This window comes from Barbatula barbatula (assembly GCF_947034865.1).
Source record: "Barbatula barbatula genome assembly, chromosome: 12".
Classification (NCBI taxonomy): domain Eukaryota; kingdom Metazoa; phylum Chordata; class Actinopteri; order Cypriniformes; family Nemacheilidae; genus Barbatula; species Barbatula barbatula.
Window position 1 is genome coordinate 3,340,256 of NC_136775.1, and position 283,834 is coordinate 3,624,089.

Consider the following 283,834-nt stretch of genomic DNA (forward strand, 5'->3'; position numbering starts at 1 on the left):
TGGTATACTTAAATAACAACCACTTGGAAATGTATAACAAACTTCGTAAATCAGTTGATCGCTACCTGTCTAACTGGGAAATTCTTCGCTAAAGAGCAGCGATGTGGACGAGACGTCATGCTATTGGTCGTAGCTTTCAGTGTTTACTGAAGAGAGTGAGACAATTCTAAAACAATCATTATGACACAATACATTTTAACACGATAAAAAAGGAAAAGTGTCTTTGCTGAGCAAACTGCCAATTACTTCAATCTTAACAATTAGAAATTAAGATATTACTTTTGAAGAAATCATTCAGATTCCCACAGTTTAACCTCCTTCCTTGCACAAAACAACCATTCATGCTCTCCAATACAACCTCAATTATATTATCTAATATAATTTCTGTTTCAGTGGTTTCACCAGTACTGTATAACCCCATTGTGCTTAAAGACAACAGCATGTGATGCTTCTCCAATAGTGCCTCCGAAATTCTAGAAATTGGTGCCCCATAATATTACAAATATAAATTTGAACAAAAAGTCAGTCGCTTTAATATAAATAAACCAGCAATGCACCAATTAATAAAAAGTATAGTGACGTAAAATGCAACGTTGGAATGGATGGAAATTGCTTAAAGCTCATAAATTCAGAAATAAAATCATCTCCCAGTCAATACAGAAAAGAGTATAAGAGTACAGAGACAAGCAAGCAAAAACTGATTTATCCACACGTAGGAATAGTTCAAATCAAAACTCAATTCATACACAGAATTCAACAAGATTTTTCTAGCCATGGAGTTTTTGCATGCAGTGGGATGCGGATTGTAAAATGTCATGAGGTGGCAGTGGCAGATGGGTCTCTATCTCTCTCTCGAACATACTGAAACTGCCTGACTTGATGGGAGTGATAAAATGACAGCAGTCCACCTGCATCACACGGAGATCAGCACCAGTGCTACTCTAGCGCAGAAGGATGCTATGGGAGGATGCAGCAGAAATCCCTCAGCGCTCTTACCTTGAAAGGGAACATATGACATGTTCCCACGGCATTGAACGTGCTCTCCGTGTCTATTTAGCAAAGATATCCCTCGGCAGTCACGCGAGAAAAAATCTCTTCTGCTCACAGACTGCGTCGACGCTGGAGCGATATTCCCGTAATGCGAATGAAAAATCACCCGTGATCGACAAGAGCCATTGGGGTGATCGGTGCCCAGCGCGTGAAATTGCGTTCACATCATATATCGCACGCGCAAAACAAGAGTGATGAAGAAGAGAACGATGAGATGAGAGAGAGAGAGAGGGAGAGAGAGAGAGAGAGAGAGAGAGAGAGAGAGAGAGAGAGAGAGAGAGAGAGAGAGAGAGAGAGAGAGAGAGAGAGAAGGGGGCGGTGAAGTACGTGCGTGGTGTGCGTATTTCCCAATGTACTTCAATCTAAACGCACTGTGTGTATCCGTGTTCAAATTCCCACGTATATCGTGAACTACACACACGTGACAATTCAAGCGCACGACAAACTAAGCGTTTACGATTTGACCGGTCAATGTATGGCTATAGCAAGCATTCCGTACAATTTCTTTAAGTTATCTGTTTACCAGAAAAGTTAGCCTACATTAAAAAATACGCTAAAATAATATTAATAGAAACTTATTTTAATATTAAAGTGCTAGGGGGCATTCCTCAGAAATGTGTTTGCTAAGGCAAGTTGAATTAGCCTATTAGATATATTGAGGGAATGACTTATATAGGCTACCAAAATATCACTAAAGTACTGGCAAACACATAATAAAGTTAAAGCGAGCGCACGGCAACAGACAAACTCCATTTGTACAGAAAACTCCAGCCTAAAACTATCACGACGACAAACATCAAACCCTTGACACTGAATAACTATTGTTATATTAATATTACATGTACATTATTACATGTGAGCACATATAGCCAACATCTATTTAGCTGCTATCGCACACGGCTCTCACTTAAATGATTCACAGAGGATGAAACTAAGACCCGCTGCCAAGGCACCCGGAGCCAAAATGGCGTTTAATGCGAACTTCAGTAGCCTAAACTAAAACGGACTATGGAAATATGTAGGCCACTCTTCTACGGATTTTTTTAAACAAGTTACAATCCTCACATTACCCATAAAGCACCAGGCTAGGCTTTAACTCTTGCAAGAAGCTAAATCTCACATCTTTTCATGTGTGGGTTCACCTGTGAGAGGAAAGTGTGTTCAATGCGCGCGCTCGACCGCCCCGTGGTGGTGAGAACGCCGCACTGCACTTGTTTTATTAGGCCGCTATAGCACGACACAAAACCTGATCCAAGAGAAACCTGCTGACAACGACAAAATTACGACCAAACTCAGTTTTCCGATTTATGAGGGCATGAAATAACGAAAATCCCTTCAAATATTTAAATGAAGCCTTCACGTGATTTTCACCTGTTCTTGTTTGGACCTGCAATGTGATATGAAAAATGAGATTTAATTTAAAATAAGCATCATTAAAACTTTGCAAATCAATATTAATCACCTCAATAGTGTTTGAAAGGAATCTCAGAAGTTATAAAACTGGTCAAGAGAATGGCCGGAGGTGTTAACTAAACAAATGATGAAATATTTCATATGTATAGGCCTAAAATATAAGAGCTTTAATTTAACTACTTTTTTATATTGTGGAAAATGAAAAGTAAAGAACAAAATGTGTTATTTTGTCTGGAAGTGTACGTCTGTTAAACAAACGGTCCAAATACATAAGAAATGTAAATCTAATTCAATGCTTTTTTCAGAATTAAAAAATGAACGGGTGAATTATTTGTGAATAAAACAGGACACGTGCACTTTTATACAACACAATGGTATATTTATTCTCCGTTTACATTTTAAACCTAGATTACATACAGTAAAAACATAATCTGACAGAAACCTCAAAGAATACATCAAATTAAACGTTGACTCGACCATTAAAAAAGACTACAGTCTGCTAATTCTCGTGTCACCCTGACATGAAATCTATGACCTAACAAGCACATACCATGAATAAAAAACACACTATACATTCATTATCATTCACGGATGAAATGAGCTTCACACACGGACCGACTGCCCTACGTTTCTATCCAGGTAGAATGATGTGCATGTGTATTCTGTATTGGAGATGGTCTGGACCTGATCATTTATTATCATAAATACAAATAACTCCAGGTGCCTTTGTTGTCATTGTCATGAAAATGGTGCCGCTATCATCACTTGATTAATACAGAGTAGCCTAAATCTCGTAGTTTAATTCTCTGAGCTCCTAATGCAGATCATAAAGTTTAAGTAGGTCTTAGATTTAAGCACCTTTGCAAGGCGGTTGTGTTTTATCGATAAACATAATCCACAATTTTTCAGGTGCATATTTTGTGGCTTGATCATAATCTGTTTATTTTAAATGTACAGACAACAATTAGGGAAGTAAATTAGATTTTGAACAGATCCTAAATTCTGATTGGACAATCTGCCGTTCACACTATTGTTGCTTGGCAACAATAAATAGCATATAGTTAGACTGTATGAATTGTTTATTCCATTAAATAATAATAAATAACTGTTTATCATATTTCTGTTGCAGAAAAAAAGCATTAATTCATTAAAGGATGTGCATTACCGTGATTTTTCCACAATTCTGGGTGTTTTAGACAGTGTTTGAGTGACATGTGCTGCAAGAATTCAAGTCATTATCATCTCAAATTATTTTTTTATCTCTATTCAATCTTTAATTATGTCAACGTCTTGTTTGTCACCCATCGATTCACCCAAAAATGAAAATTATTTATTCACCCTTATAACTCTTTCTTCTAGTACACAGAAGAAGATATTTTGAGTGGTCCATACAATAGGAGTCAATGGGATCCAATGTTGTTTGGTTACCATCATTCTTCAAAATATCTTCTTTTGTATTCTGCAGAAAAAAAACAAGTCATACAGGTTTGAAATGACACGAGGGTGAATCAAGGATGTAAGAACTATTCCTTTAAGAGATTTTTAAATACGGACTCATTTTCTTTGTTTGAATATTACAATTATTGGTGTCACCACGCTTTTCCTGAAATTGTACATTGTTAGACTGCTTTGCGTACATGAACAACATGATGCCGATGAGTAACTTATGCGTTACAAACCATGATAATAAAATTCAAGGCATTCTAAAGGCGTTTCTAACAGTATTCAAAATATAGGAAACACTGTAAAAGGAAAAAGAGATTTAACAGTATAATCTCAGAGCGAAGCCGGCGTGCAGCTCAACCTGGATATGCTTGACGTCGTCATCCTCCGCTGTTGCTCTCACGCCGACCGCTGAACACCCACCTGCTCAGCGATGCTTTAACACCTCTGCCCGTAACCATGCAAACCCTAATGATAACTCTAGCCCTTTCCTCTATGTACAGCCTCTCTCTGTGTGTCACGCACACTCCTTTGCTCATCTTTCTCAATACACGCTCACGTTTCCCCACTCCACGAGATACTGGACTTTTCCTTCTGCCGTTACACGTCTGGCCAGGATCCTGACGCCATCATTCCCCCCCCAACCCATCGGCGTGGGACCCACAGTGCCGGGGTAGGGTGGCACGTCACGCAGGAAAAGAGAAGGACAGCTTTCAAAACGCTGCCCGGGAGGGTGAGCCGAGGAAAGGGAGTACGGAAGGCAGGGGGATGGAAGTCGACAGGGGTCTTCTGCACTGTATAGAACAAATACACATATATTACTGCATGACAGTTATTGGCAAAATGTTGAATTGGTGGTTCAGCATGTAAAATGACATTTTCTTTTCATAATTTACTCACACTCATGTCATTCCAAACCTGTCTGACTTTCTTTCTTTTACAGAACACAAAAGAAGATATTTTGAAGAATGTTGGTCTCCAAAAAACACTGGTCCCCATTAATCTTCTTTTGTGTTTTTTGTGTGAATTGTTCGTTTAAAAAAACGGATTTAAAGGTGTTTTTATTGTACAGACCTGTAATGATGCAGAGTTCTAGAAAGGTCCTGAGATCCATTGTATGAAGGGTGGTAGAGGGCAAACATTCTCTTGGGAGGTGAACTGTAACACGTTAATATTGTTAGCTTGCAAACACAAAGCTAGAAGATCTTACAGGCATCCGTTCTTTAAAATAAATAAAGTTTAATGCAGATGGCATGTAAGGTTTCTCAACTGACCCCAAGGCCATCTCCTCCTCTGGTTTTCTGTGGTTGTACAGGCTCGGCCCGTCTACACAACCATGGAAACATGGCACCAGGTCGATTGAGTTTGTCGGAACCGCTGGTGGACAAGCCTGAAAAAGACAAGATCAACTGGTAAGATAACGTGGGCAGGACATTCCTAAAAAAATTCACAGACTGGGACAGACTCAAGTTTGGAGCGATACGAGAGGGGGATAAATATAGACTCATTTTTGGGTGAGCTATCACCCTTAAAGTCACCATGAAATCAAACAGGAACATTCTAAGTACACCGTGAAAATTCTTTCATCATTTACTCATCCTCTCACATTTTAAACTTGGATGACTTTCTTTGTTCTGCAGAACACAAAAGAAGATATTTTCAACAAGAACAGCGTTGGGCTCCGTTGACTTGCATTGATTTGAGTCCATACAATAAAAGTTAATGGGGAACAATTGTTTTTTTGGTTACCAACATTCTTAAAAATATCTTCTTTTGTGTTTTTTGCAGAACAAAGAAAGTCATACAGGTTTAAAATGACAAGAAGGTAAGTAAACAGATTTTCATTTTGAGGTGAACTACTCCTTTAAGACAGAACAAAGTACTACAGTTGTCACTGTCTGACAAACGACCCGTGCGAAAATAAGGCACAAGGCTGTAAGATACGAGATGACTTTAATGCGATTTTACAGATGATAAGAACAGGAAGTTCATTCTCACCTCGATGAAGACTGCGAATGCCATAAATGCTGATGTTCATTTATAAATAAACGCCTGCGGTCTTCTAACAATTATTATAATGGAGACGCCTTTCAAAACGGGAAGGTTCCTTGTTCATAAGTGCTGAAAATTGCGCAGAAGAATTACACTTTCGAATTATTTTAGGTGATTGAATGGTCTTAAAAGTGGTGGATCTCGTGCAATACGGCACAACGGGACAAAGACATCAGTGCAGATATAATAACCACACTATAGTGATAAGCGTTTTTGCATAGGGTGAAGAGAGTATTGAAACTGTATGTTATACTTCATATTTCATATTTATGCTATATTCGTTTTTTTTGAGTGCTATACTTGTATTGTTCGTTAACACATGTCCTGTTTGTTTCTATGCTTTCTAAGGAAACTTTAAAGATAAAGTTGATGCAAAAAATTTTATAATTGTGCAATAAAACAGAATTTTCTTTTTGGTAAAAAAGGGAAAGTTGTTTTTAACAGTGCAACAGTGTAACAATATTTGGGGATGTTTTATGCAAAGTTGCATCCTGTTGATGCATCGTGCCAAGAGGGCATTATTTACATAGACATGTTTTTCTGCTGCCTTGACCCTTAAAATCTAAATAATGCCGGACTGTTAATGTACCACCTGGAGTCTAAACTCGAATCAACAGCAAAGTGCAACAAGTCACAGGCGGACAAACTTTCCGCTATTTTCTTAAGATAACTGATAGTTCTTTAAGGGGTGTACGTTTTTGGAGGATCTATTGACAGAAATGCAATATAATATACATAACTATGTGTTCAGAGGTGTATAAATACCTTACAAAATTAAGCGTTATGTTTTTATTACCTTTGAATGAGCAATTTCTATCTTCATACACAGCAGGTTGCATTGCATGGAATTCTTCGTGTATTTTCTACAGTAGCCCTGAACGGACAAACTGCTCTCCATAACGTGTTTCATAAAAAATCTCTTTTTAGCAAAGAAGCGAAAATGTGACAACATCTTAGTGCCGTGTCAGCCACCGTAGTGCTTCAAAAGGTAGGGGGGTGAAGTGAGCTGTTAGTTGCAGATGGCAACCTCACCACTAGAAGCCGCTAGATTTAATACACTTGACCTTTGAAAGGAATGCAAATCACTTTGTTTCTATTCATCCACACATTATGGCTACTTGCAAAGAAATATATACCCAGCAGTGTGGAATTTACTATAGAGGAGAAAAGCTAAATTCAGTGAATGAGAAGAACTCATTGCTGATGGAGGAACGCTTGACCGCTGTCACACATCTTTTGATACCTACTGGTGACAGAAGCCACACTGACCTGTGTCTCTATGACCCGGCGCTTTGATTTACGGCCCTCCGGACCCCCCGCTCTTCGCTGGCAGGGCAACGACGTGGGGCTGAAACGAAGACAATAGACTTTAATGTCATGTGTATACACTATATGGACAAAAGTACTGAGACGCCCCCGTCTTTGTCAATGTCATCTGTTCCACCAATTCCGATCAAATGTAAACATTCCAAAACAAATAATAATGCTTTCCCCAAAACCATATTCATCATTTTGTTGTTTCCATCTTTGCTGCAATCGTTTTCGACTCGTTCCGAAACGACTGTTCATTTTGTTAATGTATTATACAGTACGTATTCATTTTATCACCATAAAAAGCAAGTATCATAAAAGTCTTTGTTTAATTGTAATCTTGTCTTTTGGCACAGGTCTCGTGTTTTTTTCATGTTGCTTGGTCAGGCACATTCTTATTTTAATTGAACAAAACAAATAAAAAAAAAGCACCAACGGACCACACAAAAATCTGTTCCCACAGCATCTTACACCGCATCCGGTCGCGGCTGGTTAGGACAAAACCTCTGATTAACATTGTAAAGATGCCTTTTATCGCGTGTCGCAGCGACACGTCGCGTTTGGTGTTACAGTGTCAAACGATGTTGAATATGAATATATTTTCTTTTATAACACCTTTAGGATGAGTAAATGATGACAGATGCTTTTTCGTGAATAAATTAAAAAGCTGTGGCTCTTTCTCTGACCTTTTCCTGTGAGTGATGCTGATAGGCTGTTCGGCGATGTAAGGGGATTGGTCCGATGACAGAGGGGGAGGAGCCCGCACATGAAGACCAAAGAGACATTTCTTTTTCTTTATTTCCTTCCCAGAGACGAACCTACACGACAGATCAACATCTCAAACGGATTGGTGTTATGCTGCAATATTCCACATTTGTTTGCTCTTTGACAGATTTCATGCGTGTCTTGGTACATGTGACAACTAAAATACACAATTCTGTTAACTGTAAACTGTGACATGAAAATGGAACCGGGCTTAAAACCCTTCATTTAAAAGAGAGAACCATCAAAATACCATTCACAGAAATATCATAGGAGGAATACAGAATGTTATGGTATTGCAAATTGTAATGGTGTTATATATGGCTGCCACATAGAAATCAAGCAGAACGGCAGTTTTCATAACAAACATAATCCGTTTCTCACCTGTCTTTGTGGGAATTTAATGCGTTGAGCAGGTTTTGGCAACGGTCCTGCCTTAGTGTGTCTGATAGCTGAGAGACCAAAATACAGAAGCAGTATGTTAAACTGTATTTGAAAAGTATACGCAGTGACCGCAAACTGTACCATAAAATTAAAAATACAGTAGAGATTCAATGTACTTTTCTACATTGATGCTTTTGCAGAGATACGATTCTCCACTGATAAATAAACGATGTATAAGAATTAAAAGAAAATATGTTTTGTTTAACAATATAAACATTTGAAATTGTGTTTAAAAAACATATGTAATTTCAATTTAAAGTCGTGTCACACACCACCAGGGGGCACTACTTCTATCACTGTTGGCTTGAACCCTATTTAGCTTGTCAATGTACATGCCTTATAGTGCACACTTAATTGGTGAACTTCAAAAAATATAAATAACAAAAATATACATTTTCCAAACACTTTTATTCAACTTTCCCCCCTTTTCTACTCTTCTCCAACCACCTGGCTACATGCTGGCACGTTACACCCAATCTTGTTCACAATCTAGTCCATTTCCAACAGATCAAGACTAATGGTACATTTTCCTCATTAAGTTACCCATTTTGGTTTAAAATACGACAGATTATGGAGGTAAACAGCGTTTCGTGTTGACTTTAAAACAAGCTCTATTGGTGCAATTGACTGGAAGACTTTCATACCGTGCCGAGAAGCAAAGAATCCCAGTTTTCATTTGTAAAAGCCATGATTTCATGATCGAAATCAAAATACTTTCTCTTGCAGCACAGGGAGAGATGATACAGCACCAAATGAGCCAAATCTGCCCTGTGTTACGACAAAATGGGCATCATCAGACATTATATTCACTTCTTCCCGTCAGTTATTTGGTTTGTATTCTGCCATCACGTTCTTACCAGGTCATTGGAAGCCTCTGAATGGTCTCCGGACCGTTTGTGCACACCGAGCACTGGAACTGATAAAAACTGATAGGTGAAGGAGATAGACGGACAAAAAGGTTTAGACAGAATGAACTTAGCAACAGCATGCGCTTAACAACCGTGTCGACCTCACCGGTCTCCATAAAGAAGAGGTTTGCTCAGGCACTGAGTGCATGCTTCATGAAACCACTGCCCACAGCTCTCGCACTGCAACATCTTCAGATTCCACCTGACGAACACAACAGGCTTCTGTTAAGATGCACACGCTCGCAATGCGAAACACAAAAGTGCTCTTGTTAGTTCAAATACGTGGCATGTTGCGATCATAGACATTATTCCATCACCAATCCAAACAATGAAAATCATGTTAACATACAGCCACGAAAAAAAGACCATTTCAAAATTAATTTACTATACATAGGCATGTTTAGGTCAAATAATACTTTTTGTTTCATTCTGTGAGCTACTTACAATATTTCTACCAAATAAAATTTTTTTGTGTTTTTATTTTGCATTTATTTGCATAAAAAGTATTTTTTCAGACCTCAAATACGTACAAAAAATTCAAATAATGTGACCTTATATGGGGGTCAAAATTGCAAAGCTTCAAATGACTTTTAATGTGAAGCGCAATGACACATTTTTGAGAAATATTTTATATATTTCATATTTTGAACTTATTAACCGATCGATACATCCCATATCTATGGCAGCATACAGTACAGTTTTAGCGCACGTTTAAATACGGCCGTAAGTTCTTGATCGACTTTTGCTTTTTGAAGTGTTGCCATGTTGAACCCTGTATAAAAAAAGCACGACGGCATTTTACCATAAAACTAATTGTGTGCGTTCAACTGAAGAACAGAATTCACAGATATGCCGTGACAAGAGGGTGAGTTTATTATGAGAGACTATTCCTTTAAAAATACTTATACTATTCAATACACAAGTATAGTCAGAAAGCAGATGAGAATGGTAAGAGTTGGACTCACTCTCCCGGTCCAGCGCAATAACAGTAACACTGCTGCTGATTGGTCAAATGTTGCGGGTCCCAGTCTAAAGATGACAGCTGATAGGGCAGCCTCACTTTCATGATCTGCATGAGTCGTGCGAAGCGTCCTCTTTTTAATGCACCCCCTCTCTAGGAAGAAAACACAGCCCATCATTACAGTGCATCACAACCGCACACGCTCCTGTCATGCAAGCACGTTTGCAAACTACGTTTTCGTCTGAAGATTGTATTCGGAGAAGAGCGTTTGAAGGAAAGTCATTAACATTTCCTGCTGGGAGGGGAAGGTGGATATGATTTTATCTTCAAATCAGCATGTCAGGCCTGTGAAATGAGCGTGCTGACAGATGGATTAAAGCGCAGGCCCATTTAACGTGACTCGACCGGCACCTGCTGAGTGCTGCAATGCAATAAATAGGCAGTGGAGCGCAGTTAGGCATGGACACCCCTTGCATCTCCGTGGAAAATGAATGCTTTGCGTTTGGTTGCGTGTGATTCGAAATACATCCAAAATGGCAACGTTCTACTTGATTTCAAATGCAGCGTTTCGTCATTTCGCCAAACCTTTGTTGCTACGGCAAACACACACTGGCGACATATCCAGCTGTTGGGTTCGATGTCGGGGTCGATGGGGGGCGTGTGGCATTCCGGATGATAACCTGTAACATATATAAATACGGACAAAACAATACAGTATTTAGTACTGTACATAAATATTTATAAATAATAAACGAAAACATTTAGAAATGTTTATAAATATTCAACATGCAACTATGCAAACATTTGAGCTTTTTTAAGTTCATTTGCTGAATTACCGTGACGACATTTGAGGCAGTTTACAAGAGGTTCTTTGAGAGGCGGAGCATCACAGATACAGCATACTTCCTCTCCTTTTGAAGAGACTGACAAGAAACAACACTTCAGATGTGACAGAGCTTAAAGGGACAGTTCACGCAAAATGAAAATTCTGTCTTCGGTACTCCCCCTCGTTGTTCTGATGGACACAGAGAAAGATATTTGGAAGGATGCTTGTAACCACACAGTTCTCGGCCACCAAAAATGACAATGGTAGTCAAAAGCGCTGCAGAACTGTTTGCTTTCCAACATTCTTCAAAATATATTTTGTGTTCGAAAAAACAAAGAAATGTATAAAGCAATATTTCCCTACTATTTTCTACTACTAATGGGCCTGACTCATATTTTGGGTGAACTGTCTATATCTATTATATCCCCATATTTTACATTAATGCAGTTGGCGGAGGGTTTTATCTAATGCCATTTACATTCAAGCTACATTTTTTCAGTTATATTCAGTATATTCAAACCTAAAGGTGCAATGTGAAACAGCTCTTCAGGTGTTATATATTTTAACCATTCAGGCAGAAAGGTTTGCATGGCAACGTGAAGCACACCGCACTGTGTGTTTTAACATCCAGACGGGCCCAATACAGCAACTTGAACTTGATGACTAATGTAAGTTGGAGGTGAGTCTGACACTCGACTTAACGTGTGAATAATTCTCTTTTGGTGGTAGTGACAGTTTTGTCCACCGACAGTATTTCCTTCACAATTCAGCACATTTCCACACAAACTTCTTAATGCATTCATGGAAAATATTTTGGTATCATGGTTGGTATACCGTCTGATTTGAAAACTGTATAATAATGTAATAATGAAATAAATAATTACCAAAAATGTAAGGTTTTATTATGCAAGCTATATTGTGAACGTTCTGCTTATTTTGCTTCGGGTGCGCGGAATAACTTGAACATTCATTTAATGTGGATTGCAGAGTAACCTGGACATTGGTTTTATTTACTTTCTGAGGACTGACTTACAGGAGTGGATGTCTTTCCTGAGGACCCAGAATTCAGAGTTATCTTCAAATCTGACCAAACAGCTCTGCTTCACGCTGTCTACCTGCAAAACAGGCGCACTTTCATCAGCAGATTAACGTGAGCACAAGTCAGTACAAAACTTTAAAAAAAGAAGAAAACCATTCTGTTCTCCTCCTGGCTCAGTCTCTCTCTCTCTCTCTTTCTCTCTACCAAGCAAACTTGGAGGAAACTTACTCGTTTCACATTTCCAAGGTACAAAAGTCCATCGCTCCATCTGGCTAAAACATCTTCTCCTTCACTAACTCCCCCCATCCTGAAGAAAAAGAGGACAAAAACATGTCAAAAAAACATTCTGTGCAATTAGTGAATCGGTAAAACGTGTCTCCGTCCGTGCAAACAGCAGCCCGAGGGTTAAAATCCGTGCATAGCGACGGTGCACAGTACAGTGTAAAAGATGAAGAGTCAATGCACACTGCAATGCCACACATGATCAAAAACACTGGATGCCTTATGCAACAGACCATAATATATGCAGATGATAGAACAATGCGTGGTTGTGAACTATTACCAACAAGACCGAAGCATTGATTTACGTGCGAAATGCATGCAAAGGTTTTCTCAAATCGATGCACACAAAACTCATACGTTCCGACATGTACGATGGCATGCACATGCACACATCAATTAATAGGCATGACAGATCATATATGGAAAAAGCAAAGAGCGCGGATGCACCTGTGTTGAAGTCTTTCGCTCTGTTTGGGTCACAGGGACTACGGGGAGAGATTTCAGCCGCACATGAAACGTCTGATGCCCGGTGTTTTGCGTCTTAATCACTGTCCCGAATAATCGGCGCGTTTGGAGAGTGGCGGTAGATCAAACGCGCGTCACTCAATCCGTCAGTGCGCAACCGTCTATCCGTCCGTCTATCCCTGCGTCTGTCTTCAGCTTCATGTCCCCGATCTTTTCCCGTTTCTTTATCGAAGTCGATAAACGTGTTTGTCAGGAAAGCAGCATCAGCATCAACCCGAGCAGGACGCCATCATCATCTCTGCCTCGCTCTCCTCCGACTTGTTGTGACGCAGACATAAAACACAGGCAGATGGAGAGGGAGGGAGATCCGGAGAACACCTTCGCATCTGTACGACTGACCGACATCTCACACGGATGCGCGACCGGCTCGAACCCCGGAACGACCGAACGCCCTGCGCGCAACGGGTCGCGCCCAACGCGCTGCGCGCACTCGGCGACTCATTAGGAAAAGTTTGGGACTGTCCTAATTAGTCCGGTAGAGGTGCGCTTTGCTGGACTTTCTGGAGAAAGTTTCAAAATGCCCTTGGGCACCGGGAAAACATGTGCTTATCCCTAATATGTATTGTTTCTCGTTTAGAAGACACAAATAATACAAAAAATTGTGCAAGTTGACACCTGCGTCTTATTATAAGGTTTTTGACATCATTTATATTCAAAACTGTCACATTTAATGCGCACTTGTTTAAGATCATATTTGTTTTTTTATAAATCTTAAAAACTTTTTATGTTTTGAAAAATAAAGCTTTAAAAAGGTCATTTGGCTAGAAAATATATTCCGAAAGTTGACATTGTCTCTAAGAGAACCCATATTTATGTGCATTGCATTTGGTTACACATTAGAGTATTGTATTTTTTTTAAGCTTCTCAGAATAAACTAGGCCTAATATTTGATGTAAAATAATTACGGTCGGATACATTCATTCAACTAAACCGAAAATATTATAAAATCCTACTAAACAAACAAAGCACTGATATATCAAACGCAATACACACAATAGCAGGAATGTTCAAAATGGCCCCTGGCGTGTCTTTGAAAAACAGTTCTCCACAAAGTCCAGCAGAGGACGCACAACGCCCAAACTGGAACTATACACTAGTGGCAAACAAACAAGCTTAATGAGAACTTTATTCAGAAGATTATTGCAAATTCTTTGTAATTCTGTGCGTCTTCGGACGCAAATAAAGATTCTGTGGGCTGTAAACATTTGAGATTTTATAATGACACGCCATTGAATAGAGCAGGCTTATAGATCTTGAAAGAGCAGATCAATTATTCATAGGAGGCAAACCACTATTTTAATTAGTCCAATCCGAAGACTTGGATACGCATATCACAAATGCTTTTATTCACCATAACAACCTTTTAATAAACCCAACAATCTCCCTCAGGCATATCAGGCTAATGCTTATACAGAGGTGAAGAGCTATTACATAACCGATACAGCTTTTGACTTTATGACAGATAGTGTCATAAAAAAACATAGATTTCAAAAGGCTTTAACTTTAAACCCACAGTGGACATCGGGTGATTCTAAACTGACAAAATCTCAGATCGTGGTGAAGATGCTTCCTGTTGGTTTATTTTGATTAGAAGATAATATATAACAGACAGTTGTATTTTGTTTATTTTGAGGATGAAACGGATACAATCATTTGTTTAGACGCAATCTGTCTGTCTCATTATTTTTTGTGTTGGATTGCCTGCAAGGCCCTGCCATAAAAATATAGCAAGGTCAGAGCTGAGTCCACATCTGGCCACTGTTCAAGGATTAGCTCGAAATAATCACCCTGCTAAGAATTGCCCTGCCATTCAAAAACATAAATCATTTACATCAAACTCTTCAACGGCACTAGCCACTTAAAATTCAGGCTGCGAAACAACACAGAGTAATAAAAAACAACCTTGAAGATGCGAGAAGGTACAAACGCACACGTTCTTCCAGCTATTCAAGTGGGCGCTTCCTGACATTTATTGCTAATAAATCAAACCATTTATAATTGGGTTGTAGTTAGATAAAGAAGACATTCACTATATTTGGTCAAACAGTGTTAGAATACAAATTCAATGACTTTAGAAGTATAAATAGTCCTGCAGTGCTAAAAAGAAATGTTGAAATGTAAACATAATTTTAAAGGGATTGTTCAGCTTATGTCAGTCCCAACCTACAGTATGACTTTCTTCGGCAGAACACAAAAGATATTTTGAAGAATGTTGTGCCCCCACTGACTTCCATGTTTCGACACAAAACCACAAAGACATTTCTCTTTACTATGTTGTCATGATCACATAATGTAAAACATTGTTCAAAATACTATAGATAAAGCACAGCATACCGCAACACTGATACATCAACAACAACAGACCAACCCAAAACCTTAAAATAGCTACAGCTTAAAGCATTTTAAGGAAGTGAATAAAGACTTAAGTTACTCTTCCACTCATTTCTTATTTTCAAGACTTTAAAATGGTCACATGTGCTTTAGAAATGTATTCAACTTGACATTAAATAAAAGATCCATAATGAGGCATGATGAATAGTTCATACTCGCAATGCACACACTGTATATCAATCGCCCCGTGCGTCAAGCCAATAGTCAAACGCGCTGAATCTGACAGCAGGAACTGCGCGCAGTGCGCCGCCTGCGCGATGCGCGTCACCAGCGCAGATCGCACAAACGCGCTCAGCTCGCTCGCTGTCTTCATCGGGCCGATAAGCGTTGACGGGCGAAGCCGGAGGGAAGAGATATGACGGAACAGAAACTGTGACTTCCGAGGAATATAACCGCAGGGGCGCATCGACATGATAGTCGTTTCGTAACAGGTACTGTGCGCTTTGCTCCGACGTAGTCGCCAAATGTATCAGCCTGTATTTCTGATTACGAATGTTCGTTTTCACACGAGAGCTATTGCAAACAAGTTATGCGAAGAAGAATAAAAGTGACATAATGCGTGTATTGCGTTGGGTAGCATTGCTGGTATTAATGCGAGATGATATGCTTGAATATGCTTTTGGATACCTTCCAGTTCACCAAACAGAAAATAACACAGTTGAGCTAGTTTCATTACGTACACGGGGTTAGGATCAGATGAAAAGAAGCTTTATTTGACTCTTTGGCATGACCCAATTCAGCCCTGCCAGCGGCTGGTTTTTGCGCACTAACGCTCAATAATAAATGTTTATCCCTGACCAGTGAATAGACATATTCATAAAAGCAACCGTGTGTCCAAAACTATGTCGGCTATAAAGAGTAGAGCTTGTTTATGAACTTTAGCTCATTTAAAAGCTTTAAAAGTTTTGAGTTGTTGTTATTTTGTAACATTAGACAAGAGTTTTGTGTTGAGGTTTCTCCATCCTCTCTTCCTGAAAAAACAGATCTATATCAACAGGCTAATGTAAATAAATACCAGTGAGAGGCAGGAGAGGGAGGGGCCACCATTCAAATGCGAAGTTGTCTTTTGGCAAAGACAATTCATCTACCAGCACGTATGACTCCCTGTTGAGCTGTTAGTTCATGTCCAAATGGCTTCTGTTTTTGGCACAGGAACGCCGTCATGTTCCCCAGTAGTATGAAAACATCTGGTGTGGAGCTGCCAGGAGTGGGTTCGAGGGATGTGCCCCTCATTGGATATCGACCCCTACAGCCAGGACCCAACGGCCCTTCTGATCAGCTCTGGAGTGAGAATGAAAACAGAGAGGCGGATCCAATGCAGGTCAGACACTTGTGACACAATTCTCATAGTGCATATGAATTTACTCATCACGATCATGACACGTATTCTAAAAACTGTACTTGTGAGCCTTATGTTAAACTATTTTGGTAACATTATCATGACCTACTTTTGTTTTCTGCCCTGTATTGCATTGTTGTGTTACAAATTTACAACAAACTAAATGTTTTTGGAGGATCTATTGACTGAACTGCAATTTAACAAACATAACTAATCTATATAGAGGTGTATAAAGAGCTTACATAATGAAGCGTTATGTTTTTAATTTCTTACAATGAGCTATTTCTATCTACATAGAACGCAGGTTCCATTGGATGGAATTCACAATGTTGTTTCTACAGTAGCCCTAAACAGACAAACTGCTCTACAGAGCGTGTTGCGTAAATATGTTATTTCCTTCGGCAAAGAAGCGTAAACATCTTAGCCCTGTGTCAGCGGTAGTGCTTTGTTGGTTGCAATTCAAAACCTCACCCTTAGCTGCTGCTAAATTTCATACACTGGACCTATAAGTACGATATCACAACATTTCCGTCACTTTCGGGGACATTTACATCAGCTCTAGCTTTCAACAAAGTCCTTGTATATGAATACATTTGACAATAAATGCATTTTACCCCAAATATTTGGGGTTGTCATGCTCAATCTTTAGTTCAGGACATTCCCACGCAAACTTGAAACTTTAGTTTCACATACCAGCTCCTTTTTCACATTAGATCTCACTTGTGGATTAAAACTTGAAACAAGAGACTTGGTGTCGCATTGACACTACCACCTGGGGATTTAATCTGAAGAGTGAAGGCCTCGTCCTCATGAGAGAAATATCACCGAGCTGACACTGTAGCAAGAGTTGGATGGTTCTCAGAAGTGCTGCAGGCGTTTTGCAAGAAACAAGCTGCCAGTTTTAGTTTAAAGAGTCTATTACACAACAAAATATAGCAATATCAAGAGGCTAAGATGAAGATTTGAGTTTTGAGAGAAAGCTAAAATGTTGTGCTTTCTGGTTGACCTGGTTCGTGTTTGCTTTAGTTTTAAAAGTTTGTTTTTAGATGTGTCTTGGGCCGGTGAGTTTCTTGTCCCCACCTGGTGCTCTCAGATGTCCTGTGTTTATACCACTGATCTATATAAATGACTGGATTGCTCATGACATCATTACACCAAAGTTAACTCGCCGCCATGTTGGTATGCCCAAACATTCTGTTAAATCAACAGGGAGTTATCACGTATTAATGATAAAACAGTAACTTACCAGTCCCCGTTTTTATATCTAAAGTCTCACAGTACATTCTCACAACGCAAATGTCTTAGCCATGTAAATGGTTAATTATTTAAATCAACACTAGGGAGTTGTTAGATCTTAAAATAATCTCTCTAAAATTATTTTAGTGGTAGGACAACTCTTAACTGGACGGATTTTACGGCGGCTGCTACCTTAGCAGCCCTCTATCGGCTGAAATCACACTTGTAACTTTGGTGTGCGGGTAGGTTCACATAGCCCATTACCTGACGTAACGTTTTACTCGTAGCCTGGGTGAAGTTAGCCAATAGCTAACAATAAGACGAAACGATCTAGTTCAACGCAAGTCTCCAAACCATCAACATGGCAGAGCCAGCGAAAAAAATGAGTTGCAAAACGGATGGAGACCTTGCCTTCCTGCTACTGGATTAGAAAGTCTTTTATGTAAATGTTTTCTTACTGTCCTTAACTTTTGAGCTTATTAGTTATGAGGCTGTGCTCATGTTGTTTATTAGCGCACTAATGTCACTGGTTAACAATTTATAACTGTAAGGTAGACTACAGATAATGTAATGTTGCCAGGCTTATCGACAACGTTTGGGAACCATAAGCAAAGTTCTCTAGTGGTGCTGTAAAGTCAGGAATATTCCGTCATATTAGTTATAGAGTGAGTCATGTTCACTTTCATTACAGTAGCCTACATATCAGATCAGCAGACAAACGAGACACCTCAACATACGACACATGTGCTTATTCTGAAATCTAAATACAGATGAATACAGGCTGTAGACTATATGTTCTTTAAGTCATGAAGCTTTATTTCTAAAGATCTGCACGTGTGCCATTACAACAGTGTGCAATATCATACACATGACACATCGATTTCTATACGTCTCAATTCTGCCCAAAATAAACAAACATTGAAAAAAACATCAGAAGTTACCATTCATTTAAACACATGTGAACTAAAAACATATCCCACGCCTAATAAGCTGTAAAACAGGTTATTTTACATTTAGATTAAGTCATTTAGCAGATGCTTTTATTCAAAGCGACTTACAAAGAGATCAGGGAGCAATAAGCGATATGTCACACAGGAGCAATAATACAATAGGTGCTAATACAAAGTTACTAGTTTCAACTAGTTTTAGATCGTCATTTTGACTGTAAGTCAATGGCGCACTCTGTCAGTTGGGCATACCAAAATGGCGGCGCGAACGCTTCTGGTGGCTTCACCTCCTGTCGTTGGTTTAGAGTTTGCAAGGCGCAATCCAGTCATTTATATAGATCAGGGGTTTATACACATTCTGTTTTTACTTAAAATTCTGTCATCATTTAGGACCTGAACAAACTACATGAATAAACTTCCAACCCTAGTGTTGGAAAAAGAAGATTTCCAAATTGTCAACACCCGTTGCACAATAGGGCATGAAAATAGCCATGGGAAGCTGGTAGCTCTCATTAATTATTACTCCTCATGTTTTTTTAAACCCATGTATGAATCTTTCTTCTGTGGAACATGATAGAAGATATTTTGAGAAATGTTTTGTATCCATACAATGAAAGTCATTGTTTGGTTACCAACATTCTTTAAAATATCTTTTTTTGTGTTCTGACGGAGCAAGAAGGTCATACAGGGATGTTATGACATGAGAGTGAGTAACTAATAAAAAAAATGTTTTGGGTGAACTGTCCCTCCTGTTTCAACATCCTTGAGTGTTGACTAGAAACTGCTACACCAAGGTTGGATTAATTCAACACTTAAATTCCTCGCTCTAAAAACAGAAGGCCGTGTTTACCATAGTAACTTCCCTCCTGTTGAGGTCACGTGACCAGCTCACGTCCCTTTAGTAAATAATACAAGAGTCCACTATGAAACACATTGGCTCTTTTGTTGGGATTTGCTCGTGTGACACAAGCCGGGCCAGAGAAGACTCAACAGGAAACTAGATCTGACCAGCTTTTGATTCTTTAATGACTCCGACAGGATGTGTCGGACAAAACATATTTTTACCATGATCAGACCTTGGTTTTGTTATACGGTGTAAAGTCAAAAAGGGAGAGGGTGAAATGTTATGGGTGGAGAGGAGTGGTGGATAATAGTTTAGCTTAAAACAACCACTGCTGACGCAGTTTGTGTAAAGTGGGCCCAGTGTCCCCGTTTATACCTGCTATTAAGATTAATCTCAGGTTATCTAACAACACGTGTCTAGCTGAGACACACAAACGGATAGTCCAACCAAAAATACAAATTCTGTAAAAAAGTGCCTTTTCACATATTTCTGAACTTGGACGGCTGTTTAAAGCTGTTGACAGTTATTATGTATTAAGTTATTAGGCTGTAAAGCGCTATTTTTTAGGTCTGTATTACAAACTGCAAATAAACTCTCGCTTGTGTTAAAACAATGAAACGCGCACCGTCCTCGTGATCTGGCAGATGAATCCTTTTGGAATAAGGCCCATGCAAAACACTACGATTTTGCAATGGTTTTAATGCAAAAAGCAAATGGTCCACAATGGTATTTTAAGTCAAGTCAGCTTTATTTATATAGCGCTTTTTAAAATTTTCATTGTTACAAAGCAGTTGTACAAGAAAACATTGACTATAAGTAAAACATAAAAGGTTATGGAAGTCAAAACACAGGTCAAATATCAGACACACAATAAATTCCTATATGCAGTGTTAATTAAATAAGACTATCAAATTCTAGCAGCCCCCCCGGCCAGGCAAACAGTGCAAAACAGTATGCAAACTGTGGTGAGGAACCCAAAACTCCATTGGAGGAGAAAAAAAACCTCAGAGGGAGACCAGGCCTAACCAGGGGATTCCAGTTCCCCTCTGGCAAAAACTGCAGCCTCTGCACAAGCTCGACAGTGCGCGCACAACAAGGCAAAATAAAAAAAGTTAGATTTAAAATTATCATTAATAATCTAATAGCGATTTAAACTGACAGAGCGTGTCTGCCTCCCGGACATTGCAGGGAAGACTGTTCCAAAGTTTTGGCGCTAGATAGGAAAAGGATCTGCCGCCTGCACTTGATTTTGAAATTCTAGGTATTACCAACAGACCTGACACCTGAGAGCGTAGTGCACGTGATGGACTATAATACGTTAGAAGTTCTCTCAAGTAGTGAGGAGCTAAACCATGCAAGGCTTTATAGGTAATAAGCAAGATTTTAAAGTTTATGCGATGCTTTATAGGTAACCAGTGCAAGGTTGACAGAACCGGGCTAATATGCTCATACTTTTTTGTACGCGTAAGAACTCGAGCTGCCGCATTTTGGACCAGTTGGAGTTTTTGTAATAGGCCTGCAGGGCAACCACCAAATAGTGCATTACAGTAATCTAGTCTTGATGTCATAAAGGCATGTATAAGCTTCTCTGCATCTGATGGTGACAGCATATGACGTAATTTAGATATATTTTTAAGATGGAAAAACGCAATTTTACAGGTGTTGGCGACCTGGTTCTCAAATGACAGAGTACTATCGAATATAAAGCCAATATTCTTAGCTGAAGATGAGGGTTTTATGGAAGATCCATCAATAGTAAAGCAGTATTCTTGGTTGTTACGTAGGGCGGTTTTCGGTCCGATAAGTAACACTTCAGTTTTGTCCGAGTTCAGTAATAAAAAATTGCTAGTCATCCACTTTTTTATATCGACTATGCATTCCACTATTTGATGGGATTGCTGTGTCAATGAGGCTTCAAGGAAATATAGAGTTGCGTATCATCAGCATAACAGTGAAAGCTTACTCCGTGTCGCCTTATTATATCTCCTAGAGGTAGCATGTATAATGCGAAGAGCATAGGCCCTAAGACTGAGCCCTGTGGTACACCGTACTAGACATGCGATTTGCGTGATACCTCATTGTTTATTGCTACATATTGAAAACGGTCGCATAAATAAGATCTAAGCCATTTCAAAGCTATTTCCTTAATACCGACATCATTTTCGAGTCTATGTAGGAGCATGCTGTGGTGAATGGTGTCGAATGCAGCACTAAGATCTAGCAGCACCAATAAGGAGATACAACCTCGGTCGGACGCCATAAGCAGAACATTTGTAACTCTGATCAGAGCAGTCTCTGTACTGTGATGTGCTCTAAATCCAGACTGGAAATCTTCATTAATCTCATTCCTTTGGAGGAAGGAGCATATTTGAGTTGAGACTACTTTTTCCAGAACTTTAGATAAGAAAGGTAGATTCGAAATAGGTCTGTAGTTAACTAGTTCTCCAGGGTCCAGATGGGTTTTTGTGACAAGGGGCCTTATAACAGCCACCTTATATGCTTTAGGCACATGTCCTAATGTCAGAGATGAGTTAATAATGCTAAGTAGAGGATCTATAATTTCTGGGAGCATCTCTTTCAGTAGATTTGTAGGTATAGGGTCTAACATGAATGAAGTTGATTTAGATGTTCTAATGATTTTAGAGAGTTCATCGTGATCTATAGTAGAAAATAAACATAATTTCTCTTTAGAGGCGCTGTAGTTAGTCGTTTGTTCAGCGGGATTCACTTCTGGTTGCATAGTTATAATTTTTTCTCTAATATCTTGGATTTTATTTGTGAAATAGTTCATAAAATCATCACTGCTAAGCTGGTATACAGAATCAGAAGTAGCTGACGATTTATTTTTGGTTAATTTAGCCACTGTATCAAATAAAAACCTAGGGTTATGCTGGTTTTCTTCTATTAGTGATGAAAGGTAGGCAGATCTAGACATTTTTCGTGCCGCTTTCTTTAGAGCCTGAGTGTGTTCATTATTCCACGGTGTCGGTCTGTCATTTTTAATCTTCTTTAAGCGCAGAGGAGCAACTATGTCTAGCGTTTCCGAGAAGGTGGCATTAATATTTTCAATGGTAACCATTCATGTCTGTGATGGTTTCTTTTGTTTTTATTTTTTTTACTTTATTTATATAAACTATATCTAATATATTTTACACATTATCTTAGCTATCCTCGATGTACAGTTTTTCTTTAAATGGGTTTACACGGGGCCCGACCATGAAAAGGTTCAGAACCATTGCTGTAATAGGTGAGAGCGTAAAAAGAGGGGAGGGAAGGAAAAGCGAGAAGAGGTATTCATGGAGAGAGAACCAAACAATAGATCTCTGTAAATAGCTCCCTTGTGATGTATTTACGACGCATTTCAATGAGATCGCAGTCAACAGGGACATATCATGTGGTTTGCGAGGTAGCTGTATTGTGCATGTATGGGAGACTATTGTCCTCATACATCACAGCCCCAACCTTCATATGTATAAGACACATTCTTATGTGTACCATAATCATATTCACATTCAGAACGAGTCAGTACTAGATTGTAATATTGAATTTAATACAATAAGATGGTTTCGGTAACACATCTTAATTGGGGCATGAAATTCATTTCTGAACATTTCTCCCATATATGAACCGTATGGTTATTCATATTCATTATTTAATAGTCATCTACATCAGGTAGATTACATAATTAAAGATAGAAAATCTGGTGTGAAATCGATGGTAATATGTATAGTACAGTCAGAAAAAATGCCTGCATAATATACACACGGCATGAATATCTCACATTAACTTGATTTATGAATTATTTAAGTCGTGAGCAATAATAATTTGAGCTGGATCTCAGGCCCTAGAAGAAATATCATCACAGCTTTAAGACATTAATGTGTAGCTATTATCTTTGTTTGATACCATTTTTTTGGCTGTTAGCAATAATTTGAATTAAAATGAACTGGTACATATTTCATTATTATTGGAAACATGTTTATTTTTTAGTTAAATACATTACCCAGATCACAACTCAAGTAACCTACAGCTAAATGATTGTGTCGGTCTGTGTTTTTCTGTTTTCTACAGCAATATAAAGCTTAAATTTCAATTCACATCATAACATATTAGACAAATATATAGGGCGAATTCAGGTTGACTTTTTATAGAGACATTTTTTGAAGAAAAAAAATTCTTTACTATGATTAAACCAACTTAATGTTTTCCAGCTACACTCTTTCATCTTTACTAAGAGCTAAGGAGGATAGTAACACACAGGTGAATGTAGCAGATACTGTATTGTCTTAAATAGTAGTTCCCTTCACGTCTCCCCTGAGGCTGACGTTTATGAATACAGAGGCCAAAAGCGTTCAACTAAGACAGTGAGAGAATGGAGGGGGGAGGCAGGAAGGACAATATGGCATGACATTATGTCCTGTTTCCTGTGTTTGTCCACATTTATTCTGCACTTCCTGATATACTAGAACAGACATGGAAACCTTAGAGACACTCACAGACGCTTTAGCATACAGGGCAAAACTCAAAGTGTCCGAAAGTGCTCAAGAGTCTGAGGGAATTTCATAAGACCGAGGGCTGTCGGTGTGTATCATTTGAATTGAAGGTTAATTCCAGATTTGACTCAGAGAGGTTTGCTAACTGTGTTGACATGGAAAGGAGTTTTGCGTCTTGCATTATAACAACAAATGTAAGAACAGGACTTAAGCTATCGCACCTAATAAAACACAATAGTATACTATAGTATTTATACACTATACAATGTTCTAGTATTTAAAAAACATAGTTTGTTGGAATTTACTACAGTTTACATTTACTGTAGTAATAATATAGTATCATTTAGTATTTACTATAGTAGGGTGTAGCTGATTGAAGTATACTATGCGTTATAGTTACTAAACCAGTTTACCATAGAATTCTGAACTGTATTACCTATAGTATTTGCATATACTATAGTATTTATATACTATATTAAAATATAATACTATATTATGATATTTAAAGTTCAAAAACAATATAAAATGTTGGAATTTATAACGGATTAAATTAACATTTAATGTAGTAAATAATACAGCAACAACCCAGAACTTTAGCAATTGTACAGCATATAGCAACATGCTAACAGCTACTCCGACCCCTATTCGTTTGCGTATAAATGCCTTAGCAACCACCAAAAACACCCTAGCAACCGCATAGCAATGACTTGGCAACCACCCCACCATCGTAAAGCTTACAGGCAAAATTCAAAGTGTCCGAAAGTGAAAGAGTCTGAGGGAATTTCAGAAGACCGAGGGCTGTCAGAGTGTATCATTTGAATTGAAGGTTAATTCCAGATTTGACTGAGAGAGGTTTGCTAACAGTATCGACATGGAAAGGAACTTTGCATCTTGCATTGTAACAACAAATATAAAAACAGGACTAAAGCTATCCCACCTAGTAGATTGAAGTATACTATAGCAGTTATACTAGTTTACCGTAGTATTCTGTAATGTTTTGTAGTATTACCCGCAGTAAACACTTCAGTATACTATACTATTTATGTATAAACTATTATTTATACACTATATAATGTTCTGTTGGAGTTTACTACAGAACTTTTTAGCAATTTTACAGCATATAGCAACATGCTAACAACTACTCTGACCACTATTGATATGCACATAAATGCCTTAGCAACCACCAAAAACACCCTAGCAACCGCATAGCAATGATCTGGCAACCACCCCACCATCGTAAAGTTTTGTACAGGCAGGCACATCTCACATTTTCAAAATCAATAAACGCAGAGTGGAGGATTCATCACCACACGGACCCCCAAAGATTAATACGCAATACAGATAAGATTCCTCAGGATGGACCTCAGGGGGTTTGTGTAGACCCAGTTTCAATTCTGCTTAGGGTAATATTATTTGCCTCTGTGGCTCGTAGAGTCAGCTATTTTTACTTTCTGAAACGGAGGAACTCAGCTTTTTGGTCTAATATAAATATAACTACAGTAAGAGAAAGCAAACATCAGCAGCAGGTTAATGCACAGCACACTGTGCATACAGTATCGAGTAACCACAGCCCTAACATCTGTAGGCCTACTGCTTGCCACTATCTGTGTGTCAATATGTGCTTTCGCTCGAGTATCACTTTCAGATAAACAGGTGGTGGTTCTAGTCTTGCAGTATAGCTATTGGGGTTTTAAAGATCTCTTGTACTGTCAGCCATAAAATGACGTTTTTATATACTGTAGAAATATGTTGAGCAGGACTTTTGACTTGAAAGGATGTTGAAACTCAAAGCCAATACAATTGTGTCTATTTATTTACTCATGCTTCATTCAGATCTTCATATGCTGCCAAACCGGTTTATCAGCTTTAGCCAACAAATATGGGTAAAGAAAAACATTGCCCAGATCATATTTCTGAACCTGGATCAAAACAGATATAGGAAATTACGTTTTGCATTAAGTAAACGCAATCTATTTTTAGAACAAATGTGTTTTTTGCATGTAAAATCATTTTAACGCACATTTCTCAATGATGCTTTTCATAAGTCATTTTATTGCAATGCATCTTTTTACTAAGTTACACTAAAAAAGTTATTTAGCTGAATTAGCATAAATAAAGGCAATATTAACAAAACTATCATAATTTAAAGCTTTCCTGTAACTCAGTGGATAGAGCATGGCACTAGCAATGCAAACAAATGGACAGTATAATGTATAGTATAGTATATAGACTATACAAATCAGTATAATGTGTAGTATAGTATATACACCATACAAGTCTACAGTATAATGTACAGTATAGTATATACACTATACAAGTCTACAGTATAATGCACAGTATAGTATATACACTATACAAATGTACAGTATAATGTACAGTATAGTATATACACTATACAAGTCTACAGTATAATGTACAGTATAGTATATACACTATACAAGTCTACAGTATAATGTACAGTATAGTATATACACTACAAATGTACAGTATAATGTACAGTATAGTATATACACCATACAAGTCTACAGTATAATGTACAGTATAGTATATACACTACAAATGTACAGTATAATGTACAGTATAGTATATACACTATACAAATGTATAGTATAATGCAATGTAAGTCACTTTGGATAACAGTGTCTGCCAATTGCGTAAATGTAAATCTGCCATCTGTATATTCTGCCTCTATGTCGCCACCTCTATTTAAAACATAAAATTGCAGCTTACTTTTCGTATGAATGTCTTTACAAACTGACATTTTCCTGAAAACTAAAATTACAAATCATTATTATGAGCTTACAACCGCAAAGCAAAGAAATTATTAAAATATATATATATATATATATTCAAAATTTGAATATTTTATGTAATTAAATGTTTTCCTATGTTTAGATTTTTAGGCTAAATATGACCCATCAATTTAATCCTTTACCTCAAAAGAGACGATTGATTGAGAGAGAGAGAGAGAGAGAGAGAGAGTGAGTGTGTGTGTGTGTGTGTGTGTGTGTGTGTGGGGGGGGGTGTGTGCGTGCGTGCGTGCGTGTGTGCGTATGTAACAGGAGTGCCCTTGTGACGTGTGTGTGAGGGGGGTTGGCCTAGCGACAAGCTCAGGTGTGTTTGAACGGCTCCATAACAGAGAGTAAGATTTAAGCTGGGCCGATACAGACAGAATAAAAATACTGCTGGGTGAATTTACCAGCCTTCTGAATGATCTACGACAGAAAGCTAAAACGAACAGATGAAACGGCCTGAAGGAGATAGCGTTCTTAAGCAAACTCTGAGGATTTCCAGGAAGCTGGCAGATCTCTGCCTGTCTGGACTTGCTGAACTGAAGGTAGCTTTTTATGATCTGCGTGCAGAAGAGAATAGACGATTTTACTTCCTGCAAGGAAACTGCAAATGCTGTTTTGTTTCATTTAGGTTTAAGGATTGTCTTAGAACTTTTATATAATGAAGTGGCTAGTCGATGGTCTTTGAGAGTTTAGCTGATCTGGATCAGGCAGAATAAATCAAGCTTAATCTTTAACACTTGGACGTTGACGTCAGTAACATTATTGTGCATCCAGTGTGGACGTTTATGACATTGCGAGCTGAGAAAACTAGAAGCATTTGGTTAAAGAAAGTAAGTTAAAGCTTTTTGTTGCCAAGTATAAAAAAGTGAAGGTTTAAAGGTTAAAAGAGTCATATGCACTCATGTTTACAGTCGAACAACCATCAAGTATTTACATTTGCAAAATAGGACATTTCTACTGTACTTTTTGTTCGAATAGGGGGAGCCGTCCCCGATGAAGACCACCTGGTACTGGCCGCTGGTAAGATGGTCAAATTCTACCCGATTTCCATCAAAATGATTTGCCTGAAAGCATAATCTAATGACTAACCGCTTTTCTTTCTCTCTGGTTCAGTCTACTATGTCGGAACTGGAGGAAGATGGCATCATATACGCCGTGTTGGTCAAGCAACAGCATGGCACCCCCAGCAGCTCGCAGGTAAATCCCATCTCTTTTAGAAAACACCTGTCGGCTCGCCGCTACCCCGTTTTATTCAGACGTCTTCATACCTCTCTTCCCAGAACAAAGCGTCTAGCTCCCAGCAGGTCAAAGCAGGGACGGAGGAGAAACTCGTCCTCCATCTCCTTCACTCCATCTCTATGGGCGACTCCTCCTTCATCTCTATCTTCCTCTCCACATATCGCTCCTTCACCTCCACCCAGAGAGTGCTGGACATCTTGATTAACAGGTAGAGCAATGAATCATGAAACAGATCAAGCATTCATCACAAACTCAAAAGTTTGGAAGTCCTTGGAAAACATCACAGAATTTAGCAGGAGTGAAATATTTTTGTATCGTGACCATTCAACTGTATAATTGACTTTTGCCCCGGACAAAGTTTTGTCTCTATTTCCAACATAACAGCACTAGTTTCATGTCTCTTGCATCACCCCTTGGATCTTTTTCTTTGGATTTTCAATATATTTTAAATATATTCCTCGCTGTTTAAATAGAAATATTCACTCACTTCATTCATTGAGTAATAACTGTGCTAAACTTGTCTTGCTTAAAACATGTTGAATCTATTGCCAACAGTGTAAGTATAGTTAAAATGATGACTCGGGTTGAAGACCGAATCAAGGGATAGTGCAACCAAACATTTGAATTCTGTCAAAATACTCAACCTCAAGTTCTTGCAAACCTGTATTAATGTCTTTGTTCTGTTAAACACAAAGCAAGATAGTTCAGAAGCAAAAGCCTGTAAGTGGCATTTGTATTTTCTTCTAAAGTAGCGTTTTTATCAGGCTATAGGCTCCAATATATGTTAAGGTTCAGTCATTTAACTTTAATGGCAAAGAGGACATATTTATTAACATATTCATCAAATAATGTTTTATGTAAACATCAGAGATTAATTGTGTTTCATTACTAGAGACACTGTGCAGTGCTGTCCAAAACATTACACATTTGACTATTGAACGGTAAAAAAAATGATGTATTTTATATAAGCCACAGTAACGTGTGTTGTGTAAGAATAGGCTAGTACTGCATAAATGGTACTAATAATGGCACTTCATGACTAACTGAGATTGCAAATTCATTTTTTTATGTTTAATGCCACGTCGAGTGTGTAAAACATAAATGGCCACCCTCTTATCAATTTTGATTAAAAAAAGGCATAAATACACTAGCACATCTTTTTATTACATACATATTTGTTGACCTTTTTAACTTTGGCATGTTTTCTTTTAAATAAATGTTTATATATTATCAGGGATACATTGATTGTGTACGACGAAAAAATCTTACATATCCAAAGTTAACCTCAAAGACAAAAAGCACAAGACGTCTGTCCCAAAAATGTTTGGGTTGTGTGCTGAATATAACTCTCACAGTCTCCTGCCTAATTTGTGTGAAGGCTAGGAATAGCGAATTTGGCGAAATTTAGACCACAGAGATCGATTTCAAGCATTTAAGCAGGCTGCCTCTGCACTTAAACATTTCCGACACTAATACCAAAACAAACGACCCAAATACTACTTTTATCGGATCAAGCACTAGCTGTACTCTTTATTGTACTTCATCTAGCTGTCGACGCCCTATGTACTCAGTCACCCTTTTCCCCCCACTTGCTAGGAGTGTAAACCGATGCTTAGCTTTGGGAAGAATTGAGGAAAAAAGTTACACATGATATATGTACAAATGGTTACATGATATTAGTACAAATATGAATAACCGATAAAATACTAGTCAATGTAATGCTGCATTTTTCATATATTATAATTAATACGGTATTCCCTGATATCCTGTAGTTGCTTTTTGGCCAGATAATCCAAAATTCTGTGTTTTGTCCATTTTGTCCAATACACCTCATATTTTCACGGTTTAATCTAACTCGAGGGGGCATTAAAAGCATATATTGAATCACTTTTGGCCACTACTGACTTTACATAATCTTTGTTTTCTAGGTTGCACGATCCTGCAGGAGACAGCAAAACTAACACTCCTCAACAGTTCGACAAGTATGTCATAAGTAATATTTAAAAACTGTATTATAAGTGTTATATTGTTTGACTCTTCGTTGTGTTCAGGGCTGTGTGTACGGTGTTCAGCACATGGCTGAGCGATTATCCCGAGGATTTCCGTTCTCTGGACGTTCCCTCCTGCCTACTGCGGTTGGCCCCCCTTATTCCAAGAGACCCCTCGGGGACCAAAATCAAAGACAGTCTGCTGAGGATAGGCGAGGAGCTGAGTGAAAAAATGCTGCTGTCTGGATCTCTGTCAGGTCAGGATATTTTCAGATGTTTGTCCTCGACACAAGCAGAATTTAGCTTCTGTGCTATATTTGCATCATATAGTGCATGTCATCATAACATCACACGCTAGGAGGTAAACCTGCAACTGTGACTAAAACATTGTGTCACAAGTGATTATTTCCCTCACGTTTTGCTATTTTGGAGTTACGTCAATAAGGAAAAAACATTTCTTCAGTAATAATTGCGTATCTCTTAGATGAACTCAATTGCAAACTGTGTTGTTGATCTAAATGTGAAGTGTATCTCTCAGAACAGAATTACAAAAATACATTTTCAAGACATTTTTAACACTGCCCTTGGTTGAAGGAATAGTTCACACTCACAGTTGCACTAGACTAGACTAGACTGACTATCACTGCTATCATCAGTTGTTATATTTTCATCTACAGATCCTACCAAAACTGTGACGTCCCCTCCTGACCCGTCCGACTTTGATGCCACCAGCATTCTGGGATTTCCATCCAGTGTGATCGCAGAACAGCTGACCAGGATCGAGACGGTAAGGCTCACACATTCTGTCTTTGCATCTGTAAAACACATCCAGAATGTTTTGTAGACTACACCTATTTTAAACTACAAAAACGTCATCATTTCAGTTGTCAAAAGAAGTCATTTCAGAATTGAGGCACTAGAATTAATAACTGAAAATAAATAAAACCTTAACTACAACTAGAACGGAATTTATTTATGTAAAAAATAAATATAAAAAGTACATAAATACACATGATAAAACTGCAAAACATTAAACTGAAATTAAATATTAAAATAAAAGCTACATTTTAAATACTAATATATTTTAAAACTTTAATGTTATACTGTTTATCTGTAGTTCTGTTTTTGTTAAAAAATTTATATAAATACAGAAATAGACAATGAAAACATGCATTTTATCTGCATATATCCATTTTGTTGAATGATATAAGTTAAATATACTTAACTATAAATAAACTTTAGATTTGATCATAGCAAAATACTTTAAAACATCAATAAACAATCATTCATGTTGCTTAGAGGGAAAAATTTGAATGGATCATTCACATATAAAATAAATATCTGTGCTTTACAGACCACTAAATAATAGATTGTATGACGTTTTGATGCCCACATTGTTAAATATAATATTTGGATTTTTTTAATATAATATTGCTTTATTTTTCTTCAGGATCTGTTTCTGAAGTTGGTGCCATACCACTGCCTGGGTTGTCTGTGGTCTCAGCGAGATAAGAAAGGAAAGGAGGGAGCGTGTTGGTCCGTCAGAGCCACTATCAAGCAGTTCAATCGTTTAACGAACGCCGTCACGGCCTCGTGTTTATGGAACACGGGTCTGAAGAGCCAACAGAGAGCACGACTCCTGGAGAAATGGATCAGTGTCGCAGAGGTCAGTGCGCATAACTCAGACACAGCTGAGCCAAAATAAATGAGTTACGGCAAAATCTGTGGTTTGCCTCCCAAACAGGCCTGTAGGACCAGGAAGAACTTCTCATCGCTGTATGCTATTCTATCAGCCCTGCAGAGTAATCCCATCCACAGACTGAGAAAGACCTGGCAGGAGACAGACAGGTACATTTAGTTCGGAAGTCAATATTATGGGGTATATTTACACTTCGATACAGCTTAAAGGTGATATGTGGCATTTCTGTGGCATTAGCGTCATGGAATGAAATTGTAAAACAATGCAGTAATAATAATTATAAATAAAAGTAAGATAAGATGATTGCAAGAATGTTAAACTTTTTATTCATATTTCGTTTATTTAGTATTTTATTTATAAATTTTACTTCTGCATTGTTCGAACTGCTTTAAAAGTACTAACAAACAGTCAATATGCCAATAATGTGCATGCTAATAATAACAATAACAATAATAAGTTAATAATGAGAATTTCCCCCTATACCAAAGTGTTACCCTAAAATCTTTTTCTTCAATTGAATGCATTTAAATGATGTGAATTACACGAGTACGTCATGACTAAAAGAATCATGACATTTGGTGCCGACAGAGAAGCCGTGAAGAGATACGCGGGGCTGTCTGACATCTTCTCAGAGAAGGACAACTACTCTCAGAGCCGTGAACTGTTGAAAGAGGTCAGTCAAACTACAGCACAATGAAAAAAAGCATCAGACATGCATGTGGATGCATTGATGGGTAAATAGCAGGCCGGTCAATGTTCTCTGCCGCACTGCATCAGTTCATCCGGGCCTGAAGGACTCATCTTGCCCAAAGCTCTACTCCAAACAAGCAAGCCGATATAATGTGTGCTATATAAAATAAAGGTTACAAGAGGATCAACAGAATTTAAAGTCATTATTAGTTCATTCAATTGATCTGTGATTTGTTGAAACAAATTCTGTACGTGTCATTATGTTAGTAGTCATAGGGGCTGTTTGAAAGCTGCTTACATCTAGTGGAAAAACATCTATGTCCGTGTGCAGCTCTTTAATTGACTGTCAATGAGTCGCTACTTCGCAGAAAACACTCAACAGATTATTGATGAAATAATGGGGTGCAAAATGTGTTGATGCAGTTCACTTATTTTAAAATCAACAAACAGCCATTTTTCTCCTGTAATCTATTTTGCATAAAGGATGGGATTTAATATAAATAATAACATCACAAATGGATGAAACAGCCAAAAACTATTTTCAGTTTTTCTGAACTTCTTGACTTGTTTTACACACGTGTGTAGGTTAAATCATAATTTTATATCATTCTGTAAATTTTGACAACATTTCTTCCAAATAAAAGTGTTGTTTTTATTCGCAGAAAAATGAAATGGGACAAACTGGTCAAAAGAACAAAAAGATACAATGTTCGCAGTTCAAAAAAGTTTTGACATCAGATATTTTTTAAGTTGTGAAATGAATAGATGATGGAATACAAATCGAATTGAGATCAAATGCAACAGACCTTGGACTGATATTTCCACAATGCATGCACAACTTAAAGGCAAAACTCAAGTGGTTTATACTGTGTGGCTATCGGAATAAAGACAAATGCTTGGGGGTGAATCCTAAGTTATAAGAGAGATTGGTGATGTCAGTGTTAATACGAACCGTTTCATTCTGCAGGAGGGCACTTCCAAATTTGCAAATCATGACTCTAAAATCAACAACAGGAAATTTACAGGGGTAAGTCAGCTATATAGCTGTATCTCTGTATCTTAACAATAAAAAATGACACATTTTAGTCATAAAATGCATTAATTATACTCTTTAACGTATATAAACCCAAATCTTAAAAGCTGATTTTCTGTTGTAGTCCTGTGCTCAGGGCACCGTGCCATATCTGGGCATCTTCCTCCGAGATCTCACAATGCTGGACACTGCAGTCAAAGACAGACTCGAGGTGAAATATAGTATAGTGTAGTATATATGTTATACTGCTGTGAGTCACAATTTTCAGAAATAGAAATTCAGAATTTGCAACAATCGACCACTACAGTCGCAATTATTGATTTACTTTGTTTCTTACAGAATGGTTATATTAACTTTGACAAAAGGCGACGGGTGAGTTTCAATATTATATTTAGCAATAAACTGCAAATAATATCAGTACAATAAAACAATATTCTGTGGATTCAGGAGTTCGAGGTTATCGCGCAAATCCGCCACCTTCAGTCGTCTTGTAAAAGCAGCATTTTCCGAACGGACGAGACATTTGTTTACTGGTATCACAGCGTACCCCCTCTGCACGAAGAGGAAAGGTCAGTGACGCTTAAGCAGCTTCATACTAAACGTCTCACATACGCACTGTTTGCAATATGAATAATTGCCCCTTGTGTTTTCCAATAGCTACAAGCTGTCCAACCAGATTGAAGCTCCGAATGAACCGAGTGCCGGGCGTGGTGTGAACCCCACAGTGGTCATCACACAGTGTCCAGAGTAAGAATTCACATCGAGTATACAACAGCCCAATGTAGCAACATTCATACCCCACAGCAGACAAAGTGCTTTGGTTTTGTGAATTAAAGTAAATAGTTTTGTTTTTAACCTATTCAGTTTACAGTCTTACTTCCTTTCGGCTATTCTGAGGAGCGAGGTCGGCCATGATCTGCACACACAAGCATTTCTTTCATGAGCTCTTAAGCCCTGTGATACCGGTTGCAATTTTCCATTTAAAGCACAGAGACACACTACATTTGACATTTCTTGAACTGAATTTTTGCTTATCGTCTGCAGTTTACATAAAAGTGTGGACTTCAAAGCCACTGCTCATTTCACAGTGTTGCATTAACACACCAGGTTACTGTCTATTCAGAATGAATAGCTGCTTCACAGACTACATTTCTTGTGTTTACGTCGCAGTGCCCTCTCTACCGTGGTGAACGCAGTCATGGATGACAGCATATCTGACTTCCCCTCGCCTGTCAATCATCTGCTATCAAAGCTTTGTAAAGTAAGGATGAATAAAGAACGTTTTTTAATGATATCACAGTATGCCTGATTCTCACTGTTACTTGCAACTTGGAGATATATTATGTGGGCACACCGACCTTCTTTTATCATTATTTTAGCCTTATTTACTATTTAAAACGTATACATTTTTGTGTGAACTATCTCTTCAAGAATATTGTCACAATTGTTCCTAATTCTGAATTTATTTCAGCATGTGAAATCCCCCTCCGTTTCCTGTCTGGATGTTGAATCATCACCGTCATCCAATGATGGCTCGCCGTCTGTACTGACCACGCCCTCCACAGGCATCAAATCCCATCGTCGGTCCGTCTCCTGCGGCAACAACCCTATCAATAACAAAAAGGAGGCTGGGCCTGACATGAGAATCATCAAAATAAGGATGGATTTACAAGATGGCAACCTGTACAGAAGCATTCTGGTACTCGAAAATCTAAAAAAACTGGCGTAAAAAAACACTGTATTTCACGGCAACAGTATTATATCTCTTGACCTAAGAATTTATGTTAAAATATGGAACAGCGTTCTTTGTTCTAATATATATATATATATATTCTCTGTGTTGCTTTAGGTTACAAGTAATCACAAAACACCCACTGTCATCAGTTCTGCATTAGAGAAACACAACCAAGACTCCCAGGAGGCCTCCAAATATGAGCTGATCCAACTACTTCCCGAGGGGAAAGGTGATGTCGCCATTTCATGTCATACAATCTAGCTAATGGGTCGGAAAACAGGCACGACTCTAGGGGTCTAAAACAATTCAAGCAAGATTGATGTAGAATCTAGTCTAATTCACTCAAATACATTTTACATCACGAAATATAATCCATAAACCAACCTATATGTGAAAAAGTATTAATATTCATTTTAAATTGGACGTAGTCCCCTTTAGCCTCGCAAAATGACTAGTCGGAATACTTCACATGGCGAGTGAGTCATGTTGTCAGGAATGAAACGACCATCTGCTCACCGTATGGGAATCAAAATGATCATAAGGTGGCCGGATGCACGTGGGGCCATAATGCACAGTCTTACGATTTTCATACAGGTCATACATTATAAAACTTTTTACATTGTGTTTTGACATTGAGCTGTCGCATTTCAGTCTATGAAATAGAACATTGTTATTTACTACAGCCATATAAACACATTAGTTTATGTGTAACTAAAATTAAAGTGTGAAATCGTAAGCCATCAAATATAAGAGTAAAAAACTAAATGGGGGCCCTTACCAATAGAGAGTTTAGGACCCTGAATCTAGCTATGGTGCTGCGTACACTCCTTTAAATCCTTTTAAATTACAAAATGAGAAAAATACATTGCATTCAAATTAGAATTGAAATGATAATGACAATCGAACATATTAATACTTGCATTATTATTACTTATAGCATGAGAAATATTTCTTTGTTTTATTTTCACAACAGAGTTAATAGTACCGCCCACAGCAAACGTCTTTTACGCCATGTCCTCGGCCAGCGTGGACTTCCTGTTAAGGCGACGAGGAGGAAATACACCAACCGGGTCTCCATCACTCGGCAACGAAAGCAGCGCGACCTTCCCACGAATCAAAGCCAAGGGCAGAAGACTGGTCCGAACACTCTTTTAACATTAACAGCAGGACAAACAAGTCCTGTCCACATAAGATGTTTCGTGAGTTCTAACATTGGTGTATTTTAAGTGAAAGCTTGGTTGAAATGGAGATGTCATTTGCAACTTTTGCATTTCATCAAATCTGTGAGTTTCAGTCAGTCGAGTACCATTCGCTGCCGTCAATATTTCCCCAGACTACCTCTGAAGAACCGATAAATACAACGTATTTGTTAAGAATGTCGTAAAGAAAAGAGCAGCTGAAAACCCCAAAGAACGAAATAACACTTAAAGAAGGTACTTACGACTGTCTCGACATTGGGCAACCGTGATCAGAGAGGTCAAAGCTACTGAAAGGTGCCCAGATACCTGAAGAAAACAGCAAAAAACACTGCCACCGGATAATATATACAAGTATTCGAATTGAAGGTTCATAAGATAAAATTTAGATGAGATAAATTGCAATCACCTAGAAAAATTGGGGAAAACTGTTGTAAAGCCAAGTGATTTTTATTATATTTTATTTATCTATAATTTGTATTATTAAATGAATAATTTATAATCTGAATTTCTCTTATTTCTGGGATTGCGTTCCCTGAACACAAATAACTTGGTCAGAAGAAGACACCCTAAAAAGCATCTAATGCTTTTTAAGATAGGAGCATTGTGATGACCCTAAATAGTCCTACTGCCTAAGTAGGCTGTGTTTCGAAACAGAGCTTGTAGTATGTTGTAACCCAAAATGTCTCCTTTAAAAAGAAAATGCAACAAATCTGTGCCGTTATTATTTTTATACTATTCAATGCAAAAACGTATGACCAACCTGAAGAACTGCGCAGTTGCACGTGAAAACTGTTACACTTGTACCCCGATGAACCTTGCGAACTTACTCGCGTGCTGTTGACGTCTCTGTGGGAACTGAGGCATGCGAGTGCTGAAAGCAAGAAAGAGGGATGTTCTCCATTGCATTTCAGTCGTGCAGGCCATTTGTTTGTTAAGTGCCTTAATTTCAGGTGCTGATTCGCAAACGCTGGTCTGGTGTGTTGCGCATGTTGCTGCTTCAGTCCTGTTACGTCAGATCTGTATTCTGACGTGTTTGTGCACTACATACCTCCCGTTCTTGAAATAAACTTTAATTTTGATACAACTGACAGCGTTTAGACTCATTTAATGTCATTGAGAATTCAATATTATTTTTCCGGTAAAACCATTTTGTAAGTTTCCTAACAATGGTTGCCTTTTAGTAAACATGTAGTAATCTTCTTTTTATGTGAATTGATTATTATGTATGTTTTTTCATAAGGGTTGAATGTCCTGGAATTTCAGTAATATTAAATAATTGAAGGAAAATATGAACGCTAAAAATATACTAAAAATAACAGGATGATATACTCTTTATATACTTTTATAATAAACAAAAAGCAAATGCAAACTGAATTATTGTTTATTTTCTTGATGTAACGTTACAAAATGTTATACATATATGTGAATGAAAACACTAATCTGTACTAGACACATTTCAACCTATTTCCCACAATGCACCTCTGTTTTTCCCCAGTGAAAGTTCAAGTGTGTCACTTTTACAGCACTACTGGCAGACATTATAAAACATTATTCATATCACAACGAACATCATTATTTTAGCAATTCTGTTTGGTTCCTTTAATGACGCAAATTTGCGTTTTAAATCTTCTTTATAAAAAATTCATTCATTAAATGATGATCTCGATTTGAAATAAGATTTACAGCAGGTTCTCCTCAAGCTGCGACATGATTTAAAAGCTACAATCATAAATTTACAGTCCTATTGCATTATATCTAAATAGTGTACGTCGCATCGTTCCATAATAAAAGCACATTCAGTTATATCACATCTAAATCATACCTGTTGACACCTGCATCAGCAATCATTCTGCTTTTGTTGATGTGTCTCATGAGCTCATTTTCATCAGTGATATCACACAGCTTTATCGCACGTCTGGACTTCACCATCACAAGTCTCGCACTGCAGGGCGGCCGTACGATAGGCCTTCCACACCACGGCATCACGATGACACACCGTCCCCCCGCCCCTCTTCTCTTCCGCCTCGTCACGATTGATGTCTCCCACGCAGACCCAGCTGCCAGACGTTCCCTCGTACCCGCCGTCGGTACTGATGGCCCACTTAGAGTGGTCCTCCGTGGCCTTGAATGTGATGCGCTGGCCCGGGGAAATTAGATCCACGTTCAGGACTTTCCAGTTTGGAGAGCAGTCAGAGGGCAGGATGCCCGTGGAGCGACGCCAGAACTGCACCAGCAGGTTGGACTGCAGCGTGGGTGCCACCCAGGAGTGATACAGGTCTGAATATGAATGGCACAAACAAAAGTGACTTGACACTATGAAAATTCGGTCATATCTGACCTGCCCGGATATTGTTCATTAGCTGTCATTTCACAATAAAAAGAACTTCAGCTCCATTTATCAGTTTATTCAAAGTCTGTCTAGCTTAGAAAAAAGTTGAAAAATCTCATAAAAGTACCATAAAAGTGTCATTTTAATAATACCTAAATCGGAGTGAACCAATCAAAACAAGTATTTAAAATAATTTGCCGACCTTAAAACTAAAGTTCATCATGTTTCTCACGCAAAGCTACTTAGTCGATTCTTTTTAGACAAATGAGTCTTTTGGGTTCTCATATGGCGGGGGTAAATAAAGCCAGAATTTGCATTAGGATAATTATTCCTTTAACAACATATACGGAACAAATTTGTTAAACAAATGATGCAACTTTTTTACTCCTGTAAAATATCCATTTGACTGGCTGGCGTAAAAGAAATGCTTACTTTCTCCATTACATCAGTATTAAAACCAAGCCTTACCATTGGCAAAGGATGCACCCTTTGCAAAGCTAATGAACTCTGTTCCAGCCAATGAGAGGAGGGAGATGCTGCGATTGACTGGGGAGGAGGAAGCGTTTTCCCATCTTCCCAGAGAGTGTTTACAGAGCTGTGCCATAGCAGGTACAGCAGCGGCCAGGGAAGCGGGAACACTGCAGTCATATATGTGAGGCTGGTTGATCGACAACTGCTCACCTGTGAACAATATTACGAATGAGATTTCTTTAATAAGGCGTGAATTTCTCCTAGACAGCTGATGAAATGGACAAAAATAACATTAGACACAGTCTCCAGTAATCTCACAATTGGCTCAATTGGAATTGTGAAGAATTGAGTGTCTTAAAGCGGGAGATAACATGAACTTGCATTCTGATCTCACGGGAATTCGTAACTATTTAACTAGGTGGCTGATTTGTATGAATTTGTATGTTGTGAATCGTACACCAGGTGAAAAACAATACTGAAGCCCCACCCCTAAAACTAACCTCACAGGCGTGAAAGCAAATCGCACTCAAATGTAAATATAAGATTGTGTGAATTAGCCGAAATCCAATTTTGTCGCACAATTGTGTTGGAACTCAATATTTCTCCAAAACATGAAAGATAAATTATATTATTTTCTGTACCTACCATTAACAGATATATTGAAAATTTGCATAGTAAAATAAAACATTTGAGACTGAACATTGTATATTGACGCACGACACAAACAACAATAAAGGGCCTATAGTTCGATTATTTACATCATTTGGCTGAAAATGTGCTAATTTCAATTAATATTCTTAATAAATGTAAATATTTATTAAACATTGGTGTCTTATCATACTGTCAGTTGTGTATTGTATACATTTTAACTGTTTATATTTAAAATGTTTAAAGGGACAGTTCACCCCAAATTAAGGTTTGTTCATCATATCAGTCCAAACCTGTATGACAAAACACAAAAGAAGATGTTTTAAACAATGTTGTTAACCAAACAACATTGGCCTCCTTTGACATTTATTGTATGGAAAAAAGTATTTCGTGTTCTCAAAATATCTTCTTTTGTGTTTCACAAAAGAAAGAGTCATACAGGTTTTGAATGAGATGATGGCGAATAAAGGATGACAGAGATTTTATTTTGGGGTGAATTGTCCCTTTAAGGCACTCTGCTTTTCTTCTGACGCCCCCATCCTCTTGTAGTTCGCAGCTTTGAAAATTACACAACCGTCTGAATTTTGATTAGAAACAAGATTGAATGGAGGTACACAGCAGCACAGCGGTTGGTGTTGTCACTATGGTTACTGTGTCAGTTAGGAGGATCACTTTAACTGTATCTATGGAAACTGCATCCCGCAAATACTCTGTCAAGCATCAAGCAAGGTTTTCATTATCACCGCACTGCATTAGGTAACAAAATATCAAAGCAAGTGTCGTCACATGCAAACATTTTAACACGTTATATAACGTAATACATGTTTCTGATTCAACAAATGTGTTAAATGAACGGGATTCATACCGATCGTCTGAAAGCGCTCAAAAGGATAAGTGACACAGATAAAGTTCTGTCCATTATTCATCCCCGAGCTGGGGTACGAAAACTGCCCCTCTGTTTTGGGAGGGGGGAAATGAGGCGTGCTGTGGACCAACCAGAAGCCCTGTTGTTTATCAAAGACAACAACACCTACAACAGAGAAAGTAATCATTAGATGGAGTCTCCCAAAATGTGTTTTTGAGTTTTGTTTTAATGTTTTTAAACCGTTCGCAGCACCTTTGGTGTGGCCGCAGGTCCTGCTTGCATCTAAATGCTTCCCTGGGGGTTGATCATTGTATGAGATCCACCCAACATCACAACCCTGAAAAAAGTCAGCTTCATTTTAGCTTTTCTTAAGAAACATGACTGTGTCATCTAATAGATCTGAGGTGTCTGTGAGGAGCATGTGATCTCAAGCAGTTCCTCTTTAATTGTGAAATACTTATGTGCACATTAAGTCGTAAACGCACTCGAGTCTCATTTTGCACCATCAACCAATTCCGCTTTTCCCCAAACATCTGACCAAAAGATTTAGGATGTTCAATTCCATTTGTAGATATAAGTTCTGGTTCAAATCACAAAGACACAAGACACAAAGCTATAAAAGCTTGTTTACTCTTGAAATGTTCTCTAGGTGAATGTGTATAAAATCATCTACAATAACACTTCCTTAAAAATCATGCACCTCACCTGATATTATTTACAATAGTTACATGGAAAGCAAAAACAAACTACCCTAGGAACACACCTACACTTTGAATAAAAGCATCTGGCAAATGCATAAATGCATTAGCGATGTGGTGCAGAATCATTGGAGGTGGAAAATGCGCCGCAAAACTGCATTTTAATGCGAGCGCAGTCGGTTACGTTTAAAGTAAGTGTAATCAGATGGGACAAAAATCTGATACGCGTCAAAATATCAGCTATGCGCATAACCGTGTAAAATCAGCTCTTTAATACTTCTCCAAAATGAGCAAAATGTGCAGAGGGCAGAAATCCAAATACTGCGTTCTGTAAAACGACTCACGAAAGTGTCTCTGAGCTAGAAAATGACTGGTAATGAAAATGTATGTTCTGCAAAGAGAAAAGCTTGTTCAAGCGAAACTGCGCTGGAATTTTTCTTTGTTTATGCTCCGTGATAGAAAACTGTACAGTACCTCATAAAGAGGCGCTAATGTTCTACCAACAGCACTTTGAGTGTCATTTATTAATGTCTTCCCATCAGCCCATCCTTCACTCCCTGCATCCATGTACATGTACTTCAGCCCCTCCTCTGCAGGCTCACGATGAAGGTGTGGCAGTTTGTACAGGTAGAACCTGCAGAAAAAGATGAGAATGGTGTTTGATGAATGAGAAACACATGATACTACAGTGGAATATGATAACAAGTACAAACTAGCAAAAATAAATAAATGTTTCTCAGGATCAAAATCTTTTAATGTGATAGTGTAGGCATATATGATTGCAATTCGTTTGTGGATAAAAATGAAACTGTGCCAAAATATTCATTCGTTTCATTAGATAAACAACAAGTGTGTTTCAAATGTATGACTTTAACCGCATAATAATAAGCAGCCAAAAAGAGACCAGCGTAGATAAAAAGCATCTCAGGGTGAGACCCCATATAGAAGCAGGTATAGAAAAATGCTTTACATTCAAACAAATGATCTACTATGAAGATACTAATGAGTTCTGTGAGTTTCTTAAACGTGGAAGAAAAATACCAAGAACGCGTACAGTAACGGACCCTACTTTTATTCAGAAAGCATATCGAACTTAAATATGTGAATCCCGGCCAGGTTGCGTAAACCGCTTAGACTAGTCTTAGAAGCTAGACATCTCGGTTTTTGTTTCAACATAACTTTTTTAAGTCAGATACACAAAAAGGTAAATTGAGCGACCTGAAATATGAAAAGACACAGATAACCCTTAGTTATAGTAAGTGAGTGTAATAGACAAACCAGTCGACAGGTTTCCCCTGGTCATCATAACACTGAATGGGAGACGCACCTCCTCCACATGCGTGCAGAAGCAGCAGCAGAACGTGAACCAACATGATGGAAATGAAAGAACCTGTACAGCAGTTTCAGAAGTCAGTCAATCAAAACACTGGGAAAAAACAACGTTTCTCTGCACTATTGATACACTGTTACAACTGCATGTTAAAAGTCAAGACTGTAACTTTGTATTGTAACGCTTGATTCTAGTCAGTACAAGCACATCAACGTTATGTGGTCTAACAACATAGATGGTCTCCACACACTACGACTGATCTCCGGACAGCTGTTAGATGACACTCGGTATTAAAGCGTTAAAGACACTTTAATGTTAATCTTTAATGTTAAAAGTATTAAAGACAGAAAGCTTAACTTTACCTTAGAAGAGGGCGGTACAGCAGCAGAGCTGGAACTGTGAGTTCATGTCAGTCCATCTGAGAGCGAAACTTTTCAACCCGGATTTGTCGTTTCTGTCACATGTAGCAGCAGACCGATGCGTTTCTGTCACATGTAGCAAGTCGGATGTTTCAGTAACGTGGAAATGAAATAAGTGGATAGAGGGGCAATTTAAGAAGGTCGTGCAACTGCCCTTAATAGGTCATATGCGATGGGTTTGCATTTTTTTTTAATCGGTGTCAACTTATGTTCCTTAAACACTTGTGTGATGATCCAAACAGCCCACGCGTTGTCAGGTGGTACCAGTTACTTTTCTCAACGATAGTCGGGATTTACCAATCATAGTTGTCTACCGTGTGTTGAATAGGGCATGCATTTTACACATCGTTTATTTACAATTGTATACCAGGTACAAACTTAAAATGAACGTGTGTTGCGAATGCGTAAAACGCGATAGAATGGGGGGATTTAGCTTTGTTGTGCGCCGCGGTGCGCCTCCTAGAGGAAGCACTTTGTTACGACAACGGAACCGAAACTAAACACAGGAAGCGATTTGACCAAATGTTTCTGCCTCGTGAGGTTATGGTCTAATTTGCATTCATTGAGAAAACTCTACATTAGTCATATCAAATATATTAAGTCGAAGAGTTTTGTCTCATAAAAATAGTTAGATATTGCTGCCTCCTTTATTTATCAGAGTCTGTATTTTTTACACACACAACTTAATAATTTAAGTCAATAATCCTATATATATAACTTTATATTTATATATTTATATAATAACTTTAGATTTCTAGAAATGTAGGGTTTTTAAAATAATATTTTGTTTCGTGTAGATGTCGGAGCTGCACTTCTCTCGTCATACCAGAAGAGGCCGCTTTAGTCTATTTTATCGTACACATTGTACACATTTTCTGGATGTCTGCATTATTCTACACACCCACTTTAGGTCAGGTCTTGGGGTGCCCTTATAACAAACCAACAACTAAAATGAAGTGTGTTTTATCAGGAAGACATCCGAAATGTGTAATGTGGGAGCTTTAAAGTGATACTATACAGATTTTCCTTTAACAAGATACAAAAACCCCATTTTCAATTAAACAGACCCTTAGTAACAATAATCTTCAAAATGACAACTAAGAGGTTTGTTGCAGCCTGGTCCCTATCCTTAAAAAAACACACTCAAGATGATGGCTGACACCTGAAAAACAGCCTCACTGTCTAAAAAATAAATGGATAATTGATACTATAATGTCCATAGCCATAAATAATTCACGGTTTGAATGACTGAATTTGAATTATTGTCTTCTGCTATAAACCACATAATACTAACTTCCAAAATAAATGCTTATGTAAAGGGCCTGTTTATTAAGGTAACCGTTACATGGTTTTGAAATAAAAGCAAATGATGTAATTCATGGTTTTTAGGAGTAAATCATGAAAATGTAATCTATATATCAAATCACAGTGATGTGACTGCTTGCTCAGATGCCCTTGAGGAGTTTGTAAGGGATGAAAGGTATGTGGGTGTCAGCGACTTGTGGTTATTGCTCTGTGCACCTTGCTGAAGGTGGAGTAGAGTTTCACTGGAGACAGGCCCAGAGTTCAGATGCTCAGAGAGACGGGGCGTAAGACAGGCGTATGTCAGCCACATTCACTTCTATTCCTTACCAACTTCTGCTTTCTTCGGCTCAGCGTCCCATGCTGTGGATCTGTTCATCTCTCTCAGATGGCACAAATCTCTCATCAAATGTGTTTTCCACACCACATGCAGCTTTGAGTGCTACGGAGAAGACAAACCGCGTCAAAAAACAGGTACCTTTATGAGCTCATTCTCGATTATTAAAAACTATGCCATGTCATCATAGTAAAGTTGTTTACAGTGTTTTTGCTTTTACAAAGGGACCAAAGGTTCCAATTTTGAGATGTGGAGATTTGTGACCTTCATTTTCTCTACGGCTGTGGCAGGTAATAATTTTGGACACCAGCATACGTGATAGATAGATAGATAGATAGATAGATAGATAGATAGATAGATAGATAGATAGATAGATAGATAGATAGATAGATAGATAGATAGATAGATAGATAGATAGATAGATAGATAGATAGATAGATAGATAGATAGATAGATAGATAGATAGATAGATAGATAGATAGATAGATAGATAGATAGATAGATAGATAGATAGATAGATAGATAGATAGATAGATAGATAGATAGATAGATAGATAGATAGATAGATAGATAGATAGATAGATAGATAGATAGATAGATGTAAAGTGCATTTGGTACACAGGTTTACTTGTTTTGAATTAGCTTTGCCCTGCAATATCGGACTCTATCATTTTTCTTTGTTCAATAGGAGTAGGGGCCGGTACGTGGATCATCTATTTCTCCAGGAAGGACATCTGCGTTTGGGCAGGGACCACAGTAACACTGCCATGCCGTTACGACTACCCCTCACCCTACAGCTCAACACAGGTGATGTGGTTCCACATCTCGGCGGAGGGCATACGGGAAATCGCTTACCATTCTGACGGAAATAAATTGAGTCCTTCGTACAGGGACAGGACCAAATACATGGGGGGCTTCAAAAGATGCAGTTTACAGATCACAAACGTGAAGCTGAGCGATGCAGGAACGTACCATTTCAGATTCGAGACAGATCACCAGCAGGGCAGATGGACGTCGCCTGACTCTATAAGTCTTTCCGTCACAGGTGAGGTTCACTTCAAATGTCAACATAAAAATTTTATTTTAAAGTTTTTTATGTTACAATATTGGATTTTCAGTGGTTGTCAGCTTGGAACCAATGTGAGTTTGAGGGCGGGATTATATGTTTTTCTGAACCAATGGCTGGCCGCAGAAAAGAGGCAGGGCGTGTTTGGGAAAACTGCGGTGAACTTTTCGCTATATTGATGTTTCAGTACGCAAACTATGGGTTTGATATTATATATTTATATATTATACTATTTAAATTGAGCCATTCGTAAATTGTCTTTCCGCAGATTGTAAACTAGAAATGCAAGAATGCTGCATTTTATTTTTATTAAATTGTAAGACTTAGATTTCTTTAACGATCATTGAAATCGTGTGAGAAATCGAAAATTTTTGTGCAGTTTAACCAGGAAAAAAGCATCTCCCCGTTCACTTTTTTTTGTATTTATAGGGCGGTCATGCCCTTATCAATATGGCGAAATGGATCTCAACCAATAGGGTGATCTTGGGGGCGGGATTACATGTTTTCTGAACCAATGGCAAAAGTTTGGAGGGCGGAAGTGGCGGTTAAGAGTTTGGAGAAGATCCATACAGGGACATCTGCGAAAGAAAATTCACTATTATTATAGCCCGGATTTATGGCTTTGGTTTGAAGAAATGTATTTTACTTAATTCGTTACCGCACCCATATATAATACTTATAAATACCCAAGTTTTATTACTATTGCTTTAAATCGTAAGGATGTGTCGTGTATTGACTGTGTACAAATCTTGTCTTGGTTACAGAGCTTCAGGTTCACGTACATCCACCAAGAATAGGAAACATGTATGCCGCCGGAGAGACAGTGTTCATGAGCTGTGTGGCCAAAGGCTGTGCTGCCCCTGGCAGGAACTTTGCCCTTTATCGGAATGGGATCAACTTAGGGCAGTCGAGCAAGGTATCGGCCATCTACAATTTTGACAGCCAGCATGCAGGTACCTACACCTGCCGTCCGATACCTCCTCAAAATGTTCTGTCACCTGATGTGGTCCTGGCTCTTGGCTGTGAGTAAAAACATTTCTGCTGCTCAAAATTATTTTCTATTTCCAAATATAAATTATATATATATCCTTTAGATGCTCCACGCTATACCACAGTGCAGATCAGCCCCCGGGAGGCGGTCAGAGAGGGCGATTCAGTGATTTTGACCTGCAGCAGTGATGGCGCTCCGCCAGCAGAAAGTTTTTCTTGGTATAAGGAAGGAGAAAACAGCAGGGTGCCGGACAGCTTCAAACCTGAGCTGAGGTTGTGGAGTTTGGACTACAGGGACCATGGAGAATACTTCTGTGTGGCCCGCAACTCGCTTGGAACAGGCCGGTCCAGACCCGTTTTACTGAACGTTACCTGTGAGGCTGATCAGATGCTGCTTTGAAAATATGTGTATATTTTTTATTCTAGACAATATAAACTTGAATAGGTTTCTTGCAGCTTTGCAATCCGTTGTGAAAATGTCACTCTATTTTGGTCAAGAAAGGAACCAGACGTTTGAACTTTCCAATTGTCTTATTTCCTATTTTTTATTCTTGTGAGCTGATGTCGTTGTGAGTTAGACGTTTCTTTTACTGACTGGTTCTTGTGTAATAGCTTGGGTTTTGGCAGGACATTATGTCACATTGTCTGCCAACCTCCAACAGATCAAAGTTCAAATCAATGTGCATTTTTAAAGCAAATCGGGAAACCACGTGATGCTCGGCTACGAAAGAAACATTTGCATAGATTCATGAAACTAGAACAACCTGTTTTCACTTACAGTAACAACACACTTTAAGGATTGCTCTGGGCCATCTAGTTGTTTTAAATATCATTTTTTAGAATGTTCCTCCAAGGAAGCAATGGTTTGGTAAACCAGAATGTTGCGATTTTAAATTGTATTGTCTGCACTCATTGATTTAAATGATTTAACATTTGGGATTTAAAACATTTTGCTTTCAGACTCCCCGAAGAATACAAGAATCCTGACCAGTCCTAAAGGAGACATCATGGAAGGGTTTGCTGTCAATTTGACATGCAGCACCAACGCCAATCCTCCCGCAGAGAGATACGCCTGGTACAGAGTGAACAGTGGTCAGCCCTGGTCCAAAGGCACTGCGCAAAATCTCACTTTCCTCAGCGTGCGTTCCCACCATTCTGGACAGTATTACTGCACTGCATGGAACATGTTTGGCATGGGGACATCTGCCACTATTACCTTTCCAGTGCTGTGTAAGCTCATATTATTGTAACGTTTAATATTATGTCAATTGCTTCGAGATACAGGTATTTAAATTAGGCCTACATTTTAGTTTTTTGGTTTAAATCTGCAGTCTCTTCATTTCTGCATGTCACATTCTGAGCTTTTGTTCTGACTGACCTCTACTCTCAGATGCCCCCAAAAACACCTCTGTGCTGGCTCGTCCCTCCACCGTGATCGACGCGGGCAGCTCGTTGACGCTGACCTGCAGCAGTCAGGCGAACCCGATGGTGGAGAACTACACCTGGTATCGGATCAATGCGGCTGACGCCTGGGAAACTCGATCGGGTCCCAGCTACACCATTCCCGAGGTCAGCCCTAGAGCCAGCGGGCAGTACTACTGCGAGGCCCGCAATCGCATCGGAGCGCATAGCTCCCCTGTTCTCACAGTCAAAGTTCGAGGTTGGTGCGCTTCACACTGTTTGTTTGTTGAGCATCAGATAAACAAATGTTCTATAGACCAAATACAAGGCAAGTGCATGCATATATATGATGTGCATGCGTAGCTCATGATCTGGAACATTCATGTGTGCAATGTTTTGGGATTTAGTGTGATAACAATACATTGAATGGACTGTGTGTCCAGGTCGACTGAAGGTGATCGCATTGGCATCTGCTGTGGGCGTGTCTGTCGCGCTGATCTCATTAACCGTGGTGGTCATGATCAGGTGACTGTTGAATTACACACGATAATGGAGAAAGTGACATTTCTTCTGATCTTACACATCCTTTAATTTTCCTTTTGCAGTAAAAACATGCATCGTGTGGACACTGAAAATCTCACGGAGGATAAACAGGTCATTAACTCAAATTCTTAACACAAATCTCATCAAAAACACTCTTATTGGACATGAATCTAATGTCTTGCTTTCAAAACAGCATTCGCCAGAAGGTGATTTACCAGCATGCGAAACTTTGTTCAGGGAATCAACTTCAGAAACATTTCTTCTCAAGAGTGCAAAAATGTCAGACATTCCGGTAAGTTTTCTTTGTCAGGGCAAGGTTATTAAAGTTCACTAAAATTAAAGCTGTTAAACATTTCAGCTTATTGAAATCGAAAAACATACTAATGTTTAAAAACTTTATTTCTGAGTTTATTTAACTAAGTTCGGGAGGAGCATGGTAATGTAATCCAACCAATCAGTGCAGAGTAGACGCTTTATAAAGCCTCCCCTCACTTCTGTACCATGACAGTTTTGCAGCATCCCTCCTCCACCCCATCGCCTCTCTACTCTCTACATACACCGCAGGTCCCCTTACATGGGATTCGCCATTTTGTTTATACAGTAGCCATAAACGGACAAACTGCTCCACAGAACGCATTTTGAGCGTGTCAGCTGCCATTTTGAGCACGTTTTGCAACCTCACCACAAGATGCTGCTACATTTTATACACTGGACCTTTAAATGAATAAATCAAAACAGAAGTAACAATGAAGTTAAAAAAAATGTAACTTGAATGGCAACATAAAACATAAATAATTATCAAATGGAAAACAAAATTATAATAACCCTGTGTCTGAACGTCATCCACAAATGTTTTATATTTCAAGCACATTATATATTAATACTACTTACCTTAGCTGGTGATGTGACATGTCTCTCAATACACAGAATTGCCTGAATTTGAAACCACTACCATGTCATACATTTCCAGCAGAGCCTGTGTCCTGAAATTTCATGCTACCCGTCAGATTATGCTACCAGGGATGTGCACAGCAATGTTACATCATTTTTAGCATCATCGTACCTTTTTTCATACTGCTATGGGAATCTGATAGTATATTTTCTCTGTTAGATCATTCTACATGTTTATTTAAAACTTGTACAATTTTATAGGGTCTTGCGCTGTAAATTAATCCTACATTTGTCTTTTATGTTGGTAGGATATTAACACTGTAAACTTTATTTTAAGATGGTAGGACTACCTGACAGGGTATTCTGCATTGTTAAATCATACCTGTACCTGTATTTTGTCAATGTGGTAGAAAAAAAGGAAGGAAAATTGACAGAACACATTAATCGAACTAAGCGCTGATTCGGGCCTTGCTGCCACTAGGGGGCCCCCAAGAGCACATAAAATTACATATTTTTTTGTGATGTATGCCTGACACACATCCCTTTTCTCACATAAGGCCTTACCGAAAAAATGTTCTTGGGTGTGTCAAAATATGTGAAATTACTGACTTAACCCAACATTACAATATCAAAAAAGTGAGGTGGCCAATCAAATGAAAGGAGGCCGGAATGACTGATTGCAGGGTCAAGCAGTGACCAATCAAATCAAAGAAAGACGGAGCTACTGTCACGTCTTCAGCTGTAGTTCAGCAAGACACTTTAGTTTGTAAAATTAGCGTTTTATTTGGGATAAGGTTGAGAATAATTGTGACCATATTGTAAATTAATTTAATGGTTATCAAAAGAGATAAAAAAAGATTAAATCATCCTCGAGGGCTCTGTGGCTTTAGAAGGGTGTTTATAGATTGTGGTTAAAATGAAATACAATAAATTTTTTCAAAATTGATTCTAAAATTTAAGTAACGAAATGATACAATTTTAAGCCAGGGGCATTGCAAGTGAGGCGAAAAGGGTGCTGAGTACATAGGGCCCTGGCATCGGACTACAGACTAACATCTCGCACTTCTTGTTTTTATCTGCGTATTGAAGTAAACTTTGGATATGTACAACGTTGAGGCAGTTCTTCTGACATATTAATTTTATCCCTAATAATATATAAACATTCAATTAAAATTATATAACGCTTAAGTTAAAAAGATCAATAAATATATAAGTAATAAGAAGTTGTGCTAGTGTATTTATGCCTTTTTATTTTTAATAATAATCAAACATTGACAATAGTTGATTGTTTTGTGGGCACAGGGGGACCCCCAAACAAAATTCTGCTTTGGGCACAGTAAAGGCTTGGGCCGGCCCTGAATTCCATTTAGTTGATTTGGTCATTGTTTGTAATACACTATTTAGGACTGATGATATGTGAATTGAATGGTGCCTTTGTTTGTTTCAGATGGTTGTATATAAACAGCAGGTAGGCAGTAGACAGCGAGGCAGCTTACTGGGTTTTGTAACAGAGCCATAGTGTTACCAGTGAAGAAACCACAGGATATGACTCATTGATTTTATGTTGTGTCTGTTCAGGAGGAGCCAGAGGAGGTGTATGAAAGCAGCCACCCCTCCATCGTGCCCCTGAAAGAAGCTGCAGCGACTACAGAGGAACCTGGAAAAATCGACTACATTACGGTGCATTATTCACGCATGCCCAGGTTAAACACAGTTACAACAGGATTTATACACGCTGGTTTGTATAAGTCCTATAGTATTGAGTATTGGGATGTTGTGCTTATGTTTATTTACAGTATGGACCAGGTAAAAGTCACAAACATATCTCCAGATGGTGAGAAGAAACTCAAAGATGACCCCAGCGTTGTTTATACTGTTCTCGCCAAGCAGCCAAAACATGGGAGAGAATAATCTGGAATTTGAAACATGGATTCTGATAAAACACTTGAGAGCCAGTGCAGTAATTTCTACATGGATTTTTAAAAAGAAAACCTAAAGCATTCATGGACCATTATCATTATATAGCTTGCACGATTTGAAGCTAGAAAGTACAGAAGAAGTCTTGAGCCAAAATGCATTAGATTTGTTAAATTGTGTCCCCGGTGTTTATTCCAAATCCAATTGTTCAGGGCTGTGTTTCCCGAGACCTTCTTAACACTACGTCGCCCTTAAACTATACCTTAAGCTTATCGTTAATACGTGTTTCCTGAAACCCTCTTAGTTAAGTTCACCTTCTGTAAGTCACACTTTCGTATGGTTGGTCTGGAGCGCTCTTAGCCTTTGATGGTTCGTACCGCTATGCAATAAGCTTTTCTACATCATAGTTTAATTTCACATATAAAATGTAATATAATAATTTAATATAAAACTCTATTTAGTATTACACTTACATTTTTACTTTAAATGAGTTTTAATTTTTCAAATAAAATTCTCTGGTTTATACACTCAGTGTAGGCTATTGAAGTGTTTTCATGAATACAATTGTCATACACTGATGGTTGTTAGTGTTTTTAATTACAGCCTATTATCCCAAAGCAAATCAGCTGGCAAACCATTTGACAGGAAAGGCTTAGGAGTCTATTTAAAGATAATTAATGTTATGGGGAGTTTGGTCAAACTATGGCAGCGAGAGATTTTAAATCAAAGATGGCGCCATCCGAGGAGCCAGTTAATAAGTGTATTTGCACAATTTCATCACATGTTAGTCCTCTGGCTACCAGGTCAGAAGAGAAAATTCTACACAAATTTAGCCTTCCAAGGGAGCAAATTCTGCAGCTCTTGCATCTTGATGGTCCAACTTTGTCGAGACAAACTCGAGGGAGCCCTGAAGATCAGCTGCTGCATGACGGCTCTTGGTTTTTATGCCGTGGGGAGTTTTCTGGAGTTGTTTGGGGATGAAAATGGTCTGAGAAAGACCTCGGTGCGCTGGTGCGTTCACTCAAACACAAACATCCTGCTCCGTCATGCCACCGATTACATACCTTTCGCCAGGCACAACGTGAAGGAGGACATCAAGGCTTTCATGCCCTTGAGGGTGTCCCATGAGTTATTGGCATTCTGGATGGGACACTTATCCCTATACACAGATGAGTGATTGACGCCAATAATGTGAATCAACACAGATCGTGGACAACATGAACACACGATGGCAAACTATGAGAATATAAATGACCCTTTCACAAGAGAAACCAAACAGACGGTTAATGTAGCTGGTTAACACTGGAACCGTCTTGCAAAATTATAAATAAATACACACACACACACACATATTTATTTATTTCTTTATATTATTTCAGTGAGCCCTGATAAATGCAATTTCTTCTTTATAATAAACATTGCTTTCTCAATACTTTACCCACTCTATAACGCAAGGTAGAGCAAACAATCGATTCTCGAGGCAACCTAACGTCGCACTGAAGAAGGTTATCCATAAGTAAACTCAAAAGGTATAGTTCGGGGAACACGCCTAGAAAAGGTATAACTTGAGTAAGGTGTACCTTTAGAGTCTTCGTATGCGCTAAGAGACGACGTTATCGGGAAACGCAGCCCAGATCAGTTTATCATGTTTAGATTGAATATTCTCATGACGAAAAAGTTTTTCCCACTACAGTAAACAAATTCATTAAACAAATGTTTTGATGGTTCCAACTCAAATAAATTTCTTACAATGCTATCATGACATCTCATTTCTTAGGAAGTTTCCAACACCAATCTACATTTAACTACATTTTTTATCCTTTTATTTAAGCTACTAACTAGTTCAGAAAAACAAACCTGCAGAATTGCTGACTCGTCTTGTTTGTCAAACCACAAGCAACTACAAAATACTTAATTATTTTCATCATTTTATTGAAAGAATTTACATGTATATCTGTTTTATATAGGTTGCATTGGAAACCTGTTATTTTATATTTTCTTACCCTTTAACAAAATCTTTGCAAGAATAAAATGCCAATAGGGTAAGGAAAATAGACTGACATGAAGATATATTTCTTATCCAGATTTTAAAAAAGGAAATCCAACTGCAGGCTGTACAACCTCCTATATCTTATTGCGTATGTAAAAATAATGTAAAGCACTTCGAAAACTAACAAGAAATCAGAATATAATTAAACATAATATAAATTGATAAATAATGGTTGTTAGATACATAAAATTATGATAATAAGAGCAACATAAGCATTTTGCAGAACCATTCATGTGTGTGTCGCTCCCAGTTTCTCATCAGTTAACTGGTGTTGTTTATTGTTTATATGGATCTTTACATCCCTCTCCTGAAAGACAAAATAATTCTCCATGAGTTTCCAAGACCATGAATACAAAAACAAGTTTGAGTTTGTTATGGAGGTGTTTGGCTTACCTTGCCTTACATTGAATGAATATCAGAATGACAGTTATTATAAAGATAAAAATAACTCCAAACACGATTCCAATGGTGTATGAAGATGTCTTTCCAGCTGTAAGAAATAAAAAAAACGTAGACCATGTAAGACATGTTTCATATGCACAAGCAGTCTTGCTCCATTGCAACCGCAATGACATTCCTGCTTACCTCAAAGGCATGTCATTCTACAAAAAATCATGTATTGTTTTGACATTCACAGGTATATGTTAAAAAATTTATGATTATATGAACTGTATTGATCACTCGAGTCAGGCATTTTAGGTACTGGTATTTTATAAATAAAACTCCCGTCAAATAGGAACAGTTTTGAGGAACGGTCTCTGTTTCGAGGAAATTATGTCACTTATAAGAATTTATACATGTTTGTTAAAAAAGGAAGCCGAAGTTTTTTACTTGTACTGTGTGACCCAGACAGATATGACACAAAAAATTGACGTTTTCATAATTGTAAAGGTTTAAGCAGTGCTGGACTGCGAAGAAAAATGGGCCCCGGCATTTTTGGCCCAGATCCGCCCTACACTATTTCTGTCGATGGGTGTTGTGGAGTAGTATTGTCGGGTCTGTCGACGGCTGGGTTTTGAGGTGCAGGGTGGCATGGATACATGTCTACTGCATTCGCTTTTATAATACATACCCATAAGTTAGCGGCCCACCCGGAATGCCAGATGGCCAGTCCACCCCGGTTTAGTTAATGTACGGTAAGTCGGGCGTTCATACCGAAGGTCTGGGAGCTTCCGCTACTTTCTTTTGCCAAGCCATATGAGTGACTGAGAATTAAGCATTTAGTTGATCGTGATAAATTCTCATTGTAACCGCTGTAAACACGACAGATGACGACTTCGAATGTGCTGAAGTGTTTCCATAAAAGTGTGCCAAATGCATCAGACGTTTAGCCAACGGTCTTTGGCGTGTCTGAGTTCATATTAAAACAGATCGATTGGTTAATATCAGTTGTATCAATGCTACTACACTCAGGGAAAATGTAAACATTTTGATTATTTTGAAGCCTGTTCTGAATGTGTGTCTTACAGATGACCAGAAGTGTAACTCCTCTCTGTCCCGGGAGTTTGTCCTTCAGGTGATCCGTGATGAATCGAAATACGTACACGCCGCTGTCCTCTGACCTCAGGTCAGATATCTTCAGAGAGCAGTCTTTACTCCCCGTCTGCCCTAAAAACCTCACCCGGTTCTGGTATGAAGGTTCAGGGAATATTCCTGCGCTGTGGTGCACGTATCTTGGAGTGATGCAGTGGCTTTGATTTAAACACCACATCTCTGATAGAACTTTGCGTGGTGTTTTCTGATCCGAGTCCTCGGGGTAGTCATAGGTGCAGGGCAGAACTATAGATGACCCGAGATGAGCATAAACTGGCTCCGCGGGGACATGAACTGTCCAATCAGCAGCAAAAATGCCTAGAATAGCAAATAAAAGAAATCATGGCCCGGTTTAACAGACACGGCTTGGCTTAAGCGATGACTATGCCTTAGTTAAATTAAATTATTTATGTCGCGTTTTTAAAAATGCTTTTATTAGAATGCATCACTGGTGTGCATCTTGAGACAAAACAATGGCACTTATATATTTTAAGATCTTTCTGAGCAAGTTATATTCGGTTAAGACAGGTCACACATACATTTTAGTCTAGGACTAGACGTAAGCCGTTAAACAGGGCCTATAAACCTATTAAAATATCTTATGTATTAGTTAACACAAATATTTAATTACAATATATGTTAATTATGTTATAGCAAATACATACACACACACACATATATATATATATATATATATATTATATATATATATATATTATAAATATACTTACAGCTTTCACTGTATTTTATCAATTTGTGCATTTTAGGAGAAACACATGAGACATGCAATTTAAATAAAAAACTATCATAAATGTCATAATATATGATCTTAGTTTGGTTTTAAGATTTAATCTCACCCAATAGACTGAAAGACATCAGTGTCCAGATGCCTGGTAGCAGGTTCGCAAACATTTTATCTATGTAACAGTAACTTCTGGTTCTTAACAGTCTTTTAGCTTACACAACTAGTTTTTGTTCCTCCTCGTTCTTCTTTGACTTTTTGTCAGTAGTATGCCATTATTTCCTGGATTCCCCCTACATGTTTGTTTCATGACCATTATATAAGGGGCAACTGAGAATTTTAAAGAACACAGACCTATTGCAAAATTTTACAAAGATAATATGTTTCCTACGTAGAATTCAGATGAATATATATATTTTATGTTAAACATAAACAAGATTATGTTAATACCAAGCACTATGATTTAAAACTTTCAGCTCAAAATCAAGACGTTTTAGAAATGTGTTTTTATTTATATTTTAGTTGTCATAGCCACAAACATTTGAAACATATTCTGTAACCTTCTAATCATGCAAAAAGATCATTTTAGATCATCACCTGCTTCACCCCAAATTGAGATGCGCGCACACAAGGATTACCTGTCCAGCACGCGCGCACCTGCGGCCCCTACGCACTCTGCTGACCGGAAGAGGGAGGTTTCATGCCGTGCAAACAGCAGACAAACGGGAGAGAGAGAGTGAGGTGGGCAGCTGTACAGATCACTGGACAATAGTTTTATTTAACGGGAATAATAAAGGTTGCCGATTCTCGATCCGGGGAAAGCGAAATGTCAACGCGGATATTTGAAGGAAACGCCTGATTTTCTCCATCAAGTCTTTGTTTTTTTTAGTTAAGAGTTTATTCAAGAAGCTGCAATAAAGAGGTAAACTTAACATTTAATTTATCACAATTAGGCAAACAAAATAGAAAAATTAAGATTTTTTAATCCTGCATGACGTTTAATGTAAAATGTTATGATATGATGATGATAGTAACCGGTTGAATGTGGTTGTTCAGATGTCGATAGTCAGTAGCTAGTATGTCAAATAATTTAGTTTTATAGGCTACCTACGTATTTTATAATTTAATGTAAAATTAAAACAGTTTGTTATTTCTTGGACTTGCTTACTTTTTGTGAACATTAAAATATTCATTTTCGATTTCATTCATTTAAAACCTAAGTAATGGAAATGAATTTGAATTATATGAATACATGACTAACAACTGTTAACAGCTGTCAAGCATAGAAATAAATGTGACCTGGTAAATTTTTCACTCGCTCTGCCCTTTGGTTTATTTAACTTGTTTAACCCTGGTCCGTGACCGTTGCTGGATTCTTTTTAATGAACATCTGACTCTCCATCTTCAATTTTCAGGTCAGTGAAAAAGAAGGCAGAGCAAATTCAGCACAGTTTCAAAGAGGCATCGTTGGAAAACGGTTTTTCATCTACTCATCTTGGATTAAAATGAAGGAGAAGAAGATTGGTGAGTGCTCAGACAGACTGATATTGCTCTTCTTTTTTGACATCAGACGACTCTTGTTAAAGATTAACCAAGCTGGCTTGTGATATGATGTACTTCATTTGTTTTGGTCAAACTGTGTACGATGACAAGGCCAGAGGGTTTTAAACATGGTATGATGTGGAGTGCCCATAGAGCTGTTTAGGTCATATTTAGGTCATAGATGAGGGAGAAGCATTCAAAGTTAAATAATGTTGAATTAAACATACTATATACTGTATCCAGACTGGAAAGCAATTTGTGTTTTGATGTGAGCTTGATGTCATTTGCAGACCTTATACGTTTATTTATTACGTGAATATTGACTGTTTCATCGCGTTTTCGAACCAATTCTTGCAGTATCAGATTTTAGGGGTCAAGGTTTTAAGTGTTGTGCAGGGTGATAAAGCAATCGAGAAATTGTTCACATTTGTGTTAACTGTAGATCTTCGAACAACAGGTGTGTCAATAATCACTATGCAATTGTAGATGCATTGCCTGCAAATACAAAGCACATGATAGCGAATGCATTCCTGACAGCCGATACATTTCATTAGACACCAAGACCTGCTGGGAATGTTCCCTAGTTGTTACATTGTGAACATGCCAAACGGTTTTGTTTCTGTGTTGTGTGATACCGAGACTGACTTTTTGAATGACTTGAACATCTTTGTCTTGCATGTATCACAGTTTTGTTTCATTTTATGTGTATGTATTGAGAACCAGACGGGTATCGACATCTTAAAGAAATGAAAATCCTGTCATGAATTATTCACCCACCAGACGTGTAGAAATGTCTTTGTTCGGTTAAACACAAAGTAGAGATATTTTGGAATAATGTTAGCAACCAACAGTTCTGAAAAACAATCGACTGGCATTGTAGGAAAGATTTAAGTGGTAGTCAAAAGTGCCCCAGAACTGTTTGTTTTCCTACATTCCTCAAAATATCTTCTTTTGTGTTCAACAGAACCAAAAAAGACAAAAAATGGTTACTATCGCAGTCAATGGTGCTTCAGAACTGTCGGATGCTAACATTATTTCAAAATATCTCTCTTTGTGTGAACAAAGAAATGTTTACATGTCTGGAACAACTAGCGGGTGAGTAATTCATGAGAGAATTTTCATTTTCGGAAGTTACCTTTCAAGCAGAGAGAAATAGAGAGAGGGGGCAGTGTACCATGAAGTAATTTTCACTCTCCATCGCTCTCTCTCTTTCTCTCTCTCATACTCACCCCCACTCAAACAAAAGTACTACTTGTTCTATGGACGAATAGGTCACGGCAGGTGCTGTGGAGCTGCATACTGAGGCGGTGAGGAGGTGAAACCTTCAGGAATGACACATGAGAAGGCAGACAGAGAAAACATTACACAGTTTCAGTTTTTGTTCTGTTCTGTCTAAACACTAAAACTGAACAACAATATTGGTTGGATGAGTCAGGAGGAGGTTTGGTAAGGATGTTGCACTTTGGTGAAATGAAGACAACTGGATCCTACAGTACTTGCTCATTTAGTGCGTCTCGCTTGACAATGTTGATCTTCTTGCATAATAATTTATGGCAGACACACTCTGGGGTGGTATATTGGATATACTTTATTGCATGAAGGATCAAATATAGCAGCGCTGAGTTGTTTCAACCCATGATTGGGTCAAATAAACATTTATGTTTCTAATGGCAATGCATGCTGGGTAACATAATCTTGCAAAATTAATTCATGACTCCAATGCATTGCAGTTGATCTGTTTATCTGAATTAGTTTGATGATTGTCACCGTTGTTGAGGTTTGTATGATGACTGTCAATGTCTAAGTGTGCCAAGACAATTTTTTGTTTATTTTATCACAGTATCTTTGCATTTGTGAACCAGGACCTTTAAATCAGTCATAAAAGATCAACTTCCACATTATTTAGTGTCACTTCTCATCTTTATCAAAGCTTGATAGACATCACAGAAACTTGGCATTACTAATGCAGGAGTGTTCTTATTGAAACACTATTGTAAACGAAAAGCGATTTCATTTAACCAAAATCGGGGATCAAAAACTAAAGCAAACACTGATCACAATAATGGTGGTTGAAATATATATAAATTTTGATTTGAACAAAGCCATATATATAATTTGATTTGATTTTGTCAAAATTTTGATTTGTCGTAATTTTGTCCAAAGTTAAAGTATTTTTTTAAGTTGTTCAAAAGTAATTTCTATGGGTTGTTTTAAACCATTTGGTTTTGTCAATTTCTGACCCAACTAGAGTATGGGTTAAAACAACCCATGTTTTGTAGACTGCACGTGTCTCCAAAGCAACACTTGGCTATCCAACCAATTAATATTACATTAGTCATTACTTCAAAATAAACCCATCTGCTTTTCTCTGGCTGAGATCTTTCAACATCATATGTTGTGTATATGTACACTTCATGATCTGTGCGTACCTTGTGAATGCATCTTTACACTGCTAACCGTTATACAGTATGTGTTGAGCACTGCAATGGAAACACATGTCATGGGTTCGATTTACAAGTACATAAAATGCATTTAACTGCAAGTCATTTTGAATTTAAGCATCTGCCAAATGCGTTAATGTATAATTTTGTCCCAGGCCATCTGAATTCTATAGGTGGTCCTGCCTATAGGCACAAAGTTTGTGCAGTTTCTTGAGCATTTATTGGTGAACAGCGATCGGAGATCATTGCAGAATGTACGGATTCTGCTTCAATTGTGCCATTGCAGGTTTGAGTATTTTAGGTATTCTTTTTGCTCTCCCATGGACAACATAATTTATGTTGACGAGAAATGTAATATCAAATTTGAGAATGAGGAGACCCATAAATGACGATCGTATAATCACATGGTCTGGATATGTTTTTGACACTGGTCACCCGCATGATGACACCTCTGGAGTTTTGTCAAGGTACATGCTGACACTGGTTTGTGTGTAGAGAGAGAGCGAGAGAGAGTGAGAGAGAGAGATGATCATGACACTGACATTGTCGCAGTTTGCTTTAGCAGTAAGAAATTGAGGACTTTGGAGTATTGATCCCGTTCAGCGCTGTGTTCATTTCATCACTTCTGTCATGGTTTTATGTGTTTGCTCTTGGACGTTTATTTAAAGAGGTTCACAATATCTCACATTAATGTTTTAACTTTGCAAACTATAATAGTATTAGATTGGCCTGTCCTGTACTAAAGGTCTTATTGGTGTCTCTTTGACAGGAAGTCCAGGGATGACCATCCTCAGTCCGTGTCGAGTGGTCACTTCTGTGGCTATGATTGTGATCATACTGGGGGGTCTGGGAGCCGCCATCTGGGCCCTTGGTGAGACTTCGGCATCACCTTCAGAAAAGATCTGGCTTGTATTTTGACATGATTGTATATATTGCAGACTTGATAAATATTGTGTTCTCTGTTGTTTGACAGTCACATATCTTAGAACAACAGAAGATACAGGATTGTATGATGGTAAGTGTTGTTGTTTGAATGAATCTATTCTTAAATATAAATACACATTTTATGATGGTTATAGTTTTTGATTAAGTTAGTTTCTGAATATAATATACATTCAAGATTCAAGATCTGCATTTTCTTTTGTACAAGGGACAGTCTTATTTTGTTTACTCCTCACAAGAAAAATGGTCAAAAAGGAACAGTGTACTGATACAATAAAAGTAATGTAAAAATATAGTACAGTATATTCCCGTGCAAATATAAAAAATGCGAATGAATAACATCTGTGCAATGAATATAAAGAATGAACCCGAATGAACCTATATTATTCATAAAAATATCATATATAATATAAATCTTAAGTTAACATGTTAACAATTAATATAAATGCAGAAATATAAATCTGAAATACATAAATTTAGCTTTTAATGTTAATTATAATAGTGCTCATTATGTCCTGCAGTGCAGGTGAGCGCAGCAGATCAGAGGCTGAGAGTGTTTGACTCCACCCAGAGAAGATGGAAACACGTTTGCTCATCCAGCGCCAACCAGCTCATCGCCAACATCAGCTGTGAGGAAATGGGCTTCGTCAGGTAACCTGAGAAAAGGACCAGACCAGAATGATAGCCAACACCACATTTCCATATGTCAGAAAATGCTTTATCAAGGTCTTGATTTGAATTTCCCTTTTTATTCAGAGCAGTAAATTTCTCAGTAACATGTGCGCCCGAAAGCAGCGGAGATCAGGATTTTTTCTGCGTGAAAGAGACCGAGTTAACTTACGGGAAGAAGATAAAAACAGCGCTGTATCCTTGGTAAGGCGCATCTTTTTAAACAATGAATACTCTGTACCAAATACTCGATACTGTGGCAACACCGAACAGCATTGCAAAAACAATGTGCCTCATAGAGAATGCAATAATAAAGCAGATGAAAAAGCAAATAAACATTCAAACCCACGATGCACTGCGATAACATGTAGAATAGATGTACATTCAATATCAAAAAATATATGATAATGAATTCCGGTGTTAAAGGGAGATGGCACACTCTTTGTACGAATACGCTCGCTTGTTTTCTTTCACTCTTTAAAGTGGACTATATAGCATTAGTACGTCATTAATGTAGTATGTGTAATGTAGGGAATAGTGAATGAGGTTATAGGGAGTGACTTCAAAAACACGGCAAAATAAAAGTTTTCAGTTTACGTTCCAGACAGTGTTTATAGAAACGGGGTGTTCAATTTATTGCTGCCGAAATCACACCCCATCTTCCATATTGATGTGAAGTTATGGATTATTACCAGACCAAGATATTATACAATGCTAACTTTCTGTTTCAGTAAATGTGACAAAGGACAGATTCTAGAGGTGATTTGTCAGGGTGAGTTGATGACACTAAAGTTAATTTTCTAAAGTCATTAACCTTTGGATATTTCTTCAGGACAAACGGCTGATTTCTTCTCTCTCTGTAGACTGTGGTCATCGTATGCTGCCCGAGGAAAGGATCGTAGGCGGAGTTGATGCCCGTCAGGGTTCATGGCCGTGGCAGGTTAGCTTACAGTATGATGGGGTACATCAGTGTGGTGGATCCATCATTTCTGACCGCTGGATCGTCAGTGCTGCACACTGCTTTCCCGAGTGAGTCTTACCAACACTCTTGTGTTTTATATGCATTGCATGCTCATTTCATAAAATCAACCACTTCAACCAGCGTAAATCATTTTGATGGACTTTTAATCGGATGACAGAAAACAAGCTTACGGTATCTTTTGGCCCTGTACATGTCAGGAGGTATCGGCACGTGTCACACTGGCGGGTTCTTATGGGGACCATCTATAACACCCCGATCCGTAAGAACGTCGTGATCGCGGAGGTGAAAACAGTCGTGTACCACAGCAGCTACCTGCCCTTCGTTGATGCCAACATCGATGATAACAGTCGAGATATTGCAGTCCTGGCACTGACCAAACCTCTGCAGTTCACAGGTCAGTTTTCTACACAGAGATATAGAAAAAATATATTTTTAATTCTTCATTTAAGAAGAAAGATATTTGTGATGCATCATGTTCTCTTGCCATTCCAAACCTATATTTGACACGCTTCTGGGGAACACAAGAGAAGATTTGTTAAGAAAAAAACGTAGTGGTTTGTTTACATACAATGGAAGTAAATGGGTTGTTTGGGTACTTCTGTTGTGTTCTGCAGAAGAAAGAAAGTCATACGGGTTTAGAATATCACGAGGGTGATAAAAGAAAATCTTTTTATAAGAACTATTAGAATTAAATTGACTATTACATTTTTTGTTTTAAAACTTAAGTCCCTCAAATGGCTTCAGAATCATGTGCTGAAAACGTATTTACGTTTAATGAAGGTGGTCCTTTATTGTTAAATGAATCAATCTATGAACAAATAACCTTTAAGACATAATGTGCTGAACTGGCAGTAGTCTTATTGGAGACTTTGAGTGTTTTTTCATTGAAGCGGAGGTACGGGTGAACTTTTGAAACCTCCCTCTGGTCTCACGCTGCTAGTCTTGAGAACAAAGCTTCCCTTTTTCCATGGCTTCTTGACTGAAAACAAAGGACAATAGACAGGCAGAATTTTCAAGTAATACAAAGCTCTTCCTTACACACTGTTCTCTGTAACTTTTAACTAAAATATTATAGAGAATATGTTCAAAGTGATTTGGAAAATATTGTATTTATGTATCCACTGTGATTATTAGATGTAAGATTTAGCCAAAAAATGTTTCTATCTAGTGTCCGGTCAAGGCACTACATTTAGATTTAAATTAAGTATTTCTTGGCGGTATTGTGTATGCATAAACTTCTGTCTACCTTAAAAAAGTAGGGAATATGTAGGATGAATGGTTAAATTTCATATGTAATTCTTCTGTTCTGAATCGTGCATGTGGCATAGACCAAAGCATGCACAACGTGAAAGTTTGTAATAAAAATGTATAGAAGTTTTGGCTTATTTGTTGATGTCCCATCTGTTAGATTACATCCAACCAGTGTGTCTTCCTACCTACGGCCAGCGGCTGGTGGATGGACAGATGGGCACGGTAACCGGATGGGGTAATGTGGAGTATTATGGTTAGTAACAGCAGCAGGTTAATCTCTTTTTATTATGTGTATAATTTAGCTGAAACGGTGCACCAAACTGTTTATCTATTTTTACCTGAAACTCTAGACCCTCTGTCTGTCTGTCTCGCTCTGTCTTTGACCTTTGTGTCAGTGACCTCGGTTGTGTTCGAACTATATATACATAGCCAGTGTCTGATGATCACAGACCCTGATTTCATTTGATAAAATACACAAATAACCATAGGTATTTGTTAACTAGTGTGTTCCTATTTATTCTTATACTTAAAACCTCTAGTACAGTAACTATGTTCCTTTACTTCCTCTTGTAGGTACTCAAGCTAATGTCCTCCAGGAAGCTCATGTTCCCATCATCAGTGATGCTGTGTGCAACGGGCCGGATTACTATGACAACCAGATCACAACCACCATGTTCTGTGCTGGATATGAGAAGGGAGGAACCGACTCCTGCCAGGTATCCCAACTACTGCACTTTCTATGACCTCATCATCCAAACAGCAGTGGCATACTGGGGCCACTAGATGGTGACGTTCATACCCAAAACATGTTGCTGTGGAGATCATGACAGGATTCTGAAAGTAAAACCCTGCTCATTTTATTCAAAAAGAAAATATTTAGCGGAACTTGAACGTACAAGACAGCCTGAGAATAAGCTAAGAGGTTCCTATCCATTTACATATGTTTCTGGAGAAACCTCACGGTTTGTGTGCTTTAAACTTCACTTAAAATAAGTCAGAAATCATTAAGTAAATCATTAAGGTAACTGGCTGTTGCAGTACAATGGCAACATTGTGCGTAAAGAGCAAAAGATTTTAACAAGTCAGACTTTCCACCCTCACAATATTCTATAATCTGATTCTCCTCTAATTTAGTAAATGAAACATCAATTACTTTAATATATATTTAACTTGATTTATGGTTCTTCTTACCTTTGTTTTGTCCATTTTCAAATTCTCTTTGTTCAGTCTGCTTCAAATCAAGGCTGTGATGTGTTTCATCTCAAAGATGGATGCTTGTACACATTTTTATCTGTCCCTTTTACCTAGAAGAAGTGCACCAATGACAATGGAAACTATTTTTTTATATTTCCCTGAATAGGTTTGTAAAATGTCATAAAATCATTGATGTTATGTTGTGTCTCCTATGATGTCAGGGAGACAGTGGTGGTCCGTTCGTAGCAGCCGACATTCTTTCTAAGACCAGCCGCTATCGTCTGATGGGAGTGGTGAGTTGGGGCACAGGCTGTGCCATGGCCAAAAAGCCTGGCGTCTACACCCGCGTGTCTCGCTTCCTGCCCTGGATATCTACAGCCATGAGGGTGAGTAGCTTGATGACCTCTATATCTACACCATTCGCTCGTATCATAAAGCAAACTGTGTCACTTCCTCTCCATAGATGTACGAAAATTCACCAGGAGTGCACAAAATGGCCCGGGCCGTAACTCCATAGCCGTTTAAAATGGAAAATGTTCTTCATGAGACTGAAAAATTCCCAGTGGAGGTCAGATTTGCTGCTCTGATCAGCTCGAGATCAGACGTGTTGATCAGACCGAGCACAGATGTTCGGGGTTGATCGACCTGTTTTGAGGACAATCATAGAATATGTTCACAGTATCTGACTCAAAGAGACCAGAAACAATTTTTGATGCTGTACAGTTCTAATTACAATGAAAATGCGTAATTTTTCTTTTAAATTCGTCCTATAAAAATTGTCAGATGATCTCCAAGAAAGGAATTCAGATATGTAAATCTCAACTTAGCATAAAAGTTAAAAAAAAACTTCTACAGAAATATATAGAAAAAATGCTTAATGTTTTTGTAAAACATTGCAGGTCTGTACAGTCGACTCTAGATTTATTATTTCCTCTAAGTATGTATTAATTTAATATTGCAAGCCGTGTTGGGGTAATCTGTTACAAGTAACATTCATTATGTAATCAGATGATTCTTCTGTCATTACATTTTTTAAAGTGTGTGCTGGAGCAGATGTTAGTCAGGCACGGATATGGTAGGCCAGAGGTTTAAAATTTCTACAATGGAAATATTCTCATTATTTTGAAATCCATATCTTGCCCTATTTTGTCAAAGATCGCTTTATAAAATGTTTAACTGCGCTTATAGTTATTCACAAAATCCTACCATTGAGCGTTACCTATTTGACTTTTTATTATTCCAATAGAAATTCAATTTACTTTGTGATTTCATTTTAAATAAAACTGCAACCACATCTCCAAATGCTTTACCTTCAGGCCTACTCGCACAAATTTTTTATTTTACTTTTACATTTTAGTTGTACATGAGTGGATACAACCCTCAGAAAAGGTCAGAATTTAACTATAGGCTAAATAAGATTTTAAAAGAAAATGTGTATGTTATAAAAGCTACTTACAGCAAACACAGAGCTTCTCAATGGACAGTTTCATTGGACGCATGCGCCTGGCCCAAAGTTAACTTCCGGTCTGTGTTTGGTTATTACAATTTCTTATATATTTAATTTATAATAATATTTAATTGTATTAAAGGGATAGTTCACCCCAAAATGAAAATCCTGTCATTATTTACTGACCCTCAGATTGGTTCAAACCTGTATAAATGTATATGTTCTGCTGAACAGAGGAAGATATTTTGATGTTAGTGTAAGCTGGTAACTATGACGTTACATAAGAAAGGTTCATTAGGAATTTGGAATAAACAGAATCGCTAATATAGAATTTTGAAGCCTGTTAAGAAGTTTTCATCTCTGAATCTTACCAGTTAACATTTTTATTGTAAACAGTTGGCTTTGTTGTGTCTGCCGCCTTGCGTCTCACTACAGTCATCTCTGCGCTGGAATTTACGCATTTCTGTTACGCGCCCTCCTGCCGATTGGCTGAAGTTCGGTATTCTTCAGTCTGATTGGCTGACATTCTGCTTTGCCTCTGAAATTTGATTGGCTGGAGTTGCGTAAACTCTTATCTTTCTCATTTGATTGGTCAACTTTTTGACATTGACGAGCGCTTGCCGCTCGCACCGCTGCACAAAGTTACAAAAGCTCACAGAAATCACGAGAAAAGCTAGAAACAAGTCGATAGAAAATGATTACTTATATTATTTCTTTATATCCCAACAGTGGGCCGGCACACATTGACCAACATAGACTATTTGCCTAGTGTTAACATTAGCCATTAACCGTAATCTCTGCATCAGATAACAGTTTTCACATCACTTTTACAGTAATAACGCTGCCACTGTAATGATGACCGATTTGAAAAGCATGTCAAAAGATTGTTTTAATCCGAAACTTAAAAAACGTAAAATTTACTGGAGTGAAGGGCCGAGTTTAAAGCTGAATGCCGCCACCCAGCGAATTGAATGAATTCATATCGGAAATCCTAGATAGATTCGGGGCTTTTGAAAAAACATTTGGGGTTTGAGCCCCAAAAGCCTCCGCCCCTGAACCAATGTCCCATTTACAGCCATAGCAGGGAAGATAAACACAATGGGAGTCACTGAGGAGTAAGATGTGTGTGTTTAGCAGAACATGGACATGTATACAGGTACGAAACAATCTGAGAGCGCGCAAATTAAGTCAGTAATATTCATTTTTCGGGCGATTAATCACTTCAAATTAAAGCTACTCAACAGTTATTGATTCTTTTTAGAGGTCGGAAGTTAAGTTCGGGACACATAACGTGGATGTAGTTGCTGCTAAAACTGTCTATATGCCGAAAAATGTCTGCAAGGCCTCAAAGAGGCGTCAGTCATGTAAGATAAAAGCAATACTGTAATGCATTACTTTTAACAGTAACTTCCCCAACACTGATTGCAAGTGACCATTATAAGAAGGATTTATTTGATTTATGTTTAAAACTTATATACAATTTTTACATATCAGTGCCTTAAAAATAGAATAGAGTTTATTGAAAACGGCACAATCAATCCTTAATTTCACCTGAAATGCAGTATTTATCGCAAATGTGTTTACTAGTATTGTGACACAGGTTAAGTACGGCTACATAACTTTATATATGAAGGCAACACTTTTTATATAGGAGTTTTTATCTAAGACTTTCTCATGAATTTCTAGAGTAATACCGGTCTCTGTAAAATGTGCCATGGTTGTACTTATAAAAGTACAAAGATTTTTCAAACATACTACGGCCAAATCGATGCCAATGGGCATGGAGTACTGATCTACCTGAATAACAAACAGTAATGTAAAGACACAAACCAAAAGTATGGATGAACTCTCTGAGTAATGCTGTGGCGGTCAGTATTGTTGCTTATATTGTTGTAAATATATACAGCTTCTTTACTATGCAATGCACTGTTTAATTCAGTTTTATGTGTAATTTTATTTTAAGCTGCGACGATGTGATCCTCATTTTCTACCATTGCCTTTGAGACTTCTCTTGTAATTTAGTAGCTCTGAAGGCCTAACGTATAAACCGGATAAGAGAATAACTCGAGCGAGTCTATTTGTGTGTGTGCGTGCGTGTGCGTGCGTGTGTGTGTGTAAGTGAGAGAGAGAGAGCAAGAGAGATATATACACAGTACATCTTTGTTTTCTTTCAATGTTCATGAAACTAGTTAATATTGAATGTATGTACAATACTTTCACAAAAACAGTAATCTCCTGTTGGACTATAAAGAGATACTTAATTTTCAATAAAATATTGTAGTAAATGACATAGCTTTGTTGTCACTTATGCTTCAGTTTCATCTGAATTTATGACAAAGAACATAATGAGGATAATTTTCAACCTCACAAATGCGTATCTAAGGTTTCTTATGAGCTTGCGCTGTGTTCTAATACGAGTTGCCATTACTTATTCATGGAACCAACACTGGGTGGAAAAAGTGCGTTCCTTGACTGATGTAAATTTAAATGGCTGCTTTGGAAGTAAAATTCCTTGTACACAAATGGTAGTTTAGTAAATCCTGGAGCAAGGGAAACCATAAGGAAATCAGCACTAAGCACACAGGAACGTGTAAAAAGAGCATCGCGTCAAACGCTGGGGTATGTCCCAGCCCAACCCAAAAACATTCTCGGACGAGCTCGTTTTAAATTAGCATCCTCCATCATTTCCACTGTTGTGTCTACTGTGAAAGGGAAGAGCACTCGTCTTCTGGCGCTGCGAGAACGTTCAAGGGATTGGATCTATAGAAAGGGCTTCTTTGGGCCCTGGTCGGCAGGCACAGTACATTTTACTCTTTAACTGGTGAAATGGACAGGATGAAGGTTTCTAACACAGGACAAATGGTTACTCATCTGCTGTGGCTTCTGGTCGCGTTGCTGCAGTTTGCTTCGCTTGCGAAAGGTGTGTTTTCAATTTTTATTATGTGCTGACTACAAGAAAATATAAGAAATGACTATAATAGACATTTTCATGGTGTATAACTCCTTTTGACACAACAATATTAAAAGTGCCAATTCATTTAAACTGCAACCTTTTTAAAGGGATAAAACGTACATACACAAAAAATTCAGCATTCAATTTCAACATTCTAAATTTGTTGCTTTTTTAATGTCTATTTTTACTGACTTTAATTATAGCGTTTTTTTTCTTTAAGTTTCATTCTTCAGTTTGAAGTGTATATATTACTTACTTTTATGTATTAGTGTATAGTGGAGTTTAAAGGTGAATTTCCGCGTTTAGATGAGGTCATTGGAATAGTCAAAAGGTTGTCATTTCTTAGTCAAATGAGCACACACAACACAAACACTTGGTTAAAGCCTCTTTCCAATGTTGTGTCTCTTGTCCGTCTCTCTTATGTATAAATGCACATTAGGCCTGGGATACACGGTGAGCCCTCAAAATCTGACTTCGGAGACTGGGAAAAGTGTTTCGTCTCAATGTGGTGTGAGCGGAATGTCCAATTATGACAGAATCCAATTTTCCATCATCGGCCCTAAAGTCAATGCTACTCTGACTTGTCCTGGACAGAAAACAACATACTTACCATCACAGGTGAAGCACTTTGATATAAGTTATTGTGCTGACTTCATTACCAGTCAAACGTTTAGACACCTTCGAGTTTAATCACGTATGCCGCTGTTAGAATCTCGGAACCAAGCAAATCAAAACTTATTTTCATCTGAGCTTCTTCAGTTCAGACTAGTTTACACACTTTAGTTATTCTCTCATCCGGGTGCATCCTGCGATGTGTTTTGAACATTATTGGAATATCTGTTCCACAGTTAGTGTCAAAACTTTTGACTGCTAAAACATGCAACATACTTTACTCCAAGCAATAGCAAATCCTTTCACAGTGCCCTCTATGTGCCATTAAAACCCATCTCAAATCTTTTCCCCAGTCAATGAGGGCCCATTGTGAGACAAAAAGCAGCGGAGAATTAGCCGTTTGGGACATCGCCGGAACATCTGAAGATGACAACGGAACCGTGTTCTTGTGCCAGGTTTCCTATCTAGAGGACCGAATTGGATACCTTTTTGTATATGGTAGGTCGATGGCATTTGAGACTATGTCCCTGCTTAAAAGATAACAACAGAATTTCTCATATATTTTGGGAAATTTGTCATTAGGAACCATCAGCTGATCCAGTAGGATCTCTATTGCTTTGCATTTGCATTTGCAAATTTCATCACACCAATAGAACCCAAACATTACCAGAGACCCAACAGGGACCGGTTTCCATTAAAACCAGTACGATTCCCATAACAACCGTTACATTTCTAATCTCTATGTTTGGGTGTCTCTCACAGAGAATGCAGGTTACTATGGGAGGCTTATCGGATATGTGATCGGTGGGTTTTTGTCGGCTTTGATCACCATCCTAGTGGCGTACATCCTCTTGAAAAGATCAGAGAGAATACAGCAATGCTTTAGTAAGATTCCCATTCGTGTATTCATGCATTTATGTCGCATTTGTGATGTCAGATTTATTGATCTCATTTCAAAGAGCTACTAAAGGTTCTTCCTTGTGTTTTTAGGATCAGTGGGTGGCCTTCACGATGGGCAAACAGCCTAACCTACGCAACACTGAGGATTCTTCTTTAGTCGAATTATTAAGGATTTATTACTATAGCACACATTTCAAAATATGAACACTACAAAATATGTACGATATACAGCATATAAATATGTTGCGCCAAATTTGGACTATCTAGTTTGACTACTGTCTAGAAGAGTACGTTTCTGCGGTTTTTCAGTTGTCCAGCAGGGGGCGTCTTTAGTACTTTGTCAATGTCCATCATCCGGTAAATTGTGTTCCTGCATCAACATATTTTGGTCAGACCCGATGCCACATTTGTTGACCAACTCCTAAAACACAAAATCAGATGGATGTTGATCCAGGAACAAGTCCTGGTGAGACAAGCAACCTGTCAAATGTTTGTCTTATACACACAACTTTACCTGTTCATAATGTTTGTCTTATAAATACAAAGTTTAGGTGATTTAAATGCATTTGGTTCAGTGTATGATCAAGTACTTTTTTAGTTGTAACTATATATCTAGTTAGTTATTTTTCATTTTAAATGTATTTAATTTGGACCGAGCACAACTTTCATAGATGTACATTTATTTATTATATACACATGTATAAAAACACCTGCAAGGCGGTTTAAGGGTCAAAACTACAACACAAACTGGGCCTTTTGGGTTGTACTTCAACCCTTTAAGTTGTACAGATCAATAGTAGACTGGTCAATGTTGACACAGGTGTTAAGCTTCACTGACTTTCTATTTTAGTGAGTTTTGTGCTATAGCCGCCAAAATGACCATCTGTTAAAAAAGGATACTAGTCCATTAGCATTAGCAAGTTTAGTGTCTAGAGTTTATTTTTGAAATAACATTAAACCTGGATTGGAAACTTTGTCTATTTGCATGTTTGCTTCAGCTGTTGCAAACACACAAAAGGTCACATTACAACATGACTCAACCATTACGTTATGTTAAGCTCAAAACTCAGATTTTAAATTCAGATCTATTTACTATAAATTCACTTTGTATATTGGGCATATGCTTAACCCAAAATAAAAAAATTGTTATGGACACTTTGTTTGTTTTGTAGCTTTTATTCCACATTAAAAAATGAAAATGTTAACTTATTTATTTGCCTTTTTTAAAGCAAATGATCATGAGAGAAATTTGGATAAGCTTTCCATTAAAGCACTATGGTAAAAGAGAGGCCCTATATGTTGTTAATAGTTTGTAGAGGGTTAGTGGTATATTTCCAACACATCCACACCCCAACTGTTTTTAGAAAACAATCATGGAGAAAAGGTAACACACTACAATATAATGTTAACACATTTTCTTAAGAAATGTTAATGTCAATAAAGGTCGTCTCTTTGCTAAACAATATTTTGTATCAGAATACAAGACTAGAATTGGATCTGTTCTGTAAGATGAAGAATCAGCCTGAAACACCCTTGTGATCTGTCATTTTATGGAAAATGAATCTAACCAAAGGTTATGGCATTTTAACATTAGTAAACAGTGGTTATGTTATTTTCATTAGTTTTATTGTTTTTTTCCACAAATTTGACAAAATTTTGTTAAACATTAGGAAACTAAATAGCACATCATCCTTTGCATAAGAATTAGCATTTTTCCAGGAGACTCCCGATAGATAGAACAGAGCTTCAGTTTAATAGGTTGTTAAAAGTTGCTTATGTGACGGTAGCTTGCTTTCATACCTCAGTACACAAAGATGAAAACGGAATCTTACCGGAGACTGCACCCAATCCATGTGTTTGCTGGACAAACCCTATGGTGCAGCTCCTCCCCGAGGCCTGTGTGCTGTTAAATACTGCGGTTTGAAGTCCCTTTCCCTCTGTAATAGAGCAGTAGGGAGGGTTTCTGTGTAATGAATGTATGATTAAGATGAGCGTTTATGATGACAGTGTGGCAGGAGGACAACATATAGGATCTCTCTCACTATATATAAAACTCCCCAAATGTCCAATGATGTTGTATGTTCTTGCAAGCAACATGAACATATAAAAACTGAATGTAGATAATGTATGTATATAATAATAATGCATATTCTGAAAACTTTAAAAAAAAGATCTGCTATTTGTTTTAAAGATTTTCCACGTAAAACGTTTTTTCTGTAATTTTATGTTGCAAAAAATAATAATACCCTTTTATTATAAGTTGTTTCTGTTTATTTCTGGCACCCAAGAACTGCCCAAGAAGCCACACGAATGACAGGTAAGACATGACTTTGCCATGTCATATAAGTGTCATGATTTTTTTTTTCTGTACATTTATAGGATATAAGGATAAATATTAAATAGTTTTCCCCCTTTTTCTTGTAAATGTGTTGTCCTGTTCTGTAATTTTAGTTCTAAAATAAACTGTTAAAAAAAGAAAACTACAGGGGCTGGGGCGCCAGAAATAATCTGTTAAAGACCCTGTAAAATTACATTCCCCTGTCTTTCTTGTAAATCTGCGTTATTTTTCTGTAATTTAGCAGTTTTTGAGCATATGAACAAAATAAAAACTCTGCTGAAAACAGTAAAAATCAGCTCAGAATTTACGTTGATAATCTGTAAAAAAAATAATGAACTGGTCAGTTTTTTCTTGAGTTACTGGACATTTACTAGATTTACTAAAGAGATTAGAGTTGCAGACATATTTTAAATTTCTAAACCACAGAGACAGACAATCCCATTTTCTGATTTCTGTATAAAATTTGCATTACGTTTTGAGGCTAGTGTAAAGTTAAGGAAGTGCAAATCCTCCATTTTTTTAAATAGATCTCCATCCCCCATACATGTATTCCCTTGACTCATTCCCCCTGAATCCCTTCCATTTGCGGCCCTGTTAGCACCTAACCACCATAAACAGACTGCACTACCGGGGTATTTGTGCTTTTTTTTTAAAACATGAACTTGAGGCCTACAGCATCTATACATTTGTACAAATCTGGAAATATACAGTATATGTAGGATCACAGTACTAGTGTAGAAGGACAATACACTAATGTAGGGTTCAGAACAGAAGCTCATTTTAGTTTTATTTTCACTATTTGTAGTCACTTTAACAACAGTGATCAACCCCTACTTTGACCTTTGTCAGGATCAAAGATAATCCATTTTGTGCTCCGCAAACCATCATTTGCCCTAAAGGTCTCACTTTCAAAACCCTTGGACCAAAGAACTTTTAAAGGACATTTGATTTGATGCATGCGCTGAAGAACATTTAAAGGACATTGAGTTGCAGGTCTGCTTGTGTTGTCTTCGATCTTCAACCATTTTCATCCCTGTGTAATTCATAAACAGCCAGGTCATGTTTTGGAATAAACAGTTTTTGGATGACGTGGTCCTCACACCCAAAAATACACCTGTTTGATACGCTGTGCTTCGTTTATGTGTATACAGTAAGGAGGAGCTATCTTTAAAGGTTATACAAAAGACAGAAAGGTTGTGGGATCAGCCTACCTGAGGAGTCTCAACCAACATCTACCACTCTGAGATCCACATGTTCCTTTGCTAAGGTAAGACCGCTGCGATTCAATTGATTTAGCGAGATCCTGTTTTGTGCTTAAACATCTTCATTATTGTTTGACTCAAATCCTTTTTGTGATTCGATAAGTAACGGTGAGGTCCAAGTTACTGATTAAGCTAAAAACCCTTGGCGACTAGATAAAGAGAACTTCTCAGAGTCGCACCAATTGTTCAAGGTGACCTCACACTTGGCATTGTACATATACTGTAGTGGACGTAGATGTTCTATCACAAGAATGTGAACTTTACAAACCTCTGGACTTCCTGTTACGCCTCTTTTGCAAACCCGAAACCAAGAGTTTAAACAGTGACATTTGATCAGGGTTTGCATAATTATATTCAAGACTTTATTGGAGGTATATAACAGCTTACAGGACTTGAGGCTTTTGCTAAAATAACCGTTTTAGTCCGATTTTACATTTCACTTACGGTGGCGAACAACGCAATTTAGAAAATGATGCTACATTAATTTACCTTATTCCTATTAAACTTTAACTGAATGGAGAAGTTTATTGGTTTGTATTTTGTTCAAAATCACACTAAAAGAGGAACTATTGCAGTCAACACATGTGTGGTTGGTAACAGCGAGATCCAGAAATCACCGAGTTACAAATCCAGACCTCTCCGAGTTGATTCCATAACTGAGGGAGGTGGGAGGGCAAACTTTCCAAAATACCTCCAGGCGTTCAAGGGTACACCAGCAGTGTCCTGGAACTTGTCGCATCCCGACTGAGTTGACCCGTAGATTCGTTGTTTGCTTTCAAAACACTAGCGCTGTTTTCTCTCAGCGGTACTTACAGCTGGGGTTTCTTAGCAAACATTCCTCGTCTTGTGGGTCTGGCTGTCGACATGCACGTGGGAAAGAAACGTATTTGATCTTATAAAATTTGATGCAAGTAGCTAACAACTGCTGTACAGCATACTTGCATATTCGTGATCACCTGATCCGTTTCTTTGACATCTTTAAGGACCGAATGTCTCACTGTTCCTTCTTGTTTGTGTCTTTGATCAGGAGGGGTAAAAATGAGTCGGATCACAGCACTAGTTCTCTTTACAGGTAAATCAGGACTGTTTATGCAACATATAGACAGCTAAAGGTCACTCAATAACACCTGAAGTCTTCTGTGACCTTGGGCCTAAAGGTCAAACATTCAAAGCAGAGCATGATTTCACATTTTGATTTATGCAATTTTGCAATATTATAAAACATAAATGATCCAGATCTAGAACTATTCAAACATTTTCTGCGTGTTTTCTTAACAATCTTGAATAAAAAAAATTGAGATTGCAATGTTACATTGGTCAAGTGGTATTTTCTGTTTTTGTTTATTTATTAATTTAATTAATTGTTTTTATATTAAATTTTCTTCTGCAGTCCTCTTGAACCTCTTCAATCAAGCTGAAGCAAGTAAGACATACGAATGTATTATTTTTAAATTGTTGTTTAACCTTTTTAAACAACATTATTTTGATCAACATCAACATTAAATTGAAATTTACAGTATTTTACAGGAACATTATGACTTTTTACTTTAATGTAGTTTTTTAGAAATTACTTTGATGAAGTTGAACTTTTCTCATGTCTCTTCACAGATCCATTTGTTTACAGTAAGTCCTCTAAACCCATGTTTTCAATTTCGTTTATTCATTTTATAGACTGTTTAATTATGTTTTTATATATGTTAAATATGTTTGAGATTTTCACGTATAGTTTTCCAATTGACAAGCTGTTTCTTTTAGACTATGAGGCGTTGAGGATTGGAGGTTTGGTCATGACAGGCCTGCTCGTAGCCGGAGGGGTTACAGTTTTATGTTGTAAGTATCTGAATTCTAACATTAACACTTTGCATCTATGCTAACAGAGAAGAGTAACAGATTCTTGTCTTCACAGGGGGCCAGTGCAAACCAAAGAGAAAGTAGGTCACATGCTCACACTTTCACAATTAAACCTCCGTAAATCAGTAAATATAGTCTTATATTTTTAGGGCTGCCAAGCGATTAATCGCATCCAGAATAAAAGTTTGTGTTTACATAATATATGTCTGTGTACTGTCCATATTATTTTTGTGTTTGTAAAACTACACACACACGTGCAAATATTTAGGAGAAATATTCAAATGAATAAACGTTTATATATAATTTAAATGATTGATAGCATATTTATACGTGTATATGTGTATGTTTATAAATACACAATTTATATGCGCAGTAGACAGAAATATATTTTGTAAACACAAACTTTTATTCTGGGTGCGTAATCGTCTTTACAACCCTGATATATTTACATGTATAACACTTTTCTAAGCCTGATTACATCTCTTGTTGATGCAGGGAGAATGCAGATGCAAGCAAAATCTGAGGATCGCACATTTCACCTGCTAAAACTTTTATTGCAATCTTGACAATAGTAGATTTATGTATTTTTCCTATTCCTGTTAAGAAACTGCAGATGGATATAGCTCAAAAAAACTATTTTGTTGATTTCAATAATGTAATTTTTGTAATTTATACATTCTTTGTATTGTAATCCCTGCCCAAAGACTAAACTTCTCCAAAAATGAATTTCATGATATAAATTCGGTATGTTTTTTTTCTCCAAGTGAAAGATGAGCCACCCTACAGCTGTGTTCTGTGCTTAAATAAAGGTTCTCAGTTTTGGTCCTGTAACTTGCATTTGGAGTCATTTTTGCGCCTGAGGTTATTTTGACTGCGAGATGTTAAACACAGACCACCGTTTTGCACGTTGAAGCTCTGTCTGCTACAGTAGGTGGCCTGGATAACTTTCACCACACCGAATAACATGCTGATTTGTGTGTGATTTTTTTTGCTTAACTGGTACTGTAGAGCACGACGCTTACAACATCAAGGTTGTGGGTTAAATCCCAGGTAACGCAAACACTGATGCAGTTTGAGAGTGTCTTTCAAAGCCATAAACAAACAATAAAGAAATATTTTAAGATATTTTTCGAATTAATATACAACATTTGATCTATTCCTCACTGTTTAACTGTTCGTCTTTGCATAAAAGCACATACCCATAGAAGACAAAATTCAGTGTGGGCGTGCACAGCAAACTTAAAATGATCGGAGACGCTCTTCAATAGAAAAGACCTCTCATTCAAACTCAACCCACTCAGAACTGAGCCAACCTGTTGAGCGGATGGTGGAGGGTGTTGCTTTCAATCTCTTTTTATCTACGGGTGGTTCCTTCCTAACCACATATAAAACTTCCATCATTTAGTTTCTTTCTCCTTAATAAAGGTAAGTTATCCGTTGCGTGTATTTCTCGCCTTTTGTTATTTGTCTTAAAATAACAACATTAAGCATTGAGCAACTTTTGAGAAGTGCCTTGCGTTGAATCTTTGTTTCCTCTGCTATAGTTAACAACTGTTAGTATGTTTGACATGAACAGATGATGAAACTTCAAAAGATTGATGTTTGTTTTTACTCTAAACAAATGCAAAATACTTATGTAGAAAAAGAAACAGATGTAAGTAGCGATTCTGAAACTGGAAACTGTTTCATTCTGGACAGCTGTTAGTAACTTCGGAGGATCCTTCTGACATCGTGTCTTGGCTGAACACACTGGCCTTTAGTTAAATCCCTCTGAACCGAACATCATCCACTTGTGTTTTGGGTTTCATAGTCTACAGGAGTTGCAACATGTGTAATAATTTATTTGGTTTATTTGGTTATTTCAGTTGTATTGTACTGATCATAAATTGGACAAATTAAATTTTGTAACTACATCTTAGCATATTTTATAAATGCGAACATTAAAATAACAGATAAGAGGCCAGTTCGTATTTATATGTTTTAAGATGAAAGATAAAGTCCAGATGCACTATTCTAACCGAAGTCCTTCTTTATGTAAATAAAGTGTTCGTGTGTTTGTCCAGGATGATAAAAAGGGAACATGAAGTGAAAGGCTTACTGAATCGGTCTTTAATGTATTTTAAACATAGGCTGAGACGTATGCATGAATGTTCTGTAGGGTCTGCTCATGGAAACAGACGATAAGTGTGCATAAAGACAGCACTTAGACAACCACTTAGACAGGGCGGGATTGAGGTTTTTGGAGGGGTGACTCACCTCAACAGAATGTCATTTTCCTTCCTGCATTGCTAGGAGCGCATTGACTTCCAAGAGGTTGTAAACCTTGGTAGCATCATTTCTAGAGCAAGGGAGCCTAAAAAAGCAGGGGATGAATACTACATTAGTCAACATAAAAAACTGAAGTGCTTTTTGTACTGAATATGGTTTGCGTTGTTTCTTACAGTCGGATTTCACTTTAGCATTTGCAATGCGCAGTGTGTTCATACAATGCTTCAAAGTTCACGGTCTGTTCTCAGCGGTGGAATTTTGTTCCTAATATAGCTGCAGTCTGGATTTCTGTGTGCATGTCATGCATCCTTTGTGTGTTAGTGGGTGTAAAGGTGAGAGGTGATTTATGAACTGTACTGAGCTCTCAAACACTTGTGCATGCCATTCTTTATTATTAGACTACTAAATATATACTGTACAAAGAGGTGGATAATGAAGGTTACATGAGTATGTTTACTTTCTGTGATGCATACACAGGCTCCTTCAGTCTTTGAACGCCATGGTTTTCAGATTGAAAGACTAGAATATGCACTGAAACACGTACAGAGCTGTAAATATCTGTCTTTAGACAGAAAACCAGACTGTTCTAAACCAACCTGATCTGTTGGAATATGTAAGATCTCACTGTAATTCGTCACTATTTTACGAGGTGGCTTATTTATACATTGTGAATCGTGCAAAAGTAAACGATTACTACACAAAAGCAATACTTAAGCCCCACCCCTAACCCCGCCTCTAACGTCACTAATGCGAAAGCAAATCATGCTAAAATGTACGAATGAGATTGTACAAATTCATACGGATCTAATGGGGTGTCACGTTTCACTTTGAGCTGACTGATTTCAACTAATTTTGAAAAAACAATCATGAAGTGTATCACGTATCATGAAGTGAGTGAATTGTTACATCCCTCACGACTACATATTTCCTGAGGAGTGACATGTTTAAATTGTTAGGATGTGTGGGATGCCAGTGACCTGTTTGACTCTCGAGGGTCCGGTTTTGGTAATGAAATGAACAAGTATGAACTGTTGTACCTCTATACCAACAAACAAAGCATTCGATTCAAAGTGGAAATGACGATTCATAGTGTGAGATGAGGAAGTGAACATGTTAAACACCGTAGGACACAATTCCACATTATTTCCCGTGACACAGACACTCGCTGGCAAGCCAACGTGACTAGAACAGACCACAAGACTTTCATTATAATCTCTGTGCACACTGCGTCAGCTGGGTGCCACAATGTCCAGGCTGTCCATGAAAACAAGAACAGAGAGTAAGATGGTCCCGCCCCTTTCTCTCTTTCTGGTCTGGTTAACTTTTAAACTGCATCATAATAAGATTTCACTTTTTGTCAGATGCATAAGAGAATTGTCATTGTACGGTCTGGAACAGGATGAAAAATTGATAAAACAATCCGTTTTTTAATTATTTGGATGTAACTGTTCTTCAAGCTTTTCTCCTCTTCAATAAAAGAGAAAAACAACACGAGGAAGCATCATTGAACCATAACCGACCTGCTTGCACATCTCATGTTTCATCACAATATCATTTGACTTCATTTACAGGAGGCTACAGTATAAATTAATATTTCAACTGAAAATGATCCTTCTGTGTTTTTGTTTTACATTGCTTGAAACGTGAATGACCAAGCTACTCGTTTCAATTGAACTTAAAGGAGCAATATGGAGATTTTAGCGACATCTAGCGGTGAGATTGCGAATTGAAACCAACGGATCACTCCATTACGCCCTCCCTCCTTTTGAGGCACTACAGTGGCTGACACAGAATTTAGATGAACCTCATTTTTGCGTTTCTTTACTGAAGTAGATAACATGTTTACGAAACGCTTTGTAGAGCAGCTAGTCCCCCTCATGCACTATTTCCGGATGTGTTCCGCGACTCTTGAATGATCTCCCTCTTGCCACGAGATCAGCGGATTCTGTAGTTGTCTTAAAGAATCGGCTAAAATCGCAACATCTGACCCATTAGTACAGTCTTCTACTTCTTTTCTACACAAAAAACAATAATCTGTACCTGGCTCGCCTTAAGATTTCAAATAAGTGGAGAGACTTTAAGAATGGTGAGCTTTAAGAAATGCACGATCTGAGACGCCACATCTTTGAAATTCCAGAACACTGCCACTTTCAATTCGAAAGTAATTCCCGTCTTATGGAGCGATTTGATCCGTCTGTCCAAGAAATGTAATGTTATTTACAATGTAATAATCGGCAATCCACAGCCACAGGCTGTGGTCACGTACAGAAACGTGTCTTGTGCCCTTGAAAGTAACTGTGGGATGGGTAAGGGAATGGGTCTCAGTTAAGGGAAAACATATTTTTTATTACTGCATTCTTTGTGTATGATTTAAACAGCTATATTTACGAAAAACAGCTGGTCACTTTTTAAATCTGGCCCTAAAAGAAAAGTAGTTGAAGACCCATGAGATTGTCTGTTTAGGGCTACTGTAGAAACAACATGGTGAACTCAATGTAAGGGGACGCGCGGTGCATGTACAGTAGATAGAGCTCATTCGAAGGTAATAAAACATAATGCTTATTTATGTAAGGTCTTTATACACCTCTATAGTCATTGCAATTCTGTCCTCAGATCCTCCTAAATATCACACGCAGCACCTTTAATGCTATACTTCGATTGAGCCTTTTTATTTAGAGGTTGAATCAAAATATCCTCTGAAATTCTAAGAGCTTCTTTTCTGTTTTATGGAAGAAAATAGCACACATGTGTGAATAAATCACGTGAACTGTTCCTTTAAGAACATGAAATGAAGTAGCATCAAGCAAAAGGTTATTATGCCTATGTCACTGTATGTTTACAGCCAGGAAAAGGATCATTCATGTGCTAGATAATAAACTATAGAAACGGACACAAGGGATTTATTAAACACCTCTGGGATTAAACATTTACATGATTCACTCCCCGAGTTGATCCAGGCTGTTCTTGTGAAAAGGCTAACATATTGGACTTAATTTAAACTCAGCATGTCCCTTGTGGTCCCATTATTCTGCTCTTCTTGGCCACCATTGTAAGAAGCCGAGGGTGGTGGGTATATTACAGGAGAATGTTACATCATCTTGTGCTGGTCTCTCAGAAGCACAATGAAAAATCTGAGTTAAGCTCTGGAGTTGTGACATGTTGTGTGCATTTAATTATGATGTAGACGTCAACATCAGACGATGTGATATTGGCCATAGCCATACAAACATTAAAAGCCTTTATGACTATAAAAGGCAAACAAAACTCATGACGTCTCTTTTTTTTACATTGGGATCTGTAGCTTCTCAACGTTTGTTTCCTAGCAGCTGTTTTGTTGAATGTTTGGTTGCCGAGATGTGACCGGCCGCCGTTGACATCCGATCTGTGTTTTGTTGTAAGACACATTTTTTCAGTATGTTTAATCGGATCAGATGGATTGACAGGGATTTGGATAATTTGATTGAACCCCATTTTTGTTGACAAGCAGTGAATCATGGAGGCATTAGGAGAACTCATGTTATATTTAGATCAAAAGTGACAAGCGTTGATGAAATTAACTCTCGTGGACACTGAAGATACATGATCTGTTTTCCAATCCTAACACAATTATTTGTCCCAGTTTTAATGTGTTGGAAGGGGAGGGGATGAAGCATTCCTGATGCCAGTCGAAAAGGAAAGTTGAGCTTCGAAATAATGGCCATTGAATCGTGCAGAAATGTGTTCAGTTTTGATTTCAAGTTGACTAGCAGTCAAAGATTATCCGCATGTTTTGTTCTCTAATGGCAAACCTGATTTTGTGCTTTTCAGGTTAAGATTCCAGTTTCATGATGAAGACTTTGGCGTTTGTTTTTTTGACACGTGAGTATGTGTTTGTATCTGAATAAGTTGCAGGAGTGCTTGTGTCTGCGTAATTAAAGCCCACGGGGAAATGCTCTCTGTTGAAAACAAGAACGACAATTAGCTTACACTGCAAGAAATCGTATTCTTACACAATTGACAACAAGGGCAAAAAATAACGATTCTGTCAATCTCGAATTATCTTGAGTCAATACACTAGTACTGCGTACTGCGCATCTTCGAAGAGTATTTAGATTTATCAAATTGATAAAAGAGAGATACAGATGTACGATTATTTCCGGTCAAAGACGAGCTGCTGGATGAAAATACAGTACGAGCACACAACTCACCATCGCATTAATCCCTTCGTGTTGTTTACATTATGCATGTAGGCCCAGATCGCCAACAAAACACATATGACATTGTACGGCAACTTTTAGCGCTGGGACCGAACCATCTGTCAGTTTCAAACGATCTCCAAATCCAGCGATATATCCACCGTTCTGTAACATTCATTACCAAAATGCAGTGACAACACAAACAGCTACACTTCCGTCGAGTGAAGCGGCATTGATGGGATCGCTCTTTCTCACACTATCTGGTTGACGCGTTTGGTTTGTCCAATTCGTGTTTCTAGTCTAATACGTCCGTCCGAATTTGCATTTGCTTTTCGGACCCATGCGTTTGCGAATCGTCCCAATCCGGCCTTGGATGTAAATTATGTCCCCACAAATTGTTTTGTTTTTCTATGTTGTTTTTGCAGAAGACATCTGTCAAGCGTATTAATGTGACATGCACTGGTTTTCATACTCTCACATTCAGTCTCTTTTGTTTGTAGTTTGGTCCCTTGTGTTGGCAGAAAGTCAGCCGGAAGGTATGACATTTTAATTCTCCTGCAGATTTTCTTTTGCTTATATAGTGCTAAAAATTAAAAAAGTGTTGATTTATTTTACTTATTTATTTTACAGAGGAAGACCCTTTCACATTTGGTAAGTCAGGCACACTTTCTGTAGTGGTCTACTGACCCGATTCTCACTCAAGAGAGTTCTCAAGAGCATTGTCATAACATTCCTTGAATCGTTGTCTCTTTTACCGGTACAGATTATTACAGACTTCGGGTTGGTGGTCTGATCCTGGCAGCAGTTCTGTGTCTCATTGGCATTACTATTCTTCTAAGTAAGTTTGTCATTCACTTTTTCATTTAAAGCTTATTTCTTACGCAACAGAACATTGCTAAATCAAGAAATACTTTAAGTAGGCTACTACTTGAAAAACATTCCTCTCTCCCAAATCAATTTCCTTTTACTGGACATCAAATTTACTGTCATTTTGGTCATGAGAATTCAGCACCCCCCATCTTTTTCCACACTGTGAATAAAAAGAGAATAAAAACGTGCATTCTCATTATGATCTATCAAAACTAGCAGCTACTTACTAGGTACTTAAAATTAGAAAAATATTTGTTTTTTAATTCATTTGTTTTAATCTTTTTGGGTGCATAAGTTCTGTTAAAAAACACGTCCCTTTTTTGCTCTTTTACAGGCGGCCACTGCAGATGCAAATTCAACCAGGACAAAAGGTATAAATGACAACCTGTGTACGTACTTTATGACTTTATTTGTTTTACACCGTGAGTGATTTAAACTCAGACAGTGCTGCTCTTTTGGCAGAAGGAGAACGGGAAGCACCGCCCAGCAGATGCTCAATGACACAGGTACAGTATAACATCTGCTTGTGTAGTTGACAACAAATAAAGCTGAACCATCTCTGCCATTAATGCCCTGAGAAATATCAGTGCTGGTTTACAAGGAGACAACGGCTTTCCGGAGCTTCTTTAAGAAATGAGTCACTGTAAACGTGCATGGCCTGTCAGCTGAATGAAATCCATCTGCTTGTTATTGCCGTGCCAGTGTCCCTGTGATGCTGTGGGAAACAGTGGTTCTGTGCTCACTCAGTGAGGGACCCGTATGGCCCGTCTCCATAACACCACTTAGATAGTTTCCTGGATGAGTCACAAATTCTCCCTTGAGTGCATTTACAATGCGTGATACCTGAGGTCAGGGTTGGAGACAACAGGATGTAAAGACAGGCCGTGTAAATTATGTTTTATTCAGTGTGTCAATCTGTTGTAAACAAACAAAAGTTTGTTACATATTTAAAGATGTTATACATTTTTTATATCCTTCTCATTGACAGCAAGGGCCAGCGAATGCTAAAAGCCGGTTGACCTGACCTGAACCGATTAGAGGAGATGGTCTTGCCTTCCTTTATCCCGTGTCGTGCTTTATCAGAAGAACGATTTCTCCCGATGAGGAATCTGATATGAAGGTTTTCTGTATTTCACTGCCTCTCTGCTCCACTTAGAGGAACATGAAAAATCATAACTGTTTTTCTTTTTTATGCCAGCTGTGTGTTTTTATTGTCCTTGTGTCTAAATTGATTACCAAAAATGTATGGTAAATTCAATTTGAGTAATTGTTTTAAATTATCGTGTTATCCTAAGTATGAAATGGTCAACTTTCAATGGCATTATCTTTATTCAGTCTTTAAAGAAACCCATTAACCTAAAACAGGCTATTAGTTTCAACAGTACGGTTTACAAGTAGGCCAACTTGTAAACGACATTTCATGAGTTTTGTGTGTAGTTGTATTGTTAAGTTTTACTCATATTTACATTGGAATATTGTCATGTGCTTGATTTTTTAACCATTTCTCACCACATGTTAGTAGTATTAGTAGTTTGTCTCTTGTGTGGAAAGACTGTCAGTATCAGTAAACGTTAAACACTGAAATAAACAAAACACTACAATTACAAAACCAATTGTTTCTTTCATCACTGTAAGTAAAAAGTGACTAAAATGGTCAAGACACAAGTTAAAAATCAAATACACTACCAGACTTTTGCAAAAATTTTCTCAGATTTTCAGTCTGGACTTGTGACAGAAAGTGCGCTAGTTTGCAGATTTCATTGCGTTGTGTTTGATGCCCTGTTTTTCGAAGATAGCTTTCAAGAAGTCTGCAAGTGTTGTGATGTGATGTGTCGCTGTATGTCGCCAGTCTCTTGCAACGAGGTCATTAGAAGGCTTTGGTTGCTTTAGTAACATTTATAAACAGCTCCGCTGCTTTACTCCTTTTGGTAGTTGCAACTTTATTTGCATAAAGTTGAGTAAATCTCAATTTTGTCGAGTTACTAGACACGCCCACTTTCTGTCGCCAATGGTCACTGTCGCTAAAACATAGCACAATACTGAAACATGTCAGATACTCCTAATAACTGTTAACTAGGCTTCGAGTATGTTTACACAGCGGGATTAGTTGTAACAGGGTTACGATTAATCCTATGTGTGAAAATGTATACAAGACAATGAGATGAGAACTATGTCAATTCCATTCATCAATATCATAACTGAAATTACAATATCAGCGAGCGTTTTCTCATAAATCTATCCAAATGCATTGATAGTTACTGTCAGACCGCCTCCTCCAGTCTGAAGAACACAAGCATGTTCAATGTTTTTAAAAATATTAGTAAATAGTGTAAAAAGATAAACAAATACAGACATCTAATCTAATGCTGAACAAATGTTAACAAATGCAACGTTGTAAAATGTTACAGATATAATATTAATGTTATATTGTAATTCCACCAGTAAAGCATTTGACAGATCTTCATCACGAGTTTGAAATGCTCTGCAAAATTAGTTTTCATAGTAATGAAATGGAACGTATTTTTAATGGCTTAAATAGTTTCACAATAATGAGCGGGGTTCATAGTTTTGAAAAGTCTAGTTAACTGAGACAGAACACAAGACAATACAGAAAATAATAGACTGATCGGATGCATAGAAAATGAGGGAAAACGTTCAGTCAAGTGAACGTCAAGTCAAGTCAAGTCAGCTTTAAGTATATAGCGCTTTTGACAGTTTTCATTGTTACAAAGCAGCTGTACGAGAAAACCTTGACTATTAGCAAAACATATAAGGTTATGCAAGTCAGAACACAGGTCAAATATCAGACAGACATAAATTCCTATATTCAGTGCTAATTAAATAAAACCATACAATTCTAGCAGCCCCCCCCCCCGGCCAGGCAAACAGTGTCGCAAACGGTGGAGAGGAACCCAAATCTCCATTGGAGGAGAAAAAAACCTCAGAGGGAAACCAGGCCTAACCAGGGAATTCCAGTTCACATGGCAAAAGCTGCAGCCTCTGCACAACAAATGCATCAGTTGTTTTTGGAAGTGTTGATCTAACTAGTGCAGCCTAAACCTTCGGAATATATATATTATGATAGAACGTGACGGATAGAATCCCCAAATAACCAATCAGGAAACGCCAGCATGACTGACGGAAAGTCTAGACCAATGAACAAAGTTTAACTGAAAGCTAAAATGACTAGCATATAACTAAACAAATCAAATAAACGAGAGTAGACGGGCCCCTGGGCTAGTGCCCAGTATGGCCCAATGGTAAGTACATCCCTAATGAAGGATGGCTGGATGATAGATATCTGTCTGTTTAGGACAAACAATATCCACCTTTAGTTTATAGACAGAATAATATCGAGTTATTTTTGTTGAAACATAATTTTTTCAAGCAAGTTTTACAACACCCTCTGCTAGATTGAACCCCACCCAAATATCCCACGTTTACACTTCTGTCACTAATAATAATAGTACAATGTTCTAAAAGTGTTCATTTGTAGCAGATATGTGTATGTTGCTTGTGTAACCATCTTATAAATCTTAAATATTTGTGACTGATTCCCCAAAAGCGTTCCTTCCAACCCCGCTCTCTCACAACCCATGAGAGCGTCTCTGTTACCAGGGAAACAAGTTTGACAAAACAGATCCCGCGATATTTATTTAAAACCCGGAAGTATTCTAAATCTGAGACGTTTCGAAAGATTTACATTGTTTTTCCCGATTTATGTTTTTTTATGTTTGTTTGCGAGATGGAAAGATTGGTTGTGTCTTTGGTTAAAAGCTTTATAAACACCGAACAATAAATTACAAACGTTGCTGTTTTATGAAGAGAGGGATTCGTCGTGGGCGGGGCTGGTCTGCGCAATGCGCATGCGTACTTTTATAAGACGGATGGGCTCCTGGTAGAACAAGTCAAACAGCACGCGACGTTTTAAACGTGAAACCTCTTTTTCTCACATTTTAGAAATAACTTGAAAAATACCTCTTTTAAATTAAGTTGTCTGGGAACAAAAAGGCCTTAAAAACATGATCTTTTTGTAATTATTTTCCTTTTTTTCAGTGTCATGTAATTCTCATAATTTATGTTTAAGTTACATGATTCCCCCCTTTGTGATTTTTGTTTATTTGTATCTATTTTAGTTCTGTTGTTGACTGTTATTATCTGTATATTGTTTTAAGCAATAATAAAAAAAACAGCACGCAACGTTTTCAACTTCAGTAGATTTAGCACCTGGTTTAGAGAGTGATATCAGTTTTTTAGATGACAAATCTCATGGATGAGCAGTAAAAATATCGCCAGCTATGGAGAACATTGGTCATAAATGGTCATTTAAAATAAATAAACGTTGAAGATTAAATGTAATTAATTCCTTGTTAAGGAATAACAGATTTCAGTAACCTTTTCTATCAGGCCTACTTTGGCATTTTCTCAACCTATTCAGGCACAACATATATTTTTATTTACATTTAGCCATTTGGCAGACACTTTTGTTCAAATCGACTTTGTTTCCACCATGATCGACTTTCTGAGCATGAGACAAACTGGTGTACTCTTTCAAAAACATTTTATAACTTTCAAAGGACTTTCATTTGACACTGTCCTCCTTGTGCAGGCAGTCAGGAAAGTTACCCAACGGCGCCCTCTGCCGACAGCTTAGATTTTTATAGCTGTGCACATAGACTGACATATTGTTGGCTTGTTACTTTTTACAAATGTATATATTTATTTCCTTGCATTTAGCAGGAAATGTTTGCATGTTATCTCATCGATTGTATTTTTGCTCCTGTATGACATATCACTTTATTTCTCCCTGAGCTCTGTAAGTCGCTTTGGACAAAAGCATCTGCTAAATGACTAAATGGTGGAACATTCTTCCTAACGCTGTCCGGTCAACCACATCTCTCACAGCCTTCAAAAATCTACTTAAAACCCACATCTTCTGTGAATTAAAGTAATAACTCTTCCTTTTGCAGGAAGCCTGCCTTGATGCTTTAATGTGCACTCTTGAAGCTCTGTAGATTATCAGCGCAGCAGCTGTCTGCTTGTTGGTATGTATCATGTGACATGGCCTTCAAATACTTTATTCCTTTTTGGTGAAATCCACAGATGCCACAGGAAAGGAGGTCAGTGTAAATCACAAACCCCCTCTCTTCTCTCAACAGGTAGTGGTCTAGCTTTTGTTGGAACTAGTAACTTTGTATTAGCACCTATTGTACTGTTGCTCTTGTATGACATATCGCTTATTGCTCTCTGAACTCTTTGTAAGTCGCTTTGGATAAAAGCGTCTGCTAAATGACTAAATGTAAATGTACGTATATAGAAAGACCACCTAAATTTGGCTTGCTTTCACCTGACAAAAGAATGAAACCTAAACATCTTTTAAACTGCAGATAAAAACTGTTCCTGTCTAAAGTAAGCCCACCCTTCCAAAATAATTAGATCTTTATTTATGTATACAATGGAGAAATTCCTGCCACTGTTATGATTCCTTTAGACATTTTGTGAGATCCCCGCTATACCATTATCACGTTTAGCGTGGTATTGAAAATATATGTTATAAAAGTTCACCTATCAGACCTTATTCTTGTATCTGTTTCTCTAGGTTTGCTGTTAAAATGCCAGTGAGTATTTTTGAGAAAGTGTAAACAAACTATTTTTACCGAAATTCTTCAGGTTAATAGTTCAGTGATTGATAAGATTGATAAGAAAATATAGTGACTACTCCATAAATTAATGTAATTGTAGCCTTGTGTGTTATTATATATAGTGTAGTGTAGTGTATATAGTGGTATATATTATAGTGGATATAAATGTTCGTGTCCATTTATATGTAGTATAATAGCATATCAATTCAGACATGTGGAAAAACTGTATACTGGCAGAAGTAAACACGTCTTTTAGACACAGGGTCTGGAACATATCTCACTCTCCTGGCATCCATCGCTGTGCCCTTTCGAATACAAGACTGATTGTGGCATTTGGAGCTATGATGTCTAATAACATACTTCTTTATAAAATTCTTAAACAAAGCACAAAGCATGGGGTGTGGTGCCTGTCGGAACATGAACATTTACTGTATTACTGGAAGTGTGTCCTTTTATAATGTTAGAACGTTTTCAACATTTAAACATTCTGACTGTGGTTGGCACACAGATTTGGTCATTATTCAGTGGTTGTGCGTGACGACGTGTTTCTAACTAAATTATAATGTTTTCAGTTCAGTTTGCTGCAAATGCACAAAATGCCAGTTTAGATTATGTTCAAATGTAAGATGGATGCTGCTCTGTTGCTTGCACACTGATGGTAAACAGGAAATCTGGAAGTGGTATGTGGTGTAATCACTTCAGTCTAATGTCATTAGTGAAAGATGATGTAATCTCTTTGCACTCATCTTGAAAAACAAATATCGTGAGAGCCCAGTTTCACATTTGTACTGTTCATGGTTATGCTCCAAAGAAAAGAAAAAAAAATCAAACCCTGGTCCATCTCAGACCCACATATCTGATTGCTTAGCAAAGTGTGTTTGGTAAAGAAGTCGGATGGTCTTGTCCGTTCAATTTTTTTAGGGTTTACTTATAGTAAACAACACTGTAACCATGTTTCCCCTTCAGTCGGTCTCTCGACGTTGTGAGAGACTGACTGACTGGGGTTTGATCTTGAGAACCTACCTTCTCCGAGATAATTAATTATAAAACGGCAATGGGCTTGGCGAATGGCACGCGCACGCCAGTCTCCGCCCCGTACATAGGGGTATAAAGGAAGATGGCGGCGGTCATTCACTTATCCTTTGTTCTTCGGAACCGGTGTGTTTGTTATGCGACACGCTTTACTCGACTTCGAGAAACTTTTAAAACCTGCTGGATTTACGACGCGGAGCAGCAGACTTCTCCTTTTGTGGACTTCCCCTGGGCGTTTCGGCAGAAAGCTACAGACCTTAAGAGGTAAGTCCCTCCGGCTACGAGCATTTCTCGTAGCTGTGTCCTCGGATGCGGCAGACTCGTCCCGGAGTCTGACGGCCATGAGACCTGCGTCACTTGCTTGGGGCTCAAGCATGCTGACGCAGAGGCGCATCCTGGGCTCGGTACGACCTGAAGGATGCGTACTTTCACGTGGCACGCCGGCACCAGGCGGATTACGGTAATGCCTCAGTGCTTTCGCACTCTCTTACCCTGGTCAGACTTGACCTTTCTCCAAACGGGGGTTCCGCTCGGACAGGTTTCGAGGCGCGTCGTGGTAACGACAGACGCCTCCCTGCAAGGGTGGGGTGCGGTGTGCAACGGGCACGCAGTATCGGGTCACTGGACGGGTCCCCGACTGCGGTGGCATATCAACTGCCTAGAGTTGCTAGCAGTCCATCTGGCACTGAGGAGGCTCCAGCCCCTCGTGCAGGACAAACACGTGCTAGTCCAGTCGGACAGCACGACTGCCGTGGCGTACATCAATCACCAGGGCGGCATACGCTCACGGCAGTTGTCGCAACTCGCCCGACGCCTCCTCATCTGGAGTCAGCAGGTAACCAATTCCCTGCGGGCCACGTTTCTCCCGGGCTACCTGAACCAGACAGCCGATGCGCTCTCTCGTCAGGGCACTCCCCGCGCAGAGTGGCGGCTCCATCCCCGCGCAGTCCAGCTCATATGGGAGCGGTTCGGCCAAGCACTGGTTGACCTGTTTGCCTGCCCGTACTCCACCCATTGACCGCTCTGGTACTCCCTGACCGAGGGTCCCCTCGGCACGGATGCCCTAGCACACAGCTGGCCGCGGGACAAGCGGAAGTACGCCTTCCCCCCAGTGAGCCTCCATGCACAGGTCCTGTGCAAGGTCAGGGAAGAGGGGCATCAGGTTCTGGTAGTGGCGCCATACTGGCCCAACCAGACCTGGCTCTCGGATCTGGTAGATCTGACGACGGCCCCCCCCCGGCCAGTTCCCCTGATGAAGGACCTGTTGTCGCAGGGGAAGGGCACGGTTTGGCACCCCAAACCGGGCCTCTGGAATCTCCATGCCTGGCCCCTGGATGGGACGAGGAGACCCTAAGGGGCTTGTCGCTAGCGGTCCGGGAGACTGTTCTGCAGGCTAGAGCCCCTGCCACAAGGCGATTGTACGCTTATAAGTGGCGCCTCTTCTCGTCCTGGTGTTCTCCCCGGGAGGAGAACCCGTGGAGTTGCCCAATCGGGTCGGTGCTGGCCTTTTTACAGCAGAGACTTGAGAGTAATCTCTCCCCTTCCACGCTGAGAGTGTATGTTGCTGCCATTGCTGCGCATCACGATCTCGTGGAGGGTAAGTCTCTCGGTCAGCACGACTTGGTCACCAGGTTCCTCAAGGGCGCGAGAAGGGTGAATCCACCTCGACCGCGCTCTGTACCCTCTTGGGACCTTAACGTGGTCCTACGGGGCCTTGGTACGGCCCCGTTTGAGCCCCTCGCAGTTGCTAGTCTTCCTCACCTGTCGATGAAAACTGCACTCCTGACGGCGCTCGCCTCCATCAAGAGGGTGGGGGACCTACAGGCATTCTCCGTGTCCCAAGGGTGCCTAGAGTTCGGGCCCGGCGATTCTCACGTTGTCTTGAGACCCCGTCCCGACTACGTGCCCAAGGTTCCCACCACTCCCCTCCGGGACCAGGTGGTGAACCTGCAGGCGCTCCCCTCAGGGGAGGAAGACCCAGCCTCTAATGTGTTGTGTCCAGTACACGCACTGCACCTCTCTCTGGACCGCACACGGAGCCTAAGAAGCTCAGAGCAGCTCTTTGTCTGTTACGGAGGACAGCACCCGGGCAGGGCTGTCTCCAAACAGAGATTGGCGCACTAGATTGTGGATGCCATAACGGTGGCATACCAGTCCCAAGATTGCCTGTGCCCGCTTGCAGTGAGGGCCCACTCCACTCCGAGTGTGGCCTCCTCGTGGGCACTGGCACAGGGCGCCTCTCTGGCAGACATCTGTAGTGCTGCGGGTTGGGCTACGTCCAGTACCTTCGCAAGATTTTACAATCTCCGCGTGGAACCAGTTGCAGCCCATGTCCTTAACGCCCCCGGCGTGTAGGACGTACTCCTGGTTTGGACGTACGCCTGCGAAAGCGCCTTCTCCCCTCACCAGGTGAGATTAGTGCGCTATTTTAGCCTCCCTACTTTCCCCTCTGGTGGCGAAGTATAGGCATTCCATCCATCACTAAGCATTTGCACTTGGTAACAGACTGAGCGGAGCCGTCTGTTAGAACCAGGTCCGGTATAGGTAGAGTCATCCCTGCTCAGGCAGACCCCTGTACTAGGACTAGTGCCCCATACGTAGTGACTCCCCTCTGGGTCGTCCCGTGTGTTGTATTCCTCACTCATGATTTCCCGATTGGTGAATCTGTGACCTCTCCGCTGGTGGTAATACCACCTGGATTTGTCCCCCTACTCGCCTGTTCGGCTCCGGACAGCTCCTCGCTACTAGTGGCATACGCCACTGTCCGTGAGGCCGTCAGTACAGGCTTCTCAGTATGACCAATACTATGTGACTGGAAGATTACGTCTCACGGTAGCACTCTTGTGACTCGCTAGCCTAGTCTGGGTCGCTTCGCTAGAAGTCGTGATGTCGGTGCAAGCACTGTGGCGTTTAAGATAGATCCCCAGTCAGTCTCTCACAACGTCGAGAGACCAACTGAAGGGGAACGTCTCGTTGTGACTTCATGCCACAATGCTGCACCGAATCACTGCAGTGAACGGGAGTGCCCTCTCAGGTTCCTCAGTACAAAGGGTAAGTGAATGACCGCCGCCATCTTCCTTTATACCCGTATGCACGAGGCGGAGACTGGCGTGCGCGTGCCATTCGCCAAGCCCATTGGCGTTTTATAATTAATTATCTCGGAGAAGGTAGGTTCTCAAGATCAAACCCCAGTCAGTCAGTCTCTCACAACGTCTCGTTCCCTCCATCAGGGAACGGAGGTTACAGACGCAACCGAGATGTTTTTACAGATTGATCGCCATTATCTTCTTCACTGCCATCTCTTCCTCTAAGTTCAAGTTATTCCTGCTTGCATAAAAATCTCCTCCAACAGGTACTGTTTGTTAAAATTTCTTAACTGTACCTAATTGTATAGCACTTATTATTGCCTTCCTATAAAAATTGCTGTATATACGCTTTCAAAGCAACAACATAAAAAACTTTACTTCGCATGCACGCCTTTGTGGCCCAAACTTTACTTTCGGTGCACATACTCAAAAAATAGAGTCCCTGTAGATAAGTAAAATAAATATGTTAATTGCATTAACTAGCAAATTAAAAGTATTTCTAACCAGTATTATTTGGGTTACCAGTAGAAGAACCGCTACTTGGCCAAAATGTCATGTGACAAAGGTACAAAACCAATTCCACAAACTGTTATTTAATAAAACTAAACAAATATTTCATTTCACATTCGTGTTAATTCATATAAATAAATAAAATATAAATAGTTCTTATTATTACCCACTAGCCAGACTGATCAACAAACACTGACTGGAAGTTAACTTCAAACCAGGTGTGTGCATCCGAACAACCATCTATTGTTTTCCTTATATTGTTGGTGGAGAAATGTGTCTCTTAAATGCCAAAATGTTATATATATATATATATATATATATAATATAAATATAAGTTAAACTATGGTCATTTTGTAGATTTGTGGATACTGTCATTTGACTATAGTGGTGGTTCCGCCATAATGATTCAGGCTATAGGGATGCTGAAATGACTAAAGAAACATTTAACAGCAAGATGGTATAAAACTGCACATTTCTTTTCAATTACCACCATTCTGCCCCTTATAGCTACGACGGAAATAATCGCCGTGATTATAGCTATATATGTGGGAGCTTTGCTATAACATGACTGTATTGTGTTGCAATATGGAGCTTTAAAATATTAAAATTACACCCACAACAGGTCTGCAGATTTGTAAATGAAAGTATTTACTGACTTAAATTGACGTTACATGTAAAACAGTTACAAGGTAATTGCATGAAATTGTAAATGTAACAACCAACAGTTTCCAAATGTATGTGATATTACCTGAGAAATTGGACAGAAAAGAGAGAGAACGTATAGAAAGGAGAAGAATAGTCGGAAGAGCCAGAGCTCCCTTATCTTATGTTTCCTTTTTTATCCTTTCCTTGACCATGTGACTAAACTTAACACGATACATTCGAATTGACCAATCAAGACCACCTTAAACCTCCACTGTACTGACCCACAGTAAAAAACAAACATCTCTGCTTATCTCGGCCCCCCGTTGATCTTTAGAAGGGCAAATGGTGCCTCTTGGTAAGAAAGAGGGGGTTGTGACAAAGCAATAAATTCTTGTTCTTTTTTCAAACCTTTAAAGCCTGTAGGGGCTTCCTTTCAATGGAAAGGCTACAGTGGTCGTGAATTATCTTGAAATTTTCAAACAAATCAAATTCTTTTGTTGAGAGACCAAATTCCAGGTCTGTGTTGCTTCAACACATCTGTTTGCTCTTTTGTAACAACCCTCTGTTACTCTGGTGGTCACTTTTCTTTATAATCACGTGGCACGTCTGAAAGAGGAAACAGATGTTGGCATTTGTGTTGTAGCTCTTATTTTCACAGACTTTGTGTTGGGGAGCACAGAGAGACACTTTGCAGCTTCTTCTTGCTCTCTGGCGCTTAGTCAAATTCATCATTACTCATTTCTGTCTGACGTCAAATGTATAGAAATATTAATCTATACAAGGGAGTTGTACACACAAATAGTTGAAAAAGTCTTAAATTTACGTAAATGCTCTTTTTCCCCCAGCCTTTGACCCCTAAGCTGTGAAAATTTGCGATTGGATGAGAGCTAAAACATCTATGTAGGTAAATGTTTACATGCAAGTTTAACTTAAATCCGGTTAAATGTTGAATCCACATGTTAGCATCTGCAATCAGAGAATGATCGAATGTTAGACACAAATGTTGAAAAAGAGTAAATCTTGTTCCTCTTCCTGCCTCTTTCTTCATACCGTTCTTTATCTGACAGCAAGAGGCCGAAGTACAGAGAAAAGTTGCTTCCTCTTTGCTAGAGTACACAAAACCACGTCACCCTGCAGAGCACGAGACAGAAAACAAGCAAAGTCTTGACAGACATTTAGAAGATTCAAAGTAACTCGATGGCGGACATGGACGAGTCTGAGAAATCAAAGTTGATACAGCCCGGACCTCCACCGTACCAGGAGCACTTTCAGTATCCTATTGCTGGATACCCTCCTCCAGGCAGCTACCCCAGCATTTCCGGTTATCAGGGTCAGCAATATGGAGCTCCCGTGGGCCCGTACAACCAAGGGGCTTATCCAGGACATCCCACCATCACTGTCCAACCGGCGGTTTACGTGACCACCGTCCCATTGACCAACCCACCGCCGGATTACTTGGTTCACTCCGTCTTTACCATGCTGTGCTGCTGTTTACCTCTGGGCATTGCTGCACTTATTTACTCCTTCAATGTGAGTAGATGTCAATCTTTAACCTTTTCAAAATGGTTTTATTTTGTTATACAGATTAGATACATTCAGATCAATAAATGAAAGCTTTGACTAACATTTATTTATGGAAGATCACGAAAATCGTGTTTAAATAAACCAATGATCTCACTAAGGTAGACAGAGGTCTGCCAAGTCATTAGATTTGTTGTTGAGTTGCTACCTTAAAAACGGAAATGAAGAGCATTTTTAGCTTGTTTCTTTATTTCAAATATGTGAAATGATGTAAGGGAAAAAAGTACATTAGTTTATAAACTTTTGTTGTGTTTTTAAAACGTTTAAACATTTTGTATGTGATATCCTCTGATATTAAAGTTGTGCCCATCATACATTATGATTTCCAAAAAACTGGTGCAGACTACAATAATCTGCAATCGTCAATTTAAAAACTATGCAAAACTAATTTTCCATAATCCAGTTTGTAGTGGGTGTTTTATCCGAAGTGGTTTGTAAATGCACTCTACAAAATATTTTTAAAGGTTAAAATCAAATATAGTTTTATACATTTTATTGGTGTCTTGTTCAAGCACAATTTCAATGTGTAATAGTGACATGAATAGGCAACTCTTGACATAACTTAGTCCATTTGTGTTGGGACAACATGAATTATTTTCAACAAAGCGGATTCCCAGCATGCTTTGCTCTTATAACTGGATTTAGATTTAAAATAAAGTGCTATTGCATTTGTGGTTTGGGGAAGATAAGGAGACTTAAAATGTTAAAATTCAGAATCTTTTCAGTTTTTGGGGGGTTATCCTGGCAAAGAGCAAAGATTTTAGGTTGAGGATGAGCAAATTCATACCATAGCATGTATCCATCTTTACTCATCGAGCAACCCTCTGGTGCTCCCCGCTAGCACCATACATTACATGTGGTATAAATAAAGATGTAGATTTAAAAACTGCCATTCGCATTTAATTGGTTCAGCGAAAATGAATTACATTCATCTGAATAAAATAAAATATAATAAAATAAAATGTTGATGAATTTCAGATGTAAAATTCACACAGTTTATGTTCAGATAAACCAATTCAATTGTGTGGAAATGGGTGTCATAATAAAATTAAGTTAATTCAACAAATAATATTGTTTTGAGTCTGAGGAACAATGTAAAGTCAATTTAATTCCTATTCGAATAAACAACTTCTGTTTCTGTACATTTTGGGACGTTCTGTTATTGAGAAAGAATCCTTCCTTGCAGCTCTGCAGATGAAAAATGTATATTAACATTTGTCCATTTGTCAGTCTGTATGTCTTCCTGGGAATTTAACATATGACATTGGTTATACGTTGCCTTGGCAACTAAGCCTAATGAACATGAATATAATTTGTTTATAAATTTCAAAAAATGATTTGAAGGTTCAGAAGAGAATGAAACCAGGAGGAAGTTGAAATTAAACATTGTGTAAACTTATCACATAAATGTATGACCTTGTCATGTGGCGTATGGCCAGAAAAACACAAAGTCCTTATTAGGTAACAGCCCTGGAATGTTTATTGTAATTTCCGAGTCCAGAAATGCTTTGAACGTTAGTCATCTTAAAGAGATATTTCACCCCACATTTCACCCCTTTATTCTTGAGAATACAAAATATATTTTGAAGGACGTTGGTAAGTAAAACAAACCTCAGCCCCCATTTAGTTCCAATGCATGGACACAAAACCATTGAGACATTTCTCAAAAGATCCTCTTTCGTGATCCACAGAAGAACACAGGTTTTGAACAAGGGTGAATAAATAATGACAAATGTTTATGTGCCAGCGAACTATCCATGAGCCTCTGAATCTTTTTTAGCATTTTATTTCTGTGAAATACGGTTACATACACCTACGTACTGCCACAAATGTCAACGTTTTAAAAACATGCATGTTTCAAAACACCTGAAAAACAAAAGTGGTTAACAAAATGTTATTTCCCTTTCGTATTTCCAGACTCGGCAAGCTATAATGTCTGGACAAAGAGAAGTAGCAGAAAGCTGCTCCAGAACGACTCGCACGCTCAACAGTATCGCTTTTGGACTCGGCCTTGCCGTCCTTGTCGTGTATATCATCTGCGTCATTGTTTTCAATATAAAAGCTCACTAATACATTTCTGTAATTGTGTAATCATGATTGGACAGCAATACGATTGCCATTGTACACAAAGGCATGTAATGTGATTTAAGGATTGGTGTTATGCTCTAAAATGTGTTCGAATGATGTTATATTCGCATGTTTAATTTATTTTCTCGGAGCCTGACTGACTGGCATTATTATTCACTTTTTAGACGGATTATTGTGCTTTAAATCAATAAAAGCTGTGAGTTTCAAGATATCGTTTTAGTTCGTGTTTTGAATAAAACTTGAAAACTTTGAAAAGTGTTTTACTTTCTCGTTGCACTTTAGGATAATCTGCTTAACTTCAGTTATGGTTAGGTGTATGGCCAGGGCTTCTGTTTTTTTCTAATTGTTAGAATTTTTTGTATGTTTCACAATTCATACCTTACACATGGTTAGAATTCCTATGAGATATATTTAGACTGCTTGATCACTCTCTCTTTCTTAGCAAGTGTAACAGGTTCTACTTGCCCGCTCTGCACGGGCCTCAAACTGACGTCGGTCCGGATGGGAGACGGGCGCTAGCGCGTCTATGTCGGTCGGGGAGTGATGTTTACACACTGCACAGCTCTTCTATAGCTGGCCTCCGTTACACAAGTGCAGTTCTGCAGGTCAATGAGATACTGACTCATTGACTTGGAATGCTGATTGTTTTATTTTTGGCACGGATGCACTGTACAATTTCAGCCACAGCTTTTCTATATGAGATGAATTTCACAGGTTGTGAAAGAGTTCATTTGTTGTTGGTATAAACAGTCCATCTGTGACCATGTAGATGTGAGAGCCATGCTCGGTGGAGCAGAATATTTGCTGACAGACTTTTATTCTGACAATGGCAAAAATGTGTACACCATAACTGTACACCATCTTCCTGTTATAAAGTTCTAGTGATTTAAAAGATCACATACTGTACATTCAGTTAGATCAATATATTTCCATAGTGTTTTTTATTTCCCCTAATGATGCTTACAGTATAATGTACTATGTTACTGGATGGAAATGCTGCAATTGGACTCCTCTCCTGCTAGCTGTAGCGCCCCTCCCATTTGACTACCACCTAAATAGACATCACCATATGTGGAGAGGGTCCGTGACAGAAAAAGCCTGGACTAGAGAGCAAGAGAAGAGCCATTGTTTTCCGATCACAAGCTAGAAACAGAGGCCAGCAGAAAAATGGATCCGAGTAAGTTTCCACATGAGCCTCCAGCCAACTGGAATACGTCAGAGAAGTCAGGCATTACACAGCCTGCTCCGCCACCGTACCAACAAGGATACCCTAACGCTGGATATCCTCCCCCGGGGAGCTATCCCAACCCTTCTGGCTATCCGGCCCCTCAATACGGAGCTCCAGGTGGCCAACCGATTCCTCAGGTCCAGTACGGACAGTCACCTTATCCGGGACAGCCACCGATCACTATACAGCCGACGGTTTACGTGACCCCGACACCGCTGGCCAAGCCACTGCCGGATTACCTGGGTTACTCTATCTTTACCCTGCTATGCTGTTGTTTACCTATAGGAGTTGCTGCTCTGATTTACTCCATCTTTGTAAGTATTAGTAAATTGTTTTTATTTAGTCTTAGCAATGAGAAAATGTTACGTTTGTAACCTTTTTGAAATCATACGTTTAAGTCGACGGTTGTTGATATGGGATTGCATGGGTGTGGTGTACGAGGGATTATGGAAATGTACGCAGACTTTCACAGGACAATGAGCATCAGTGTTATGGACCAGAGATCAGATGTAAATGAGGCACAGGGAGAAAATGTCAGATCAGTCTGTAAATGTATTTATTGTTTCATTCTTAACGCCATTTCAGCATCTAAGGCTGATCAATAGGTAAAGCAGTTACTAGTGAGTGCTACAGTGCATTATAAAACATGCTCAGATGGTAAAATAAATTCATTTGCATATCTGTACAGTAATAGTTCCAGTTTTTAAGAAGAACAAAACATGCACAAACAATATGGATATATTAAGTTCTGGTTATTGTTTATTTTTATTAGCTTAAAAATTTGTAGTGCATTGCCTTACATCCTATTATTATGACTTAAAAAATTGCAAAAACTGATAATTCCAGATAAAAAGAAATAAAAAAATGTTTTTTTGTTGTGCATTCCAAGTATTAACAATCAAACGAAAATGTCATAAAATCTTATTTTTAATAAGTCATCATGGTTTTATTGCATTAGTTAGCTGTATATTATTTTGTATATTATTACTTAATCAAAACAACCCAACTGCTGTTTGATTAATATTAACATGAATTAATATAAAAAAATCGTTTTTGCAAACAAACACTTCATATCGTGGTTACAAAATCAGAAAGGAATGCCATAATTGTCCAACGGTCTGTGGTAGGAAGTGCTGTAATACAACACCCACAGTTTCCCAGAACCTCCATCAAAAGTGACGTCAGCAGCTGTTCAGTCAAAGCCGTGTATTGTTATAGTTTGTTTATCATTTAGCAACAACCCTTAGCAGTTCATTTAAACAAAGAAATTCACAAGCTTCGTTTGGATTCATGAGCAACCAAACTCGATTTTAGTTTGAATGAAATCAGTTTTAATCAGCATTTGAAAGGTTTCATGTGATATGAAAGTGCTTAAAAACCACAGCGGTTGACATTTTGTTTACTTGCTTTCACAGACTCGAAATGCAAACGTGTCCGGACATCAAGAAATAGCTGAGAAAAACTCAAGGATGGCACGCATCCTAAACCATACCGCTCTCGGTGTCGGCCTCGCCATTTTTGTGTTGTACATCATCTACATCATTGCCATGACCGTCCACTTCAGTCCCAAGACATCTCCATAGGGAGATAGTGAGGGTTTTATTAGACCACGTAATAATGTTTTAAATATAGTTTTGCAAACACATTTTATATTCTGCTGATAAATGTAAAATGCTTAATGTTGCTCATATTTTGTTGCAGATTTTAAGGCTTAATGGGCGGTGCCGTATAAGGGGCCACCGAGCAATGAATCAATATGTTACGTTGAGCATTTTATTATTTACTTAATAAAAACAAATGCTTCAAATGTTTATTGTGTTTTAACAGAATGCACGCTTTATTGAAAATGAAGTGAGGCATTTGTTGTTTTAATGAAATAAAGTGACATGCTTTTACAGATCTTAGTACATTCTAGTAAGATGTAACCTCATGGTATATTTAATGATCTGTTAAACTAACCTAGACCATTTCATTGACAATTCTGTGTCATTTCATGCTAAATTTCAAGTGTTTTTTCCGTCTGCTTGTAAGTTTGTCGGAAGCATTGTATAAATATTGTAGAGTATACAGAGTTTTACATTTAACAGCATTTATTTTATGTTAAAGGCACAATATGTGACATATACAAATATCCATAAATCTCTATGTGAGATAAAAGCTTCTGGTGCCTTATGTAGACTGTATTTGTCCATTCCCAGCACCCTCAACTGGATCTCCTTTTCTGTCTTGAGCTCTATTTATCTTGTGTTCGATCATGTAGGTGTGAGAGACACACTCGCTGGCGGCAGATTATTCACACGATGTACTGAAGTGTAAATGATCTTGTTGCTATTCTCATTTACAACATCAGAAAACATGAAACCTTTTATCATGGTTTCAGTTTCAAATATGTAAATGGATGAAATTGATTAAAAAGTTAAATACTACTGCTAAGAATTCCTATACAAAAATATGAGTACACGTTTTTAAACAATATTCGCTTGGTAGATTCATATCTTCAGTGAAACTTACAGATAAGGAAGCATTTAATCTAAAATGACTAATATAGGTCAAACATGTTCTGTTGCCAGAGATTTATTTTACGAATAAGCACAAAAATGTAAATTCTGTCATGAATTACTCACTCTCAAGTTGTTCCAAACTTGTAAACATTTCCTCGCAACTGAGACTTCTGTGACATCAATGGCTACTGAGTTTTCTGGGACATCAATGGCTACGAAATGATTATTTTATAATTGTGTTGCTGTGTTCAATTTCAAAAGAAGATATTTTGAAGAATTTAGGAAAACAAACAGTTCTGGGACACCCTTTTAATGTTAGTCAATGGTGCCCCAGAAATCTCAGTTGCCAACATTCTTCTAAATATCCTTCTTTGTGTTTAACAGAACAACTTGAGGATGACATGATTCATGACAGAATTTTCATTTTTGGGTGAACTATCCCTTTAATGTGGTATTCATCATCATCATCATCATCATCATCATCATCATTGTTGTCATGATGTCATTATTACGCCCTTCTGAAGGGGGGAGCTAAGATGCAAGGAAAGGCAGAAATAAGGGTTTAATATATAATATAAATCATGGCTTTATATACAATTTTGTCAACACATTTGATATTCTGCCTTTGAATGCTTTTAAATGTTAAGTGCTTTGCGCAACTAAAGTCTTGATGTGATTTTGCTGAAGCTTAACTTTGTAGGTAATAAAAACATAACGCTTCATTATGTAAGACATCTGAAGAGTTATGTATATTATATTGCATTTCTGTCAATAGATTCTGCTTAATATTACACTATAGCACATTTAAAGATTATCGAACATGAGTATTGCAAGCGCAGTGTAGAGGTCACCGAGATACTCAAGAATGATTTTTGCAGTTAACTTCTCATGCATGAACTCTAGTCCTTCCTGTTTTAAGGTTACCTGCCTGTCCGCCCTTTGCTGACAACTCAACATTATAATTTGAATAGATTGAGAAAGACCACGTGGGGAAAGATTAACATGGGTATCACTCTCTCTTTTTCTGTCAATACCTGTAATGGTACTTCCAGTAATAATATGTTATACTGGCTATCAATGCTGAACTGTTACCCCTCCCTTCAAAATTGCATCTCTCCTGCCATGTCCTCTCAAACGGGCCTAATAGAAAAAACCTGAACCAAAAGACACAGAATACACGTGAGATGTTAAAATTATAAGGAGAGATATTATCTGTATAATTTATAATTAAGTTATTTAATTTCCACTTGTTGGATTAATTTCTTCAGAAGTACATACAGAAGAGGAAGCAATTAATTCAAATCGTTGAGTACAAACCGGTTTTGGTTCCGGGGCAAATCTAATTGTTTACTGTTAACAAAGGTGTGGCCTAAAAAAAGCATTGTTTGTATTAGTTAGTCATAGTTCCGATAAAACAATGAAAAAATGTTTTAAATAAATAAAATAAAAATAAAAAAATAAAATTAATAAAGGTTTTTTCTAATTGTTAGTTTAAGCTCCATTAACACATTTTAATTCATAACCTGTATTCAACATCATTGTAAATTCTACATTTTTAATATTTGAAAAATACAACTATGTCTAACTCAGATTTTTCGTGCATATACGTGAAGACTCCCTGAAAGTGCATGTGGTGGATATAATCGGTGTCAGAAAGGAAAGTTAAGACCATTAAACATTGAGACCAAATTTGCGTCCGTCATAAAATAAATTCAGACTGGGTTAAATTTTCTGTGTTTTTCGCATTCGTTGCAAGCATTTTGAGAGGTGTTTTGACAATTCCGAGACACCGTACAAATGAGCGGCCTATACGAAAAAACGCATACAAAGACTGTATGTGCGAAGACCTTTATTCAGGAAGATGTTTCCTTCCCTATGTGATAAAAACAAGTCAAAGACAACCAAACTCTTCCCTTTTTTTTATGTGAAATATAAGTGCAGGTTTTGTTAGAGAACATGCAACTCTCATTGTCGTTCTGTCATGATCCTGCCTCTCCTTGTGTAATCATGTCAGACCCGTGTGTTTAATATGGAGGAAGGTCGTGGCTTTGTTTTTCTTGTCATGCCATGCTCTCTCTCCGGTGTCGCATCCTTTAGCTCCCCGCCCTTGTTTCTACGTTAGCGTCCTTAGTGTTTCGTTCTCCTTACCTGCCCCTTGTATCTTCCCTTTAGTTTTCCACCTGCCCGTCACCTGCCCTGTATTATTGTCCTTGGTTAGTGTTCTTGTATTATTGTTGTTTTTAAGTTCCCTTGTTTATCCTCCAGATTATTCCCCCTCGTGGGAAGTGTTTTTGTTTGCTCTGATATTATGATTTCGTGTTTTGCCCCATTGTGGGTTTTGTTTTGTGTTTTCCCTTTAATAAAGCTCTTTTTGGTTTCAAGATCTGCCTGGGTCTGGGTTCTCTCTCCCCTATTCATGACACGTTTCCCAGAAGTCAAGTGAGCACTACTAAGCAGCAGTCTAGTAAAGGGCGTGTTGTAAACATCCATAGAAGGTAGGAAACATAATATCTTGTATCATTTATCAATAACATCAAGCATTCATTCTAACATAGATAATATTTCCGCAAGCTTTGTTTGAGTTCGTAAACAACCAATCTTAATTTCAGTACGTTTTGAATGCCGTAGTTTTAGTACTACCAGTGAAAATACACTTTAGCACTCAACTTTTTACAACTTTTGCCTGGGTGCACATTTGACGTTATATTTATTTTGTTACACTTGCTTTCCACAGGCTCAAAATGCTAGGGAGTCCAGACAACATGAAATAGCAGAGAAATACTCAAGAACGGCATGCAACCTCAACATCGCTGCTCTTGTCTTTGGCCTCATCTTGACTGTGGTATGCGTCTTTATATGCGTGGATGCCTTGGTCGCCATGAGATGAGATGAGATGAATAAATGAGCGGTGCCATGCATTGAATGTTTACAAAAATTGACAAGATAATGTCTTGCTTTTTTTACTTCATCTCAAAATACTTCAAATATTTATTGTTTTAAACACAGTGTATGCTTCAGGATAAATGTGTGGTTAAATCACACCTTCTTTGTGTGTCATTTGTTGTTTTAATTTGATATTGATTTAAACTTCTACATGACCAAATTGAATACAGGATGTTTTTCTTCAGTCAAATTCTCACGAGCAATACCACTATAGCTGGCTTATTTTACTGTGTATGGTTGTACCTTCCTAGATCATTTATCCTTAAATACTCCACATGTTGTGTTCTTTAATGAAAATTTCTAAATAAAACATCAGGTACGGGTCAAGTGTTGACAGACAAATGTTTATACGTGATGTATAGAGATCACATGTAACTGCAGAGTTCTCTTTCACAATGAAGTGAGTAATATGTGGTGTACTGTTCCTGAAAAAATTTACAAAAGCTGTCAGTGTAGATTTTTCACATAAAGAGTGCATATTTGTACCTCAAAGGGACTTATGAATGCATAGATGTGCCTAAACATATTACATAATTTTTTGAAGGGTACAGTCCCAGTGTCAAGTTTTTCAAAAGAATTCCAACAGCGTGACAGAATGCTATCACTGTCAGCTTCAGCTTCAAAGGTCACAAGCAAGGAATTTTGGAAATTGAAAAAAGAATATAAATAAATAAATAAACGCATGTTTAAGTGCAGAAATAAATCAACAAATAAATGCTGAATGAATAAATTAATAGATTTCATGTATGAAAAGTGTTTCTTTATTCATTTATTTATTTCTACATTCATGCATGTATTTAATTATTAATTTCGGCATTTCTGCATGTATTTAATTATTTATTTCTACATTCATGCATGTATTTAATTATTTATTTCGGCATTTCTGCATGTATTTAATTCATTTATTTCATTTTTTGTCCTCCATAAGGAATAGAGTTCAGTAGAAAAACTCAAGAATGGCAATCATCCTCAACCACACTACTCTCGGAGGTACATCGTGTCGCACCTAATCCTGGTTGTAAGATTAAACTTCAAATAAATGTAAACTTATTTCTGAAGTCAGATCGGTTGATTTGAAATGTGGTCTCGATAAGCTCCATTAACACATTTGATAAAAACAAGTCAAAGACAACCAAACTCTTGTCTTTTTTTATGTGAAATATGAGTACAGGTTTTGTTAGCGAACATGCAACTCTCATTGTCGTTCTGTCATGATCCTGCCTCTCCTTGTGTAATCATGTCAGACCCGTGTGTTTTATATGGAGGAAGGTCATGCCATGCTCTCTCTCCTGTGTCGCATCCTTTAGCTCATCGCCCTTGTTTCTCCGTTAGCGTCCTTAGTGTTCCGTTCTCCTGACCTGCCTGGTTGATTTAAATGTGGTCTCGGGGTCTTTTTTTCAACAGCTGTGGAGTAATGTGCTTGCTGACATATTGACAGCGTCAACAATTTAAGCTGTAAACTATCAAAGCAGACAGGCATGAAATCCTAAAACTAGAATTACTGGATTTAGCACATGAGAAATAGGTTTGAAGTCAGAGAGAGAAATAGCTAAAACAATATATTTATGTTGCATATCACAAGGATAATGAATTATAAAATGTTAATGTCAGGCACACACTGTAAAACTGCTGTGGTTTAAAAGTAGGTTTTATTGCTCCCTGAACTCTCTCTAAGTAGCTTTGGATAAAAGTGTCTGCCAAATGATTAAATGTACGTATATAGAAAGACCACCTACATTTTCCTATCTCAGTGAAAGATCAACATTGGTTTCACTGCCTCTGTTTTGTCTTAATAGCTGTAATGGTGCTTTCAGTATAATCTTACTGGAAAGAGTTGCTAATTTATAACTCCACCTCCACAAGTCATAGCTCTACTCCCATTTGCTTGTAACCAGTATACATTTCAGCAAATGTGGCAAAGGTCCAAGACAGAAAAAGCTTGAACCAGAGGGCAAAAGAGTCATTTTAACAAAACACAAGCAAGAAACAGGAATATGGATCCCAGTAAGTCACCGGAGAAGTCAGGGATAGAGCAGCGTTCTCCACCACCGTACCAGGATCTGTCAGGACCCCTTAATGCTGGATATCCTCCACCAGGGATCTATCCCAACCCCTCTGGCTATGCAGGCCAACCAATTCCTCCGGCACAGTACGAACAAGGGCCTTATCCTGGACAGCAACAGATCACTGTACAGCCGATGGTTTTCGTGGCACCGGTTCCACTGGCCAAGCCACTGCCGGATTACTTGGGTTACTCCATCTTTACCATGCTGTGCTGCTGTCTTCCTCTGGGTATTGCCGCCCTGATTTACTCCATCTTTGTAAGTATTCGTAATTTACACTTTTTTTCATGTATTCAGTCATAGAAATAAGAAAAGTCTTTAAATGATCTTCAACAGATGAAAACTTTTCAATACATGTCATGTTCAGGCATGTCAGTGGAATTAGGAAACAGAGATTAGACACAAATTAAATTACCTTTTTAGTTACACTGTAAGCGCTTTTGCTGTAGTTATGTAGCTAGTTGCCAGTAAATTACTGTAGATTTATATTTATAAAATTTTTGGCAACAGTTTGTTCAAAGATAAACGAATATTAAACATAAACAAGTCTTTTTATTTACAGAAAAAACTATATAAAATAACAACCTCATGCAAAGCATTCTGCAACCTTTTTTCTGTTTTGTTTCTAATTTTGTTTTGTTTTCTGTAAGGATAAAGACTTGTTAATTTTTAATGATAATTTATCTTACTGTTGCCAGTAAATTACATAAACGTAAATCTACAGTAAGTTCCTGGCAAACTGCTGCCAGTAATACTGTCATTTCTACAGAAATGTTTTACAGTGTAATTCAACTTCAAAATATCAGTTTACATAACAATTTTGCATCAAATTCATGTAATGACTAATCTTTTGTTTACATTTAATTAACTTTTTAATTAAAATTCTGCTTAAATTGAATAGATTTAATGTAGTTATCTAATGGCTTACTTTTTTAAGCTTTTCTTTTTTTGACAAATTTTACAATAGTCAGCACAAGAAGTTTATATTTATTTGTTAGATTAATTTCCCAAGAGCAGCAAGCACAGAGCACTCCATGTAAATGACATTCAAAACAGACGGTTCCTTTTCAGAAATTAATAATTATTTACTGTTGAAGAGGAAGAGGTGCGGTTCAACAAAGAGTATATTCGTCTGTTTATTGTTCTTTTCTAAATGTGAGTTTCCAAGAAAGGAAAGTGATTCATGAAGATATTTCTTTACCCAGGTTATTAAAACAAACATTTCTCTTGTTTTATTGTGAAGCATAATGTAACACTTCTTTATACGACAACAAAAGGTTTATGTTAGGGAGTGGTGAAATGCAACACTGTCTCCATCAGAAGTCACGCCAGCATCAATTAGAAGCTGTTGCAACATTCTCACGGTGGGAACTAGTTATAACTAGTTACTAGTTATGACGTTGCTAAATCTTTTGAATGATGTCATTCTAATGTCGAGTTATGACATTAGTCATCCATTACAATTTTGCAACAGTGACGCAGGGATAAGGGGTGGGGTTAGGGAGGGGAAGTTATTTCCACAAACTTCGTCCCCTTTTCACAAATAGCCCAGGTATGTCTGCTCAAGATCTGGAGATCTGGAAAACTATATGACATCTGACAGACGTATTGCAGATGAGCAAACAATCTCCCAGATGTATGTGGGCTATCAGGGTTTGTTAGCCTCATGCTTTGAGGTTAAGAATCTGATTTATTTATCAGTTATGTATCACAGACATGTGCTGAAATACATCAGTGATTAACATTTTATTTCACATTCACTTTTCGCAGACTCAAAATGCTAACAGATCTGGACAACAACAAATAGCAGAGAAAAACTCCAAAACAGCGCGCAACTTGAACCACGCAGCTCTCGGCATTGGCCTGGCCTTCATCGTGGTGTACATCATCATCATTGTCACGTCATTTTTGGTTAAAAGGAATTGATTTCCACAGAGAGAGATAGTGAGGGATTTCCAGGTGTTAATATATTACAGTATTTAAAGTACTCAGTGTAATAGTTCAATGTTCAGTGTTGACAGAAGTATGAATGAATTTGTGGGATGATATGTAAAAACTTGATTGACCATTTGACATAATAAAAATAGAAAATAAAAATGTATTTACTCACCTTTGAATTGTTCCAAATCTGTATAAGGGCAATTCTGTGAAAATATTAACCTTACCATGAAAAAATGTACACCTTTTACTGTGGTAACAGTACAGATATTAACATTTGGTGGTTAAAAGACCCAACAGATCTCTCTTCAAATTTGTAAAGCATTTGTTATATTTTTGTTTATGATTTTTCATAGTCAGGCAAGTGTTATTTTCAGGATTGTCACATCCGTTACATATTCCTCATAAATGGACACGTGAAAATAAAGTCACTTCTTCATGTTCTATAAAGAGGCATCCCTTCTCCATTCATTATGTGCTATTGCTTGTGGATAGTGCATTTTGATTCACAGAAATCCTGAAAGGTTTGTCGTCTCCCAAACCACATCCTTTTTTCGTCACATCCATAACGCATGATTATTTGCCTTTTTTAGTCGAAAATGTATTCATAGACTGACATTTTTTTATGTTTAAACTCTATAAACAAGGATTCAGTAAAATTATATTCGTAACAAGCTCTTTCTCTTAGCATTTTTATGTCGCGTCCATATCGTTGGAAATGCCCATATATTTCTTTGTTTTACGATGAACACTGAGAAATATATTTATTAGAATTGCAACTAGCTGTGACACCAAAGCTAATGCTTGTGTTAAATAAATGAATTGATGTTAATTCTATCAAAATCGCATGACCAATGACGTCCAAAGCTTCATACCACACAGACCCATGTGACTGCTTCGTACTGTGATTAAAAAAGGTTTAAACATTCGCAACACAGCCCACGCCCTCATCGGTTGTTACAGCTCGAATTTACTGTAATGGTAGGAAAGTAAATCCACCTGCGTTTATTTACTTCCTCTTTACTTTACTCCTGAATTTGAGTGGTTTACAAAGAGTAAAAAAATGCCTACATCAACAATACAAGTGTTATGTTTATTCTTTTGAGTTACCAAGTATGCAAAACAGATTATTGTCATGTATTTAATATACTGATTTATTAATTTACTAATCGACCCATGCATGCATTCATTCATTTATTAAATCATTATTGATTCTAAAATTATTGCGTCGGTCCGTTGTGAAACATTTTGCGACACAGCGCTTTCCTACACTTTCACAAGCCATAGTCATAGTCGAGCTCTTCTTAAAAAGCTTCGAGTAATTAACCTTATTCCGATACAATTTTATTGAAAACTTCAGTGGTTCAGAAAGCTTCAATTCGCCATAACTAGCAACGAGTAGTCCAAGCATTGGAACAGAGAGACTGGATCTGAGTGCAGCGTTTAAGGGATTGAATCAGTCTGCATGAAGGTAACGAGACCGAGCATCATAAACAAGATCAGACATGGTGAGCAGAACAAAACACAACTGAAATACATTCAATAACTGACCAGGGGCCTGTTTCAGAAAGTATATTAACCCTGAAATGAGGGAAACTTTCAGTTGCCATAGTAACTTACTCTGTGAACCTAACCTGGTCGGGAGCAGGTTTTCTTTGGTGAACCCAGAGTTTATTTCGATCAACCCCCTTTTAAGTGGTGTAACTTATTTATTCATTCATAATACAATCATGCATAGCACACGTTTTGATCACACAGACTGACTAATACGTCATTTGCTTTTATAGAGGATTCATGAAGAGGCTGCATTCATTCATGGGGATGTACTTTGATTTCAGGAGAGCAATTTAGGACCAGAGTGAAATTTTTTTCATTTCCCTGCATTTTTATTAACACTGTACCGTTTATCTTTACAGTGAATTAGATACATCACAATGTATCTCATCCATCCTTACATCAATAAAATCAGTTATCGTACGTGTATTACATCACAACATAGTTTTCTATTAACGATGAGAAATGACTTAATAAAGTGTATGCAAAATTGCAAAATTGCATGAATAAATACAGACATACATGTAGAAATGAAGCGATGAAGTGAATAAATAATAAATAATAAATAAGCCGTAAGTGTGCCTCGCTCTTAAGTGCTTTCCACCGCCATTTTGCCTATTTTTTGGTGCCGTTGCCATGTTGAATCGTCATATTGGAGCGTCATATCATGGCTTGTCTTAGTTGTGGTGCACATACTCAACTCAAGGTAAGTCTACCCAGAGTTGATAGAACTAACTGAAATCAGCTGTTCTGAAACTAAAAACTCAAAGATTCGCATCTCGGTGTGTAAAACAACTCAGCGTTCACATTTTAACGGTGTTGGTTGAACCTCCCTACATAAACGGCCCCTGGAGCAGGCAAACACAAGGGGGTAAATATATACACAAAACAATCAGAAGTGACAAGGCACACCTGGAAACAATCAGGACAGGGAAATACAAAAGACCAATAAAAGAGACCATTAAAAACCATGACTACAAAAACAACTTCAAAATAAAAGACATGACAGAAACACAGAAACCTTACAAGAATGGTGTACTTATCATTTACTGAATTATTTTTTGTTAAAATACTCCTGCAAAAGTACTTATTTGTGAATGTACATGCATTTTCAAAGTAAAAGTACTGATCTTACATTATTCTGAATGTCACTGACAATTTGCATCACCATTCACTATTATAATTTTTTTAACAAATAAAAGTGAATGGTGACCAGTGTTGGGTAAGTTACTCTGAAAACGTAATTAATTACTTGTTACTAATTACATAAATAGTGTATTTAAGTATTTTATTACTTATTGCTTTATATATATCTTACATCAACCTTGAGTTAAGTGATTCAAGGATAGACATGAAACGGCTCTTAATTCATTCAAATAAATCATATAAAACTACATAAAATACTCTTATTAACTGACTAAAGTATTACAAATGTGAGAAAGATACATTAATGCGAGCATTTTATTATTAATTTCAATTCCAGTATTTTACACACAGTATATAGTTCATTATACATCCAAAGTAACTGTAATCAAATAACAGAAACAATTAAGAATAAAAATCATTAAACTATAGTAACTTACTTATTAACTAGTTACACCCAAAACTGATGTTGACTGCGACTGTGGTGTTTCAAAGAAACAGGTATAAGTAAACTATTACATACTTTAATTTTTGTGTACCGTCTCTTTAAATATTGATTCCACAAGGTAAAGCCCACAGAGTGACTGCTGTTACACCTCTTAATCGCCTCTCTGGGCATAAAGTAGCACAGTTTCTTAAGGGGAGAAGTTAACAGCCTACATACTGAATGCGGTTGTGGGTAACAGTCCCCCACTTCTTGAATGATGCCACAAAAGTAGGTCAGGACATTGTGAACTTTCCAAAGAATACAGCTTTAAAGGAAGAAGCACTCTTCTGTGGTTCTTCTATGATAATACATACCACACAAAAAAAGTGCTTATGATGCCAAAGAAGGATTCTTTGTCCAAATGGTACCATAAATCCGAAGAACCAATCCAACTTACTGTAGTAGTTATGCAATTATAATGTAACTTTGTTTTACAGAAGATAGAAAATAATAATGTGTTGTAACAGCACATGGGGTGAGTAAATTAAATTTTTAATTAGGCTCAAAATATAGAAAGTATACAGAAACGTGAAAATACATTTCCTGAGTGAATTTACACACAATCCAGAGATCCCAAGACATTTTAATGGAGGGTGATCTTTCATTGAAATGAAAGTAAATAATGGCAATAGTGTGGCTTCGTGAACTAACCACAAAGACTAACCATCCCTCGTGTTTCTTGTAAATACTTGGGGTAAGGTTCATTTGGAAAGTCCTCCAGTGCATCACAGGAAAACCGCAGTGTCGTAGGTGCTTTATGAAGGTGTATTTTTCTCCAACCAACTGTAAAATAAATCTATAAAAAAGATACAAATACTTGTAAAATTATAGGATATAAGGATATGGTTTAAATTGTTGTAAATGTGTTGTCTTATTCTGTAATTCTTTTGTTTTTGATAGTATTTCAAAAATAAACTGTAAAAAAAATAATCTTGTTAAAAAACTCAAATCTTCTGGCAGCTGTGCATCGGTGCCAGAAAAACACTGTAAAATAACGGGTGTTCCCTGTAAAATTACATTCCCCCTGTTTTTTCTGTAAAGGAAAATTCTTTAAAAACAATGCAGTCTCACAGCAGTTTGTAACGTCTCGGTTACGTCTGTAACCTCGGTTCCCTGATGGAGGGAACGAGACGTTGTGAGAGACTGACTGGGGTTTGATCTTGAGAACCTACCTTCTCCGAGATAATTAATTATAAAACGCCAATGGGCTTGGCGAATGGCACGCGCACGCCAGTCTCCGCCCCGTGCATACGGGTATAAAGGAAGATGGCGGCGGTCATTCACTTACCCTTTGTACTGAGGAACCTGGAACGTTCACTGCAGTGATTCGGTGCAGCGTTGTGGCATGAAGTCACAACGTCTCGTTCCCTCCATCAGGGAACCGAGGTTACAGACGTAACCGAGACGTTCCCCTTCAGTCGGTCTCTCGACGTTGTGAGAGACTGACTGGGGATCAATCTTAAACGCCACAGCGCTTACACCGACATCACAACCTCTAGCGGAGCGACCCTGACTGGGCTAGCGAGTCACAAGAGTGCTACCGCGAGACGTAATCTTCCAGCCACATAGTATTGGTCATACTGAGAAGCCTCTACTGCCGGCCTCACGGACAGTGGCGTACGCCTCTAGTAGCGAGGTGCTGTCCGGAGCCGAACACTGGGGAAACACTGCTCTCCTCTCAGAAGAGTGTGTTACGGAGGCCACATCCTACCTGGAGGGGAGGTTACATGTGGAGATACTAACATGGTCTCCCCGGCGGGGAGAACATCATGCGGAAAGGTGTTAGCCCGAATAGGGGAACAATCCAGGTGGGATACCACCGGCGGGGAGGTCACAGATTCACCAATCGGGAAATCCTGAGTGAGGAATTCAACACACGGGACGACCCAGAGGGGAGTCACTACGTATGGGGCACTAGTCCTAATACAGGGGTCTGCCTGAGCAGGGAAGACTCTACCTATAATGGACCTGGTTCTAACAGACGGCTCCGCTCAGTCTGTTACCAAGTGCAATGCTTAGTGATGGATGGAATGCCTATACTTCGCCCGAGAGGGGAAAGTAGGGAGGCTAAATAACGCACTAGTCTCACCTGGACAGGGGAGAAGGCGCTTTCGCAGGCGTACGCCCAGAACAGGAGTCCGTCCTACACGCCGGGGGCGTTGAGGACATGGGCTGCTACTGGTTCCACGCGAAGATTGTAAAACCTTGCGAAGGTACTGGGCGTAGCCCAACCCGCAGCACTGCAGATGTCTGCCAGAGAGGCACCTTGTGACTGTGCCCACGAGGAGGCCACACTCCGAGTGGAGTGGGCCCTCACTGCAAGCGGGCACGGGCGATCTTGGGACTGGTATGCCACCGTGATGGCATCCACAATCCAGTGCGCAAATCTCTGTTTGGAGACAGCCCCCCCCCCGGGTGCTGTCCTCCGTAACAGACAAAGAGCTGCTCGGAGCTTCTTAGGCTCCGTGTGCGGTCCAGATAGAGGCGCAGCGCGCGTACTGGACACAACACATTAGAGGTTGGGTCTTCCTCCACTGCGGGGAGCGCCTGCAGGTTCACCACCTGGTCCCGGAAGGGAGTGGTGGGAACCTTGGGCACGTAACCGGGCCGGGGTCTCAAGACAACGTGAGAGTCGCCGGGCCCGAACTCTAGGCACCCTTGGGACACGGAAAATGCCTGTAGGTCCCCCACCCTCTTGATAGAGGCGAGCGCCGTCAGGAGTGCAGCTTTCATCGACAGATGAGGGAGACTGGCAACTCCGAGGGGCTCAAACGGGGCCGTACCAAGGCCCTGTAGGACCACGTTAAGGTCCCAAGAGGGTACAGAGCGCGGTCGAGGTGGATTCACCCTTCTCGCGCCCTTGAGGAACCTGGTGACCAGGTCGTGCTGACCGAGAGACTTACCCTCCACGAGATCGTGATGTGCGGCAATGGCCGCAACATACACTCTCAGTGTGGAAGGGGAGAGATTACTCTCAAGTCTCTGCTGTAAAAAGGCCAGCACCGACCCGATCGGGCAATTCCGTGGGTTCTCCTCCCGGGGAGAACACCAGGACGAAAAGAGGCGCCACTTATAGGCGTACAACCGCCTAGTGGCAGGGGCTCTAGCCTGCAGAACAGTCTCCTGGACCGCTACCGACAAGCCCCTTAGGGTCTCCTCGTCCCGTCCAGGGGCCAGGCATGGAGTTTCCAGAGGCCTGGGTTGGGGTGCCAAACCGTGCCCTTCCCCTGCGACAACAGGTCCTTCGACAGGGGAATGGGCCAGGGGGGGGCCGTCGTCAGATCTACCAGATCCGAGAGCCAGGTCTGGTTGGGCCAGTATGGCGCCACTACCAGAACCTGATGCCCCTCTTCCTTGACCTTGCACAGGACCTGTGCAAGGAGGCTCACTGGGGGGAAGGCGTACTTCCGCTTGTCCCGCGGCCAGCTGTGTGCTAGGGCATCCGTGCCGAGGGGACCCTCGGTCAGGGAGTACCAGAGCGGGCAATGGGTGGAGTACGGGCAGGCAAACAGGTCCACCTGTGCTTGACCGAACCGCTCCCATATGAGCTGGACTGCGCGGGGATGGAGCCGCCACTCTCCGTGGGGAGTGCCTTGATGAGAGAGCGCATCAGCTGTCTGGTTCATGTAGCCCGGGAGAAACGTGGCCCGCAGGGACTTCGTCACCTGCTGACTCCAGAGGAGGAGGCGTCGGGCGAGTTGCGACAACTGCCGTGAGCGTATGCCGCCCTGGTGATTGATGTACGCCACAGCAGTCGTGCTGTCCGACCGGACTAGCACGTGTTTGTCCTGCATGAGGGGCTGGAGCCTCTTCAGTGCCAGATGGACTGCTAGCAACTCTAGGCAGCTGATATGCCACCGCAGTCGGGGACCCGTCCAGTGACCCGATACTGCGTGCCCGTTGCACACCGCACCCCACCCTTGCAGGGAGGCGTCTGTCGTTACTACGACACGCCTCGAAACCTCGGGACCCCCGCTCGGAGAAAGGTCAAGTCTGACCAGGGTAAGAGAGTGCGAAGGCACTGCGGCGTTACCGTAATCCGCCTGGTGCCGGCGTGCCACGCCGTCCAGGGAACCCGACTCTGTAGCCAGTGCTGAAGCGGCCGCATGTGCATCAACCCGAGAGGGATTACCCCCGTCGAGGACGCCATGTGCCCCAGGAGCCTCTGAAAGTTCTTCAGCGATGTCGAGGGATGCTGACTGATCAACCTCAGACAGCGCAGCACTGACAGTGCACGCTCGTTGGTGAGACGTGCTGTCATACGGACAGAGTCTAGTTCCAGCCCCAGGTAAGAGGTGCTCTGCGCGGGGGAGAGCTTGCTCTTCTCCTGGTTGACCGGGAGGCCTAGACGGTCTAAGTGCCGAAGCACAAGGTCCCTGTGCGTGCACAACACATCTCGCGAGTGTGCCAAGATAAGCCAGTCGTCGAGATAGTTTAGCACTCGCACGGCTTGCTCCCTGACAGGAGCTAAGGCAGCCTCCACTAGTTTGGAAAAAACCTGTTGAGACAGGGCCAGACCGAATGGCAGGACCCTGTACTGATACCCCCTTCCCTCGAACGCGAACCGTAGGAACGGCCGGTGTCGGGGGAGAATAGAGACGTGAAAGTACGCGTCCTTCAGGTCGATTGCCACGAACCAATCCTGGTGACGTACCGAGCCCAGGATGCGTCTCTGCGTCAGCATTCTGAACGGCAGCCTGTGCAGTTGCTTGTTCAGAGAACCGCAACAACGGGATCAGAGGGACAATCTGCTTCACCGTACCGGGGAAGGCTGGTTCGGTGGCTGACAGTGCGGTCACCTCGCACAGGGGTGACCCCCCGGCAGGATGACGGCTCTGTATGTTTACCTGCTTCAGGCGGCCTGACGCAACGTCCGGGGGAGATTGCGGTCGGCGGCCCGATCCATCCAAGACACCGTCTGGACGAGAGTGCTGTGGAGAAAAACCCAGGGGAAATATCTCTTTTCGTGAGTAAGTGGGTGCCGGGCCCTGAAAAGGGCCCGGACTTGATGGAGACGCGGCAGGCAGCGTCCTTCCCCGATCCAGTGTTGGAATGGCCGGGATCGGACCCAATGAAACTTCCCCCAGGTTCGTCCCGTCAGGGCCGCTTAGCAGAGCTCTTGGTGGACTGCTGACGGGGGACAGATGCCTTCTTCCGCGGGGCTCGACGTCTCTGGCGGGTCGTCCTATGGGAGGGTCCTGGAACCGGAGGTGCCACCGCGGAAGGGCGGGGCTGTTGGGAAACAGACTGCGGCCGAGAACGTGACGACCTGCTGGTGGCCACGTCGCGGCGCGGCAGGATCTGCTTGATCGCCTCGGTCTGCTTCTGAACCGCGGAGAACTGCTGCGCTATGTCCTCCACGGTATCACCAAACAGCCCGGCTTGCGAGATGGGCGCGTCTAGAAGGCGAGCCTTCTGGGCGTCGCTCATCTGCGCAAGGTTGAGCCACAGATGCCTTTCCTGGACCACCATTGTGGACATCGACCGACCCAGGGCGCCCGCCGTGGCCTTCGTCGCCCGTAGCGCGAGGTCTGTGGCAGTGCGCAACTCACTCATGCGAGTTGGGTCGGGCTTCCCGCCATCCAAATCCTTCAGGACTTTCGCCTGAAAGACCTGGAGGATTGCCATAGCATGGAGAGCAGAAGCGGCTTGTCCAGCAGCACTGTAAGCCTTCGACACGAGTGTCGAAGAGAGCTTACATGCTCTGGACGGGAGTCTAGGTCGACCCCTCCAAGTGGCAGCTGTCTGCGGGCACAAGTGGCCCGCGACCGCACACTCCACCCGGGGAACGTCACTTCCCTCTGTTCAGTGTCGGTGCATTGTCTAATGTTTGTGATCATTGTAAGTCTTGTTGTTCTTTGGACGTCGTGTTTTGGATTACCTGTTTCTAAGTTTGTGGATTTATATAGTTTTTCCCTGTAGAGGGAAGTGTTTGTTTTTCTAGTTTTGTTCACATTTAAATAAAATTTGTTTTATCTAACTCCTCGTCTGCCTGCATCTGGGTTCTGTCCAAAACCATTTTGTGACACTTCATGTACTGGATAAATAAATCTCTTTCGATTCAGTCAAATCGATTCTCGATGGTTAACAGCTGACAAATCTACAGTATGTGTGTATAACGAACATAAATCAAATTTATCATGTTTGATATCAGATCCACCTGCATTTAGCAAATGATCTCATTTTAAACACAATGGACAGAATGTTTCCTCCCCTTCTTACATAACAGAGAAAAGCTTGTTTCCTTGGCAGATTCCAAGGTGTGTTGTCTCTGCATAGCACTGAAGCAAAGCACATGAAGTCTTGAAAGACTGTTTGAAGACATTATGGAGGATTCGTCAGAGAAATCAAGATTGATACAGTCTACCGGACCACCATCGTACAAGGAGCCCTCTCTGTACCCAAATGCTGGATACCCTCCGCCAGGAAACTATCCCAGCACTTCTGGGTATCAGGGTCATCAATACGGTGCTGCAGTGGGCCCGTACAACCAAGGGTATTATCCAGAGTGCCAGGCCGTCACCGCCCAGCCGGCGGTTTATGTGACCTCTGTTCAACTGATCAGTGCACCGCCGGATTTCCTGGGTTACTCCATCTTTACCATGCTGTTCTGCTGTTTACCTCTGGGCATTGCTGCACTCGTTTACTCCTGCACTGTAAGTTTATACAGTATAAATCTCTGTTACCTTTTTCATGATGTTTCAGTGTGTTATACAAATAAGATGCATTCACTCACTAAAATTATGTTAACATAAACTGGATATTTATCTGCTGACGCCAAAACGAAGGCATTGGAAACAGGAAAAACTTGCTCGGATTCATTCCTCACAACGTGATATAACCTATAACTTGACTGCATGGAAGAACTTTGCAGCTCGATCTACTTAAGTGCACTTTGGATAAAACCATATGCCAAGGGCATTTATATAAAGTACCATGAGAGGTTGATCACTCCCAGCCGATATAAAATGTTATCAGCCTGTGTGATACTGTTAAACAGGTTACAGTATACCTGTGCTGCCAAAAATGTCAACATTTTAAGCGAGCTTTCTTCAGAATGAGTATTTCTAAAAATAGAAGTGGTGTTACCTGATGTTTTTTCCCATTTGCTTTCCAGACTCGTGAAGCTGTCATGTCTGGAGACAGAGAAATGGCAGTGAATAGTTCCAGAATGGCTTACATCCTCAACAATATCGCTCTTGGTATCGGCCTCGCAGTCATTACCGCCGGCATTATTGTTGCCGTTGAATATTCTAATAAGTCTCACCATTATCCATAAATGTTGCAGTAGGACGGCAGTAAATTGATTAACATTATTGTTGTACACAAATGGTTCAAAGGTGAACACATTTGGTTATTATGATTTTAAATCTGCTTACTGTTGCTTAGATTATAGTTTTGACACTTTTCAACTTTACATTGGTAAACTGTTTCTTCTGATTTGGCTTGTTTATTATAGTTTCATAACCACAAATGCATCTATTAAAGTATGTTTTGTTTTTGGTCCTGACTTTAAATTTTCTATTAAAACTCTGAGCCACTGAAAATGAGGTGGGTTATTTACTCCATATGTTAGTTTACTTTCTGTATTGTAAATAAATATTTTGTGATTTAGCATTATTGATCGCCTTTTTTCTCTCTAAAACTCAACCCAAGTTGACCTGGGGCGTTTCTCATGCACTAAATTCTGTTACTCAAAACGTTTTGAGTAGATTTTGAATACCGCTTTTTTTGCCTCGGTGAAAGATCAACATGGCTGTTCGACATGAGGGTGGATTTACAAGAATGGTTTGAAGTCACGTGTCACATCCCTGTGTGCTTATCTTGTTTCCTGGAGCCTCAGTAAAAAAATTCTTTACTTACCAGAAATTACGTAAAAGCCATCAGAGCTGTGTCCTAAGGGCGCACAAAAAGATTGGATATTTTTAAATAATATTATAGCAATGGAGGACAAGTTTTCCTGATTTTGCCAAGTGATGTTATTGGGTCAATGTAATTATTTAGCCTACTCTGGGAAATCTTTCCAACGAACCAATAGGATTGGAGTGATACGTTTACAGTTCATGTAAGTTTCACTCTTACTTTAGGAATGTCATGATTTAAGTTTGCGTAATGTGGATAACGATTTTTCACATAAATGTTTTTGCAGAATGTCTCTTAAGAGGTAAATTTAGGTTAAGAGTATGACATTTACATTAACCACATTTTCAAACATGTGAAGTGAAAGTGACCTATTTGTCAGTTATGGTGAACCATACCTGAAATGTGACTTCTGCATTTAACCCATCCAGTGAGTAGTGAACACACGCACACCCAGAGCAGTGGGCAGCTATCACTGCAGAGCCCGGGGAGCAGGTAGGGGTAAGGCGCCTTGCTCAAGGGCACCTCAGTCGTTACCTGCCGGCCCTGAGAATCGAACTGGCAACTTTCTGGTCACGATTCCAACTCTCTAACCATTAGGCCACGACTGCCCGAAACATTACCAAAGTACACACATTTAGGGAATTTTCCCTAAACGTAATGATTTTTATTCTATACAGACTGTTTGCCCTAACCCTATCACTAAACCTAACCATCACAGAAAACATTTAGCATTTTTACATTAACAAATAAACATAATGTAGTTTAATCCCCTTGATGTAAATGGTGAAGAAAGTCTTCACCACTTGAAGTTAAAAGATGTTTTAACTTTCCATTTGCAATGCTTACATCTACTTAAAATATTACTGATTTTAGCTGTACTTTGACCCCCATGTAATGATATGGTGAACACATTTTAAACAGAAACCATAGATCACAGTTACGTTAATACATTAAATTGTGCCTTTGGTATTGCAACTACATTTCTTGTTACTCCTCCTCTACAAGCTACATTTCTCCTCCCATTCGCCTCCCACCAATGTAGACATCACTGATGGTGCGAAGGTCTGAGACAGAAAAGCCTGAACCACAGGACAGCGAAGGACACCAAAGAACCGAAAGCAAAGGGGTGCAAGAATAATGGATCACAGTAAGCAGTCACCTCCTGACTACGCACCCCAGCATTACATGCAAGGTGCCCAGCTAATTCCTCAGGCCCAGAACAGCCAAGTGTTTTATCAAGGACAGGTTCCGGTCACTGTACAGCCGATGGCTTATGTGAGCCCAACTCCACTGGCCCGTCCAATGCCGGATTACATGTGTTACTCCATCTTTACCTTAGTGTGCTGCTGTTTACCTCTGGGCATTGCTGCTCTGATTAACTCCGTCACTGTAAGTAAACTTGCAATTTACACTATTTTCATTTCTACAGACTGAATTTACGAAATAAGATCATGTTTTTACACTCAGACTCGAAATGCTAACACGTCCGGACAACAACAGGTGGCAGAGGAAAGCTCCAGAAAGGCACGCAACTATAACCATGCTGCTCTCATTGTCGGCATCATCATTGTTGGGTTGTACATGGTCTACATCTTTGTCCTTCAAAACCGTGACCATCATTAGAGATGAGATATGTTTTGTTTATATCTATGTGACCAAAATATACTGAAAAAATTGAAATGCACTTACTTCTCAGTACTTTCTAATGAGATTTAATCATGCAGTTGGCTTATTTTATAGTTTACTGTTACACTTTCCTGTCCTAGATTATGTATAGACTACTGTGCCTTTTTAAGAAAGAAAAATAATGAAATGATTAATGAAACCATAATCCCATTTTTCGATGTGAAAGCATTCTGTACAAGTAATATTTTGTTCAATTTGTCCAACCTGAAGTAATTATTAAGTCTTCTATTATAATATCTATTTTTAAATAAATGAAAGTGGATGGTAACTGCAGCTATTTGCCCAATGTCTACTTTTGTTTTATGGGAAAAGAACATATCATACAGGTTTATTATAAATGTAAATAGGGACATCATTTCAATTTTTGGATAAACTTTCCGCTGTTAAAATCTTCACTTTACAATTGGCATCCACTTTGTGTACAAACCGCAGAATCTTCCATATTAAAATATTCTTGTCCTCTAAAATTATTTTAATGTGACCAGTAGTTTATCATTAACAGCATTATCTCCTTTTAAATTACACCTGTAGTCACACAATAATGTGACCGTTAAAAAGGGGAACTTGATTCCGATAACCTATTCTTCCTTACGGGCTCAGACATGTAAAACACAATAGAAAATATCACGTGATTTTTTATTTCAAGTTTTTCAGCTTCCCATGGAAGTCTTTCAGTTTTGATTTGCAAAATGATTGTTTAAATGTTATTAAATATCTTTAATATTACTAAATCTAGACATTGCTTCCAGTTTTAAATTTAAAAAGTAAACATTATAATAGTAAGCAGTGAACAATAAATGAAACATCAAATAAGTAATTTTTTATAAAAACGTGAACGCAAATAATTAAGGAATTTAACAAAACAACCACAGTAAAATATTGAATAATTTCCACAAATTAAGTAAAAACACAAACTATATTGACTAAACACATCAACTGCAAGTAACACCACACGCATACACGTCCATTATCACAGTAAACATTGAATAATTTACATGGGATTACATGTGAAACTAACCGCCTCATATGACGTTTTAACGTTAACTAACAGTAAATAACGATCAATTATCATGCTTCTCTTTCTTCTTTCCTTAAAATGGCAGGTCGCAACCAACATGTTTAGATGTATATCGCCACCTACGCTTCTGGGGTATGTAACTTCATACAAAAAATCGGATTTGTTCGGATTGTATTTTAAAGAATTGCATGCTGGTTAGTTCGGTAAGGTAATTTTAGCTAACACCTGCTAACAGACTATGTCTTCAATTACATGCAGTGGAAGGATTTCATTGGCTTTTGGTCTCTTTAACGTTAACGTTCGATGAGTAGTATTAGAGAAAGACTAGCATGCATGTAAATGTAAGGTCAACCGAGCAAAGGCCTTCCACGGACCCAGCTTAAAAGATTGTATTTACATCGCGTATTGCAATGATTACATTTTATTAAAACACTTTATTAAATTTCCCTTTGAACATTTAATTGTGTTTCTAAGAACGCGTAGAGAGAAATGGATACACCATTGAGCGATCAGCTGTGACGTCACATCAAGTTGAATTGTGGGATTCAGAGGAGCTTGAAGTGTACAGATGAAGTATGTAGAGTCGCTCCCTCTGTCAAAATCGAGGCAAGGAGGGGCTGTCTATATAAACCTCCCTCGTTCATTTAACGAAGTGGAACGCACTTCAAAATGGCGGCGGGGAAAGTTAGCGAGGGTATGTCTAAATGTGAACCGGAACCGGAACGCACCTAAAGCCTTATGATAGTGCCCTCCCTTCTTCCAACGAGTGTCGCAACTCTGTTTTTAACGGCGCTGGTTCCAGTCAGTTTGATCAACGCTTGCAATTAAGTGACGTGCATTTTCACCATATCAAAAATTGAACTGTAAACAAAATTATTACACGTACGGCTCCGATGCTGCAAATCAATTTTAAAGGGGGAGTTTAATATTACACATAAATAATTATAAATATATATTTTAATAACATATATGACATTATTTACAAATGATTAAACTCATTTGCCTGTTCGTGACGTTTGAACGTCGTCGTTTCTTACTTCTCGGTCCGCGTCCTGATCGAAACTGTCGGGGCTTATTTCTGCGATAACAACCGGCTGCCTGAGCATTATCCCTTATATAAGAGCGTTAACCTGCCACATGTCCATTGTATAAGCGGGATATCCACGGCTTACATTAAAGGATTTAACGCTTCGCGTCCATATCTTTAATTATTTACACCTGAAAGAACGCTCGCTCTTAGGTCCCGCCTTCCGGTACGTGCCTGCCAACCCTTGAGCATGCGCAGTAGTCGTACGCACCTGGAAAGTGTTTCTTTAGCGCAATTTCAGTTTAACCAACGTAAAGGCAAAGTGGATGTCAGGTTAAATTGGTCTCCTGGTATTTGTTGCACTGTAGACAATGTTGTGGAGGCCAAGAACCAATCGAAGCGAAGCTTTAAAGCAAGGTTAGCCGTATGATTAAAATAGGTGCCAAAAGGCGTCGCAAATATGGACGCCGAGTGAGTTAACTTTCGTTTATGCGCCTCCCGTTTAGCTTTTATGAATCCACCCGGATCTGCAGACGAGCTTACTTCCCGTTTGCCACCACAAAGGAGAGCCATCTTCAATTCGAAAAACAAAAGTAAACTGATTTAAAAAGTCTAAAAAGAGACTAACATGGATTTCAGCGAGACTCTAAATAAGCGTTTGCCAGAAAGGAGCTGTGAGATGGGACAGCCTTTACTTCCACTGGATCAGGAGAGCTCGGAGTATCCCAATGCAGGATATCCTCCTCCTAACCCCCCAGTCTATCACTGCCAGCAGTATGGCGCTCCAGTGGGTCCGAACGTGAACGGGTCATATTCAGGATTTCAAGTTATCACCGTGCAGCCAACCGTTGTGACCAGCTCTCCACTGCTCTACCCAATGCCAGATTACATGTGTTACTCCATTTTTACCATGCTGTGCTGTTGTTTACCTCTGGGGGTTGCTGCTCTGGTTTACTCCATCACAGTAAGTACTAGTTAAATGTAAAAGCAAGTCAAAAGGCGAGGTGTATTACTATCGACCCTTCCTCTCACGTCTCATTTTATGGAATGCATATGTAAAGATGGAAGTTATGGAACGTGTAGATGGTTTCATTTTAACAACATAAACACACGTTACCGCGCATGCGCACTTTTGTGAAACAAATGCCGTATCAAGGAGCCTATTTGATTTCTAACCTTTCTATTCTGCATCCAGAATCGGAATTGACTTTCGATTTTAAATCTCAACCACTTTACATGTATGATGTGTCTTGCAGGAGATTTCCAGCTTTGGTGCTTCTGTCCAAATAAGTGGCACCTCCTTCTTACTCAATAGCTTTAGGGTTCAAGTCACCAATTGAAACTTAGCTTGACATGACTGTACATAGTACCTGGATAGGTAGCACTTTTGTTTTCATGTCGTCTGTGTGAACTCATGCCCCAGGAAAGGAACAGGCGTTTTATTATACTTTAAGTTAAACATTTTTTGATCAACCTTTCTTATGTTGCTCACGTTTTGCCCAATAATAGTTTTTTCTTGGTTCAGTTTAATGTTGCTTTTTTACTGACCTGCGAAGCACTTAGATATTAAACGTTTATTATTTACTTTTACAGACCAGAGATGCTAACGCATTTGGACACCAACCAATTGCAGAGAAAAACTCCAGAATGGCACGCACCCTTAACCACATCAATGTTGGAATTGGCGTGTCTTTCATTTTGTTGCTTTTCATCTCTATCGTTGTTTTTCTTAAGGTAGCATTTTAAATGTATTTTTACTTTACTTTTGGGTATTCTGCTAACGGCAGAAAGTTATACTGTTACATTTAAAGTATCTCAAAGTGCATTTTTATAACTTTTAAAGCATTTAAAGTTGTTGTGATACTTCATTTACTTTGTGCGATAGCATTATGTAAACATTACTTTAATAATCAATAAAGGTTATTATTATACAATTTTGACCAGATTTCACTTTTTTACGTTTCACAGATACAGATTGGGTTTTGGGATGTTTTGGTAAACATTATTTTTAATCCAAACTTGAAAACAATTTATTTTACAATTGATTTTCCTGAAAAGTACATAATAGGAGTGGCTATAAAGTTTGTGTTTTTCCCCCCTAAAACAGCTTGAATCCTTTGCCCGCACATCATTATGTGAAGCTCATATCTTTGGTTTGGATCAAGTGCAGGTACCATGTAAGGCCTCCCACACTGAGGTCACAGAACATGTTACGGATTGCAAAAGGAATGTTACATTATAACAGAGGAGATTCAAGGATATCATGGATTTTGCCACAATGTATACTGTCTCCTAGTAACTTTCTTTCCTGTTAATACTGTTTTCAGTTTGAGTTCAAACTTTACCTTAACCAAAATTACAACGCGTTGACTTTTTGAGATTCAAAATGAGCAAGAGACCGGCAATGCAAAAAAGGACATTCTTATAAGCATTCTTGTCTTGTTTTTTTTTGTTAAAATATTTGAAACTTCTTAAATGAGGACACATTTACATCACAAGAAAAGTGACCTCAGATATTTAGTCTTGTTTCATGAAAGAAATCATAAGAAATAGGTAAGTATATGTTTAAAACGAAATTGAAAATGAGCTCCACAGCAAGATAAAGGCAATCCTGCCAAAATAATCCAGCAACGTCTTCCAGTGTAGTGTGATACTATCTGAGCCTCTAACTCACAGCATGAACACTGATAATGAAATGCTCTTTTTATGTATTGCTGTTATCTATTAAACATATAATATATAAGAACACTTTAGATAGGAGATTATTGTGTCACCAGGGGTAATATTACTAACTATTCTGATATATCGCAGTGTAATCTGATATGGGCGTAGGTTTGGTCTCAGTTTTGGTGGGGACACCCTCCCCTGGAATTCTTTTGTTGTAAGATACCAGCGCTTTAATGGAGAATTCCTTTTTTATTTAGACTGTTGGCAATACAGAATATCACAATGCAGAAGTGAATCTACTTCATCTCATTATATTGTATCCTGACCCTGATACACCATCCTGTATACTGTCCCTAAGGAGCAGGTATAACTGTATAATCTCAAACTGTGTAATGCTGAACAACCAAACGTTTTATTATCATAAATTATTATGCACATTAGTATTTACACTAACAATAAATACTGTCACAAGGATGTACTTTCAGAATTTATGGAGCAAAACAAATGTAAATAAGTAAATATAATAACCTTTTTCTATTATAAACACTATTTACACTCCAGTAGCTCGAACAAATACTCACACTCATGTTACCTGGGAATGTGAAATGCTGAACAACCATATGGTTTATTAACGTTTATGTACATTAGTAGCCTATTTATACTTCATTAATGTTGTAGTCTATCCTATGGCTAGCAAGTTAAACCCTCCTACCTGATATTGTTATTTGGATATTATCAATCAAATAATGATTCATTATTTGTATAACCAACAGTGTTAACTTTTGCCAACACGTTTTTCCAACGTGTGTAGCAATGCAATGACAGTCCTTCATTAAACTCTGTGTGGTTTCCCTCTTCCCAAATGTCTCAGATCCTCTGTATATGTTGACTGCATACTGTAGTACTGTGGTTCCAGTCGATGGCTCCTTTCCGACGAAACAAAACATGTTCTCTGTGGTACGCAAGAAAGATCAATAGTGTATTTTTGTCGCCATCTCGTGGCAAACACAAGAAATATTTTAATTCACTTCTGTAAACTGTATCCTGCTCGTTCTCATGACTGATAACATTATGGCCCATGTCAGATAAATAAGGACGTTTTTTACGTAATGGACTCATGTTTACTCAACGCTAAGTGTTTTTTGTATTAGTTATGTTTGAACACCGGTGGTGCGTATTCAGTGTAACACCAACCTCTCTGTAAATGTATATAATCTTAGTCTGGATCCGAAAGATAACAGCCGTATTGCCGAAATGTCCCATAAATTCAATATTGATTTGTTATTTAAGAACTAACAAAGTATTTTTAGAATTTTTAATCTTTATATGAGACCAATTTGCAAGACTCCAAAAACACTTCTGGTTTCAATTTATTTATTATTATATTATTATACTTTTGAAATCATACACATATAATTATTGAAGATATTTTAAATCAATTAATCTGATATTGATATTCTGTTGGATGTATTTGGTTCAAATGTTTGTGGTACTGTATAAAATGACTGAGACGGGAAGTTCTCCTGGACCGGTGTTTGTTTGGACCAGCGTTAAACAAGCGTTGTTTACGTCATAAGAAGAGGTCAAGCAAACTGTATGATTTTAAATCGTGTAAATGTTTCTTTTTATTTTTTACTTTAATGTGTTGACATGCTTTTGTGTTTGCGTTGAGCAGTAGATTCATTGTTTTAAATTAGGCCTATATTGCTTAAAATAACAAATGTTTAATGATATGCTATTTGCACTGAATCTATGCTTATAAAGCAAAACAACAATAAAAATATCAAGTGATTATGTATTTACAGTAGGAATACTCAAAATACAAGTCTGAAATGTAAGTACTATATTCATAATTAAAATAATTCATAATTTAAATGTCGACACCGACCTCTGCTATAGGGACAAGGTGAACGCCAAAAGCGTGTGTGCCTTAATAGGCAACACGTTCTCAAACAAAAGAAAAACTGATAGGCGAGAGCATTGATACGTAGAGGGGACGTTCTACACAGAGGTGACATTGACAACACCAAGGAGTCTGTACTCTTGAAGGTTATGAAGTAGAGGTATATAAATCTACCACCACTGATAAGACCAGCTTTGCCATTTCTGGAGGAAACCCTTGAAGACCATTTCAAAATTGCAGGGGAAAGACACTCTGGGGTTTGGACGACTATTGATTTGTGCAGTGCTTCTAATTTCGGGCCCGGCACCATGAGTAAAACGGTAAGAAAACTGTTCTTAACTCTCAACATTCACAGCCACCACAAAACACGTATTCTGTCTAATTCTCCCCCTACAGAAATCATACGAGATGTTTGTGGAAATGGATAAAATGGATGGAGAAATGGACGTGAAGATTAAGAAAAAGAAAGTGAAGAAAAGGGAGAAACTGGAGAGTATGAAGAAAGAGATGGATATTGTATGTTGAGCTCTTCTGTAGACTTTTCTTTGATAGTTCTGTATGGACGTGTGACTTTTTATTTGCTCTTTAATCCAGGACGACCATGAAATTACCATAGATGAACTGGAACTGAAATATACAACAAGTGTTAGCAAGGTAACGTCTCGGAGGATTCACAGATCTCATTATCTCAAATCCTGGCCAAAGAAGAGCCTATAGGGTTTTTCTCCTGTAAATATCATCCAGGTTTACGGAAGGTACCTCAGCAATGCCTCAAACTGTGCCCAGTATGACCTATAAGGGAATAAATGATATAACAAAAAATGTTATACACCAGCAACTGTCACATTTGTATCAATTGTTTAAAGATTTTTAGAGCTGAAATAACACATAACTGTGAATACCATTAAGTCCAATGAGCTTTGAAAGAGCAACTCGTGAACAATAGCATTTTGTGTTTCTATCGGATTTGCTTTAGAAAAACATTTATTTTCTTCCTGTTACAGGGCCTGACCTCCACACTCGCCCAGCAGGTTTTGGAACGGGATGGACCCAATGAACTCAAGCCTCCCAAGGGTACACCAGAGTACGTCAAATTTGCCCGTCAGCTGGCCGGAGGGCTCCAGTGTTTGATGTGGGTGGCAGCTGTCATTTGTTTTATTGCTTTCGGCATTGAGTGTGCCAGTGACGATCTCGCCAGCTACGATAATGTAAGGAGGGGCACGGAACTTAAAAAGAGGCTGATATGTTTATTTTATGAAAGTATTGATGACTCTTCTTGTGTGTTCTAGCTGTATCTGGCCATCACTCTCATCGCTGTGGTTGTGGTTACTGGCTGTTTTGGCTACTACCAAGAGTTCAAGAGCACAAATATCATTGCAAGTTTCAAAAATCTGGTGCCACAGGTAACATTATTCGACCTCAAAACATGCATTAAAGATTCTGAATGTTTTTAATGTACAGTCTTGCCCCGGCCAGTAACTGTGTCAATTAGAAATGAGGATATTTTCTAAATATACTTATGTATTGATATGTTAGGTTTTTAGAACTATAACTTGTTTTTTAATGCAAGCTTCGTGTTGTTTTTATATTATATGTATTTATATTAATGTATAAAAATGATTACATGAATTTATTCATTTACTTCAACCTGTTTCATTGTTAAAAAAACGATGCAGTTGCTTTTATTTTTCGACTTCCTACATTTATATTAATACATAAATAAAGCAAATAACACAATTTTCATAAATGTGATCTAACAGAGGTAAATAAAGAACAGTAAGACCCACAAAAATTGGTTGAGGAACAAAAACATAAACACCATACAAAGGGGTAATAATATATGTTGGTTGTTGACTGTATTTCTTTCTTTATTACATTATTCTTGTAAGTATAACTGTCGTGAATCGAATTCACAACGTAAAATATCAGCATATCAGAAATCAATGTTTAAGCATTTCTTCCGGATAGCAAGCTCTTGTGATCAGAGATGGGCAGAAGAATGAGATCAATGCCAACTTGCTGGTGGTGGGAGATCTAGTGGAGATTAAGGGTGGTGATCGTGTGCCAGCTGATGTTAGGATCATCACTGCTCAAGGTTGTAAGGTGAGATTTCTGCAGGATGTGGGTTTATACATCCACAGCACACGAGAAGAGCTCATCTTTCTTTTCTTGTGTCTTCAGGTGGATAATTCGTCCCTTACTGGTGAGTCGGAACCTCAGACCAAAAGCCCAGAATGCACTCATGAAAACCCGCTGGAGACAAGGAACATTGCCTTCTTCTCTACAACCTGTCTGGAGGGTGAGATCTGCTGCATACGTTTGCGACCACACACAGACCAACTTCCATACGTCTCAAAATTTGACATCTTAGTCTTATTCCCTTTCTGGTTCGTTTTTAACAGGCGTAGCCACTGGTGTGGTTATCAACACCGGAGATCGAACTATTATTGGCAGAATCGCCAGTCTGGCATCGGGTGTGGGCAATGAGAAGACGCCGATCGCTATAGAGATTGAACATTTCGTTGATATCATCGCTGGTCTTGCCATCTTCTTCGGATTCACGTTCTTTGTGGTTGCAATGTTTATCGGTTATGCGTTCCTGGAAGCCATGATTTTTTTCATGGCCATCGTGGTGGCTTACGTACCCGAGGGACTTCTGGCAACCGTCACGGTAAGTGCTGAGTGAAGAGCAGAATAAATAAATCACATGCATCTTCTGTGATATGGACAGAATACCCATCACAAGATCTCACATTAGTAATACAGAATTGTTTTCAATAACTTCAATTGATTTGAATAATATTTTGAAAATAGATTATAATTTAAAATCTGAAATGCTTTGTCAAGACAGAAGTTAGATGAATAGATGGATATGTCCCCTAAAATCAACAATGTCTCAAACTGTGCTCAGATTTGCAAATTCAGCAGTCAAAAGTCAAAGATTTAAAAAATTTCTAGTCAGATACTTTCTTTGAACATTTCTGTAAATTAACATCAGATAAATAAAACAAAATATTATTTGTATATATAGCAATATAAAAAATTAGCAAATAAATAATAAAATGCAGAATCCATACAACAAAATTAAACTCAAAGTTTAAATAAAACTAAAAACTGAAAATATTAATAAAAATGATAACAAAACCATATTAACTCTCTCTAAAAATATGTGGAAAAGCATGGCTAAATGAATGAATGCAAATGTCATGTCTGAGCAATAGGGTTTTTCTGTTGGTTAGTTATAGCATATCACTTCGACGTCTGTAGGTGTGCCTGTCTCTGACTGCAAAACGTCTCGCCAGAAAGAACTGTGTGGTTAAGAACCTAGAAGCTGTAGAAACGCTGGGTTCCACGTCGGTCATATGCTCAGATAAAACCGGAACCCTCACGCAGAACCGCATGACTGTGGCCCACCTGTGGTTTGACAATATGATCCATGCAGCTGATACCACAGAAGATCAGTCAGGTCAGAACTAATGTTTTAATGTTCTTTTCATGTCTTTCATCTTTGATATTTTACTAAATGTGACACATTATTTTTTCTTGGCCTCTGCGTGTAAAATCTCTCACAACCTTCAAAAAATTTATAAAAAATCCGTCTGTTCTGTGAATAGTTGACAGACAAATGAAAAAAAAGTACACTAACCCTCTCTCTTCTCTTAACAGGTAGTGGTCTAGCTTTTGCTGAAACTAGTAACTTTGTATTAGCACCTATTGTACTGTTGCTCTTGTATGACATATCGCTTATTGTTACCTTAATTCTTTGTAAGTCGCTTTGGATAAAACCGTCTGCTAAATGACTAAATGTAAATGTAAACTCATTTTATGTAGGTCAGAGTTTCGATCAGTCTTCAGAAACATGGCGAGCGCTTGCCAGAGTTGCCAGTCTGTGTAATCGAGCCATTTTCAAACCAAACCAGGAGATGGTGCCTGTTCCCAAGGTACGGCAGATTTTAAATCAGATTGATTTCATTTTATTTTATTGAGTTTTCTTCATAATCTGTTTTCCCAAACCATTTTCACAGCGAATGGTTGTTGGCGATGCATCAGAAACAGCCCTGCTGAAGTTTACTGAGTTGACGATTGGAAACATCATCGAATACAGGGAACGATTTAAAAAGATCTGTGAGGTGCCATTCAATTCTACAAACAAATTTCAGGTACGATGCATTTTTTCTTTTTTTGAGCAAAGACCATCCAAATTTTGACTGTAATGAGAACGATCAATTATTAATTAAAACCCAAGAAAGGGTAAAACACACTACATGGTGTGTTATATAATAAATCCAATTATTCTAGTAAATAATATCTAATGTCAGCATCTCCTGGTGGTTTATTTAGCATATTTTGCAATTAAGTGAATGCTTGGCTGAAAAGATGCGTCTTTAATCTAGATTTAAATTGGGCGAGTGTGTCTGATCCTCGAATAATATCAGGAAGGCTATTCCAGAGTTTAGGTGCTACGTATGAGAAAGCTCGACCCCCTTTGGTGGATTTAGTTATTCTAGGTATTATCAAAAGTCCTGAGTTTTGAGATCTTAGAGAGTGTGATGGGTTGTAGTGTGATAGAAGCTCTGTTAGGTAGGTAGGAGCTAAACCCTTTAAGGCTTTATAAGTGATTAAAAGAACTTTAAAGTCAATACGATACTTAATGTGAAGCCAGTCAAGGGTTGATAACATTGGGGTTATGTGATGGTATTTTCTGGACCTGGTTAGAACTCTGGCAGCTGCGTTCTGAACTAACTGTAGTTTGTTTATTGATGATGCAGGACAAACACTAAGTAGTGCATTACAGTAGTCAAGTCTTGAGGTCATAAATGCATGAATAAGCTTCTCCGCGTCAGCAACACATAGAATATTTCGTAACTTGGCAACATTTCTTAAGTGGAAAAAGGCTGTTTTTGTGACATTTGAGATGTGATTTCGAAATGACAGGTTGCTGTCTAATATAACGCCTAGATCTTTTACTGTATTTGTTGGAGTAACAGTACATCCTTCAACTTGCAGTTTATAATCAGAAATATTCGGTTTGCGTGTCTTTGGTCCGATAAGTAATATTTCTGTTTTATTAGAATTTAAAAGAAGGAAATTACAGGTCATCCAATGTTTTATATCTTCAATGCACTCTGCCAATTTGGATAGCTGGGAGGAATCATCTGGTCTTGATGAGATATATAGCTGAGTATCATCTGCATAGCAATAGAAGCTAATTCCATGTTTTTTAATAATGTTTCCGAGGGGAAGCATGTATATGGAGAACAGCATGGGTCCCAGAACCGATCCCTGAGGTAATCCATAATTTACTTGCGTTAGATTGGATGATTCCCCATTTAAATGGACAAATTGATGTCTGTCTGACAAGTAAGATCTAAATCATTGTAGTGCCTGACCCTCAATACCGGTATAATTGTGTAAGCGATCTAGAAGTATGTTATGGTCTACAGTATTGAACGCATCACTAAGGTCAAGCAGGACCAGGAGTGAGATATTACCTTTATCTGATGCTATAAGCAGGTCGTTTGTAATTTTAACGAGTGCAGTTTCAGTGCTATGATGCGGTCTAAAGCCTGACTGAAATTATTCGTGCATGTTGTTATTTTGTAAGAAAGAGCACAACTGAGTGCACACTACTATTTTCTCTAGTATTTTAGACAGGTATGGGAGATTTGAAATCGGTCTATAGTTTCCTAGTTCATTTGGAACTAAGTTTGGTTTCTTGATTAGAGGCTTAATGACGGCCATCTTAAAGGGTCCTGGGAAGTTATGGTAATGACATTGCGATGTTACGATGTCCAAACCTTGTTTTATTATGTGCTTCTTCAAGCATGTCTCTCTTTTGTGCAGTTATCAATTCATGAGCTTGAAGATCCTCTTGATCTGCGCTACATGCTGGTGATGAAGGGTGCACCAGAGAGAATACTGGAGCGCTGCTCGACCATCCTGATCAAAGGCCAGGAACTTCCGTTGGATGAGCAGTGGAGAGAAGCTTTCCAGACAGCTTACATGGACCTTGGAGGCCTTGGAGAAAGAGTATTAGGTGAGACTGTATGAATTAAAATTGTACATTGAAAAACAAAGAGGTTGCTGATGATCTTAAAACATTTTTGTTTAGGCTATTATGTAAAAACTTAAGTATGTTGTAGTTTTAGGGCCCTATTATTTTTTTATGTAAAAAGTAGTAGGAAAGATATGATGTGAGACATAAATGAATATGCAAGCAGCTCAAAAGCAACAGAAACAAAGAGGCTCAAATGGGTTTATTGGTTGTAATTGAAACTATAAGGGTCTCTACTGATAATGTGAAAAACATTTTACCATTTTTTTGCTAAATAATAAATCCTACCAGAAAAATGCCTAAAATACACAACATAAAGAATTTGTATAATGGTTTTAATGGCAACAAGCTGATGGGTTTTTTATATCATTATAGTTTGACATATACATACAGTATATGCTGTGTGTATATATATATATATATATATATATATATATATATATATATATATATATATATATATTTATATTTATATTGTTTTTCAGGTTTTTGTCATCTGTACTTGAATGAAAAGGAGTTCTCTCGAGGCTACAACTTTGACACTGATGAGATGAATTTCCCCACATCCGGTCTCTGTTTTGCTGGTCTGATCTCTATGATTGACCCACCTCGTGCCACAGTGCCTGATGCGGTCATGAGGTGCCGCACAGCTGGGATCCGGGTGAGACATGCTCAGTAGAGATTTAAAAAATCTATAAAAGAGATTAAAACATAATAAGATTTTGCTGCGCAATTTATTTAACATATTGTATGTATGTGGTGCATTTGTACAGGTTGTCATGGTAACGGGGGACCACCCAATCACAGCCAAGGCTATCGCTGCGAACGTGGGAATCATCTCAGAGGGCAGCGAGACAGTGGAAGACATCGCCGCCCGACTGAGGATACCAGTGGAGCAGGTCAAAAAGAGGTGAAAGAAGATGCTCCCATGCTATGGGGCCAATTTACATCTTATGTTTTATGTGAGTCTGATAGCTGTGATTTGAAATGGTCAACAGTGACGCCCGTGCTTGTGTCATTAATGGAGGTCAACTGAAAGATATGAGCAGCGAAGAACTTGATGATGCGCTCAAGAATCACCCGGAGATGGTGTTCGCCCGCACGTCTCCCCAACAGAAGCTCATCATTGTAGAGAGCTGCCAGCGATTGGTGGGTCAAATCCCCAGTTCCGAAGTCACATAGTTTTTTAATCACAGGCGGGTGAATGCATCAATTATGAATTTTTTGGGGGTAAACTATCTAACTCGCTGTTAACCTTAACCAAAGATATTAATATTAACAAGAATGGGGAGGAACGCGATGCTAAATATGGCCGCCCTAAGCTTTGCGGATGTGTAGTATGTGTAGTAATTATGCTTTTTTGTAAACAAACGTTATGATACATTGCAAACATGGCCAGCGAGTGCCACGACTTCCCTGAACGAACTTTGCCTTTACCCAGGGTTCCATAGTGGCAGTAACAGGAGATGGTGTCAATGATTCTCCCGCACTAAAGAAAGCAGACATTGGCATCGCTATGGGTATCTCTGGCTCTGACGCCGCCAAGAACGCAGCCGACATGATACTGCTGGATGACAACTTTGCATCTATTGTAACTGGAGTGGAACAAGGTAGACAGAGACCAATCTTACATCCCAGTTTTATCAATCTAATACTCGATGTTTGTCACTTAGACTTATGTAATTCACAGGCCGTTTGATCTTTGATAACTTGAAGAAGTCCATTGCTTACACACTGACTAAGAACATCCCTGAACTGACTCCCTACCTGATCTACATCACCGTCAGTGTCCCGCTGCCGCTGGGCTGCATCACCATTCTTTTCATTGAGCTCGCAACAGACATAGTGAGTGACCTTATATTCCAGCTTTGAGCTATGATGACATTTCATATACAAAATTGTGGTGGATGGTATCATGATTTGGCGTGATAAATATCCCAAATAAAAGTGTCTGCCAAATGAGTAAATGGCGTCATGTAAATTGCATGTATTTAACATAAAGCTCTGTATCTCAAAGTTCCCGTCAGTTTCGCTGGCGTATGAGAAAGCAGAGAGTGACATCATGAACCTTAAACCCAGGAACCCTCGCCGGGACCGACTGGTCAACGAAGCTCTGGCTGTTTATTCTTACTTTCAGATCGGTACGTGTCCCCTCACCCATCACAAACATAAACCAGTTGTATCCCCTGTTTTTTGCTTTACTCTAACTCTCATAGACACTCCTTTCTCTCTGTCTCTTAACCAGGTGCAATCCAGTCTTTTGCAGGTTTTACAGATTATTTCACAGCTATGGCCCAGGAGGGCTGGTTTCCACTCATGTGCGTGGGCTTGAGGGCTCAGTGGGAGGACATTCGCTTGCAGGACCTGCAGGACAGTTACGGACAAGAATGGGTCAGTACGGACTGATTTTGATCTAAAACTTTTAGACGTCACTGTATATTTCAGTCACATTATACGTTTCGTGTTCCAGACGTACAGTCAGCGTCTGTATCAGGAATACACCTGTTACACTGTGTTCTTTGTCAGCATTGAGATCTGCCAGATTTTTGATGTCTTGATCAGAAAAACACGTCGCCTCTCTCTCTTCCAGCAAGGACTTTTCAGGTCAGAAGTAGATTTAATGTGGAACGCAGAGTGTTTTTTGCATAATGATCATCATTTATGTCTTATCAGTAATAAAAGTATATTTTATTTTCTCTGGGAAGAAACAAGGTGCTTGTGTCTGCTATAGTATTCCAGTTACTTCTTGGCAATCTGCTGTGTTACTGTCCAGGGATGCCTAATATCTTCAACTTTATGCCAATTAGGTAAGTCGAGTTTTCATTGATTGAATCACTATTTGTGTCATTCTAAAACTCCTATGGCTGGCTTTATCTTTTTTGTTAAACGCAAAAGGTTACTGTAATTAAAGCGCATAAGACTTGACGCATGAACATTTCATGTAATCCTCTTTGAATAACATTAGTAACTTTTGGTTTATGGGTCATATGAACTATTTTTGGTGCTTTTTGGAGTGTGACAGCACTTTCAATTCACTTTCGTTACAAGATAAAAACCAGCCAGGAGAATGTGAAAAATAATCTATTAGTCAAACTTATTGTTCTGAAATGTTAATTGGTAAATGTTGGTTTGCCCTCGGTAGGGTGCAATGGTGGTTTGTTCCGCTGCCTTATGGAATTCTCATCTTGGTCTATGATGAGATCAGAAAATTGGGGGTCAGAAGATATCCAGGCAGTAAGTTATACATTTTACTTTATAACCATCACATTACAGAAAAAGACAAAGTTGCCAACTTACCTTGTTTTTGTCTGTTAGGTTGGTGGGACCAAGAGCTGTATTACTAGATCATCTTGAGGCTCATCTCATGATTTCTGTGACAATAGCCTAATTATTACATTTTTTTCATACACATTTCTACATATCGACCTGACACAATAAATGTCCCTTAAAATTCCACATTAAGTAAAAACAGAGTACTTCGATATAAAGATCGTGTTTTTGTGCGACAACTGAAAAGGGGTTCAAGGGTTTTATGCATAAATATGCATGCAGAATATAATGAATAAAAGGTTATTATTACATACTGGGGATGTTGTGTGAGTGAATATGTTTACTAGTAACGCTAGTAGGCCAATCTAGGCATACGTAAGTAAACTAAAGTATTGATGTTTAACCCCATTTAAAAACAACATCAACACTTTTGATATTCCTTGAAAAACCCTGAAGACATTTTTCTCCCTTAACATACACTATTTCACCACACGAGGGCGCATCTTGCGCATCTCTCTAAAATGCGTCGTTTCTTTCGCTCTTACACGGTAAAGGGTCGTTGACGCTAACCAGTTAAACGCATAAATACAATATAAAGTAGAGATGACACAATACTAATGTTTGTTCGACGTAAATCCGTGTTAAGCACTTTTTTGACTCAGAGCTGCATGCGTACACCCCGCCCACAGATACTCTGCGCAGTCTCTAGTCTGCAGCACGCGCTTTCCCTCACGTACTGTATCTGCATTCTGCATCCGCTCGTCTCCGCCGTCAAGGTCACGTGCAGCGGCGTGCGGAATTCCAGTCATCCTGACGTTGCGTGCAAACACATTCAATTCTGCTTTTTCAGTGTAACTGGGATGTGCATTTAAACACCAATTCAGGAAGTTTGTGTAGTGTTTCACACAAGCGTAGTTTTGTTCGTGTCGAAAATATACTATTTATACAAAATACACAATATATTTCATCATAATATGCATAACTATATTGGTTCAAAACAGGTTTACATAAAAGAACGGGTTTTTAATGTATTTTGGATCAAATCAATACAGGCTTGGTGAACAGACATTTGAACGGTAGTTTGGCGTTTCAAATTTAAAGTGACATGACAGCAAGCCCTGTCAAATGACAACTTAATATAAATTATTGTAAATAATTAATTCACAAAATTGACCAAATCCATTGCATAAATTGAATCCCATTTGTCAATATCATTATAATTTTTACTCAAATAAAATATATGAGGGACCCCCTAAGTCTATTTTTTACTTGTTTTGGGGTGTCCCTAATGCCTAATGGGGGGTCCCGGACCCCCGGTCCCCCTTCAATTCGAGCACTGAATCTAGCTGTTCACCATTAAACTATTTTAGGAGAATCTTAATGGAGTGTTTTGGGTCATATTCTAGGAGGATTTAATGGTTTCCCGCGGTGCGGTGGTGGCCCAGAGGCCATTAGCTTCCAGAGACAACATATGTGTCTTAACACAAATGGAAGTCCCCTTATAACCATACCATGCATTAGAGTAACAGTATAGTTTATATTATTCTTTATTTCTCATCAGGAAAGGAACACCGAAACAACAACGTCATACAAATGAAAACGGACACATTGTAATGAAGTAAATGACACATCAGATAGACGTGTGTTTAGGGGCACATATCTGTCATCTGATGGACGCTGATCCAGCTAAAAGTAAAGCTTCTTGGATATCTTTATTAGTTTATATTATCAAAAAATAACACACGCACGCATTTTGACTAATGTTTCTGAAAACAGCATATGCAGAGAACGTAATTAAATGTGAAGCACATCTACTTCGAGTATAGCTTGTTTACACATCGTGGCATAAATATATCCTCTTTGCCCTTGTATAGCATCGTCTGTCCCATTCGGTGCCGTTTGTATGGTATTCGTGATAGATAGCGCGTAAGCTTCTTTAAATTCATCTCGAAGTCGGCGTGACGTCACGTCACCAGGACGACCAGACCCAGTGGCACGTGCCTGGTATAAAAGTCGCTGCATTACACGGAAACTGCGCAGACCAGACTCCGTAGCATCACTGAGCGAGGTGAGTTCATCCTTACGAGTTTACATCTTCTACCATGTTAAGTCTAATTCGTGGATGTGATAAAAGCACGTATGCATTTTAAATATTTAAAAAAGGGCTTTTGAGTGGCTTTTAATTTGTCAATGTCTGTGGAAGTGGTTAACGTAAACTGTTATGTAATATGACATGTATGGACTGAATACTGTGTTGTTCCGGGCTAAGTGAGCAATAGCTCGTTTAATGCGAGACTGAAAAAGAGACGGATTTATAAAAATTAACCATACGTTTGCAAAATGCAGAATATTTAATAAAACGAATTTAGGGAGGCGTGGCTCATTCATACATTTCAACCGACTATGTGCAGCGTTTAGACCGTTTAAATGTAATATACATAACATGTGTTTTATTCACATGGTGATTTACTTAATCGTCGGGGATGAAATAAGAAATACATTCCCCATGATGCTATATACGTGCGTATACGTGCTTCGCCGGGTGCGCGCGAGGAACTCTTTCGTTGCGTCATATCGTTCCAGAATGTACCATCTGATGAAGATTCTCCGAAAAGGGTGGAAATTTTAATACGATATTTTAAAACAAACTACAGTCGCGAAGTTGTGCACAGTGTTGTTTGAGCAGAACCGTACATGACCCCTAGTCGGGAGGATATTATATAACCATGCACAGATACGCGAGTAAGTTAGAGATGGAGATGACGCACTTCCCCTATTTTTGAACATGAAAAGCTCGCGTTTGCGCACCGTTGAATTTAAAAGCAGATAGACAGAAATAATGTCCGAACCAGACGACGTGCGATTCGCATCAGCGACATCGTGAAGGTCGATTTAGTTGTCAAGGTCAAATTTATTTCCTGCGGATAAAATCTACACGGTCGTATTTCCCGTACTCGTGGCCTGTTTTCTATGCTTTTTACGGTAATTTAAATACACATGAGTTTTTATTTGTAATAATGTGACTTTGGAGACAGGGCACATGTTACATGGTGAGCATCGTGGGAGATTTTCTAGAAGATGGGAGATGTGGCTGCAGTGGGTAACATGAGTCAGACCTTAAGAATCATAATGAATGAATCTTGAGTGTTTTCCGGCATTGCTAGAAAATATTCTTTGTTTTTTATATATTATTAATACAAATGGTCATTATTTTATCTATTAAATGATGCTGTGTAATTTGAAACCTATGGCGACATGCAAGGAAGTGATGTCACATGATGTGCAAGCAGCATCTCCATCCTTCCTTCGTGACCTTCTAGGTCTGACTCTGCAGTTGCCATTGGCGACGAACATCCTCAGCTGATCGATGAAGTGGCCTGGCAAATTTCTAATTCTTATGGTTAGCTTTATTGTTAGTATAATTTATTTAAATAAAGCATTTTGTGATAGATGCACACGCATATGTTCACACTATTAGGTTGTTTAAAAAGGCCTTGCAAATGTAATCAGGTGACTGTGATTTACGCATCATGACAGCACTAGTGACATCTGATGTTGGTTGGTTTGACATTTTTCTCTACATCATCAGGAGGGTCCAGTTGGATGCCAGCTCGGAGTTATGTGACGTGAACATTGATTTGACAAGATAACCTTTTGATTTTTGCACCATCACTATATACAGTGAATATTTTTACAATACTAATGGCCTACAATAAAAATCAAATGACATGCATATTGCATTGTTTGATTATCTTTCTTTATATTTAATAAAAGCTTGATTCTCATTCTATAAAATTAAAAGATGCGTATGTACATTGAAAGAAAGATATCGTTTCATTGGGATTTAACATGCTATAATAAGCAATGTTGGAGGAGGAAAAATGTAAAATTCCATTCTCCCGCATAGTCTGGCGACAGCATAAAACTGAGCCAAGAAATGACACTGAGTTCCAGTTTCATTTCTTAAACCACACTTGTTGCAGTGTTCTACAGGCAATATAACATCTGACACACAAATTTGTGCTGCTGTAGTTATCGTGTATAGAAACGTTTATCTACCCTCCCGAAAAAAGCTGTTTTCCCTGCTGCTGTTTTCAAGTCGGAATGACGCAGCATTTCCTCAGGATGCCTTTCCACATCTCCATGAATTCACTATCCTTCTGCACTTTGTGAATACATATGAATCTTTTTTATCGATACAAATCAAGTGCCTGTAACAGTTTGCAACCGAAATTCTGCTGTCGTCATATGTAAATTTTTTTGCAAATACAGCACTTATGCAGGTTCCAGTTCAACATTTTGCACCATTCAATAGTGCTTTTATACTCCTATTTGTGTACTTGTTCCAGAAAAGTGTCCTGGTTACATCTAGCTCTCTGCCCCTGTTCTGTCACACTCGTCAGAGGAAATGGCCGCTGCTGGGTGGGAAGTGCAAGTCCTTTCGTCTCCGCGAGAGATGGTGTGGCGTAGTGTTTAGTCAGTCAAGGTTAAGTTCCTCCTGCCTCAGGATATTGAACAATCCTGACAAACGAAAGCGAGAGGAATATAGAGAAGATCTAATTCAATATCCAGATTGCGACTGTATTGTAAGCAGACTACTGACAAAATGATCGCTCTTTTGAAAACAGTCATCCCAAAACTCTGATCTCCCTTCTCACAATTCTAGAGACGCAGGTCTGTGATATACTAGTTATTTCTCTGACTGTGGTTTAATGCAGGTAAATATTTATTTTGTGAGCTATTTTTCTACATGTCCCCAAAGTTAAATTCCCCATAGTAGTCAGCTAATTCACCATTGTCTCAATTTCTAGGTTCATGTTTCATGTGACAGCACTGAACAACAGAACATTAGACATTAAACAGAATAGGTGGGCCAATTTAATTTATAATTATTTAGATGGTGTGTGCCATGTGATCTGGGTCTAAGTGAAGACGGTAGGACATTGGCAGGAAACCCAAACAGTTCTGACTGATTTTATTCCAGAGTAACAAAGGACTATTTATACACATAGAGTGGCATCATTTATTGAAAAAACATAGGAACTCCGGAAGTAAGGGAACGGAAGGAAAACTGGATATAATAACTGCAATCCAATTCAACTAATAAAGTGCTTCAATTTCGTTAGATTATCTGGCTCATGGAGTTGCCAAATGCAAAAGCATATCTCAAATGCACAGTAAATATTTTATTGACCTTCATGCACAAGTAAAAAGCTTTATTTTTAAATAATAAACACCAGGAGCTGTAGCTTTCCTGTAGCTCATTGGATAGAGCATTGCGTAAATGTATTTGCATTACTGTATTTTTATACTCGATCTTAAAACTGAATCCTCTGGTGCATCAGTCTATTTTCTTGAAGTGCAGTCTGGGTACTCTGTAACAAGACTATATTGGATTGCGTATATGGATTAGGATTATGCAGGCAGGCCAGGTTCAGAACAGTATTCACCCACGCAAACTCATGGCCAGATTAGGAGATTAATCAATCACATGCAGCCAGATGCAAAAACGAGTTTTAGTCTTACTTTGCTGGGAGAATGACATCATATGATCATTCATATCCCAGTTTGTTGGATGTTTTTAACATTTCAAATTAACATAGCAATTTGAATGCTTTCCTAAAGTGTCGAATGATACTAATTTAGATCATTTTAGTTTTCAATAATATTTTTTATATTAATAACCATAGTCCTTTTTCACATTTGCGATGCCCTTGAGTTCTTCGTGTTGACCTGATTTACTCTTTGCCTGGTGATGCGGGGCAATACTTGTGCTGCATTTACCAACATATTTGTGTTAAATTTTAGTGTTGATCTTCTATTACCAGCAATAATGTAATTTTAAAAAGCAGTTTTGGGTATTCTGCAATGTGTGAAATGGTAAATAGTTCATGTAGATTGTGATTGGTTGCTGTATTTTGAGCCTAAGGCTGATTTCCTGTATGTTTGGAAACCATGGATCCATTTCCATTGGTAAAATAGATTTTTTAGTGCCTGGAAGTAAACAGCTGGTAAAGAGCATCCCCCGGCTTTTGAGGTCTGTAACGTAACTTGGGGTCAGAGTGACATTATTTGACAGAAGAGGTCAAATGAACGATGTCCTGGGAAAACCGGTTCTGTCGCCTCTTTGATGACCGCGTGTCTTGAAAGTGTAAACATGTGAACTGAAAACAACCCATAGCTCACTGTAATCCAAATAATGAGACATTCTCTATTGACCGGTCACATCTGTGGGCTTTTAGGGAGCTATATTTTGTTGTTTAGTACACCTATAATGTAAAACAAACTGTAATGCATTAAAGCCATTCCGTTGAGTCATAACGTGTCTTGAAGTGTTTTTAATACAGTAACGTAAGTCACCTGGATTCTTTACCTACATCTCAACCATGCAGCTGTAAAGACATTGATCAACGTCTTCTTAACATTTGTTGAGTGAGTTTGGTTGTCAACTTACATTAAAAAACTTGAATCCTAAAGAATCTATATATGGATATTATAACTTTCAAATTTGCTTTTGCGTTAAATCAAGAAGCCACACCCCTCTGTTTTATATTTAAAATAAACCTGTTTTATATAAGATCTATTTCCTATTACTTTTTCTATACATTTTCCTTCTTTGTAGCACACATTGTCTGTATATGGCATGATTGGATACAATTTCCCTCTAGTCGTTTTGACAAACTCAGATTTCATAATCCCCAGTCCTCATGCTTTGAACTCTGATAAAACAGAAAGCTGTGAGGGTGTCGTGCATGTCATAGCTTGTTTAATAATGAAACATTCAAGGCTATTTGGCATCCATGTACATTCCCATTTTTCGCTTCACCAGATTTCAGCAGATTTCAAAATGTCCTGTGTACACAGAATGTTTTTAAGGATCTAATACAAATCGACATGTACAAACTGATCTACATTAATTGCATCAAGTGAAGAACATTCCATTTACTTAAATAATTTAGGACATGCCTATATCCCAAGTGACTTCCAAAATGGGGGAAACTAAAAGAGAAGCCTTACCACAATAGACGTTCAGCTCAGCCAAGCTAATAAAGTATTGCGGTCCGGTGAGCCGAGGTTTCTTTGGAAACTGTTCAAGCAGCATGCTAATAGACCCAAGAACAATACAAACTGGAGAAGAGTTCAAACCTCCACCCGTCATCCAGAACAACACAGCGACTCAGAGAAAGTTCACGAAATTCAATTCAACAAGACCACTACAATGACATTTTTGGTTCATAAATCAATTGTTTGATAGCATAGTAATCATTTATTGTTCCGATTTAAGTATAAATGTATAGAATGTTCAATGAGAAATAAGCACTTTCATCATATGGACATTTTGGAATTTACCACAATAAACTTGATTTAAAAGTCACATTTATCATAAGATGCGTATTCATGTTCATTTCATGTATTCATTTTTGTAAAAAACACAATCTTGTTCTTTGTCTTTTTATATTTAAGGTTCAGGACCGCTAACAACACTTTATCAATCATGTCTGATCTTTGCGTTGGAATCAATGGGTAAGTTTACATCCCGTTTGATATTTCACAGCAAGAATAAATATAAATGTTACAATCGTGTGGACAAAGAGAGAGTGAGAGCAAATGGCCTGATTCAGAATGATTACAGCGACAGGATTACTCAGGGTGAACTATAAGCCCTACAAAGCATACAAGCACGTATACACACTCGCCGACACACCCACCCCTGCAGGCGATGTGCCTCACCAGTCAGATTTCAGGAAATTATGCTGACACTTTATATCACTGTAACTCTTGACAATTGTTTAGTGGAATTTTCCATTGTGTTCAGGAATGAGAGAAAATGTTATAAAGGTTGCAGTCTTTTATAATAAATGATACAAGAGCATTATGTGGCTAAATATCTTAAATGGCTGTGTTTGTGCAGATTTGGTCGCATCGGCCGACTGGTCCTCAGGGCCTGCCTGCAGAAGGGCATCAAAGTCGCGGCCATCAACGACCCCTTCATTGACCTGCAGTACATGGTGAGATTCAGTGAAGTGGAAATTATTGTTATTTTTCTCATTGTGTAAAGCATCAGACATGTCAAACATTCTGAACCTCACTGATTCACATCAAGGCCAGACCAGAGTTTATTTAGTCTGAGATTTCAGGCTCTTTCAACCAGTGTTAAAAATCAGCTGGACAGCATTTTTTACGGCGTAGTTCAACACAACACGTCACGCTTAAAGTTATAATGAAATCTGAATGGACCCCAGTTATTTCCTAATGTACCATCCAGGTACATCCGCTTATTTTTCAAACAATTTTGCTCAATTATGATATCCATTGCATTCAAAGCTTGCTCCATATTTTGTAATATCCTGCATCACGTGTTAAATGGATTGTAAACTCTGTGTTATGTCAACATCTTTACAGTGATTCTAAAATTCCCATCCAGTAATCATTTGATTTGTAATGAATATTTTATTCCTTCTTGTCTAACAGGTCTACATGTTCAAGTATGACTCCACTCATGGACGGCACAAGGGAGACGTGCATCAGGAGGATGGAAAGCTGGTTGTTGATGGTCAGGCCATCTCTGTGTTCCAGTGGTACGCGAAGTTGCTCTTAAATGTGTTATTTGTAGCCCTTTAGGAATGTTAGGACTGGATTCCAGGAACATACACTACACATTTATTCAAACAGGTTGAAATATATTGTACACAAAGAAAGATTTAGGATACATTGAGTGCTCAGTTTATACTATATGTAAACTACCGATAATTTATAAATTATATATATATATATATATATTTTTTTTATATATATATACATATACATATATATATATATACAATATAGAATGATGAATGTCACATGACTGTGCTAGATTGCATGCAAGTGGCATTTAGCAAACTGTGCGCAAGTAGCAAGGAAGTATGCTGTTCTGAACACACGACCTGCAGTCTTATTGTTTTTTTTGTTCTGACATTTAGTATGAAGCCTACTGAGATCCCATGGGGTGATGCTGGAGCCCTCTATGTAGTCGAATCTACCGGAGTCTTCCTCAGCATTGAGAAAGCTTCAGTAAGTGTTAAGCTTATGTTAATATTGGAGCATTAAATATGCTTATAATATTCAGATTATCCCAATAAAACTTTTCCCAATCATTTTATAGGCTCACCTCCAGGGCGGCGCTAAACGCGTGGTCGTGTCTGCTCCATCACCTGATGCTCCCATGTTTGTGATGGGGGTCAACGAGAACAAATATGACCCCTCCAGTATGACCATTGTCAGGTGGGTTAAATCATATTGGTAGGATTGTCGAACATGACATAAATTTAATGTATTTCAAATGAATGGAAATGCTTGCCAATATGTAAATGCATACATAAAAATAATCGGTTATGTTTGCTCGTGCACGCTTTAGAATTACTGAACTAAATTTTGGGTGAGACATTTTTGGCTCAATTAACATACATTTTGTTGAAAACCTCACAGCAATGCATCCTGCACCACTAACTGCTTGGCTCCCCTTGCTAAAGTTATTCATGACAACTTTGGTATTGAGGAGGCTCTCATGGTAAGTCAAAGCCTGCATGACGTTACTCCGTAAGTTTTGTTTGATTTTGTATTCGTCTCACTTTTGTCTTTGTCTTACCCCTGGCAGACCACAGTCCACGCCTACACCGCTACACAGAAGACGGTGGATGGCCCCTCTGCTAAGGCCTGGCGTGATGGACGCGGTGCCCACCAGAACATCATCCCTGCTTCAACTGGTGCCGCCAAAGCTGTGGGCAAAGTCATTCCTGAGCTCAACGGGTAAGTAGAAGACAAAGAGCAAAATAAACTGTTATAATTTCAGTCTCGGATGCTGATTGGAAAACACACTAGTAGCTTTGATGCAAAAGTTAAAAATCTCTCTGTTTTGTAGCAAGCTGACCGGCATGGCGTTCCGTGTGCCAGTGGCCGACGTGTCCGTTGTTGACCTCACCTGCCGCCTGTCACGGCCCGCCAGCTACAATAACATCAAGGCAGCTGTCAAGAAGGCGGCTCAGGGACCACTGAAAGGAATTCTGGGATACACAGAGGATTCCGTAAGCAGTCTTCCCCAATCTACATATCTCAATAAATATAGGAACAAAGTAGATTATGGCACATCGCTTAATGTTGTTGTCTTGTTTTAGGTGGTTTCTTCTGATTTCATTGGTGACACTCACTCTTCCATCTTTGATGCCGGTGCAGGCATCTCTCTCAATGACAACTTTGTCAAACTAATTTCTTGGTAAGCTGAAGAATAGGATGCATCCAGTTTATAGTGTGGAGCTGGGACGGGCTGATAAATTGAAAATAAGCTATTTACTAGCGGTGACATCAATATTATGAAAAATAAATGTGATCTTTTTTGTCTTTCTTACAGGTATGACAATGAGTTTGGCTACAGCCACCGTGTTGCAGATCTGTTAATGTACATGCACTCCAAGGAGTAACTTATGAGTTTTGTGACCACAGAACAAACCATTCCTTCTTTCCATAGCTAAAGCCATAGCGACACCCCTTAGAACTCCTGTTCTCACATACGAGGCCAGCTTGTCTCTGTAGCTGTTTGTGTGTGCGTGTTAGTTTATTTTGACAATATTGTGTCGTTGTCAGTCAACAGGTATTGCTGCAGTTGTTTCCATTCTGGGTGTAACCTAACTACAGTGTGTTATAAGGAAACTAATTAAACGGTTTGAAAAAAATGAATGTGTTCTAGTCATTTGTTTCATATAAGTTATATGTATTTACATAATTATAAACTGAATTTATTTGGCTAAAGCAACCTTTTCTAAAGCGACTTGTATTCATGTTATACATTAAATCTACGCTTTCCAAGGTTGTGGGTTCGATCCCAGGGGATTGCAGACACCTATGTAAAATGTATAGGATAATGCAATGTAAGTCGCTTAAACGTCTGCCAAATGCCTAAATGTAAATGTGTATCTGGTAAAATGTGTTACCGGAGCAAAGACCTCATATCAAATATTTAATAAAAAGACTAGGGGCAGGGACTGTGCGGTATGTGCACACATTTTTTATTATATTCTTCGGACATGTCAACTGTAATTTTATATAGTGTTTTTTACAATGTTGCGTTTACAAGAAAACAAAGAAATGTATGGAACAGAATACATTCATTATCTTTAAAGAAGGGATGTAAATACACAACAAAAAACAGGTTTGGACAGTCGTTCAATATTAGCAGGTATAAAGTTAAAACAGACATGTCTCGTAACATAGAATTTAAAATAATAACATGCATAGAAAATGTGCATTAATGAGAAAAAGTGAAGTGCGTAGGAATATTGTTGTTCATTATAAGACAAATAATTTACAAAGGATTCATTTTAAACTCAACTTTCATTAAGATTTTGCACACATCTGAAACATGTCCTCTGTAGGGGACACGTTTGTGAGACTCATGTCAATGCGCAATACGTTTTAGGCCTACTAAAATAAACAACATGGTATGCAATACCATTTTTATATGCAATATATTAACTCGAATATATCATTTTCTCGTAATAACACGCTGTGTATGGTCGATCCTGATCCAGCACGAGAAACCCATTCACTACATAATAACAACACTGCAGTCGGGGGAGGGGGTGCGACACGGATATATATGGGGGGCAACGCGAACCATTTGTCGCTTTTTGTATTCTTTAAAAGTAAAGAAGAATGATTTTAGACCCAATTCCCAGACCCCGTGTCAGGGCTCATATTGTTGTTCAGAGTGAGAGCGGAACTATAGTTTAGCAGAGAACGCATCCGCCCGGACCTTTAATAGCGATGCAGCGAAGGATTATCTGACCTGAGCCTGTCGTTCCAAAACCGTATTTGTTTGGTAAGAAAACAGTCGTTTTTTGGTTTCTTCATCGCAGGAGAATTAAATCACTTGTCGTATTATATATACATTATACACGTTTTTGCGGTTTATTAGCACGCTATCTGACGGCTGTCTCATTGCATGCTGATATCTACACTACTGAATAAATGATCAAAATCACAGATATACACGTGTGATTATTACATTACTTTATGCTACTTAATGCTTTAAATTACAGCGATAGTTGCGGCTCTTAGTATTGCTGTTTTCCTATGTTAATTTTCTGATGCTGATTGCTTGATTGTGTTTATTCGTTTAACAGGGTCAGAGGAAGAAGAAAATCCACTCTGAAATATCCACCATGACACTCTTTCATTTCGGAAACTGTTTTTCTTTGGCTTATTTCCCTTATTTCATCACTTACAAGTGTAGTGGGTTGTAAGTATTTTGTGGATCAGTCAGTCAAATACAATATTTAAGTACAATGTTTTCATGTTTTGTACTTTACAGGAAATATGTTGTGTTATTGAATTGCATAGAATTTTATAATAGATAGTAATGTAACCCTGTGACAGTTAGTAATTTGGTCACAGTATATTTAATGTCCATTCATAAATAACGTATTTCAAATGTAATATTTGTGGTTGTGTGGTCGTTGTGCATTGTGATTCTTTCACTGTTCAACCATCAATTAGCCATGATTTTACTATCATCAAACAGTTCTCTGCTGTCAAGAGAGCCTAATAGGGCACTGTTTTTACCAATTCATCTCTATAATATCTTGATTTTGACAGATCAGAATACAACGCATTTTGGAGATGTGTCCAAGCAGGTGCTACCTACCTCTTTGTACAGCTGTGCAAGGTTAGTGAACCCCATGATACCTCACTCAGACATAACGGACAGCATGTGTGTGCAAGTCTAATAGACATTCAGGACATTCTAAAGATCTGTGATTTTCACTTTTTAGATGCTGTTCCTTGCCACATTTTTTCCCACCTGGGAAGGAGGAGTTGGCATGTATGATTTTGTTGGGGTACGTGGTCTCTGAGCTGAATGAATGAGACTTTTGGCTTTGGAAATGCATTACAAGAATTTGCCATATGTTTAAGATTTTTCATTCAGATGTGCACAGTTGCACATAATTTGATTGTGTATATGTTATCTATAAACAGGAGTTTATGAAGGCAACAGTGGACATGGCTGACCTCCTGGGTCTTCATCTGGTCATGTCCAGGAATGCTGGGAAAGGAGAATATAAGATCATGGTGGCAGCCATGGGCTGGGCGACAGCAGAGCTTATTATGTCAAGGTATTCATTATAACCGTAGGAGTGTGAAATTTGTATGCAAGTTTAATTCTCAACAGCATTTACAGGAAATCTTTTTCCTACTGCATGTCAATACAAATCCAGAAATGTATTTGCAATTTGAATACATTTTCATTTAATTCTCATTTAGTTTTTAATGTCCCACAACCCTGCTATCAAAATGCAGTGTGGTCCTCCGCATATCTTCAGTAGATGTTTTATGTGAATTTAGTTATCAATTCAGATGAATGTGAAAATAAATATATCTGTGTCTCTGTCCCTTTTTAACAGATGTATACCTTTATGGGTTGGAGCACGTGGCGTTGAGTTTGACTGGAAGTATATTCAAATGAGTTTGGATTCCAACATCAGTCTGGTAAGATTTGCTTATATCATATTAAGGTTTTTGACAAATGTGTTTTTACTCTCTCAATATTTGAAATTGACTAACATGGATAATGTTATTGTTTATAGTATATTTGTATTAAGTTCGATTTTATGCACTCCATGTGTATATATGTTTTATGAGGTCAAAATCATTTGACAGTTGTACTTCTACTATTTTCTCTTAATTTGTATTTTTTCTGTTTGTAATCATACCAGGTGCATTATATCGCCATGGCTGCAGTTGTGTGGATGTTCACCCGATACGACCTTCCGAAAAGCTTCCGTCCTCCTGTCACCATCCTGCTGGGATTGTGTGTTTATAAGGGATTTTTAATGGAGTGAGTATTGTTCATCTTGATTTTATAATGGAGAACTGTTTTTTTATGCTGTTTCCATTAGCAGTTTTGGTTTGGTTGTAGATTTTGTTATCAACATTCACAGTTTCTTTTTTCTGCACATCACAAACTTAAATATTACTAAGATGCAGGCACTCAAACATCAGCAGTTATATTATCAATATCTGGTGCATTTGTAGAGGGAATGTCTTTCCCCTAGATGGCACCGTTGCGTCATAAATGTATTGTGTTTCCTTTTAGTGATCTTGCTAACCCAGTAAAACATTTTAATTTTGGCAACATATTCACTCTTTAAGGGTCTATCGTGCTCCTTGTACCAGTTTAATTCTTTGTTTTTCTCTCTTTCTCTTATCCAGACTGTTTGTTCACATTTTCATTCTGGGTAGCTGGACGGCCCTTCTGGTGAAAGCTGTCCTCACTGGAGCAATCTCCCTCTGTTCACTCTTCCTGTTTGTCACACTTGTTCACAGCAACTGAATGCATTGTGTTCTGTAGGGTGCCACAACACAGGACATTTTCAATAATTTAAAGTGCATATCCACATACAATGAATTCTGTTCACTTTTGTATCTGGTATCAGGAGACAGAAATTGTGACTGTTAAAGGAATAGTTCAACTAAAAATTAACATTGTGTCATTGTTTTATTAACTTTATTCCAAACCTATATAACTTTAGTTTTTCTGTGGAATGCATAATAAATGTTGATTCATTTAACTGAAAAGCAGAAAACTAATGACAATAACACGGCGCAGTTAGAGTAATCCATATGACTAAATCATTTGTTCTGAAGTCTTACAATAGAGGTGTTTGAGAAACAGGATACGTTTATTTGAAATCCTGCCCTCCATAATAGCACTTCTGCATATTTGACTTATCGTGGTTGGTTATGAAAGACCACCGGTGCTTTCCATGTGCTTTAACATCCATATGCTTTAACATCAATATGTCGTTCCTGACACACAGTTGTCATGCGGTCAAACCACTTTAAATATTGCATATGACTATAAGACACTTAAACTTGAGGGTAAGGTTTTTCTTTTGTGGGTATGCAATTCCTTTAATGATTCGGGGTGTTAATAATTGACAAATAATAGAAAACATATACCATTTCAGTGATCATTAAACATGTGTTTTTAATGGTCAGTTGTTTTGGAGAATTATACACAATCCTAAATGTGTTTTATATTCCTTTTTTATTGCAATAAAACTGTCTGTTCTACTTGAACGGATTTTGGAAATGTAGATGTTTTGGAAAAAGCTGATAACATAATAATATTAATTCTGATAAGCAGGATTTCCATCGGCAGACCATTAGCAAATTATAACAATTCTAGTGTTTTATTATTATTTATATAAATAACATTGTAACCTAGAAATACAACAGCCCCTCTTACCAGCTGAGATCCAGTTGAACGCTAAAACTCAATTTGTAAACATGTTCAGTGTGCATTCATAGTTCACAGCTGCATTCAACAGCTGGTGACCATCTTAAAGGGACAGTTCACCTGAAAATTCTGCCATCATTTGCTGTGATCGTTTGTGATTTTGGATTTTTTTATGGCCTCTGAATAAATCTTTTGAAGAATTATTTTCGTGTTAGCGCCATTGTGATTGTTTATGTAGGATTTAACTTTTTAGAAAGAGAAATATGAGTGTTTATACCTCAATGTGAATGATGGAGTTGTTGACACGGTTTATCGTTTGCTTGTCCTCGTGTTGTTCAAAGTAGGCCTTTTCATCGGATGCACAAGCCTGGCTTGATGTTAACTTCGGTCGATGTATTTGGTTATAACGATTTTTTTCATTTACAATAATATTATTGTATATTAATTGTATTAAATTACAACGTTTCCACCGAAACCTTCTTGAAGTCTCTCCTCACATAAAAGTAACTATGGCAAACACAGCATTTGCAGCACAAAGGTCATTTGTTTGAATCCCGGGAAACATACTGATCAAAATGCGTGACCTAGAAACCATCTTCACGCATTCAAAATCGGATCAGACCACCGTGGAATGTGAACTAGTGCAAGCCTGTCGAAAGTGTTTTTGCCCAGCAGTGTTAATATTCTGCATGCCGGGAATTTTCCTCTGGGGGTTTAAGAACAACTTTGAGAAGACTGATCTAATCCCACTGGAGTCTCAATTTTGGTTTCAGGTCGCTCTCTCACATGTCTAGCATTACAGGTGCTGTGAAAAGCTTTCGTTAGACTGCCGACTCACCATATAATACAGAAAGAGCAGAATCGACACAATTACTACGTGAACCTCACATGCACAACTTTAATGATGACACTATGAATCCAGTACCTGGGGCTGGATTCACGAAACCATTCTTAAGACCAAATATAAGATCGTTCTCAAGAGTAAAACAAATGATTAACCTTACTATTCTTAGCTTTGTAAACTGTGCTAGGCTTTAATGGACTCGTTTTGATGCACTTATGTATTTTGTTGCCTATGCTGTTATAATTGCTTCCAATGGTTCCTCATCTGTAAGTCGATTTGGATAAAAGCGTCTGCTAAATGTAAATAAATGATGGGAAGTTCGTAAGAATGTTATTTGAATACAATATTTTCTCAAAAACATCATTTTTTTCATGTCTTGTAAATCAATCTTGAGGAAAACATGTAAGAACTGACTTAATATGTTTTTGGGGAATATAAAACATTACTTTTTTCCTAAATTAGAAAGAAAGAACCATCAGTCTAGCCGTAGTATACCACCATTTTACCACGTGTAAACACACTTGCCACAGTTATGTCTTTTATTTTTCCTTTTGCAACTAAAATGCATACAAAGAATTGAAGTATTTCCTTATTTGTCTTGCGTCTGGCTGTCTTTTCATTCATCTTTGTTTATTTTTCTATTTTCTCTGTCTTTCAATCGATCATATTCAGTCTTTTCGATCTACCTCCTATATCTCTTTGTCTGTCAAACTTCTTTCTGCTCTCTTTAAATGCCTCCCAAATGAATGACCTCTTTGTCTGTCTATCTGTCTGTGTTTATTTTCCTTTCGTCTCTATATGCTTTTTGGTCTTTTTTTATTCCTGAACTTTACTTATAAAAATGTAAGTAGTATGTGCTTTTCCTAGAAGTGTATTGCTGTCTATGTAACCTCGACACCACATTTCCCCCGAAACGAATATATGTGACTCCTGTGGGGTTGGCGACCAGGCTCTCCGTCTCTCCTCCCATCCGAACACAACAAAACTTCCTTGTTGCTCAAAGTCTCGGTATGGCAGACACGTTAAACATGCTGTACCACGGTCTCCTCCTGCCTAAGATCAGTCATTCATTGGAAAGTCTCGACTACATGGAGAAACTGACGATCAGAGATGACGATGTGGTCGCCGTTACCTATCCCAAATCTGGTAAGGGTACAATATATAGGGAGGTACCGCTCCCGATGCACAGAAGAATGCAAAGTGTTCTGTCATGTTTGCGGCAACACCTGCCATCTCTCTGCGCATGCGCGCGAAACTCGGTTTGCGCAACGAAAAGTGACTTTCGCAAAATGTGCGACGGTTAAACGATGCCAAACCATTATAGACTTTTACAGCATCACGTGGGGAATAAGTGACGTGTATATATAGCCAAGAGGTAGCTATTCTGAGTCTGTAGACCACGATCAGAAAAAAGTATTGATTCGTGTTAATGATGGGGAGCGTCAATTACATCGACTATCACGGACTAATGTTTCCAAATGAGAGTCATAGCGAAGACAGCTTGCAATATTTTGAGAAATTCAACGTAAATGACGACGACGTGATTGCTGTCACCTATCCTAAATCTGGTGAAGTGTTTTTTCTTTTCTTTGTTAGTTTTACTGTCACTGGTCATACATACAGTAGCCTAATCATACAGATTTTTCCTGTAGTTTTACTTGAAATCTCTTACGAAAATGTGTTTTTTTGGGGTATAAATGCTGTAAAGGTTAGCAAAACCATGCAACAGTAAACTTTAAAGTGTAGTTTCCTAAGTGCATGGTTAAGTCTGGTGGCACATTTGTGTTTGCTACGGTTTTACTACAGATACTGTGGTTACTGTAGTAAAGACGTGGTTGTTTTTTGTAATATCTGCAAAGATTAACGGCATTTCTTTGTGTGCTTCAGGTACCACATGGATGCAGGAAATTCTTCCACCGCTCCTGCATGGAGGAGATCTGACGGCTGTGAAGACCATCCCGAACTGGGACAGGGTCCCATGGATGGAGGAGACTCGAGCACAACTCGTCATGGATAAGATCGCCTCACCTCGAGCCATGGTATCCCACATGCCTTATCAACTGATGCCTCCCACCTTCTTCACCTCTAAGGCTAAGGTAAAGAAAATAGTTTTTCCAGTCAGCAATCCTGAGTGAAGTTGTTTTCTGTTATAAGTGGGATAGTTAATTCTCAATTACTAAAGTATAAGTATAATAAAAATATTTCTTGTATTTATGCAACTGTATTGATTGTATTATTTATTTACTGTAAAAACATCTTAGGCTGGTTCAGCCAAAGACAAACAGATATACCTTTACATTTTGTTAATTTGGCAAAAGCTTTTTTCTAAAGCTGTTAACAAATTGAGCATAAGGTGTAAATAAATATGGTGTGTAGTTTCAGTAATATATATTGTAATTTTATAGTTAAAGGGCCTGGAAATTACTATGATGTAGCAACATTGCACAATTCATTGAATCTCTTGTATATGTATTATTATATATTTTTTTATTTTAACTGGTTTGAATAGGCCGTGTTTTTCAGCAGTTGTTTTGTTGTATTTGTTTGTTGTCTCATGGCTCGATCTTTGATAAGCTACCTGCATTGCATGTTTTTTCTGCGAAATCTTGTCTTTCATCAGGTAATCTATGTTACTCGTAATCCCAAAGATGTTTTAGTTTCATCTTTCCACTTTCATCGAATGGCCAGTTTCCTCGATGACCCTGGAACTTTTGAAGAATTCACTGACAAGTTCCTGGCAGGAAAAGGTTAGACTTTAAAAAGCTTTTAATGTTTGCAAAACGGACAGTTTCCCCCAGTTCAAGTCATAGTTTACCCAAACAGAAATATTCTGTCATAAAATTCACCATCACATGGTTCAAAACCTGTATATGACTCTTTCTTCTGAGGACATTTTGAGAAATGTCACACTGATTTAGTGTCCATACACTGGAAGTTGCATCGTTACTATCGCTTACCAACATTATTCAAAATATATTTTCTTGTGTTTTGCAGAAGAAAGAAAGTCATACCGGTTTGGAATGACATGATGGTGAATAAACAATTTATTAATTTTCCTATTTGGGTGAACTATCTATGTTTCCCTTAGCAATGGTAAAACAACTTACACAAAACCTGGTTGAAAGTGTTTTATTGTAATTTTTACAGTACAATAGATGCAGAATAACATCATATATATTGAAATGTATAACAAATGTATTGCTCAGTGCTTTTTGGAAAGTGGACTGACCATGTGAAAAGTTGGAGAAACCCTGATCTTGGGGATAGAATTCTCTACGTCACCTATGAAGAAATGATTCAGGTGAACTAAGAGATTTTAAGCATTCAGCTACCAATTACACATCCAATATTTCCTAAATAAAACTCACGTTGTTTTTCCTGGAATGTCAGGACCTTCGTGGAGTTATGGAGCGGATGTTGAACTTTCTCGGGCGTAAGCTCAGCGCAGAGGCTTTGGATTCTGTGGTCAACCACTGTACATTTAAAAATATGAAAACGAATAACATGTCGAACTATTCTCTTGTGCCGGAAGAGTTCATGGACAGCAAGAAATCACTCTTTCTCAGAAAAGGTACATAGACTTACACAACAGCACTGATGCTGGTTTAACAGCAAATGGTCGAAATGTATACTTCTAGTTTCTACTTAAAGTCTCTTTTTGTCCCTGACTGAAAACGTTCTGCATGTTTTAAGGTATCTCTGGAGACTGGAAAAATCACTTCAGCCCTGAACTTGATGGCAAGTTCACAGCAACAATTCTGAAAGAGCTGAAAGGCACTAATATCAAATTCCCGTGTGATGACAAATGAGACAGAATCTCTTTTCCTGACATATCAGTGTACATGAAAATAAACAGTTGTATTGGGAATGTGCTATTGTTTACTTCATGTGTTGTAACAGTGTTATTTCTGATCAAGTGTAAAATTAAATTCGCTTTCATCAGCACAGCATGAAAGAATTATTACAGCCGTTTCGTCTGCTGTCCTGAAGTGCTGTTGCTCAAGATAAAGAGAGAGCAGACAGTTGAAGTTTGGTCTGTTTTTGCAACATAACGGAGAGCATGCAATATTGGTTAGTTCCCTTTGTAAAAACAGAATTGCATTGTCTAGATCGGATCTGACCTGTCTGAAACGATGACTCATCGTTACTTTTCTTTTAATTTAATATTAGTAATTATAAGATAAACTTCAATGCTTTCCAACCAAAAATACATTGACTTTTTTTATCAAATAACTTTTTTTATCAAAGTTTATCTTTGACAAAGATATGCACAGTTTATTTGCACGGAATAACATTTATTTTACCCAAAGTTTACCTGTTTATTGTTGGTTCTACATTAAGTATAAAAAATATAAAACTTTTCATGAAACAATGCAACATTGTATAAAGCGATATATAAATTGACCTGACTTGACCACTAAACCGTATCATGTTTCATATGGTGTGGCAGCATAAGAAAACAAACCGTTAATAATATATTATTCTGTGTTATTAATATTTATTAAATTAAAAAGGGTAAGAGAGACATATCTTCATTGTTCGTTTTTATACATCTTTGTCACACCATAGAACACGTGCGGTTATTTGTCAACTACCCATATACAATTACAAAAGCCCACACTATCAGAAAAAAGCTGTCACTTGGTACGGTACCATTTGAGATCCTAATATCCACTCTTTATGTGCAAAGGGTATTGCCCCAGTGACAGCTTTTTCTGACAGTGCAGTTTAACATGTTTAACTAATATTAGACAAAAGCGAAAAACAACAACCATATTTATGATCAAATAAAAATATTTCAACCTTAATATTGCAATGGATAATGGATCTTTGATGGTCTTTGTATTGTCTCGGTCTAGACTGTCTTTGGTCACGGTCTTGTCTTAGACTAAGTGGTCTCGGGATTCTATTTCTAGACCGCTCAAGACCACAACTGTGAGAATTAAAACAAGCCGTGCATCGACTTTTTAGTGTTATGTGGATCTTTTACCTCTTGACTCGTTCTGCCTTGGTCTTGTCTTGGTCTTGGCCCCTAAAAGTCTTGGTCTTGACACCCTCTGGTCTTGGTCTCGGTTTAGGTGGTCTCGACGACAACACTACCTGTAACACATAAATAAGAGACTTTGAAATGTGCAGGATGCTAGTAACAACATTGACCCCTTCACTTCCATTGAATGAACACAAAACTGAGATATTTCTCAAAATATCTTCCTTTGTGTTCCACAGAAGAAAGAGTCAAATGTGTGTGATGACAGAATGTGTATTATCATGGGGAACTTTAAGACAACCCTAATATACTGCATATAGTATAAATATAATTTAGTCATTTACACTGTATTTTTTAAGTGTTTGCATGTCCACATGTTGTTTGGAGCCACTATATTAAAATCTTTTCCCTTTTATTTAAGACGTTCGGTGTATTCATGGTGAAATTGATCAATAATGTTATCATTTTAATAGTGTTCTGTGCAACTAGATAAGCTCATTGCTTTGTGATAAGATGAGTTTGTACGTGTCATCCCATGTGTGGGAGCGCTCACGTTTGCACTTGTGTCGTTGTGTACGTGTTGACCATATGTGTAAAGTGTGCATCTCTCCTCTGAGGGCATTTCGCCCCAGGGCTTCTGCCCTACGTGACTGCGCCGGGGTTCAGTGCTGCCGACCGCAGCATCCCTCCTTAACGATAACACTAATGAATTTCCTGCGATTTCCTGTAATTGGAGCACTGGGTGGGTCACACGCGTGAGCGTGGGCATGTCTACGGCATTTTACAGGCATATTCTGAAACCGTGTGATTGGGCAGAGGAACCATACATTCTCACGTACCCTTTGCCATTGACAGCTGGCATCATCAGAGTCTGCAAGAGGGCGAGGGCATTTTTTGACATGTGCTGGCATGTGTGCATCTCCAAGATGGAGATCAGAATGGCTTAGATCATTAGACAGAATGGACGCTAAAACTGGTCGATAACATAGTGTCTCCTGTCTGATGTTCCCAGAAGATCCGGCTGCCAATTTGACAGCGTGGCGAGGTGGGTGTCCATGGGTGGGGATGACAAGCTTCTCTCAACCCTCTCAAGAACAAAGGGTCAGCTTTTATTTGGACTAGTGTCGAGACCCCATAGACGTAGCGATAAGAGGAGACGGTCAGTGGAAAAAAAAGAGAGATTGCAAAGGAAGGGTGGTCCATCTGACATACATAAACCAACATCAATCATCAGAGGGAATGTATTTCCTTCTGTCATTTTTTTCCCTAAGTTTTGTAATTGTTCTGATCTTCTTTTAATTTGCAGTGATGCTAAATATGAAGATTGTCACACGGTGATTCTAGTGAATATTTATAACTAGTGAAAGTAAATTTCTGCACAGTTTAATATCTTGGCTACAGATAAGCAAATAAACATCGACACAGTTACTGCCCAGAAATGCACTCAATCGATCTCAAAATGAGGTGTGGAACACAATACAAGAATAAATCACAATTACTAAATAAACATGAATAATATCAAAAGTAACCTTGTGGCCAATGATACATTCTCATTTAAAATGCATTTGGCAGCTTGGCCCACATTGGTAAATTATCTTTCAATTACTCTTCTTGGTTAAAATCCATTTAACAGTAGGGGGGACAATAAACATACAATTTTTAAGGGGACACAGTCAAAAACGTATACTTACTACGGCATAAAGCAACAATATGCGTTAGTTTTATAGGTTTATCATGCAGACTTGCTTTATAACTGATCTGCCGCACACTGTAAGTGCACACCTAACAAAATAAAAACACACTACCCATGTTAACAATGAGTCACTTTTAAACACTTTTTAACAAATTTGATCCTGATGTGTACTTCACGAAAGACATAGGCTACTGTAGTTCTGTCAGATGTTAAGCCAACTCTATTATTGTTGCTTTTTATGTTCTGTTGTATCTCAGTGCGGTCAACCACATCTCTCACAACATTCAAAAAACGACTTAAAACCCATCTCTTCTGTGTATACAAATGATAAAAAACACTAACTCTTTATCTCAACAGGTATTGGTCTGCCTTTTGTTGAAACTAGTAACTGTATTAATACCTATTGTATTATTGCTCCCTGAACTCTCTGTAAATCGCTTTAGCGTCTGCCAAATGACTAAATGTAAATGTATCAATGAAATGTACATTTTTGGCTGCCGTGGTGTGTGAATGAATTTCAGGAACGAGTGGAAAGCTACTCAGCTTTCTGAATCTGATTTATTATAGTGGGCACTTTCGGGACAAAATGTGTTTTTCAAGGGTTAAATTCATTGGTTAATGTTGTGGCTTTGAAGTGGTTTCTGGACACATTAGTCATATTTTCTAACTCTCTGTAATGCTGTGTTTGATCCGTTTGAGCTGTTTTGGTTTAATTATATTTTTTCATCTTGTAATAGTTCGTTTAAAGTAGATAAGATTGTCAACATCGTGGTGGATTGACATTGTAATACATTTCTATCACAATGTTTTGGCAGTTCAACTTTGGACTGGTTTTTTTGGAGTGGGCGGGCTTCATTGAGCCTTTGTTATTGTTATCTGGCAACACTGGTTGTACCCGTTGATGAATTGGCACACACTGCACAAACAAAAACAGAGAAAACCAGCTTTTCCAACTGAATGAAAGCCATGCACCTTTTGTGGACAAAAGGGGTCTGAAATTCGCTAAATATAGTGCAAGTTACTAAATTGTCACCGGTATGTTCGCCCCTGTGTGTGACACGGGGCCTGAGCCAGGGTCGGTGACTTATATAACAAAAATAATCGACTCCTCGATTCCATGGCTCTGAGAATTGAGAGACGATTGCAACCTCCATTTAAGGAATCGGCTCCTCTTTGAGAGCCTTCATAAGCACAAGCACCGCCCCTCAGCCGATGTCATTGGTCAACTAAATCACATTACTTTCTTGTCTAGCACAGTACATACTTCAAGAGTCTAACAATATATTTACTTAGACGTCTGTTAAAAGCTGGACAAAACGTTTTCAACACCTCTCTGCACTACTTGCATTTAACAGTTTTATTTATACTCAGTATTCTTTCATATTTGTAATACAATTCAATAATTATCGATCTGTCTATCTATATTCCTCAAGTATTTTTGTGTAGACGATAAGTTTAAAAATAGTAATTCGACGTGTGTTTTATGTTTGAAAACAGCCTGTAGATGATATCATTAATGATGTAATTAATGATACATTGGAATTGCAGCACAAGATCGACGTATTTGGTTAACGTTTTTGTTATATAAACAATAAACAATTAATAGATGTAAAAAGTGACAGCTTAGAAAATGTAATGCATTAAAATGTGTAAAAGTTTTAATAATAAAGAAAATCTGAAGAACTGAGCAGCAATCGAAAACACGGCTGGGCATCGATTCTTGGAATCGATTCTTTCGATTCCCAAACCAGCAATTCAAGAATTCAACAACTGAGAATCGGCCCTATAGGTGAGATGAACAGGAAAAGCAGGTATTGGGCCAAACCACTGTGAGGCAGGGGAGGGGGAACTCAACTTTCACACTCAAGTTTCAAAACTTAAAACGCATTTTTTGCCTTTGTATTTTTTCTGATTACATAATTAGTTTAGGTAAAACATAAATATATTTAACACAATAGACAGTGCGATTTTAATGATTTGGGGGGACAACCCTCGGATGGTTTATGTGCCCCCTCCGTCTCCCCCGGGATTTACACCCCTGTTAAAATCTCCCATTTGATTTGAATGTTTTGGTTTAATATGAACATTTAATGTTAAATATATCTGACACTTTCTTATGCCTCCTCACTTGTTTGCCCAACATTTGAATATCGAGAAAAAAATATCTAAAACCAATAAGGTACCTCTCCTATATTCATGATTCCCTGAAGTGACCTGTTCAGAACACAATGACTGATATTATTTATAGAGATGGCAGATAAACCATCACACAGATTATATAAATGTAATAAAATTGTAAAATGTCCTCCTATACATACAAATATTTTTGTATTTAAACGCATCTAAAAGTGCTACAGGTGTGAATTGAAAGCAAACACACGGATGAGTAATGGACGGTAGTTTATTATTTCAGTGAGTGTTTGTCTTAGCATTGAGTTTCCTGACAGTCAATTAAGTTTATTTTTCTTGTCTATTCTGAGCATGTGGATGGCTTCAGAAGAAAACTATCACATCACACATTTATTTATGTCCCCATTGGTCTACAATTATGATTTTACAGTAATGGTGTAGAGATCTTTCCTCAGATGAAGGTAGTTTATCAGTCAAGGACAAGCAAATATTACGTATATGTCAATAGCACGAGTTAACATGCAGCTGTAATGGAAATTTTCTAGTCTAGCTTCTTGATGTGTCTATCTATATGTTTATGAAGTTTTTATCCATGTTTTCCTCTCTATGTTATCATGTTTTTCTCTATACACGTCATACCACTCTGGCTTTGCCCTCGAGCAGGGACCAAGATGTTCTGTTTGGAATAACGGGCATCACTTCTCGGAATCCAGCTCGGGATTCTGGCTAGGGGGCAAAGGGAGGGGGTTTCACGTTTTTAATCATATATATACTCTGGGTGCAGAAGGAAAGAGCGCCTTTGCTCTTTCCTTGTCTCTGTATATTGCGTTTGTCAAAATTGACTCACCTTGATTAAGGAATAAGAAAATTCCACAACAATTTGGCGACGAGGTATGGGATCACAAGGCTGATGGAGAACGGATTAGAGTTGACTGATCATCCTGGACATAGCAAATCCAGCTCTAACCCCATACAGGGACGAGAGAACTCTACTCCGGACCCCAGGCTGACGTGATCCCAAAAGAACTCAGTGCAAGGCACAAAAGTGAAAAACGGTGAGTTAAAAAGATTCTAAACAACCTGATTAGAGGGGGGACTACTCTGAATCATGTTAGATTCTAAACAGCCTGATTTAAGAGGGGGGGCTCTCAGAATCGTGTTAGATTCTAAACAACCTGATAAGAGGGGGGCTCTCAGAATCGTGTTAGATTCTAAACAACCTGATAAGAGGGGGGGCTCTCAGAATCGTGTTAGATTCTAAACAACCTGATAAGAGGGGGGGCTCTCAGAATCGTGTTAGATTCTAAACAACCTGATAAGAGGGGGGGCTCTCAGAATCGTGTTAGATTCTAAACAACCTGATTAGAGGGGGGGCTCTCAGAATCGTGTTAGATCCTGAACAACCTGATTAGAGGGGGGGCTCTCAGAATCGTGAATATGGATAAACCAACATACAGAGAAATGAGGAAAAGGTGGGGAACGGGAAGTTTACAAGGTGTACCCTATTTAATAGAAAAAGCTAACTTTCCAGAAAACGGTACATTTAGTACCACAAAATTAGGGAAAATAAGAGAACACATGGGGAAAAAGACATATTTAAAATGTCTACAAAAAAAAGGGAAAAATATGAGGAAGCGTGTAAATGTTTAGAATTATGGGAAAAGGAAGCAAGTAGACGTGACTATGTTTTTAAAGAAATGGCATTGGAAGAACTGCCACCACCGAAAACTCCATTGTACCCTGTTTTGCTTGAGTATATTGATTTAACCCCTCTGTCTTCTTTACCCCCATCTATGACTTAAACACCAACCGGAGGATGATTGTGTCCCTCCTCACCGACATCTGAACCCGATCGAGGCAGCTCCAGTGCCCCCACCAGTGTCTCCACCAGCACCAGTGCCGTCTCCACCACAGCCCATGGTGCGTCAAAAGCAAGAAAGAGTGCATCCAGCACCGACGTACAAAGAACTTTTGACATTTTGCAAAGAATTCTCACCCTCAATGAAAGAATTAGAGTGACTGTTGAAAGTCAAACTGAAACCATCTGACCTAAGAAAGCTACAGGGTAAATGGCCTGTGGAGGATTATAGAAGGGAACATGTCAACTGGTCGCATGCAGACAATACTGAGTACAGGAGGATTCTGGAAGAATTCTTAGAAGGACTAATAACTACGTTTCACAAAGCTCTGAATCTGGATAAGATCGCTGCTTGTGTGCAAAAGACTGATGAAAGAGTGGAGGATTTCTTGGCCAGACTGGAGGAAGAGGAAACGGGAGGAGAGGAGGTCAGTGGCGTGGACGTGGAAGAGGGAGAGGAGGTTTTAAACCCTCTAGCACCTATGATCTAGGGAAATGTTTCAATTGCGGAAAGACGGGGCACTGGCGAAATGATTGTCCTGAGCCTCTGAGACCACTGAGGTCAAAGAAAAGGTAGATGGAAGTGAGGAGGTGAGGCATCATTCCGAGGGTGGTGAGTATGATTTCCCTTAGCATATGCAATGAAGAAATGCTTTTTCCTACTGTATGCAATGAAGATCTGCTTAGCTCACATTCCATGATGAATGAAACAGCTTTCTGAACGATGTAATATTGAATTACGTAAGTATGATGTAGAAAGTTTTGCCTCACAGAGCCTCATGACGTTGATTACAATGGTGTGGGGAGCTGTGGGTGTTTTGCTGACAAATATGCGCACGCCATAGAATGGGTTAAAAGGGATGACGTGCAATATTCAAATTTGTTGCACGCCCATCGTGAGAATCATGCCTGTCTGTCAGCAACAAGGGGACTTGAAGTGTTTTCACACACAAAAAAAAAAAAAGATTAATGAAGAGTGTTGACATACCAGAAATTCTGGGAAAGGTGCCCGTACAGCTGTGGGCAACAGGAAAATATGATGTTGGTTTAATAAAGAACTGTGAGCCTGTTGTGATAACGCCCAAGAGTAATTTCCGCCCATGCAAGCAGCAATACCCCCTAAAACCAGAAGCCCTCAATGGCATAAGGCCAATATTCAACGAGTTTCTCAAAAAAGGCATAGTTGTGCCATGCCCAAATTCACCTGTGCGCACACCTTTGTTTCCAGTTAAAAAAAAAGATCAGAGAAAAGGGAGCACCAGTTGAATGGCGGTTCGTACAAGATTTGCAAGCAGTTAATGCCGCAGTACAGCCACGAGCACCAAACGTACCCAACCCGTATACCATTCTCAGCCAAATTCCGCCTGAGACGAAATGGTAAACGGTGATTGATTTGTCAAACGCGTTTTTCAGTGTGCCAGTACACCCAGACTCACAATACTGGTTCGCCTTTTCATTTGATGGCAAGCCATATACATTCACACGTCTATGCCAAGGGTACTGCGAATCACCGACCATTTACAACGAGGCACTGCGACAATCACTGGAGCCATTCCATCTCCCGAAGGGGGTGGCATTGCTTCAGTATGTGGATGAAATTCTTTTATGTGCACCCACCAAAGCGCAATGTGAAGAACACACTGTACGACTGTTAACTCATTTGGCACACGAAGGACACAAAGTGAATATCTCCAAAGTCCAGCTGGCAAAACAATTTGTTCGGTTTTTGGGTCACGAAATTACTGACCGTGGCAGACAGCTGTCCGCAAAGCGCGTGTCTGCAATTTCAGACATCGCACGCCCAAAAACAAAGAAGCAACTAATGACATTTTTAGGGATGACCTCTTACTGTAGGAATTTCATTTTGAGGTACACAGAGATGGAAAAACATCTCACGGTATTGATTCACGGGAAGCCCATGACTGCAAATGCGCAGATTGAATGGACTGATGCAGGGGTTGAGGCTTTTGGTAATCTCAAGCGAGCTCTGCAATCTGCGCCTGCGCTAGGTATCCCAAACCCAGACAAACCATTCACACAAATGGTAGACGAAAAAGACGGCACAATGCTCTCTGTGCTGCTCCAAAAACACGGAGACCAGCTGCGCCCCGTTGCTTATCTTTCATCCAGATTAGATAGTGTGGCACAAGGTCTCCCACCGTGCCTGCGCGCAGTAGCAGCGGCAGAGAAAGCAGTGCTGGCCTCTAGGGAGTTTGTTGGTTATTCTCCCCTTACTGTGTTTGTTCCCCATGCAGTGGCCATGATTCTGTTAGAACAACGAGTGTCACATTTATCTACAGCGAGGTGGCTGAGATATAATCTGACGTTGTTGGAATTGCCAAACATCACGGTAGGGAGATGTAACACACTAAACCCAGCCACGTTGCTGCCACTTACTGACAATGGTGACCCACACAACTGTGTTGCCACTTTAGAGCAAGTCTGCTCGCCACGTGTTGATCTCAGAGACGAACCTCTGCTAAATGCAGACTTGACTTTCTATGTAGATGGCAGTGCACGAAAAGATGAGGCGGGAAAGAATCCCCCCCTTTTTTTCACGTGGGGTTTGCTGTTGTGTCTGATTTTGAAACAGTACAGTCAGGCCGCCTGCCTGACCATTTCTCTGCTGAAACAGCAGAGCTCATTGCACTCAGACGCGCATACGAATTGGCAGAGGGTAAAAGTGTCAACATTCACACAGACAGTAGATGTGCATTTGGTGTAGCTCATGATTTTGGCACACTTTGGAAACACAGGAACTTTTTGAAAGCTGATGGTAAACGGAGTCTTAACCACACACAGGTTGCTGATTTACTATCTGCCATTCTTCTCACATCAGTCATTGTTGTGTGTGACTATGCCACACACACTTTTGTATCTGAAACTATTTTTTGCAGGAAGCCGACAAGCTGACCTTGCTGCAAAGCAAGCAACATCAGAGCGACAGATTTTCTCATGAAATCACTAACAAAACTTTTTCTCTTGCAGAGATGCAAACATTTTGCAGAACCGGATAAGCGTGCACTCTTGAAGGAGTGCTCATGTAAATACACAGACAATGTTTGGGGGGGCCCAAATGGCCTCACCTGTTTGCCAAAACATTTTTTTCCCTGCTTTTGCGATTTTGACGCATGGCCTAGACCACGCGTCAAAAGGGGGGATGTTACAAGCAATGTGTTTTTGTGTTTTTGCTCTCAAAATATTTGTGCAGGTCAAAGGAGCAGTAGCAAATGGAGCTGACAAATCATTACACAGCTTCCAGCCAGGAGACTTCGAAGTAGTCAAAGATTTCAGGAGGAAGTCGTGGTAAAAACATGCCTCCCACTGCAAAAAGGTGCAAGGAGGGGCAACTCCAACCGTATGGCTCTTCGCAATGGTTGTGCAGACAAAGGGAATCAACTGTTCCAGTCGGGGACGCATCGAACCCCGAGAAATTAGAGATTATAGAATTTTGTTTTTGTGCAACACTATATTCCAAGTTTAATAAAATGGTATGGGGAGGGACAGTGTTACCCTAATTCTGCTAGGTACTGGGGAACAAATATGTATTTGTGTAGAGGTACGTGTACCTCAGGTGATGTGGTGGATAAGGCAACAAAATTTAAAATGTGGGCCATTATGTCCCCTGGGATGGCCAAATAAAAAGGCAAAGGAGAAAATTTTAAACTTAACTCTAACTCAGAAAAATTTTAGTTATGAGGGAACGGGAGCAATCCCACAGATGAGAGTAAGAATATGGAATCTGACGATGGAAGATGCAGGGCAAAACTGATGTATGTGGTCAACAAAGGGGAAAGACACAGGTCAGAAGGTTCAGATATCAGTACAGCCAAGGAATTTTCAGGCGGCAGAGCAGGCAGAGAAAGAGGCACAGGAAGTAGAGGCTAGGACATGGATAGATCCACGAGATACGAACGTAGATATGAGAAAGGCAATATACCAATGCAAAGGCAATAAGGCATGTGCATTGGCTCTGATGCAGAAGAAAGAGGTAGGAGTGAATGACAGTTGTTGGTGGTGTATGCAACTCGAGCAGGCTTGGAAAGTCAGTCCTCTGAAATTAGAGGATGAGAGAAGGCTGAAGGGTCAATTACCCTGCAAAGCCATCACCCTGTTGAGAGTTGCAAACAGCACCAACGAGGAAGAGGCGGCACGAAAGACAGACTGCAAAGAACCAGGTGGTAAGTACAGCATCAGTTTTGACACCAGGCCTCTGAATATACACCCCAGGGTAGGGCATGTTTGCCTGTGTAGAGCGAAAGGGGGGCCACTCATAGGAACATCAGAATGCAAAAACATAGTGGAAACCAATGACAACCAACCAAATTGTTCTTTTAATAGTTGGAATTTCACACGCCCGTTCTCTAAGGACGAGGTAGGCCTAAGTGGCGTAGTATGGGTCTGTGGGGAAAGAGCATTCCACAGACTGCCCATGAAATGGACAGGCTGTTGTTATCCAGCTCTCCTGTCTATAGGAGCAGCTTCCTAAGCACCTAGAAAAATCAGAGACAAATGAGATCTGCTCGACGTTGACAGCATGCCCAGTACCTATGAAGGAGCATGGCTGATGGACCCCTGGACGTCCCCACAGGGCACTGTCCTGTGGAATATTTTTGGAGGTCTTGGTGGAGCTTTAAGCATGACAAAATTGAACGGATTGGCTTGGCAGGTTTTAGCATTGGCAAACTCGACTGAGAAAGCTTTGGGTCTATTGAGCGAGGAGATGGCACAGATGAGGGAAGTAGTTTTACAGAGTAGATTAGTTTTAGACATGCTTACGGCAGAGAAAGGCGGTGTGTGCAAAATGCTCGGGGTCAGTTGCTGTTTCTATATTCCGGATTATGCTGATAATGTCACAGACATTATAAAACACATGAAGAATGCAATCAGGGAACCGGATGATATGACTAACAGTCTGTTGAAATGGTGGAATTGCTAAAGTTGGGGAGTGGGGCTGAAACGGGTGGTGTTACCAATTCTAGTGGGATTTTAAGAACTGTTTAGATAGAAGAATGAAACCTGTAAGAGAAAGGGCGTTGCTCATCTTACGGGTCAAAGTATAAAGATTTTGGTTATCATATATGATAAAAGGGGGGAATGTAATGGAAATTTTCTAGTCTAGCTTCTTGATGTGTCTATCTATATGTTTATGAAGTTTTTATCCATGTTTTCCTCTCTATGTTATCATGTTTTTCTCTATACACGTCATACCACTCTGGCTTTGCCCTCGAGCAGGGACCAAGATGTTCTGTTTGGAATAACGGGCATCACTTCTCGGAATCCAGCTCGGGATTCTGGCTAGGGGGCAAAGGGAGGGGGTTTCACGTTTTTAATCATATATATACTCTGGGTGCAGAAGGAAAGAGCGCCTTTGCTCTGCACCATGCTCATTGCTCATGATGCAGATTAAACGACAATAAAATACTTTGCAAAGTACCTGATGTCTCTGTATATTGCGTTTGTCAAAATTGACTCACCTTGATTAAGGAATAAGAAAATTCCACAACACAGCAGATTTTGATCTTTGAGTTTTCTTTGACCAAACACTGACAAATTGACTTTGAACAACACTCTTATCCCATTCTGCGGCATGTTAGTCTGCTCTGTGTCTTTTATTTCATTAAAACCATCCTAATGGTTCATTTTTACAACTTATATGGCTGTTAAATATGTATTTAAGGTTATGCTCCCTCAATTGAAATCCATTCTCTCCTCAATGACAGCAGTCTTTTGTGTTTACGTTCATTTATTTCGCATTTATTAATTTAGCAGACACTTTTATCTAAACAACATAGGAAAGCAGAAGAGAGCAACAAGCGAGAATGCAGTACAATAGAGTGTTAAGATGGTATAGGCCAGCATAGATATATTCAGAAAAATAGAGATTTAGTCAAAGGTTTTTTATTATTGTTAAAGGGTCAATTTGAGTAAATATGACATGTTAGCAGAGATAGACTTCTTGGGTTGCAAAGCTTGCAATATTGAACATGTCTTTTTAAATTATTGAATTGAATTTCATTAATTTGTAAATTGATTATTATTTATTATAATCTAGTATTTTTAATAATCAGACCTGTATACAATATATAGGTATGGTTTGTGTATCCTGATAACATAACACTGTTTGTATGTGAAGCCTTCAGTTATGTCTTCAGTAACTATACATACAATACAATTCATCTCATTTTAGGACCCCATTCTATGTGTGGCTTTTGTTTGATCAAATTCTTTTCAACATTACAGGGACGAAACTATTATTGGCAACATTACAACTGGCCTGCTACATCCTACTGTTTACTCCTAAAGTTTACTCCAGCATTCATTAGGCCCGTTTGTATCTGTTCATGCGGTTTTATTTACCGTTGCCCAACTTCCCGCCATTGTGTGAATTATATCTTCACCTGCATGACAAGACGTGTCTGAACATTACTTAGATTTTCTTTCCTGACACCCGCCTTTGTTTTGACTACGAGCTAATGCTAATACAAAAAGCGCTAACAGTATCCTAGAAGGGAAAAGCGCAGGCAGCTGTGGTGATATTTTTGTCAGATAAACATTATCCTTTGTGTTAAAGATACATTTAAAAAATATTTGAGGTCGAGGTTTATTTCCTTTTGTAATTTTTAATTTTTTTTGCATTTCCTTACAGCAGAATTATTGTTGACAGTTCAATAAAGTCAGTCGTGAGTGGATAAATCAACCAACATTTTATCATCATTTATTCACCCTCATGTCGTTCCTAACCTACATTACCCACCTTCTCTGGTTTGATACAAATGAAGATTTTTTTTGAGAAATGTTTTTGTGTATAATAGTAGTCATTGTGGGTCAATTTAGTTTGGTTACCAACATTCTTCGAAATATTTTCTTCCGTGTTCTCCATAAGTCAATCAGGTTTCAGGAAATGCTTTTTTGTTAGTAGAGACTAAATGTCTGTATGTATTGTCATTGCATGGAAAAGATATGTGTTAAAATCATAGATTCTTTTTTTGTGTTCAACAGAAAGACAATAACAGCAAATAATGGCCAGTTTTAATTTTTGTGTGAACTTTTAAGGAACATTGCTTTACTTGAATCTTAGAATCTAGTGTTACATTATAACAGTTTGATACACTCAGAATATAATTTATTTTAAGACCAGATACATCCTTTCCTATTTAAATATAAATAATATCTCATGCCTATAGTGACATTTTATTGCCCTAAAGTATGAATTCAGTGGTGTTTTGTGTCTCAATCTGTATTTTATTGTCTTTGTCTGTCTACTGTACTTCAAGATGTTGTAAACTTCATGGGGCACCTTCCTTCCTGTAATACACAAATGACACGTACTTGGAAACTATTTATAGGCGCCTTGTCTATTTAAGTGTATTATTTATAGACATTCTTACATGCATGGTTGGATCCATGTAATTTGGATAGTTAGTATTAGCTTGGAAGATGCCTTTTATGCACAATAAACAAGCAGACACACTCAGAGAATCATATTATATTAAAGAAATAAATTTCTTTGTTTTGTTGAACACAAAAGAAGATACTTTGAGTGCTATTGTAATTTTTCTTATTGTCATATATCATAAATTAACTATACGTTGTTTTGGATCAAATAAAAAAAAGTAAATGAGCAATATTTACATAAGATATTTGTAAAATTTCCACTAATATTAGTATACAGTATCTATATCCTGGAATGTTGGTATTGTAACAACCTCACGTCTCTTCTTTCGTCCGCTCAGCGTCTCTTTGAAAGTGTAATCTTAGGGTGTGTATGCAGATGTCACACGAGTCAGTCTGACGTCTGCCAGGTCTTTCTGTAGCATCTGTTCACACCCAGCGCAGCCGCCTCGGACAATGACCTGACTGTCTGCGTGCAGGACTGTGTGTCTCTTATCAGTTCTTATTGTTATTAAAAAGTATGTCACCACTGTGCACTCCGCTCCATTGTCTGTGCAACTATTGTTTGTTTACTAGACTGAGAAAAGCACAAAGACGGGAACAGATGCGGCGGGTCTACACTTCTGGGCGTCGAGTGGCATCCCAAATTTGGAAGGCGTGGGTCATTGTTTTGGGGGTCTTAAAAAGGGAAGTTCCATTTGATTTTTTGGAAAATTCTTAGATGTGTCTTTGAAAGGGTCGTCCAGCCAGACTGTTAAAAATGAGATATCACGTACTCACCTTGATGTTCCAAACGTATGACATTTTTACATACGTTTTTAAAATATTCTGGCCTTTTGTTTCTTTATTTTGAAAATAAATGTGGACTGGTGATGTCTTTAAAATTACAAGAACTTTATTGTGATTTTCTAAAAATGTCACACTGTGATGAGAACTTAACCAATACCATCTAATGACAATTCTCAAAGAAAAAGTAAAAGTACATCCATAAATATCATTATTTATATGCCGTGATGTCCTTCAAAATCTGTATATGACTCTGTCTTTTGTGGAACATAAAAGAAGATATTTTGAGAAATGTGATTTTGTGTCTGCTGGAAGTCAGTTGTGTTCAATGTTGTTTGGTTACCAATATTCTTCAAAATCTTCTTCTGTGTTCAGCAGGACAGCAAACGTCATCATTCAAGCCTATTATATGGTAAACAGTGGCAAAAATATATTTTGTGCAAGCAACATTTCAATTGGGAAATATTCTTTAAAGACACGGAAGAATCGTTGGCATACTTTAGCATAATATTTGGGATAATTCTTGGCATACTTTGGCATAATTTCTAGCTTAGAGACGCTATAAGACCGTCGAAATAAAGTTACTTTCTTATCAAGAAAACACAGAAATTGCAAAGCACTGACGATAAACTCTTAAAATAATAAATAACACATAAACAGGCTCCTTTTCATCTCTGAATGTCTGGTTTTAAAAGCGCATGCTCCCTCATAATGAGTGAAAATGAGAGAGCCGATTATCACGCCGATATGGGCTTTAAAATGGGTGGACTACATTCCCAGTGGCCCACAGGACCATTGCCTGACATCATGCATTGCCTTGGATTGACCCGCTATCAGCGTAGAGGTGCTGGGGAGCCGTGCTCGCTTATTGCCTTCATTGTTGATAAGGCCAGAGATGTGGAGGTCTCTCAGAGAGAACAGGGGTGGTAAAGATCTCGCTGCTGGTGGCCTGATTTAATGTCGCCTTCTTAGTCTTTCTGGACAGAGAGGGCTGTTTTTGAAAGAAAAGTATTGAATGTCAACACGAGTGGATGCTGAGTTTTACTGCTAAACATCAAAGAGAAAGAAGAATCTGCAGGATGGGAAACACTCAAAGCAATAATATGACTATAATGCATAGCACAAGATAATGTTGTTCATTTATTTATTGATTAGTTTATACTTAATTATATACTTAATATAATGTTATAATTTGAACATAACTTGTTTGAATGGAAAACGGTAATTCAGATATTCTGCATAATGTCTTATTTTGTGTTTTACAGGGGATGCAGAATAATATAGGGTTGAAATGTTGTGGGGAAGTAAATAATTTTGGTAACCCTTCACTCAAAGCTTTTATGTATGATGCATCATAAAGGGTTATCAAAATATTTTTTTAAATAAAACACATTCAATAAGGAATACTACAAATGAAGTTCATGAAAAATTATAGTTCACATAGTTATTTGTATTTCATGTAATAATTTTAATTGGATTCCAGGGTTGTTTGAACAGTGATGTTATTATCAAGGGATGAGATCTTTTTTTATTTTGACGGCTTGGAATGAGATAAGCCCGATTCATTTAATTTTCTCAACTTTTGGCTTTGAAGACAAGCACTTGCATCAAAGCTTCTGAATGCTTCAATGCCCTTTACTTTAACTGATGTTGGTTTTCATTTATATCTAGTGAAATAAACCATTACCACCAGACGGACACTAAGAGTGCCGAAGTTTCACTCTATCACTGCCAAAACACATTACATTGCCCATTGCCTACTGAACCTGGATTCCCAATCGGGTCACAGCAGACTTCAGATTCAATATGCTCACTCACAACATTTTACGGTTCACACAATTTACAATCAAAATAAATAAAGTATACATAGTGCTATAATAAGTTATGTACAATGGAATTATAATGATAATGCCACTTTCTAACAGTTAGCATCATCAACCATCGTAACCCCAGCGCTCATATTCCTTGTTATCTAGTTCAGAGACATTTTTATTTATAGACACGCCCTATCGTTGATCCATCTTTATTGTCTAGTTTGTTTCCTTTAAACCACTGGTTGGGTTTGTCCATTTTACCCAACCATGTGTTAAAACATTGAGCCATGAATGAATTATTTTTTTGCATCTTCCACGTAGTGACCCTTTGACTAGAACTTACATAAATATTGTCCTGAGGTCTCACCCTAACTGTTTTGAAGGAGTTGCTATTCTGAGCTCTAATTGGATGATTATTAGTCGCCAAGGCATTCATTTAATTGTATAAAATATATTTCCCTCCACGTAACTTATTGCAGACATACACACATGGTTTTAAATCAAAGATAATGAAAAAGTCAGATCCTATATTGTTGAACGGTGTTGAAAAAGAAAAAAAAGAATTCACACATAAGTAAAACAGATCTAAATACACAAATAATTGCAAATCAAAGCACATGTGCACGTGCTACTCGTCTGTGTGTATGCCTTTTATCGTCTTCAATAAAACGCACGATCACAAGATAAAAATATCTTCCTCCATCATGTGTCAGGGGACAGTGCAGTTTTGTTTCATCCGGTGCGCGGGAGGGGAGGGGTCCCGCGCTGGCGTCTGGGAGGCTGAGCGCGTCTCCGCATCTCTGCGCGCACGTCGGCTCATCTGAATGAACGCGTCGCGGGGTGGGAATCGGGACTGAGATGCTGAAGATAACGAGGTTCCTGTCTGTCTCCGTCTTGTGTCGCTCGTTGCGTATAAAATCATGCCTGCCTCTCATACTGCAGAAGAGTTGTGCAGGTGTATCAGAGACTACAGTGACAGAGGACCGAAGACATGGCCATACAGAGACCTTGTGGACTTCTTCTTTTGTGCTTTACATTTATAGGTAAGAATGGATTTCCTCAAGTACTATTATTAATATAATTTGTCACATTTTGGCCAAAACCAGAACGTTTTGACTTGATGTATGTTGCAATATACTTTTAGGACACAACAAATAGTTTTGCTGATAGGTTTAGCATATTTGCATTTTTTGTGCATGTTTTCAAATTGTATTTAGATATTTTAATATATATCAATATAATAGGCAATGCTAAATAAAGTAACTACGTGCAACATTATGTTTTGTTTTCAAATGAACGCCATCATTTAGATTTTCCTAGATTTATGTATTTGGCAGATTTAAAGAGCATTCAATATACGTATACATTTTATCAGTGTTTTCTGGGATCGAATCGGATACTTGCATTGCTTATGCAATACTCAAACAATTGAGCTACAGTAATACTGTTATTAAAATAATTGTATCTACACTTTTACTGTAATAAAAATAAGCATGGGTCATTTTGATAAGGCTTTAAAATGTTCATATAGCTCAACTGCACATAAAACTGGCAATGCCATATCGTGAGTTTAATTTCTTAGTATCACTTGTGCTAGTCAAATGTTTTAATGAGCTGGACGTCATTTAGGAAAATAGTGTCTGCCAAATGCATAAATGTAAAGGACAACACTTTCAACATTTGTAGAGCGCTGCAAAATGTTCAGAAGAATGCAAGTGCTGTACAGATCATTTCTTGTAGAGCAAGCATCACTTTCACCTGGATGTTTGTTCTGCACATAAGTGGTTGACTTCTTTGTTGCAGGATGTGTTTGAAGGTCCATACAGGAAGAATTATTGCTTTGTAAGGGAAGCTGGTCATTTCCAATATCCATTTACTCTTTCCCTGTCCGTCAGCCAAAAATATACATTTTACGTCTGTTTTAAAAAAAAGGGTTCATAGTTGAACTCATAAACACGTGAAGAATTTGTAGAGGATTAAATGTTTTCTTTCATTGTAGATGCTAAATTGGATATCATTACCAGTGATCCTGACGTACAGGTCGGGGGAGATGTTCTACTCTTGTGCAAAGGTTAGTGTGTGTTTTACTATAATATGACTATTAAATCGATTTTTTTTAACACTCGAAGATGATGACATTGCTTACATTAAAGTGGCATCTGCGATGCATCTTTCTTGCGGTTTTGCAATGACTTAAATAACCCCGATGGTCTGAATTTAAGTGACTGTATAAGTCAGTCTGTGTAATCTTCTTGAAAACCGGGAATATTCAGATAATCTGCACGTTTTTTTACTTTTAACTAATCAGATATGATGTTACTTTTTCAAATAATAAAGAGGATTTCTTTCTTCTTCTTTATGTTGTGTGGTTGAATAATTTCAGCGGACACCGAGGGAGATATCAGCTGGTTAAAGGATGATGAAGAAGTTGATGAAGATCGTCATTTAATTGAGCAAGTGGATGAATCGTCCAATAAACTGAAGCTGAGGAACGTCCAGTTGACTGACAGCGGGATTTATACCTGCGTGTTTGAAAATGAACTCATCAGGCGGACTAGCCGATACCAAATCTATGTGTATCGTACGTTTCACATTATCCTGCTTTTCTAAAGTGCGTCATTTAAAGGGTGTACATCCAGTAATAACTTTCTTTCATGATCTTCAAAACCTGTAGCTTATGCTGTTATTTCTTTCTGTGAGAATTTCTAAAGACTTTTTATGACTATCGGTTTCATCAATTTAACCCAGTCTGTCAAAAGACAGTGGGCATAATGCTACGGATGTTTATGCGTTGAAGCATGACAGATGCTCACTAGGGGAAAAATCAAATTTTTAACAGTTAAAATAACAATATAAATTCATTTATGTATAATTTATATATTGATTTACCCATATCATGGATTACATGTTAATTATTTTACATAAAATCAATGTAATTAAAAAAAGTAAAGGACAAATATTATCGTTATATTATTATCCATATATCTGATCATACATTCTCATATGAAATTCTATCCGACAAACAGAGGCACCAGAGTTTGGCACCACGAGGACCTATCATGAATTTCTGGTGAACCAGACCGTGAACATTCCCTGCCTGATCTCTGGGAAGCCTGAGGTGGAAGTCCAGTGGTATCGGAACGATCGCATCATTGATGACGGTAGGGGCGACGCCCTCGCTGCAGGTTCTTCCGATCATTCATGTGGTACGGGGTCTCCACACCTTCCTAACTCACTGTGATGCCTGTAGCTGGCAGAGTGAAGGAATGGCGATGGTGGACAAATGGGGTGAGCGGGGTCCGTGCATTTATTGCACGACCGATTTGAAACCAAATCGAGAGATGTTTCTCACCAGAGGTCGGGAAACATCTGTGAACAGTTTGTTCCATCTGAAGGTGAGGTCTTAAGAATGCAGATCTCCAAAACATTTTGCCCTGCCCCATCTCAAGTAAACGCCACCATTGACAACCTTATAGAAATAGTTGATACAATGCCTAAGATCACAAACTCCAACAATGACTCCTACAAAGGCGTCATCATAATATAGGTATCAAATAGTCCATTTGACTTTGAGTCTACTGAAGCCACACAATCTCTTTGTGCAATACAGAGACAAACATTTAGATTGCTATCCCCGAACGATCTAAAATTGCATGATCACATACATTATTTGAACATAAATGGTTGCAGTATCAGAGACATCAAAAAGACTTCAAGGACTATTTCTAAGGTGCTTTTTGGTCTTTGTTGGAGCTTGACAACTTGAACTGCTCCTTTAAGAGTGCATGTGGGCTTTCAAGGGCTTTCCCTCATGAATCCAAAGTTCTGTCTCGCTTTGACATCGCTCACTCTTCATGTCTTCCTCTTTAGGTCGTGCAGGTAGAGGTCACCTTAAAATCTTGCCCGATAGATCCTTGCAGGTTATGGGAATTCAACAAGAGGACCGTGGAATCTACACGTGTGAAGGCAGAATCAAAGGACGTCCCATCGCTAGCACCCTTAAAATCTCTGTTGTTGTTAATGGTAAGGATTTAGAAAACCAATAATATTACCTCGGGTGGTTTAGTATGTCGAGGTTAAATACCTTTTTTAAACATCTCATTCTGTAGAACCGCCAACGGTGCTGATAAATCAAGAAAGAAATACTATTTTGGCTGGACCCAACACCAGCTTGTCTATAATCTGCCTGGTGAAAGGAGAACCAACCCCAAGTATCACATGGACAACGTACGTACTGTATATCAGCAGACAGATCTTTGTTTCACACAGTTTTTCTCTCCTCTCTGAGCATATTTGTGTTGTATCAATAGTTAGTAATAAGTTGACTGTATATTTATTCCCCCTCAGCCCGTCCACCTCTGATACCTCACGTTACAAATATAACTCAGATAAGAGTGAGCTGACCATCTCCGGTGTAACCAGGAGTGATTTTGGAGAGTATGTGTGCACAGCTATCAATAAGATTGGAGACAACAGCGCCACCTTTATTCTGGACGTCTCAGGTGAGATGCAAACCGATAAACACTATGGCTGTTTCTCAATATGCATTCTTCAGTGGTCTTGTGTCTATGTGATCTCGCTCTACGTCATCAATAACCGACAAAGTCCAATTCCAATACTCAAGAACACATGAAAGTACCCGGATGTGTTCTTGATGTCAAGGATGCATCGAATTCAGCCTTGTGCGTGTACGGAACCCGCTTGAAGTCCCAGAAGTCACTGCGGCCCGTCCATCCAAGGCTCCACACGAGAACACAAGTCCGCTCTCTGCGGATTTCTCAATCCTGAAATTGAGAAACGGATAACAGCTGCTGTTAACATTTATATACAGACACATAGTTGAGTAACAAAAAACTAAGTAAAAGAAATAAAAAAGATGACAAAACAAAGAGGAAAAGTTCCTGCAACGCATCATCAAATCCGTCAATCAATTTTATAAAAATAAGTCAAACAAAAAACATCATTCTGGTATTTTAGTCATTTTTCGCAATCCAGTCACCTCGAGTCTTACCGTTATTTATTTATGTTTACTCAGAAACACGTACATTGTGAATGTCCCAGTTGTTTGTTTTCATCTCTACTTTATTTATTTTAAAAACATATTTGGGAAACTTTGTTTGGCAAAAGGTGCGTGCCAAGTAAACATTTTGTTATTGTTGAATTTTGGTGTTTATTATAGACACAAACACAGATCTGGTGAACTTGGTGTCATGTAAGCAGATGGCTTTCATTCACAATTTACAAAAAACAAACTAAATCCATTGTGATGCTTTTGGGACAGTATCATACTTGTTTTTAAATAATAATGTATTTGACATTTTATCAGATTCTTTTTAATAAAGGTAACATTTGCTTATTAAAACTTTCTGAATTTTCAGAAGTTATGCTGTTCTAAATATGGTCACAATATTCCTGAGCAGCACAGGTTCATTGTTCTTATCCTCTTGATTATTTTCAGAGCGTCCGACTGTAGTTTTGGATCCAAGCAGGTTGACCATCATTCCAGGCGAAAGCAGTTCTGTGCTGTGCAATGCCACCGGATACCCAACACCAACCATACAGTGGGTCAGAAAGACCAACCAAGTGAAAATGGTAGGAAATACCTCTGCTCAGTTTTTGTCATTTCAAATCATTTCTAATTTTATAGTGCTTTTCACGGTACACATGGTTTCAAATCATGTTATTTCGAGAATTTATTTATTTACATTTTTTATCATTTACATTTGTCAACTATTACAGTATCTGTATAATATGTTATTAATGTTTAATGATAGTGATTAGTGTGTGATCTTTGAAAAAGAGAAGGGAGGTTCATAGTCATCTACAGAAATATCAGACGAGCACATCTGTGTTGGGCTTTGCAGTAAATTGGGCCAATGGATTGTAATTGGTCCGTAATTTCCGCTGCCGGTCAGGGGGAGTTCTGTATCTACAGAAAGTTTGACAACGTACTTATGTTTTCATGGCTCTTAATGACTTTTATGTCTTTTCCTGTGCTGTTTTCATGAATGCAGACGAGTGTGATGGGATCCGAGCTGATTCTTAAAAATGTGACGCCCTCTGATGGTGGCTTCTACTCCTGCATAGCCAGCAATATAGCCGGCACAACCACAGAAGACTTCCAGCTTATAAGTAAGAGCCCAATAACATTTTATAAACGGATCTAGTACCCCATCCCTTTAGCTTACAAAAATGTTTTATTGAAGTGTCCTATTAGTATACTTCTTTTAACTTAAAATAAGAAATTATATTTTCAGAGTACTCTTTAAACTTTCTATGTACAGAATACATATACATATACTGTGTATATTTTTTACAAAGTATGGTGTACTTCTGTAGTTGTATTCTGAGTTGTATTGACTGTATTTAGCCTATAAATACTTTTAACAAGGTTTTACATACTGTCTTATAAACGTACATGTTCAAGTTTATAGTTCACTTAAAGTAAACTTACAAGTATACATGTAGTATAAAAACAACTAAACTGGTAAGTTCATGTACTTTCATAAACTAAAACAATATCCTAAAAGTATTGAATTAGTATACAGTATATCTAAGTTCACTTGAAGCTGCAGCACAAATGTCAAACATAGCTGTATATTCAGTTAAAGTATACCTAGATCACCTACACATCGGTCATTTGGTGCTAAATGGTTTTGATATAGTACACTATAATTTACTACATAAAGTATGCTTGCAAAATCTACTTGAACTTTACTTAAATATACTTAATAGATGAAGTTGAAGAACACTACAGTTATTTTTTGTAAGGGCCTAAACAGAATGTTCAAGAAGTATTATTACAGGGCTGTCTTGCAAGAACTGTAATGGTGATAAGGGTAGTCCATAATCATACAAAATGATCACATACAGTAGTTCTAATTTTAATAAATATCTTCATTTCTCTCTCTTCTCTCCCTCACAAGCCTGGCCTGGGATACCCACTGAGTTCAGCTTGGCTCCGGGACCCTCATCTTCTGTCCAGTTTCAAGGGGTTAAAGTGCAGGACGGAGGCTCCCCTCTCACCCATTACATCATTCAGTGGAAAAAACCCTCTCAAGACAACTGGAGTCAAATTGATCTCCAGTCCACGGGTAACTTTCACACTGTTGATCAAAACCCTTCAACATAACCTCAGTGTTTCAATGTTGCATTTGTTGGAATCTTGATTTCTGTGTGATGAAAGTGTTTACGCTTGCAGATCCTTTGATGATAAAGGGCCTTGATCCGTACACAGAGTACGCCGTTCGGTTTGCAGCTAAAAACGTTTTCTATCAGGGCAACTTCTCCACCGAGCAAAATATTTTCACACAGTCACATCGTGAGTATTGGCACTGTTTTCTCATCTCTGTTCATCTAATTTCACCTGCAGCCTAACTGCATTTATATTATATATGCTATATAGATAACTATGAGTATACCTTTATAAAAATAGCTTTAATTTCAATATTATGCTTTTTTTTATTGAAAGGCCCATACAGAATCTGCCAGTTGATATAAAATAGAAAAATATTGTATAAATATCTGTATAAATTATTGTATAAATGTGAACACAAAACCTTTTTCGTATCATTTAACATATTTCATCACACAAAATCCATTCTATTGATTTTCCAATTATATGAGTGCAGAATATCTGGAAAAACATCTGATATGTAGATTATATTTGGGTGTCTCCTTGTCTTTGTAATATGCAACACACAGGCGACAATGATTTCTATATCCATGTCATGCTGTCATTCGTATCTTGCATAAATGTATGATGTTTGCTCATCGAATGTCTTCATGATTTGCTTTCATTACCCATGCTGCTTCTAATATCACCTAAATGTCCATTCCCGCTTGATGATGATCCTCCACCATGCTTTACCTCCTGCTGCTGGTCCATGGCCCGGTCTATTGCCTCATACTGACATCCTTTGTAGATGGTAAATTTAAACCTTTGAATGCATATCCCCAGTTGATAGGCTAAACACATGCCTAATTGTTTACTGTGATATAGAGGTGTGGAAATGAGTTTGCCTTTATACTTCAAATGCTTCACATTTATCAGAGATCTTGACATTAAACAATATCCCAATGGTATCTGTTTATATGAAATGAGTATTGCTATTCTATTTTCATACCTCCTATATCTTGGTAAAGGATTTTGGAGCTTATCCACTGGATTGTTTGTTCGTTGTGATCAAATCCAACGTTGTTTTATTTTCTTGAGTGGCCCAACCAGCCCTTGCAGATCTAACAATGTTTGAAATCTAGTTTTCAGAGGAATCAACCTATTATATATAGGTATTATATATACATATATATCAAATTGATTTAGTAATTAATTGTATACAGTAAAAGTAAAACAACATGCCTTGATAACGTTCAACTACATTTTATCGTGTATTAGTTCTTATATTAAAACATGAGTCCATGTGTTTTGAAATTGGGTTTCAAATACGACCAAAAGTTTTGGGGGGGGAATAATGGATAAAACTTGAGAGGTAGATGATGTTTCCTTTTCTCTACATTCAGGAGAACCTAGCACCCCGGTTCTTTCTCTGAGCGAGAAGAAGTTAGAGAAGAACTCATTCTCAATCCCCGTTAAACAGATAAATGATGAAGGTTCACCCAACCTGCACTACGTTGTACGATACAAATTGGTGAGTCTGAAACTAAAATTGTAATTCATTTATACATGAAGATTTTCTTTGTGTAGGGTTATTAAATGATTAATCACAATTAATCACATCCAAAATAAGAATTTGTGTTTACATAGGACATGTACAGTGCATATTTATTTTGCATTATAAACGCATACAGTATATTTAGGAAATATTTGCATGTGAATATTTACTGTATATATCATTTAAAAAAGTATCGCTTTAGATTTTTCTTAAATAAATACATGCGTGTGTATGTTTCTTGTAAATACAAAATGAATATGCACAGCACACAGACATATATTATGTAAACACAAATTTTCATTCTGGATGATATGGATCGCGATCAATCCTTTAACAGCCCTAGTTTTGAGCGATCCTGCATTTATGTTATGTTTAAGTATAAACTCAAATGTAAAAAAATAACGTAATGCTAAATAACTTAGCATTTTTCTTTCTGTCTCAATACCTGTAAAGTAAATGTAATACTAAGCAATGAGTCATATATTTGTAACAGAACAAGGACAATGAGGACTGGACCGAGCAACAAATGCCTGGAAACCTGAGTAAAATCCATCTGCATAATCTCCAGTACAACTCGGACTATCAAATGGAAGTTTTTGCAGTAAACCACAACGGCTTCTCCAGCTCTGCCCATGTTAACTTCACCATCCCTCAACCTGGTAAGATTGATTAAAGCCTAAAAACCTTAAAAATGTATTTCAAATGATGAGAATCTTTATATTGTTATTCAACCTCTGAAACGTTATTGAGCATTTTCTCTTTCTAATGCAGTTAGTCAGCCGAGTTTGGGTAAAGGTGGTGTTGTGGGCATCGTCATGTTCATTTTCCTGCTGCTGATGCTGTGTGTAGATGCTTTCTGCTGCTACACCAACCACTGCGGCCTACTGAATTTCATCGCTCGTAAATTATTTGGACACAAAGAGCCTGAGTCTAAAGGCATGGATGAAGAGGCGAATAATGGGTAAGAAACTTTCACTATTAAAATAGCAAAGACAAAATATACGTCCTAGTTTTCCTACAAAGAATCTTTGCACATCATGTTAGTTTGTGTTGAAAAAAACAGATTGTAACAGATTACACAGTATTATTTAAAGGAACAGGTCACCCAAAAATTTTACCGAGATTGTACCAGATTATACCTGCAGCTTTGTGTGACCACAATATGCATCATTGCTTTTATTTTAGTCATGTCCCATGACTTTTATTTGCATGCACTGTTTCTTTAAGTGTTTCATAGCCATTGTATAATTTTATACTTTCTTGTTAAAAATAAGTAGTATTGCATTGTTTATTCTCCCTCTCAACTGGAAATTCATCATAATGGCGAACACATTTTTACACTGTACATATGGAACATGTAGCTGTCAAGTCTGATGTTGAAGGATTTCTTCTGGAAAGATTAGCGATCTGTTTCCTGTTTGATTTAAGTCCACATGTGTCTATCGATACAGAGACGTGAAGTTGAGTGGGCTTGAACTACCACGAGGCAGCATCCCCAAACTTCAGGCACCCAAAGGGGCAGTGAATGGCGTTCATTCAGAGGTCACGTGTGACAAAGCGCCTCTTACCAAATTCGAGTAGGTGCCAATCTCAAAAGGGTGGATGCAGAGTTTTAAATCTGTTATTCACAAAAAATGGCATGTGGGTTTTATGCTACAGTGTATTTGAAGAAACAGTATTGGAGATGCTTTGGAGATCGAGATGTATTGTTTACGTAAGATCCGGAATAAGACCCCAAAAAATACATTTTGTCATCATTTACTCATCTTACACGTTGTACACCAGACACGATCGGTGTGCATCAAGTGTGGACACTTAGTGTGTTCTATTGTCTTTTATCGTGCCGTGTCACGCCCGGTGTAGACACGGTGGTAATATTGATGACACAAACCAGACATTTCATAATCTGATTTTGTTAAGGAAGACATAAAATAAATATGGATTTAGTATGATAACATGAAGATATATAAAAAGTGAGAAAGTCTTTATTCTCAGGTGAACCGTTTTTCCACGTCAAGTTGTAATTCGTTATTTTTCCTACTGCCATTTTTCAATCCTTCACTTCACATGTGATCTTGTTCATCATGTCTCCCCCAAAAACCTGTTAAAACAAAAAAGTGCACAGAAAGCATTCTCATTATGCCTTTAGTAACAACTTCTGTCTTTTTGTAGGAAAAAAACAGACACCACTGATCCAGCTACAGAAGCATAGACCAAGATGACCATCCAAATCTAGCATGTGAAGAAACTTCACATTCATCTCAGGACTGATTTTTTTTTGGCATCAAGGTGAAGCCCTTCCTTTTTCTGTTAAATCAGTCTGGAACAAACATACAAATACCAGCAAGACGACTGTGATTCACAGGAACGAGTTTGGATCTTGTGTTTTGTGATTGAGTTCAATATACAAACACAGTTTGGGTTGAGATCCAGCACTGTATAGGGGATAGTGGGGTAAGTTGATCCTCCTACTGTATCTTAGTGACTTAACACTTTTGTTGTCATTTGAGCCAATTCCAAAATGTGAAAATGTGAATCACATGGGAGAATTGGACGGCATAAATTGACTTTAAAAGCAGTTTTTGGCTTGTCAAAGTTAAATTTTTGCATATCGGCTGTAATTGCTGGTACATCGAAGCATGTATCCAGGTCTAAAAATATTGATGATGCATGTTGGTGATGCAAATAATTGTGCTAAATAGTAGCTAAATGTGTAATCTAGCTATTTTTTTTCCAAAGTGGCAGCTATGGGGCAAAGTGAGGCAAATGCTGTAGGATAAATTGAGCTAAGTTAACTTCAATTTCTAATTTTTAAACCTGTATAATTTCAATGACACGTAAGTCACTAAGGGCCAAACATGTTTGGCATTAAAAGGCATTTTACAACAGTTCTTTCTGGTTCTCGAATCTGATCCATGCCATATTCCACCATGATCACCACGGGAACTGTTGAGCTGTCGTTGTTGGCCGTGTCATTTTTCATAACGCTCAAATAAGTCCAACATTTTCAAGTTAGATATCAAATAAACTTATTCTACAAAATACATATGTCTAGTTGGATTTTATATTTTTTTACAGATCGAATGCAAGTCGAATGAATTATGAAATTGATATTAGTAAACAAACAACACATCCATAGAATATCTAAGCTAATGACTGCATCCCACCATTACACATAGCCACAAATGCTACATAATCGTTTTTGTTAGGTTGTTTTGTTTTCAGAAAAATATCTAAACTTCTGTCTGTCCTCACGAGATACATATTAAACGGAAGCTCATACTCTGACATCTTTGTAGACCCCCTCATTTGCCCAAATAGAGCTTGTAAATCTACGGCGCGTTGCATCCTGGGGCGGCGCCGCCATCTTCGGTGGTTGTTTACTAGCGATTGTTTTGTTTGACTACGGCTCTCAACTCGCTTTTGCGTACAGTGGTGTGAAGAGAAATAGAAGTGGTGGAAAATATGAACACGGCATGACGTCAGCGCCACATTCTCTATAGACAAATAAGAGGCTGAGATATGGAATATATCCATATATATTCTTTGGAATATGACACCAATATTTTGTATTTATACCACTGTATATGGATATGGTGTGCAAAACATGGTCTTTATTCAAATTCAGTTGCATGCTCAGTGTATCTCCATATGGTTCAACTTACCCACTGACTCGGATCAACTTACCCCTATCATGAGGCAAAACTGAGCCCCAGGAGTACGTCTTTATAATCATATTTATAGAACATGTCAAGGATGTGTTACTATAATTTAGATTGATAGGAAACATCCTGAAAAAATGTAATTAAATACTTTAATCGCACCTCATTTTCCTTCTTCTTGAGGACCGCATTATGAAAAAATGGCTCATCTTACCCCACTATCCCCTTTATGTGATTATATGTGACTATATGCTGCTAAAATCTGATTGCGAGTTCAGGCAGATAAATAAGGAAAGCAGCTAATGTCTTTATCTTAACTAGAATTGAATTTTGTTAATGAAATATTGGGAGCATCATGATTCTCCCGGGGCATTGCTACTGTTAATTTATTGCGCATTTAAAATATGCTTGCAGAAAGAATTGTATAGCACTTTGCATAAAGAGAAAAAACAACGTTTATATTATGTTTTTATATAAACTTTTATATTTATATTACATTTTATATTACGTTACATGAATACATCCTGCATACATTTTATATCTTGATATTAACTGTGGATGTAAATATAAATACATGCATGCGGATGCAAAATGATGTACATAGACCTAAACATTGATGATTTCTACTGTACATAGTATATATTATTTTTGTCATGCTTTTGTATTCATTGTAATGTATGACCCAATAATGCCTACAGGTATGTACCTATTTTCTGTGTTGTTAGTATCGTTAGTGTTGGCTAAAAATACTTGTATTCATCATTTTAGGTATTGAAACAACCATTGAAATATAAAATGTTAAAATCATGAAAGATGATTTTGAATAAAAAGAAAGGAATATATATACACCTGCTTGCTAAAACTTATTGTTTGATTTGTTCAGTGATCTTCTCAGTCTCTTCTTTGTTCTGAAGTATGCTGTAGATCACCGCACTGTCCTCTTGACTGTTGTGCCGTGGTCTACAAAAAAGAAAATCATACAGTATATTGCTTATGAGTATTATATACTGGTGTGCTTAAATAATTAGATTAGAAATGGCTGTATTCAAATGATACCATTGATATCGAGCAGTAAGTAACAGTCTTACAATCCTAAATAATTATAATATACGTTCCAACAGTCTACTTCTGTTAGCTTTTCAGATATGCTGATCTATATGCATTTATAATTTAATAAAAGCAAATCCTTTTCTGACACACATAATTCAGATATTAGTTTCGACCAATTATCTAATGATTGAATCACGTGTGATGGATTTGGAAGACATTTGTAGTGTTGGGTACATTGGAAATCGATTGAGCTGTTTACCTGTCTGAAGATGATGGAGGAAGCATTAGATCTGCATATATCAGGGTGGTAAAGTATTCTTCAGATTGAAATGATTTTCTCAGGTTTTCATAGATCTCCTCTGTGAATTTGACAGTAGTTGTCTGTTCAGAGCAAATGTACAGTAAGTACAGACATTTTTGATTATTTAAACCAATAGAATTCAAGTTTGTTTTATGTAATACCGTTTCTGTGAACTGCTTCTTTGATATGAACTGCTTTCTCCTGTAAAGATGAGAACACAGTTTACACTTTGGCTTTAAGGTCCAGTGTGTCATTTTTGGGAGGATCTATTGACTGAAGGCCAATATAATATGACCATGTCTTCAGAGGTGTAAAAAGACCTTACATAATGAAGTGTAATGTTTTTATTATCTTAAAATGAGCTTTTTCTATCGACATACGCCAGGGGTCCCCTTACATGGAATTCACCATGTTGTTTCTACAGTAGCCCTTAATGGACAAACTGCTATACAGAGTGTGTTTCATAATAATACGGTATTTCCTTCGGCAAAGAAGCGACATATCGCTTATTGGCTCCCTGAACTCTTTGTAAATCGCTTTGGATAAAAGCTTCTGCTACATGACTAAATGTAAATGTAAAACGGGATGACAGCTAAATGGCTGTTCACATTATAACGATAACTATAAAAACTAACGTATAAAAAAAATGCTTAATTCAGGAGAATAGCAGGGTTCACACCATAATTATAAAGATACAGAGAACGATATCGTTGGGACACTTTCAGAATGATTTTTTCCCAGCTGATGAACGATAAAACATACGGTCAGACAGCTTCTGGCGGATAACGTTTGACCTTTGTTGATCGCAAATTGTTTTCTATGTCCGGATTAAAGACTGTAGTGGGCTGAAAGCGGTGCATTTACGGCAGGATATTAAACGCTTATGAGTCTAAGAAAACTGCCAAAATATATGCTTTATATACCAGACATGAGCGCAACTTCAGCTTTCAAAGAGAGCATTGTAGTAAAACGGGAGGGGTGGAGTGAGCCGTTGGTTGCAATTTACAACCTCACTGCTAGATGTCACTAAATTTCCGACCTTTAAGACGTTAAAATTATTGCATAAACAATCTTTAAGTATAAAAGCATTCATTTATATACATTGTACATTTTGGACAACGAACACACCATTGGTAAAGTCCATGTTGTCCTGTTTCATAACGTTATTAGTTATTAGTAAAATAATCTGCCTGTCTGTGGTTAAGCTACTGAAATAAATATAGTGCAAAAAAAATTGAATGTCACAGTGTATTGGTAAGTTACTTCTAACTTCTCTGGTTTAAAGTTTGCACAACCTGAGCAGTGCAAGACTAAATGGTGGGGAAATGACCTCAAGGGCTTGTGTAAGTGTTGTTCCATCCAAACGACAAATTGCTGTTATGTTCAGGACCAGATTTATGTGTTCTCTCAGTATGTCATCGGTATATTATGACATAGAACTTGCTGAAATCCTCATCCACTCACCTTTTCATAAGACTGAAGATAATCAATGTTACAGCAGTTCCAAATAATAATGCAGCCGTGGTAAACAACAAGAAATGTGGACGATCGTGCACTGAAAACAAAGTCATATAGCAGTTTGAAACATTTATTATGAATTATAATTTTACTATTTTATTCAGAAAGTTGGTTTTAAATTCTGAATATATAGACAGATTAATTCTTTATTTTAATTACCTTTAACTTTTAGTTCTATGACTGTAGAGTTTTGAGAACCCATGTCATTCATGGCAACACAGAAGTACTGTCCAGCATCCTTTTGGCCCACAGTTCTGAGTATTCGTTTACTATCATATCCTATGTAAGAGACGTTTGTATCGCTGATTTTGAACCAGGTGTAGTTTGTCAAAGCAGGGTTGGCATTGCTTATACAGTTGAGAGTCACTGAGTCTCCTTCTGCTATCTCTCCGGATGGAAAGATGGTTATTAGCACATTTTTTGGACTGTCTGTGGGGAGAACACATTATTGTTTGTAAAGGCACAGATTCTGTATTGCAAGGGAACATTGCAGTTGCTGTGACTACATAACAGATTGTGTCAGTAGTGAACTCTAAAAGTTTCCTTTGAAGCTCTGTGATTTCTCAATCACTGCGGTCATAGAGGTCCGTGCCAGTCGGTCTTTCAGGAACCAGTTGCTGGTTAAACATGTACTTACATTTGACGTCAAGCAATGTTTCATTTGTTGAGATTCTGTCGCTGTTGTTCAGACCGCAGGAGTAGATGCCAAAATCCTGGTGAGAGACGGAGGACAATCTGAGCTTTTGCTCTGTGGCCTGCGGTAGCTGAAGTCCGTTTTTAAACCAGACAAACGGCCCTTGCCGTGGGGTGCAGTTTTCTGTACTGCACCTCAATGTGACCGAGTCCCCTTCATAGACCTCTCCATTTGGCTTTTGTGTATTCACTGTCACTCTGAAGGGTAGAACTGTTGATAGATAAATTAATAAAATGCAAACATGGATTAAACTGGATAAAAATAATAACAAATTTAAAATAATGCAAAAATATTGCTATATTTGTCATTGAGTAGATACAGTATATGAGTGGATCTCAAACTTATTTGTCTTTAGAGCCCCTTTGTGAATAAGGCATTGCTTTGCCCCCCCCCAATCTAAAACGTACAATTTTAATTAAACCAAAAGTTATACATTGCGTAAACATCAGTTCTTTTGGTTGGTGGTCTTAATTTTACGGATGTTTAATTGCACAAAATGTATGATACATTTACATTTTTCCTAAAATAAATCTGTGTCCCCCTGCAACCATCCAGGGCCCCCAGTTTGAGATCCAATGCGGTATATTTAACGTACCTGCTACATTGAGACCAACGCCATTTGGTCCAGTGTATTTTCCCCAAGAATATGATGTTTCAAAGCGAAATAAGTATCTTCCAATGTCTCTTTTAGAGACATTGTGTAATTTTAAACTGCAGTTCCTGTCTTGGTTTGCATAGGTTGTTCTGTTTTTGTAACGTTGGTGGATCTCTGCATTATTTGAGTGGTAGACAAACATTCTCTCCTGTGAGCCGTCTTGTTGCTTGAACCATTTTGAAGTTACGATTCTGTAACCATCGGGAAAATCAAAAGAGCAGCTGAATTCAACAGAGGAGTTTTCTAACACACATGTGGATTCAGGGCTGTATAAAACTGACCATGAAGCCACGGCAGCTGAAACAAACACAATAATCTTGTTATGATTTATTCAATACAAATGCATGTAAAACAGAAGAGTAAAAATCGATGATATTAACAGACAATGCATAGCTACCGATGCATTAGATATGGCAAATCTGCATTCAGTTATTATATATTATAACATATGTTTTATCTGATTTCAGAATATTTATGTTATGTCTGAACTATGGAAGAGTGAAAACTACTTAAATGAAGCCCAAACTCACCCGACAGAGAGAGGTGCATCAATATGCTGATGTGAAACATGGAAAGTCACTTCACAAATTGAATCTAAGAAGAAAACACTTGAATTTGTTCATGTGTCAGGTTTTAAGCTTTGGTATTACACAATATCCCGCCTTACGCAAGAAACAGAATGTCCTGTAATGTGATGCATAACTTTCTTATACTTAATTGTGTATTTAAAAAGAGAGCAGTAAATGTTGGTGATTTTTTAGGTGATTTTAGGTTGACAGCTTTCTTTAAAGGGGATAGTTCATCCAAAACTAAAAATCTTCCGTCATTTATTCACCCTCATGTTAAAATTGTATTGTCAAGAGAAAAGTCTTTCAAATCAAAAGATGTCAGACACAATAAGCTTTATTACCATAAAGAGTGTTTATCGAGCGTTATAAACATACAAAGTACTATGGCTACAAAAGTTAAGAGGAAACTACAATTACAGTATATCAAGTTAAACAGTGAGCATACAGTAAATGAAAACATACAACAAGTCTAGATAAATAAATACAAACTGTAAATGACAAAATTGTTATTGATTTAGAAAGCAAGCAAGCAAGCACAGTACATATAAGCTATCATATGACATGATATTTCCAGTCCTCCTCTTTGAAAGAAATGTCTGTATTTGTGGGTTATAAAGTCCAGCCTAACAACTATAAAACTACTGTATTTTGTTAATGCAGTATGTTTATTATGCATCTTAAATGTAATTGTCATTTATATATTTGGATAAATACATAAAACAGCAAATTCCAGTCAAAAGTTTGGAAACACCTCTTTATTTATATTTTGTCACCCTTTTACAATAATAGCAAACTCAACAAAACTAAAAAGGATCACAACTGTAACTGTTGGAAGTTTTATTGCAATAAAACCATGTAAAAATGATGTTACATTTACACTTGGCATCATTATACAAAGTGACTATTGCATTAAAAAAAATTCTGAGTATGTGCCATCCCTTAGATCGAACCCATGACCTTCAGGATTCTCTAACCACTGAGCTACGGGAATTACAATTACGCTTCTTCAGGTCTCACTCTGGTTGTGACAGATGCTTTGTCTTCTTTCATCTATTGAGAAAAAGTTGATATGTAGGGTACAAATGTATTCTTGTCTTCAGAAGTCATTTCAAACACTTTGAGATGAAAAGATTTTTAAGATTAAGATTTACTTGAAATATTCATATACTTGAACTTTTCACCAGTAGGCATACAGTTCAGTGAATGCACAGAAAATGTTAAAATCCTTCAACACTTCACAAAGCAGTACATTACGAGTGTGTTATTCTGGTTGTATATTATATTGAAATGTAATGTGCATCAGATCAGCAACGGCAGTGGAAAGCCTGTATTATATCGGCAACGTCACTCCTCATGAACAAGTCAAATAAACAGTCAGCAAGAGGATTCAGAAACAGCAGACCAGTTACACAATTATACATTTTCTGATGGGCCAAATTGCGCACAAAATCCTGATTAGTAACATAAAAATAAAAACTCATAACTGGGTGTGGGAGGATGACAATTGTGTAATTTATCAGCACGAGGAACAAACTGCCCCAAATCATTTTACGCTTCAGTGAAGTCAGTGATATTGCGTGAGATAGACCCCTCCATGTACCAACAAAACACAAAATGATTACTGGATAGGGGATCCAACTCGCCATAGATCGGCGAAGAAGACTAAGATGCAGCTGATTCTGTGTTTGTGACCAAAAGATCATAGGCACGACCCAGAAGATAAAGGAAGCCAATTGTATGGATTTCAGTGAGTGGAACGTTTTGTACTAGTGAGGATGACAAACCAAACGACATCTTTCAAATGCTATACATGCCATAAAATACAGACCGACAATCAAAGAATAAATATATGCATCCCACAACATCTTTGTCCATTTCAATGACAGTACAATAAGACAAATAATCTGCATGAGATCTGAAAGAATCAAATGAATCACAAAAACGGAAGCAGCACGGTGAGACTTTATGAGAAAACACAATGCAAAAAAAGTTATGACCACGTCTAAGGACTTCAATGATGGAAATAATCCAGATGAACACAGAACGTGCGAACATCTCTTTTTCAGAATACTCTTCGCTGTTTTTAATGGATGAATTGGATTCGTTGATGCTGATGTTGTGTCATGATGTCAAACTTTTGACCGTAAGCACTGAAAAAATAAACCTTTCATCAGTTTTACTACGTGAAGAAACATGTTTCAGAGAGACACCAAAGTCTGATAGCAAACGGCCCTTAAAATGAACCTCAAAACTGCATTTAAAATCATCAGACAGACAGATGTCATGATGTTACCTTGAATCGGATTGTGGCTGCACGTTGCTCCGCAGGAGATGATGCTGTTTGTGAGAATCACAATTTTATTCACCTAAATGAATGTGGAGAGCCGTTCTGTCAGACGAGGAGCTAAAATAAAAAAACAAAGATGCATTAAACAGTTACATTTGACTTTCCATTGTTCATGCTTTTATCAAAACAATAAAAATAGAAAGGAAGTGCCTGTAGAATCCACTGTATAGACAGACCGACAGATATCGTGATGATGCTATTTGGATTTTGGATCCCGATATTGACGTTGTTTATGGGCTGTTCGTTATTCTTTTATAGTCTGCAAACATCATTTAAAAGGGAGAGTGATTCTGTCACTTCATGATCTAAAACCTAAAAATGCATTAACATCATTATCTGTAGTGCACATGCAACCGCACGTAACATCGTAACGACAGCAATTATAGCAAGACTTCTGAATAGAGCAAGATTTCTGAAAGATGTTTAAACGATTCAACATTCAGTCTGTGATGTTACAGCTATATCAAAACATGTTTCCATAAGGCCAACAAAGGAAAACTTCTCTGCTATAAGTTATATTTGATATCAGGTGAAGTCTGTGATCTGATTCAAGAAAAATTCTACATATTGTTGTCAAATTGGGCTGTTGTTAGGTTTGTGTTTTAATAAAAGTATCTGCGTTTGCACACATTCACACACTCAATCATGATGCTCGTAAGGCAGTATGTTTTGGCCTCACTGCTTTTTATTTATACTCTTGTTTTTAAAGACTAAACTATGGCAATTTTGGCCAGGTCTTGCTATTGCAGCGAATGGCATGAATTCAAAAAGGGCAAATCCAAATGAAATTTCCACCTGTTGTGGAGCAGAGGATAAAACTCTAAAGACAAAGAAATGAATATATAGACGGAGACTAACTATATTTGTGGTTGAAACGTGAGCTAATGGTTTAAGTGATGATGAAAGTATCAAGAACATTATGAACAAACACTGACGATAAATCCAAGAACATGTACAACCACACAAAACCGCTGTTTTAGTTTTCACAATGTCAATAGCGGAAGAGGTTTATAGTTGCAGTCAGTAATGATGTGTTTGGAGAAAAGACACAGATAGATGATGATGTTCGATGCCGTTACAGAATCAAACTATCATTCAGACGAAAGAACCCCAAAAACACATTATATATCTATCTGCCATGACAATGGAATACAAAGAGAAAAGTAAGAACACATTTCAATTCTCTGCCCCAAAAAACACAACACCAGATTTTAAAAAATGTATAAAAAACCTTTTATTTTCAAACAAAGTTTCAAGGTGTAAACATGTTCATTGTATTATCTGGAACAGCAGCATTACGATAGCAGGTATTAACACCACTATAGCGATGCCAAACCCAATCCTGCTCCGGGGGTATTGTTCTTCACAGCATGCTGTGGAAAAGAGCAAATTTTAAATTAGGCATCAACTATTATTATGTGAAGTTTAAACATTTCTAACTACTACAGGACAATTAATTTGGTATACATCTGAGTTTAATTTCTTATAGAAATAGTTTATCCAAAAATTTGTATCATCATTTATTCAACCCGGGGGTCGTTCCAAACCTGTATATGAGTCCATTTGTTTGGAGAAATGTCTCTGTGGTTTTGAGTCAGTCCAAGTTGTTTTGTTCAGGAGGTTCAGACTTACACAAGATTGAGTAAACGAAAAATTGCATTTTTAAGTGAACTATCGCTTTAATAAAAGTTAATGGGTGCCTTTCAAAATTGTTTTAGGCTTAAATACTCACATCACTTTCTTCATGATCTAGTAGCTTTAAATGAAACCGTCTGCCAAATGAATAAATGCACTAATACAGAATTATTCCTAATTATTTTACAGCTTAGTTTCTATATTGCACTAAAAATAAAATTTTTACAGAAATGTTTTGAAAAACAAATAAAAATCTATTGTTGTGAAATACCTGGATGAGGATGTAGTGTAAATGTCCTGCTGAATTGTTGTGACAGCACACCCAGGCTTATCTCTACTCTCACAATTTCTGTGGAGTTCAGGTTCAAGGTCACGCTGCTCTGCAGTCTATAGCGCCCTTTGCTGTCATATGTTAAAGTTGTATTTTCAATTCCCAAGGGTGCAGACCAATTCACAACAGGTTGGGGAAAGCCATGGGATGAAAGACTGATGGTGATATTCTCACAGAGATACTGAATTGCAATTGCAGGTTCATCATATGGAGCTTGAGGGGTTAAAATAGATCATATTAATAAACTGACAACTAAAATAAAGTGTGTAGTTTCAGCATTGCGATAATATTAATAGTTGTGCCAAAGGCTACCTTACTACGCACTTTTAAAACGTGTTCCTTCACTCACCTGCTACAAGCAGATGCACCTTCACATCATATGGACCATTGTTACATGTCACATAACACCTGTATTCGCCATTATGTTTTTCCTGAATGTCAGTTAACATTAGTGATGCATTTCCTTCCTGTAACTGGTCATGGAAGAGAGATGTTCGTCCTTTGTAAACTTCACTTTGCTTTTCAAGCTGATCCCTGCCACGATAGAAGCTGTGCACCACAGTATTGCCATGCTGCCAGTTTATAACCAACATGTCAAAATCCACATTTGGTCTCACGGGAAACAAGCAACTGAGTACAGCATCTGAAGCTGGAGCAGCGACTATCTTCTTCACAGGAACCTCCTGACATGATCTACCTATGAAACACAGCAAGGCGCTGCAGACTGCAGAGATGAAAACAGTGACAGGTAAGATATACTGCATGATTAAAATATTTAATAGATTTTACATTTCTTTCAAACAATGCTCTGAATAGTTTAAATATGGGGACTACAAGGAAACGTTTGTAATATTAAAAATAACGACAGTGACTTAAACCAAAAAGACACTATAATCCATAACATTATGATCTGAAATCTGTCCTAGCAGAAACTTTATTGTGGTACAATACTCTGTATATTAATGTTAAATATACAGTTAAGCTTGTAAATAATGCACAAAGGCCACATTTACTGTAACTGTAATAAATATACAGCTTGTGAAAAGAAACGTACAATGAATAGGCCTACATATGAAACTACTATATTATAGACCATTTTTAGGGATATAAATCTATGTATTTATTGTCTTTTATTGTCATATTTTCATAGTACATACCTACTGTCAAATTTTTTCATAACTGTGTAATATTTTATCAATATTGTATTCTGTATTTATTCTAACTGTATATCCTGCACTTGCTAATTGCACTAATCTATGTAGGGATTATAACCGCGTGGTAAATTAAGATAAAACATTACCCAATATGACTACAATAACGCAGTTTAAAGTCATCGCCTGACTTTAAACAAAATTGATTAAACAAAAAAATAAGAAAGATAAAAAGGATCGAGGGGAGAGAACAACCAACTTTCTCTTTTACCACGCGTGCAATGGACGAGTCACGTGACGCTTGGCTGCAGAGCTTTCTTGTAGCTCCTCCTCTCTAGACGTCCAGCGAGAAGGAGCTACAGCCTCGAACTACACCGCTGTGCAGCACGTGATCCATGCGCTCCACATGGGAAGATGGCGGACAGTAAGAGACAGTTCGAGATAGTCGGAGTATGCAAAAAATTATCTTTAAAGATAAAATTTACTTTTAGTTGTGTGCAAATGTTTTCTTAGCTGTTTTGAGTCCCTGAATGTGCAATCGTGCATAGTTTAACGTTAGCGTCAAGAACCTAACTAACGTGACATAACGTTACGTCCTGTACGTCCACTCTTAATTAACAGGGTGCACCGCTTAAGCTTCGAGGGCCTGACTGTGGAATATTTATCCATTTCTAGTTATTTGATCACCAAAATGAACTACAAAAGTGATTCGAATTTAATGACTAAGATTTTCACTTGCCATCTATTAGTCTGATATGCCTGCAATCACGAGGTGGTGATGCCATCAGTTATTACAAGCTTTTCCTCTGGCAAGGTATGATATTGATAACTATACTTTGAATGAAGATATGCATTATGAGCATTCCTCGGTATGCAGGTAATTTGTCATAAATAATGCACACTGGAAAAAGTGTACTGTTTTTGCACTCTTTCTATAAAGTCACCTGTCGTCAACAAACAAGTGATCCAAACGGATAATTCCCAACTGTGCCTGCACAACCCTGACCTTTGAAACAAAAAGGCTAACTGATAGATCTGTGTAAATATTATTTTGTAAATGTTTTTTATACATTTTATACATACATATTTCTTTTCAAGTTTTAGCTAAAAAAAATTTTTTTTTAGAGCATCAGCATCATTTTACAAATACAGTACGACGTGCTGTACTGTGTATCAATGACGCTGCGTGTAATGATAGACAAAGTTAAACACACATGAAAACAGTGCAGATATAACAGGTGAGATATAAGACTTAACCATTGAACATTTCATATTAAACCAAAGTGGCAAAAAATGTGTTTCAAAATAATTACATAGGCCACATACCCAAAAGGACTCCTGTAACAATCATCCGGCATCTATGAAGGCACATAAACGCTTAAGAGATGATACAGAAAAACAAGTGGTTAAATCAATAGGCTTAAAGTAGCCTACTACAGTGCACGTTAATTCACACAAAGTGGTTGTGTGCCAATGTCTACACGTGGACCCACCTACACCCTCCCCCATGGAGACCGTTAAAACACAAGTGCACCTGGCTGGTACGTTTCACCTTGGTAAACAAAGACATGCTGAGTGACTGCATAGGCCTATGGTCTTATTACAAAATTATCCTTTTTGTTTACCTGGATAAAAAACAAATTCACACAAACAACTTAAATTAAGTAACCCGTGCAAATGTATACATTTCATTCAATTAATAATGTGTCTTTAAATTCAGCTTACAATTATTAGTTTTCTTTTTTAAGTAATATAATTTTTATTTTCAAACATTGTTAAATATAAATATTTACAGATAAACTAATCTAATAGACGAATGCACAATTTCTAGGTTACAAATACAGTAGCGCACTCGCATTAAACACAAACCTCGGCACCGGACCGTGATCTTCAAGTTAACGTTCCATGGATCGACACAGACGCGGTTTTACTTACCTGGCGTAGAGATAAAAAATGTACATCAGTATATTATATAACAAAAATAATGGCTCTTGGCTTCATTTAATGGAGCGCCTCAAGCACTCCAGCTCAGTAGGGGGCGACCACCACAAAACAAGAGGTGTCCACGACCGGAACAGATAATGAAGATCCGGTTTATGTGAACAGTGTCGTTGTATTTTTATTTTACTCCATTGTTATCTTAAACAATTATTGTTATCTGGACACACATCACGGTATTTGTTAGTAACTTATTGTATCCTGCAGCGTTGTTTTAAGATTTTACGTTTGTTGAATTTCGTTTGGCTGGTTTATACAGAATCATGTGGCATCATCTAAACACTGATGAATAGACGTATTGCTGCTGTTCCTGCTAATGTCTTTTTATATGTTGTTTAGTATGAGGTTTAACTCGATTATTTTTGTATTCAAATACATTTAATCTGTGTCAAAATGTAGCTCCTATATATCGTTTATTGGAGGACTCAGTGGTGGGAGTGTGTATTATGTTTGGGATGGCACAGTAGCCTATTTTCAATACACAATTGTCGCGGTAAAATTACGGTAACTGTATTACATACTATGCACGTATTTATTAATTTCTTAATGCGTTTCAGTTACATTGACCTTTAATGTAGTCCATTTTGAGTTTTCTCTTTTTCTGTTTAAGAATTACATTTAAAATACAGAGAGAGAGATTGTAACCATTGCATAAGATCTTAAAATGGTGCAAAACCACCACCTACTATGCTAGTGTGACCAAATTCGGATACTATATATATGTGTTGTATTAACAACTGTAGGTATTAATATCAGTGTTATTGACAGTATTGGTCTATTGCAAGTGTGACAAACCTAATCACTGGTTTGTTTTGCAGGAGACGCTCAAGATGGCTTTAAAGTCTGGAGAGGAGCGTTTGAAGGAAATGGAGGCGGAGATGGCGCTGTGAGTTCTTTACCATAACACTACAAATGTGTACAAAAATGCATGAGAGTAATGTGAAGTGATTGTGACTCTGTTCTGCTGTTCTTGGTTCTCCTGTAGGTTTGAGCAGGAGGTCTTGGGTGGACCTGTGGCCATCTCTACTGGTGCCCCAACGATGGTTGAAGGTCTGCCAGTCGCATTGGCAGTTTCAGCTCTACCCATGGTCAGGCACATCATTGGTACAAACACTTACAGAGAGGTAATATCCACACACTCAGAGGTTGTTGCATAGAATCCATCACATACCAGTAGACGTCATTATAGTTTCTACTATAAACATTAAATCCAGTACATTTTCAATTGTGTTTTGGGCAGGGTGATGTATCAAATACAGACTAATCTGTGTTTTATTTTTTGTTAGGTCCAGCAGAGTTTGGATGCCAGAGCTGCAACTTTTGTTGGTCCTCCACCAACTGGATTTGTTGGCCCCGGTACAGCTATTTGAATGGACATTAGGTTTAATTTAAATAAACCGAGGCACATTTGTTAATTTGCTGATTTTTCTGTAGCTATGCCGCCAGTGGCTGCACCTCCTATGATGCGTCCTGCATTTGTCCCACACGTCTTGCAGAGACCAGGTATTAAATTCATCAGTCTTAAGTCACAGAGCCTTTATTTCAGTTGAGGATGTGATTTTTCGAGAGACATTTAGTTTTTTAAATATAGTGATATATCTCTTTCAGTGGGGCAGAGAATGCCAGTAATGCGTGGGCCGCCGCCTCAGGGCATGATAGCACCTCCTCTACCCAGACCCCCACCGCCTCCACCCATGATGATGGCTCCGCCCATGTCAGGACCACCTCAGCATCACATGGCTCCAATCGGACCGCCCATAGGACCCATGCCTCCAGTGAGTATTTATTAAATACAGTCTGAACATGTTAGCTTAAATTTTGTGCTGCACTACCGTGTCATTGTAGCAAAGGTCAGATTTTCAAGTGTCTTTTCGACAGGTTGAAAGCATGAACCCCATGGCACCACCAGGACCACCACGGCCTATGGCTCATGCACCTCCAAAAATGACTCCTAGCGTTATACAGGCAGCTCCCACAGTTTACACAGCACCTCCTGCCCCCAAGAGAGCAGATTTAAAAAGCCAGAAACAAGCTCGCATGGTAAAGTATAAACAGACAAATTTTGTCCAACTAAATCCATGTAATCCAAATGGTATTGAATAATCCCAAATAGTCAAAACTTTATTTTAGCAGTTTTAATGTCTTTGGAAAATGTTCAATCTTCTCTTCTGTCTGTCAGGAGGAGTTGTTAGCTCTGGTGGCAGAACAACAGGCTGTAGTGATGGCTGCTGGACTTCTGGATGCAAAGAAGGAGATGGCAACAGATGACAGCATGAACAGGCCAAGCAAGCCGGAACCGGAGCCTCTACACACAGAGGTTCAATACACATTTTTAGATCTGTTCAGGGTGATCCTTTGTGTAGTAGTGAAGTCTGTGGCACTATACCACAGGCAAACAGAAATAAGATAAGCTTCACAAACATTCCCACCATCTGCCATTGGTCAGAAGAAAGCAGATGGTTGGTCATTGTTGTTAGTTTTTTTATAAGCGTTTACTATAAAACTAGTTTTCAGGATAGTGATTGTTTTAATAATGCATCATTCATGCTTTTATAGACTGCTGATACCAGCACAGAAGATAAAAAGAAAACGAAACAGGAGAAGATGAAGAAATGCATCCGGGTTGCGGCAGGCGTCTCGTGGGAAGACACCAGCCTTTTAGACTGGGAATCAGGTGTGTGGGCACCTACAAAATGAAGTCTTGCTGCCTAAACAACAAGCCTGTAAATGTTCATTGTTTTATTTTCATGTTCTCTCTCTCTCTCTGTGAATTTTCCAGATGATTTCCGGATATTTTGCGGGGATCTGGGAAATGAAGTGAACGACGATATCCTGGCAAGAGCATTCAGTCGCTATCCGTCCTTTCTGAAGGCGAAGGTGATTCGAGACAAACGCACAGGGAAAACAAAGGGTTACGGCTTTGTGAGTTTTAAAGATCCAAACGATTACGTGCGCGCCATGAGAGAGATAAACGGTGAGCTTGAAGACAAAATGAATGTGAATTGAGATCAATGCAGTAAAGCTCACTCAATATTTTTTGAAACTACTGAAAAATCCTGCTGTGTTTAAACGAATGTATTGTTTTGAATTGTAGGGAAATATGTGGGTAGCAGACCTATCAAATTGAGAAAGAGCTCATGGAAGGATCGTAACCTGGAGGTTGTACGTAAGAAGCAAAAGGAGAAAAAGAAGTTGGGCCTGAGATAATCCATCTGCAACGAAACTGTGGACTTCATTTGTCTGTGTGTGTGCGCGCGCAACCAACCTGGATAAAACATAACACAGTTGGAGTTAGTCACAGACCTGCATAATGACACTTGCAACTACAAAACATCAACCATATGGCCTGAGATACACATTTATGTAACGTTCTTTATTATGCACTGAACTCTCCCTCACTGCACGCTGTAAAGTCATGCGTATTATTTATCTTATATGCCGTTTTCAGATGTATAAGGTATGGTAACGAAACTGGTTTGGACGTTGAAACTGTCGGTTAAGTTTTCTTCCTCATTTGTTAAACTCATCTCATAAACAGCAGACATCAATATTCAGGAAGACCATTTGATTTGTTTTCTCACTCAGAGTTGAAGTTTTGTGTAAAAGGAATAAAAATGCTGATATTTTTAATAAACGGACGAGTTGTGTAGTTTAAACCCTGTTTTGTTGTTGTTTATTTCACAATTACACGGTGCCGTTGGTTCTCAAATCAACCACTAGGTGGTGTCCCAGCGTATTAAATCTGCCTTGAAAATACTTTTGTGTGACGCTCCCTTCAAGTTTAGTCCTAAAAAAGGTCGAGCAACACATTTTTAGACTCAGGTGCCAGCAGTGATGCTGAGCATATGTTTTTTTTCCTCATTATTTTACTTTAAATTGCATGACCTTCTGAAAGGCTCATTTCCTAAAGCTGGTGTAAAAAGCAGAAATGTATTTCACTGCCTGACCAACAACCGAGACGAGCATCACAACACCAGGATACTATGCAACGAAGGGCGACACGTGAGTTGATCCAGGACCTTAATTCTTAATCTATGCAAAAAAATATAATTTCTGTATTGATAATACGTGGCTGTATCTCCATGCCTTCCTTTTGTTTTCTTAAAAAGTAAATGCATTGCCATTTGATGTCGCATTTGTTCAGTTGTGTTTGTATGGGAGAATATTATAGGGGTCTTAACGCTATTGTTGTGATAATACAGATATCCGAAATGAAGATTTATGTGCGTATCAATGTAGGATGCTGTACTGTGTAAGTGGCATATGAATACTGTACTTCAATAAATATGCTATTCCCATGATATACATCACGGTCCAAAATAATCTTCGTTTTGTCCCAGCTTCATAACCCCACAGAAGCACTCATTTAAAGTTTGGGGTAAAATTGTATAAACACCGAACGACCTATTTCTCTTCTTCGTTTGTAAATTCGATTGGAGGATGATCGCGCGCCTCCGCCCAGTGATCATCGGCGCGAGCGCTTCTCTCAGCCTTCCTTTTGTCCGACTGGGCACCTCAGCGGAACACTCCATCCAGAAAAAGGGGTACAATTGTTCCAACGTTGGTCCCGTTTGATTGTATACGACGAACACAGCGTATATAACATCCCCCGATAGCCAATACACGTAACGGCGTCTTAAACGTTAAAAGTGTACCGATATATGTCGTAAAAAGCGTCTTCGACGGCGGTCACGGCAAACGCGGGCACCCCCATAAGTTGCTTTGGAAGCGTCGAAGGGACCCGACAATTCTCACAGCAGTACGCCAAGAGATGGACGGGAGAGAGGACGGTACGAGCACGCGCGGACGCCGAGGCTGTTGCGGGGAGTGCGATCGCTCACAGGCGGCTTTATTTGAGTCTCGTGCCTGAGTTGTTTACCGGATGTCCGTTTGTGTCGATGCGGGATTGTTGGAGTTGTTTGGAGAAGTGCTGGATCTATCTTCCTCCTCCCTTTCCCCTCCGCCTCCTAGTTTCGCTCTTTTGGGGGTCTCTGGTCTGACGGCTCTCTGAATTTTCGGACTCTAGTGGCGCACGACCCGGATCGCGAACGTATGATTGGTTGCGAATCAAAACAAGGATGTAAGGAAAATAGTTGATGTGTGACGGAACTTTGGAAACGCGAGCTGATCCAAACACGGAGCTCCGTGGGTTACTCCCGCCGAAGCTGGAGATAGGCATGGTGGTGAGTTACATTTCTGATTTAAACTCTTAACAGCATGTTACTAGGAATATATCATTCTGCCATCTCAAGCGTTTCAACTGACCCCGCTATCCTTCCACCAACGGAGTTACTTTTATTGATAGCGTTGTTGCCTTAGTTACAGCATCACATCAGCATCACCAACACACCGCATGACAAACTGCTATTGTCCCTTATTTTGATGCTGTCTGGTGGGTTTTGAGTGGAGTTTGGGCCCCTCCCTGTCAATAGAGACCCTTCCCACAAACATCATTATTCCATTGGGAGTATAGCTATTTTAAATTGTTATCATCCATTGTCATTAATAACAATTTACGTTGACAGTCATTTGCCTCAAGGAGAGCTCATCCTGATCAAACAAAGACAACATCGCCTGAAACTCCTTGTCCCCTTTATTGTGTTCAAAGAGGGAAGATGTAAACTAGAAGCTGGATTTGGCTTACTACACTGTTAAACATAAAGGTACCTAATTAATAGATAAGGTAACCCGTAAGAAGACCTCTTATTCCTAGCACCCCGATTCTAAACAGTGTATATAGCTGTTTTTGTCTAGTTATTTTTTAGTTACACCTGACCGGACAGATCTGGTTACTGTTTACTCACTGGTTTGTAAAATAAGTGGATCTGCCGGTTCTGCTGGAGACAAACGTATTAACAAACATGTTGGTTTGTTTAAGCTTGGTATCTTAGAATGGCACAGGTTTGTGTTGGTACTTGGTCAACATTGACTAAGAGTAGTTAGCAGTTGAAATAGACCTAACATGTAGCTTCACTTCCTTTTAGATAACCACCACATAGAGTTACTATAATGGGAAATTGTAGTTTTTGACTTGATAATGAGTTGTCACACTCATTCAGTCTCGGGCATACAAAAGCATACAGTCTTGAACTATCAAGGCCAAAATCTGGATTTGTTAATATGGGGTGGTTTTCCCTAAACCACCATTGTCTTGTGGTCTCTTTAGCTATAATCATCCGTCCTGTCTAATGTGTCTTATAAAAGCAGAAGCATGTATCTTTCTACGTTTTTAACCTAAAAACAGAACAGAAATGTATATTTTATGCCGATCTGCAGTTTGTCTTGTTAAATGACTTCAACCCAAAAAGTAAACCATTAAGCCGTTAAATTTTTTGTAACACATTTTAAAGATGGCATCATTTTTGGGTGAACTTTTTCTTCAAGGTTGTGATTATGGACACAGTCTCATCTAGAGCAGTGCCCAAATGCATTTTCTAGCATAGTCATGGTTCTTAAAATAAGGTAGTAATGTATTGCACCTGATCTCTGGCAGGTTTTATGAGGGTGAAATGCATCATTGTAGTTCAGCCACAGTATCACAGCCCGACAGTTGGGGTGTGCAGGAACTTGTCAGTCTGTCCCTCGTGTCTGAGAGATTTACGACAGATATTTGGAAGTCCGAAGTCTGCTGTTTTCCGTACTTTTGACAGCCTTGATTTGATTTTCTGCTGCAATCGTTCGTCCGAGAGTGCAGTTAAAATCAATAGAGTTTGACGTTAATGAGATCTGAAGTTCCTTCTAGATGTCAAAGGAAGAACTGTGCACAGCCCATATGTTCAGCTTGCTATCTTAAAGACCAGGGCTGAGTTTCTCAGATGCATCGTAACCTTAAATTGATCTTGGAACCATTGTCACCAATGGAGCTACGATCAACTTAGGCTTACAATGCATTTGGGAAGCGCTGCCAAGGAACTATTTACTTGTAAGTAAATAAGTCCTAATGTTTCCGAAGTGCATCTTCGTAGATTCTTCTGAAGAACTGCTCCTTTTAACTGCTATAAATATGTTTATCAAACTGACAGACAGATGTTACTTGTCCTCAAAGTGTAAATCATTTGTGATATTTTAAGGCCCTACTTTGGTTTATGGAGTGTCCAACAACAAGTTTACGGACATACACGGTTAAAAAACACATTCATTTTCTAATAATAGGCAGTTATTTTTAATCTGACTCTCTAATCCCCTCCTTTCTGTCAGCCTACTCTGATCTGATTGGTCAGATGGTTTTGTCTGTTGTGATTGATTTTACGCATGCAGTCGCAACGTAGGCGGGCACTATACAGAGTGACTATACAAATCCGACCCGGAACTGAAATTAAAATACCAGACGACTCGTTCGTGTGATTCACAGTCGACTCCTTTTTCCCCAAGCTAGTAGCCTTATTCGTTCACGTTCGGCTTTACAACTTAGCAGACTACTTACATGCACACACAGCAACATTACACACATTACATGACATTACATTTTATAATGTAAATGTAATATTTACTCTTTAAATAAGCAAAACCTGTTTGCGACCATAAAGGACCATATTTAAAAAAAAAAACGACTGACATGCAAATAGAGAACCCCACACGAAGACGTGAATAGAGCATCACATGTTCATAACCCCAGAGAGAACACGCCTGCATCAGAAAGAGCCGCATTACGCAACCTTCTCCTCCATCCTTTACTGCCACTTGGGCTGCTGCAATTACATAAAGAACTCTTGGATGTCTAAGAGAGAGAGAGAAAGGGTAGGGCTGCATAATGTCTGCCAGTCTTCATTTACATCATCATCTCATCTGTTTCCTGTTTACCGCTTGAGTCGTGTGTCTCTCAGACACTTCCCTCCCTCCTCTTTTCTCCTCATATGAAAAGGTCGGACATTTGTTTTGTGTGTTTCTCAGGCGCATCTCTTGAAGTAGAATGTGTGAGGTTTTATGTAACGGTAATGCTTCGTGGATTTTCGAAGTGGTGGCTGGTGATGTGGAGGTATTGCGAGGGAGACAATGTGTGGTGGAATCTTAAAGTCATAGTTCCCTAAAATGATACTCTCATTTGCCTACTCTCATGTTTGTGCAACTAGCACATCATTTTTTGTCTGCCGTGGAATGCAACATATTTTAAATATTGTACTTTTTTTTACTGTTTTGGAGCTTCGTAACCCCTAATCGCTGTATGCTTTTATCGTATGAAAAAGAGCAGAACTTTCGCGAAAATAGGACTGTGCGATTTGGGGAAAATACCTAATTGGGATTATTTAAGTGAAAGTGACCTATTAGTCAGTTATGGTGAACCATACCTGAAATGTGACCTCTGCATTTAACCCATCCAGAGAGTAGTGAACACACGCACAGCAAGTCATGAATACACGTACACCCGGAGCAGTGGGCAGCTATCACTGCAGCGTCCGGGGAGCAGGTAGGGGTAAGGTCGTTACCTGCCGGCCTTGAGGATCGAACTAGCAACTTTCTGGTCACGAGTCCGACTCTCTAACCATTAGGCCACGACTATTTATTTATTTTTTGACTGATTGCGATTTGATCGGTGATTCGTATTGTGGTTTGGGCATTATTCAAATAGGAATTACTTTTGTTCTGTTGGTTCCCAGCTGCCAGATTACATCACATCAATAGAATCCAAAAACCAGTGTACACTATTACAGTTTCCCTTTAAACAAATACAACTCCCATTATAACCCTTACATCCCTAAAATGTTCTATTGTTTTATTGAATTATTAGAATAGTAGGCTACATAGGCTGATTTATTCATTTTTAAATATTTGACATTTTAAAAACAAAATGTGCAGAATGTTTCATATCATCCAAGAGAAATTAGCAAAAGTGTTATGTTATATTTACATTAGTTTGAAAAACGGAGCCAGGCTCGAGAAGACACGGGGTGTGCGCGTGCGTCAAGCCTCCTCCATATTGCCAGATGCGCTTGTGGAGACTTGTGGTGTAGACAGGCTATGTGTGCGATCTTCTGAATTGGAGTTTTCTTTAGTATTTATCTGCCTAATATGATCTATTTGACTCTCCAGACTCACAATCTCTCTCTCTCTCTCTCTCTCTCTCTCTCTCTCTCCCCCCCGCTTTCTGTTTATTCACTTTTTTAATGACTGGTTAACGCAGTTGGCTACGGCAGTGCTGATTGGGCATAACAAGGGTGCGCTCACTCAGATTGTTATCACGAATGCCACTCAAAGCAGGCTTGGAAAATATGTATATCATAATTTTCACATCGCAGCCTCATGCGGTTAGCAAATCGCAACCTGTCACATCGATTTCGATTTTGTTTTGCACATACTTGTGTTCTGTGGGACATCTTTTGCATTTTCTGGAATTTATGTAAACTTCCATATAACCCTCTGTGCTACATGTCCATAAATGGCAAACATATCATGTAAAACCGTACATTTTTGCACTGTGGTCCATTTTTTATGAACTATTCTTGAGCAGCTGTGACGGTGACCTCGTTCCCAGACTTAGATTCGAGTTCTGATGCCCCTGACTCTGATGCCCTTGACACTGATGCCCCTGAGGCAACAGAAGAGTCACAATTTGCCACTCAAGTCGTCCTCCTCTGCCAGCCCTTACTTTCTCATAGACCAAGTGTTTATTCCATCGCTGTACGTGTATATCATTATGTAAACAGCTTTAGGTTTTCTGCTGAATGTGGTTCGTCGCTCTGCAAGATGATTAAAAAACATCCATGCACCCATAACAAAGTAACAAATCAACTCTGTAGTTTCGTGATTCGCTCCAGTCCGGCACTTTCTCTCTCTATCCCGCCGGGCTGGTGCAAGGGTACAGGTATCTGGGCGTGCATATACAAAAAGATCATTGTCACGTATTTCAGAAGTCAGATTGTTTTGTAAAGCTGTTAATAGTTTAAATAAAGTTATGTTTTAGACGAACCAAGGCGACACTTGCTTTGAAATGCGCGATGCTCGCAGTCTGAGTGCTTTGACGTGATACACAGCAAACCTCGTTTTGGGAGACACGTGTGAAATCACCAGAGACTCAGTGCAAAGACAAGTGCGAAAAACAAACCTAAAGACAGAGAGTCGCAACACACTACAAGTGTGCATCTTATACGAGAGTGAAAAGCTTATACTTGTTGTCAATCTTCCTACTGTATACATATGATATAGCCAGAAGAAAATTTTCAGAACTTAATTTGATATCTTTAGTACATTTTCATAAAAAATTACTCAATTATAACTATGGTTAGCATTCAAATGAACTGTAATAAATAAATAAATAAAGTAAATTCAAGAAAAATTTGGGATAACATATAGAATGGGACGGAACTACAGAACGAGCACACAACACATCGTCGCATTAATCTCTTCACAATTACCAACTCGCCGATTGCCAACAAAATACATTTGACTTAGTTTGAATTATCGCGTGCAGTTCATGTTGGCGTCTTTCAGCACTGGGAGCGCAGCATCTATCAGTTTCAAACGATCTCCAAATCCAGCGTTATATCCACCGTTTATATCCATCACTGAAATGCTGTGAACAAACACACCTCAAACTTCACTCCCTATCGCAAGAATAACGAGTAAAGAGTAGCTCCAGGCCCACAGCGCAGCCAATCTTGATAAGAGGGTCTTCATATGCTCGTCGGTTGGCACGTGGGGGAACTATTTATTTTGCCTTGCCGTGCTTTGCCGGGAGAAATGCCCAATAAAAGTAATAGGATCCAGGAAAACAGGGATCCAGACTTTTCCGAAACAAGTTGGAGTGCTGGGGGAGTGAATCCAGCTCAGAAATACTACGTCATACGTCCGACTCGATTTTAACAAGTTGACCATGGTAAGCATGAGAATGCATGACAAAGCATGTTACCCTACCTTTAAAATATTAGGTTTTCAGTGATTCTTTTTAAAACATTGAAGTGGGGGTTTCTGGTCTGACTTTTTTTTATTTTATTCCTTCCATAACTCAAAATCAAAAGTGCATTAATGGATCAGAAGTAATATTTTGGATTATATAGAATCATTTTACAGGAACATAGTGTATGAGTTTTTTGTTGACAATTTTTAAAGACCTTTTTTAATTGGACGATTTTGAGTTCTGCGAGCTGTATATAAGTAAAAACACGGCTGTCTTCACCAGCTGATATTTTTATCACAGCGCAGATCATTTTGTATGGTGCATAGCAGCGTTCTAGTCACTTGTCTGTGGTTTTAGAAATACAAACATTTCGAGCACATTTGTCATTTTGTTCTTTAAATCAAAAAGGCATCATAACTGTGCCATAGTCATGGCTAAAGTGTGTTTTTAGGCCATGGCATGATTAGGACCAGTTAATAAATGTGAACTAGATATGGCCCTGTTTGTGTACCCTTGTTCACTTGCCGCTCATGTAGGCTCTCTCCTCTGTGGTGAATGATGTGTTCGGTGGCTTTATGCTGTGGTTTATCTAGTCATCAGATGCAGAGTTAAATAATGATTCGTGCACTTGGTCTGAGTTTTGTCACAGAGGAAACGGGGTGCTTTTTTGGTCTTTGCACAACTTGCATACTTTACGTTGAGTCTGTTAAAACACACTCTTTAAGTTTAACATCTCTCCCGTTGCCAAGGCAACACGTTTCCCATCACGTCATGGCACAGCTCTTTACTGCTCCTGTGTTCCGTGTGGAGGAGTTTCACATTCCTCTCTGCACTTCATTTGTCCGTCGTTTATTTTGAAAGAATGATGTAAAGCAGTCGCAGGTCCCGTTAAAGCAGTTGCTTTGAACCCGTGCCCAGAGGAATCTATACGCCAAAACAAATGGTCTGTGCCCACCCCCCGTCACCACCACTAGTATGAGCCACTCTGTGTGTGCTAACAGGGTAACTTATATGGATTGCTTTAAATGCAATAGGCTGCATAAAATACATGAAAAGTTTTGATTGTATATTTTATGTAATAAAGGCGTTGAGTATGATAGAGTTTGACTCCAGTATGTTATCCGGGGGCAAGACCGTCGTCTTTCTATGTAAAACCCTAAGAGTTTTTTATTATGTGGACTTTATAATGTGAAGCTAGCTATCTAAATATGTTTTTTTAAGATTAATAGATTAATTGTTCAGCCATATTAATGACAACCGATTAATAATATTCCGGAAAATGTACGTCCCTAGTGCAAATGCAGTCTTTCTGTTGTTTTCAGTCATTTATAGACTTTATCGAGTATGCACAAACTCTCTCACGCAAACAGACTAACGCTTTGTGTAACCGCAGCGAACCCTTCCTCTGTAACCTCTCTTCATCATTTCCTCATCAGTTTGTCTTCTTTTCTTCCGTCGTCTCACGTGGCCCCAGCTGGGAGGCCGAGAAAGTATTTAGTATGCCAGCAGTGGCCCTCAGCCTTCCTGCCTCTCCATAGAAAGCAGGACAGAACATTTGTCCAGCATGAGGAGGGGGGACATCGCCACAGCGGACTGTGAGAGCAGAGTTTCTAAGATCAGCTCCAGGAATGTCTGCGATTCATTTGACCTTGCTCATTCCTAGTCCGCAGTTGTCCCCTGACGTCCCAGACACATTCTGGCCCATGCTAGAGTCCTAGGGGAGTCTAGATGGAGTTTTCAGAGCAATTGCTTCGCCGGGTGAGCATTCAGCATTTACGGTGGGGATGGAATGGATAGTGGTAGATCTATGAATGAGGTCTTTGGAGCGCTGGGGGTTGGGTGGGATCTTGAGGAAGGAGTAGGGGGTTCCAGGGTCCTTTAGAAGCCGTGGGTGAATGGGAAGGCCAAGGCTGCTTTGTTCTGGGTTGAGGTCGAAGGGAGAGTGGAACAAAACAGAAATTTACAGGACCGCATAAGGTGACGTGGTAGAGGAAACTTACAGCCGTTCAAGACTGGAAAACAAGAAACGGTCTGTGTGAACTTCAGAGCCATTTGGTGCATTGGCTCTCAACTGGTGGCCAGTTCTCTTGGTGAATGGAAGAAATGCACATTCTACTCAAGCTTAACATGAACAGTTTGTAAACCTTGTTTGTAAAACCCATTAAGTTGAGTCTTGCTGTGCATCAGGTGGTCCGTCTTAACAACCTGTTTTGAAGTGGTTAAAATGACCAGTACCACTGTATTACCCTGTTAACTAAAAGTGCCTGTAGTTTCATGGGCTGCATATAGCACATCATCATTTGATTTTATACCATGGTATTACCATGTGATTCCATTACTCTACTGTGGTACCACCATAGTACTTTTTGTAAGGAAGAATGTCTGAGCCTACTCTGATACGCCATCTATTAACTACCCCTCTAATCTTGCCTTCTAATGGTCTGCAGGTTTTTTGGAGCTTGGAAAAAAGCTGCTTAGTCTTGGAGATTTAGAGGTGTGGTTTGGGGAGGTGACTCTCCAAGACGATTGACAATAGCCTCTTCTGCTTGACTGACCTTATGGTTGCTCGTCCATTATCGTGTTTTGAGGTCAGACCAGAGACACCCGCTGTGAGCAACAGAGAACCAGAAACAATAAACTTAATGGCCAGTTCCAGTTGATGATATCGCAGGGTTTTGTTTTTGTGTCCTTACTAATGTAACCACTGTAAGAATCTAAACACTTTCTGTTTACACTTCACGTGTGTCCTTAAAGGGACATTCCACCCAAAAATTCATAAAAATGTTATCTACTATGGAAGTCAATGGTCATTCAGAACGGTTGGTTGCTAACATTATTCCAAAATATCTCTACTTTGTGTTAAACCTAACAAAGAAATGGATACATGTTTGGATCAAATAGGTGAGTAATTCATGATAGAATTTTCAGTTTTGGGTGGAGTGTTCGAATTCTTTCTAAATGTATGCACCCGCACGTCCTTGCAAACCTGCATGAATACTTTCTTTCGTCTGCAAGACACAAAATAAGAACATTTCAGGTAACCTAACAACAGTGCCCCATTGACTTTCATTTTATGCACTCAAATTTCTTAAAATATCTTCTTTTGTGTTCTACATATCGCATATAAGTTTATGAACAGTTTATGTAATAGTTCTGTATTTTTTAAAAATGTAATTGCACATAGAACATAATAAAAAATATATATATAGTTGTTGTATGTATAAGTTATATATATAAGCAATATATAGAAAATCAAGAAACCACTGCAACCGACCACACTGAATCGAGACCACATTCATATTTCATGATGCATTGCATTATTTTATAATAAAAAGGAATTGATCGTTGTCCGATATCAAAGATATATGCTGATATCACATCTATCATAATGGACATCATAAAATGTCTGTTTGTAAGGTCAGATTGCATCGTGTGTTCGTGTGTGTGAAGCTACTCTCTGACAGCCCAGAGAGAGCAAGATAGGATGTGATGAATATAGCGTGTGTGTGTGACCCATTTTATTCAGCGCACCTACAGGCAGACTTCACTGCGTGTGCTTTTACTGGACGCATGTGTGTATGTAGGGTGGCCATTAATACAACAACCACACAAACTCCCACAGATCCTGTGTGCTGCTTGCGCAAACAAACCCACTGATGTTCATTTTAATATGTTTCTCTCTACATCCATTCTGTTTCTTTATTTATCTGCCATGTGGTTTCAACCTTTTCTTCATGGTCAAAGGCTGTGCTGTTACTATAGAGATGCTGCCCACATGATGTTAGAGATGTTGACAGCCGTACTTTTGTATTAATCCTCTCGCTCTTCTGTTTATCAGCAGTTCAGGATGTTCAATGACCTCGGACCGGTGTATTTGAGACAACCGCTAGGAACGTTGCTATGGCGAAGCACAACCATACAGCGACGGTGATACCATGGTATTTTAGCGTATCCTATGGTTCTGAATGATTGCTATGTTTTAGCATTTTCATGCTATGGGATACATCAAAGAATACCACGGTATTACTCTAATGACCAATACTTCACACACGTGTGAATGCTTTAAGATACACAAGTTTGATGGAATGCAACATTGCATTGTCATTGTTGCGGTATGCATCATCAAAACGTCAGCAATTGTGTTCTTGAGTGAAGTATGCTTTCGGCTTAAAATCTTTGTTTGATGGCTGAACTTCTCTCCACAACTCCACACAAGCCAAAGACAGTCCCTACAAAAACACGCACCATTCCTACATGAACACGTTGCCATGGTTGCCACATACTCTCCATACCAGAGAATTCAGGCCCGGAGATCTCATAGTTCCTTCACACAGTTTTCTCTGTATGTTTACAGCTGTTTGCAGTAAGATTGACCAGATTAAACAAACGGTCCTTCACATCATGTCAGCGGCAATCACAGAATTTATTGGGTTTTGTTTGCGTCTCAATATACAACATGCTTAAAATATTTAGTGCACATTGATGTTGTTTCTCTCAACAAACAAATGAAATCATCATGGTGTCACAATTGAGTTTCAAACATTGAATGATAAAGAGAGAGGTTACGACTTTCATCTCTTCCTTTTCGCAAAAACTCTTGTGTTTCCATCTCAGTTATTCATCTTCGTAATCCTCATTTGTGTTTAGTGTTCAGGACACTTTTCTTTTCATGAGATTGTGGCACAGATTCAAGCTGACATTAAACAGAACTTATTTTCCTTTTCTGTGTCAAGTGTCGGGACCCCAGTGGGTTCGGAAATGTGCCATGTTTGTGAGAGCCATGAGCCTGGCAGACGTGTCCGGTAAGTGACGATGTGCAGCCAAACTCGCCTCATTCAGGGGATGGGATCAGTTCTGAAATCATTTGGTTATTATTACCAAAATCCTCTGATACAGATGTATTTGTTGAATGTCAGGAATTGAACCCATCCCTGCCTATAGCTCTGTCACTGTGCATGCAGTGTCTGTGTGTTAATGTTTATGATGTTTGTGTTTGTGTGTGCATGGTTTTTGTGTTGTAGTCGCTGTGCATATTTGGTCTTTCTGTGTTATGCTCGTGCAGACCTTGGGTGCGTTTCCCGAACAACAATATAACTCGCTGGTTAACCAACCACCATAGTACAATGCATCGTACAACGATGTTGTCACGACTGTTTCCCGAAACCATAGTAACTCTGTCGGAGATCCATTGTTTGAACCAAGTTGGTTCAGCAATCTAGTTGATGATGCCACACAGGTGATGGAGTAATGACTTCTATGCATGTTATTAATTTATAAATTCGGATTGAATTAATGTCAAGTTCTTGCTGAAAATAACATGCATTGCATTAAAGGACTACTATTGTTATCCTATTTGTTATCTGTCGTTTTATTTCCTACGTCGTTCTCCCCAGGGATTCCCCAGGGTCCTAGAGCACACAGGTCATGCTTATACGCATTTTAATTTGTTTTTATTTAGAATTATGAGTATGGAAGGCGCTGGATGTTGCTTGCTTACTTTGATTAAAAACTTGATGCATGTTTGTCTACATGTCATAATAATAAGGAATGACGCTTCTAACCATTGCTGTAGACCTGTAGTTCCAACCACGCAACTTTGCGATGCTGCTTGCGATTGATCGTTGAAACGATGGTTTTGGGAAATTGTTGAACTATGCTGGGACGACGTAACTTGCGACCATAGTTGGCTACGATGCTTTTGGGGAAATACACCCCTGACTAGCTTTCTTTGTGATTATGGATACAGTTTTCGAGAGTAATCACATACAGCTTGAGTTCTGTTAAGCCAGTTGTTAGATGAGTGTACTGCGAGATGTTGGTCAGGATGTATGATTCTGAGTTTTGCTTTGAAAAGTATAAACATATACTTCTTAAGTTGGGCGTTATCTTGGTTTGGAAGATATTGTGTTTATTTTGAATGAAGAGATAATGAATGGGTTTCAGCAGATTTTATTATATCTCAGCTTGAAATCTAAATGGATTTATATTGTTATATAATAAATGAATTGTTTGCATGTTGTTTTGTACTTTATTGTTATACATTAAATTGTTTGATTTTATTGTAATATTTTATATTTTGTTTTAATATTATGTCAAATTGAGTGGCTTGGCCACCCTAGATAAACCTAAAATGCCCAAAAAGCTGAAGAGAGAACAGCTGAAGAGCTCCGTCATACGAGCAGCCCCCCCTCCTATGAACAGCTGAAGAGGTCTGGCCTTAACCCAGCGTTCAGATCAGCACATCAAATATTCAACAGGTACCTCTGAATGTGAGCTTTGTGTGTCTGTGTCTGAGACGGTACGGAAGAAAGAAGAGTTAGACGAGTATGTATCTAAAGAACCAGTTTGGGAATTTTCAAGGAAATCCCACCAATTCACACGTGTGCGTGGAGGGCTCTAGCACGGAAGCTGAAGATGTTTGAATCCAGTCTGATCCGTCGGGCTCGATGAAAAGATGACCTAGAGAAGTGATGACAGCTATGGTCGGACGCAGTTACAGCCGGTCCTCAACCCGTTGACCTCATAAGATCATCTCTTGAAGAGACAGAGATGTTCAAGAGGAAGAGAGTGCTCAAGGTACAAAGAGGAACATTCTTGTTGGGGAAATATTTGCTTGGTGCATGCAGGGTTCAATCAAACTTACTGACCGGGATATGGATTCTTGGCTTTCATGTACTGTACGTCTTTAAAGCTCAAGGTTTAAAGAAAACGGCTGTCAAAAGCAGCCTGTTTTGTGCCCAACAGTCAGAGAAACATAAGCCAGTCATGGAGAACGCGTCTGGTGTTACAGGAGAGGCCGCGTGGACAAGCAGTTTTCCAGGGTTTTTGATATGTCTACTTTATCAAAGAGCATTTTGCATGTTTCACACCTTGAGTTCACCTCTGGTCAGCCTGTGTGCTGTGACGTCTGTATGACGGCTAGCAGGTGCTGCGTTGATTAGGTCTTAGCTGAATTGTTTGCTGTAAGTTCTCAGGCGAGGTGCCCAGGTGTGTTTGCGTGACATCACCGTGGCCTTGCACAACTTGCTCCTGGATACCAGCTGCATTTACCTTAGCTGCAGGGTGATTCCCACCCATGTGGATGAGGAACACTTGAAGGTTATAAAGTGTAGTTATTGTTGGAGTTTAGAGATCCAGTTTTATTTTACATTCATGGCTGGCTAGGCGAGTCTCTGTGGTTCTGGCAAACAATTAAACTAGGACTGTATGAGGGTTTTGTTTATTGATGTATCCACCCGTTGCAGTTCGCATGGATGTAGCTGATTGTTTTGCAGTTGTGGCTCATATATTCTTTTGTAGATGCCAGACATTTAAAGATTTAACCATTTTTCTGTTTAAAGGGACAGTACAGTACGGAAATGTATATTTTGTCATCATTTACACGCCCTGAAGTTGTTCCAAACCTGTATACATTTCTTTGTTCTGTTGAATTTAAAATAAGATATTTTGAAGAAAGTGAGAAACCAAACTGTGGGAAGCATAGACTAGTAAATAGTTTTTCCTTCTATGGTGGTCAAAAGTGCCCCAGACAGGAATGTACCACTTAATTGTTTTATGGAATCGTTCACCCCAAAATGAAAATGTTGACCCTCTATTGTTACAGACCTATATACATTTCTTTGTTGTGCTGAACACTCGAATGAAAGATATTGTACATTACATTACATTTAGTCATTTAGCAGACGCTTTTATCCAAAGCGAATTACAAAGAGTTCAGGGAGCAATAAGCGATATGTCATACAGGAGCAATAATACAATAGGTGCTATTACAAAGTTACTAGTTTCAAAAAAGCTAGACCACTACCTGTTGAGAGAAAGAGAGCAGGTTAGTGTACTTAACTTTTTTTTCATTTGTCTGTAAAGTATTCACAGAAGAGATGAGTTTTAAGTAGTTTTTTGAAGGTTGTGAGAAATGTGGTTTACCGGACCCGGTTAGGAAGAATGTTCAACCAGGAAGGGGTTGTGAAGGAGAATGAGCGGGAAAGCGATTTACTGCCCTTATGAGAAGGCAATACAAGACGCCGCTTGTCTGCTGAACGCAGGGTTCTTGATGCGGTGTAGGAGGGTGTGATACACGAGACGCAGTTTTGGGTCACCATTGACTCCCATAGTATGACAAAAGACTGCTATGGGAGTCAGTCGTGACCCAAAATGGCTTCGTTACAGACTCTCATTAAAATATCTTCATTTGTATATTTATTGTATGTGTGAACTTGGTTTTGAGAAAAAAAGGTTTTTAGAACACCTTGCATTGGTGAATCACGCACATAAGCCAGCCCACGTACAGTACTATTATGAATAATCTCTTTAGGATTCTTTCCTTGCTCAATAACCCCTTTATCATTTAGATTTTGACAGAATGTGGTGTTTGGTTTTGTATTATTCTGAATAACAGTGTGACTCCAGTTAGCATTTCCACTCTGCTATGCACAGCGGTGTATTCCTGCTGATTTATAGGGCTTTGTGTTGACAAAAAATGTCTGTGTCTTGTGTATCAGTGTTGTCAACTTCGCCTCTGAGAACTACATTATGCAAATCCAACCATGATATTTGGTTGTAGGTCATCTGCGCTTTTGCTTTGCACTGTATAGAGCTCGTGCCCAGAGGGCTTTATAATCACTATGATTGTATTAAAATAGGTGTGGGATTATTTATTCGTCCGCTTGCTTGACTGTTATAATGTCCATTCATGTGAGATGTACTTATGCACTGCTGACCGTTTCTAAAGGTTTCTTTCCCAGAGGAGAGCAGCTGGCTTTAATGGTAAGTGTGGCCGGTACCTCTTTCCTTCCGTCCTGCCACGTGCATAGTGCTTAAAGGGCCAGTTCTCCCAAAATGAAAGATTCTGTCATTTATTCCCCTAATCCACATGTTGGTTCCAAAAAAATAGTTGTTTGCAATGATGCAAAACATTTGTGTTATGCATGCACTTCGTTAAGTTTGTCCAGTACAGTACAAAAGTCAGCTTGAATGACCTGAATGATTGCAAGTAAATGATTTTCATAATGGGTGAACTGTGCCTTTAAATCAATCTGATCATTTTGCTTCTAAAGTGATTTCCTTTTAAACTGAGCTGGCTTTCCAAACTCTCAAAAGAATCAGTATCGTGTTGGGTAAAGCAGCAGTCAAATCCACGCCTGTCCTCCCTCATTCCTGTGTTTGAAATCACCCGTGACTGTTTGGTGTTGTGCAAAACTAAAGGAGGACAGCAGATATCTGTTCTTCCCCGAGGGGATCGGGAAGTGCTGTCTCGCAACCAAATGTTTCCGTGGCAGCGTTTCCATCGAAACTGCCTGTCAGGTGGATGAAACTCAAACAGTCATCATGACATGGCCGCTGGTATCCAGAACTAATACGCATGACTGAAACAATTCCCCGGAGCTTTCATTCATCATAAACCAACGTTTGATAAAATCTTGTTGTGGATCCTCGAGGGCTATTTTGTAATTCTTTTAAAACCCCATGAAGTCAAAACAGGTTGTCTTGTCTGTTTTGTGTTTGCTGCATATGTTGGTGTGGATATAAATTAAAAGGTTGGAACAATCAGACTCATCAAACATTGAAGATGAAGCATCTAACTTTTTCACTGCAAACATCACCAAATACAAATTGCAACCGTGTCATTGGTTGGTCAAACACACCAATTTCGCTTTATTATCACGCTATTGGTTGAGCCTCTATTGCTGTTTATGATGTTAATGAGAAGGCTTTGTTCTGATCATCTTTGTTTCTATTGTATAAAAGCTTGCCATGTCTAGCTTTTGTTAATATAAGGCCGAGTGTTAGCAGACTGCTATCTCGGTTGTTACAAACCTCTTTCTGCTTTGATTGTGAATTTCTGAGTATGATTTGTAATCAAATTGATGTACTTGTAAGCTTATGATCAGTTTTTGTGGGATCAGTGCTGTTTTTTGTCTGGGATTTGTAGTCTATCTTGTCACCCTTTGTGTGTGCGAGCCGTAAAGGGTCCAGTGTATGAAATTTAGAGGCATCTAGCGGTGAAGTTGCAAATTGCAACCGATGGCTCAGTCTACCACTCACCCTTCCTTTTAATGCACTACGGTGGCGGTCAAAGAACGAAGATTTCGTCATGTTTTGACTTCTTTGTTGGAGGAGATAACTTATTTACGAAACCCACTGTGGAGAAGTTTGTCCGTTTAGGGCTACTGTAGAAACAGCGTACCGAATTCCATGTAAGGGGACCTGCGGTGTATGTAGATAGAAATAAGGTCATTCTAAGATAATAAAAACATAACGCTTCATTATTTCAGGTCTTTGAAGACATAGTTTTGTATATTTTATCCTGATCCTCCAAATAATGACACACTGGACCTTGTATCCTTGACTTGAGTTGAGGAATTCTCATGCCCTCAAAACATGGATGAATTGGGTGGCTGATTGGTTGTAATGTTGCATGATCATGAAATATCATTTTTTACTCATTGTTTTATCTCTCTTCTGTCCCTTCTTCCTGTCTTCCATTTCCTTCCCTGTTCCTCAGGCTCGGAGCACTGATAATCTGGACAGTTCTGGGGAACCTGGGACCCGATCAGTGGGCACCACTGCCAACTTGAAGGGGAAGATGAGCAAAAGGTGAGGATTTGTCAACGTATACGTTTGATATTTGGAAAAGTGCAGGAGAACTTCAGTGAGATGCTGATGTGTTGTATGATGCAATAGGTATGAAAGCAATGTGACCCGATTTGTGCAAGCAAAGGGCCGTTGATGGTGTGTAGTGTGGCGGAAAGGAAACTGATAAGTGTGGGTAGATACTGTAGATGTGTAAAGGTAAATTAAGCTCGGGTACTTTATTAATTGCAGTTTTGTATGTGACTTTAGTGACTTAAAGTGCCTTTAAAGTACACTTTTATCATTATGTGACACACAACCTTTTGAGATGATAATGCAATGTTTTCGCACATGACCTACAGGAACACCACTTAAAGGTTATAGTTCACCCAAGTGTAACAATACTTCAATCACTTACTTCCCTTTATGTCAAACCTGACTTCCTTTTCATCAGCAGAACACTAAAGAAGATATTTTGAATAACGTTGGTGACCATTGACTGCTCGCAATATATCTTCTTTTATGTTCCACAGAAGTAGAGTCATATACAGTTTTTTTAACAACATGAGGGTGAATAAATGACATTTTCATTTTGAAGCGAAGTGAACTATCCCTTTAATATAGTCGTGTTGCTTTTATCATAGTTGCTAACATGAAGTCCAGCTTCAAGTTTGCATTGAGCTCTCAACACACAGTAAAACAGGAAGAACCGAGTTTTACTTCCTCCTTCTCGCTCTATACTACCACACAATACGATGCAAAGTATCTCTGTTGGGTGAAGTAATATCGCACTGAGAGCTGCCCTGGGCTGTTTTTACATCCTCTTTATCCTTAAAATGCACTTTTATACAAGTGCCTAAGAAAATGTGAGTTGCGCTGGTCTGTGCAAAAACTGTTATGATGCTTTAGCATGTTTTATATGGTTACCAGGGCATTAACGTTTAAGCATAGATTAGCATATTCCTGTGCTTGGTTGCTAGGGTGTTATGGGAATGCTGCTCATTCTGATGTAATGCTGATGTTTGTTTGTTCAAATCCTATGCGCATGCTTGGCTGACACGTGTTATGTTTACACTGTATACACTGCAGGTAAGTGCGTGTTAACTCATTTGGTGTCGTTCCAGGCTGTCTGTTGTGAAAGGTCACTTCCCCAAGCTTGTTGATTGTGCCCACTTTCACTATGAAAACGTGGACTTCGGTTCAATACAGGTAAGACCTTCTCTTATTTGTGATATGTGATATTTGCGGTATAGTTTGGCTTTTGTCCAATTCCTGGTGTAGTGTCCTGCTGTCTGTTAACGACTTTTACAGCTAGCTTAGTTGGAAACTGGCAGGTTCACCTGAAGTTTATTCACACTCAATCCACCTCAGATGTATTTTTTTTCAGCAAAACACAAGATTTGTTTATAAAAATGTCTTCACAAATGGTTTCATTAAATGCACGCGCCTGACCGAAGTTAACTTCAATATATAAGTGATCCAAATGACTCTAGTGTGTTTCTAAATGTCTTTTGAAGATCTTGACAAAGAAAACAATTCATTGTTGAGCGGTGGCCTGTATCGTGAACAAACACTGAGTTGACAAAACCAGACAAACCCAACCTGGTTCAGATGTAGCACAACGCTTGGTGTAAACGTCTCTGTCAACGGTTTAATCCAGAGTTCGTAAGGCGCGTGCACCTGAAAGTGTGACACGTGCAGCAAATTATTTATAGGTTTAAAAAAAGATCAAAAGATAAAATGTTTGCTTCATTACTTTAAAATTCTTTATATATTAAAATAGTTTTTTACAAAAATAGCTATATTCATTTAAATGCTATGTTTAATATGAATTAATTAATACAAATGTTCAACACGTATACTTAATTATATGAATGTGTTTAGTGATTATAATCAAAAGATGTAAATATACAAGACAAATAAACAAGAGCTGATTGGTTTGCGATCTCTAACCCAGGATAAAACCTGCTCCGGAGCAGGTTAGCAGTGTAGGCTAAGTTACTGTGGAAACAAAACCTGGTCAAAACCAATCCACCATATGCTCAAACTAACCTGGGTAAAAAAAAAACGTCTTTGTGATACAGGCCACTGATTTAGCAAAACGGACACAAAAGCACATAGTTCAAATATGGCAACGTGTCCATGGTTTTATGTCTTATTGATCCCCGGATGTGTGGTAATGAGATATGACAAATATTTACAAAACTATCTTGCCCGGTTTCATAGACGAGGCTTAGCCTGAGCCAGGACCATGCTTTAGCGAATTTAGGCTATTAAAGTTGCTCTTAGTAAAACGCATTAGAAAAGAAAAAAATGACTGATGTGCATCTTGAAACAAAACAATGGCACTGACATATTTTAAGACGTGTCAGGGCAAGTTAAATTTGTCCGTTTTCAGTAAAAATTAATTTTAGGCTTGGACTAGTTTTTAGCCTTTTCTGTGAAACCGGGGCTTTGTATTGTAATTGAATAATCAATGTAGTGTTAGATTTTAATGTGGTGATTTTATGGTTGTTACATATCCTACTAAATGTAAATGTAAATATCCTAGAAGGAAGTAATATACATCTTGGAAGTTATGAGCCAAAGCACACTCAAGACACAAATTCTTTCACACACTGATATTGAATATTATTCCATTTATTTTATGACTTCTTCATGGCTAATAGTAAAAAAAAAGGCACAGATATGAAGTATATATATATTTTTAATTGTATTCTTTGTAGAACATTGCTCCCTGAACTCTCTGTAAGTCGCTTTTGGATAAAAGCGTCTTCTAAATGTAATGAGAATTTCAGTTTTTCCGTGAACTATTCCTTTCAAAAATAATCCTCACACAGTGTGTTGTGTTATATCTGTGGTGAGTTCAAGAGAGTGTACAGCTACGTATACAGACTTCTGTTCTCAAAATGCATTTCCCTTTCCCCGTGGGATTGTTTCTCTGTGTTGCTTGCTTCGTATACCCGGTTTGTGTTTTAATGGCAAAGTGCTGTATACACACACAATCGAGAAAACCACACAGCTCGACTGGAGTGGAAGGTCTCTCTCAATAGTATTTAAACCCCCTGAAGAACAGTTGAAAATAAACCTTTTGAGATTTCTCCTTTCTCATCTCGCGTTACTCAACGCAGTTTAAGAAGTTACAAGAACTGAATCGAGTATATGACTACAGGCATGTTTTTATACAGGTTAAATATTTGTGATAAAATATTCTCGTGTCCTACAGAACTGACAGATGCTGTGGAAAACCTTGGGTTGACTCTTATCGTCAGCCGCTTTGAATACAAGTTTTGTATTAGAAGCTACAGGGATGTGAAAGGCATTTTGCTGACTGAATTATTGTGAGGCATCATCTCAGCTTCTCACATGTGTTTGAGAGATGAACTGTGATACATCTCACCCCAATTCAGGAGTTATGTCATTTATCTATTCCTAGTGAGCGCAATATCACAGCCAGTCAGAACTTCAGATGTTTTTACATTATCTTCGTACTCCGAAAACAACTTAAGCAAAACTTCTAGCAACCAGATATCCACTCGTTTGATTTAGGTGAGATGTGGGTAACTCAAGTCACTCGAATTAGAGATAACAAGGATTCATGATGCAGGAAATTATCTTCACCATATCACTCTCACACCTACATCTTTATCACTTTTACGTTGCTAGGAGACTTCTTTATAGACAGCCCAACACCTAATGGTTTTTCCATTTTCCGAACATCAGGAAAAACAGGGATGGAAACCAAGTGTCGGTTATTAGAGTCGGAATAGGATGGAAATAAAGGACTTTATTGTTTAGCTTTAGGAGGGAGCACAAAAGCTTTAACATGAAATGTTTGTTGATGCGTACTTGAACTTCATCACACCCTCATTAATGAACGTCTGCTCTTTACACCTTTAGCTTCAGTTTGCCAATGAGCAGAACGATGCCAGCTGGACCTCGGGCAGTGCCAAAGATCTGGTTTTCCTTGTGCAGGTGTCCTGCCAGGTGAGTGGGCGCGCCTGCCCCAGCCACAAATAACACTATGGTTTACTATGGTTTGTTTATGAATTATTCACTCCTTTTACTTACAAGAATGTATTATTATATATTGCAGAAACATTACACACAATTTGTCCTTGAAACAGTTGTCGATCGTATATCACCCATTCAAGCGTTATATCGCATAATATGTTTGTGATCCTTTTCTTTATAAGTTTATCAATAATACCCCATTCAAATAGTCAAATCTAAAAACCTTGTATGTTTTACCATGATCAACACTATTTTCACGACCAAAAAATACACATAACATTACATTGGAGGATATTACGTCACCTATCTTACGGGATGTGTGTGAACGCACACACAGATTCCAGAAAATCACTTGCAGTGTGAATGAATAAAATCGAACGGTCCCGGGACAAATTCGTGGATTTTCCAGGATCTTTGGGATCAAACATTGGGTTTACTTAAGCCCTTTTCACACAAAGTAGCTAACCCTTAATGAGTAACATCTGCATTTAGGCTACGACTCCCTTTACCTTTGTTGATCCTCTATCTCCCCATCTTTCCCCCAACTCTCTCTCGATGTCTGGAATCTAGGGTAAGACGTGGATGGTGCGTCGTTCGTATGAGGAATTCCGGACGCTGGACGCTCACCTGCATCAGTGCATTTACGACCGGCGTTACTCACAGCTGTTAGCTCTGCCTCCTCTCAGCGAATTCGGAGAACGGGTGGAGGTGAGATGAATTGAGACGGCTACTAATGTCTTCTTGTTCAGTTTCATGTTTGCCTGAAACTGCATTAGCTGCTCTGTATTGAGGTCGTCTGCCATTTATGTAGGTGTCTGGACATGTAGAGATGAGGCTGGGAGATATTACTTTGTCTTTCTCATTTCAGGTGTAGTTATTTTAGTCATTATCACAAGACTTTTTAAATAATGTTGTCTGTAAATTGCTGTAAAATTTGTGGAGACAGGTGTTTAACTAGCTGTATATGCACAAACACTATATATATGCACACTATATATACAGCTTTTTTTTGACTGGCTTGTGGGTAGAAAAATAATTGGCCAGTATGATGTAAATAAAATATATAATTTATACATTACTTAATATATATTGATATTAATATTTTATTTTAAAATAATTATATTAAATGATCAATTTGATGAATTTTATTGTATATTAATCTGATTAAATAAACAATTTGTTAAATGGGTCGTGTAACTTTGTCGTATTTTACTTTAGCCAAGTAGCTGTTCTTCTAATGGAAACCAAAATAATACTGGCTAGATGGACTTCTAATTTGCTAGCTAATGTAATTTACCTGTCATTTATTTTGCTTGTTTTAATAAATAACGTCCATTTTTGTTATTCATCTTACACATAAATACAATGTACATAAAAAGTGTTTTATCTAATGAGCTCATTTATGAATGACTTCCTGTTGTTCACACAGACGTTCGCACCACTGTTGTCCGAGTATATGAACCGACTCTCCATGATCGTGGATAACAAGTTGAACTGTGGGCCAGTTCTCACCTGGATGGAGGTGAGATAAGACAAGAGAATAGATGAGACTTATAGACATTAGATCAGATGATAGCAGTTTTAATGTCATTTTTTGGGACTAAAAGCCTCGATCAGCTAATACAATAAAACAAAGACATAAAATACGTTTTCTAAAGTTGGCGTAAAATGCACATGCACAATGAAGAAAAAGTTCAAATCTGCTGGGTTTAAACTTAAAACGACCCCCAAAGACAGGTGATTAGGTACAAACAAGACTCCGGATCTCTGAAGTTACAGCTAATAAATATTTTTATATGTGCAACAGATCGACAACCACGGCAACAGATTCATGCTGAAAGAAGAGGCATTTTTAAATGTACCAGCCATCGCTGCTGCTCACGTCATCAAACGCTACACTGCCCAGGCCAGAGATGAGATCTCCATTGAGGTACAGCCATTTGCTTACGAAACCCATGACTTCATACTTTCTTAGGTAGGATTTTACTTTTCAAATGTACCTCCCCAACTTCCCAAGTTAAGAGGCTTGTACAAGACCTCAGTTTTTGGTTTTACATCACAGGCCTGAATCGTGACCTGATGTTGCAGGTGCTGTTTCTTTCCTGGAAAAGCTTTGTTATTGGATAAACATTTGTATATGCCAATGTTTTTGCTCCATTTCAGAGGTGGACAGTACCTAAGAATTTTAACACAAGTTTTTGTACTTTATCAGAGTGTTTTTACTTTGTGCTTAACTGCAATATTACATTTACATTTGCGCATTTGGCAGATGCTTTTATCCAAAGAGACTTACATTGCATTGCACATACTCAGAAACAAATGTATAGTATTATCCCTTGAACCGAACCCATGACCTTGGCTTTGCTAGCACCATGCTCTAACCACTGAGCTACAATATGAAGCTTATATCTTATTTTATTTATACACTTTTTACGTGTTTTTTACCTTTAATACTTAGTACTAGATTTCTTTACGTACTTTTCTAGAGAAAGAATGCAATTTTAATATCATCTTCTGAAAATCGCCTTGATGTTTTAAAATGTCTGTTGGATTTAAAGCAAATATGTGGACTCAAACCTAATTCCCAGAGGTTTTTAAGAAACTTAAACTTGTTCGGAAGGATTTTCTTTTTGAACCGTCTGAAGATTAAAACTGCAACACAACCTCCAAAGTCTTTCAAAAACTTCCTGTCCTTATTCTGCACATGCTCGGACACCCTGCCTGGTCCTGGGACGCTTCACTGTTCCCTCCTCTATTCACGTCCCCCCTAATTTGCACACTGCTCTATATACAGAACATCTTTCTGGGCCAGAGAATGGGGCGACCCAAACTTAGAACACATTTAGGTCTCCCTCTTTATCTGTCTGTCTGTCACACTTCATGATCATAAGCCTGTTCCTTTATTTATTAAATTTTTCACTAATGGGATCTGGTAACCTCTCGGACACCTAAGTGTCCGTCCAGCTACTGCCTCATAACCACCCAGAGCTCGCTAGAAACCGTCCGTCTGTGAAGCATTAAAACTAAGTTTTTGTGCTTTTTTTTCATTTGATGTCCTTCTTTCATTAAGGTTAATTTTAACTGTTGCTATCTGTTCTCTAGTGAGATATAGGAACTGATGTTGTTTCTCTTCCTCTTATTACATTTGGGTCAAAGTGTACTTGGCACGTAACAGTAATATATGTGTAAAACATAAGTCTGATTCGGACTATATTTATGGTGTTAACAACTTCTGAATGATGAATTATTTGGCAAATAAATAAAAAAGAACATGACCACACATTTTATAATGCAGAAAGTTGTGTAAACAGCCTTTAGTTACAAAATAAACTAAATGGTATTGCAACAAATGTGTTTAGTCTGAAAACTGTTGATAAATATAGTTGGATAGTGAATGGGGGTGTTATTTGTTATATTACGGTTTAAAAGTAAGTCTTCACCACCAAAATCCACGTTATGTCGTGCATAAGAAATATTTTTTATTTATTGATTTCACTTGTAAGGGAATGTGTACCGTTGACATGTTAATCTCACCTTCTTGTTCCTCTTTCTAAAGGTTGGCGATATTCTGTCCGTTATCGATATGCCGCCCAAAGAGGACACCACGTGGTGGAGAGGGAAACATGGCTTCCAGGTACCCTTCTAAACTTCCAGACCTGGTGTTTTTAGCGAGCTCTTTAAACCCATTTTTTCTGGTCTCTTCTTGCTCAGGTTGGCTTCTTTCCCAGTGAATGTGTGGATTTAATCAATGAGAAGTTACAGCAGTCCGTCAGCGCTCCTGTCAGTAAGCAAGGTAGAGCGGTGTGCTCTTCAAAATCTACAGTACACTTCAGTGTGAATTCTTAAAAAAGGCCATCTATATAGCCAATTTTCAAGCAATAGTGTATAATACGTTCGAGGCAAGAAAACCTTGATCTGACCATTTAAGTAATGATGGTGTAGTAGCATAAATCGGTGTGATTTTTCTCCTAATTTGTTCTTATGTGTTTCAGAGGTCGATGGGTTGAGCGGTAAACCTGGCGTTAATAACACAACAGGACCTTCCTCTCCAACATCAGGTATGACACGTACAACTTCTCTATGTACTGGGTTTGTTTTTAGGGCTGGATGATTTAGTGACACCGTTGACTTATTATCGTTTTGACCATATTCAATTTACAGCCGTGGAAAAAATCATCCAGAGATCGTTCCAAATGTTTTTATTCATCAGCATGTCTAGATGTATCGTGTCCATTTCAGTCCAGTGTCTGTTGAATTTCAACAAAATTTAACCTCAAGAGTGACAAAGTCATCCAACAGCAATGTGAAAGAATGACAAGGAAAAAAACTACTAGAAATCAGTTCCTGAATACATACAAATATTACTGTTGTATTGCTTAAGTGAACATTCTTCTTTGCAGTATTTGAGGTCTATAAAAATAGAGTATCTTTTCTGTTATTCTGACCCGTTTTTCCAGTTTTCCTTTTGTGCAAATACATGTAAACTATATTTTTATTTGACATTTGGGAGAAATATTGTTAGTAGTTCACAGAATGAAACAAACATAATAATTGTATCTAAACGCTTACCCATAAAGAGTATACTCAGAAAAACCTTTTGAAAAGGTTTTTTTCAGTGGCTGTGTATTTTAGGATTAAAGTTTTTGCTCTGTTTGAGGAGAAAATGTTCAAAGCCACGACAGAGAAAACCTACTTTTTAAACAAATCTATTGCAATTGGTTGTTCATTTCCATTATATCATTATCCAAAGCGACCTACAAAAGAGAGCGTTTTAGTATAAAACATTAGAAGTAAAATGTCGTTTTTAAAAGAAGGTTTACTATTTTCCACAAAAAAAGCACACGTACGCAAATGAGAAACTAACCATTTGATGCCAATTCATCACATTCACTGCAATTGTTCCTTTGTTGTGAATATTCAGTATATTCTAAAGCTTTAGTTATAATCTGACAATGATGTGCATTGGTGTCTTGATGTTCTGGAGCAGATGATACTGTAGCCAGGATATGACCGTCATTTAGCACGGGTGGATCTACATATATAGTTAAATGCTGTAATATGTGGTGGCTAGAGATGCATTTGATGTTTTGCCGATTGTGTTCCGTTTCTCTCAGTTCTTCATCCTTGGTTCCTAAACCTGGCTGGTAACAACTTCAGTAGAATAACTTAAACTAACATTTCTGTATCTGTTCTGTTGCTAACGCTCTTCTGACACGCGCGGGTTTGTAACACAGCTTGTGGTGGTTTGTACGGTAGGCAGAATGTGTGGGATGGTGATCGTGAGGGTTGGATGGAGAGCGAACAGTACAATCATGTAGAAATCATCCAAATGTGTAGCACATTCAATTACAAGCTGCTTGCTGCATAAATCAGCTGTTAGTGGGATGCGATGATTTATTTTTATGTCTGTATGCAGTCTTGTATTAAACGTTGTCATGCTGTATTTTTTCCCTAACAGAAAATCGCAGCTTTTAAAGACCCTATGAAATCATTATTTGTGAGGTTAAGTCTTTGAATAATAGATTTGATGCCGTTCTTCTTAAGTAGGAAGAAAACTTGAGATATCAAAATGATTTGATTGGGTCTTTTAACAACATTAATGATTACGCACATAACAGACAAGTTGTAGACGTTATGGCTTTTACAGGCCTTTATTAACCGGATCAGTGAAATCTTTTTTTATTTAAAATCTGCTTGGTAACACTACGTTTGTCGAATGGTGCCGTAGATCACAAAAAAAGACTTTTACATTAAGCATACTGAGATACGTGGTATGTTTGATGTGCGTTTACTGGTTTAGAGGATCTTCTCTTTAGTTATCACAGTAGAGCCGTGAATAAAAACATAGAGGGTTCTGTCCCTGATAAGCTCTTTGTCGCCCCCCTATGGCAGTCTCCAAGAAACACGGGAAGCTGATGGGTTTCCTGCGCACCTTTATGAAGTCCAGGCCCACCAAACAGAAACTGAAACAGAGGGGCATCCTGAAGGAACGAGTGTTCGGCTGCGACCTCGGCGAGCATCTCCTTAACTCTGGCCAAGATGGTACGGAAGCAGAAAATAAGGGAAGGTTTGAATTGGAATGTGACATTGATGAAATGACATTTTTGTGGTCAACCTTCAGTCCCGCAGGTCCTGAAGAGCTGCTCCGAGTTTATAGAGAAACATGGTGTGGTGGATGGGATCTACAGACACTCTGGGGTGTCCTCCAACATACAGAAACTCAGGTGTGTGTGTGTGACCATGTTGGATTTTTTTTCTCATGTCATAATCTGCTTTATATTTTTTATACAGGGGTTTGGACAACATGTTGTATTCTGGGGTTGATTTGAAGCTTTATTCATGAAAATAATGTTTTATAGACCCTCAACGTGGTACTGTACATCCAAGAACATTACAATATAAGTCTTTCTGGGTTCAGGAGTGATTTCTGTATTCTGAGCGATTATTAAAGGGATAGTTCACACAAAAATGAACGTTTTGTCATCATTTATTCATCCTCAACTTTCATTGACTCTGCAGAACACAAAAGAAGAAGATATTTTGAAGAATGTTGATAACCTGTGTGGTACACATTCACTTGCATTGGTTGTGTGTCCGTACAACAGACGTCAATGGGTGTCTACGTTGTTCGGTTACGAACATTCTTCAAAATGTCGTCTTTTTTATTCTGCGGAATAAATTCATACAGGTTTGAGTTCAGTGATGATAAATGATGAAAGACGTTTGACTATCCCTTTAAGATCTCTTGATATCCATTACTATGGTAAATTTGTTCTTCGTCTCTTCCTGATCAGGCACGAGTTTGACAGTGAGAACATTCCCGATCTGACGAAAGAAATGTACATGCAGGACATTCACTGCGTCGGCTCCTTGTGCAAACTGTACTTCAGAGAGCTGCCCAATCCGCTCCTCACGTACCAACTCTATGAGAAGTTTGCTGTAAGTGACTCCTTTCTTTAAGAAGCTAACTTCACTGCACAACAGCAGTATTTACAAAAGCGTTTTTAGAATCGTCTGTGGCCGGTGCCTTCGAGACATCTTACTTAGTTCCTGAAGGTTTTTACAGTAAACACTGAGCCGTGTGTCTCTGTGCGTGCAGGAATGTATGGGAGAGATGACGGATGAAGAGAGAATGGTCAAAGTTCATGATGTCATTCAGCAGCTTCCTCCTCCTCATTACCGGTACATCTCGCTTTGTTCTGATCTTACACACATGGGTCACAAGTATAGCTGGGAAATTATATCTCGTATAAAAAGGAGCATTTTTGGCCAAGCAAATTTGGTAGGTTGGCTTTGATGGTGAAGTTTTATATCAGAAGCTATTAAGGTCTAATGCAAATTTTTGCATTCTCGTGAGTCCAGGGGCAAGGAAATATGGTGAAATTATCTAAATGTCACATTATTTAATGATTTTAATGATGATGAGATGTTTATCGTTGCCTCAGAACATTGGAGTACCTCATTAGACATCTGGCACACTTGGCCACGTGCAGTGTGGAGACCAACATGCACATTAAGAATCTGGCCATCGTCTGGGCCCCCAACCTGCTCAGGTAATTCCTACATATTGGCAATGATATCGGTATGAGAAAATATTATTGGTTCATTGTACTGTCAGCATCACTCTGGATAAATTCAATGTAGTCTATGTTTAGATTAATATTAATCAGAATGTCGCATTGTATCAGGTCCAAAGAAATCGAGGCGGCTGGTTTAAACTGCGCTGACCCGTTCAAAGAAGTGAGGATTCAGTCGGTGGTCGTGGAGTTTTTGCTCAGCAACGTTGAAGTTCTCTTCAGCGACTCTTTCACATCCGTTGGCCGTTTCAATGCAGGTATGTTGAATGGACAAAAAACACATCAGGTCCTTTACTTCTGTGTGAACGTTCACCCTTTAAGCCCTGCTCTTTTGTTAAACAGATAGTGAAAGTATCATTCTGTTCCAAAACCTACTACATAGGGAGTATTTTAAGGTATCACATGATCAGCGCTAAGTCTGTTCACATTCACATGGTTTTAATTGGCTAAACGCAAGGGCTTGGAATGTTAATATTTTAAATAAGACTATGTGAAATGTAGCTTTGCAACAAGGTCTGTGATTTTAATTTTTAAACTGTCAAAATATGTTTTGTGTAGTACAAAATGAACAAAATGATAAACTTTATTGGACAAAACTATTTGGCGAAATAGTATACATTAGTATGCATATGCATCTTTTGTATATATCTTTATTCTATTATATAAAAAAGTCTATGCGTTTTTTGTAAAGCAAACACCGACTACAATTTCAGTGGTTGTTTGAATAAGAAGCAATTAGGGTAATTTTCCACGACTGTATATTGTAAATATTCTGTATATAAACTTCAATTAATGAGTTCGATTCACAGGCAACACAGACTATTTAAGGTACTTTATGTTTGTAAGTCATTTTAAATAAAAGCCTCTGCAAATTGCTTAAAGGTGTCACAGGCATCGTAACGCACACCCCAAAACATATTTGCATTGGCCTGACACGCCCGTATGTAAGTAAAGCTTACCGAGAGCAAACTGTGTTTTTCATAGCAACAGGAGGGGCGGAGCACAAGATCTCACGCAAGCCCCGAACACGCCTGGTTAGTCTTCGGGAGGCCAGGGGCGAGTCCTGTTTGACTGACCCCTCTGCTCTCGAGCCAGATCTCCGACGCTTCTCTGTGATATGAGACTCAGATTGACCCTCTGTCTCACATGTGCACACTTTTCTGGAAGAATGCATCATTATTGCTTCATGTAGTCAGGGTGCTTTTTGAAGCCTAGCAGAGTTGGTCTACCCTGGTAGTCCAGCTTATAATAATCATGGTGGTAATGGATCCAAATGACCAGCTAGAAAACATGTACAATTATTTTCCTGATACCATAATGTTCACGTCATCTTTTTATTTTCATCATATTCGTCCTGTTTATGTCATTAACTCCATGGCTGTATATTTTATTTGAGTTGATGGTAACACTTTACAGTGGAGATGCACAGATTTATCGGCCGATAGTTTAAAAAGAGGGCCGATATATCCTTTCAATCTAAAGAGGCCAGAAAAATGCAATGAATTTTTGCTCTGAATTTAGAAAACGTTCAGAAACATCACCAGTTTGATGTTCAGTATTCATAGTCATTATATCAATTAATATTTTACCATTCAGAGAGTTAAGAAATATTAATTTAATCTTAAAAATTGGCAGATCTCACTCTCAATAATCGGTATCAATGGAGAATTAAGTATCTGTGCATCTATAGTTTACAGTAATGCATTAGCTGACATGAGCTGACAAAGAGCAATATCATTTTTAACATATGATGAGCAAAGATGAATAAATGTATTGCTCGATGTTAATTCATGTTAGCTTAACTACTGTTATCAAACTTTATTGTAAAGTGTTTCCAAATTGTGTATGCAAGCTGTAAACACTTTTACAAACATGTTATTCTTTTGCAGCATTGTGTTTATAAGGCAATAAATCTCTATGTTGACATGCACTGAATCAAATTTTGTTCTTGGAAAGTGTCTATATTTATATTTTCCACCATATAATAATGATTTCATTAAGTTGGACATGAGGTAATTTTCTATATTGATTGATGTCCATATCTGAGCTATAGAGAATATGTTGGCAACTGTATTTACTAAGCTGTGTGCTCAATACCAGACACCAGCATCAGGTAAAGTGTAATTCAGTCATTTTTGTGTGTCAGCTTACGTTTTTGTTTTAATCGAAGGCGTTTTGTAAGAATTAACCCTAAATGTTGCTTTCAGCATACAGCTACATGTTACGCAGTCCCTTTTCCTATTTTTGCAGGCTATGTACTTGATTCTAGTCGTATTATGTTCTGGATTGTATGTGCTGGCCAAGGCCTGAAACGTACTCTATATGTATGCGATAGCGGATGCATTCTTTGTTTTATACATAGTTGATTTTAGAAGTGTCGGAATTTACGTTAAAGTCATAAAAATTTCTTTCATAATTCTCACCCTCATGTCATTCCAATCCTGTTTGATTTTCGTTCGTCTGCAGAACACAAAAGATGTTTTAAAAGAGCGTTGATAAACAAACAACATTGGCCTCCATCGACTTTTATTGTATGGACACAAAACCATTGAGACATTTCTTAAAATATGTTCTTTTGTGTGCCGCAGAAGAAAGACTCGCATACAGGTTTTGAACCATATGAGGAAGAATGATGACTGAGCTTTTATTTTAAATGCGGGGTGTCTGATTTCTCTTAGCTGTTGTTGATGTTCAAATCACCAAAACAAACACACCCTTACCACATCTTTTGCTTTCGTCAGAACCAAGCTTATTCTTGCAGAACAGCTGTACGGACTGGGGAGCTTTGAACAAGCTCATGTTTTTTCTGACAATGTTGAAAAATGTTTGTTTGTTGCCGTTCTCTGCGCTCTTTGCCAAAACCTGCCTCCATTTACCCGCTTTTGCCCTTTGCCTTAATAAATCAGATATGAATCTGAATCTTTCTCTTGTTCGGTTTTCTCCCGCAGCCCGGCAGTCTCTCACCAGGCCCAAATCGTTTGTGTCCACCAGGCTTCTGTCTCTCGAGGAGGCGCAGGCTCGTACACAAGCTCCTCTTCTCCTGCAGGGATCTCCTCATGCTTTACAGGGCCAGTTTCACGCTGTGCTAAACCTCCCCGACAAGTGGGTTTCTTTGGAACGATTTAATGAATTTGAATGGAATAGGCAATAGATTTCTTTTACACATTTTCTTATTTCCTTCAGGAGGAAAAGAGGCATGAAGGTCCGAAAGTCAGCAGGAGGGAGCTGGAAGACGTTCTTTGCCATTGGGAAACCCGGAGCGGCAGGGAGAAGTAAACCCACCCGGATCAGTTCTCTGTTTCAGCCCACCACCTCTCACGCAGGTCTGTGACGTAACTCGATAAACTGTAGAATGAACTTCACCTTTTTGCTAATTTTTATATGTCGAAAGATAAAAAGCTTGTTTTTGAGGTCTGTGTTTGTGTGATTTAGGTTGTAGGGTAGACAACGTGACTCTCAGATCAGCGAAGAGTGAAGAGTCTCTGTCGTCTCAGCACAGTGGAGCAGGTATGAATGACACATCAATGCTTCTTTTTTACCATTATTAATCTACTATTATTTGTTACCCTCGTGTCATTTTCAAACTTGTCATATCTCATTTCTGCTCATACATTGAAAAGAGTAAAATTTATGTTACATCTTCTTTCCATCTCAGGTCAAGGAAAGATGCAGCGTTTGCGAAGACCTCGTTCCAGCAGCGATGGCCTCTCTCTGGCTGCTTCAGTCGATCCTCAGCTCCTCCCCCAGCGTTCCCCGTCTACCATGCATCCCAGTCGCTCCTACGACAGCCTGCTGCCCGGGGAGACCCGTGGTGCTGATGAGGAAGAGGACGAAGATGAAGAGGACGAGGAGGGTGTGTACATGCTACCTGATTTCTCCCAAGAACCATCCACCTCATGGATGGCAGAAGATGTCATTGACTTCAGCCCCACCTTCTTGGAAGACGGGCCAATCGGATTAGGAGGCACCAGCGGTCCCCCGGGCGGCAGAGAGTCCCCTCCTGCACCTGCACCCCCTCCATATCGCTGTCTCAGTCATCAAGTTCACGCCCGCTCGGGCAGCCAGCGATCAATTACAGAGGATCCAGACTCTGTGCTCAACCAATCAGAAGCTGCTGCCCGACGGAGTTTGATCTTGGCCGCGGCGGCTCCGCCTCAGCAGGTGTTCTGCCAGCACAGGCCGTCCGCCGCCACTAATCCCTCTGCGAGCACCGCCCAGCAGGGCGAGTCAAACGTAAGCCCCTCCCACACCCAGATGCCAGCGACCACGGCTCCGCCATCCCAGCTGCCGCAAGAGAGACGCTCTTTTACTCGTAAAGTCGTTAATGCTCTTTCACCTAAAACGCCAAAATCCCCACCATCTCTGGACATCTCTGATCCGATCGCCATCAGTGTTCCTGCCAAGGTGAATTTCAGCAAAGAGGAATTATTGGTTGAGGAAATAATCTTTTTGTTGTGATAAGCTGATTTTGTCATGTGCTAATAACAAATATGTTATTTTAACTTTTAAGGTTCTGGAAATGATTGGTGGGCGAGCTGGTGAATTGCAAACCAGACACCCAAGCAGTGGGCCACCCCAACCACCCCAGATGATATCTATGCTCCTGAGATCATGTGACTTTCAGCTCACAGAGAGCTGTCAGCAGGAGCTCAGCAGTAAGTTGGGCCCCAGCGTCAAAATCAAGGGTCCCAGTGAGTAATCTGTCTTTGATTTCAGGCACAAACTTTCGCAAAATGTAAGCACTTCCGTTTCTTACTAATTCTTTACTCTCTGTTCTTTTTATATCAGGTATTTTGGGTCCTGCTGGCATTCCTCTTTCTTCGCAACAGCCACCGCCACCTCCTCCCAAAAACCCTGCGCGCCTCATGGCTCTGGCCCTGGCTGAAAGTGCCAACAAGGCCCTGCGGCATGGTGCCTCTCCCCCATACAGACCCCGTCAGACGGTAGCCCCTGAGACAGACGTGTGCTGTCAGAGGTCACTTTCTGCCGATGCCGGTGCTCTGCTATCCTCTGACCCTAATCAGATCTACTCCACTGTGCGTCCGATTTCTGTGTGGAAAACTGAGGGTGATGCTGATGATGATGAAACCGGAACTGAAAAACATACAGACAAATCACATGGTGCAGAGCAAAGGTCACCACCTGGGACTCTCTCTTCTGCCAGCTCAGTGTCTGATTCTGGGTCATCCAATTCAGGGCTGTCAGCTGTGAGTTCCTCCGAAGACAATGAGCGAACCCCAAGCCCTATCTATAAAAACGAGGAGACGATTTCTTCAGCACAACCCTCAAAATCCAGCTCGACCTCCAACGATGCTGCCCATCCTCAGAGGAAACCTCCAGCGTATGGACGTCAGTGTTCTGCTCCACAGCTTCAACAGCACAAATCTAACTCTCAGTCCAAGTCTGCCTCACAGCCACACCCCCAGATCCTGCACTCCAAATCTGAGAGCTCTCCACTGGCCCAGGTACGAGCCTTCCAGCCCACCCGACCTAAAGTTCCACCCAAGCCACCTGATCTTGCTCCCCTGAGAGCTCCGCTCTCGCAGACGGACCGACACGATTACATGCGCCGTTCTCTGGATGCCACCCGCATCCGACGCTTGACAGGGCCTCCTCAGGTTACCCAACCACTTTCCAGAGCTTTCTCTGAACGCATCAGTAGTACCTCCGACGCGCTGTCTCTGTATCACGCCGCAAGAATGGCAGGCCAAGCTGCACACATTCCCCAACAGCAACAGGCAACTCCGATCAGACCTGTTGTCCATTCTTCTGAAGATCCATCTAAGATGGAGAACTTCTACTACGAGATTGGCGCCCCTGAGCATCCACCCAGCTACGCACGACACAGCTATCAGAATATGAAGCAGGATCTAGAGGGCAACCTCCGTCTCACTGACCCGGCCAATCAAAGGCCTGTTTCCAGAGGTCAACCCCCTCCGTATAACCACCAAGGTGGTGGTAGAGCTCCCCAGTTGTGGTCATCGGAGGCCACACGAGCTTGGGCCGCAGCACACTCTCACTCTTTTTCCTTTTCCCATTCTCACCATCGCTCTCATGATGGATCCTCAGGGCATCCTCCCCACTCACGGACTCCGCGACAGACATCGTCATCTGTCCGGCTGACCCGCAGTGAAGTGCATCCCATGGGCTCCTCAGTGGCCGTAGTACCTCTATCCGTGCACCAGCGTGGCCTGTCTTGCTCCCAGCGCTCGCCTTCAGCAGACCACAATGCCTCTCAACTCCACCCCTACTTTGAAAATGGAAAGGTGTGTTATCGGTACTTTGAAGCTTCAAGACCGCCATTAAATCAGCATGCTGGACTAAAGCCACATCCAGCCGAGGCGCCTCAGTCCTCTCCTGCACAAGAGCTTACGAAAGATCTGCCTGAGCATATTTATGTAAACTACCCATTCACAAGCCCATCAGGAGTTACTGGAAAGGGTTGGGCCACCACCGACCTTGACGGTGATGGTCATCAAGATTTGGAGAAACTAACGCCACCATCAGAGTCACCACCTGATGAAAAACAACAAAAGCAACAACAAGAAGAAAGTTCTATGGCTATCTTGGACAGTCCTCAGAACGATGCGTACCCGGATTTAAAAGACATCAATGCAGCATCATCCGCCACCACGCACTTCCACAGCCGCTCGGATCTGCAAGGCACCACTATGGAGCCCGCTCACATCCTCACGGGTAAAGACATCGCCTCTTTGCTCATTGAAAAGCTTGCTGAGGATGAAAAGGAGGCTGTGCCGGCTTCTTCCTCATCGTTGTCTTCTCCGCATTTCGAACACCCCCCGAATCCCTACCCCAGCCAACAGCAGCAACCACTCCCTGCATACAACGTATACACCCCGGGACCCTCTCGAGGGCGCTTTGAAGTTCAGGTGTCTCCAAGAGAAGCTTTCCAACGACAGGACATCTTGCGGAGATCCTCTGGAAGCCAGTATAGACAAGCGTTTGACGTCATGCCATCGGGCAACCAAGTCCTTAAGTTTTACAGAAGCCAAGACTTTATTCCAAGTGCACAGGGAGAAAGCACAACCCCTAACCCTTATCCCCCAAGACCGTATTATCAGGATGCCCCATACCCGAGCTGGGGCCCTCAGGGCCTCCCAGACGCCCCCCACACATGCACTCCACCTACCGTTGCCTTCTCAAATTTGGCTGTTGGGTCAACAAGAGGATACGGACCCCGGCCAGTGGCCAACCAGTTCAACCAGTTCCCGTACCAGTCGGGACCAGTGCTTCCGCTGTATCCCAATACACCTCGACGAGACATCGTCCTTGATCCTTCTCTCCGACCACCGGGGTTAAGGAACCCAAAAGGTCTGAACCGGCAAGGGAGCCTGCCGGGACCCAACTGGACCATCCGAACTGAAGGCCAGACCCGTAGTTACTGCTAAAGAGCAAAACTGCCACAGAACACACCTGTGTCTTTAGACTTTAATAATATGGCGTAGACCGATAGAAGCACTAGACTTTATGTTTCCTGTACAGGTTGTGAAAAAGTTGTTTAACCTCTTTGAGGAGTGTTCCCGTTTCAGAAAGATCCCACTGCTGTCCTGTAATTTGAGTGTGTATTGGAGTGATAAAGTGTACGTGATGAAGGCACGAAGCTGAAAGTATCAAAGAAGTGAACCGTTAAGTGGCTTAGATATGAAAACATTCCAGAACACACTGTGCTGTCCAGCAGAGGGAGTCAGAGAGGTGCGTCGCTGCTTTTCCTCTGACAGACGGTTGCTCAGTGGCTCATTTTTGTTTTACTGCTTCGAGTTCTGTTTGTTTTGACACATTTGTTATGTTGTACAGGGACACAGGATTAATGTGTCTTCCTCTTTAAAGTATGATAAAAAGGACCTCAAGAGATGCTGTTGGTTATATGAAGCTCGGAAGCTGTTTTCGTTGTATTTCCCATTGGGGTTTTTTTTATCGCTTTTTTAAGTTATTGTGAATTTCTGTTGGAACAAGTTCTTGTGAAATAGTTTTATTTTGCCTTTTCAAAATTTGTTTTAAAAATGTGAAGTTTAGAACTTTTTGTTTTTAATTTCTGTGTGAATTTGTAAAAGTGCAACTTGTTTAGAGTATCTAAAGTTAAGCACATTGAAGAAAATGTTGCCTTGCGTGGAAGGTACTGGTTTTCGGAGGGTGTGAGTGTGAATATTTTTATGTGGTACTGTATTCTGATCATTCTTAAGTAATGTGTCAGGGGATTTGTTTCAAATTGGTATTCCAATCCAAAGCAAGTATTTCAGGTAGGGTTAGTCAACCTGTCACTCCTAAACAATATAATAATTAATTGGCACGACCATCTAAACATAGATCTATCATCAAGTCTTTCCACAGCACTTTTCAAACTCCGTACTAAACGGATAGTCCACCGAAAAATTTAAAATCTCTCACACTTAAGGTGTTCCAAATCTCCTTTAATTAATACAGATTCTGAACAACTCGAAGTTGAGTAAATGAAGACAGATTTTTTTATTTTTGCGTGAACTGTTCCTTTAAACAAAACGGCATTGAAATGTTGGTAAATCCTTTAAAATGAAGTTGGCCTGTGTAAAAGTTAAGTGATCGGTGCCTTTCGTCAATAATCGATTATCTTGAAAGCAGATATTGAAGGGCTTAATGTGTTTTGAGCCCAGTTGCCCTAATTTACACTTTTTATGTTCCCAAGTCCTGTGGATATAATTTCATAAGAGTGTGTGTGTGTGTGTGTGTGTCTGCGTGATGGAGTGAAAGAGAGCGAGACCGTATGCATGTCTGATCATTTTTAATACATATCTATGCAGTAAATAACCGAGGAAATATGTTCCTAAAACACGAAATCTTAATGCTACCTATGTATGTCCAGTGCGCGTGTATGTTTTGGTGAGAGGTCGTGCATGTGGCTTTGAAGGTATATACATCAACTTCATCTCCAATGATCTCCCCATCAGCCTTTAGCACTAAAGGCACTTCATCCTATTTTGTAATATTTTCCAGTATGTGAATTAAACCGTCAGTGACGAAACGGTAGTTTGTTGATTTATTTTTGGACCATTTCATTTGTGAAAAACGTCTGGCATCATTCATTCACCCTTGTTTCATTCAAAACCTTATGACTTTCTTCTGCAGAACACAGAACAAGATGTTTTGAAGAATGTTGGTTACCGAACAATGGCGGTACACATTGACACAGTATGTTGGTTTTGTGTTTGTGCGATAGAAGAGAATGGGTACTGCCATTGTCATACAGGTTTGAAATGACATGAGGCTGAACTAATGAACTAATACTTTAATGATGCTTAAAAGTCAAATGTGTGTAAGTCGTTTTGAAGGTGACAGTGTTTTAAAATCATTGACTTGTGTGTTTTGCTGGTGCGGATAGTAGAACCTTTTTGCTCATTTGGCGAACACGCTTTGCCTTTAAGCTGATTTTCTTTCATTTGCAAGTTATAAAGTGCACAACATACATGATCATTAGTACAGGATTATCAAATAATCATTTAAATGACATGTTCTAAAGAAACAATTGTCCAAACGTGACCTTGAAGTGGATGCTTGTTAAAGGGATAGTTCATCCAAAATAAACATCATTTACTCACCCTCTGGTCATGTTTGAAAGAACGTTGGTAACAACTGTGGTACCAATTCACTGTTATGGACACAAAACCAATGCAAGTCAATAGGTACCACCGCTGTTCGGTTACCAACATTTCTTTAAAATATCTTGTTTTCGCTTTTGGGTGAACAGTCCCTTTAATAGTTCTCAATAGAGAACTAAGTTATTATTTAGAGTTTATAAGAATTCACAGGGCTGGCCGGATTGCCACACAGTCTCCACCCGCTGAGGCGGCAACCTTTCTTTGCTGGCGGTAATATGTGAGAGGTTTCCTCGATGATATGTTTCCTGGATGAATATATCCTGCTATACCAGTCTCAGTATCAGGCGACACTCCCAGTTAAGAATAAATTCAAGCAGACATATGCAGAGTAACATGCTCTTCACCGTTTATTGCTGTAACATGCATCATTATGAGTTTGTTGGGCGTTCATGGGTGTAGAGAGATTATCTCGCTGTGATTGATTGATTGATTGTTCATTTCCAAGGGCATTCGTGTTCTTGCATGACACCGTGTGAGGTGTGATTTTATTTTTTTGTATTTTTAAATTCCAGTGAATACACCGTATCAGTCAGTAGCACTGAACACTGTTAAACATCAGAAACAAAGTCAACAAGTGTACAGCAAAGAATCTCACAAAACAAATGTCTTGTTCATTGGCCTTTGTAAGTGTTTCAAAGATTAAATCTTAAGCTTCAATGGTATGCGTTCAGACTGCGGTATAAATTGAGAAAAACTCATTTGATTTATAAAGATTTAAATAAAATAATATTTTAATGATTTCATGTAATCCATAACATTCAGTAAATTCTGTATATATTTCAGTTTATGGCTGCTGTCCTTCTGAAACGTCATATGTCCATATTTTGTGATTAATATTTATTATTATTTACCTTTCATGTTTGTTATTGGGTTTTGCAAATATCTAACCAATTAAGCATATTAAAAAAGTGTTTATTTATAAAAGAGTACAGTGTTTTTTCCCTTTCCTGCAAAACATCAAATCTGGACATCTGAAGTTTTGGAAGGACAGCGGTGATATATTTCTGATGCTTTATATAACCATTTTAACCTTTAAAGTTTTTAACAAGTCACAATTTAAAACGTCGACTGTAATACCTAAACTTTCAGGTTTGTGTAAAGTTATATCAAATACTTTTGCATTTTTGGGGTTCTACACAACAACAACTACACAAATTGTTTTTATTATTTAACTTTCCTTCGATTTTTTATTTACTTAAGAAAATGTATTAAATTCAACTAGTTGTACCCTATCGAATTAATGAGGAGAATAACCAATTTAACGAATAAACCAAATATTCGTTTTTTATATAAGGCATATAAGGTTGAAAATGATTTTATTTAGAAATCAACATTGACGTTAATCCATCGTAGAACTCCATTAGTATTGTAATCACATCTAGTGGTGTGCCATGAATTTATAAAAGAGCAAATATTTCACATAATCTAAACGAATATGAGATCATAAAACAATATGAATAATAACTTGAGAAATGGTCTTCAAATAGCTTGAGGATTTATCCTAATGCCACAGTTAAACATAAAGAACTGCACCTCTTATGATGTTACCATTGTGCAATCTGAAACACGGTGCATTTCTTTTCCTGTAGTGTAAGCGGCTGTGAAGTAGGTTTGAGTCTGCACCATTAATCCAACTGTATGTAGTAGACCATGGCGAGCAAAAGCATAAAAAACTGCAACATAAATGTGCATAAAAGAGTCAGCATCTAACTCTGGTTGTATTTGTATATTTAAATACAGTTGTGTTAATGTTCCATTGAGAAAGCAGCAGATGATGTGACTTACCACAAGCATGAGAACCGCAAATCCATACCAGCTTATGGCCCACGTGTAGCGACTTAAAACACTTTCAATGTACTGGAAGCAACCCTAAAGAAAGACACGAGAACCGTAATGAATAATCATACTGTAGATGTGTCTTTGCAAACTAAAAATGACATTTTTTCATCATACCTTTCTAAACAAAGTGCTGCCACCGTCATTACAACCGATTGGATCTTTCACCTCGGCGTTGCTCAACTTCTCGCAGCAGTTTGAAGGCCAGGGGTATGAACCGGGATAAATTGCTTTGTATGTAGAGTTAAATGTTAACCAGTCTGTTGGGCCATCTGCACCACAGCACTTGTCCTACAGATGGAAGATTTGGTTAATTCAATGGAAGAAATCTCAATTCCAAATATTAATAATAAATTGAAATGTGGTGTTGTTGCATTTTTTATTTATGTGCAGCATTTCAGCCTATGGACTAAATATAAGTTACAAAATAAAACAATGCATCAGCTGTTTATGTTATTACATATTTTGTGTATACAGTTAAAGTCAAGAGGATATTCTTTCATATTTATGAAAATAACTTTTGCCAGTTTTCTGTCTCTGTATTACACTGTCAGGAAAAATATACAATCTCTTAGGACGGTTCCCCTTTAAAAGCACCTCTTTTGTACCTTTTACGTATGAATCACTGCTGTCCTTTAGAGACCTTATTTTTAGTTTATGCCATGAATCATTATCATTAGTCACCCTTTATGTTTGTCACTAGGTTTTGAGGTATTCAAAAATGTTTGTCAACTTTGACAACACGGTATTTAATTGTTTAAACATAGTGTTATTTTCCATTTCCTGCAAAAAATTTAATTTGACATTTTGATTTTCAAGACAGCGATGATGTACACATTTGATACCCATATTACAGTATTAATATGAACTTTTTAGGTGCAAAAGTGTACGTTTTGAAACCGTACCGCCCGAGTGACAGCTTTTGTACCTTTTTTCCGACAGTAAAGCTTTAGTCACACTATAAGAGCATGGTGTTAACAACGCCAAGGTCGTGGGTTCGATCCCAGGGTATATACTAAGGGACAAACGTATAGGATGATGCAATGTAAGTCGCTTTGGATAAAAGTATCTGCCAAATGCATAAATGCAAATGTACACCTATGTGGTTTGGAATGTGCCAAACTTGTTCGTCTGAACAAGTTTAAGATCTTTCTGGATTCCAGGGAGTTTTCCGCTCACCTCTTGCATAACTCTGTTCCATGTGTCTGTAATCTGCTTCCCTTTGCTACTGTCATCGGCGTAGTACTGCAGCATCTGTTTCTTCACCAGGTTACTGTTTCCAACCAGCTGTGAAAGAGGAAAGAGAGACACTTTTTCAGACTATTATTTCATTTCATTTTGTATGAATATGATAAATGAACCCAGTGTTCACTTTTGGCACAGGAGGGCTGGGTGTCTACTTACATAATCTCGGTTGGTTGCTGCTGTGATGGCCGATGCACATTCAAATAAAAAGATGATGAACATTAAGAAAAGGTACTGTGGAAGATGACAATCGGAAGAGTTAGTTCAACTGGTAAAATCTAGAATCTGTTCCTTTACACTTATTTCTAATGCATTAATATACAATTACATCTATAGCAGATCTTCATCATTGTGCTCCAGCATGGAAACTCACCACCAGCATGAGACGACGGCTTCTTTTCAAGGCAGCATAGATGCCAAACAAGCATGTGAGGAAGAAGGCGAAGCCTGTGAAGATGGCAATCCAGGCACCCGCAAAGATATCATCTTTCCCTGACACGGCAGATATGGCGTAGAGTTTGTTTGCATCCACCGCCACCCAAATGGCAACAGCAAATAACGCCAGGCTTGCTGCCTAAAAAGAGTGAGGTAACCACATCGAAAACCACAAATAAAAAATCTGTCAATGTCATTGAACAATAAAAAATTTAGGTTTTTTTGTCAGACTTACCGCAGCCAGTATATTTAAGGCGATAAGTAAATACATTAAAGTCGCGATGCCTCCTGATGCCATGGCTGTTGTGTGTTTCTGTGTCTGGCCCTTAGAAGAATCTCCTAAAAAACATCAAATAATGGTGAGAATAGACATTCAACATTAAACAATATTCTAAGAGAAGCTTCAAACCCGTTTTCACTCTCAATTTATACAATGAAAACAAGCAAACGTCAACTTTACTGCAGAATCAAAATTTTGCTTATAATGTTCTCACTAATAAATGTCGAAATATCCAAAATGACATAACTCAGTTTTATTGTGCATTCCAATTAATATCTGACTGCAGTTGGTTTGTTTTGATTTAAGCCATAATAACAAAAACAACAGCTTACTAACACAATAAAACACAATAAAAATAATTTTGATTAGATTTGTGAAAGTATTTTCAGTCAATTATATTTTTGAAACTTTAAACAGTAAATATTAAATATGAAAGTTCACCGCAGTGATGACCACATTTCATCAATTCACTAAAGTTAATACTACAGAATCATATATAATATAATAACCCAAATTGAAAATTATTGTAATTTACTATAGTACACTACAATTAAATGGAGTAAATGCTATGTATAAATATTGCATGGTACAACATTTTCAACACTATTTTAATATAAAACAGGTTCAAATCAAAGTTTAAGTCTCAACACATTATTCAAATACCTAATCTAATTTGCATATAAAGACAAATACATACAAATAAGCAAAGAGTTCAATGCTGCGAGACCCACCTGGTCCAGTCTCAGAGTGCACCTGTTTTCCTTCTACTTAGTACGACTCGCTTCATTTCATTTTGTGGACATTTTCGTGACGTCAAACCTGTTTGTCACCCATTGTTTTCTTCTCAGTATCTCATGAACTGGGATGGGCAACACTCCTGTTTATCTGTCCGCGAGCTTTCAATTATAACATTTTATGAAAGTGACTGTGACAAGGAGTGTCCCTTAAACTATGTTGCTGGATAAACTGAGTGTTTGCAAAACAAATATTTGAATTGTTATTAGAATTTACTTTAGAGCCTAGTGAGAGATGCTGACCTCTGCTGGATATGCAATTATAAGACATGTTGGCATTCTGCCAAATGCCTAAATGTAAATGACATCATATCAGAAAATAATGTGCTTTTTATTTTTCGTTTTCTTCTTAATTGGATGTACATCACCATTGCTTATATTAAGAGTTTACATTTCAGCATATCTATTCATAGTACATCCAGTCTATGCATTTTATTAGTATTTGATGTCCCTTGTGTTCAAACCTGTTACCTTCCTCAACCAATTGAGCTACAGTAACTAGACTAACATTTTCTTCTAAAATCTTCTAAAAAAGTATTTATCATCATGTCATTAGGCTTATTTGCGCTATGCAGCTTATTAAGAAGAGATGTGTTGTCACCTTTCTATCCAGCCGGACTGGAGTAAAAGTGAACAGGAGGGACAAGTTTTGACTCGTGACTAGTATAAAACTATTAAGGTGTTGGCTTTTATTGACTTTGGCCTATAAGCATCCTCCCATAACACACTGACAACAGCATAGCAGTGGCCTTGCATCACCTGAAAAAACTCAGCACCGTGGCACCAACTTACAGGCTTACACAGGCAAAGATGTTTTCACAATTTTCCTAAAATACAAGACTGTTGTATAAATTGATATACAGTTTTCCTGTAGCTCAGTTGGTGGAGCATTGCTTAAAGCAGCACAAAGGTTGTGGAATGGCACACGTTGATAAAAAATGAATACCTTGCCGCTTTGAATAAAGTTTTTGTGGTAAAGACCTCTTAAAGGGAAATCTATTCACCCTCATATTATTTAAAACCTGTATGACTTTTCTGCAGTGTAATACAAAAGAAGATCTCTTGAGAAATGTCTCAGTGGTTTGGTGTTCATACAATGGAAGTCAAAGTTGTTTGGTTCTTTTGTGTTCTGCAGAAGAAAGTCATACAGGTTTGGAATGAAATTGGGTGAATAAATGATGGAAGTATTTGTGTTTTGGGTGAACTATCCCTTTAAGAGTTACAAAGCATATGAAAATATTTCAGTAGCTCCTCACTGCAGAACGTGAGATCCAGGGGGAAAGGTTGGATCCAGATCCAGTCTCCTCCCACTGCATTTTGATTGGTCGACGGATTCCTGAAGTCAAACCCATGCTGTTGCGCCATACTTTTTATTGCATTGAGTCGTAATTAACGTTTTTCCTTCTGATGGTAAAACAATCTTGCTGAATACATTTATTTACAAACATATTTTCAATAAAGTATTTTAATAGATTCGGGGGAAGGGTTTGGGTTGGGGTTAACAAAATATGTAACTGCGATCATTGGTTTCAGGCGTACACTTACAGTAATTCTGAATCTATCTCGTCTATTTAATTAAAGGTGAGATAACATATGCAATTTCTGCCAGTATTCGTATTAATCTTGAGTACCTGTACATTAGTAATGCATACTTCGTATCTTCGAAGAGTTTTTACTTTGAAGCCTGGAGGCGTGCAGGGGTGGGGGGGAACTGCACGGGCACACAATACATCATCGAATAAACTGTGCATAACTATTGTTTCACAATAAGTTTGTATTGTTTACATTATGCACGTAAATGCTGATACTACATCATACGTTCTACTTATTTTTTGACAAGAGTAAATAGCGTGCTACCTCCGCTTTAATCAATGTAGACTTAAATTAAAGAGCAAATGTTAGCGACCACAGGTAGCAACTTTATCTCCAAATTGCAGCTATATATATAAGTATATAAAGTGGAAGAGTTGGATCTCCTGAAACTTGATCCATGTGCTCGGTCCTGAAAGCAAATATTTTAGATGACTTTAGAAAGAAATGGAGACATAGTGATTTGTCTTGTTTTCTATTACTATAAGTACACATTTTTATCTCAAAATACATTTATTTGATAAGCAAAATGACTTATCATTTTGTCAAAAATTTTTGTTCGATCCTTAAAGGCGCAGTTTTTTATTTACAGCGGCCACTAGCGTTGTATTATAGATTTGCAACAAATATCTCTGTCCAAATACGACGGTATCCAACACAGTACAAAAATATGTCGTCGGCTGCCACAACACGTCTTCTGCACTTCATGCAGGCATTAGAAAAATATAAATTGGGATTGTAGAAAGAGCGATGTCTTATTTATTACATGAAATAAAAGGTCTGTGGAACTTAAGTATAAAAGGAAAGAAAGATAAAAGTCAGGCGGAGCCAGGACCTGCGTTAATATTTGAAAGATTTTAGAGGAGATACTCATAGATATCTATGGAGATACTTTACAGCAGAGAGACTTTGGAGAGAAAGATCGTCCAAAAATCACCCCCGGAGAGGTTGCTTTGATTCGGATCAGTATGTGAGTAACATTGGTTAACAGTTAGAACCAAGATATGGTGTTGTTGTTGTAATATTAGCTGTGTAATGGAGCAGTTTTGAGCATCATTGTTTATCTGGAACCGCTTTAATATTGTACACTAAGATACTGGAGCGAGAGAGCGTTGGCGCTAAAACGTGAGAGCACGTTTTACAAAAACGCGCGCTGTATAGTTGTTTGTCCGTTTAGGGCTGCTGTACAAAACATGGCGGCAAATTCAATGTACAGTATGTAGGCCCGCGCTGTATGTAGATATAATATCTTATTCAAAGGTGTTACAAAATTAACGGTTCATTATGTAAGGTCTTTACACACATCTGAAGAAGTCGTTTGGCATATTATAATGCATTTCTGTCAATAGATCATGTTTAAAACCCCATATTGTTCTTTGTAAACAAGAAAAACTTGAATAAGGTTTGACCACTTTAGTACTTATTATCTAAGGTGCCTTCATTTTTAAAAAAATTGTATGTCTTTGGCCGTTTTGCATTTTTGTATCTTGATATCATTTTTTTAGATATTTGCGATGACAAACAAGACAGAAATACTAAGTTTGAAATTCTGTTTTCGCAGTGCACATTTGGATCATGTCTGTGGAAGCAAAGGCGATAATTTAGGTAGACTACAGTGCTTAACAAACAAAAACGCCCTGATAGAACTGTTTACAATGTGTCTTATACATACAAGCTATTGACTTAAATCAGCTGACTGTTCTGCTAACACCTTCTTTTAGGGATATTTAAGGAACGAACACATTATCCTGGAACTCCTTAATTGTTACATTACAGGTAAGAGTTGACTGCTGTCTATTATGTTGTGTAAAGTATTATGTGCACAACTTAATTTTGTTTGTCTGTTTGTCAATATTTTCTCATAAATCACAAGATATACTGCTAAAAACAAATGTGTTGTTTTTTATTTTCAGGGCAAAGTTGAGAATGGATGGAAAGCTCTCTGAAGAACAGGTAAAGTGTTTGCAGGCCCCATGGAGGTTTTCCCTCCGGACTGCTGGGTTTGAAGACAGGCTACTGATGGCTCTTGAGCTCTTCGAGCGATTTCCTTTAGACATAACAGTGACTGGAGGAACCCCTGATGCCAATGCCCAGCTCGCCTCTGCCGTCTGTGGGCTTGACATGACCCAGGAGACAGAAGAAGAGGATTTGAAAGATAGTGATGATGATGAGGAAGAGGAGGATGAGGATGAAGATGAAGATGATGAGGAAGACTCGGAGGAAGATGAAGAAGAAGATGACATACAGCCTCCGAAAGATGCTAAACGTCAGAGCAGCAGGAGAAAACGTGTACGGATAGCGGAACATTCCGAATACATCGGCTGGGGCATTCCTGATTTTGACTCAATGCTTTCGCACAGTCTAATCTCCAATGTTCGCGTCAGGACTGTGCAGGACCATCCGATTTCTAATTCAGTTATCAAGACGAACAGCAAGTTGTATGACTCCACACAGTTTGATGTTCTGGTGGTCCTCACGACAGAAGAACGCAAGGAGGACCACATGTGGCTCAAGATGGAGCTACACGACAGAGATAAGCCTTTCTTTCTGGTGAAAGCTGATACGGTGTGGGACGTGGTCGAAGAAAAACCCTCAGGGCCGTGCATGACCTGCGCTTGGGAGAGAATGAGGGATCGTAATCTGGAGCTGCAGAAGAGGAGGAAAGAAGCATTCGGAGAGGTGGCTAAAGCAACAGACAACCAGAGTCCTTCAAATACATCGGACGCATCCGAGTTTGTGGAGATGAAGGATATAAGTGGGGTTCTTGCTAAAGCCCTGCCTGACTTGAAGAAAAAAGCATATAGTCAGTTCTTGGTGGCGACCACGAAGGAGCTTCGGATTCCTAAATTCATTGCTGATGAAACCCAGTAAGTCCATTGAGTCTAAGTGTTTTGAAATGTGTAAGAGTCATGTGGGACAAAGTGAATTTCCATAAAAAAGTAGAAAATCTGTCATTATTTTTTGTAATAAACTTGTAGATGTCGTTCAAAACTTGTAGATGACTCTTTCTTCTGTGAAACACAAAAGAAGATATTTGAGAAATGTTTTGTGTCCATAATGAAAGTCAATGGGGATCAATATTGTTCGGGTACCAATGTTCTTCAAAATATCTTCTTTTATGTTCTGCCGAAAAAAGAAGTCATGCAGGTTTGAAATTATATGAGGATGAAGAAAATGATGAAAAAATGTAATTTTTGGGATAATTTTTCCCTCAACAGTAATAGAAAAGTCTACCATTACAAAAGTGCTTTTGTTGTTCAAAAGCCACAAAAGGCAAATTCTTGCTGCTCCAAACCTGTCATTATTCTTGAATAGTTATGACTTTTATATTTCAATTTATTCAACATCCACATTTATTAATTTATTTATTAATCAAATTCAACATATTTACTGTGAAGGGTGGTGGTGTCCACCGCTTTAAACTATCGGAAGATAAGCCGAGACGACCTCAGCTTGATCTCCAAGCTCTCACAGCCTAGAGATGTCACCGACCATCCCTCCAAGCTTCTGGCAATTCTTACATCTCTCGATGACTTTCGTCTGGATATCGGTGTGTTGGGTGAGACGGGCTGTGGTAGCTCCAGCCTGGTCAATGCTTTATTGGGCATGAATAACAACGAGGAACAATCTGCCCCAACTGGTGTCGTTGAAACTACCAAAGAGCCGACAGAATATCCCTACCCTGAGTTCCCCAATATCCGTCTTTGGGACCTTCCTGGCCTTGGAAAAATATGTGGACTTGATAACGAACCTTCTGCATCCGGCTTCAACCCAGCTCAGCTTGTCGCTTCCATGTTTGCTTTCTGTGATGTGTTCATACTGGTGTCTCCTTTAAGACTTAGATTGGGAACCGTACAGTTAATGCAGCAGCTGTCATCACTGGGGAAAGAGTATTACCTGGTGATCTCCATGGCTGATTTGATTGAAGAAATGTTTGTTGGGCAGGTCAGGGAATGGGCTGAGGGAATCTTGGGGGAAATGGGTCTCCAGCAGAACTTGTTTCTGGTTTCTGTTAATCATCCGGAAACCTTGGACTTCCCAAAGCTTAAGGAGATGCTAAACAAAGCCATACCAAGCCACAAGAAAGTTGCCTTTGCCAGATATGCAGCAAAGCTACTGGAACAAGATGTGTTTTGGAAAAGATCAGATTCTTGCAAATTTATGTGAATTTGAAGAATGATGTTGCTCTAACAAAAAGTACATTGGAATTGACCATGTAAGTAATACAATAAATCTATCATTCAGCATGATAGCATATACAAAAGTCTATACAACTATTTTAGCTATATATCTACATGTTTGCTAAGACAATGTTACATTAGGGAGGTTTTTTGTTTGAGTAAGGCTAAGCATCACTCTTTAAACAATTTTTATACATGCATGACAGCCACAGTGCTCTGAGTCAGACATTAATGCATGTTTGCATGAGCGGTTCTTAATACTATTGTTGTTTTTTGTGATTACACCACATTCCCGTAAGCATTATTTAGTTTACTATCTTACAGTTGTCTACAGAAGGCGTTTCAGATGTCATGCATTGAGTATAAAGTGTTTACTGAAATGGAATTGTCTAGATGTGGCTAACATGTTGGGATAGTCATGTGTGCATCATGAAAACCACTTTAAAATAACATGCATGGGATATTATGACATGATATACATAAAAAGGACAAGTAATGATGCTGAGTGGATTTCAGCTTGTTGCTAGGGAGTTGCTAGGTATTTGTGGTGGTTGCTAGGGCATTGCTTTGGAGCTGCTATGGATGTTCTGAGTAGTTTTTAGCTCGTTGCTATGTGGTTGCTAGGGTGTGCTGGATAGTTGCTTACTGGCCCAAGTATACAGAGCCAATCCAAAGATTATATTGTGGTCCCTCTTTAATAAACATTATTGCTCAAACGTTTAGGGTCACTTAAGTGTTCCTTTGATCTGAAGGTGTATGCTTATAATGTGTATTTTTAAATATAAATACAAGATCTATATATATTTATAGAGAAAACAATCTTAGTGAACTATTAACAGGCTTAACTAATAAACCACAGATGTTAAACAACCTAAAATGAAAGTAAATGTTCAATATTGTTAAGGGCATTGGCTAAGCAGGTGTGTCCTGGCTGGAGAGGATTACGTTTAATGTTTTTATCAATTGAGGCATCGGTACACATTGTGACTACAGTCAATCTGACGGCTGTATCTTCATCCCTGCCACTCACACTTTGTGTTTTATTAGCTGGAACAGACAAAAAAATCAGTCTTATTCACCTCACTTGCAAAACTCACATCCCCACCCTCCGAAACCTGCGGGCAAAAGCCATCTGTGAACGCAATTACTACCCTCCTTTTTTACTTTTGTCTTCGGAAAAACCACTAACTACTTTCCCTGAGGCTTTAGGGCAGCACTGAAATTCACATTGAAACTCACAGATCATATAAAACCTGACAAATTGAAGCAGAAATGCCCAGTGTACCATGAGATGATAAGATGCACGGTGCATGAAGAGCACGAAGACTCATTTCGAAGATCAACATGAACCTTGCAGGTAATGGATTGTATGTGCAGCGTTTCATGAATCCCAAAATTATAGGGAAGATAAGACGGAGGGCTCAGGCGCTGAGAAAGCCAAACCGTCTGGTGTCTGTGGTTGATCTGAGTCACAACGAGAGCACACGCCTGGCCATGGATGCCCTTCTGGACACAGGGTTGACCGGATACCAGGATATGTTAAACAAGGAGAACGAAGCCAACTTTCTTTCGGCAGAGGAGAAAGCATACATCTTAAACAATGTCATACAGCCCATCGCTGAGGATGAAGAGACAGATGGGGATGAAGAGATGTCCGCTTCTCAATCTGTGTCCTCGCAGACGTACTTTCCTTTGGCCACAGAGAGCGAGCCCCCCGTTCTTGACTATGGCTGGCCGGTAGCTGACTGGAGTTACCACCTGCAAGGCATTCCTCGTGTGGAGGTGTTTTTCCAGTCTGTTAAATCCGCTACTACAAAAGACCTGCTGCGGGAACTAATCAGGCAAGCCACTAAAGTAAGAACCTAAATGTTTGACAGTCAAATTAGCTCTTTGATTTTTTTCATTTCTGAATGTTGTTTGTGACAGAAATGTATTTTTATGACAATAAAGCCAAATACAAGACCATAGCAAGGAAAACGTATGGCATGTTTTCTTCCTTATGCCAGGTGTTGTGTGAAATTCATTTAGTGCCTTTATTGCTTTATAAATTAAATAAAATTTCACATTAAGGTACATGGAAGAGACACTTGGCATTTTTAAAATTGTAAACATTTTTATTATACGACAATCTGGATTTTTTTTTTTCAAATGGTCACTCCTTTGTTGCACAGGTTTTGGCAATAGTCATGGACACATTCAGCGATGTGGAGATTTTCTGTGATCTACTGGAAGCAACAAGAAAGCGCAGTGTTTATGTCTATCTGCTTTTGGACCACACCAATTTACAGGTGTTTGAGGACATGTGTGAACATTTAAAGATCAACAAGTCACATCTTACTGTAAGTTCTGCTCCTCTTGTTAACTCTCTAAGGTACACACCGCAGATAAATGTGGTTGTCACTTCACGATCTAAAGCTTAATCCTGTTCTGTACACACTTCACTAAATTAAGACAGTGAAAACCACATTCTGCTACTGAATTAACCAGCGAAAAATGCAGTAATTGACAACCGCATTAAAACAAAATTCCATGCAGCGTGCACGGAATCGAAGAGACCTTGTTGTTTCTTCCAAAATGGCAATCCAACACAGTCCCGAAAAGGATAACACTAACATTTACTTTAAATAACATGACATGAAACATTATGGTCAGCACAAGCCACGTGAACCTGTATTTAATATCTTTTTAGCATAGTTTGATGATTGTTTTTGAGAATAAAAAACATATTGCATTTATTTAGTTATTTATGTATTTGCTGTACAGTTTATGGAACATACAGGACTTTACAGTAAACCCTGCGGTGAAGATAGAGCCATGAAAATAGAACACGGGGACCTTATACGAAAGTCTTGACTTATTTCCCTGCTTCTCTTCATACAGCGAATGTCAATTCGTAGCGTTCAGGGTCAAACGTACTGTGCCAAAACAGGGAGAAAGTTCACTGGTCAGGTGAAAGAGAAGTTCTTCATTGTAGACTGCACACAGGCGCTGGTCGGCTCCTACAGGTAGAGTTACATTCTTGTATCCTGCTTTCTATTTTTTATTCTTTGACGTTTTTTGCAGTTCCAACTGCTGAATGCACAAACACCATTTGAACTTTGAATAGACATTTAAAGGCAGAATTTACAGGGTATATACAGGAATCAGGATGCTAAATTTAATTCTTTTTAAGACCTTTTTCAAGACTCTTTCAAGACATTTTAAGACCTCATCTCCACTGACACTTTAACTTACACTTACTATATAATGATTGTAAGATAGCACAACTGAACAGTGTTGTAATAACTCCTTATTAATTCAACATAATTCAGAAGGGTGGGAACGAAGCACAAGATAATGAATTGAGTGACTAACCCAATGCAAGGTTTATCAGAAAGAGAAACAAGGCTACGCTAAACGCCTTCTGACACACAGAGCAGTACAGTACACCTCACGGTTATTCCCAGAGATGACCCCTTAGCCACGGTTCCAACTCTTTATCCTCCAACCATGTTGCATAACAACCGGTTGTAAATGGACCTCCCACTATTCGCCTACCCACCCAATGATTCAATTCAGGCAAACTTTGGCATATGACCTCTTTGGATGCACGGAAGTGAAAATTCTTGGCCGAAGTCAAATACAAATGAAACACGTGGCCGAACACCAAAAACGGCTTTTCTTATTTCTTTAATTTATAAAAGCCAATTTTTTTCACTATTTCATAAACTGAATGGTCAAAATTTGCTTTTTATATTTTATCTTGCTTTTCAATATAATACAATATAACTTAAAAATAAAATTGAGCAAAACAGGTTTGGTATATTTGATGCTGGTTTAAGATAGTCATGTGCTGGTTTAAGATGGTCCTTAGCTGGTTTAAGATGGTCGAGCCAGCATCAAAACATACCTAACCCATCATATGCTGTTTTTTCAACAGGGGTAGGCTAAATTGAAACAAAAATGGAGCCCTCTCCCTTCTTGAATAGACTATTTTAGGCCTATAACTGACTGCCGAAAGAATGTACTCTACAACAAGCGTCCTTCAACATTATAAGATAAAACTATGAATAAACGAAAACGGTTGGATTATTATTGGCTTCACTGCAGAATGATTTAAAGAAGAAAAAACATCCATGCAAGCAATTCTGACTGACAACCATTTCATCTCTCCTCCAAACTCCGCCCACAAAAGCTTATTGTAACATGAAAATTATGAAAAAACGATACAAAATGTAACACCTTGGAAAATGGCAATTAAGAATTTTTTATGGTCTTAATATTCTGTCAATTTATTTATCGGCTTAGACCCCACGGACACCCTGAATTTAATATGCATTAAGAAATCTTAAGTCGTAAAACTCGCTCTTGCTATCTCTCTCTATTGTTGAGTATTTAATTTAACAAAAACTGTGACTGGTCAGTTTTCTCCCACATACCATTATACTGAATTATGATTGGCCTTCTTACTTTTGGTGTTTTTTTTAATGTTGCACACCTGTACGTGATGAATTTGACTCTTTTACAGTTTCACCTGGCTCTCCTGGAAGGTTCACAGAAGCTTGGCCGTGCTCTTTAAAGGCAGCGGGGTGAAACCCTTTGATTTGGAGTTTCGCAGACTATATGCCATTTCTAAACCAGTGCTGGGTCTGTCCTGTCAAACATCCAGTGCCTCTGATCCATACAGCCCCCCGCCCTTGGAGCAAACACAGACCCTGATCTGCCCGCCAGGCATCTCAGAGGCTTATCATTTCCAGCAGAAACCTCTGAATCCGAGGAGTTTCTCATCTGCACCGCAAAGATCTCAGTGGCTTCCATGGAGGAACACGATCCATCACACGATTCCATCTCAGTTCTCTCTCTTCAAAGATTATAACACTAGGGGACAGATCTGGAGGCCAGTGCAGAACAGTAGAGATGCCGCGGCATCTTCTCACTGGTGCTAATCCAAGATTTATAATTCAAGATTAACAACAACCCATGTGTAAAACCTACAAAAGTAAATTAGTATAACTTTTTTGTATTAATTGTAATACTAACTGATAGGTGTGTGTTATGCTTTGCTAAACCCCGCCCGACCTTAACAAGTTCCCTGATGTGATCCGCCATATTACATAACCTATGGAAAGTCTATGGAAGTGCTTTGTGTTTGGTTTTAGATTAAGTTTACATTATTGAAAAAATAATAATATCAATAATCATAATTTGTGTACAGTTTCGTCTAAAGAGTAACCAGGTTCATGCCTCAAAATTGACATTCACATTTTTTTATAGCTTGTCTGAGGTAGAACAACCTAAGGGTAGTTTCATAGAAAGTCAAATAAGTACTGTTTACATTAATTTAACATACAATTGTTTGCATTCTGTAATGTTTAATTTTCAAAGTAACCTAAGGGAAGCTTATACTGTATCTTAGGAAAAGGTCAGATGAGTACAGTTTGCAATAACGTTACATACATACTGGTGCTCAATTTGCTCAAAATGTTCAATATGATTTGCTCTGTAGCAGTAAATGTACATAAAACTGTTAATAAAAGATTAACATTTGTTTTCTGAAATGCAATCACAACATGTATTCATCTGTCCACCGGTATTGTGTACATGGATAGAGTTGTTGTCTTCTGCAATTTGGTCCACCATCTGTGATCAAAGTCTTTAATATAAAGACCCGATAAACTCTCTCCATCTTGGTTTTCCTCCCTCATCTTATCTGGGTTGAGGTCTTCTGACATCACCTGCATATACAGTAGACGAAAAACAAAGTGTGAGACCATGGATGGACATTAGCATGAAACACAAGGGTAATGTAATAAAAATAAACTATAATATCTTGGTTGAACTGTGACTTTAAACGTTTTGTGCTTTTTACAAAAACTTGAGACACATATAAAAGTGGATTTGTGATGTGACAGTGTTAATTTCTCATTTGACCTCAGACACTGTTTGGAGCGTTTTCTCGTTTGGATGTAGGACCTGTAGAGCTTCCTCAACCTCTTGTAGAACCTTCTGGCTGTTCTCCAGCACGAATGAGAATTGCTGAATCCTCAGGATTTCAATTAACAACCTAAGGAGAATCACACGAACAAACCAAACAATGACTTCATCTGTTTAATGAACAGCTTATCTAAAGTTCATAGTCTGTCAATATTTACTTTTGGAGCTCAACAAATGTGTTCACTACAGGGCTCCAGACAAAAATGTATTACACCGATAGGGTGTCACCGATATAGCTCCTATTTATCTATATAAAATTAACTTAAATCTCTCAATGACGTACTATTAGTTATCCTGTTGTGTGTACATCTTCTTTCTTATATGTTTTGCTCGCACAGAGTTTATTCAAGTTGTTTTTCTCATAAGCAAGGCCATACAGAATCTGCAGACTTTTTTGTTAATCCTGTGCTGAAAATCGGGGCAAATCTGCAGAATTGACAATGGAATAGTTTTAAATGTGTGTACATTTGTACACAGGTATAAACAAGTCTTAAAATGCTGCCTGTCTATGCATTTAAATGAAGATGACAGCAGATTTGGTTCATCAGAGGCAGAACCTTTGTTATTGATCCATGGTAAGACTGTTTAAACTAAATACACCAGACCAAATCATCCTGAATTAATTTGACCCATCATATTTATATAGTATACTGTATATACTCCATAAAAAGTATAGGCTACATTTAGAGTTCAAAGCAAAACGAAAGGTCTTGTGTTAATACGTTACTATGTTGATCACTTCAAATACAATTTAACAAAAGAAAGCTGTGCATGTGGGGTAAAGCCCAGCTGCTTGCTTTTTTAAAAAGTACGGCCCTTCTGTTTGAAACACTTTAAAAATGAATCCATTTGGATGCTCGCCAGTGGCGATCTCTGGAAAAATATAACTCGCAATTTAACCGACCGTTTTAGATGCCGTCTGGAGCTTCTATGTATCAGAATAACATAAAAGTGATTTTGAAAAAGTATATATGTCGCTCATTTGTTTGTGGTTGAGGTACCTCGTTCTAATAAAACACATGATGGTCTTCAGGTTTAAAATGTTATTTGTCTGCATCTGATCTTCAGATTGCTTCTCCAGGCAGCGTTCAGACTCCAGAAGTCTTTGATAACTCATGGCTAGATTCAGCCAGTACCCGGAATGATACGGATGAATACAGCACAGCTGCTGCAGGCTGGAGATGCTGCTTGTCAGATCTCGATGGTGTTCATGAATACTCAGTTCCAGCTGTAGCACGCAGGTTAGGTGGCAGGTGTTGGAAATCTCTAACCTCTGTCAAATAAAATGAAAAGTACATTTAGCACATCACTAGTCTTATAAAGCCAGAACTTTGATCAACAGTATAACTGTAGTTTAGACCAATTACATCTCACTTAGACAGGAAGAGAACATCTGACGTATTTAGTTTATACAACATACATCTGCGGTGATATTTTTACCAGTTTCTCGCAGGCTCTAAGAGCCTCCTCTTTTCGTCCCAGATGACAGCAGCATCGTGCAATCCCTTCCAAAACATCTCGCTTCACTGACGTATTTCCAGCAGGTACCAGAGTGAGGCAGGACATGTATTCATCCAACGCCACCTGTCATTGGCAAAATATCCCATGCTTAGCTACATGACTAACAAAACGCGTTTACAAAGGGTGCCATGCCATCAGATACCTGATACTGTTTCCTCCTGTAGGCCAAGTCTCCTCTGAACTTAAGGCTTTTTTGCTCCTCTAATGCATCTTCGATATTTCCATCTTGACAAAACCACTAGTTCAGAGAATCAAGAAAATACAAAAGCATGAGATTTGAGTGATTTATGACCAGTCCTCCGTGATTTAAGTGTTTTAAAAGTCAAATATTCCCAGGTCCCCCATGCACCTGCATGATTATAAACATATAATTAAATAAAACATAATGATGACCAATTATACATTATTATTATTATAATCAAAATTGTCAGAGTAAATGCATATGTGAGTGTATGCCATCACTATGTTGATAGTATCCAGGGTTTTTGTTTAATACTATTATAAACCATTTATAAGTCGTTTATCTGGTTTGTTTTGGGTCCTCTTCCAGGAAGATGTAATGGTGCTATTGATTTCCATCTGCCAGAAACTGTAAATTACCATCCCACCAACAGAACCCAACACATTACCAGTAGACAGACCCAATAATACAATTCCTATCAAAGCCAACAAATCCATTAGCATGTCTGTACTGGTCCTTACTTTTCAATAGGGCTGATCACTGTATCAGGGTAAGTTACCAGTATTATTACCACGATTGTTTGTGAGTGTTATGAATTAAACCCACCTCGGGTTCGCAGAGTTTAGGCTCGTATGTGGGCAGAACTGCCGCGACTTTGTTCCGCGATTCTTCAAACACGGAATCATCAAACGTGCTGCCGAGGATCTCCATGATAAAAACACACGTGCGTGAATATACTGTCATTTACTGCATCGCCTCATTTATAATACAATGTTTTCACATATTTGATAACCATAGCGCAAAATATAAAATGACTGTTTCAAAAATCTAATAAAAGAGAAACATTTTATGACGTTTCGTTTGTTTGTTTATGCTATTCAACGTACGTAACTTCCTTATATCCGACGCGCGCTCGCGGTACTTCAGTGTGGCGTGGTACGCGCACGCATATCGGGCTGCGCAGCGCCATATTGGAGTGGTCAAAATGCTAGAAAAAAACACATTAAGTCGACGTTTTATGAATGTCTTCATTTACATATCAGGGAATTGTGTTTTTCCATAAAGAAATAATACAAAAATTCCTGATTGCCAGGCTTTGAAATCTGTAGAAAATATGTAATCCTGTAGTCCCCATTCACTAATGCCCTTCAAGATATGGCAGCGACGTTTACACACGCACCCGCGGTCAACGTTGCTTCTAAGTTTGCCTGCAACTATATATAAGTAATAATATTTTATTATATATATATATATATATTATTATATATCATTATAATATATATATATATATATTATAATGATATATAATAATATATAAATGCATCCTCTTATTGAAATAGCCCTATAAAAATAACATTGGCTAAAATATATTTTATTAAAAAGACATTTGGTAAACAGTTAAAACACAAACAAAAGTCTGCTAAACAAAATCTTAAAACGTCTGCTAAGCAAAATTCTGCAACAACCGAAAAAAATGTACGCAAATGTATTGTAATACATTTATTTACACAGTCGCGTACATTTGAAAAGCTTAACAATCTGTTTAGTTTTCTTTATATACCTATTTACTGTTGTCGTGTTTAAAAATGTTTCAATCATTTTCAATGTCCAATGGCCATTCTGCCCTGTACTATTTCTACCGCTCTCGGCATCCGGATGTACTATGTCACGTGACACACGTGCCGTCGCGTCACGCAAACACATGGTGGACGCTCCAGCTCTAGTCTGGGTTTTTAGTGTTTTTGTGTAAATCGGTGGGATGAAGGTTAAAGTACTTTGCAGAAACCCGGACGATTACGTTCGAGAGACAACCAGAGATATCCAGCGAGGTAGGAAACTATTTAATAACTATATCACGTATTAACTGCGATAGGAAGTAGACTAAATGCAGTGTTATACCCCATCCAGTGCCGAGGAACTATGACCCCAAACTGCACCCGTTTGAGGTGCCCAGGGAGTACACCAGAGCCCTAAATGCCACTAAACTTGAGAGGGTGTTTGCCAAACCCTTTGTGGCTTCATTGGATGGACACAGAGATGGCATCAGCTGCATTGCTAAACACGCCAAAAGCCTTTCAACAGTCTTATCTGGAGCGTGTGATGGAGAGGTATATTGAGGCTTTTATCATGGTATGATCGTCTGAATGTAACATGTTTAGATTCATATTCATATATGAATTTAGAGAGACTGTAGTGCGTTTTTATAATTACCATCCAAGATCAATACACAGTTGAAATACAATGATACAAATATCAACAAGACCTCTATTTTATAGATTAAGGGAATATTTTATAATACATATTAACATTCCAGGATATTATACAATACATTATTTGCATTTTTCCGGCTCTTAATGTCAACGTGGTGTAAAACAATTGATACTATTAAATCTATGTACATGTTTGTTCTTCGTTTTGGTGTTGGGTGTTAATCAATGCGTGTTGTTATTAAAACAATAACATATAAACTATTCAAATTGGGTAACTTGCTCCCCGTTCTTCAAGCTTGTTTCCATCACTTGACATGTATTCATATTTCAGGTGAAAGTGTGGAACCTCCCGAGGCGGGAGTGCGTGAGGACCATCCAGGCTCACGAAGGATTTGTACGAGGAATCTGCTCTCGCTTTTGTGGCACTTCCTTTTTCACGGTAATTTAGTCAAGCCCGTTCCTCTCAGATAAACACAAAGCTGTTTAAAGGTATAGTTCACTCAGAAAATTCTGTCGTCGTTTACTCACCCTCAAGTTGTCCAAACCCGTATACGTTTCGTTGTTCCGCTGAACACAAAGGAAGATCAGTGGACGAATGTCAGTATCCAAAAAGATCTCATCCCTTATTTACTGCCATAGTAAGGGAAATAAATACTATGGGAGTTAATGTAGGATGAGATCGGTTTGGTTACTGACATTCTTTCTTATATCTTCCTTTGTGTTCAGCTGAACAACAAAGTTTATACAGTTATGGAACAATCTGGGTAAATTATGACACAATTTTCATTTTGGGGTGAACTATCCCTTTAGATTTCTGTAATCACTGTTGTGATCATGAAATTCAGTGTCATGAGAAATCATAATGTCATCCACAGGTGGGAGATGACAAGACCATCAAACAATGGAACATGGAACCGCCAGGATACGGCGTGCAGGAGGAACCTATTAACACAATTCTGGGAAAGGTAAAATTTACTCAAATTGTAGAGTTGAGTGATATACATCATCTACAATTATATTTTGTGAATACATCCGTACTTAGAAATGCCTTAAAGGGATAGTTCACCCCCATATTATTTTTCATCAGTTATTTACCTTCATGTGGTTCAAAACCTGTATGTGACTCTTTCTTCTGTGAAACTCAAATGATGATTTCAGAAATGTCCCAGTGGTTTTGTGTCCTTACAATGAATGTCAATGGGGCATAGTGTTGTTGGGGCATCGGTGTTCTTCAACATATCTTCTTTTGGGAAAGTCATACTGGTTTGGAATGACATGAGGGGCAGTGAAAATTACCATTTCGTGCAAACTATTCCTTTACATTTTTATATTATTTCCGCTGCGTCGTAACAAAATCAAGATGAATGTTATTATTCAATGCAAAAAGGTAGATCTAATTTTGCCTTTCAATCTTGACACTTTTATATTGAATGGAATTCAGTATTCAAGATGTTTCTCTATTTCGCCTGGAAAAATCATTGTGAATACAGTGAAAAATAAATCACTCGGGCCCTAACAGAATGTAACCTGTGTTCACCTGCGTTTAAATTACCATTCACTTTACTTAAAGACATTAAAAGACACATATTGAAAATAATAATTTTGTACATGTTGAATAAAAGCCTGTAACATTCACAAAGGTTCAGTAGTCTGTATGAGTGTCTTTTAACAAATAATGACTCTGTCCTGCAGGCTGTGGTCACAGGTGTTGACCATCACCAGAGGGAGGCGATGTTTGCCACATGTGGCCAGACAGTGGATATTTATGATGAGCAGAGAAGCAGCCCTATCCGGTCCTTCAGCTGGGGTGTGGACAGCTTCAGCTGCGTCCGATACAACCCAGTGGAGGTGAGATTGAATCACATAGCAGGAAGACGATTTAATCTAAAGTAACATATATGGTGCTTTTTACAAGACACGTGTATACACAAGTTTGCATTAAAATGTCCTGCACATCCAAACCTTATCCAGTTTAGCTTTGAAGAAAACATTGAATTGGTGTGTTGTTTAAATATCAGTATTGTTAAACAAAAAAAAACTGTTACCCTCCTCAGACAGACCTACTCGCCAGCTGTGCATCAGACAGAAGTGTCGTCTTATATGACATGAGAGAATCAACACCACTCAGAAAGGTGTGTGTGTGTGATTTATATTTTCGCATACATGGATAAATGACAGATTCGTGGTGTTTGCTGTACCGCTGTATTGAAGTCACGCCTTATTTTAGGTCGTCATGCAATTGAGAAGCAACACACTTTGCTGGAACCCAATGGAAGCGTATTATTTCACCTGCTCCAACGAGGACTCCAAGTAAATTTATTTAAATGCAACTAAGTTTTATTTTACTGTCTTGCAACTGTTAATCTCTCCGTTTATCTCTCACAGTCTCTATACTTATGACATGAGATATCTGAAATGTCCTGTGACTGTGCACGTGGATCACGTTTCCGCCGTTCTGGATGTGGATTATTCGCCCACAGGAAGAGAGTTTGTATCGGCCAGCTTCGACAAAACCATTCGCATCTTTCCGAAGGACAAAGGTCGCAGCAGGTGAATCCCTTCCTGATGGTGTCAGTGCAATTTATAATGAATACATTTAGGGTATAACTAATCTGTGTTCTGCAAATGAGTCGGAAAAGATGCAGAAGAACTGATTTGGTTACATGTACGATACAGTTGAACGGCAAGGGTAAAAAAAAAAGCATACAAAGTTTTTTTCCTGAAAAATGTATGGCAATGAATTATACACAATAACTGAAAAATGAGCACCAAGAAAGTAAATTAAAATTGTTATTATATTGTAATTCTTTAGGGAGGTGTACCACACCAAACGCATGCAGCACGTCATTTGCGTGAAATGGTCGGCTGACAACAAATACGTCCTGAGCGGCTCGGATGAAATGAACATCCGGCTGTGGAAGGCCAACGCATCGGAGAAGCTCGGAGTGGTGAGAGTCTCTATGAGTCATACCTGTATTTAAAAGTGTTTCATAAACTTCAGCATCCGACCAGTAAGCACTTAAAATAATTTCACTCACAAATCACTTTCATTAAGTGCCTGTATGGCATTATTGCCACCGTCTGAAACCTGGCCAGGAAAAAGGCATCGCGGTTTTATGTAATTTGTCAAAGCACAGCAATATGCTTTTACAGCCCTTGTAATAGATTGCCCTAAACTGCTTTTTACTATATTTCATAATGAGGAGCTTCCTGGGAAATCCTTAGATGTTTTTTTTAAACTAAGGCAAAACTGTATGTAGTCCTTGCTAAAAGCAAAAGTAGTCTTTGTTTTTTTTTGACTGTTACTATTTATTTCATTATTTATATATTGGACTGAAAGATTAGCTAAAATATGATACATTTTGTATATCATGCATGTATTTGGTTGAACAGCCATTAAGGGAAGCAGTTAAATGCTATAAAATATGAAATATGGCCTCTTCAAGTAAATCCAGTGTGTAAATGCACGTTGAAGCGCGGCTTGTTCTGCTGAGACTGAGGTTGGTTCCGCTCCAGGTGAAAGGTACTTTCTCGATCGTCTTGTATCTGCTCCAGGCAGACCATCAGATTCCCTCGTGCACTTCAGCCCTGGCAGACTATTGGCATTCACTGATCTGGAAGAGAGAGAAATTTATTTTGATCCTTTTCACTTAAAGAGATCAGACACTCAGTGCAGCTATCAGCGGTTTGAATCAGCCAATCACTTAAAGCCGGACAAATAATGAAGACATTAAACTATCAAGCGCATGAGGGTATTTCATTAACAGAACAGATGCTGAATCAAGAGCCGGCGGGTTTTTTGACTCGTAGAGAGTCCCAGATTGACAGGTTTTTTTTCTGTCTGATCTGATCGCATTTCACCATGAAAGAGGTTCTCGGAGATAATTCTTTCATATTTTGTCATATGCATATAAATATATGAAGAAAAATATGATTTGCTTTACAATTCTATATGCAGTATTCTATAAAATAAAGTTAGTAAAATCATCGTTATATTCAAATATGTAGGAGCTGTAGCTCATTGGTTAGTGCTCCAGACATATACATGTGAGATGTTGGCTCACAGGGACACAGGTTTGAGTCCTACCCAGGTCATGTCCCGATTCTACACTTCTTCTCTCACCCTCATGCTCCTGTCTGCATTCACTATCCTATATATACAAATAAAGACCAAAAGCCCCCCAACTAATAATAATAATAATGATTTCAAATATATAACCAACAAACATGTTTCGCATTCAGCCTAAAACTTTGACAATACATGATTTTTTAAAAGTAAAACAATACATGCATATCTCACTGGTTTGTGATATTTCCAGAATTATTATATATCTTGCAGTCCACTTAAGTTATTTAGTGTTTTTTTCACCATCTGTAGTTATTAGGCTTTGCGTGCCCATTTTTCACCCTCTTTTAAACCTCTTCTGTTAAATGGCATGCTACTGCATTGCACTGGTTTGTTTCTTGTTTCTTTCTTAAATTAAGGCTCTGAATGCCTAAGAACATCCTTGCAGTCTCTCTTGAGGTTTTTGGTGTTTAAAAACATCTTGTCTATGGTATTGTGGGATTCTATTAAAAAAACGTAGAGTCACGTTTGCGCTGAGACTTTTCTTGCTTACATGAACACCAAACATCAAGAAATTTGTAAGGAAGAGTTAACAGGCCTTCTGCTTCTCATCCCGAGTGCCCTGATGGCATCAGCAGCTATTAGATTGCCTTAAACAAATTGAATTGGAGAAAATCATTGCTTTTAATTAGAATAAAAGCCCTCAGAGGGGTGTGGAGCTGTAGCCCGCGGGCCACAGGCATTTTATGACTGCAAGAGACAAATGAGGGTGCGTCTTGTGTGTTTAAAAGCAAAGCTTTATTCTTATGCAAGGTCCATATGTTGATTTCCGAATTAAATGTGTGATCAAATAACTTGATTCTTAAGAAATGTATGTGTTTGCGTGGTTGTTTGAAACTCTGGCTTGTTTGATTGAAGCTCAAAGCGCAAACTCTTTAGGAATCAACTTATTTGCTTCCAATAAAACAAGCACTGTGTGTCGGTTATTACAATATATAGAATGTAAGATCTTGACACAAGTCTCATTCTTCACAGATGTCTTCCCGGGAAAAAACAGCCGCAAACTACAACAAAAAGTTGATGGAGAAATTTCAGCACCATCCGCAGGTCAAGCGCATTGCCCGTCATCGCCACGTGCCCAGAGACGTCCTAAAGCAGAAGAGACAACAGACGGAGATGAAAGAAGCAAGACGCAGGAAGTGAGTGGTGCTTTCAGGAAAATTTTGTCAAACAAACTTTAATCAACATGTTGAGAGAACTGTTTTCAAAGAATAGGTCCCAAAAAATTTAACTTGTAATAATTGTAGTATATACTTTGAATCTACTCTTTCACTTTGGATGAAAGCATCTGTCAAATTTGTAAATCTAAAACTCCGCTATTGCTCAAATAGTCACCGCTTAAATTCACAATGGTGTGAATTTAGGAGGGGACTATCTGAGCAAAAGTCAACTGCACAATGGGGAGAAAGGGTTTTAACATCAAAACATTACACAGATGTCAATCTCACTGTATTTTTGCCCTTTGGCCTTATTGAAATGGAGGAAAGGAAATGAATCCTTGTTTGAGTTCAGTCGTCATTCTGATTGTTTGCGCTTCTCTCTTTGTGTGTTTTTAGGGAACAAAATGTGCGCAAACACAGCAAGCCTGGATCGGTTCCCTTGGTGCCAGAAAAGGAGAAACATGTGGTGGCTGTAGTGGAATAAAAGATGGTTTAAAGAGGTGGTATCAAAGGAAATGTGTCAGTGGTCCATACCGATGTATTTCAGCCTTGTCCTCTCTTTTAGTAAAGTACCAAGACATTTTGTTATGCATATGAACTTTCAGTATACTGCAGCTGTCATGTACCCGCATTTAAGTTTGATGCATACAAGCTATGTTTGGTGACGTTTATAAAATATTTTTACATGTACAAATATGAACATGGATGTTGTACTAGTATTTTTTCTTTGGGTAAGTATGATCAATATAAACACATGTTAGGCATCAAATCAAAACCTTTATTTACTTATCAAAAAAAGTACAGAAAAATGTAAAAGATTCCCTTTACTGGTCATCGCCCTTGCTTCGTCGTGTCGATGCTGCAAGATGTTTTTTTTAACATTTGTCACTAGTTTAAGGCAAGCCATTGTTTGGCTGTTAATCCTGTAAACGTTTTATCTCTGCAGTGAGAAATAAGCCTTTATTTACCTCTTATGCCCGTAATCCAATCATCTCAATCTGATCTCCTTTAAAACTCAGGATGTGCATCCTGAAGATTCCGAGGGAAGTACACCACGTGTTAAATTTGTAGGACTATTCAGCTGACGTTTGAAGAAATTTAAATTTTGTCTTTCTTAAAATTGTACAATACACAAAATGACAAACGTGCGTTTAAAGTAGATTAATTTGCAAGTTACTGAACAGAGACAAGATTTGGGATTTTCACAGCAGTGTTTACATTGATGTAAAATTAAATGTGTTGTCTAATAGGCCTACTACCAACTTGTATACATTATTAATATAATTATGTGGTCATAAATGGTGTTTAATGTATATTATTGTATAATACCAGATCAGACTGTATAAGTGAAGTAACATTGAGATCTACATGAACAAGTGGGTGGTTTAATTAGCAGTTTTCAGTTCAACACTGCATCATTTCATTAAAGATTGAATTAAATTGATGCAATATTGATTTACCTTTGTCGATGGCAAACGGCCCCGTTCAGGTTATTTTTAGGCTTTATTACTGATCCTTTTTAAATGCAAATTCCAGTCCACTTTTTCACATTGTTCCCAGACTGGCTGTCAATGAAATTGCGAGTCCTACTATTGCAAAGGTTTTCGTGAATATTAATCGAGGCGTAATGACGTTGCGCCGACAACTCCCTATAGAATGTTAATCAGGCAATGATGACATTGAGGTTTCCGTGCAATGAGCACGGTATGCTCATTAATATTAATCACAATGCGTCCCTAATAGCCAATAGTAGATGAGTTCTTCTGATGACGTTCAGTACTCGCCCTTCATCGGCAAAGGTTTTCTCATGAATATTAAGTAAGCCAATATGACGTTGCGTCGTTGTCTTCCTATGACCGCGGACGCCATTATGAATATTTACAGTCGGCCCTTTGATGTAGTAGGATTCGAAAAACTCGCCTTCCGACCGGGCGGCTTCGCTCCGCCCCCACTCTTCCAATTGGGATTCTGTATCCCTGCATCCATTTTTGTGTATTTAAGATATCCCAAAGAATTAACAAACCTGGAGGAAACCGAGAAGTGCGGAGGCACTCGACACGGGAACAAACGAGGTGGATTCGCCGTCTATAATATGAGATGCAAGAGAACTTTCCGAGGACGATGACAGCGATGGGTTAGATAGGATTGTACACGATGATGGCAAAATAAAAGGCAAGAGGCTCTTTCATCTCACCACAGACATCTGGAGTAACGTCGCGTGGAGGAAATGTGCTGTTTTATCCATAATATATCGCCTTTTTTACCGTTATGATGAAGAAGAGAAATCTGTACAGGATTAGATGAATATCTATAGCTATTGCTTTAAATGGACCGGCGGTATTCATTGTCCTATATCTTGACGAATCCCTTAATGCAGAACACCTCGATTATATAGACTAGAGTTTACATTGTACCAGTATAATAACCAGTTATTTTCATCACACGAGCTATCTCAGTGTAAAACAGCACAATGGCCCCGATCCTCGTCTGAGAGACGGTGCGGTGGGATTTGGCTTTTGAATCTTAAGCAAACAAAAGCCCATGCTCATTGATCAAACAAGGCGTTGTATTCATCACAGAATATGTCTGATTATTGATCTCCTTCAGCATTAGTGTGTAAAGATGTCTGCTCCAGTTGGGACCCGCAGCGGGCCTGTCCTGCCGGAGATGCCCGACCTGAGCCACCTCACCGAGGAGGAGAGAAAGATCATCCTCGGTGTCATGGACCGGCAAAAGAAAGAAGAGGAAAAGGAGCAGTCCATGCTGAAGTAAGCGCATTGTGGGGTCGTTTATAAAATGCAAATAGCGTTGGTTTTAAGGATGGGGTCTTTGATTGAGGGAAAACTTGAATGAGATTGGCGTGAAATATTCTTGGATGTGTGCATTGGTTTTTGGCGTGGAGAGCGATCAAAGGCGTGTGCTGAGGTTTTAATGACGATTACCTGATGGTGGGAAGCTGGGGAAATCACGTTTGTATTATTTAATGAGTGACAGTGGGTGCTTTTTCATATTGAGATCAGGCCCGTTTTACCCTCTTGGCTTCAGATTGTGTTGGCAGCGGACGCCATTTTCGCCTTTATTACAACGCACACTTCATAATAACAACTTGGAGTGTAAGAGAGCGTTTTCCACTTTAATCGATATGAATATCTGATGTTGTTTTGACCTGAGCATTGAAGCTGCGGCGCCAGCGGTTTCAGCACCACGGCGCTGTCCACTGAGCGCCTTACAAACCCATTGAACGGCGTTCTGGAAGAGGACTGACTGTTCTAAATTGACAGCTTAACATCGTTTACAGTGTTATTTCATAATTTTGTAAGTACTATGGTATCATGATGACACATTCAACTGTAAAATATACAGGAATGTGGACTAGCCTCTTTCTATTTTCAAAAATAGGTCTGCAGACGGTTTTATCACTTATCAATGCAGAATGCTTGATAGTTATTTAATAGTTAATAAATATAGAATATACATAATCCTATAGGTTTTAGAATGCTTTATGTTTATATTGTTTTACAAATTTGGTTAACCTTCTATACAGCATTTTAAGGGTATACCATTTTTTCTAAAACATCACAAATCTACATAATGTTATAGGACGCATATTTTTGGGATATCGTGAGACTTTCTATTTTTAAGTCAACCTTTTACATCATTTTCAAGACCCAAAGGCCAGTCAAGGTGCATTGAAACAATTCAACCCGGGCTTCATTCAGAAGAGCACTGGCCGTTCTATTAGAAACTACGAGAAACTGTGTGTCGCCTTTGACTCCATCATGTTTTTTTGTGCGAGGGCGTGGAGGCAGGGTTGTATTATTAGGTAAATATTACCACTGCGGCGTGGAAATGGATCTGAATTCGTGCAATAAGCGAAGTAAACATGAGTCACAAACGTAAAGCTGACTGCCACCTCAATGTGTATGTGTTAGGTGAGTCATGGGAACCCTCCCTCTTAAACACACACTTCTACCATTCATAGTTTGCACGCGGCGAACGATAGAGAACGAGATAATGTTAGCCAGTCTAGTGGTGATGTCATGAGGGATGGTTATAGTCGGTTACCGGCAGTGTGGACAATGTCACGAGGCCGTTTTAGTGTGTAGTGTGCAAATGGCCGGTGTAGAGTTACACAACAACAAAGTGGCTTATTGGCTTCTGACTGTTACTTATACTGAATAGTGAGTGTGCAGTATTTCTAACTGTGGCCTACATTCTTCTGGTTGGTCTACTACGACAACCCTTGTTTTTTATGTACAGGGCTCATATTTCATTGTGTATTTTAGGGACCACGTATATTTTATGGACCACCTGATTTTCATTAGAGAATCCTTCTTTACATGCAGATGCCCCCGTTATGATTTTGCTTTCTTCCTTGGAATTAAACAACAGATAAGGAATTGTGCTTATTTATGGGATGTGTTTTTGTGCCATGACATTTAGACCTGGGGGTTTTGAGGTAAAGCACAGTCAAAACAAGGTCAAACTAGGACTGGTTTTGATAGGTGCCCAGGCAAAAGCCATCACAATGCTATGCCATTGTGGGTGCTTCCCAAGACTTTGTTATGTGGGTATCAAGGCGTTCCTTTTTAACAGCACACCTTTCTTAACAAATCACAGGATTTGAGGTATTATTCGTGTCAAGCTGGATGGATTTCAATGCAAAGTTTATAGATTAAAAGTTAGGATTGTTTGGTGTTTGCATCATATTATATTTGATCATTCACGTGACAGGCTTGTAAAGGATGTGCTACAGTAGATCTTCTCTTCTGCTCCGTCTGGTCAAAGTAGTGATGGAGAACAAGCAGGTTAATTGGTTGACTGGTCGCTAATGAGATTTTTAGCTCTGGTTGTTTCACCATAAATCTCAGCGTAACCATGGGAGCCAGGGTATGGAACGCTCCTCTTGAAAGGAATGGTTTTTGAAGACTCGCATTCATTTATATGCAAACGTAGACGCACAACAGTGGCCGTAAGCCAGCTCTGGGAATCCTGGGAGAATGAGGAATGGATAAAGCCCAGTATAGGAGTGTTTGCCAACTTCCTGTCATCTCACTGGAAGAGACACAAAAACTGAAACAAATCCAAAGAGAGAGTGAGAGAGGAAGAGGTTTAGCAGCTGAAAGACAGAGAGGGCCGAGGGAGGTGCTTATGGAATATAAAAGAGAGACAAAGAGTGAGAGACAGTTTTTTGAGATGAGGTTTTGATCATAAGTGTGCAAAGTCTTCTATCTATTATACTCTATGTGCTTACAGTTTGAGAAGGAATAGATTTGTACTTTTTGAAAATGTGAAAACATGCCACCACAATGTTAGGATGTTGTGGATGGTTGCTGCAGCATTGCTAGGTTGTTGCTTGACTTTTTGTAAGTTGTTGATGCAGGTGAATAAACATTTTTTTGAACGTTTTTGTTCGTAAAAGGTAATAGCACTCAGTCTTGCATAACCAGATGTCTGTCTTGTGGACTGATTTACATTCCAGACAAAGTTTTATATTTGGCTTTATAATGGTTTCTGATCGGTCAAAGATGCAGTCTGATGCCCTGATGACACACATAGACCTCACCATTGTGACCCACACATTGTAAGCTGTTCATTCAGAAATGTATTACCACGATAAACTGTCCTCAAATTCGTCTGTGCATGCCAGACGTCTGGAGGACCACTACGATCATAGTACAACACAATAAACTCTAGACGGGGCACACACGCATTGCATTCCCAATTTTCCTCGTAAAATAACCTTTGTCAGTTCCCCTTCCCCCACATCTCGGCCACCCAACAGTGAGAAAGAGCCCACACAGCAGAACACACGCCAAATGGCTCCATCATGTTCAATCACGTCTTCCATCTGCTCATAGGTTGGTTTGGTAATTTAGATGGTTGGACAAAAGTGATGTGTGTTTGTGTGTGCTCCTCTGAGTTACCTCTGCCCTATTCTCCTTTCAACTCATCTTCCATTGACTCGCTGGCTGTGACTCGTTGTGTCACCTGGCACTTGCCTTGCTCTTGTTTCTACCTCTTACTCTTATTTCCTCTCACAACTCTGATGTAACCCACTCCTCTCTCGTTGTCCATGTAATTTTTACTTAGTCATTCATTAGATTGATATAGTGGTGTACATTTTAAGTGGTGCATGAATGTTAAGTAGAGTATGTGAGTTTTCTGTATACATTTCGTTTAACACGTTTTTAACCACAGTTTTTCGCCCCCCATGGACAACCATAGTAGGACAGAATACAATGTTAGTCAAAGTGCCCCAGAACTGTTTGCTGTCCAACGTTCAAAATGTATTCTTTTGTGACCAACAGAATAAAAAAATTATAAAGTATTTTTTCCTACTATGGTAGTCAACGAGGAGCAAGATCTGTTTGGTTACAAGCGTTCTTACAAATATCTTTCTGTGTTCATCCAAAAAACAAATGTATACAGATTTGGAACAACTCGACTGTAATTGAAGGATGCATTTTCATTTTTGGATGAAGTATCCCTGTAAACTGGATTAGCAACACTTACAACCATGAGCATTTTCGTGATTACTGACATCTTTTGCAAAAAAAGAATTATGTGTATAATAGGGTCATGTGGTCACCATCACAGATATATAAATAGGCCTATATTCCACAATAGCAGCTTTTATATAGGTCGCTATACGAACTGTAGGTCGGCCACCATATTGCTGTAGCCAAGTCTCCATTTTTCCAGTAAAAAGTGATGGTTCACCCAATATTAAAATTTTGTAATCACTTATACACCCTCTTGTTATTTCAAACCTGTATGACATTCTGTCTTATGTAGAACACAAACGAAGATATTTTAAAGAAAGTTGTAAACCAATGTAGTTAATGGATTGAATTTTTCCTATATATATTTTGTGTTCTTAAAATGACAAGAAGGTGAGTAAATGATGACAGAATTTTCATTGTTGGGTGACCAGTCACTTTTTTAACTGTTGCCATGGATTGTTTTGCTGCCAGTAAAAGTATCAGCTGTTAATAATGAGAAAATATCTCAACGATTTAAGAGGATTTTTTATGTCAGTAAAGTTCATATCATATATTATCTTTCTAAACGGGCGCGCTTTGTTTTTTCGCTAACTTTCCGCCTTCTCGGGGGTTTTTCACCAGCAATCTCGTAAAGCGGAAGAAGCACACGAAGGAGGTTCACAACCGCCGAACTTAAAAAAAATAAGGAGAAATGCGGAAAACTTTGTTATCAAGTCTCGGAAAAAGCTGATAAACGTTGTTCAAAACAACAGGAGGAAGACTTTGTTATCAAGTAATTTGATCATCAAATTGTAAGTTATTTATGATTTATAAGGCCGCCGTGCATCAATTTATTCTGGTTGCTGATGTGAGCTTAATTTGAGACGAGTGATTTTGACTGGTCTTAAATGTAACATGTCGGGCATATTTGCTGTTAATCTGCATGACAGCGACATTTTATCAGATAAATGGTAAATTTACTACGTTCAGTTCCATACGTTTAGTTCACTGTGAGGTTACCAGTTTAATATTACGATTTATTGTAATCACTGGTTATTCGCTGGTGAATCTCTGTTTACTGCCTGCTAGTGTAGGTTTTCTTTTGCTGAGAACACCCTCATGAGTTGTTTCTTTTTAAACTGTTATTGTGTATGTTTGTCTGTGTTGGTTTTATGATCGAACTGGGAGGCAGTGTCGGTCATGGGTGTGTGCAACCTAGTCCATTATTCTATTTATGAGCACATACACGCGACTTGTAACTATTTGTATTGCTTGTTATTTTGGTGATAACTGTCTTGCTGTGCTGTTCGGCTTGCTGCGTTTCAAGTCTGGAGTAGCATTGTAAATGTATCATGGGGTAAGTGCGATGGTATAAGGATGTATGCAGACTTCTATAGGAAAGCACAGCGAGGTAAAATAAGGTTTAGTGTGTGGGTTTGGGAGGTTCGGTTGCGCATGCGCAGAGGGCCAAGGCTCAAATCTCACAGTTCACCACTGGATCCAATATGGCGGACGTCTGGAGCAATCGAGTGTGGCATCTATTTAATTACGTCTATGTATTTTTTACTATTCGAACCAAACCAACTATGAAGAACCAAGATATGGTGCTATATAGCACTAAAAGTGGTTCTTTGCTCATAATCATAGGGGAACCACATTTAGTGTAGTTTACGGTTTTAAATGGATAGTTCACCCAAAATTCTGTCATGAATTACCCTCAAGTTGTTCCAAACCTGTATAGAAGTATTTGTTCTAATGAACACAAAGAAATACATTTGGAAGAATGTTAGCAACTGAGATTTCTGGGGGAACATTGACTACCATAGCAGAAAGAAGTATCGTATCATTTATTTTTCTTTTGAACACAAAAAAAACATTTTGAAGGATTTAGGAAAATAAACAGTTCTGGGAACAACTTGAGGATGAGTAATTCATGACAGAATGAACTATTAATACGCTATACGTTTTACCTAGTATTTTATACCGAAGACGGCACAATTGTATGCTTTACTTTATTTGCATTAGATCCTACCACAGAGTCATCAATTCATTAGTCAAATGAATAAAAACAGAATAAATGACCTCAAACTATCACGCTGTGATACGCAGTGTGTGAGTAAACCGGACCGCAGCCAGTTTCCTGTGCAGCAGAAGCGCTCAGCGTGAGTGTCGTACAGAGAGCAGTACGTCATAACGCTGAGCAACCCATCACTCCTGCCGTATACTGCTGCCGTGCTATTGCATAAGACTGACCCAGCATGCTGAGAAACGCACAGAGAGAACACACCGATCGCTTTGTAGCATAAAGAGTTGTGCTGGCACAAGTAAAATTTCCCGCTTGATGTTTCATAGTTTGTTTTACATTTATAGACGTGTAATCTCTCAGTGTTGTTTGTGGGGACACAACTTTATGATAGAGAAACGACTGATGCTAAAGTTAACGTTCAAAGGGATAGTTCGCACGAGAATTTTAATTTATTACTCACCCTCGTGATCTTCCAAACTTGTCTGACTTTTGTTTTCCGGGGAACACCGCAGGAAGTAGTGTGGGTTTTTTTTCCACACAAGAGTTAATGGGACTCATAAAATGATAAAGTAATAGTGAAGACTAAACATCAGTCATAAAAAGTCATGGGTTTGGAAGTAACAACATAGGGTTGATTCATTTATTTGTTGGACAGGTTGGGGGTCTCTTTTGTTTGTTTTTCCAAGCTAATATGTTTCACTCCTGAATGTTGTAATCAACATTTATTGTTCTTGAAGTAATATCCTGCTTCACAGGGGGATACATTAGATTATTGAAGTAAAACGACAAATAGGGGTTGATGTTGACTTTAAGTGTTGTGGTGTTCTGGCTAATCTTGTATCAACAGAAGTAGGGCTGTCGAACAGTTAATTGCGATTAATCGCATCCAAAATAAAAGTTTGTGCTTACAAAATATATGTCTTGGCACTGTGCATGTTAATTTTGTATTTATATACACATGCACATGCACATACAGTACATGTATACTGTATATATTTAAGGAAATATTTACATGGTTTCATTTATATTTGCCAATAATTAAAATGATATATAACAATTTATTCATCTTTATCATTTTCTTAATTAAATGCATGTATGTGTTTATAAATATAGAATGTATATGCACAGTAAAGAATGTATATGTACACAGTTAAGAATGTATATGCACAGTTAACAAAAAACGTTCATTCTGGATGCGATTAATCACGATTAATTCTTCGACAGCCCTTAACAGAAAGATATTTTAGTGTTAAGGGACTGAGTGTTGGGCCGTTGACTTGGGTCAGAAATGCAAGAGTATGACCGGGATCGGTTCACCTGAAGCTGATTGCATGCAAATCCTAAAGAGCTTTTTGTTATTCATGGATGACTATAAATAGCTTGACTGAAGTCTCTTTTCTCCGGCAGGGTAGAAGAACTGACAGGTTGGTCACATTGCACTGGGCATGTCATAGGCCTATATACAGACTCTTTCCAACTTTGCATTTGATGGGTGTTTCGGAGATGTTTTAACCGTAGTACCTAAGGTCCTCCGATACCCAACAATAGATTAGCATCTCTGGGAACACTTTACTTTAAGCCTTTATGTATAATTCATTATAAAGGGTTATTAAAGGATATAATGCATTATAATTGTTCATAATGTGTGCCATAAGTAATACGTTAAATGTCATTTTAATTCTGCCCTATTATAAGGTGCATTACAAGGCCAAAATGAATACATTAGAACTACATTTTATAATGCATTATACATATATGCTTTAAGTAGTGTTACCGCATCTTTTGAAAATTCCTGGACAGACAGAGCTCTGGCTTCCAGCTCATCCGGTTAAAGTTTAGATTTGGTCTTTATGAAATAATGGTCCATGTTAAGTTGAGCTCTTTGTACATTATCTGTTACATCCTGTCTATTACTACAAAAGCACAAATATTTAATGGTATCGAACAGCCATTCGGTTTACATTTATAGATGTATAGGTTAGACTACTGTGATATCATTTACATTATTCATTTAGCAGAGACGATTTAGTCGATAATCCGTAACTAATTTCATCTGTTGAAAATTATTCCCACAGGACATGCAAATCTAAAATGATATCTCAATAGTTTCTTCAGGAAAACAATTGCAAAAAGAAATTGTCAGAATTTGCCATTCCAAATCCTAGCTTCTGTATATAGCTTCCAGGTATAGCTTTTAATCTTGTTTTGAAAAAAAAATTGTATATTAAATATATAGCTGCATTTTTCAGATTTTAATACTTACTATTTATAGGTATGTGTTTGGGTAAAATTATCATTTTTGTTTCATTCTGTGAACAATATTTTTACCAAATTCAAATAAAAAACGTTTCTATTTGCATTTATTTGCAGAAAATGATTACTGGTGAAACAGGTGAAAATAACGGAAAATATGCTCTGTATTTTTTCACACCCCAAATACTGCAAAGAAAACAAGTCAATAGTGACTTCTAAGCAATACAACAGTAATATTTCTACATGCATTTAGGAAAATAAAAAATAGTTTTGATAACCTTGATTTTTATCACAGTTTTCATGTGTCTTGTCATGCTGTCAGACTTGTTGGATGACTGAGGTTTGATTTGTTGAAATTCAACAAACACTGGACTGTAATAGACACAATACATCTAAGAAATGCTGATTTGAAATGAAAATTTGGAATGGTCCCTTACTTTATTTACGCGGCTGTACAGTATATGAATGTCATGAAGCCATCTGATCGAAGAGGCAAGCTGTCGTGTTTACAGCGATTGATATAAGAATTCATCACGATCGACTAAACGCTTAACTCTTAAAAGTATGTGACGTTCATGGCATAAATTTATAATCATTTAACTTTTGACACATTCGTGAATGTACACCGGTCTGTTACTGCAGGGACATTTCCACGCCTCTAAACATGACACGGCACAAAACGATACGTGATTGGTTGCTAAATGCTTAAAGAAATGTAAAAAACCGAATGAATGGAATCCTGTATTTTACTGTAACATCTGTTGTGTTTCTGGATAGAAGTCTTAATTGTTTGAATGACTACGAACCTCCAAGACTGTACGATCAAGCAGATAGCTGTCGATAAGGAGAAGCAGTTACTGCAAGCCATTAGATATCCCACTCTCGCTGGGGAATCATTTTGTATCGATGGCTCTTTGGCCATTCAGATGTCAGGCGATAAGGCAGTGCCCTTTTCACACCATGCTTCAGGTCATGTGCCCGATCGGACCATTTAAAGTTGTGCTCCCGGCCCATTGTTTCCATGGTTTCTGCTCTGTTGGCTCATTCCTGCTGTTAGTTTGTTTTACTCCAGTGATTTTGTTTTTGTGAGTACGTCTCATCCGCTTGATTGATGGGAGAATAGGATGAATGCTGATTGGTGCATATTGTGATGAAAGGGAATCAAAAGGATGCTATTGTAAAGGGTATTGTTCTTGCGTAACCCTCGCTCCCATGAGAGAATGCTTTAATGGAATCAGCAGAACTCCACCGATCTTTATGGGCTTATTCATTGTGCGGTGATGTAGTACATTGGCCTGCTGTGCTTGAATTTTGTCTGTTGGGGTACAGTCTGGTCCAGTTTACCGCTTATTCTAGCTAAATAAATAGACATGTGCACCATTTAGAGATGTAATTGGTCATTTCGGCCTGCTGTCATTTATAAACCTTCATGGTCTTCTGAATCCCAAATGTTTTTTATTCAAAGGAACACTCAAATGCTCCCATATACTTTAATTGTATATTAAGTTCAAATTAAAAACTAAAATCTGGGGTTCGAACAACATGATGGTACCTATTATTTCGGTGAAGGGTCTTGAATGTCTATTCTTTGGAAAGATTTTCTATGATATCGGGATCATATTTAGGGACCGTGCGACCCACGGTGACCTCATGTGTTATTTTGTGTTTTGTGGCCACATTTGTGTGTGTTTGAACCTTACTGAGCTGTTCTGAAGAGGGACAGGAAAATTGCACTCTTCAGCAATGCTGGGGGTATCCATTTCCGCCCTATTGTTAGTCATGTAGGCTATTATTGTAACATACCCTTAAGAGACTCCTGTACCACCACCCTCACCCCACAGCACAACAATCACATGTGTGTCAGAATGACCCACTAGACCTAAAATAATACAATTTTGGTCTCCAACAACAGTTTTTTCTAAATTGGGATGTATACAGTCAAACCAAAAATTATTCAGACACCAAATATAGATTTTAATAGTTCTTTAATGTAAGTGAGGCTAGCAAAATAAATCTACCCTAAAAATCTGGGACCAAATTATTCAGACACTTCAGACCCTGACCATGCTTACGTGGGTTTTTTTTCTTTAATTACTAATACGCCACAGACTGAACAAAATTAAGCAATGCATTACCGGTAATTGGGCATTATTAGTTTATGAAATCTTCAGTTGTATGTTACATTGGTCTGCATTGCACCCAAAAATGAAAATTCTGTCTTTTACTCGCCCTCCAGTTCCAAATCTTTCTCTGTGTTCATTGGAACAAAGAAACGTATCCAGATTTGGAACAACAGGAGCAGGAGTCAATGATGACATCATTTTTATTTTGGTGCAAACTTTCCCTTTAATTCAGCCCCCCAACATATTGGGGTGTTTAGGGGGCACAAAATAATGCCTTAGTGTCATTACATGACAAAATACCAAAACCAAGGTATTCGTAAGCATGTGATGCTCGACCTCTTCTCAAAATACGTTTCACTTTTGTTTATTTATTTATTGCATGTAAGCCATTTTTAAGCAAATGGTTCCATTTTTGAGTTACTACATTAATAAACCACATTCGTACATTTGGCAGACATTTTATTAAAAGTGACTTACTGTGCATTCAATGTATATTCTTTATCTCTTCCGTGGTTACAATGTATTTATGAAGTTTGAAACATGACTTATAAAGAAAATGAAGCTGGATGGAATTTAGGTACATCTACACAGAGTTGTGACATTTACAAATCTGCAACAATGCATTTACATTACATTTAGTCATTTAGCAGACGCTTTTATCCAAAGCGACTTACAGATGAGGAAACATTGGAAGCAATTATAACAACATAGGCCACAAAATACATACGTGCATCAAACTAGTCCATTAAAGCCTAGCACAGTATAAAAAGCTAAGAATAGTGAACGTTTTTCTTTTTTTTTATTATAAAGAAGGAAAGGGAAGAGAATTAGGAAAAATCAATCAGTGTGCTTAATCAATCAACCATGCCTAATAGTATCGTGCCATGACAGTGTCTTGATGTTGCCATTGACATGCTCATCAGCTTGATTGTTCTGGCTTTAAAGTCGTGTCGTAACATCATTTGACAGATCCAACAGAACGCGCCTTTCAGACGTATGGGGTGGAGCTAAATGTGAGGAGGGATTTAAAGCTGCCACTCAAGGGTGATCCCGGGTCCTCCACGGCCAATGGCGGCTCTCCGAGCCCAAAGAGATTGCATTTGATCCAGATGCCACGGCGGAACTGATGACAGCTGGAATCAAGAGCTCCCCGGTGCTAATCCTCTTTTAAAGGGAAACATGTTCAGGGGAGGCCATCCTGCTGAATGGTCCTAATGAACAGGTGTCTGATGCTATAATGGTGCGGCATGAACCCGGGTGCTATTTCGGGTGTCGCTGTGTGATGGCGAGCTGTAAATGCAGCTTTCGTTTGGCTCAAAAAGAGCCTCCGCAGTCATGTCACACTGTCTCTCTGTCCCGAAACCTTGCGAGCTCCCTACGTAGGCAGATTTTGAGCCATCATGAGCCATCCACGTGATGTTTTTCCAGTAGGTCCGTGGCATTATTAGGCAGCATCTCATGTATCATTGGCAACAAAAGCAATCCCAAAATAGCACTACAACCCTCTACCTTTAACCGTATCCGTGAAACTGTGTGTATGTGTTTATTCAGTAATCTCTCAGATGATGCAGTAGATGTAGGTCATATTGACCTAGGTCTTTTTGGCCCGAGATAACTTCTGTGTACAGGTCGTGCAGTGATTGTGCCACCTGTTATATATCCCACATGCAGAGAAATACACATTCATAAAACTGAACTCGGTGTGGCTGGCAAACATTAAACATTGCCTATTAACTGAATAGAAATCTGAGTGATTGAAATGATTGTTTTAGAACAGACTACATAAGCAGCACAATCTAAACTCACAATTCACTTCAGTGTGAGTTCACTTTCAGTTTTCACATTTGATTCACTTTAAGATGGATTTACTTTTATTTTGGCAACACTACAGTAAAGCTGTATTACATGTTGTCATCAGTTAAAGGTCCAGTGTATGAAATTTAGCTGTGAGGTTGCGAATTGCAACCAACGGCTCACTCCACCCCTCCCTTATGAAGCATTACGGCGGCTGACACAGAACTAAGATGTCTTCACGCTTCGCTTCTTTGCTGAAGGAGATCACTTATTATACCTCATTCTAAGGTCATAATAACATAACATTTCATATGTAACACCTCTAAAGACATAGTTATGTATATTATATTGCATTTCTGTCAATAGATCCTCCAAAAAATGCCACACTGGACATTTACAAACACTGACAAATGTTTTGATTCGCTAAATAAGACTAGGTGTTATAATCCCACTATTTCAGCACACTTAAATTGCCCAATAGGACATTTCCCGCGCCTTATGCATGACGGGCGGCTCTGAGGTTTCAACGTGTTCGTCGGGTAGGCATCCTCTGTGTTTGGGGGATATATGATTATAGAAATACATAGCATATTTATAATTTCCTTTCCTTGCTATTATCAGAGAGACATCTCGTGAGTTGTGTGTCCGATCCCACTTTCATCACATCCATTATCCTGGTCGAAAGATGCCTTTTGGTGAGGTGCTGCCGATAACGTCCTTATGCTATTTGGTTTAATAATTTGTTAATACCACCTAATATATGTTATCAATTTGGCATATTCACATAGAATTGTTTACATTAATTATGTATATTATTTATAATTCATATATTGTGAGTATTAATCTGCACTGTCGCAGTGCATTATGGGATTGCTGTGAAGAAATGAGAATACGATTTGTAGTTTCGTTTCGATTGTTTTTAAGCTCTGGGTTTTTGAGATCAGGGTGAAGGCTGTGTTTTGGATCTGAGAGGAGAGTGTGGGCACTGCCAGCCCTACTGACCAGCACAGACTGGCAGACTGGCAGCTGGAATTGTAGAGTAATTACGCCCCATACAGTCATTCAGCTCTTTGTTATATAACAGGACTTTCCTTCTATGTTCACCTCTGACACGCTCGCTCAGCACAAACATATAAAGTATCTTTCTCTGTAATATGTATGTTTCACAATATACATACAGTTTATGACACACACCGATTCATTGACTCGCTTCATAATATACAGCTGCGGAAAAAGTGATCAGTTATTTTCACCTGTTTCTCAACCTTTCATTATCTGTCAATACATTTTTAGTAGACATTTAGGGCAACTATTGTTTGTATAATATTTATATTGTACACTGAACTCTTTCCCCTTCAATAATCAAAGAACATTTGATTCCTCATGACGTGGTGCTTTTAACCGCCGTGTTCTGATAAAGCTTAGCTCGGGGTCATGGTCTGGGGTCATGTTATAACTTTCATATGCATCACCTGATGTGATGTCATAACCGAGTGTTTCCACTGCGCAGAGGTTTCCATGACAGCCTGACACAACGTCGTGCTGTCCACAGTCAGTGTGAAACAGGGTTACGACACTCAATCTTGCATGTGGTCTCCTATGATTATAAGATATGTCCGCCAACTCATTAAAATGTATAAATAATGCAGTTATTTCACCAACTGTTTGGGAGACTTTGAAATGAATGTGAACTATTGGTCACTCCATGACACGAGTTACTTCAGCATTCTATTCTTCCAACGGACGTCTACGCGAGTGTCGTAACTCTGTTTATCAATGGCTCTGGTGCTGTCCTCATAACATGGCGACTGTC

At 38.7% G+C, this 283,834-nt stretch overlaps 27 protein-coding genes and 1 long non-coding RNA gene across 49 annotated transcripts in view; 21 read left to right on the forward strand and 7 right to left on the reverse strand.

Annotated features, from left to right (window-relative positions):
- Positions 1–2,824: 2,824 nt before the first annotated feature.
- On the reverse strand, positions 2,825–16,611 carry phf1 (PHD finger protein 1). Of its 4 annotated transcripts, XR_013787385.1 has the most exons (16): positions 12,939–13,373; positions 12,438–12,516; positions 12,204–12,285; positions 11,181–11,267; positions 10,930–11,024; positions 10,349–10,497; positions 9,490–9,585; positions 9,333–9,401; positions 9,120–9,243; positions 8,416–8,483; positions 7,956–8,087; positions 7,228–7,306; positions 5,181–5,296; positions 4,981–5,064; positions 3,751–4,700; positions 2,825–3,583 (listed from the first exon to the last, which is right to left on the reverse strand). XR_013787385.1 is itself a non-coding variant. In XM_079469523.1 (15 exons), the coding sequence occupies exons 2-15, from the start codon at positions 12,513–12,515 to the stop codon at positions 4,451–4,453; spliced, it is 1,509 nt and encodes a 502-aa protein (XP_079325649.1). In that variant the 5' UTR covers position 12,516; positions 12,939–13,281; the 3' UTR covers positions 2,825–4,450. The 4 variants fall into 4 exon arrangements, 3 of the variants coding, with proteins under 3 accessions (XP_079325649.1, XP_079325650.1, XP_079325648.1); XM_079469523.1 differs by having other exon boundaries at positions 2,825–4,700; positions 12,939–13,281; XM_079469524.1 differs by lacking the exon at positions 12,939–13,373 and adding an exon at positions 16,496–16,611 and having other exon boundaries at positions 2,831–4,700.
- Positions 15,669–37,729, forward strand: rgl2 (ral guanine nucleotide dissociation stimulator-like 2). Of its 2 annotated transcripts, XM_079469520.1 has the most exons (20): positions 15,669–15,838; positions 16,560–16,728; positions 28,040–28,081; positions 28,175–28,258; positions 28,342–28,508; positions 30,229–30,282; positions 30,352–30,545; positions 30,966–31,075; positions 31,739–31,954; positions 32,033–32,136; positions 32,576–32,660; positions 33,645–33,704; positions 33,835–33,921; positions 34,050–34,082; positions 34,158–34,279; positions 34,368–34,457; positions 34,881–34,971; positions 35,182–35,409; positions 35,560–35,674; positions 36,419–37,729. In XM_079469520.1, the coding sequence occupies exons 2-20, from the start codon at positions 16,570–16,572 to the stop codon at positions 36,598–36,600; spliced, it is 2,223 nt and encodes a 740-aa protein (XP_079325646.1). In that variant the 5' UTR covers positions 15,669–15,838; positions 16,560–16,569; the 3' UTR covers positions 36,601–37,729. The 2 variants fall into 2 exon arrangements, with proteins under 2 accessions (XP_079325646.1, XP_079325647.1); XM_079469521.1 differs by lacking the exons at positions 15,669–15,838; positions 16,560–16,728 and adding an exon at positions 27,346–27,603.
- Positions 37,730–38,007: 278 nt separating this feature from the next.
- dnase2 (deoxyribonuclease II, lysosomal) lies at positions 38,008–48,714 on the reverse strand. Its single transcript, XM_079469525.1, has 9 exons — positions 48,478–48,714; positions 45,037–45,148; positions 43,348–43,470; positions 42,934–43,045; positions 42,130–42,289; positions 41,210–41,294; positions 40,958–41,122; positions 39,442–39,654; positions 38,008–38,921 (listed from the first exon to the last, which is right to left on the reverse strand). The coding sequence occupies exons 4-9, from the start codon at positions 43,026–43,028 to the stop codon at positions 38,539–38,541; spliced, it is 1,101 nt and encodes a 366-aa protein (XP_079325651.1). The 5' UTR covers positions 43,029–43,045; positions 43,348–43,470; positions 45,037–45,148; positions 48,478–48,714; the 3' UTR covers positions 38,008–38,538.
- LOC306901314 (B-cell receptor CD22) lies at positions 44,878–53,606 on the forward strand (the record flags this gene model as incomplete). The annotated part of the gene is made up of 13 exons (XM_079468993.1): positions 44,878–44,884; positions 44,936–44,993; positions 45,095–45,180; positions 45,732–46,088; positions 46,874–47,131; positions 47,204–47,473; positions 48,060–48,329; positions 48,490–48,759; positions 48,944–49,025; positions 49,106–49,154; positions 49,237–49,335; positions 51,513–51,637; positions 51,731–53,606. The coding sequence occupies 13 exons, from the start codon at positions 44,878–44,880 to the stop codon at positions 51,843–51,845; spliced, it is 2,046 nt and encodes a 681-aa protein (XP_079325119.1). The 3' UTR covers positions 51,846–53,606.
- Positions 53,607–53,679: 73 nt separating this feature from the next.
- LOC306901411 (hyaluronan and proteoglycan link protein 3) lies at positions 53,680–56,382 on the reverse strand. The gene is made up of 4 exons (XM_079469117.1): positions 56,292–56,382; positions 55,369–55,752; positions 54,295–54,391; positions 53,680–54,208 (listed from the first exon to the last, which is right to left on the reverse strand). The coding sequence occupies exons 1-4, from the start codon at positions 56,344–56,346 to the stop codon at positions 54,196–54,198; spliced, it is 549 nt and encodes a 182-aa protein (XP_079325243.1). The 5' UTR covers positions 56,347–56,382; the 3' UTR covers positions 53,680–54,195.
- Positions 56,383–56,878: 496 nt separating this feature from the next.
- hpn (hepsin) lies at positions 56,879–66,656 on the forward strand. The gene is made up of 13 exons (XM_079469800.1): positions 56,879–57,098; positions 57,592–57,700; positions 60,929–61,030; positions 61,133–61,174; positions 61,623–61,752; positions 61,858–61,974; positions 62,502–62,542; positions 62,634–62,799; positions 62,950–63,146; positions 64,161–64,256; positions 64,577–64,719; positions 65,419–65,583; positions 65,661–66,656. The coding sequence occupies exons 2-13, from the start codon at positions 57,682–57,684 to the stop codon at positions 65,712–65,714; spliced, it is 1,272 nt and encodes a 423-aa protein (XP_079325926.1). The 5' UTR covers positions 56,879–57,098; positions 57,592–57,681; the 3' UTR covers positions 65,715–66,656.
- Positions 66,657–69,203: 2,547 nt separating this feature from the next.
- Positions 69,204–72,317, forward strand: LOC306901754 (uncharacterized protein). The gene is made up of 5 exons (XM_079469801.1): positions 69,204–69,564; positions 70,037–70,215; positions 70,563–70,707; positions 70,972–71,094; positions 71,200–72,317. The coding sequence occupies exons 1-5, from the start codon at positions 69,471–69,473 to the stop codon at positions 71,235–71,237; spliced, it is 579 nt and encodes a 192-aa protein (XP_079325927.1). The 5' UTR covers positions 69,204–69,470; the 3' UTR covers positions 71,238–72,317.
- Positions 72,318–74,651: 2,334 nt separating this feature from the next.
- On the forward strand, positions 74,652–77,389 carry fxyd11 (FXYD domain containing ion transport regulator 11). Its single transcript, XM_079469665.1, has 6 exons — positions 74,652–74,714; positions 75,737–75,781; positions 76,100–76,132; positions 76,318–76,539; positions 76,616–76,640; positions 77,056–77,389. The coding sequence occupies exons 2-6, from the start codon at positions 75,748–75,750 to the stop codon at positions 77,081–77,083; spliced, it is 342 nt and encodes a 113-aa protein (XP_079325791.1). The 5' UTR covers positions 74,652–74,714; positions 75,737–75,747; the 3' UTR covers positions 77,084–77,389.
- A 466-nt stretch (positions 77,390–77,855) lies between these two features.
- fxyd3 (FXYD domain containing ion transport regulator 3) lies at positions 77,856–88,071 on the forward strand. The gene is made up of 8 exons (XM_079470276.1): positions 77,856–77,985; positions 82,636–82,686; positions 83,504–83,539; positions 83,634–83,654; positions 83,767–83,841; positions 84,208–84,244; positions 84,336–84,379; positions 84,862–88,071. Exons 2-8 carry the CDS (start codon positions 82,653–82,655, stop codon positions 84,879–84,881), a joined length of 267 nt encoding a protein of 88 aa, XP_079326402.1. The 5' UTR covers positions 77,856–77,985; positions 82,636–82,652; the 3' UTR covers positions 84,882–88,071.
- A 799-nt stretch (positions 88,072–88,870) lies between these two features.
- On the forward strand, positions 88,871–105,874 carry LOC306901756 (trafficking regulator of GLUT4 1-like). Of its 5 annotated transcripts, XM_079469808.1 has the most exons (5): positions 88,871–88,993; positions 95,634–95,688; positions 95,856–96,318; positions 98,287–99,999; positions 101,101–102,948. In XM_079469808.1, the coding sequence occupies exons 3-4, from the start codon at positions 95,986–95,988 to the stop codon at positions 98,437–98,439; spliced, it is 486 nt and encodes a 161-aa protein (XP_079325934.1). In that variant the 5' UTR covers positions 88,871–88,993; positions 95,634–95,688; positions 95,856–95,985; the 3' UTR covers positions 98,440–99,999; positions 101,101–102,948. The 5 variants fall into 5 exon arrangements, with proteins under 5 accessions (XP_079325934.1, XP_079325931.1, XP_079325930.1 ...); XM_079469807.1 differs by lacking the exons at positions 88,871–88,993; positions 95,634–95,688; positions 95,856–96,318 and adding exons at positions 104,569–104,681; positions 104,921–105,874 and having other exon boundaries at positions 99,512–99,999; positions 101,101–101,296; XM_079469805.1 differs by lacking the exons at positions 88,871–88,993; positions 95,634–95,688; positions 95,856–96,318 and having other exon boundaries at positions 99,487–99,999; positions 101,101–102,284; positions 102,602–102,948.
- Positions 105,875–107,022: 1,148 nt separating this feature from the next.
- LOC306901157 (synapse differentiation-inducing gene protein 1-like) lies at positions 107,023–109,799 on the forward strand. Its single transcript, XM_079468724.1, has 2 exons — positions 107,023–107,450; positions 108,963–109,799. Exons 1-2 carry the CDS (start codon positions 107,124–107,126, stop codon positions 109,116–109,118), a joined length of 483 nt encoding a protein of 160 aa, XP_079324850.1. The 5' UTR covers positions 107,023–107,123; the 3' UTR covers positions 109,119–109,799.
- An 8,739-nt stretch (positions 109,800–118,538) lies between these two features.
- On the forward strand, positions 118,539–119,933 carry LOC306901884 (synapse differentiation-inducing gene protein 1-like). The gene is made up of 2 exons (XM_079470061.1): positions 118,539–118,970; positions 119,432–119,933. The coding sequence occupies exons 1-2, from the start codon at positions 118,641–118,643 to the stop codon at positions 119,591–119,593; spliced, it is 492 nt and encodes a 163-aa protein (XP_079326187.1). The 5' UTR covers positions 118,539–118,640; the 3' UTR covers positions 119,594–119,933.
- Positions 119,934–120,155: 222 nt separating this feature from the next.
- LOC306902028 lies at positions 120,156–122,326 on the forward strand. Its single transcript, XR_013787403.1, has 3 exons — positions 120,156–120,379; positions 121,220–121,566; positions 121,645–122,326. It is a non-coding gene; the product is annotated as an uncharacterized lncRNA (long non-coding RNA).
- A 6,581-nt stretch (positions 122,327–128,907) lies between these two features.
- Positions 128,908–137,877, forward strand: LOC306901069 (potassium-transporting ATPase alpha chain 1; the record flags this gene model as incomplete). Its single annotated transcript, XM_079468566.1, has 22 exons — positions 128,908–128,994; positions 129,073–129,132; positions 129,483–129,686; positions 129,768–129,881; positions 130,447–130,581; positions 130,660–130,777; positions 130,881–131,149; positions 131,746–131,944; positions 132,310–132,419; positions 132,504–132,638; positions 134,323–134,515; positions 135,019–135,194; positions 135,307–135,443; positions 135,532–135,682; positions 135,975–136,143; positions 136,224–136,378; positions 136,551–136,674; positions 136,779–136,924; positions 137,004–137,144; positions 137,246–137,340; positions 137,676–137,767; positions 137,849–137,877. The coding sequence occupies 22 exons, from the start codon at positions 128,908–128,910 to the stop codon at positions 137,875–137,877; spliced, it is 3,039 nt and encodes a 1,012-aa protein (XP_079324692.1).
- A 1,768-nt stretch (positions 137,878–139,645) lies between these two features.
- On the forward strand, positions 139,646–148,820 carry gapdhs (glyceraldehyde-3-phosphate dehydrogenase, spermatogenic). The gene is made up of 11 exons (XM_079470230.1): positions 139,646–139,871; positions 145,268–145,327; positions 145,716–145,812; positions 146,276–146,382; positions 146,767–146,857; positions 146,949–147,067; positions 147,272–147,353; positions 147,441–147,592; positions 147,705–147,867; positions 147,958–148,055; positions 148,191–148,820. The coding sequence occupies exons 2-11, from the start codon at positions 145,299–145,301 to the stop codon at positions 148,258–148,260; spliced, it is 1,008 nt and encodes a 335-aa protein (XP_079326356.1). The 5' UTR covers positions 139,646–139,871; positions 145,268–145,298; the 3' UTR covers positions 148,261–148,820.
- Positions 148,821–149,368: 548 nt separating this feature from the next.
- tmem147 (transmembrane protein 147) lies at positions 149,369–154,274 on the forward strand. The gene is made up of 8 exons (XM_079470062.1): positions 149,369–149,657; positions 149,962–150,077; positions 150,434–150,503; positions 150,610–150,675; positions 150,815–150,951; positions 151,240–151,324; positions 151,552–151,673; positions 152,048–154,274. The coding sequence occupies exons 2-8, from the start codon at positions 150,001–150,003 to the stop codon at positions 152,166–152,168; spliced, it is 678 nt and encodes a 225-aa protein (XP_079326188.1). The 5' UTR covers positions 149,369–149,657; positions 149,962–150,000; the 3' UTR covers positions 152,169–154,274.
- Positions 154,275–154,836: 562 nt separating this feature from the next.
- sult2st3 (sulfotransferase family 2, cytosolic sulfotransferase 3) lies at positions 154,837–159,316 on the forward strand. Of its 2 annotated transcripts, none has more exons than XM_079470064.1 (6): positions 154,837–155,067; positions 155,809–156,017; positions 156,542–156,668; positions 157,128–157,222; positions 157,312–157,492; positions 157,615–159,316. In XM_079470064.1, exons 1-6 carry the CDS (start codon positions 154,932–154,934, stop codon positions 157,728–157,730), a joined length of 864 nt encoding a protein of 287 aa, XP_079326190.1. In that variant the 5' UTR covers positions 154,837–154,931; the 3' UTR covers positions 157,731–159,316. The 2 variants fall into 2 exon arrangements, with proteins under 2 accessions (XP_079326190.1, XP_079326189.1); XM_079470063.1 differs by lacking the exon at positions 154,837–155,067 and adding an exon at positions 155,161–155,489.
- A 16,188-nt stretch (positions 159,317–175,504) lies between these two features.
- On the forward strand, positions 175,505–187,776 carry ncam3 (neural cell adhesion molecule 3). 3 transcript variants are annotated; one of them, XM_079469583.1, is made up of 16 exons: positions 175,505–175,627; positions 176,584–176,655; positions 176,968–177,165; positions 177,611–177,790; positions 178,455–178,607; positions 178,694–178,811; positions 178,932–179,086; positions 180,043–180,176; positions 180,599–180,716; positions 181,511–181,678; positions 181,786–181,905; positions 183,105–183,232; positions 183,750–183,915; positions 184,028–184,217; positions 184,708–184,833; positions 185,429–187,762. In XM_079469583.1, the coding sequence occupies exons 1-16, from the start codon at positions 175,576–175,578 to the stop codon at positions 185,466–185,468; spliced, it is 2,118 nt and encodes a 705-aa protein (XP_079325709.1). In that variant the 5' UTR covers positions 175,505–175,575; the 3' UTR covers positions 185,469–187,762. The 3 variants fall into 3 exon arrangements, with proteins under 3 accessions (XP_079325709.1, XP_079325710.1, XP_079325711.1); XM_079469584.1 differs by having other exon boundaries at positions 177,611–177,745; XM_079469585.1 differs by lacking the exon at positions 184,708–184,833 and having other exon boundaries at positions 185,429–187,776.
- cd22 (cd22 molecule) lies at positions 187,755–191,743 on the reverse strand. Its single transcript, XM_079469586.1, has 8 exons — positions 191,667–191,743; positions 191,077–191,433; positions 190,425–190,691; positions 189,947–190,216; positions 189,734–189,824; positions 188,431–188,470; positions 188,228–188,349; positions 187,755–187,878 (listed from the first exon to the last, which is right to left on the reverse strand). The coding sequence occupies exons 1-8, from the start codon at positions 191,704–191,706 to the stop codon at positions 187,782–187,784; spliced, it is 1,284 nt and encodes a 427-aa protein (XP_079325712.1). The 5' UTR covers positions 191,707–191,743; the 3' UTR covers positions 187,755–187,781.
- Positions 191,744–195,139: 3,396 nt separating this feature from the next.
- rbm42 (RNA binding motif protein 42) lies at positions 195,140–202,835 on the forward strand. 9 transcript variants are annotated; one of them, XM_079469556.1, is made up of 12 exons: positions 195,140–195,215; positions 196,546–196,766; positions 199,986–200,053; positions 200,153–200,291; positions 200,454–200,523; positions 200,602–200,670; positions 200,776–200,942; positions 201,046–201,207; positions 201,347–201,484; positions 201,724–201,841; positions 201,947–202,141; positions 202,262–202,828. In XM_079469556.1, the coding sequence occupies exons 3-12, from the start codon at positions 199,998–200,000 to the stop codon at positions 202,372–202,374; spliced, it is 1,227 nt and encodes a 408-aa protein (XP_079325682.1). In that variant the 5' UTR covers positions 195,140–195,215; positions 196,546–196,766; positions 199,986–199,997; the 3' UTR covers positions 202,375–202,828. The 9 variants fall into 9 exon arrangements, with proteins under 9 accessions (XP_079325682.1, XP_079325677.1, XP_079325678.1 ...); XM_079469551.1 differs by lacking the exons at positions 195,140–195,215; positions 196,546–196,766 and adding an exon at positions 197,464–197,619; XM_079469552.1 differs by lacking the exons at positions 195,140–195,215; positions 196,546–196,766 and adding an exon at positions 197,520–197,593.
- LOC306901642 (CD276 antigen-like) lies at positions 195,266–199,202 on the reverse strand. Of its 2 annotated transcripts, XR_013787386.1 has the most exons (7): positions 199,039–199,202; positions 198,496–198,794; positions 196,368–196,742; positions 195,959–196,231; positions 195,785–195,824; positions 195,600–195,679; positions 195,266–195,425 (listed from the first exon to the last, which is right to left on the reverse strand). XR_013787386.1 is itself a non-coding variant. In XM_079469561.1 (4 exons), exons 1-4 carry the CDS (start codon positions 198,539–198,541, stop codon positions 195,322–195,324), a joined length of 798 nt encoding a protein of 265 aa, XP_079325687.1. In that variant the 5' UTR covers positions 198,542–198,664; the 3' UTR covers positions 195,266–195,321. The 2 variants fall into 2 exon arrangements, 1 of the variants encoding a protein (XP_079325687.1); XM_079469561.1 differs by lacking the exons at positions 195,600–195,679; positions 195,785–195,824; positions 199,039–199,202 and having other exon boundaries at positions 198,496–198,664.
- Positions 202,836–214,532: 11,697 nt separating the features above from the next.
- On the forward strand, positions 214,533–241,178 carry arhgap33 (Rho GTPase activating protein 33). The gene is made up of 23 exons (XM_079469660.1): positions 214,533–214,800; positions 218,727–218,761; positions 220,500–220,591; positions 221,692–221,776; positions 224,468–224,554; positions 225,152–225,289; positions 226,011–226,103; positions 226,389–226,511; positions 228,138–228,215; positions 228,293–228,374; positions 228,574–228,639; positions 230,474–230,623; positions 230,703–230,805; positions 231,376–231,520; positions 231,681–231,763; positions 232,027–232,134; positions 232,270–232,415; positions 235,107–235,260; positions 235,342–235,481; positions 235,591–235,665; positions 235,814–236,562; positions 236,669–236,849; positions 236,947–241,178. Exons 1-23 carry the CDS (start codon positions 214,668–214,670, stop codon positions 239,565–239,567), a joined length of 5,667 nt encoding a protein of 1,888 aa, XP_079325786.1. The 5' UTR covers positions 214,533–214,667; the 3' UTR covers positions 239,568–241,178.
- A 954-nt stretch (positions 241,179–242,132) lies between these two features.
- upk1a (uroplakin 1a) lies at positions 242,133–246,494 on the reverse strand. 2 transcript variants are annotated; one of them, XM_079469657.1, is made up of 8 exons: positions 246,336–246,494; positions 245,560–245,663; positions 245,263–245,463; positions 245,049–245,123; positions 244,824–244,931; positions 243,762–243,935; positions 243,594–243,677; positions 242,133–243,481 (listed from the first exon to the last, which is right to left on the reverse strand). In XM_079469657.1, exons 2-8 carry the CDS (start codon positions 245,620–245,622, stop codon positions 243,434–243,436), a joined length of 753 nt encoding a protein of 250 aa, XP_079325783.1. In that variant the 5' UTR covers positions 245,623–245,663; positions 246,336–246,494; the 3' UTR covers positions 242,133–243,433. The 2 variants fall into 2 exon arrangements, with proteins under 2 accessions (XP_079325783.1, XP_079325784.1); XM_079469658.1 differs by having other exon boundaries at positions 246,302–246,491.
- A 3,208-nt stretch (positions 246,495–249,702) lies between these two features.
- On the forward strand, positions 249,703–252,882 carry LOC306902196 (uncharacterized protein). The gene is made up of 3 exons (XM_079470576.1): positions 249,703–249,764; positions 249,902–250,855; positions 251,387–252,882. The coding sequence occupies exons 2-3, from the start codon at positions 249,915–249,917 to the stop codon at positions 252,153–252,155; spliced, it is 1,710 nt and encodes a 569-aa protein (XP_079326702.1). The 5' UTR covers positions 249,703–249,764; positions 249,902–249,914; the 3' UTR covers positions 252,156–252,882.
- fam83a (family with sequence similarity 83 member A) lies at positions 251,588–257,985 on the forward strand. The gene is made up of 4 exons (XM_079470577.1): positions 251,588–254,023; positions 254,341–254,508; positions 255,050–255,174; positions 256,677–257,985. The coding sequence occupies exons 1-4, from the start codon at positions 253,514–253,516 to the stop codon at positions 257,092–257,094; spliced, it is 1,221 nt and encodes a 406-aa protein (XP_079326703.1). The 5' UTR covers positions 251,588–253,513; the 3' UTR covers positions 257,095–257,985.
- On the reverse strand, positions 257,246–261,035 carry cUnh8orf76 (chromosome Un C8orf76 homolog). The gene is made up of 6 exons (XM_079470578.1): positions 260,451–261,035; positions 259,806–259,901; positions 259,583–259,726; positions 259,144–259,415; positions 258,080–258,212; positions 257,246–257,883 (listed from the first exon to the last, which is right to left on the reverse strand). The coding sequence occupies exons 1-6, from the start codon at positions 260,586–260,588 to the stop codon at positions 257,725–257,727; spliced, it is 942 nt and encodes a 313-aa protein (XP_079326704.1). The 5' UTR covers positions 260,589–261,035; the 3' UTR covers positions 257,246–257,724.
- Positions 261,036–261,504: 469 nt separating this feature from the next.
- On the forward strand, positions 261,505–268,994 carry dcaf13 (ddb1 and cul4 associated factor 13). The gene is made up of 11 exons (XM_079469299.1): positions 261,505–261,673; positions 261,753–261,952; positions 262,386–262,493; positions 262,930–263,019; positions 263,747–263,902; positions 264,109–264,186; positions 264,282–264,364; positions 264,440–264,604; positions 264,867–265,002; positions 267,156–267,319; positions 267,737–268,994. The coding sequence occupies exons 1-11, from the start codon at positions 261,604–261,606 to the stop codon at positions 267,822–267,824; spliced, it is 1,338 nt and encodes a 445-aa protein (XP_079325425.1). The 5' UTR covers positions 261,505–261,603; the 3' UTR covers positions 267,825–268,994.
- Positions 268,995–269,962: 968 nt separating this feature from the next.
- The window catches only part of rims2a (regulating synaptic membrane exocytosis 2a), a gene marked incomplete at its 5' end in the record, with an annotated part of 113,104 nt that continues 99,232 nt past the window's right edge, over positions 269,963–283,834 (forward strand). The window contains 1 exon segment of the mRNA XM_079469300.1: positions 269,963–270,108. Within this exon segment, the coding sequence (XP_079325426.1) occupies positions 269,963–270,108 (146 nt within the window).

Excerpts from the sequence above, each read along its gene's own strand:
- phf1 (XM_079469522.1), bottom strand. The coding sequence starts at position 16,454 with ATGGTGGCCCCTCCCTCTCCTGCCTCTCACTG. Across the intron at positions 11,025-11,180 it reads CTGCCTCAAATGTCGTCACG|GTTATCATCCGGAATGCCAC; the intron begins GTAATTCAGCAA and ends TATATGTTACAG. Across the intron at positions 8,484-9,119 it reads ATTCTTTGCTTCTCGGCACG|CTATCAGACACACTAAGGCA; the intron begins GTATGAAAGTCT and ends TTGGTCTCTCAG.
- rgl2 (XM_079469520.1), top strand. The coding sequence starts at position 16,570 with ATGTTCCCCAGTAGTATGAAAACATCTGGTGTGGAGCTGCCAGGAGTG. Across the intron at positions 28,082-28,174 it reads CCACCTGGTACTGGCCGCTG|TCTACTATGTCGGAACTGGA; the intron begins GTAAGATGGTCA and ends TCTCTGGTTCAG. Across the intron at positions 32,661-33,644 it reads GCCGTGAACTGTTGAAAGAG|GAGGGCACTTCCAAATTTGC; the intron begins GTCAGTCAAACT and ends TTCATTCTGCAG.
- dnase2 (XM_079469525.1), bottom strand. The coding sequence starts at position 43,028 with ATGTTGGTTCACGTTCTGCTGCTGCTTCTGCACGCATGTGGAGGAGGT. Across the intron at positions 41,295-42,129 it reads CATTAGCGCCTCTTTATGAG|GGTTGTGATGTTGGGTGGAT; the intron begins GTACTGTACAGT and ends GACTTTTTTCAG. Across the intron at positions 39,655-40,957 it reads TGAGCGCTTTCAGACGATCG|GTGAGCAGTTGTCGATCAAC; the intron begins GTATGAATCCCG and ends TATTGTTCACAG.
- LOC306901411 (XM_079469117.1), bottom strand. The coding sequence starts at position 56,346 with ATGTTTGCGAACCTGCTACCAGGCATCTGGACACTGATGTCTTTCAGT. Across the intron at positions 55,753-56,291 it reads GATGTCTTTCAGTCTATTGG|GCATTTTTGCTGCTGATTGG; the intron begins GTGAGATTAAAT and ends TTGCTATTCTAG. Across the intron at positions 54,392-55,368 it reads AGTTACACTTCTGGTCATCT|CTGGAAAGACATCTTCATAC; the intron begins GTAAGACACACA and ends TATTTCTTACAG.
- hpn (XM_079469800.1), top strand. Across the intron at positions 61,753-61,857 it reads GAGGAAATGGGCTTCGTCAG|AGCAGTAAATTTCTCAGTAA; the intron begins GTAACCTGAGAA and ends CTTTTTATTCAG. Across the intron at positions 64,720-65,418 it reads GAGGAACCGACTCCTGCCAG|GGAGACAGTGGTGGTCCGTT; the intron begins GTATCCCAACTA and ends CTATGATGTCAG.
- LOC306901754 (XM_079469801.1), top strand. The coding sequence starts at position 69,471 with ATGGACAGGATGAAGGTTTCTAACACAGGACAAATGGTTACTCATCTG. Across the intron at positions 70,708-70,971 it reads TGGATACCTTTTTGTATATG|AGAATGCAGGTTACTATGGG; the intron begins GTAGGTCGATGG and ends TGTCTCTCACAG. Across the intron at positions 71,095-71,199 it reads GAGAATACAGCAATGCTTTA|GATCAGTGGGTGGCCTTCAC; the intron begins GTAAGATTCCCA and ends TTGTGTTTTTAG.
- fxyd11 (XM_079469665.1), top strand. The coding sequence starts at position 75,748 with ATGAGTCGGATCACAGCACTAGTTCTCTTTACAG. Across the intron at positions 75,782-76,099 it reads AGCACTAGTTCTCTTTACAG|TCCTCTTGAACCTCTTCAAT; the intron begins GTAAATCAGGAC and ends TTTCTTCTGCAG. Across the intron at positions 76,133-76,317 it reads CTTCAATCAAGCTGAAGCAA|ATCCATTTGTTTACAGTAAG; the intron begins GTAAGACATACG and ends GTCTCTTCACAG.
- fxyd3 (XM_079470276.1), top strand. The coding sequence starts at position 82,653 with ATGATGAAGACTTTGGCGTTTGTTTTTTTGACAC. Across the intron at positions 83,842-84,207 it reads TGGCATTACTATTCTTCTAA|GCGGCCACTGCAGATGCAAA; the intron begins GTAAGTTTGTCA and ends GCTCTTTTACAG. Across the intron at positions 84,380-84,861 it reads GCAGATGCTCAATGACACAG|CAAGGGCCAGCGAATGCTAA; the intron begins GTACAGTATAAC and ends TCTCATTGACAG.
- LOC306901756 (XM_079469804.1), top strand. The coding sequence starts at position 99,625 with ATGGATCCGAGTAAGTTTCCACATGAGCCTCCAGCCAACTGGAATACG. Across the intron at positions 100,000-101,100 it reads CTCTGATTTACTCCATCTTT|ACTCGAAATGCAAACGTGTC; the intron begins GTAAGTATTAGT and ends TTGCTTTCACAG.
- LOC306901157 (XM_079468724.1), top strand. The coding sequence starts at position 107,124 with ATGGATCCCAGTAAGTCACCGGAGAAGTCAGGGATAGAGCAGCGTTCT. Across the intron at positions 107,451-108,962 it reads CCCTGATTTACTCCATCTTT|ACTCAAAATGCTAACAGATC; the intron begins GTAAGTATTCGT and ends CACTTTTCGCAG.
- LOC306901884 (XM_079470061.1), top strand. The coding sequence starts at position 118,641 with ATGGAGGATTCGTCAGAGAAATCAAGATTGATACAGTCTACCGGACCA. Across the intron at positions 118,971-119,431 it reads CACTCGTTTACTCCTGCACT|ACTCGTGAAGCTGTCATGTC; the intron begins GTAAGTTTATAC and ends TTTGCTTTCCAG.
- gapdhs (XM_079470230.1), top strand. The coding sequence starts at position 145,299 with ATGTCTGATCTTTGCGTTGGAATCAATGG. Across the intron at positions 145,328-145,715 it reads CTTTGCGTTGGAATCAATGG|ATTTGGTCGCATCGGCCGAC; the intron begins GTAAGTTTACAT and ends GTGTTTGTGCAG. Across the intron at positions 145,813-146,275 it reads TCATTGACCTGCAGTACATG|GTCTACATGTTCAAGTATGA; the intron begins GTGAGATTCAGT and ends CTTGTCTAACAG.
- tmem147 (XM_079470062.1), top strand. The coding sequence starts at position 150,001 with ATGACACTCTTTCATTTCGGAAACTGTTTTTCTTTGGCTTATTTCCCT. Across the intron at positions 150,676-150,814 it reads GCATGTATGATTTTGTTGGG|GAGTTTATGAAGGCAACAGT; the intron begins GTACGTGGTCTC and ends ATCTATAAACAG. Across the intron at positions 151,674-152,047 it reads TATAAGGGATTTTTAATGGA|ACTGTTTGTTCACATTTTCA; the intron begins GTGAGTATTGTT and ends TCTCTTATCCAG.
- sult2st3 (XM_079470063.1), top strand. The coding sequence starts at position 155,351 with ATGATGGGGAGCGTCAATTACATCGACTATCACGGACTAATGTTTCCA. Across the intron at positions 155,490-155,808 it reads TGTCACCTATCCTAAATCTG|GTACCACATGGATGCAGGAA; the intron begins GTGAAGTGTTTT and ends TGTGTGCTTCAG. Across the intron at positions 157,223-157,311 it reads CCTATGAAGAAATGATTCAG|GACCTTCGTGGAGTTATGGA; the intron begins GTGAACTAAGAG and ends CTGGAATGTCAG.
- ncam3 (XM_079469583.1), top strand. The coding sequence starts at position 175,576 with ATGGCCATACAGAGACCTTGTGGACTTCTTCTTTTGTGCTTTACATTT. Across the intron at positions 175,628-176,583 it reads TTTGTGCTTTACATTTATAG|ATGCTAAATTGGATATCATT; the intron begins GTAAGAATGGAT and ends CTTTCATTGTAG. Across the intron at positions 176,656-176,967 it reads TGTTCTACTCTTGTGCAAAG|CGGACACCGAGGGAGATATC; the intron begins GTTAGTGTGTGT and ends GAATAATTTCAG.
- cd22 (XM_079469586.1), bottom strand. The coding sequence starts at position 191,706 with ATGTTTCACATCAGCATATTGATGCACCTCTCTCTGTCGG. Across the intron at positions 191,434-191,666 it reads GATGCACCTCTCTCTGTCGG|CTGCCGTGGCTTCATGGTCA; the intron begins GTGAGTTTGGGC and ends TGTTTGTTTCAG. Across the intron at positions 187,879-188,227 it reads CCTCCATCATCTTCAGACAG|ACCACGGCACAACAGTCAAG; the intron begins GTAAACAGCTCA and ends TCTTTTTTGTAG.
- rbm42 (XM_079469551.1), top strand. The coding sequence starts at position 197,584 with ATGGCGGACAGTAAGAGACAGTTCGAGATAGTCGGA. Across the intron at positions 197,620-199,985 it reads GACAGTTCGAGATAGTCGGA|GAGACGCTCAAGATGGCTTT; the intron begins GTATGCAAAAAA and ends TTTGTTTTGCAG. Across the intron at positions 202,142-202,261 it reads CGCCATGAGAGAGATAAACG|GGAAATATGTGGGTAGCAGA; the intron begins GTGAGCTTGAAG and ends TTTGAATTGTAG.
- LOC306901642 (XM_079469561.1), bottom strand. The coding sequence starts at position 198,541 with ATGTGCCTTCATAGATGCCGGATGATTGTTACAGGAGTCCTTTTGG. Across the intron at positions 196,232-196,367 it reads GGTGCATCTGCTTGTAGCAG|CTCCATATGATGAACCTGCA; the intron begins GTGAGTGAAGGA and ends TAACCCCTCAAG. Across the intron at positions 195,426-195,958 it reads TACACTACATCCTCATCCAG|CATGCTGTGAAGAACAATAC; the intron begins GTATTTCACAAC and ends TCTTTTCCACAG.
- arhgap33 (XM_079469660.1), top strand. The coding sequence starts at position 214,668 with ATGAGATTGTGGCACAGATTCAAGCTGACATTAAACAGAACTTATTTT. Across the intron at positions 221,777-224,467 it reads TGGACTTCGGTTCAATACAG|CTTCAGTTTGCCAATGAGCA; the intron begins GTAAGACCTTCT and ends TTACACCTTTAG. Across the intron at positions 235,261-235,341 it reads GTGCTAAACCTCCCCGACAA|GAGGAAAAGAGGCATGAAGG; the intron begins GTGGGTTTCTTT and ends TATTTCCTTCAG.
- upk1a (XM_079469657.1), bottom strand. The coding sequence starts at position 245,622 with ATGGCATCAGGAGGCATCGCGACTTTAATGTATTTACTTATCGCCTTA. Across the intron at positions 245,124-245,262 it reads GCCGTCGTCTCATGCTGGTG|TACCTTTTCTTAATGTTCAT; the intron begins GTGAGTTTCCAT and ends CATCTTCCACAG. Across the intron at positions 244,932-245,048 it reads CAGCAACCAACCGAGATTAT|CTGGTTGGAAACAGTAACCT; the intron begins GTAAGTAGACAC and ends CCTCTTTCACAG.
- LOC306902196 (XM_079470576.1), top strand. The coding sequence starts at position 249,915 with ATGGATGGAAAGCTCTCTGAAGAACAGGTAAAGTGTTTGCAGGCCCCA. Across the intron at positions 250,856-251,386 it reads TTCATTGCTGATGAAACCCA|GGTGGTGGTGTCCACCGCTT; the intron begins GTAAGTCCATTG and ends TTTACTGTGAAG.
- fam83a (XM_079470577.1), top strand. The coding sequence starts at position 253,514 with ATGAACCTTGCAGGTAATGGATTGTATGTGCAGCGTTTCATGAATCCC. Across the intron at positions 254,024-254,340 it reads TAATCAGGCAAGCCACTAAA|GTTTTGGCAATAGTCATGGA; the intron begins GTAAGAACCTAA and ends TTTGTTGCACAG. Across the intron at positions 255,175-256,676 it reads GCGCTGGTCGGCTCCTACAG|TTTCACCTGGCTCTCCTGGA; the intron begins GTAGAGTTACAT and ends ACTCTTTTACAG.
- cUnh8orf76 (XM_079470578.1), bottom strand. The coding sequence starts at position 260,588 with ATGACAGTATATTCACGCACGTGTGTTTTTATCATGGAGATCCTCGGC. Across the intron at positions 259,902-260,450 it reads CTAAACTCTGCGAACCCGAG|TGGTTTTGTCAAGATGGAAA; the intron begins GTGGGTTTAATT and ends TCTCTGAACTAG. Across the intron at positions 259,416-259,582 it reads TTAGAGCCTGCGAGAAACTG|AGGTTAGAGATTTCCAACAC; the intron begins GTAAAAATATCA and ends TTTATTTGACAG.
- dcaf13 (XM_079469299.1), top strand. The coding sequence starts at position 261,604 with ATGAAGGTTAAAGTACTTTGCAGAAACCCGGACGATTACGTTCGAGAG. Across the intron at positions 262,494-262,929 it reads GTGGCACTTCCTTTTTCACG|GTGGGAGATGACAAGACCAT; the intron begins GTAATTTAGTCA and ends TGTCATCCACAG. Across the intron at positions 264,605-264,866 it reads AAGGACAAAGGTCGCAGCAG|GGAGGTGTACCACACCAAAC; the intron begins GTGAATCCCTTC and ends GTAATTCTTTAG.